The 274,212-nt window shown below is 36.2% G+C and overlaps 26 protein-coding genes across 43 annotated transcripts in view; 18 read left to right on the top strand and 8 right to left on the bottom strand.

Moving 5' to 3' along the window:
* Window positions 1-4,558: 4,558 nt before the first annotated feature.
* On the top strand, window positions 4,559-5,453 carry LOC135633719 (ethylene-responsive transcription factor ERF071-like). Its single transcript, XM_065143560.1, has 2 exons — window positions 4,559-4,728; window positions 4,812-5,453. The coding sequence occupies exons 1-2, from the start codon at window positions 4,641-4,643 to the stop codon at window positions 5,306-5,308; spliced, it is 585 nt and encodes a 194-aa protein (XP_064999632.1). The 5' UTR covers window positions 4,559-4,640; the 3' UTR covers window positions 5,309-5,453.
* A 4,467-nt stretch (window positions 5,454-9,920) lies between these two features.
* Window positions 9,921-10,984, top strand: LOC135633720 (ethylene-responsive transcription factor ERF071-like). The gene is made up of 2 exons (XM_065143561.1): window positions 9,921-10,158; window positions 10,239-10,984. The coding sequence occupies exons 1-2, from the start codon at window positions 10,044-10,046 to the stop codon at window positions 10,667-10,669; spliced, it is 546 nt and encodes a 181-aa protein (XP_064999633.1). The 5' UTR covers window positions 9,921-10,043; the 3' UTR covers window positions 10,670-10,984.
* Window positions 10,985-12,090: 1,106 nt separating this feature from the next.
* On the top strand, window positions 12,091-20,485 carry LOC135633718 (E3 ubiquitin-protein ligase JMJ24-like). Its single transcript, XM_065143559.1, has 14 exons — window positions 12,091-12,340; window positions 12,584-13,095; window positions 13,177-13,319; window positions 13,405-13,504; window positions 13,671-13,803; window positions 13,915-13,969; window positions 14,090-14,828; window positions 16,069-16,398; window positions 17,253-17,696; window positions 17,769-17,838; window positions 18,070-18,155; window positions 19,657-19,776; window positions 19,868-19,938; window positions 20,138-20,485. Exons 2-14 carry the CDS (start codon window positions 12,604-12,606, stop codon window positions 20,235-20,237), a joined length of 2,883 nt encoding a protein of 960 aa, XP_064999631.1. The 5' UTR covers window positions 12,091-12,340; window positions 12,584-12,603; the 3' UTR covers window positions 20,238-20,485.
* A 928-nt stretch (window positions 20,486-21,413) lies between these two features.
* Window positions 21,414-33,750, top strand: LOC135634233 (ATP-dependent Clp protease proteolytic subunit-related protein 3, chloroplastic-like). 2 transcript variants are annotated; one of them, XM_065144566.1, is made up of 10 exons: window positions 21,415-21,794; window positions 27,125-27,226; window positions 29,298-29,420; window positions 31,234-31,293; window positions 32,168-32,264; window positions 32,360-32,433; window positions 32,651-32,704; window positions 32,780-32,863; window positions 33,189-33,317; window positions 33,432-33,750. In XM_065144566.1, the coding sequence occupies exons 1-9, from the start codon at window positions 21,471-21,473 to the stop codon at window positions 33,282-33,284; spliced, it is 1,014 nt and encodes a 337-aa protein (XP_065000638.1). In that variant the 5' UTR covers window positions 21,415-21,470; the 3' UTR covers window positions 33,285-33,317; window positions 33,432-33,750. The 2 variants fall into 2 exon arrangements, with proteins under 2 accessions (XP_065000639.1, XP_065000638.1); XM_065144567.1 differs by lacking the exons at window positions 32,651-32,704; window positions 32,780-32,863 and having other exon boundaries at window positions 21,414-21,794.
* Window positions 33,751-35,820: 2,070 nt separating this feature from the next.
* On the bottom strand, window positions 35,821-50,875 carry LOC135634042 (mannosylglycoprotein endo-beta-mannosidase-like). Its single transcript, XM_065144173.1, has 11 exons — window positions 50,671-50,875; window positions 47,664-47,802; window positions 45,687-45,914; window positions 44,200-44,258; window positions 42,456-42,504; window positions 41,809-42,039; window positions 40,784-40,953; window positions 40,483-40,687; window positions 37,345-37,995; window positions 37,037-37,264; window positions 35,821-36,963 (listed from the first exon to the last, which is right to left on the bottom strand). Exons 1-11 carry the CDS (start codon window positions 50,850-50,852, stop codon window positions 36,175-36,177), a joined length of 2,931 nt encoding a protein of 976 aa, XP_065000245.1. The 5' UTR covers window positions 50,853-50,875; the 3' UTR covers window positions 35,821-36,174.
* An 11,346-nt stretch (window positions 50,876-62,221) lies between these two features.
* LOC135632970 (uncharacterized) lies at window positions 62,222-63,740 on the top strand. The gene is made up of 4 exons (XM_065141918.1): window positions 62,222-62,509; window positions 62,581-62,763; window positions 63,032-63,273; window positions 63,446-63,740. The coding sequence occupies exons 1-4, from the start codon at window positions 62,228-62,230 to the stop codon at window positions 63,690-63,692; spliced, it is 954 nt and encodes a 317-aa protein (XP_064997990.1). The 5' UTR covers window positions 62,222-62,227; the 3' UTR covers window positions 63,693-63,740.
* Window positions 63,741-67,909: 4,169 nt separating this feature from the next.
* LOC135634411 (bidirectional sugar transporter SWEET16-like) lies at window positions 67,910-69,585 on the top strand. Its single transcript, XM_065144871.1, has 6 exons — window positions 67,910-68,176; window positions 68,248-68,284; window positions 68,383-68,593; window positions 68,676-68,837; window positions 68,904-69,023; window positions 69,111-69,585. The coding sequence occupies exons 1-6, from the start codon at window positions 68,143-68,145 to the stop codon at window positions 69,432-69,434; spliced, it is 888 nt and encodes a 295-aa protein (XP_065000943.1). The 5' UTR covers window positions 67,910-68,142; the 3' UTR covers window positions 69,435-69,585.
* Window positions 69,586-69,923: 338 nt separating this feature from the next.
* On the top strand, window positions 69,924-70,833 carry LOC103977638 (uncharacterized protein At5g01610). Its single transcript, XM_009393210.3, has one exon. It carries the CDS (start codon window positions 70,114-70,116, stop codon window positions 70,645-70,647), a length of 534 nt encoding a protein of 177 aa, XP_009391485.2. The 5' UTR covers window positions 69,924-70,113; the 3' UTR covers window positions 70,648-70,833.
* Window positions 70,668-75,853, bottom strand: LOC135582501 (uncharacterized). 4 transcript variants are annotated; one of them, XR_010494977.1, is made up of 6 exons: window positions 74,952-75,853; window positions 71,438-71,614; window positions 71,130-71,193; window positions 71,006-71,081; window positions 70,833-70,887; window positions 70,668-70,724 (listed from the first exon to the last, which is right to left on the bottom strand). XR_010494977.1 is itself a non-coding variant. In XM_065142732.1 (2 exons), exons 1-2 carry the CDS (start codon window positions 75,667-75,669, stop codon window positions 71,505-71,507), a joined length of 828 nt encoding a protein of 275 aa, XP_064998804.1. In that variant the 5' UTR covers window positions 75,670-75,853; the 3' UTR covers window positions 71,195-71,504. The 4 variants fall into 4 exon arrangements, 1 of the variants encoding a protein (XP_064998804.1); XR_010494978.1 differs by having other exon boundaries at window positions 70,984-71,055; XR_010494976.1 differs by having other exon boundaries at window positions 71,006-71,055.
* Window positions 75,854-76,033: 180 nt separating this feature from the next.
* LOC135633357 (probable E3 ubiquitin-protein ligase BAH1-like 1) lies at window positions 76,034-80,472 on the top strand. 3 transcript variants are annotated; one of them, XR_010494975.1, is made up of 7 exons: window positions 76,037-76,575; window positions 76,659-76,838; window positions 78,887-79,131; window positions 79,299-79,553; window positions 79,814-79,892; window positions 80,065-80,123; window positions 80,200-80,278. XR_010494975.1 is itself a non-coding variant. In XM_065142729.1 (7 exons), the coding sequence occupies exons 2-7, from the start codon at window positions 76,664-76,666 to the stop codon at window positions 80,303-80,305; spliced, it is 978 nt and encodes a 325-aa protein (XP_064998801.1). In that variant the 5' UTR covers window positions 76,069-76,575; window positions 76,659-76,663; the 3' UTR covers window positions 80,306-80,472. The 3 variants fall into 3 exon arrangements, 2 of the variants coding, with proteins under 2 accessions (XP_064998803.1, XP_064998801.1); XM_065142729.1 differs by having other exon boundaries at window positions 76,069-76,575; window positions 79,755-79,892; window positions 80,200-80,472; XM_065142731.1 differs by having other exon boundaries at window positions 76,034-76,575; window positions 80,065-80,472.
* Window positions 80,473-80,903: 431 nt separating this feature from the next.
* LOC103977635 (uncharacterized) lies at window positions 80,904-83,710 on the bottom strand. The gene is made up of 3 exons (XM_009393207.3): window positions 83,301-83,710; window positions 81,337-81,458; window positions 80,904-81,260 (listed from the first exon to the last, which is right to left on the bottom strand). The coding sequence occupies exons 1-3, from the start codon at window positions 83,641-83,643 to the stop codon at window positions 81,153-81,155; spliced, it is 573 nt and encodes a 190-aa protein (XP_009391482.2). The 5' UTR covers window positions 83,644-83,710; the 3' UTR covers window positions 80,904-81,152.
* A 1,980-nt stretch (window positions 83,711-85,690) lies between these two features.
* LOC103977634 (uncharacterized) lies at window positions 85,691-93,727 on the bottom strand. The gene is made up of 13 exons (XM_009393206.3): window positions 93,423-93,727; window positions 93,200-93,337; window positions 93,028-93,109; window positions 90,165-90,241; window positions 89,943-90,058; window positions 88,969-89,086; window positions 88,291-88,407; window positions 88,061-88,152; window positions 87,166-87,232; window positions 86,984-87,065; window positions 86,769-86,860; window positions 86,246-86,389; window positions 85,691-86,080 (listed from the first exon to the last, which is right to left on the bottom strand). Exons 1-13 carry the CDS (start codon window positions 93,594-93,596, stop codon window positions 85,934-85,936), a joined length of 1,446 nt encoding a protein of 481 aa, XP_009391481.2. The 5' UTR covers window positions 93,597-93,727; the 3' UTR covers window positions 85,691-85,933.
* Window positions 93,728-95,733: 2,006 nt separating this feature from the next.
* LOC103977633 (putative transcription elongation factor SPT5 homolog 1) lies at window positions 95,734-107,208 on the bottom strand. The gene is made up of 22 exons (XM_009393204.3): window positions 106,808-107,208; window positions 102,168-102,403; window positions 101,928-102,071; window positions 101,688-101,849; window positions 101,533-101,616; window positions 101,313-101,383; window positions 100,856-101,213; window positions 100,604-100,759; window positions 100,428-100,525; window positions 100,285-100,333; window positions 100,064-100,216; window positions 99,826-99,969; window positions 99,648-99,747; window positions 99,362-99,520; window positions 99,246-99,294; window positions 99,070-99,161; window positions 98,724-98,793; window positions 97,762-97,816; window positions 97,515-97,623; window positions 97,293-97,436; window positions 96,664-96,764; window positions 95,734-96,332 (listed from the first exon to the last, which is right to left on the bottom strand). The coding sequence occupies exons 1-22, from the start codon at window positions 107,121-107,123 to the stop codon at window positions 96,087-96,089; spliced, it is 3,096 nt and encodes a 1,031-aa protein (XP_009391479.2). The 5' UTR covers window positions 107,124-107,208; the 3' UTR covers window positions 95,734-96,086.
* Window positions 107,209-109,583: 2,375 nt separating this feature from the next.
* On the top strand, window positions 109,584-117,101 carry LOC135634336 (chromatin remodeling protein EBS-like). Its single transcript, XM_065144748.1, has 5 exons — window positions 109,584-109,890; window positions 109,982-110,324; window positions 110,400-110,468; window positions 113,124-113,262; window positions 116,875-117,101. Exons 1-5 carry the CDS (start codon window positions 109,818-109,820, stop codon window positions 116,899-116,901), a joined length of 651 nt encoding a protein of 216 aa, XP_065000820.1. The 5' UTR covers window positions 109,584-109,817; the 3' UTR covers window positions 116,902-117,101.
* Window positions 117,102-118,076: 975 nt separating this feature from the next.
* LOC135633698 (uncharacterized) lies at window positions 118,077-146,798 on the top strand. 4 transcript variants are annotated; one of them, XM_065143504.1, is made up of 19 exons: window positions 118,085-118,369; window positions 120,893-121,010; window positions 125,201-125,388; window positions 125,504-125,611; window positions 125,694-125,743; window positions 126,677-126,782; window positions 129,584-129,667; window positions 133,144-133,290; window positions 134,342-134,470; window positions 138,313-138,380; window positions 142,394-142,427; window positions 142,510-142,594; window positions 142,890-142,957; window positions 143,030-143,143; window positions 143,285-143,320; window positions 143,423-143,509; window positions 145,904-145,995; window positions 146,115-146,208; window positions 146,335-146,798. In XM_065143504.1, exons 1-19 carry the CDS (start codon window positions 118,232-118,234, stop codon window positions 146,335-146,337), a joined length of 1,749 nt encoding a protein of 582 aa, XP_064999576.1. In that variant the 5' UTR covers window positions 118,085-118,231; the 3' UTR covers window positions 146,338-146,798. The 4 variants fall into 4 exon arrangements, 3 of the variants coding, with proteins under 3 accessions (XP_064999574.1, XP_064999576.1, XP_064999575.1); XM_065143503.1 differs by having other exon boundaries at window positions 118,086-118,369; window positions 125,719-125,783; XM_065143502.1 differs by lacking the exon at window positions 146,335-146,798 and having other exon boundaries at window positions 118,082-118,369; window positions 125,719-125,783; window positions 146,115-146,217.
* A 1,280-nt stretch (window positions 146,799-148,078) lies between these two features.
* LOC135633697 (coniferyl alcohol acyltransferase-like) lies at window positions 148,079-149,726 on the top strand. Its single transcript, XM_065143500.1, has one exon. The coding sequence runs from the start codon at window positions 148,221-148,223 to the stop codon at window positions 149,592-149,594; it is 1,374 nt and encodes a 457-aa protein (XP_064999572.1). The 5' UTR covers window positions 148,079-148,220; the 3' UTR covers window positions 149,595-149,726.
* Window positions 149,727-149,958: 232 nt separating this feature from the next.
* Window positions 149,959-163,648, bottom strand: LOC103977628 (pyrophosphate--fructose 6-phosphate 1-phosphotransferase subunit beta). Of its 3 annotated transcripts, XM_065143498.1 has the most exons (17): window positions 163,259-163,647; window positions 162,992-163,153; window positions 162,788-162,909; window positions 161,080-161,133; window positions 160,826-160,932; window positions 160,610-160,715; window positions 158,525-158,588; window positions 157,697-157,785; window positions 156,561-156,692; window positions 156,265-156,435; window positions 156,040-156,155; window positions 155,525-155,636; window positions 154,096-154,180; window positions 150,650-150,694; window positions 150,466-150,534; window positions 150,252-150,376; window positions 149,959-150,098 (listed from the first exon to the last, which is right to left on the bottom strand). In XM_065143498.1, the coding sequence occupies exons 1-16, from the start codon at window positions 163,440-163,442 to the stop codon at window positions 150,300-150,302; spliced, it is 1,695 nt and encodes a 564-aa protein (XP_064999570.1). In that variant the 5' UTR covers window positions 163,443-163,647; the 3' UTR covers window positions 149,959-150,098; window positions 150,252-150,299. The 3 variants fall into 3 exon arrangements, with proteins under 3 accessions (XP_064999570.1, XP_064999569.1, XP_064999571.1); XM_065143497.1 differs by having other exon boundaries at window positions 149,959-150,376; XM_065143499.1 differs by lacking the exon at window positions 156,561-156,692 and having other exon boundaries at window positions 149,959-150,376; window positions 163,259-163,648.
* A 1,986-nt stretch (window positions 163,649-165,634) lies between these two features.
* Window positions 165,635-166,988, top strand: LOC103977627 (glucan endo-1,3-beta-glucosidase-like). The gene is made up of 2 exons (XM_009393196.2): window positions 165,635-165,775; window positions 165,900-166,988. The coding sequence occupies exons 1-2, from the start codon at window positions 165,700-165,702 to the stop codon at window positions 166,844-166,846; spliced, it is 1,023 nt and encodes a 340-aa protein (XP_009391471.2). The 5' UTR covers window positions 165,635-165,699; the 3' UTR covers window positions 166,847-166,988.
* A 1,450-nt stretch (window positions 166,989-168,438) lies between these two features.
* Window positions 168,439-183,816, top strand: LOC135633506 (O-fucosyltransferase 2-like). Of its 4 annotated transcripts, none has more exons than XM_065143038.1 (10): window positions 168,439-169,433; window positions 171,993-172,082; window positions 172,183-172,279; window positions 172,492-172,553; window positions 175,037-175,125; window positions 176,042-176,162; window positions 176,275-176,418; window positions 178,131-178,459; window positions 178,666-178,906; window positions 181,763-182,503. In XM_065143038.1, the coding sequence occupies exons 1-10, from the start codon at window positions 168,948-168,950 to the stop codon at window positions 181,772-181,774; spliced, it is 1,671 nt and encodes a 556-aa protein (XP_064999110.1). In that variant the 5' UTR covers window positions 168,439-168,947; the 3' UTR covers window positions 181,775-182,503. The 4 variants fall into 4 exon arrangements, with proteins under 4 accessions (XP_064999110.1, XP_064999108.1, XP_064999109.1 ...); XM_065143036.1 differs by lacking the exon at window positions 181,763-182,503 and adding an exon at window positions 182,545-183,816 and having other exon boundaries at window positions 168,440-169,433; window positions 171,996-172,082; XM_065143037.1 differs by lacking the exon at window positions 181,763-182,503 and adding an exon at window positions 182,633-182,903 and having other exon boundaries at window positions 168,440-169,433.
* Window positions 183,817-184,433: 617 nt separating this feature from the next.
* On the bottom strand, window positions 184,434-188,024 carry LOC135633507 (pentatricopeptide repeat-containing protein At2g06000-like). The gene is made up of 2 exons (XM_065143039.1): window positions 185,712-188,024; window positions 184,434-184,893 (listed from the first exon to the last, which is right to left on the bottom strand). The coding sequence occupies exon 1, from the start codon at window positions 187,860-187,862 to the stop codon at window positions 186,207-186,209; it is 1,656 nt and encodes a 551-aa protein (XP_064999111.1). The 5' UTR covers window positions 187,863-188,024; the 3' UTR covers window positions 184,434-184,893; window positions 185,712-186,206.
* Window positions 188,025-189,044: 1,020 nt separating this feature from the next.
* LOC103977624 (uncharacterized) lies at window positions 189,045-196,927 on the top strand. Of its 2 annotated transcripts, none has more exons than XM_065144648.1 (7): window positions 189,045-189,841; window positions 190,325-190,441; window positions 191,981-192,195; window positions 192,572-192,734; window positions 193,862-193,960; window positions 195,706-196,460; window positions 196,563-196,927. In XM_065144648.1, the coding sequence occupies exons 1-7, from the start codon at window positions 189,107-189,109 to the stop codon at window positions 196,798-196,800; spliced, it is 2,322 nt and encodes a 773-aa protein (XP_065000720.1). In that variant the 5' UTR covers window positions 189,045-189,106; the 3' UTR covers window positions 196,801-196,927. The 2 variants fall into 2 exon arrangements, with proteins under 2 accessions (XP_065000720.1, XP_065000719.1); XM_065144647.1 differs by having other exon boundaries at window positions 189,047-189,841; window positions 193,862-193,990.
* Window positions 196,928-197,860: 933 nt separating this feature from the next.
* LOC135582484 (fatty-acid-binding protein 2-like) lies at window positions 197,861-205,209 on the top strand. Of its 2 annotated transcripts, none has more exons than XM_065141624.1 (12): window positions 197,861-198,034; window positions 198,369-198,519; window positions 198,610-198,961; window positions 199,088-199,298; window positions 200,124-200,199; window positions 200,378-200,480; window positions 202,393-202,461; window positions 203,842-203,878; window positions 203,975-204,049; window positions 204,122-204,173; window positions 204,253-204,297; window positions 204,759-205,209. In XM_065141624.1, the coding sequence occupies exons 2-12, from the start codon at window positions 198,441-198,443 to the stop codon at window positions 204,854-204,856; spliced, it is 1,197 nt and encodes a 398-aa protein (XP_064997696.1). In that variant the 5' UTR covers window positions 197,861-198,034; window positions 198,369-198,440; the 3' UTR covers window positions 204,857-205,209. The 2 variants fall into 2 exon arrangements, 1 of the variants encoding a protein (XP_064997696.1); XR_010494798.1 differs by lacking the exon at window positions 204,122-204,173 and having other exon boundaries at window positions 197,862-198,034; window positions 204,227-204,297; window positions 204,759-204,912; window positions 205,018-205,209.
* Window positions 205,210-206,349: 1,140 nt separating this feature from the next.
* LOC103977622 (protein OXIDATIVE STRESS 3 LIKE 2) lies at window positions 206,350-211,759 on the top strand. Its single transcript, XM_009393188.3, has 2 exons — window positions 206,350-206,766; window positions 211,112-211,759. Exons 1-2 carry the CDS (start codon window positions 206,492-206,494, stop codon window positions 211,554-211,556), a joined length of 720 nt encoding a protein of 239 aa, XP_009391463.2. The 5' UTR covers window positions 206,350-206,491; the 3' UTR covers window positions 211,557-211,759.
* A 6,709-nt stretch (window positions 211,760-218,468) lies between these two features.
* On the top strand, window positions 218,469-260,457 carry LOC135582480 (protein OPAQUE1-like). 2 transcript variants are annotated; one of them, XM_065143443.1, is made up of 38 exons: window positions 218,469-218,933; window positions 219,088-219,231; window positions 223,366-223,511; window positions 223,612-223,768; window positions 223,890-223,948; window positions 224,709-224,865; window positions 226,001-226,150; window positions 226,259-226,395; window positions 228,236-228,382; window positions 228,458-228,559; window positions 232,218-232,275; window positions 232,387-232,488; window positions 233,918-233,955; window positions 234,049-234,175; window positions 234,278-234,451; window positions 235,699-235,830; window positions 239,112-239,221; window positions 241,546-241,606; window positions 245,284-245,461; window positions 245,867-246,072; window positions 246,806-246,925; window positions 248,876-248,974; window positions 250,076-250,297; window positions 251,298-251,437; window positions 252,168-252,276; window positions 252,398-252,448; window positions 252,530-252,616; window positions 253,149-253,319; window positions 253,410-253,556; window positions 254,294-254,470; window positions 254,676-254,813; window positions 255,661-255,731; window positions 255,820-255,919; window positions 255,985-256,041; window positions 256,124-256,180; window positions 256,309-256,389; window positions 256,466-256,548; window positions 259,888-260,457. In XM_065143443.1, the coding sequence occupies exons 1-38, from the start codon at window positions 218,811-218,813 to the stop codon at window positions 260,021-260,023; spliced, it is 4,554 nt and encodes a 1,517-aa protein (XP_064999515.1). In that variant the 5' UTR covers window positions 218,469-218,810; the 3' UTR covers window positions 260,024-260,457. The 2 variants fall into 2 exon arrangements, with proteins under 2 accessions (XP_064999515.1, XP_009391462.2); XM_009393187.3 differs by having other exon boundaries at window positions 253,410-253,550; window positions 259,888-260,404.
* Window positions 260,458-266,643: 6,186 nt separating this feature from the next.
* On the bottom strand, window positions 266,644-267,941 carry LOC103977619 (transcription factor MYB1). Its single transcript, XM_009393185.3, has 3 exons — window positions 267,629-267,941; window positions 267,393-267,522; window positions 266,644-267,333 (listed from the first exon to the last, which is right to left on the bottom strand). The coding sequence occupies exons 1-3, from the start codon at window positions 267,762-267,764 to the stop codon at window positions 266,883-266,885; spliced, it is 717 nt and encodes a 238-aa protein (XP_009391460.2). The 5' UTR covers window positions 267,765-267,941; the 3' UTR covers window positions 266,644-266,882.
* A 6,215-nt stretch (window positions 267,942-274,156) lies between these two features.
* LOC135632640 (transcription factor MYB1-like) overlaps window positions 274,157-274,212 on the top strand; it is a 1,331-nt gene continuing 1,275 nt past the window's right edge. Inside the window, exon 1 of the mRNA XM_065141278.1 lies at window positions 274,157-274,212. This exon is cut by the window's right edge and continues 220 nt beyond it. The gene's annotated coding sequence lies outside the window, so the exon portion shown is untranslated.

Genomic DNA, 274,212 nt, shown 5'->3' with positions numbered 1-274,212 from the left:
ACATACAAAAAAATAACTTTTATATTAGTTACAGTAATTTTAACAGAATTAAAATTTTAGAAATATAATAAAAAAATTATGATTGATATATCTTTATATTGGTTCATCCTACGGAAGATTTTGGGAACATAGAAAAAGATTGATCATCGATGGAAAAAATAAAAAGAAAATCTAAAAATCTAAAACTAGAGATTCTATGGCATATAATAATAATAATAATAATAATAATAATAATAATAATAATAATAATAATAATAATAATAAATAGATAAGACGTCCTAAGTTTTGAGATAAAATCCTATACGAGAATGGATACATATAAGGGAAGGTAAGTGGTTTCATAGTAGAGGCAAACGGGGAAGAATATGAAAGTATTACGAAGAATGATTTGTTTGACTTTTTCTTAACAAGTTATAGAAGAATGCATCTAGATAAAAAAAAAATTATCTTTCAAATAATTATACCTATCAACTATATATATATATATATATATATATATATATATATATATATATATATATATATATATATATATATGTGTGTGTGTGTGTATACATGTATATATATGTATATATATATATATACATATGTATATATATATATATACATATGTATATATATATATACATACATATATACATATATATATGTATATATATATATATATATGTGTGTGTGTGTATGTACATGTATATGTGTATATGTATATCCTTTTAATTTACTATATTTAGGTTTTTAATTGACGTTGATATCATATAAAGAATTTACTATGATAATAACAATTCTAAGGATTTTTTAAAAATATATAATAAAAAATAATTTCTCGTCCAAAGTAATAATAGACAATAATGACTAAAAGAAAGAAAACTTTATTTTCATAAAAACCCTTGTGTTGTCAACTTATTAGACAAAATCTTTTTTACAATTTAATCAATCACAATAATTGGATTGGATTTTAGCTTCCCTAACTCAATTTGTATAATGAAAGAAAAATATTTCGGCTTCTTTAATCTAACATCGAAGGAATATTGTACTCATTCTCTTCTTAGGTCCTCAAGAGGATTTTGTTGCATCATAAGGATGCTCAAACTAAGCAACATACATACATGGAATAGCCATGATCAATCCAATGGTCACACCAATCAATAGCTTTTGGGCCATAGACGGAAAGAGAGAGAAAATTATTTGTGACTCTTAAGCAATGGAGAATGACATCCTTAGTCACTACAAAAGGCCAAGCTAGTGACAATGGTATATGATACTACAACTACTTGTTCTCCTACGGACCACCATGTCGCTAATGAGAAGGTGTTGACAAAATGCAAGGAGAGATCCGAGAATAAGTTTTTGTTCCTTGAAATATATGTTAGGAACCAATTCTCTTCGCCAACATCAAGATATGGATATTACTTGGCATCATTCGATGGTGGAGTCAGGATAGTTGTGCAAGTGGCGTGATGGATGTTAACGATGATTAGAATGTCTAATTCAAATAAATCTTATAAAAAAATAATCCACTAATTGATGGTAAATATGGAAAAAAAAAGTAAAAGTAAAAGAGGGGCAAATGTATTTAGTTAAGCATTAACTTTTTATATATAAATAATACGTGATGAAGATATTTATGATTCGAGGATCTTATAATAATATGATAAAATATTTTTTGACTAGTTAAACTAGTCAATATTTTTTAGATTCATATCAAAAATCCAACTAGTGCTCATTAAATATGTACATGTTATCCTAACTATCAAAAATGAAGAATTTACTCCACATGCTATAACAATAAATCATGAGAAAGAATATATTTTCTCATTGAATTAATATTTACAAGAATGACACTATGTTAAGTGGTATTCTTATGTATGTTTTGATTAAAAAGAAATTAAATAAATATTTATAAAAGATGCTCAGTATGTTAATCTGACTTTCAAAAAAATATTTTGGATAATTTTTTTATAAGAATTAAGATATGAGATATGAGCATCTTCCACCGTTGAACCGAAGTAAAAGAATGATCGTGAGACATGAATATTCTCTATATTAAAAAAAATATAATTCATAATTATTTTCTTTCAAATATGATGATACTCGAAACACTAAGTCAAGTCAAATCAATTTTGTGAAGCTAAATCGATGATCAAATTTAACCTTATGAATAAAATTCAAATTTTGGTTGTCACAACTCCATAGTTGAGTTATAAATACCCATTTTCATAGTATTTGCATACAACTCAATTTCATTTCTTTCAACTCTTTTTCAATTGATTTCTCTCACTCTTTGTTAAATTTTGTTGAGATTGAGGGAATACATTTAGAATAATGATCACCGACCTCTAGATTTTATGTTCTTACTTATATTTCATTTTTTAGTATTATATATATATATATATATATATATATATATATATATATATTAACGAATATTAAATACTATTATTCTTGTTTAACACAAACTTTTATGATGAGATTTTTGTTAATATGTTAGGTTATTAATAATCAATTATAACAAATTATTTTCATATACCATTGCCCCAATATCTACCATAATTATTAGTCAAAGAATCCACGAGGACTATTAACCCAATCATTCTCACAAGTACTATATATTCAACGAAGGAAATGAATACTATCATAATACATTACCACTACATTTTTAATCTTCTATGATAATAATTTCAATCTCAAAATTAACCTTTTTTTTCATCGATATGAAAATTAACCTACTATGATTTAATTTGTTGTTTGGTTAATAACATGTTCCTCAAATAATACTCAAATTTAAGAATATTTTTTTTAAAATATACCTAAAATATTAGCGTAACGATGGTGTACTTGATTTGTTTATCAAAGGTTGAAAGTATGAAATATTATTTGATATATTTTATATCTAAAATATTAATTTTCTAATTGAAGATACCATGTAAAATAGGCTATAAAAACTTTAGACAAACCACCTTTAAGTCTTTGGATCAAGACTTACCTTCACTAGTCATTCTTTGCACTCCAACAAATGCATGGTTAGATAAGATTAGATATCTAAGGTATTTAAATATCTAAAAAATAAAAATATTTATTTTAAATTTAAAATAAAATTTGATAGGGAATATTCCAGCATATCGTCGACTGATAACCACCATGGAGCTGATGTGGAAGACAATGTGTCATCTATCTAACATGGTATCTATTTTAAGTCCAGATTAAAAACCACTGATATGAAATCATCTCTCAACAAGTTATTGCAAGTTTGAAGAGATTTAAGCTTGCAGTAAGCTTATATTAAATTGTTCCTCTTCCACAACACTTCAACTACGACAGTTGCCTAAATCCATATAGGTTTCAAGAGTAATCGTTCCTCTTAAGAATCTTTACTTAAAAGGCTTCAAGAGTCCAATTAAGATCATTCTTTTCAAGTAAAAGAAAGTCTAATTACTTAAATAAACGAAAATAGCTGCTTAATTAGCTTCATTATATTTATATATTATTAATATTAACACAGGAGATCAAGCAACATGAGATCTAAAACAATACTATGAGTGGCCGATGCATGGCACAAACCTCTTCAAAGCGACTATGGCTTTATAGCGATTAAAAGAAGATGAAAAAGGTTTAAATTGCTTCGAAGGACTGTGAGCTTTGATCGGGTGAAAGCTCAACTTTGCTGACTCATATGAAGTCAACTTGGAAACTGTCTATTCCAACCTTGATGTTGAGTAGATTTATACGGCAATAGATTTGTCATCATTTGGAAGAGATTATTCGATAGTCAAAATCATTGATATAAACGGCAAGATAATGCCAAAAAAATGAAAATGACAAATCGAAACTAAAATATAATGAAGAATAAGGTGATGGATAGAGACAATATTTGTCGTTCTATTAACATGTAAACATGTCAATATCGATTTTTCTATTTTATCGTCATAAATCATAATAACAAAATATTATTATTCGATATTTTCTCTTTACGTTCGTGTTCTATGTTGTGGCTCATTATCTGAATTGGACATTGACTGCCCAAATGAACGGAAAGCGTTGTTTACCCCTTTTTCCGTGACGCCACTTGGCGGAGATGCACTGAACCTTCCCCCGCCTTCACAACCGTCCGATCAACTTCCCATCATCACGATCAGGCAGTCACCACTGCGCCACCGCGGATCGTCACGAGTGGCATTAGGCCGTGAATAAAGTCTCTTTTCCGGGCATTTTAGCCGGGCTACTTTAGCCGTTATGTTTTGGAACGGACCGGGTTGCATGCGTTACACCGGCGGGTGTCGACACCGCGTCACCGGCCGTACCTCCCGCCATGATGCCTCCACGTGGACGTCTCATCTCGGGCTGACGGTGATCGTACGGCTCGTGTCTCCTCCCCGGTGTGCATCACGTGCCCGCCCTCGTTCGCGCACTCCTTCCGAAAAATCGTTATTTATTTTATTGGGAATTAAGAAATAAAAGGAGTTAAACGCTCGCCTTTTGCCGCTTTCCCCGAAATTAACACCATCCAAAAATATTAATATAATAAGCAGAGAGTGAGTGATGGGGTTGTGTAGCTGAAGGCTATAAATGGGGAGAGGCAGAGGTGGGGTTGGGGGACGGTGCACCGGAGGAACAAGGTTCGCCGGCGAAGAGAAGAGGCCGAGATGTGTGGCGGAGCGATCATCTCTGACTTCGTGACCGCCGTGGAAGACCTTGATCTGACGCCTGGCGGCAATCCCCCTCCCCGTCATGGTAAGACCCTACGAGAACTTTCCTCCTGCTTCTCCTTTTTCCTGCTACTACCCGGTGAACTCTGCGCACGATTTTTGGCGCAGATGAGGAGGGCGAGGGCACGAAGACCGGGGCCGCAGGGGGAGGGCAGAGGCGGCGGAAGACGTTGTACAGGGGGATACGGCGGCGGCCCTGGGGGAAGTGGGCCGCGGAGATAAGAGACCCGAGGAAGGGGTCGAGGGTGTGGCTGGGTACGTACGGGACGGCGGAGGAGGCGGCGCGGGCGTACGACGTGGCGGCGCGAGAGATCCGGGGGAGCAAGGCCAAGCTCAACTTCCCGAACCCCAGCGACTACGCCGAAGCAGCAGCAGCCGCAGCCGCGGCGGAACCCCCCACGAAGCGGCGAGCCGCTGCTTGGGCGGAGGAGGAGAGCTCGGCGTCGTGCTCGGCGTCGCTGGAGGAGGGGCTGCGGGAGCGGATCTCGAGCTTGGAGGCGCTCCTCGGGTTGGAGCACGAGGAGTCATCGGTGGCTGCGGCGTCGGCGGGGGAGGGAAGTGAGACGAGCAGCGCCGATCTGTGCGGTGACCTCTGTTTCGTTTGAACGATCCACCGCGATGGACGGCCGAGATGATGGGTGGCCGTTTTGTCGTTCTCCTTTCTCTCTCATCAAAACGAACCCATCAAGAGACTAGTGGTTATGTTACAAGGTGCTGCGGTAAATATCAGTATCCCACATGTATCATCTATCTAATCACTGCTTTGATTATCGTGAGATCATAGTAAATTTGGTGCCGTGATGGACCCAAGAAACAGTAGAACACGTCGATGGCATAGGTGCAAATTTAGCTTCCATGAAGATAAACAATGGCCGCATCGACGGACATGCGCACGTACTAAGATTAGACGTATATGTGATATGCCGATCTCGATTTAGTAAGAGGGGTCAAGTGGTGCCAACACATTGCTTCAACGCATGTCCAATTCAAGTTATTATTATTCCTCCTACATGATCAACACATGGAAGGAAGAAAGAAGGTTGGCCGGAGTGGCCCAGCAGAAGACTAATAAAGGCGGTGTCCGTTTCATTCATTGACTCCTACTCCTTTGTCTCTTGTTTGAAACGATGGGAGATCTGAGAGAGCCTTCTTCTTCTTCTTCTACGGTGTAATGGTACGCCTCCAGAGCGAGAGAGGCACGTAAAGGTCGATGAGGACAGGGAGGCAGTCAAAAGCGAAGTAGCTGGGTCTTCTAATGTCACTTTGCTGCCTCTCAACGTGTGAGGAGTTCAAGTCAAAGTCTTTTTACCGACGTTTATATGTACTATCAATGGTGCAATCAATTTTTTTTTATAATTTTATAAAAAAATAATGATAAAATTAATATTTAATCATCTTCGATACGATCGTGTAGACTTAAAGAATTATCCGCTTTGAATATATAGCTCATGAGGATAAAGATGATCCGAGAGACTTATACGATCTTTTTTTTTTTAATTAATATTAGACTAAATACTTTTATTAATTAAGATTTTTGACTTAGATAAATATTATAGTATATTATAAGATGAGATATAAAAAATCTCAATATTTTGATAAATGAATAAACCGAGTATAATACTTATGTCTTATATCTAAAAAGCTTATTATAGGAGACTATAAATCTTTAATCTTTTAAGTCTAAAATTTAAATTTTATTATAGCTAACTAATTGGATACTCACATTTCAATCAATTTCATAACTAATGGATGGATACAAATCGGTTTTAAGTATATTAATTAAATAAAAAGTTTCAAAAAAATAAGATGTGCTAGATATCATGACACAGCCTAATAAAAAAATTGATTGATCAATTTAATAAGATTATACAAATTGATTAGATATGTGATGCGTAGATTTTATTTATATAGTTATTTTTTGCATAAGATACTCTCCACACTACACATAATTTTGAGGTGCCACTGATATCTGCACTCTTTTACTTACACTTCAAAATAAGAAAAAAAGAGAGAGGTTTTGGTATAATCTATTAAGTGATCTAAGATTAAATTATTAGTAAGTAAAATAAGAAAAACTCTTTATAAATAAAATAAAAGTGTCATTTCGAGAGTATTAAATAGAATAAAAAAGTGTATTACTTATTAAAAATATTAATTAGTATATCTACTTCTACTCAAACTAATACTCTTTTAGAGATTTATTAGTTTCTTTTAGTGGGAGCTGAATGCAATGTGGGATGTAAGATCCCAAGATGTCATCCTACTTAACCTATGCTCGGAGCATAATGAGTTGAAAGAGAAGTGCACTAGCTTCCTTCTTGCATTCTTGTGTTTCAAGCTGTCCATTCCTTTTGTAAGTATCTTTCTAAACATAATTTACACATTTTACACAAAATTAAATGGCTTGACAGAAACAAGATGAATTAGATTCTTCTAAGGTCTGTAATACCACAAATAAGATAATTTTTCTTTACAAGGAATTACATCATTTTAGTCCAAAAATAATGAATTATTTAGCTAAATTAGTAGCAAACATCTGCAATCTATGATCTCTGTAGTTAAACAGAAGAAAAAAAAAGATAATATGAGAAGTCATCATGGTCATTCTTGACTAAGCTTCAGCTTGTTTGAGTACACTAACATTACACTGTTGGTGGTGTGACAACTTGCAAATGCTGTCTTGCAAACTTGCAGCTTCTTTTCATGTTGCAAAAGCTCACCTGCCACAAAACTGTGGGCTAATCCTACTGATGAGAGAGAGAGAGAGAGAGAGAGAGATGCCATCACAGTCATCTAATAAAGGGGCTTTTTTAAGCGAGTCTTAAAGGTTCCACATGATCCGATTCTACCTTTAATATCTACACTTGCAAAAGAGGTCCCTATTAAAGGTAGATATTAAGTAAATGCCTAAGAGGTCCCTATCACAAAGATGTCAAATGAAATATCTTTAGAATAGTTATAGAAAGAAAATTCAATGAATGTTAGCCTCTTTCTTATCAATATAAACTCTTTGGATGATTAGTAATTTGATTAAAATTTTATTATGGTATCAGAGCTAACTAATTATGCATGATTTATATTAATATTCTTAAAACATGGAATTAATCAGATATTTGGTGCAGAAAATATTTGAACACAAAATGTTTACTCTAATACCATCTCTTTTTTTTTATGGATATATATCCAAATAATCTATCTATTCATACTTTAAACATTTTTAGTGTTGAAGTATATAAATATATATTATTCTTCTGCATCAACGATTTGCAATTGAATATGAAATGGATGGCTTCGAAGATCATCGAATTTCTAAGTTGAATATTTGGTGATCTCAAATCAGACATTGGAAGAATCTAATTCATCTTGTTTCTGTCAAGCCATTTAGTTTCGTGTAAAATGTGTAAATTATGTTTAGAAAGATACTCACAAAAAGAATGGACAGCTTGAAACACAAGAATGCAAGAAGGAAGCTAGTGCAATTCTCTTTCTACTCGTGATGCTCGAGCCATAGGTTGAGTAGGGTTTAAGCATGTGATTAAACCAAGCATTTTAGTCTTAAAAAATGGGAAAAGAATTAGGCAGGAACAAGAAAGTAAACATGGATTTCTTTCATTCAAATCATGTTTCTATGACTTTATATAGCTTCTTGTCTAACAAAGCTTCTTCCTTGAAAGTGGTACACTACATTCGACATGATCATTAACTTGGGATTCTTGAGAAGCACTTCACCAAATCTTTTACCATTAGTCTCCGGCCATCTTTTTAGCTTTTGAAATGGTCTTAGTGAAAGGAATTAATTAGCGTTTGGTACCAATTAGATCATGTGATGCAATGAATCATATTGATCAACATCAACTCATTGCAGTGTATACCTTTAGAGAGAGAGAGAGAAACATGATTCTAGTAATTATTATTATAACTTTCATAAAGCTGAGTGATAATGTTAAATCAACATAGCTTATTATATATTATTTCTTATGCTTATTGTCTCTAGTAAAAACATATATGTATTTTAGTAGTCATAATTAGATTCAAGTTAGTTCCAAGAATTAGTATAAGAATTAAAAATTTAATGAGAGATATAGAGAAAAATAAGTTAGATGGTCTTATGGCTTTCTCTAATAGATCTATGATAGAATATTTTTTTGTTTATAGAATTTATGTGAGAAAACGTTAAGGGATTCATGACTTAGATTGAAGTTTCTTGTATTTGTTTCTCTTCATGTAAAGAAGAATGTGATTTTTCTAGTACATTGAAGAATCATTTATATTCTTCATGGATTTTCTAATTTATTTTTATAACTTGTTGATCTAAGTCTCTCTTTTTTATTTTGAAGTCGTCTCTCTAGCAAATACATATAGAAATCAATCTTCTCATGTTAGTTTGTGTTGTAGAATTCTCTATATCATATGTTTTTTCTTTAAGTATATAACATTAGTTCCACGTCGGAAGTGGATAAGATTAAGATTGACTTATAAGGATTTGATGAGTAGTTTATTATAAAATTTAGTTTAAGTATTTTGATCAATGGTTATAGATCAGTTAGCTTCATGAGGCTCAGGTCATGACATTACCGTGCTAGTTAGCTCGTAAGCTAATTGATATTGATTACGAAAAAGTTTAGGGAGTGCTGAAGTGTTTTTGCCGGTGTTTTATGGAGAGAGAGAGAGTATATCTCGTCTTAATAGTACTTCACTCTCCATCAAAAGCAGCCTCCATCCACAGATCGAGACCATGCCTTCTATTTTGCTTCGATCCATTGCCAAGAGAACGAACAAAGATGGTGAAAGAACCCATGCTAACAACATGAGAACATTTACGTCAAGTTTCACGAAAACGTCCGCTTACTGAAGAGATTGGGCAAAGGAACAGATGTCTCATGGTATTCGTCAACACCTATAGCAACTTGGTAAGTGGTTGCTCGCTCCTTTTGGTCTTAGTTAAGATCGATCTGCTTTGAGCACTTCTCGATCATGTCAATACTGCGGCTCAAATACAATGTGCTCCTTATATATTACTTGTTTATGCACCACGGAGGTGCTTTCGTCCATGTGTTGCAATGCCATGGCTTTGAAATGCTACATGACTTGGGTCAAGAGAAAGCTGAGTCAAAGTGTCGATGGCAGCTTTTCAACTTTGGTCGATGGAGACTTGTGCAGGTGCCCACAGCATGCCTGAGATTTACCACGTCCATTACCATTGATGTCTTGCTTTGTTCATAAATACCACGTTCCCACCTTCCATTCTGCCAAAACCACGTCTCTCTCTCTCTCTCTCTCGATTCCTCTCCCTTCCGAGCTCCTATCATCTACCAGAAGAAAAAGGACTGTGGTGATCAGATGTGTGGAGGCGCCATCATCTCCGACTCGATCTCTCCTCGCGACAACACCCACCGACCCTCCACTTCCGTCTTCTGGCCCGACTGCCACTGTATCCCGCCACCACTCGAGAAAGGTACTGCTCGTCTTCTTTCTCTCCTGGAAGTTAGAAGGACGGTGACAAGAAACTTTGTGTATTGTACTTGATGGACACAGTCCAGAGGAAGCGGGAGCGGAAGAACCTGTACCGAGGAATACGGCATCGGCCGTGGGGGAAGTGGGCAGCGGAGATCCGCGACCCGGTGAAAGGCGTTCGGGTATGGCTGGGCACCTTCGCCACTGCTGAGGAGGCCGCCCGAGCATACGACCGCGAGGCCCGCCGGATCCGCGGCAAGAAGGCAAAGGTCAACTTCCCCAACGAGGACCCCCTCCCCAACCCGCCGCGCCGGCGCTCCGCAGCCACCGTTAGCTCGTACGAAGCAAGGTGGCTCTCCGATCAGCCGACAACAGCGGCGGCCGACGCATCGTACACGATGAACTTGTATGAGGTGCCGTACATGGAGAGCGTTGTGCCCTCGACGGGGCCTCCAGGCATGGAGATGCTCTGGTGTTTTGATGACGTCACTCCGTCTTCTGCTCCTCTTTAGACGATGTCGATGCATGTCTGGATGCATCTGTGACCATTAGGACTGGCTGCTACGTACTGTCCTTGTACTTCTTTGGACCTCTAATGGTTTGTGTCTCTCTCTCTATTAGGTTTTGATGTTCCTATCTTCGTTGATGTGTTGATGGTGGTGTTAACTATCAAGTTTTGCTGTGTAAAGTGGGTCTTTGTAGTGAGACTATCAACTCAAACAAAGGCCTTTGTTTGGGGTAATAACCATAGCTCTATTTGTCGTCCTTTTCTATTTCTATAGTTACTTTATGGTCTTCTATCAAGAAAAGTTTCCCTTTCTTTTGAATTATAATGATACAAGCTTGTAAACTATGCAAGTTAAATCTCCAAAAAGGAATACTCAAAAGATGCTCTCTAAAGTGGAAAGTGATACATACTATCTTTACACATTTTTACCTCAAATATGAGACTATTTTGGTATTCATGTAGCTAATGTTCTCATCAGGCCCATACCTATATCACATAGATGAAAAGAATTATCTCAAATTGTGTGGGTCTGTTACACTATGATTTCTGTCTTACTGGAGATTCACCAGTATGTACATTAGATTCCAGTATGACCCACAAATTACCTTACTCTAATATCATATATATCATGTTTTGATGTTTACAAATCATGTGGAATAAGTCCACAATTTTATACTAATGATAGAGTATTAAATTGATCATATTTTAATAACTTAAGTTTTTTGAATTGATTATCACCAAAATCAGAAATTCTTAACATATTTAAGGTTAATGCAACTTATATATAATCACAATCCATAATCTATGCTCTAAGGTGGGATTGTTTTGGTATATTATATGAATTCCTACATGCATATTCTTTTAAAATGCAATCAATTTGAATAGTTAATGGTGTACTTTTGTAATATTGTTATATTCTTGTCAATTCATGAAGTGATTTTTGAGTTGTGCAGCAATATATATATATATATATATATATATATATATAATGCATTAAGGAATCATGATTTGGACTATATTAATTCTGAAATAAAGTGGCTTCACTTTCTGTCCCATACTTTATAATCATATATTATACTTTCTAATTGTATAGCATTAAAATTGTATTGATGAAATGTTTGATGGTTTATATCACGGTCAGCAGAGGATCCAAGTCCACATCTCGCAACAGACCATCACGGCCGTTCGATCAATCGAGATGAAAGATGAACGGTCTGGATGGGTTGATCCCTGCCGCGCCGGACTGGTAGGAGAGCGTCGCCCTGTGCCCCCACCAACCTCAAGAAACCAGCAGACGCCCCTAAAATACCCGAACTACCCCCAGACACCACATCCTCTTCGTCCCACCGCAAGCGAAACTATCACGGGTAATTAGGGAAATAGACTTACATGTTACAGAGCCCGGCCTTGGCTTTCTTCTTCTTTTGGTACTGCGGAATAGAGAGCGATCCCCACTGCGACGTCCACATCCTTTTATGAGTTTTGACCCCTCAATCTTTCCTTAATTCTCCGAGACGTCCTCCAACTCGAGTCCAAAGTACACAGACTCTGCGTTCAGTCTTCCCTTTTATATATATCTCCCTCTCCATGTCGCCGTTCCTCTCGCAATTGTTCCTCTTTTCGCCGAGTAGAAGAGGATCGGGGACGCTCAAAACCCTAGAATCCGGATCCAAAGGTGCTCTCCCAATTCTTCCCCGTCTTTCTTTCTTTACTTTTCCGGATATGTGATCGATCTTGAACTCCAATTGCTTGTTTGGACTTGATCTCGGTTGATGAAAGTTTCGGCCTAGATTTAGGGTTATGTCGTTGCTGGAATCTTTGACGTAGATTTCGTTCTTGAAGCTTTTTGAATGGGGGAAGAAGAAAGCTGGAATCTTTGTCATGCAACCTACTATCTGGTTCTTTTCTTGAATTCTAGGTTAGGGCAGCGTCCGAGGCATGGACGACTATGTGGGGATACCTGAGGACCTGAGGTGCAAGAGATCGGACGGGAAACAGTGGAGGTGCAGCGCCCTGTCGATGCCAGATAAGACCGTATGCGAGAAGCACTACATCCAGGCGAAGAGGCGGGCGGCAAACTCTGCGCAGAGGGCGAGTGAGAGGAAGGCAAGGCGGAAGTCTCTTGACGACGCTGATATATACTTGGAGAGCAGGAGTAAGGAGCCTGAAACGTCGAGGTCCATGTCTCCGATGAATGTAGGTGGGGCGGAGTTGCCTTTTGTGAACAAGTACAAGGAGAAGATGCCCAGAGGGCAGGCCTTGTACTCTCGTGGGACAGCGAGGAGTTTTTCAGCGCATGGTGTTAAGGGAAGGTCTATTCAGGAGGTGCAGAGAGATGCGCTTCATGTTGAGGAGAATCAAGTTAGATCTGTATACAAGACTCCACCATTGTATAGGGAGGCAAAGAACTACAATGGGAGTAGCCGAGGGGTGAGCTAAAGTTGATGCTTCCTTCTTTGTAATTAGTGTTTGTTTTTTAAGCAATCTGGGATTTTGTATACGGTCTTATAGGAATCTTCTGGAAAAAGTTCTGGTTCTTCTGGTGAGGCTGATGGACAAATTTGTCATCACTGCCGGAAGAATGACCGAGCTAGCGTCGTTTGGTGTATTAGTTGCGAGAGGAGAGGGTACTGTAGTGGCTGCATATCAAGATGGTATTAATTTTTCTGCTGTATGTTAAGTTTTAAGCTTTTAGTTTAATGGAGAGTTGACTGCTCCATGACGAATTGCATCTATTAGGTATGCTGACATCCCTGTTGAAGACATCCGTCAGGTTTGCCCAGCATGTCGTGGTATATGTACTTGTAAAGCTTGCTTGCAGGGAGATAATTTAGTTAAGGTAGCTTTCCCCCTTTTCATCTGATTGTGCAAATTACATTGTATCTTCACTCATGTTGGGATATTTATTTTGTCTTTTCATTCTGTGTTTGTGTTTTTTTCCTTTCCTTTTCTTTTTATTCGAGGCATGCCTACTTCAATTACTTAATTCCTATCTTTATTTTCAGGCTAAGATACAGGAGATGGCTGCAATCGATAAGTTGAGATATCTTCATAGCCTTTTGAAGTTCATACTTCCTGTGCTTAAGCAGATTTATGCAGAGCAATGCTTTGAGATAGGCGTTGAAACAAGAATATATGGTACCTTTAGTTGCCGTTGCTTTCTTTGTTTACTTCTTTTGCAGATTTCCTAATTTTATTTGCTTCGTCCTTTAATCTTTCTTACAATTCTGATATTATCCTTTGTCTCAGGGCCTAAAGCTGATATTCCAAGGGTAAAGATAGATGCGGATGAGCAGCTGTGCTGGTACTTTCCCATTAATACATTACTTCATAATTTTCTCTTGTTACTATCAATTGAAGCGCTTGCACATTCTTCAATCATGGTTTCATAGGCATTAAGCAATAATACCATAATTGGGTGCAGTGACTTCTGCAAAGTACCAATTCTCGATTATCATCGACACTGTACAAACTGTTCATATGATTTATGCCTCACCTGTTGTCGGGATCTTCGACGGTCATCTTCGGTTGCCGTTAGAGGTGAATGCAATCAGGGTTGGTCTTCTGAGAGAAGCAAAGATGCCAATGCTGTGGCCACATGTCTAGAATCATCTGAAAGAAGTGCTAGTGATGACTGTACAATTAACTTTGTTCATCAGTTTCCCAGGTGGAAAGCCAACAGTGATGGCACCATCAACTGTGGACCTATGGAGGCAGGTGGCTGTGGGTCCTCGAAGTTAGTTTTGAGGCGTATTTTCAAAATAAACTGGGTCGCAAAACTGGTAAAAAGTGCTGAGGAAATGGTTAACGGATGCACAATTTGTGATGTAGATGGTTTGATGAGATGTCCTTGTACAGGGAATAACACTTCTGAGTCCAATTGGGTAAGTAAGTTCACTCGTCGTCAGTGCTCTATGAGAGATGAGAGCGATGATAATTTCTTGTACTTCCCATTGTCAGAGGATATAAAACATGAAGGCATCAGTCATTTTCATGAGCACTGGGTTAAGGGTGAACCAGTTATTGTAAGACATACATTTGAGTGTCCATTGGCTTCAAGTTGGGATCCATCCATTATATGGAAAGGCATTCAAGAGACTATAGATGAGAGAATGGATGAGAATATGAAGGTGAAAGCCTTCAATTGTTATGATCTGTCAGAGGTATGTTTCCAGCATGACTCATCCTTTATGGTGATTTTTGTTGTTGGTTTCATTTGCAGTAATGCTGATTTCAGTTTTATTGAGACAACTTTGGGTGCCACTTGAGCAATCTTCCATCACTAGCATGTTTTGTTTTGGAAATTTCAAGAACTTTTGCCGATAATGCTTTTCTTTATTATAGTGTCTTAATTTGGAGACATTTGAACAGAAAAATGCTGCATATGGTAAGAACATTGGAAACCATAACTGCAGTTGTATTATCCTAGATCCTTTACCATATTTGATATTACCCCACTTGATTGTCTCTGTCAATGATTGCTGTGGAATTTTTTTGTTTGATTCTAAATGTGATTTCACTTAAATTGATTCTGCATTTTGTCTAAAGAGCAATCAGTATTTGTTAAGACTTAAGACAACTTACTGTTTCACAGTACTTCCATACATTTAAAGATTTTTTGTTCATATAGTCAATTATTGGGTTAATAGGATAATAGGGATCAGTAAATGTAAATCATGCTCAGTAAACTCAATGTCAAAGCATCACATGTTAGTAGTAACATTGATGCCAAAGTGTCGTACATTTTATTGCAGACATTAGGATGTCAGCTTATATCCAGAGGGTATAATCAAACAGAAATTTGAAGTGTAGGAGGTTTCCCCCAGTTTTAAGTGTTTTAGACCTAACGAAGCAAAAGAATCGAGGCAACCCCTTCTACCTTGAAGCATGATGAAGGATATCTGCTGCACCATTAACTTGAATAAATAGGATTTAAACAATGTATCCAAAAGTGCTTATTCCAAATACCAGGTTTAAGCTCATTAAGCTTTATATACCAACACAACCAATTATCAACTTCTACTGTGGACCTAATCAAAGCATCACATATATAGTACCAAATTGGGTTTTGGTATTTCTTGTCCATATTATAGTATGATGGTATTATGGGTTTGTTCTATTTCATCTTGATTCAGTATCTTCTATTTGACATTATCTATGGATCTGTCATGATTTTGTTATGGCAGTAGGAACCCTTTTATAAGCTTTAAGGTGTGTTCTCTGGGATCTATGTGATTTGGCAACTGTATAGGAATGATGACTTCTAACACTTGAATTCCCAATATCATATTCTTATCTACTTGAATTTTATGCATCTTTGTTACAAATCTCTGTTTAGGAAAATGATTGCTGTTTCCATTTTATTTTCCTTGATTTATCTTTAAACCATACTATGTATGGCAGGTTGAAATTGAACTAGTTCAGTTCATTAAAGGATATTCAGAGGGTTGTATGCATGAAGATGGCCAGCCAGAAATGTTAAGAATAAAGGATTGGCCAACTCCTGGTGCTGTGGAAGAGTTTATATTATGTCAGAGACCAGAGTTTCTTGGTAATTTCCCATTGGTTGAATTTGTTCATTACAAGTGGGGTATTCTAAATCTTGCTGCAAAGCTACCGCATGATGCAATGCAAAATGAAGTAGGACCTAAACTTGTTATTTCTTATGGCACACACAAAGAGCTTGATAAAGGTGATCCTGTGGCCAATCTTCAAGTAAATATGGGTGATATGGTAGGTCCACTGAATTTTCTCCACCACATGCATTTCAAGTAAATATTGGTGATACAGTCAATCTTCAAGTATTTTTTGCTATCTGAGTACATGACAACCATAATTATACATTACCACTGCATGCATTTCTTTTCAATAAGAAATAATTATTATACCTTCTATTTTATGAAATATCCTGCTTTTTGCTGAATGAGGTGGCATTCAGTAACTCTAGGATCTGATCCTATGTTTGATCTTCTTAAAAAAATTCATTACATTAAATGACATATAAGCCGCTCACACATGTACTTAGGTCATCTATCACTTGTGCAACAATGCACTAATCACTGGGATATCTCGCAGAGATGATTTATAATTTAATTGGATCGGTTTTTTATTATTGCATTTTTGCTGGTTGACACCCGTGTTAATCGACATTAATTTTCCTGGTGTAAGAATAAACCATATATAAATAGGTGTAATTTGTAGTCATTTGAGGAATAAATGGGAGAAGGTTGTGTTGAATAACTGATAGCCAACATAAAAGATTGTATAAACTTGGATTCATGCACAACACTCAATGATGAGAAAGGATCCATGTATCCTATTGCAAATATTTGGGATATTATGGCTTTTTACTATTTAATTTTTGTTTGGTACTGGCATCTCTGTACAATCAATGAATCTGCATTGGTAAATATTTTGTGAATCTGCATCAGCAAGTACTTTGTGGTTCTTAACTGGAAGATAAATTATATGCTTTGATTACAAAGTTTGGATCATAGTTGAGACATGAACAGCTCTACTTTACCATATGGTTTGAAATCCTAACATAATTAAGCACTACAATCTGAAACCTTTTGTACTTTGTGCAGGTTTCCCTTTTAATGCACACAGCTGATGCAGCTTTAAAGAGGTCTGAGGTTGAAAAAAGCAATAGAACTTTCAAGGATTTCGAAGCTGCAAAGCCCCTTGAGAATGTCAATTTTATGGATTCTAATGTGTCTTTGGATGAGCATACAGGGATATCTGATATATCTTCCAGAGAATGCAGTAAGGAAGACGAGTTCTCCTTGGGTTTGAAAACCAAGGAGGACACCACTATGGATATTCAAGAATCCAATCACCATGAACTAAGTGCTCACGAAAGGAGGGATTCTGAATCTACTAATGCAGACAAGCACTTGCCTGACCCTTCAGAAAGAGCTTGTGCTGGAGCCATTTGGGATGTTTTTCGCAGACAAGATGTTCCTAAGCTGAATGAATACTTGAAGATTAATTGGACGAACCTTACAAGTTCTAGTGAATTTACCAATTTGGTAAAATTTGTTCTTTTGCCAGTACATTATCTTATATCTGTGCAGTATTTTACTGCCTTTTTTATTTGGTAGGTTATGCCTCTCTATAACCAAGCTGTGTACCTAAACAATGATCAGAAGAAAATGCTGAAGGAACAATTCAGTAAGTTGAATATGTGATTGGTAGCTCTTTTTTTTCTTGCGTGCTCGAGCTGTCTGACTAAAGTAGTACATCTTTTGATGTTTTCTCTAGACTTCTGTAAATAGAAATTGAAAAAAATGGCCAGTTTTTTTGTTTGTTATGATGCTAACAATGTTCTAAATTTCTCAATTGTGCTGTCTTTTGTTCATGTTTTGTGTTTCTAATACTCTGAATTTCCTGTTGATCTGATAGGAATTGAGCCATGGACATTTGAGCAGCATGTTGGTGAGGCTGTTTTTATCCCTGCTGGATGTCCTTTTCAGGTTCGAAATCTTCAGGTGAGATGCATTTACAGAGAGATTGAAGTACCTAAATTGTTAATAAAGCTTTTGTATGAGCTTTTATAGTTCTTTCATGATTTATTAGAACACTCGAGGGGATATAAATGCATGTAAATGATGAAAACCCTCTATGGAGCTAGGGCTGCTAAAGCATCCATCCTGATCTGATCCAATATGGATAAATATTGATATGGATCAAATTCTGACCTAAAAATCTGATCTTATGACAGTCCCAATTCTTATGAAATCAGATATGTAGCCAGAGCAATCCAATCTGACTTTATTATATGTCGTTAGTCCACATGCTACTCCGTAACATGCAGTCTTCTCCCTCTCTATTTTATGGGACCTATCAACTGAAAATATTTCATGTTGAAAACATTTCGGTCTTCAAAGTTGTACACCTCCTTGACTTATTTTTCTTTGAATATTTTTATTTTCTCCATCACTAACTTGTAAGATAGAGAGAACAAGCAGAAGTTAAGTTTACATCAATTACTGCAATATCTCATCATTTATGCAAAAACACTCTTCTTCACCCTCTTACCTTTTCTCTTACATTGTTTGGAATTAGGATAAAAAAAAATCCTAACTCTAAGATTTACCCTATTAGATAGGGTAAAGTCATTAAGCCAGGAACAACAGTGGTGCAACGCTTTTCTGAGAAGCTCACTGATATAATCTTTTTGTGCAAGCCAGGAATATCAGCCTTTTTGTGTCTCTTAAACTCTAATGGACACCAAGAGCATCTCTCACAAGTAATCTTCAAATGGTTTGTTTTTTTAAATTTAGTGTTGTAGGCCTCTTCTCTCTTCTTTCTCTCTCTCTCTCTCTCAATCTGTCTCAATATATTCCTCCTGATATCTATTTTCTGATGTGGACCATTTGGTCTGTATTGGAGATCTGGGTATATGTGTTTCAGATGTGGATTGGTTCAGAGCTGATTCATTTGATATTTTGGATAAGATGGGGGATGAAATTTTGGGTTAGGTATGGATCTACTTTGATCCAATTCTGATCCAATCTTTCCAGAGCCCTGCAAGGAACTATTTCAATTAAACCAAACTCCTTGTTATCCTATGGGATCAATTTTTGTTTTTTTGGGTCCTTAATCTGTATTATTCCTAAACATGGCTTATTCACTTCTCTTAAAGATGGAAAGGGAAAGATAAAATCTTCCGTTGCTTGTTTATTTTTGGGTCCATGGATGTGTTGTGCTTGTACTTACTGCATTATTTCATGTTCACCTGTTCTGGTGCGGCCATGGTTTGGATGCAGATGGCCAATTTAAATTTATTTCTGCTTGCTTTGGTGTTTTTCTCACTTTTTTGATTTATTATTAGATTTCTGTAACATTATGAGATAAATTGCTTCAAAAGATGTATAGCATGCAAGAAAATCTAGTATGCTACTGTCAGTTCCTTTTATTTCTCAAGCTTTATGACATTGTCAGTTATCTGTAAGCCAAACTGTTGTTGACTTTATTTTAATCTTGCAGTCATCGGTTCAGTTGGTTCTTGACTTTTTATCTCCGGAGAGCTTAAGAGAGGCTGCTCGTATGGCCGAAGAGATTCGTTGCCTTCCAAACAATCATGAAGCAAAACTTAAGATGTTGGAGGTTCACCCGATTTACACTAATAGTAGTTTGCTCCACAGTGCTTTTTCCTTAACTACCTAGTTTGTATATTATATGTATATTGTTTTTGCAGGTGGGAAAGATGTCTATGTATGCCGCCAGTTCAGCCATCAGAGAAATTCAGAAAATAACACTCGATCCCAGGTATTTAAAATTTCTTACATCTCATTTTGGTGTTACTTAGCTTAAAAATCAGATCCCTTTTTGTGAATTTAAGATGACAGTTCACAAATTCACAACAACTCCCGGTTCATATTAACTACTAATTGTTTCTCCTGACTCTTGATTGCTTCTTTGCTGACTTGTGGCATTGCCTATTAATCCACTTACTAAATTTTTGCAGGCTCAGTTCAGATGTTAAATTTGAGAACCGGAATCTCACTGCATTAGTTTCTGAGAATATAGAAAAGTTGACAAAGCGACGACAAGTAGTTTGCAGTTGAATCGGCTGATTTCACATTTGATTAATGTAAAGATTGTTTGTGCTAAAGGATTGTATATAGTTTATATACGGTGATGTAAACATCATCTCCAAGGAAGATGAATGTGTAATGTTAGTGAGCTGACTCTTCTCTTTAGCTTCTAGGCCAAGCATTTGCAGAGAAATACTAGATATAAATTTATTTGGAGATGGCTACAATAGCCAAACACATTATGGACTAATAATAAAAGCTTGTAAGTTATTTTTTTTTGTTTTGACTAATTAAATGACCTGACTTGTGGTATCGTCTATATCTGGGGTAATATGTTGAATTGTGAATTTAAAGGCGACATGTTGTGTAACGTTTCTGCAGCCATTGAGTTTGGTTGAATTCTTTTGGAATACAATCCATTCAGCATTTTATATCGAGAAATGTTAAAGCGTGGTTTTGTTTCTGGTCAACATGGCAATGTAGTGAGTGGAATTGTTGGTTCAGATCTGTTTTCAGTCTACTTTTTTGCCGTATGTTCTATAGATGCTAGCGTGTTGTGTTGCTCAGCTCACATACGTGCCAAGTACAAATATACAGTATGTTGCAGAATTTACGTCAAATTCTTCTATTCGAAATAATTTGTTCTCAATATTCGTTCTTGAATCCATCAATATTCTTAATCCTTTCTTTATCTTTTGGTTTTTATTTGGATAAGATGCATAATTATAATATCCAGCCAGACTGGTCTAATCCAAAAAAAAGGAAATTGGATCCTCGGTTTAATAATGAACATTAAAATGACTAAATCTATTTGATTAATTATTTATAAAATATACTCAATTACCTATGTATAATTTTATTGGATATATAAGTTCTTTTTATTATAATAGATGTTGTATTCATTACTAACTCATTCACAATCATCCTTTCTTACTAAGTCATAAAAATGGTTTTCATAATTTTATTCATATGTCTCATATTTTTAGCATAATTGTATTTTATTTTAAAATATATTTTAACAAAATATAATTATACTTTTAAAATTGTATAATCTTCCAATTCCAATTGTGCCGTTTACCCAAATTCTTACCCGGGCCGTCATAGGATAATCGTTGTTTCCCGTTCATTTTCTTTCCTCGGTATACGGATACGTCTACTGTAACATTTTGGATACGATACGATAAAAGTATACATATCGTTTCCTTGGGTTGGCCCCTTCTCGCGACATCGTCAGGCGAGTGGGTGTGAGAGAGTTAGACGGCGATGGCGTGCGGCGCTGTGACCTTCCCGCCCCTTTCTCCGCGGATGCCCATGGCGTTCGCTCCATCCGGTTTCTCTTCTTCTTCTTCCTCTTCTTCTTCCTCTCCGTTCTTCTCCGCCGCCGCTGCTCCTCTCAGGATTAGGGCCGCAAGCACCGCGGCGCTGCCGGTGCCTCCCCTGAACCCCCGCGATCCCTTCCTCTCCAAGCTCGCCTCTGCCGCCGCCGCCGCTCCCGATCCCTTTGCTTTGGCCTCGTCACCTGACCCCGACTCCCCGCCCTACCTCCACCTCTTTGACTCCCCGAAACTCATGGCCACTCCTGCCCAGGTATTTGCTGAATTCTAGAATCTTTCCTTCCTGTCGGCAACTATTCTTCAAACTTTAGTTTTCTTGTTAAGGGACTTCTTTAAAAAAGGGAACCTTTTTAGCCGTTTCATTTCAGTAATAAATCTTCATGAGAGGTTCGGAAGAGAAAGTAAATGGAGGACTAGGTGTCCAGTAGCTTAATTTGGGATAGATTTGGCTGCGGGTTTGAAGATTGGTGGAGCAAATTTGTTTAGAAAAGGACAAAATCTGGAAATATTATCTTCTTTGATTGTTTATAGGAAATAGAAAAAGATGGATAAAAGTGCTTGAATGAAAGATTCGAAGAGAAGGATATGTAAGTTTGTTTTATTTAGTGCATCTGTAAGATTTCATTGTGTTGGAGTCAGGAATTAAAGGGTCGACAGCTATTCTTGGTTCAGTGTAGTTGGTGAACTGATTCGACCCGGATCTCCAAATGGATATGATTTCTGAGTTAATACTTGGCTCCACAACTTTGATTTGCAGGAAGTTGTATCAAGTGGTTTATCTATGAATTAACTCCCACTACCGGAAGAGAAGAGTTTTTTCTTTTTTTATTCCTTTTTGTTTCTGTATGTGTGCATGGGCATCTTCGTAGAAATAGTGTTTATTACCATTGGTTATTCTTACCTTATAAATTATTCATGATGATATTTGTTATCATCTTCAAATATGAGGATACAACAAAATTTTCATATGTTTCGAAGATGAGCAAGGAGGAAATTGATCATTTGGTAGTTGTGGTAGTCTCTGATGAGTGTGCTAACATGACATGCCTATGAGAACCTTCTCTCCTAACAGGAGTATTTGTTGGTGTTATAAGTAGACCACCTTATGTTCTTGCATGGACTAGATCAAAAGCTCCTGAAAGTAATGTAGATGATTATTATTTTATGTTGTACAACAGAAACAGTTGTTATGTTACTTGATTTTAGATCCCAATTGTGATTCACTTTGGTTAATTGTTCTAGATTGTCATGTTGAAGATTTGGAATTATGAAACTTTATTTTTTTTTCCTTTTTTCCATTTTGGTTCCTTTTTCTCCTTCCTATCCTACTTCCTCTTCTTTTTCTTGTATTGAGGCTGTCAAATTGACTACAGTGGCTAGAAATGACCAATTTCAGTTGAGTTCTTTTTTAGTGTAGCTGATATTAACTAATTTTTATCTGTAAGGCTGGGAAGTCAGGCAAAACTAGATTGGCTTTGGACGATACAAGTTTGGATCTGATGTAACATATTGAAATTGGACAGCACTTTGAATTATGCTCTTTATGTCTTGACCATACGAACGGCTTTTGCTCATTCTCTTAACCATATACATAACAGATCAGACTTGGACACAATTATAAGCAGAACTGGGTTGTTTACTTAGAAGTCAAAAGCCTCTAGAAGGTAGGCCTAAGTTTGGATTTGATATGCCAGGCTGGGATCCTCTTTTGGCTCGATTGGACTGCACATGACAGCGGAAAAAGGTTGCAAGATTCAATATCCACTCAGCCAAATTCGATGGTTCTTTCATTTTAGCTACAAAATTTGATTTGACTATAAAATCATAGAGCATTGGTGAATCTGGAGTTTGACCAAGATAAGCAAGAGATAAAGGTAGCACTATCGGGGCTAACCTTATTGTCAAGAATCTCAACATGTAGCCGGTAGTCATTGACCCAACATGTATCTCAGAAACATTAGATGTCAGAAGTTGACAACTATCAAGGTAGCAGCATCATAAATTAGGTGAATAGTATACCTGGGCACTGTGAGAAGCACAATAGCAGTAATGGAAAAAATATAGGAAGATACCAGAAGAATAGGAAAGTTTTTATGGAATTGATGGAAGTTTAGTATGATTAGTTCTGTAAGCTTCTATTATCAAGGAGTTTGCTCTTTTTCTTTCTAGGAAATAATTTATTTTTTTCAATCTCCTTGAAGTCTATTTCTCTTCCTGAAACTAGAGAAACACCATTTAGGGTGTTTCCTCCTCCATAGCTTATCAAGCCCGTACAGATCTCAATAGAAGGTCAAGCCCCTAACTTTCTCCAGCTCCATTGGCTTCTATCATGGAGATAATTAAGTCAACCAATGTTCTTTGTTTGACGTATTATCAACACATATAATGGAAGATCATGGAACTTTCATTCGGTTCACTCTGCTCTGTATGTGCAGCGCAGTCCTGATAGTGAGCGCTTGAAGCTAGTACGGGAGTTGAAGTTCTGCATGCAAAGAAGTCAAGGAGAAATAGGAAGACTCTAGTACCACAGTAGATAGACCTCTTCTTCTTTCCAGCTCTATTCTAATTTCTTTCCAGCACATCTATTTGCAATTGGCACAACTTGCACATGGTTGCATTAATTACTTCTGTTGCATGTCATCACATCTTGCAATGACTTGCCTTGACGGTGAGGCTTTTTTGATCCAGTAGTTTGTGGCGGATGCCAAATTCTAATTGTTAATTGATAGACTTAAAATTTATTTTGCTGCAAGCATTGTAGCACAAATAGTTTATTGCATGCTCTTGGGCCAAATTGGAACTTCATATCTGCTTGGTCCAATGCATAGTAGTCCATTATAGTTTTGTGGCAAATGGTGGACATGTTTTCCAACATTGTTGATTACTGGAGCTTGAAACTTGATCAGCTGGACTTGTTCTTCATCTCTTGGATTTTTAATAAGTTATTGTCTCTTGGTTCCTCTATGGGCATGAATTCTTTTAGCACAGAGTCACAGACATGAATTCTTCTTTTAGCATCGCCTCTTTAGGCTCTACACTGTAATTGTGATTTTCTTGTCTTTTGGTTAAAAAATCATCTTCGACTTTCATGTCTGGATCACAATTCCTGTTGTATTACTTGGACAACCTTTTCTTCTGAAAGATAGGTAGGACTGGGACCTCAAAGGACGAAGGACCAGTTATCATGCAGGAACATGATGGCAAACCTGTTTTGCACAATTTGACAAAATCCTAAGAATCTAAGGTCACTCAGAAATAAAAAAGAAGCTTTTATATTTCGAGATATTAAAGAAAATACAACAATATGCTTGATGTCCAGAATCTTCAGCAAACAATATTTATGTATCAACAAAAACTAATAGAAATTGAAGGAAATCACATTGAATTAATAAATTCAAGGTAAGCCCAATACACTGTTTTTTGTGCTAAAAAAGTAGGAAAACAACAGAAACCACAAAGAAGAGGAAAATGGAAGTAGAGATGAAGAAAATGAGATTGTATAAGAAGTTAAGGAAAAGAAGGATGTGTCTCATCACATGATCGGTTTCCTCCCCCATATTATGGCTTTCTTTCTTCAAGGTAAGGAAGATTTTTATAAGAGAAATTAATGAGAGAGAGAGAGAGAGAGAGAGAGAGAGTTTGGATATCACGAATTTTCATCCCTCCACGGGCTTATAACTTTTAATTTATGAACTTTCTCTTCTCCCTCTCATATTCTAAATCAATTACTCCTAACTTAAGTACTTAACTAGGGTTAAGCATGAAGACTATCTGATTTACTTGGGTATAGTTTGGTCTGATCATCTTTCTGTTTGACTCGAGTGCCAAGATCCACCAATGGATACATCCAAGTGCTACAAGGTCCAGTCAAGATTAGGATTGGCCCACTTAAGATATTAAGTTTTGTCTTCTGTAGGATCTTCTAGAGGGTGCTCACTGGAATTTTGCATTATAACATTGCCATAGTGAAAAGTCCAGCTTCCCTTTTGTAAGGATGTGTCTCTTATTAATTTTCCCTTGCTCCAATTTATCATTCCTTTAGGGCCCCATGAGTTATTTTGATTGCATTGGCCTACATAAGGTTACAATTGAAATGGTAACATCTATCACAATTTGTTACCTCCTATTTAGCATAACATCTTACCTTAACGTTTTTAACACTCAAGACCACCAAATTATCTTATAAAAAAGCTGCAAAACGGAACTTTTCCCGAGATGAATTATTTCCCTTCATAGGATGTTAGGCTTTAGTCATTTGTCACTGATGGAATACATGTCAAAACAAAAGAAAACAAACGTAGGGATAGTAACCTGAATGCTGCAGTTAAGGCTAATTGTAACTAGCATTTTTTATCATGTTCCTATCTTGCAAGAACAGTGTGTTTACTTGCTTCTGTTTGATCACTATGTCTGAGAGAGATGATGTTATATGTTTTATCATCTCCCTTTGTACTTTTTAAGTTCAGAACTTAAATGAAGCTTTTCATGTAACAACTTCCTAGTTTCAACTAGTTAATACAATGAGAGGCAAGATATTTGGGCAATCTCATTATCCTTTTTTCATATTTAAGATTGAGATTGTACTTCAGTTTGAGGTGATCTTTAGATTACCACATATCTTGCCTCCTTGTATATTATTCATTTAAGAATTTACATGTGAGTGTTCAAGCGGGCCTTAGGTTGGATCCTATCCCAAATTAAATGGTACATGAAAATATATATATTTCACCTTTTATAATGTTGAATTAGTCTGGAAATACAAAAGAAAAAAGAACGAAGAGTTATCTGAAAATCTGGTAAGTGGAGAACAACAAAGCATTATCTTTAACAAAAATGATTGAGAAACAAGCTCTTTCCTGATAAACTAACCTATATGCATCTCTTTTAAACCCACTTTAAAATGTTGCAGAAAGAAACATCACAATTCATTTAGCCAAGGTTTTTGTTTGGTAAGTTGAATATCTTGTTTCACCAAAATTTTGGAAAATAGTACTTAAATTAGCTTCAAACAGAATGTTAACTTTAAAGTTTAAACAACTTAGTTTGGTCTTTTTGATGACCTATGGATTTGTCATCTCAAGTAACCATCATGAGAAAGATATTAAAATCATAAAACACAATCATTTATTTTAATGATAGTTAGATCTTATCATCTTAGTTTTTGTTTCATATGTCAATCCTAATTGTTGTTGTGCTATGGAATTGATCCTGACCCAAGAGCAGAATCATATCAGTAAAGTCCATTTCTTTTAGATTGCCATTACTCAATCATAAGAATCTGAGAACGCTAGGTGCATTTGTGTTTAATTTTTTGGTCTTCTAGGAAGAATGTGTTGCCTATTTTTTTGTTTAAATATTTATCTATCATTTTTCTAATTCTGCTTTAGTATAGGTAATAATAGAGATGTTTGGGTTTTATCTCAATTTCTTGCTTTCTGTATACTGCTTTTCTCATATTTTCCTTTCACGTGATAACAATAAGGTTTTCTTGCTTCTTTTACCCTTCATTGGCACTTGGTTGGTTACTTGTGGTTTATGTTGTCAACCTGCTGACTTAATTATCTGATTCTAAACCTAAACTAGGTGGAGCGTTCTGTTTCTTACAATGAACACCGACCAAGGAAGCCTCCCCCAGATTTGCCATCATTACTGCTCCATGGCCGAATTGTCTACATTGGCATGCCAGTAAGTGTGGAATCTTGAGTTTCTATTCAAGGTTCAGTTCTTCTGTGTAGTTTGAATATGGAATCATCAGATATATCTACTACTATGGTTCTAGATACCATGTATTGTGCTAGATGGACATAGGGTTTGCAATTTCTCATATGGAATTTTATTCCTAATAAAGTTGTTACTATTTGAAAAGAAAATTGTCATGTCATTGTTCAAAGTCATAAGCTGTCTATTTCTACATTTATATGTGTATCTATAATTCTATATGACTGTCTGGAAGCTGTGATTACATTCCACAATATTTGGCCTATTTTATTCAAGTTGTAGTTGGTCAAAGATGCTTCACTGTCACTGAAATGCATCAAAAAAGCCTTATGCATACACTTGATTGAGAAGAGAGGGATTCAACCAAGGTAGTCGTTGATGGTAATGATTTCCCTTTCTAGCCATGTTGCCTCATGCCTATCAGCATGAATTGCTCCAAAGGGGTATTGACACTGGTAAAAGTGCCCCTTGCTATGGCCATATTAATGGGCATGTGCATGGGATCAACAGGAGCATAGAAACAGCAAGGCATATGCTGTAACCGAATATATTTGAGGCTAGGTGTGAATTCTGTGTCAAGTTATATTGCAATTTCCATTTGTTACTTATTTTGGATGTTTTCTTCATGTTTAAATTGTTGTTTTATCAACTTGAAAGGGGTCCATTTTGATTGTAGATTTCTTAATGTGTTGGTTAATCTATTTTTTTGACTTAATGTTCTCAATATGGACTATTAGATGCCTAAATAGGCTGGCATCTATCCATGTATTAGAGCTTGGGTTGATAAAAAAGCCATATTATTTGATAGATTTAAGAAGATCTAGCACCTATAGTCGCAATTCATGATCCTAGAATGTTCTGATTGGTTTATGATTCAAAAAAGAAGTTTTAGAGGTGTTTTTGTTGGTCTATAAATTAAAAAATCCCATAAAACCATTAATAATTGTAACCTCTGAAAAAAACCTTTAAAATTTTCATTAGGTGCTTAAAAAGGGAATGACTATTACAAAACTAATTTTTATTAACCATGGAGAAATTTGCTTCCTAAATTATCAAACCAATCAGAATGTTTTGAGATCATGCATAGCTCTTGTAGATGCTAGATAGGTCTGTAGCTATCAAATAGATTTATTATCCAAAATATTTATAACAAGTGTTAAGTAGGAAAAAAGTGGAAAATGTTTCTCTATTTTTTGTTAGCCAATTAGTTTGGGTGTGGTCAACAACCAAAAGGAAGTGGTGACATTGAATATGCGCTTCTTTTGCTCACATTTATGCTTCTAGTTAGATCTACATTTTTATTCATATCTGGATCATCACTTTGCTAGAAGAGAAGTTCTGGGCAGTTGGAGCTGCAGAGTCATGGGAAGTTGATGGGTAGGCAGCTGGTTAGATCTGGATAGCGACATTTTATTTATCTATTAATCTATTCTTTTGGGAGAGGGAGGACAGAGAAAGGAACTTGGATACCATATTGGAGAGGAAGAAAGGTGCACCGGAAAACTTTGATAAGGAAATATATCTATATGTATATATATGTATGTATGTATGTGTGTGTGTGTGTGTGTGTTGGCAGCATATTTATATGATTTCGACAGCACATATAAAGAATAGTCAATATGATTGCTCTTCAATGAAAATGTGCTGGTTTGACCATTACCTGCATATACTGGCTAGTATATGGTATATGCATGGGTCTGAATACTAACAGTGCTTCAAACTACATACTGTTCAGAACTAGCAAGTACAATTTGGTGCTTGATTCTATTAAGTATTAACTGTTAATTTTTGATAATTTTCATGAGATTGTTGATTATTTTCTGATTTTAATTTCTCATTGTTTTCTTTTCTCTAAGTTTGACAATGCATGCTGTGTTATTCAACTTGTATCACACTGTTACTTGTACAATGTATATGCTAAGACATCTCTGGTTATAGTAGTTCTGTTTTGTTGGTATCTTCCATTTGCCTAGTATCTGTAATTCATAATCATGATCCTTATTACTTTCCATTGGACTAATTAAATTTTTATGAATAGTTGGTGCCAGTTGTCACCGAGCTTGTGATTGCTGAATTGCTTTACTTGCAATGGATGGATCCAAAGCAGCCTATTTATTTGTACATCAATTCAACTGGAACAACCCGTGATGATGGTGAAACTGTATGCATCAACGGTTCCATTTAGCTTCCTTCTTTTGAATAAGAAAGAATTAACATGCTATGAGTTGAAGCCATTTTGCAAGAATCTTTACTTCATTTAAGTTCGATTTTCATGTTAGTTTGCTTGCTTTGCATTTTGTATCTTGTATAGTTTAAAATAGGAAATTTATCTGCCCTGTAGAATAACAATGAAATATATTCCTTCATGCCATTATTTATACGTGAATAGCTAATGGAAGTTTTGACTGTTCTTTCATGCCATAATTTTATATCCATGTGTCTGTTCACTTGGTCCTTTTTTATGAATCATACTAGCAGGCTTACGTATTCTAGTTTCCCCTTTTTGTATATAGGCTGTTGTGTTGCAGAACAAATATGATGACAGTTGAACTTATTTGCTATAATTGATCTTACTGGTCCACTTGATTCTTTAAGGTTTAGAGACATGATTATGTTATAGAAACTGGTGTTAGAATGATGCTAAATTGCAATTTGATTTGGAAATGATCTGGGGTGATTGTAGTACCCTTATATGAAGAAAGTTCTCTTTTTTTATTATATTTTCCTGTTATTGTCAGTTCCATTCTCTATCTGTTCCTTTATTTAAAAAAAAAAAACTCCGTCTGTCTGTTGCGACCTTGTCGTGGTTATCTTTTTTCAAGCTTTTTGAGATTCAAACTTCTTTTTCATTTAAGAGACAAAGGAACATGTATAGAGGGTGAGCCTTGGCATTACAATAAGATTGCTCTTTTACAGTCTAGGTTATTAGGACACGAGTCATAGAAACAGTCTCTTTGGTTACATAGGTAAATTTGCATACATAAACTCTATGAAGGAACATAAAGTGGCAGCTTTGTGAACCGAGTTTGCCCTAAAGAACATGCATGCACTTGGTCCATGCTCATGCCACAATAAAAGAAATTCTTGCTGCTGTCTATATTACAGATTTTTTTTTTTTGCAGAACTTTATTTGACCGCCTACTGAATGACAGAGAAGCTGAAAATAATGACCATGTATAACACCACAGAGATATGTTTGTATAACTTGTTAGTCTTAAAGTTGGTCATCAATCCAAATTACAGAGAACCCTGACATGATCTCAATTCTGAATCTTGGCACAAAATAAGAACCCTCCAACAACATGAATCGAGAGGGGGAGAGAGAGAGAGAGAGAGAGAGAGAGAGGTTGAAAATTCAGGGCTGAGCCAGATCTCTGTGTCTCCACCTTGCGGGGTGTGCTTCTGGCAAGGTCCCTCTGACTCTCAATTCAGCTGACAGAGAGAGAGAGAGAGAGGTTGAAAATTCAGGGCTGAGCCAGATCTCTGTGTCTCCACCTTGCGGGGTGTGCTTCTGGCAAGGTCCCTCTGACTCTCAATTCAGCTGAATCGATTTCCTGAGATAAATCATACAGAGGTTTTTCAAGTTATCTGAATGAATCATAGAGAGGAGACAAAGAACCTGCGCCATGGCTGGAGGTTGGGGTCCGTAACTGCTAGCAGATAGATAAATACTCTTCTTAATCATTCAGAATATTTTCTGTTGTGATTTGGGATGATGTGACATCTCTGACCTGCCTGTTTTGTCATTACTGTTGTGGTGGCATCCTTTTGTCAAGTCTTGATTAAATAGCAGATATTGTCCCTGACATAACTGTTGCTGCTTGATACTAAGAAAAAAACTTGGCACTTGTAGGTCATCTACATGACATGTTTGCTAGATATTATGATTGTATGATTCATGTGCAACGATACAGTATATGCTTCTCCAGTGATATTCACAATTCTATTGTAATGTGGATCTTCAATTTTTGCAGGTAGCGATGGAAACAGAGGGTTTTGCTATTTATGATGCTATGATGCAGTTAAAAAATGAGGTACCAGTCTTTCTATTATCATGCTTTCCACTTTAGCTCTTGTGGCCCTTTATGAGAGCATAATAAATTGCCTTACCTTTTTTATGATCTTTTAACTTATACAACTTTATAGTCTCTTATATTGGTGTGCTAAACTAGAATGGGAAGTTTGATTTCAAACTAGTTATCTCCTCATCTGTTGTTAATTGAAGACTGGTGTGATCTGCTCTTATTTAGCTAATGTTAGTTTAATTCCTTTGGCCTTTCTCAGTTTCTCATTTATTAGATAACATCTCATATTCTTTTAGAAGTGACTGGTTGAATAGAAGTATATATGGATTGTAGGAATGATCCCTCAGGTTGTTTCTTCATGAAGGACAATAGAAGGATATCAAAATTTGGTCTTATATACTGGCATATGAGTGCTACAAAATCAGGTGATTGGATTTTGATGCTTCTCAAAAGAATGCAAGTTTGAGTTATTATGAGGCTGGGCCTAGTTTGATTGCTGCATGCCTGTGATTCCAAACCAAAGGTAATAATTGTGCAATGAAAAAGTGGGTTTGTGCCTTGACCCTTTTTGTATCACTTTTTCTTGTAGACATGATGAAAGTCGTCACTTAGGATACTTTTTCATGTCTTTGGATCTTCCAATAAGATTGTAGGCATGTTTTAGCCGCTTTTGTTGCATTTACTTAGTTTTATGATTAATGTATTAGCACTTCTATTTGTCCTTGTTTTCTAATTATTCTCTCTTTTCTTATCAAAGTTTAACAACATATGAAAAAGGGTTATATTTAAGACTTATCAGTTTCCTCAAGTATAAATGAGCTCAATGTATTTTTCTTACTAGTACTTCTTTCCAACTATTTTTTTTTTCTTAATGCTAATGCAGATTGAGACTGTAGCTGTTGGAGCTGCAATAGGTCAGGCCTGTCTACTTCTTGCTGCAGGAAAGAAAGGTAGACGATTTATGATGCCTCATTCTAAAGGTAAGTTACAATATAGAACTTTTATTTGGTGACTGTATTTCTCTCCTGTAATGTCATTGCCCTATTGAGATGGCGACGCTGCACTTTCATGTCAGCTATGATTCAACAACCTCGTGTTCCATCATCTGGCCAGATGCCAGCAAGTGATGTTATTATTCGTGCAAAAGAGGTTTGATTTCCAAACTTTTTGTGATTATTTCGGATGTTGACATTTTTCTCCATTTAAGTTCAAGAGCATGTTGCATGTTCAGCACGTGGGATCCCAGAATTCTTACAGTTTATTTGTTTTTTATTACATGCCCAAAGATCACCAAGAATGTGTATTAATGTTTCCTTATGTTTATTATAGTTCCTTTTATGAATTCATAGGACTATGCTCTTTACAGGTCGTAACCAATAAGGACACACTAGTCAAACTTCTAGCAAAGCACACGGGAAATGTGAGTAGATGGAAACTCATCTTACCGTTTAATAATAAAAGATACTTAAATTTGATTAACATTTTGCTATAACAGTCCGTGGACACAGTATCAAAGGTGATGCAAAGACCTTTTTACATGGATTCAATAAAGGCAAAAGAATTTGGGGTCATAGACAAGGTACTTTCTTTTTATTCAGCTGGTTTCTTATTCTTATTCAGATCATCAGAAGATCTAGTTGGGCAACAGTATATTAAATTTGTCAACGATGCATATTCATCAGCTTCGCATGATGAGCATTTAGTTAAAGCATGCTTCAGAAGTTGACAAGCAGAGACACAAAGAAAGTATCTGATGTTACTGCAAGCTTTGTAATTATAGTTGCTAATTCGAAAGTTTTTAGACGAAATGATTCTTGTTCTCCAAATGGCTTCATTTCTTGGAGTTCATGTGCTTCAATTAATCATAAAGAAATGATGAGTTAGGTTTGTTTATCGTGCTGCAGATTCTTTGGCGTGGTCAAGAGAAGATGATGGCAGATGCCCTCTCCCCCGAGGAATGGGACCGTCAAGCAGGAATTAAAGTTGCTGATGGGCTGTGATTTTCACTTTTTTTCCCCTCAAAGTTTACTGTGGTAAGGATTCCAACATTTAAAAGTCTTTGTATATATATAATATATGTTACATAAATTTGGATCTACTTAGATCAATTTAGAATACAAGTTGATGAAATATTTTGATTGTGGCAGGTACAAGTAGCATTGATGTGAAAAATGCTAGTAGGGAAGAAATCATCTACCATGGCAAATTAAAGAAAACTTGGAGTTCCCTGATTAAATATACTGCGCTAATGTCCTGAGGCTTTCTGCCTTGGCTCTCCACTTGTACCGTAAAGCGCATAATTTGCCATGCTGGAAACTCATTTAGAATGTCGAAGAAACTTAGCTGATGAACCGATGGAAATTATAAAAATGTTTTCTTCTGTGACGTATGTGTAATGAAAAGTCTGTATGATCGGGTAACAAAAGGTTCCAATCTATTGCTAAATGGACTTGCAGTATTCTTCAAGATGTTTGTGGCCTAATATATTAAACTTTAGTGAAATCGTTCAAAATGTATGAGCTCTATTTTATAATTCATTTGCTTAGATGAACTAAAATCAAGTTGCCACTTCTTAAGAGAGAGAGAGAGAGAGAGAGAGAGAGACAGAATTCATCTTACAAAGGAATCACATTAGGCTTCATATATAGGAGCAGTGGGAGAAGTTCCCATCTCATCATCCCATCGACTTCTCTTAAAGACTATTATAGAACCCTAAAAAATAACCACCCTAATCATGGAATCCTCGTATAAGGGATTTTGTATGCTCAATAGCTTTTACATTAACTTCGTAAGCCTTCCGAAGCTGCATGCAGATTAGGATTTGTTGTTATCTTGATGCTATTCACCAGCGGAGTCGATATGGTTTGATTATGTTCTGTCCTGAAGGCAAAAGCTCGTCCTGATAGCTCACATGATTGTCAAGAGGTGGTTAGAATGGGAGAAAGTCTCACTAAAGCAATCCCGAAGTGTTGCTTATTCGCTCGAGGTAGATTTCGCATCGAACTGATGTGGTTTAGGTTTCCTCAGGGTTCTGGAGATGAGCCGAGATGTGCCTTAGCTTTACCAGGAACCGTGTATAAGCGATCAATGTCAAGGGAGTTCTCGACTTGACGCCTCTGATGGTAAAGTTAGTAGTATAGTAGAAATAGTAGAAGTTCTTTGGTTTGGTCTCTTCTTCAAACTTTGGGGGTCAGCTTTTATATTTAAGTGATCGACATTCCAAGATTATACCAGAATTGAATGGTTGGATTTAGATAATACAAACAAATAATTTTGTTAGTAATTTTTTTAAATATTAAAAAAATTATGAAATAAATTATATTGAATATGAATTTAATTATATTGTGAATGTCTTGGTCTACATGAGCTTTGGTCCTACAATCAATGATTTATAAGTATTATTCGATCTTAAAATTATTTGTGAATGTTTTCTTGACCCTCTCTCTTATTGTAATCAGCATATGTCTAAGATAAGATATTTGAAGATGCTTATCCATACCGATCTTATGGAGGATAACATAAAGTATACCAAAATCAAGATGAAAGAATAGTCTTTTTTATATTTTTTCAATAACTTGATTTTAAAATTTAAATACCTGAAATTGGATCATTCGAATAAGATGACTACTGTTTTTAAGATCCTATCTCTTTTGCTGTATTGATTTTAAGACAACGAAAGTGATAGCAAATTGAACGACTGCAAGTCCAAATATCTCACAATTTATATATTTTTGCATCATATAAATTTTATTATCGATTGTGCCCAAGCTACATACTTGCTAACTATTGATAGCTCACCAATATCTTTTAGCACTAGATCTATTTAATGAGCTATGCATAAAGTCCAAAATAATATATATTTTTTTTATCTTAAAATTATAAACTAGACTTCTTAAAATTAGCTCTATTGTTAATAACTATTTGGATAAAATATTATAGTATGATCTCCTCTATGGTAGTGTTTATTAGGTTTGCAATATAGTTTACATTTTGAATTTTGTTGAAAACATCAACTAGCTTATGAAAAATTACTTGTATGTTGTAATACACAAGAACATTGATGATACTCCTTGTTGGCTCTATCCAACTATCATATATATGTCACCTTACATATATCCTTCAATTTTATCATCTCCCCATTGAAATATATGCTGTGAATCTCCTTTGATGTTAGAGGTTTGATACTTAAGCTAAACTTTTGAATAAAAGAGGTCATGCTATGATAATATGAACCTTAGGCTATGTTTACTAAAATCATACAAAAGTTAGTCTAGGTATATATATATATATATATATATATATATATATATATATATATATATATATATATATATATATATATATATATATATATATATATATAGCATTAACCCTAATTAGTCACTCAAGCTTGATCAATCCATAAATCATAGCTTTATGGAGTCTAAAAGAGTGCACATGAAAGATGAGAGATATGTGGTGATGAGATGGTGAAAGAAACGAGATTGAGAACAAATATGAAATATGAGAATAATATGATAGCGAAAGAAGAGAGAATGAGAAGAAATACTAACCCTTGATTGATATCATTTGAATCAAATTAATCTTAACCTATCAATTGAAATCTAATTATATAACACAGTTTATTTCGACCTTGTACAGGGTCATATAAGGCGATTCACAGTATCAGCGTTTTGTGAATGCTACAATTATTCTCTGCACTCCTTATTGTTCCCTTGAACCAAAAACCTTATTGATGCTTCCAGATGATGATGGTACAAGTAGAGAGATTAATAGTAACAATCAGATGTCCAAATTTAATTGTCAGAAGATGTTCACTTGGGAAGAACCTAAGATCTGTGCTACAAAGTTTTGGAGTGCATCGCCTGAAAAGAAGGCTCCAGCTGAAGATCAAACGATAACATGGTCTTCATGATTGTTCCAACCGCGAAGAGTGACTCGCGGAGTGATTCCAGGAGGAGCCTCAAAAGTGATAGAGACGTTCATTGTTTCACCAGGAACAAGTGAGAAATAGTTGTCGGTGTAATGGACTGGAAGGATTCGTGTAACTCCAGAAGTTCCGTCGTTTTTCTTTGCAGCATGAACAGAAAAATGAAGGAAAAAGGCAACTCCTGAATCATTTCCATTTATGTCAACCATGGTGGGGGTATCCACTGACCTCAAGAAGCCAAGGCCTCTAGAAATTCTCCTCAGAATGCTGCTTTCCTTTTCTTCTGAGCCAATGATTGATTTTCCTAAATTTATGCAGTTCACACCACCTTCCTTTTTATTATCCATTTCGTTGCAGATTAAACGCCTAGAGCTTTTTGAGAGGTTCTTCAATTGCATGTTTACTTCGTAGGTCTGACCTGATATAAGAACTTCAGATATAATCTTTAGTGGCACACTCTTCTTTCGATATAGTTCCAACGACTTAAAGTCTTTGCCAGGCAGATGCAACCAATAAAAGTTCCTAGATAATATGGAAAAATCTGACAGTCTGAAGAGTTTGAGAAGAAGAAAATACACTGGCTGTGCATTCTTTGAATTGGGATACTTCATTTTGACAACTTCTACCACCTTCTTGGGTGGTACCAAGATTTTCTCTGTGACATTGTAGAACGGGCAAGATCCATCCAGGCCCCAAACTGAAACTTCTACTGCCACATTTGAAAGTCCAGCTGAAGTTGTATTCACGACCTAGCACACAAATAATTGCTTTGTAGAATTCAAGATATTACATTTAATACTATAATATAGTAAATCAAATTACCTCTACAAAGTAGCTAGCTAGATTGAGCTGGACATGAATTGGTTCAGCAGCACAGCGACAGCCAAAGAATCCTGCAGTCTGATCATGAAGATGATCATAGAACTGACCTCGGAGGCCTGTCCAAGGATTTTGAGTCTTCCAAATCAGGACACCTGTGTACTTGGTCCACATTCGAGAAGTCCAACCCTCCAGTAAGGCTCTATATTGGACATAATTGACAAGTTGTGCCTGCAACAAAATGAACAAGAGATTTGCTGCAAAGAAGATTCAACAAGTTTCAATTTAAAAAGACTAGCGATTTGGTTTACCTTGTCACAGAAATCATCCAGGCCTTTTGGACGCCCATAAAGCTCAATCTGATCATGGACTTTCCCTGGCTTTGAATATGGAATGTATTTGTGATACTCCCATATAGGGTTCGGAATTTCTTCTATGTACCCATCCGATCCCTTGCTGAATAATGGTATTAGCCATCCTTCTGAAGGCATTGTCGCCCTGATTGTAGCTGCAACGGGCATGCCAACAGAGCCAACCTCTGGATTGAACCCATATGGGTAGAAATTATCCCTAAAGAAATCTTCAGGGTTCTGGATTTCATAAGGTCCATCAGTAAAATCACCCTTTCCATTTGCAAAACCATCCCATAGTGATCCTTGAATATATACACGTGTCCCATCAAGATACTGACTTGGGTCCTTTGTGTTGTCTGACAAACCTTCAACTGTAGTATGAAACAATGGATGGAGTTTCAAGTCATTTTTTAGAGATGTGTTAATATCTTTTGGGGGAATTTGTTCATTGCCACCAACCCAAAGAGCCAGGCTAGCATGGTTCCTGAGAAGCTTGACAGTGTCTCTTGCACATAAAATAAAAAGGTTATGGTCCAAAGGCCCATGAGGATTAGATATTGGTACACCTCGTCCATCAACATCTCCTGTTATCCAAAATTCTTGCCAAACCTGTAGCAAAGTAATTGTCATCACAAATTAAGATGCTGAAAACATAGAGAATTGATGCAAAAACAAATATCCTATATCTAATCAAAAGTTCATATGAATTTCATGTAAAGTTCAACTAAAAAGGAAGTAACAAAAATATAATTGTTATTTTCTATAAAGTAGGGAAGAAAAGTACGAGAGATAAAAAGCAACATTTGTGCTCCAAGAGAACACTAGAATACAAGTGTAGGTGCCAAAATATAGACACAATTCTATCATTCATCAGTCAACCAGAGTTTGGATAATTTTCCATGATAACAATATCCTGAGCCATCTCCTATCCAGCAAAGTAGACTCCAACAGAAGATCAGAGTAGAGGAGGAAGGATCATAAAACAAATAGTAGGAAAAGCTTAGCTTCTTATCTTTCTAATAATGATTCAATGATATGAACAAAATTCCACAAACATGAATTTATAGACTCAACCTTAACTAGATTCAAAACCAAACTTTGAGACAAAGGGAAAATACGGAAGCATGTGTTAAATAGTCTAGATCTGCACCATCTGCGGGAGGGACAATAAGCATTTAAAACCCACCCCTTAAAGAATTTCCTTAAGATGAACCTTATGTTTAATGGAACCCCCACAAATATTTAACCTTTTGGGGTGTAATAGCTTTTGGGAAGAATTTTAGATAATGGAATTACTTTGCCTCTGAAGTCAAAGACAATCAAAAGAATGAACTGAATATGCTCCTAAGCTTGTTCACTACAGAACTAGAATCTTCTCCACCAAAAGAGGAGAGACTAATAAAAGAAAGATGTATTATACAGTTATGCTAGTTGATATAATGTTTCGGCAATTGACAACTACAATAATGGTATGCTTGTTACTTTCACAAATCATTTACATGTTTAGTGCAGCTGATTGAGGATGCTCACCACTAAGCATCCTATTTCTTAAATATATTAGTCCTTTCCCGTGAAGATTTGCTTCTTGAACATATCAACAAAGAGAACAGACCTATGATACAGAGATCATGATGATCCAAGATACATTGGAGCCACAATGGAGATCTGGATAGATGTTAAACCATGCAGGGAGCTGTGAGATGTTGATTAGCATCATATTCATCCGATGTTATATGTTAATTAGCTTTGGCACTTGTAATTCTGCATTTGGAATATGCTATGTAACTCCAATATCTAGTGAAATTAATACAAAATGATCTTATGAGATTGTGTTGATTTTGCTTATAGGGTAATGACTTATGTACAGTGAACCGAGCACTTAGGCACTCGCCTAGGTGCCCGGGGGAGGCACGAGCACTCGCCTATTAAGCTGTGCGAGCGTCTTCACTTAGGCGAGGCCCAAGTGCTCGCCTAGGCCCAGGCACTAGGCAGTGCCGAGCGCTCGCTTGGTTCAACTCAAACCAGGTCGAGCCTAAGTCGAACCAAACAATCACATCTAGTTCGATTTAACTGATTATCCATCAAGCTTGAGTCGAACAAAACACCAGACAATCGGTTATATTGAACCAATTATCTATTGCAGAAAGCTAGAAACCACATGGAAACCCTATTTCCCACTTCGTTTTTGCACAGCAGCGGAGTTCCTCCTATTGGCAAACGACAGCAGCAGCCTACTTCCCCAATAGCAGCAACAGAAACGTCTTCCACCAGCAGTAGTAGCGGAGTCCTCTCCTTCCCGGTATCTCTCTCGTTCACCACAACCCCCCAAGCATCGACTACAAACACCCCCGCACCTCACCACCACTGCCCCCCCCCTTCCCTGCGCCCCCTCTTCCCTCTTCCCCATGCACCGCTGCCTTCATTGTTGTTTATCAATTTTTTATGGTTATGTTTCAATTTTTAGATAAATCAAAGTTGATTCTTTTTGTCTAAGTTTGTGAGAACAGCAGCTGCCTTCTAGGATAAGTTGACCTGGAAGCACTCTAGTGGGGCTTGAGCAGCCCTGTTTATACTAATTAACAGCAGCTGTTTATTTTTATTAATCATGATATATAATTTTTAAATTATAATATTCAGGAACCCGTGCTTCACTCGAGGGAGAGTCTAGCGCCTCGAGCATTTTGGGATTGTGGCACCTTTTAGCGCCTAACGCTTATGACTATACTGCTTGTGAGAGTGAAGGACAGAGTGCCCTCCATCCAGCAATCCTATTATGCATGCAGACCAAGCCATGCCATTCCAGTATTCATTACTTTGAACCAAGCAATAGATATACAGGCAAACCTGGGCTATTAGATTAAATCAACTTAACATACAGAAAGTCAATCCAATCAAATATGAACCTATTTTTTGAGCCGTAACTGAAAGGGCATATCTAGCCATTTGTCCTTAAAATATTTCCCAAAACTAAACCTAAATGATGCTAAGCAGATAGAATTTTCATTCTCTCATGCACTTGATTGGACATAGTAGCTGACATTTTAGATTAGCCAAGACAATAAAATATAAAGAACAACTAATATTTACACATCTTACCAGCAAGCCATACATATCACAGCATTGGTAAAATTCTGGCCTCTCAGCTATTCCACCACCCCAACAGCGTAGCATGTTAAAGTTCATATCAGCGTGGAATTTTATGTCAGTCATGTATCTCTTCTTAGAAAGTCGTAATAGCCCATCAGACAATATCCAGTTTCCTCCACGGATAAAAACTGGTTCTCCATTCACTTTGAACAATCTGCAAAAGAATATCAAAGTTCACTGTGGCTCATATGATATTGAAATTTGTAAACTTTAATCATAAGAAGAGAGATATACAATCTGATTTATGTACCTGCCACCGGTAACATCATCAATAAAGCTCTCGATTTTACGGAATCCAAAACGATGGTTCCATGAATCAGATTCACCAGATCCCTTTACATCAACTGTTATCTCAACATCGTACAAGGACTGCTTACCCATGCCATTTGGCCACCACAGGCTGGGTTTATAGAAGAAGAGCTTGCATGCCACATATTGTCAGTTGCATGATATTGAAAAATGACTATGCAAATTGTAGATGCCATAAAATAGGAGTCTTCTTGAATATGTGTGCATAACTATGAACACAATCTTAAAAAATGCATGTCATATGTTTATCATATATTTATCAAATATATGTCAGATGCTTAGAGGAGACTTCTGAAATAGTCAAATGTATCCATATTTTTTCGAAGTATACATCTTTCCTTCATTTTTACACCATTAGTAAGTATCCAGATCTTCATCCTTTATACATCTAAAGTTATATAAATCTCTATTGTTTTTTTCTCTAGATTTAACAATATGAAAATAACCCTTTTTCTCATACTTATTATAAGTTTTGTATTTTGTCATACAACATTTTTTGTCTCTTTTTTTGTTGTAATATATCTTCCAAAAATTTTGATTGTTTTTACAACTTTGTCAGTCTTCAAGGCATGAACTCTTGGTACTGATTGTCCTTTGACCATTGGTCTTTTGTTATGCACATGATTCTTATATGATTATATCTATAAAGTACAAAGGTTGCTTATGGCTTCTTGTTCACCTCCTCTATTCTCTTTGTCACCTAATTGATCTTTATTTCTCCTGCACTGTACATCTAGGTTTATCCAGAAGCCAACCCCATGCTAAAATCAGTTCTTTAATCCAACTGGAACCTCTTTATTAATGTTGCTCAAGAGGCATGCCTCCTGGACAAAAGTGGTGAATCAATCACTGAGCATTAGCAAAAAAGGAAAAGTTTGGTAATATCCTCAACAGATTAAGTGAAGAAATATGATGCTACTTAATAAAACTGATTAACAAGAGCCTTAGATACAGGTTTATACACACCGGAGGTAGCGTAAATTCTATGTGTGTTCCAGGAGGAATTTGTAACTCATGAGATTGAAGATGCTCGACCAGGCAGATGTTTCCCTCTAATTCAGTGGTAACCTGCAGAGACAATAAACACTCTGCAAGCCATGGACTTTTGTTTTCTAGTCCAACAGTAGTATGGAGATACGCCCTCTTAAAGCCATCAAAGAATGATGAGACCAGGTGTGGATCAGTTATCTTCACAGGCTGCATCAAAGGAATGAAGAAATGCATCACAAAATTATAGGACCCAGATATCACTGTGCATCAGTTCCTATATGAGGAAAAGTCATATACAAACTGTAAACTAGTTAATCAAAGAACAAGCTAAAAATTCACAAAAGTAAATAAGAGTATAATGGTAGGATCAATGCACATATTCATGCAACTATATTTAGAGTATAAAAAAGCTATCATTGAACACTAATAAACTAAACTATGTTATGAGGCAACCTATACAAAAACAAAAACAAATTTAATGGATACAAGAAAATCCAAAATAAAACTAAACCCAGAATAACTTTTGAATTGCAACTATTAGTACACAACAAAAATTATGTTATGTGGTTATCTATTGAGATGAGAATCTTACAAAGAAATGCTAAAGAAAGAATAAACCTCACCCCTGTAACTTGAACTGATACTTCATCCCAAATCCCAGTGTTCCTGTCTCTGCAGTACAGAGGAAAAGATCTATCAAGAAAAGCAGGGACCACAATTTTTCATATATAGACAAACGATATATTATGAAATATGAAAAAGAAATAAACAATTGCCAGTGGTGATTGAACACTGGCACAGTTGTTACTGTAATTTGCATAACAGCAATATTCTATGCCTCAGGCATATACCTGCTAAGATGCATTGCCCGATCTCATAAACTAGCATGGAAACTGACATCCAAGGCATGCAAGTTTCATGCCATCTGACCTTAAGATTAATCAATGACCTAATTAGTGAGAAGCTTCCTCTTCTTCCTAGTCCGATACACTAGAGAAATTGGTACTTGGATCAAGACTTATAACCTTTATTTAAGCATTTATAAGCATACCAATAGCCACATGTAACTTTAAGAGATGGGGATCAAATATATACAACATATATGTTTATCAGTGAGTACACATAATATGCCTGTATATATTCCTCATTCCTCGACTTGGGATTATTAGACCATCATAGTCTTCACTCAAGGGTCAAGATTTTCCTGACCAGGACATGATAACCTACTAGAACCCACCTTTCAGGATCCTGACATGATACTTACATGAGGAAACTTTCATCTTCAAGCACGTATTGCAATCACATATTGGAGAGTGTCAATCACAAGAAAGGCCCACAGAATTGCTTAGATATCATTTGTGATGACTCTAAACTAATTCTTTATTCTAAATATGTAAATCTAAGTCTTCCTTACCCCAATGTGGAGAATTAGATTATCACACAAGTTATTGAGCATGTAAGCTGTTTGAGTGATAGCAAATGGTATTTGTGATAACACATTATGACTAGGGTTACCTTACGTACACCAATTTGTGAATTTACTACTAATCAAGGATTTTAATTTCGAATAATACCATCCGTACTGGGCGGTACGTACCGGTCCATCAGCAAACAGGTACGTAGACCGCCCGCTACCAGGCGATAGTGTCAATTGGGGCTGTTTCCACTCCGTTATCACCCTAAATCAACCATCACTGCCCGCTACTGAATGGTATCAGTAGAGGGAGAAGAAAAGATAAAACTTGAAGATCCGATGCCGCTCTCCCTTGACAATCCCGATCCGTCACCGCCCTCCATCGCCGGACGCTGCAAATGATGTCACCTCCTCGTCTAAGGCGACGAGGTCTCGACGTTATTGGCGACTTCTACTCATCGGCGCAGGGAGAGAAGAAGTCTCGACGACGCCTTGGCAACGTCGCAAGGAGAAGCAGTTTCTTCTCCCCATGCAGGTAGAAGGAACAAGGCATTTTTTTTACTTTTTTGCAGGGGGAGAAGGAAGTCAGGAACCCTTGGTTTCTTCTCCCCACGCGAGCAGAAAGATGGTGTATCAAGGACTCTTAGTTGAAGTGCCAATGACGTTTTGTACTTATCATATAATGTATAAATTGTTGAGAAAACCAGAATGATTTTTACATATGGAAATGGACAACTAATACAAATATTTCGAAGATGGTGTATCAAGGACTCTTAGTTGAAGTGCCAATGACGTTTTGTACTTATCATATAATGTATAAATTGTTGAGAAAACCAGAATGATTTTTACATATGGAAATGGACAACATACAAATAACTAAGGAATTTAAAATAATGGCTCCCAACAAAAGTGCAAATATTTGAAATTCACTACAATAACACTTAATAGCATACCTTATTGGGGTCATCCAATCCCAACCTTCAACATAGTGAGCAGCAACATCTTTCCCGATCTGATTGGGACAGTTTGTAGTTGTCAGAATAGACAATTGTGTATTCTTTCAAATACATACCTCACCAAAAACTCAATTTTTTGCAGGAAAAATTGGAAAAAAACAGACCATTTTTAATGTAAAATATAAATGCAACTATTGAATCCAAAACAGAGATTATGTAAAGTTCAGAAAAACCATCTGCAAATATGAGAACAATATATAAAATTAGAAGCGTTCCATTGAACTATTGACAAGAAGAAAAACATAATGCAGAAAACTTAGCTAAAGGATGTAACCCATACCGAGTCAATCTGACTTGATAAGGACTACACCAGACTTGTTCTGCCTAATTATTCAAATGAACTACAAAATCATGGTTTGACTTTGATGATCATAATAAATAATAGGCACTAACATAAATTAACTGTTGGTTTTGCAGGTTGTTAGTTCGAATATAGTATTCGCCTCTCTTTATTTTTCACTATGTTTAACTAATATAATATCCTTCTCTCAGTTTAGCTTGCAGCATGCACTTGAGTTCAATTCATGTAGAATAATCATGCTTGCACATGGAAGAGGATGTTAAAATTTATAAATATATTTTCTTTATTAACAGCTTAACCCTTTGGAACTTGTGGTAACTTAATTAGCATATTTATCAATTTTTAATTAGGATTATATATATAGAGTCCTATTTTAAGTTATTTGATGTCTGAAAGTCATAATGAAGTTATAGAACTTTTAGGCAAGTTTTTTAATTGTTAGGAGTCACATTTCGAGAGATTCCTCTTTTAGTATGATATCTTGGGGGAACAATATCACGTTTTCTCCCTCATCTTCCATGCATAAGAGCTTGTAAGGCCTATTCGTCATTCTCAAAGGAATGCTGTTCCATTTATGTATTAAATTAACATTAGCTTTAGATTGATAACTATCTTCTTTTCTCTTGTTCTATATCCTAGGAGGCACTTTCTCCTACTCATATTCAAAAAATTCCTGATAGAAGGGTTTAACCTGTCACATTAGAAAATTTTTACATTACTTGTTTATACTAGCTTCTTAAGAATATATTTCTTAATCAAATTGAGAAAATTTAATGACAATCAAATTAATATTGGGAATTTCATACAAATGATGCAACAAGAAATGAGACAAAAAAATTTACTGTTCTAATCAACTAATGAATTCCACCCAAATAGCTTCGTGACTTACCAAAAACCAAAAGAACAGCAACAGCTAAATTTCTTAAACATAATCTTAATTTCATCATAGTATAAAAAAACAAAAATCTTGAAATTAAGAAGACAAGTAAATAATTAACAAGTTCACTCAGCTTTAACAAATATGGATGAACAAAACAACAGTCAAAGATATATTGAACATAATGAAACCTTTAAAGAAAACGACATAAGTGAATGGAGTAAGTCTAAAGAAAATGATACAAACCTCATGATCCCCACCTTGTCCTCCCTGAGGAGGTATGCTACCAGGATGATCAGGAGGATGAACAAGGACAGCAAGCATATTTATCCCACTAGGAGTAAGAATATCAGTAATATTCAGTGAATGTCTTCGGAACATCCCTTTAGGAAGAATCTCTTTGTGACCATTCAAATAAACTTCAGCTGAGTAATTAATTGCACGGAAGTTGAGGTGTACATGTTGATTTGCTGTCTGAAAAATAAAGGGCAAACAATAATAAAATTTGGAATTCCAAGAGTTTATATAATTAGGATCAAAAAATTCAGCCATAAACAGCACTTTCATCTAATAATTATTCCTAGTTTTTTCCAAGTTACTGCCTGCTAGATTCTATATGTTGAGCATGTTACCAATTGTAACACTAATTTGATATTTTTTAATTTGGGACACATTGATGTAACAACATTTTGTTCAAAAGTCAAACTTCATTAAATTTCAATGCATGAACCCCTAATTTTCACCATACCCAGATAACATCAGCAAGTCATCCTACTTCCACATTTATTTAGGACCTGTTCCATATAAAATCCACTTTCTCACTACCTGTACCACATCTCTTCCTTGAAACTAATTAGTATGTTGTACAGGGGCATATGGCCAGCAAAATACCATTCCCATACTCAAACATTGTTCATCTCATATAGGATTATCAAACCAGAATCCAAGTTATTGTGGTATAAGAATGATGAGATTATGGAACTCAACATTCTCACATTTATTGCTACTTCAATGTTCATTCTAGTTCATAGTGGCTTTTTACTGAACATGTACTTTAGAACAGTCAGTCAAAACAATTAATGTGACTGAAATTCGATTATTAGTTCCAAGACATAAAAAACCTATCAAAATGGTCTATATACAAACCAGTATTTACTGGTCCAATGACCGATTGGTACATAGACTAGACAAAATACCCAGTCCAGTCAAATATAAGCTTATCATCTAGTACGCTACTATAGTAGCACAATGGGCTGTGAAAGTACGAGTACCAAGTACCAACCATACCTTTTTAATCTTTTGGATTTTTTCTTTTAAATCTAATATTATCCCATTCGTGTCTTGAGTGTTTTTTTACCTCCATTGCTCATTTGTGTCACCATCATGGCCAACAAGGCCCTCCCAGTATTGGTACCAGGCCCAGATATATTCCTTGACGAGTTCTTTAGCAACACTGAATCTGATTCTGTTGAATTTATTCCAAAATGGCTTCAAATGAACTAGGTTTATCCTTTTATATGACTGGTCCAATCCTGCTTGAGACCCCATTCCCATACAAGAACACAAAGGTCAGAGGAGCTGCAGCAGCCTCCATATGTCCAACATTCCCAAGGGTATCTTGCTGTTGATGAGAAAAAAATCACAGATATTGAATGCTGTTGCTAAGGAATGAATTGATTTTTTTGTCTCCTCTTTGGTTTTATATCCTTTTTTATTTTCTATGACTTATTTGACCAAAATCATTATGATTTTTTTAAAGCTGACTTTCTATAGGCATGTTTTGTCTCTTTTAGATTTCCTCTGATTAACTTTAATAAAGTTAAGGCAAATAAGAAGTGCACTATGAAACCCACTTATCTTGTTGACTGCCTAACAAAAGCAATTTCCCACAGTGCCCACATTGCTATAAATTATTTAGAATAGCGACATGTTCCTAGGTTGGTTTCATCACCCATAATTCTGAAGAAAAACTAGTTAAATATATATCCTACCAAGGAAGGACATTCCTAACATCTTTAATAGTCCAGAATATCAGGTTTAATACATTATTTTCATCCTTCCATATATCATGATCATTTGGAAAAGAAGAATCAAGGCAGAAAGTATACAATGACAAAGATTTAATCTGAAGAACTTATTAAATAAAGCAACCATGCTAGGTACGTAATATGAATAATAGATGTAAAAAACAGAGTGAAACAAGCAAATAACAGAGCTTTATACCTTCTTACACTCAAAGGTTGTGAAAAACCAAAATGTGTAATATTCCCTCCCGGAATTAGCAATATCAATTATTGCTTCATTGTTTAGCCCATAGAAAGGATCTGGCACCAAGTTGTTCTTTAGCAGCGTTCCCAAAACACTGTGAAAGAAACCAAAAAATTATATACATCAACCAGAAGCATGACTTAGTAACAGTAATCAGAAACCATAAACCATGTGCTTTATAACTTTCACAAATTATTCACATGGTACATCACTTATTTATATGTGCTCATGAATTACCTCAGAAACCAATAGTTCATCATGACAAAGGATATGTCATCAATTCACTTATTCATACGGTTTGAACTTCTCAACATCCACCATATCCATGTCACTTATTTTACAACTAACAAGATGCGATTGTTCCGTATAAAGAGGACCAAGGTCAAATGTTAGGATGTATCCAGGCTATAAGTAGCCAATCATTTCATTCGTGGGTCGTGGAACAAATTAGTCTCATATATCTCTATAGTGTGGCATAGGGAAAGCCTACTTGCCTTACAATAATGACATAGTGGCTATTACAGAAATAAACTTAATGATTATGATGCCACAACTATCACTACTTTGATTCGTCAGACAATTAGATATCAATGTCAAATGTTGTAAGAGCAGTGTCATTCATGGATACTTCAAAATTATAATATTGATCTCCAACCACACGAAAATGTGGACCTAGACCCACCTCCCCATGTAGCATTCATTTTGATGTTGGTAGTTTCCACTTTCCACACTTATAATCACTTTTAACAACTCATTCCAAACCTGCTATTTCCTGTCATATATAAGACTATTATGCATTGCAAGTAATATTCAGAGTAACTCCACAGAATGCATTGAAGAAATTGCCACAAATTTTATAATTCAACAATCTGATCTCCACAAAGCAATCATCCTCTTTATGGGCTTAGATGAAATACTTCTATCAGACAACTTTAAACAATCCTCATCTAAGTTGGAATAGCCCCTTCAGTCTTTTTGAACCTAACACCCTCCAAAAGTTCCTTAAAAGAACGTCTTTTAAGGCCCTCTACAATTCTAAAATGATTCCCACAGCATAAAATAAAAAGAGGTCAAATTCCCAGAGCCACAATGCTCTTCTATGGAATCCAACATCCTGCCAACATATTCCCCTTTATTGCATTTCCTTTTCATGAGGGTGAGCTTTAGTGTCATGATAAGATTACTCCTTTGTAATCTAAGTGGCTGAGTTTCAAGTTGCAGAAACAACCTCTGTCACTTCTTACGAGGGTAAGACTAATTAAATTCATCCTTCCTAGACCCTGCTTTAGCAGGAGCCTTTTGTACTCGGCTGCTGTTGGTAATATTTTCCTTTTCATCAATGTTTTATTATCACTCTTGAATCATCTCTACACCAATTCATCTCAATACTATCCTCATCCAAAAAAATCACTTTCACAAATTTTATAAGAAGGGTGATGACAATCATTAGCTGACAAGTCTTTTTGAACGTCTGAATTACAGCATCATCCAGTGGCAGCACTTTGACTTATGTTTCTTTCTCTGTCATATTTCAGCTTTATCACCTACAACCTCTTCTATCTTTGACACCTTCAATATTTTCTCTCTGCCTCTGGCTTATCAGTACAGACAGATACAAACCACAATTATCAGACTCCACATCATTTATCACTTGCTCAGAAAAAAGAGTCGGATCTGATCCTACAGATCTGGATTTATCCAGTCATCCTTTAATTGGAACCATGATGCTACAGATCACTTGGATCAGTATACATCAAGCAGGCCTTTCATGTCAGCACCATAAACCACAATATGTGCCGTTCAACACTCTGTATACTTAAATCTTAAAAGAAAAAAATCTGCGGCATGTTCCAGCATATGATATGTGAGTATATTGGCATGTACCAGACCCACATCGATTCGATCAGGGATCAACACAGATCTGGTACCCAAAACATTGAACCATGATTGGAACACTAATTCTATCACGGACTTGATATTTACCCATTGCATAGATTTTTCCTCGTCACACATCAGTAAATCAAACGTTTAACCACCCGATTCTTCACTTCAGAATATGGACCATGGACTCCCAGACCACAACTTAACTTGATGGTAAGACAAATTTAAACACCAGGTACCAAAACTCCGAAGATCTAAATACCCCCATCCAACTGTCATTTGTTACTCAGTTCCCTGTTCATGGAATAATTTCAACCAACTAAACATTACTCGCAAGTCTTCTACCGTCACTAAATACTTCAATAGAAAATCATTATCGCTTAAAAATATATCATTAATTGGCAAAAATTCCTCCAGTGCAAACAATTAATGTATCCGCCAATTTAGTCCATCACTACAACCTTTGAAGACCAAGATTCCGAACAGGAGGTGCATCTGCTAGAATTGCCTTCTTTGAAGACCCCAAGGCAGATGTCCTAATTTCTAAATGTGAAAAGTGAAAAATTTCACCAAGCAAACAACAGAAAATCCCGATTGCATAGATCTAGATCCAATTATAGATACAGAAACACATGATTACATGAGAAGATGACTTGGACAAGAACAGAGAGACGGTTTCAGTATTCCTACTAAAGCGCTCATTTCTAATCCCCTAAGAATCTTCCAGTCTGCAGTTCTTGCTGCACCTTCAACTTGAATCAAACTCAGGTATAAAGCAGATTCCTGCAGGTGTACACAATTTTTAAGGTCCAATTCGTGGTCCCCTTATCTAGACTAAGTAAATGAGACTATCAGATAAAATCAGGATTCCAGAAGCCGGTTGACTACATGGGCAATGGGGATTAGAGATAATCCGTACCAAGAAGCAATCTCCCTAGTGCAATGGCTTAATAGACATGGAATAGAGCCAAATAAACAGCCCTCTGTAGCAATATTTGGATCACGCAATTGATTCTACAACATCTGACATCGAAAGAGGAAGAGGAATAATAGAACGGTGAAGCGAAAGGCGCAGGCTTACGTGCCGGGCACCACAGCCTCCATCCATGGCGCGGAGGGGCCAGTCGGAGGTTGGGTTGTCGTCAACTGCACGCCCGTGGCCGCTACTTCCGAGGATCTCGCTGCCAACCAACCCGAGTCCAGCTTCGTCTTCCCCATACCAACCCTCCTCCTCCGCTCTCCCAGTCCCCTTTCACAGTCCATCGGTGCGATGAGTAGTACATCCATCCCATCGCGGCACCGAAGCACTCTCTATGTACCCTCGTCGTTTCTCACACGCCTTGGCCTCAGACGCGGGTCCCATCATATTATTAACTCTTCCCATACCTCCAACGGTGATTCAAAAAAGTACCCCCTTTACCCTCTCACCCTTATTTTGACGATTTACATATGAAAAATATTATTTTTATTTCCTACCTTAGAAAACCCCTTTGTCAATTAATTTACTGAAGAAAATCCGCCTATTATTTTCGGCTTTTTTATTCCTAAAAATAACCTGCTTTCTTTTGTCTATTTCTTTCATTCAAATTCAAGTTCAAAAAATAATAAAAAAAAGAGAAATAAAATTCGTAATTCAAAATAAAATATAAAAAAGTAATAAAAATAATTTGGAAGACATAACAACCAAAATTTCATATACGTGTAACTGTAGAAAATACCTAGTTATAGTATTTCTCTAAAACAACATAGGTGACAATATCTCTATCAATTTTCTAACTGTATTATAGTTGATATATAACATTATTGAGTCACAGCTCATAATCTAAGCTTTGTTTATTTTTTAGGGTTTTAAATAAAATTCTGATATACTTATTGCCATAATTTAATTTAAAAATATTCAAATGGTAATAAAACAAGCCAAAAATTTAATATATTAAAATTTAAGCCTGTGACAGTATCTATGATATCAACTATACTGTTCTATTATAAAAAAAATGTATTAAAATTTCTTATCAGCTCATATTGTGAGGACCTTAGGATGGCATAAAAGCTCTTAAAACAAGAAAAAGTTTCAATTTGGAAAGTAAATATTTGCATTTAACATATTTCAATCCAATAGTACAAGGTATGGTAAAAAATTATTAACAAATAAATAGAAAGCATGATCAAGTATTTTAGAACTCCTTTAATAAAGTTTTTTAAAGAAAATAAAAAATTGTTATGTATCATGCTCATCATTCCATAATAGAAAATTCTATTATAGAAAATATATCATGCTCATGATTTTTGCCAAGATTGAAAATATCATTATGTACCATGCTCATCATTCTATAATAAAAAATTCTATTATAGAAAATATATTGATCCTCGCCAAGATTGAAAAGATCATTATGTATCATACTCATCATTCCATAATAGAAAATTGTATACCTATGGTGTTGTTGTTACCATGTTAGATACATATTAAGCTCCCATTTCAAGCGTGAGGATCCCCTTGATTTTTTTAATCTTTGTAATAATAATTTTTCTCCCTTAAATATTTTACTATTCTCTATTATAATTAATAGAAATTGTACCATGTTCTCTACTATAATTAACACTATAATGATCATATAAGTTAGGGGTCAAGTTTTTAATATCTCTAATTTTATCACAAATAACATCACCTTCTCCTAAACTTTCATAATAAATAGATAATTAATCACCTAAGTCATATAATCTTAGTACAACGATCAAAAACACATGCAATTAAATAAATCAGTAAAATTTTAAGAAAATAATTTATCTATTTTGATTTTATAATTATTAACGTCATATTTATATTCTTCTAATGCACCAACAATATTAATACAAACAACTAAAAAATATATGCAGTAGGATAATAAACACCAGACAATATATATATATATATATATATATATATATATATATATAGTATTATTAAAAATTTTAATTTTTTAAAAAATTTTCACACACATTCCAATAACAATGTTATGGATATAAACTAACTTGCCTAACATTATTTACAATAAAAGTGCATAAAATATTCTTTAAGCAATTTATATATAGAATTTTGTTGAGTAAAAACATACTTAAGAAATCTTTTGGATTTTTTGTTAATTTATAAAATCTGGTTCACTCTTTCATTACCTATGGATGATTGTATACGAATGAAATAACTTATTTAATAGAAGAGGAATAGTTTCAAGAGATCTAAGTCTTTTTTGTATGCATAAATTCAAAGCATGATAAGCACATCTAATATAAAAGTGGTATTTGTCAATGCACTAACAAAACCAATATAATTTTTTTTTAAAACCAAATAATATTCTTCTAAATTTATTTTTATCATTCTATAAATATTATCGGCTCTGTCATTCATTAAAAATCCTAAAAGCAATAATTCATTTTTGCATGGTTCAATCATTATCTATCTAATGACAAATGATTCTGATATAGGAGTGCATTTGCTAGTGATCACTCCAAATATCATCCCAAATAGAAACATGATCATCCGAAGGATGAAAAACTTTTTGTAAATCTTTTTTATTTATAAATATTATGTAAAGTGTCTAAGTAAGAGTGGTACGAGGAACTTGTGCAACACTATTTAAAGCCTCTTGATAATAATTAATAAATTAGATTTTTTCATCGAAATTAAAATATAATGTTCAACGAAAATTAACCTAGCTAATGCTTTATAATTTTTTAATGAAAAATAAAAGGTGGGATAAGTCGGGTACCCGAAAATTTATATTTAACTTCTCTTTGTACCAGCTTGTGTTGGATGTTTCTTCTTAATATACTCTTAGAATGTTCCATATTCTCCTTTGAATTTGAAATTTTGATCACAGTAATTACTTACAATATGGAAGGAGTCATTCGTGTTTTAAACCTTGAAGTGCAGTTTGAAGATGTTCGACTTGAGTTTTATTGTCGAATTGATTTCCTCCGACTCGACATCAGTGTTGATGTATTGGCTTTCTTGAGCTGCCATGATTGAATTTTTAAAAGCATATTTTTGCCAAAGAAACAAGAAAAAGAGCTCACGAGAGAGTCTATGAGCGTTCAAACTTCACTTCACCGAGTGCATAACCAAAACGAAAGAAACGAATAAGGATATTTATAGGGTTTTCAAATATTTACCCTTTCTAAAATATCCCCAAAATTAGTTATTATTTGACTATTGGAATGGCAGCTAGCTGATTCCGATTTGAATCGAACCATCGTCATGGCTAAGAGTATATAGCACAGTATAGTATAGTATAATATTGTATAATATAATGAGAATAGTATAATAGTGTAGTAAAGTACTGTATTATAGAGTATAGATAAGATACCTATAAATTAAATGAAAAGTTTGGTCTAAAAATTTTGAAACTCATGGAATACTATTTATAGGTATCTTAATAGAACTCAATCTACCCTTAAATAGTTCTTAGGCGACTTAGTGAATTTGATCCACTTGAATAATTGAAATGTTAGTACTTGAAGAAATACAATTGATAGGGAAAAGCTCGGCACCAACCAAATGTGGGAGCCTCCACTAACTCCCCCCAACCGCTAGCAGAGATTTATCTTACCTATCTTTGTTTTTCAAAATGGACCCACTCCTTATTAACATTGTAGTTGAAGAAATCATGTCCTACATTAATGGCTGACAGCATGCCCCAGTTTCCTTAGTCGCCTCCTGATGACATCCCTAGTCGCCTCCTTATTAATGATTGATAGTATGGTTCCGTTTCACCAGCTTTCCCTTCTGGACAATCGATAGTGGAAACTCCCTGCCTAACCCAAAGCGATAAGAGAGTTAGCCCCGAGACATCCCAATAATTTGCCCAAGGTACTAGAGGACAACGCCAACAAGTCACCCTCATTAATACCTCCACCATACAAGGTTAATGCATATCCAGATTGTCCGACGCCTAGGTATAAAAGCCAAGCCTTAGACTAAGACAAGAAGGGGGCAAAAACCCTATATTCTCTTATTTACATTGTTCATGCTATTGTCTTCCTTCATCTCCATCTTTCGTTATCTTAAGCATTAGAGGGATCGAGCCGAAATGCCCCCAACGTAGACCAGTTATGCAAGACTCCTGACGCTATCCAGAGACATGGCCAGGAGGCGACTTAGTAGCTAGGAGAATTTAGCTCTCCTACTTGGCTTCACCATATCAAGGCTAGGTCGCTCCCAACAAACCACCTCCCCTAGCGGGCTCTCTACACCAGTTGATCACGTCAGCTCTCCCCGTCAACAAAGAGGAGTCATTAAGAAGGACCTACACCTTTGGCAGTGAATCAACTAGGCCCACTCACCCGTCAAAGGTCTTTGTGTACCAACATTTTGGCACTAGAATGAGTGTTGAATATCATAGGAACATCCTTCCGTAGCTCCTCTCGATAAACACTCTACTTAAGAGATTCTCATATCCTTGAAAGTAGACAGGCAACACCAACCCCCACACACTATTAGCATATATTTAACGACCCAGGTCTACCCCCTCCTAGACACCTGTTGTCTCCTCTAAAGGCCTCTTGGACCTCACTCGCCAGCTCACCAAAGAGTTCAAACTCCACTTCTTCACCAATGTGCGGCTAAAGCCCTCGATTGTTGTCCTATGGGGGCCAAGGCAAAGAAAAGACGAGCCCCATGTTGTATGCTATGACATTCTCTTACTTAAGCGAATGATCCAAGGCCCGCTATGGCGGAAGCTGCTATAGCGGACAGTTATTCATTCTCCTGTTTACACGATCAAGCCAAAGCCCACCATAGTGGGTTCAACCTTTTGCTTACGTGGTGGAGCCATAGCCCACCACAATGGGTCCAACCTCCCACTTATATGGTGGAGCCCTAAAGCCAACCACAATGGATCCAACCTCCCGCTTATATGGTCGAGCCAAAATCCATAGTGGATCCAGCCTCCCTCTTACGCAATCGAGCCAAGGCTCACCACAGTAGGTTATACTAGTTTAGGTGCCTTGCAAGCCAATCATATGAGTGATGGCACGTGTGACACACTACATAATTTTTATTGTTATTATTATTATGATATTTTATCACTTTATATATATATATATAGTGACGTCCCTAGATCAATGCAGTGGGAATTGGATCATGATGAGATCATGATAATGAGACCAATTCGCTTATAAACATAAACCTTAAATATTCTCGATCATATGTTACTTAAAAAGGACATCGGGATAACCAGACAAACTAGTGTGCTATACACCCGTTCATATGATAAAGACAGTTGATCTCATAGTTGTTTATGTATGGACACTAGAGATATAGTGCATGTGCTCATTAGATAATGACATCACTGAATGATTCACTTACGGAATGTTGGTTGGTTAATGATACATCATCGTTAGATAGTAATTCCGTAGTCTTAGTTATGCGTTTGGTTCTTAGACATGAGACACTAAGGATGCATTGTATGAGTATTCCACTTTTTAATACTGAACTTATATGTATTGAGGTTTCAAATCTAGCACAACTAGTCATTGAGAGTGATATTCAACCTTCCTAGGGTAATTAAGTGTCATAGAGGATCATTCACTCTTGATATCATGAGAGAAATATCTCATGTGTTCTCACTTAGGCAAATCCCTAACCAAGGTTGATCGGATCACTATGGCGTAGTGGCCTAATACGTCCATAGTCGATGAGTTATAATGAATTATTAATAATTCACTGAATCAAAAGGAGTTCTAATATGTGCAACTCACAACTAGCTCGATATTGAGTCTAGAGAGTCACATACATATAGTTGATAATGCGACGAATAGAGGATTAGATATGTGATATCTAATAAGCCATTGTTTTATTGTATCCATTGGGTGAAACCCAATAAGAGCTCAAAGTGGATATTTAGATAGAGATCAAATTTTTATTAGGCTAGGGATAATTAGATGGAAATCTAATGTCTAATATTCTAAGATAATTGGATGAAGATCTAATGCCCAATAGGGTAAGATCTATTAGGGTTAAGTTGAGAAAAGCTCTTTATAAATATGAGAGGCCAAAGGGTCATGGGCTACTAAACTTCTTTGGTTGCCCACCTCCTATTCTCCTCCCTCATTTCTTCCCTTGCCATTAGCCCCATCAGAGGCATGAGAATAGCAAGAAGGGTCAGCCCCTTCTTGTGTTTACTATTGCGTAATGGTGTGCGAAGGCGAGGAAAGAATGCGTCGTGAGAGGAGGTGTGTTGTTGCTTCATCCATCGTGTGAATCACCACTAGAGAAGAGTTTGTGAGAGCTCCTTCATTCATGGATTGGGATATATAGATTAGGGATATACAATTTTTCCTATGTGAGAAAGTCTTACACGTGTTACGTAGTTTTCAGTTTTACGAGTTTTTCACTCTCAATTGTCGCATGAAGATCAGATATGATTCTTTTGGGAAATTGGTTTTTGCTTTATTTTCCTGCTACACATGTGATGCTCCTATGGTTTCCCAAAAGGTCCAACCTCTCGCTTACTCAGTTAAGCCAAAGCCCACCATAGTTGGTCCAACCTCTTGCTTATGTAGTCAAGCCAAAACCCATAATGGGTCCAGCCTCTTGCTTATGTAGTTGAGCCAAAACCCACCACAGTGGATCCAACCTCCCACTTACGCTATTGAGCCAAAGCCCACTATAGTGGGTCCAACCTCTCGCTTACGTGGTCGAGCCAAAACCTAGGTCCAGCCTCTCTCTTACGCGGTCGAGCCAAAATCCACAATTGGTCTAGCCTCCCGTTTACGCAGTCAAGCTAAAACCCATAGTAGGTCCATCCTCCCGCTTATATGGTTGGGCCAAAACTCATAGTGGGTCCATCCGCTCTCTTATGCAATCGAGTCAAAGCCCACCACAGTGGGTCCAGCCTCCCACTTATGTGGTTGAGCCAAAATCTACAATGGGTCCATCCTCCCACTTACACTATCAATCCAAAGCCCACCACAAAGGATATAGCCTCTCACTTATGCATCGAGCCAAAGCCCATCACAATAGGTTCAACCTCTTACTTACGCAGTCGAGCCAAAACCCATAGCAGGTCTAACATCCTCCTTACGAGGTCAAGCCAAAACCCATAGTGGGTCTAGCCTCCCACTTACACGGACTAGCTAAAACCCACAATGGGTCCATCCTCTTGCTTACGCGTTCGACCCAAAGCCTACCATAGTGGATCTAGCTTTCCGTTTACACGATCGAGCCAAAACCCATAGTGGGTCCAGCCTCTCACTTACATGATTGAGCCAAAACTCATAGTAGATCCATCCCCTCGCTTACATAGTCAAGACAAAGCCCATCACAGTGGGTCTAACCTCCCACTTATGCGGTCGAGACAAAGCCCACTACAGTGGGTCCAACCTCCCACTTACTTAGTTGAGCCAAAACCCACAGTGGGTCTAGCTTCTTGCTTACTAGTCATAGGTGCCCTATAAGTAAATCACGTGAGTGATGACACGTATGACATGCAATATGATCTTTTTGTTTATTATTATTATTTGGTATTTTCTTACTTTATGTTACATATTGAATATATTGTGATGTCCTTGCATTTATGCAATGAGAATTAAATCATGATGAGATCTTGATAATGAGATCAATTCCCTATAAACACATACCCTAAATATTCTCGATCATAGGTTACTCGAGAGGGACATCGAGATAGCCGGACAGACCGATGTGCTATATACTCATCCATATGATGGAAGCGGCTAGTCTCATAGCTACTAGTGTGGGGACACTGGGGATATAGTGTAAGTGCTCATCGGAGAATGAGTTCACTAAATGATCCGCTCACAGAATGTTAGATGATTAATGATACCTCATTGTTAGACAGTAATTCCGTGATCCCAATTATATGTCTAGTCCTTAGACTTGAGATACCAAGGATGTCATGTATAAATACTTCACTCTTTGATATTGGACTTATAGGTCTAGAAGTTCTAGGTCTAACACGACCAGTTATTGGGAGTGATAGCCAACTATACGAGGGCAATTGAGTATCGATAGAGGATCATCCACTCTTGGTGTCATGAGAGAAATATCATGTGTGTTATCGCTTAGGCAAATCCCTAGCCATGGTCATTCGAATTGAGAGAGAAAGTAGTTCTTCGGGAGAATCCAATTATAGCGAGACTAGAGTAGATTTCGTATAAGCCTAAAAACACCATGCCTGGTATATAATCTCCAATATATTAGATATATGGGGGACTATAAATATACGGTAACTAAGAGTAGACATATTCAATGGATTGGATCCCCTTGTATCATTTGGGGAGTATGGTCTAATACGTCCATAGCCAATGAGTCGAGTGAATTGTTATAGAGATAATAATTTACTGAATCAGGAGTTCTGATAGGTACGATTCAAAGTCAGTTCAATATTGAGCCTAGAGAGTCACACACATATGGTAGATGTTGCGACTAGTAGATGTTTGGATATGAGATATCTATCGACTCATTGTCTTATTGGATATCCAATAAGCCCCTGCATTATTAGATAGAGATTATTTGATAGAGATCCATTAATCCAAGAGGCTTGGATAATTGGATAGGGATCTAGTACCCAATATGATATGATTCATTATGGGTAAATGGTAGGAACCTTTATAAATAAGAGAGACAAAAAAGTTGCATAGGTAAGTCTCCTCTTGGTTGCCCCTCCTATTCTCCTCAACCGACAACCATTGTTTAGGACTTGTGGACAACAAGAAGGGTCAACCCCTTCTTAATCACTATGCAGCATTATGGTGCATATAGAGAGGAAGATCATACTAGAATTGAGGAGCATTGTCACCCGATCTACCATATGGATCACCGCTAAAGAGGATGTTAGTAGACTTTCTTTATCCTCTCCTACGGGTAGGATTTTTCAGGGATATACGATCTTTCAGGGATAGGATTTTTCAGGGATATACGATCTTCCTATATAACACATCTCACATGTATAGTTTTCAATTTTATAATTTCTTGCGCACCAATTTTCGCATGATGACTAAATATTTTTCTTTGAAAAATCTAGATTTTTGTTTTTATTATTTCGTTGTGCATGTGATGCTCTCTCAAGATTTCCCAATACCGCTTATGCGGTCGGGCCAAAACTCATAGTGGGTCCAATCTCCCGATTACATAGTTAAGCCAAAGCCCACCATTGTGAGTCTATCCTCTTGCTTACGTGGTGGAACCAAAGCCCACCATTGTGGGTCTAACCTCCCACTTATGCAATCAAGCCAAAACCCACAGTGGGCCTAGCCGGATTATGTAATCGAGCCAAAGCCTATCATAGTGGGTCCAGCCTCCTACTTATGTAATCGAGCCAAAGCCCATCACAGTGGGTTGATAGTCCCACTACGACGATCGAATCAAAACATGCTACAATAGAAGCCACTACGACAATCGAATCAAGACCTTCTATGGTGGACTGATACTAATACTCCCGCCATAGTGGTCAAATTAAGACCCTCTATGGCAGAAGCCACTATGGTGAATTTATACTAATCACTTATCCTCCCGCTCATGCAATCGAGCTAACACACTCCCATCTAGGTGGTCGAGTATCTATCCCCAAAAGCAAAAGAAGGGGCAGGCCCAAAAGAAGACCCAATCTGGACAGAAGGGGGAGGTAAAAACAGAGAAGGAAACCTCCCAAAGAAAGAGGGGGAGGTCGAAAAATGACAAAGAGTACAATGCGAAAGAGGGAGAAGGAAGATGAAGAGGGAAGGAAAAAAGAAAGGGGTCCCTTAGGTCAACATCCATCACTCCTACGATCACCCTTGCAAAAGAGTGTCATCCGCCTCGATATAACTCACACCAACCATCATAACCTTAGCAAGGAATTCATAACAAAAATAATGCTTATGCAAGCATGTAATAATATAGACAAAAGGAAAAACGATATACTTTAAGACCCCTTTGCAAAGCCTCGAAGCACGACTTCTGGGGAGATGAATGATAGGGAAAAGCTTGGCATTGCCAGCTCCCCTTACCACCTTAGCCAGCAACACCACCTAAACCAAATGTGGGAGCCCCCACTAACTCCCCCTAGTTGCAAGTAGGGATCTATCTTGCCTATCTTAGTTTTCCAAAGTGGGCACGCAAGAACCACTCCTTACTAATACCGCAATTGAAGAAATTATGCCCTCCACTAATGGTTGGCAATATGCCACAGCTTCTCTATCCACCTTCTAGTTGATATTTTAGCATAAGCTATGCCTCTACATTAATGGTCGATAGCATAGCTTGGTTTTATCAGTCTTTCCTTCCGGACAGCCAATGAAGAGCCCACTCCCTGCCTAACCCAAAGTAGTAAGGGAATCAACCCCTAAGCATCCCAACTATCCGCACAAGGTGCTAGAGGACACACGTAAGCAAGTCATCATCATTAATGCCTCCACCATACAGGGTAAAGGGGGCCTGAGCTAACGCATGTTCATACTACTCGACGCCTAAGTATAAAAGTCAAGCCCCAAACCAAGATAAGAGGCGTGGGCAAATACCTTCTAATCTCTCATTTACATTGCTCATACTATTATCTTCCTCTCTCTTCGTCTTTCGTTGACTTAAGCATTATAGGGATCGAGCAGGGACGCCCCTATCGTAGACCAATTATGTAAGACCCCTGACGCTATCCGGAGACATGGCCAAGAGGCGGCTAAATTGGTAGGAGAATCCAGCTCTCCTACCCAGCTTCACTATACCAAGCCAAGCTGCTCCTAGCGAACCACAACCCCTAGTGGGTTCTCTACATTGATTGGTCATATTAGCTCCTCACGTCAACAAAGAGGAGTTATTGAGAAAAACCTGCACTTTTGGTAGTGAACCAACCGGGTCGACTCACCCGTCGATGGTCTCTGTATACCAACAATAATAAATGTGATTTTTCATGATTGTAATAGATGATACCATCTTGAAAATAAGAATCACAACAACATAAAAAAAAACATAATTGAGCTTCATGGTACAGCCGATTGCACTTCAAATTGAAGATCTAATCCCTTGTGTTTAAATCCTAATTTATTTATTTTTTCATCGATCAAAATAGATTTTTCGAGTCGGAACTGGTAATTCGAATCAAAATTGGAATCGATATAGTTCTAAAATGAGAATCGAAACTCTGATTTTAATTTCAAATCGGATAGAATCAGAACCGAGATCGATAATTCTAAAATCGTGATGAACATTAAGTTCGTCAAAAGAAACATATGCTATATGCCACAAGAAAATTGTAACCAGTAATCCCTGAAGAGGAGCTCAGATATGTATCAATCTTCCAAACTTATAAACATCGAAATCATAAAACCATAATGATGATTTAAGTTCCAAATCAAAGCATTCTATAGGTAAATATTGGAAAAAACATATTCATTTTTAAATATTTACAGGCTGTCGATCCTAGAAATAGAAAGCCCTCAAGATACTGGTCAGTTTCTGTTCACAAAAGGAAAGTAAAAGTACAACAGAATAAACCGAGGATCCTGAGATGGATAGAGACATAAAGCAGGTAAGCTGCCCACCGACCCCAATAACTCTTAGCATTAACCACTCTTAAATCCCATCTCCCAACGCCACCCGTCACGACAGGCATGCATGCATGCACGCTTATACAAAGATAGGGGACTGTGAGCACCCAAACGCGGAAGTAGAGATGGAAGAGATCACTCACAGGACGGTAGCTGTGAACGGCATCAACATGCACGTCGCCGAGAAAGGAGAAGGCCCCGTGGTTCTCCTCATCCACGGCTTCCCGGAGCTCTGGTACTCATGGCGGCACCAAATCGTGGCCCTCGCCGCCCACGGCTACCACGCCGTCGCCCCTGACCTCCGCGGCTTCGGCGACACCGACGCACCTCCTGCCGTCACCTCCTACACCATGTTCCACGTCGTCGGTGACCTCGTCGGTCTCATCGAAGCCCTCGGTCGAGATCAGGTCAGTGATCAGTCTCCACGTACTCCGTCCTCAGCTGCGGTTTATAAGGGTTGTGTTCCTGATGCAACAAGGTGTTCGTGGTGGGACATGACTGGGGCGCATTGGTCGCGTGGTGCCTGTGCATGTTCCGGCCGGATAAGGTGAAAGCGTTGGTGAACCTGAGCGTTGTTTTCCGGCCGAGAAACCCTACCGGGAAACCAGTGGAGACTCTTCGGGCCGCATATGGCGATGACTACTACGTTTGCAGATTCCAGGTCTGAGATCTTCTTCTCGAGCTTGTCACCGTCACACCCTCATTTGAAACACGAGAATCTTGAAAGAGAATAAAGTGCTATCTACTGTACTCTGAGAGAAGAGCCAGAGTTGGTAGTAATGAATGTCCATTACTGGTCGGTGCAAAAACGTTGGCTTGAACATTTCATATCTGTATATCGAATCTAATAGTAGGACATAAATTTTGTTGTGCTATATTATCTTCTAAGTAGATTTATAGCCTTCAGGAAACCGGTCTTTACGCTGCAGGAACCTGGAAGAACTGAAGCAGAGTTTGGTCGAGTTGGCACTTCCTTGATAATTAAGAAGTTCTTAACATATCATGATCCAGGTCCTGTTATCGTACCAAAGGAGAAAGGATTTGGAGATGCCCCTGACAAGGAGAACGCCATACCTTCTTGGCTGTCGGAGGACGACCTTAATTATTTTGCAGGCAAATTTGAGAAGTCTGGTTTCACTGGAGGATTGAACTACTACAGAGCTTTAGACCTGTATGCATATGCTTCGTAAACTTTTAGATAGTTGCAATCTGTTTGTTTGACTAATGCGTCTTTTCATTATCGCATGAACCGAAGAGATCATCTTAGATTGTCTTTACCAGCTGAACCAGTGATCGAACCTCACGTACAATTCATCCTAAATTGTTTACGATGGAGTTTGCAGGAACTGGGAGCTGACGGCACCATGGACTGGAGTGCAGATCAAAGTACCTGTGAAATTTATTGTGGGAGATCAAGACCTAGCTTACCATTTTCCTGGTGTTCAAGACTACATAAGCAAAGGTGGATTCAAGAGAGATGTTCCCTTGTTAGAGGATATGGTTGTCATGGAAGGAGTAGGCCACTTCATTAACCAGGAGAGACCACAGGAGATCAGTAACATCATCCTTGAGTTCATCAAAAAATTCTGATTCACCAGCATCACACCATTCTGGTTTTCTACATTCCAATCTTGTTGCATCTTGCAGTGAGGTCTCGAGCTGTAATAAAGTTATCCAAAACTAGAAGCAGAATGTGAAAGGAGATCTTGCTGTTGTATTTTCTTGGACAAGTTCATCTGAAAGGTAAAATAATAGTTTTGCCAACAACATCAATTTTTTTACTATTTAAGATCGACTATATAGTATCTTACCATTATTAAGATATATAAAAATTATATTTATTTTTATAATATTTAAATCTTTGTTTATAATTTTTATTAAGACCTTTTTAAATCTTCCTCCATCTCTCATTGCATTATGAATGATAATAATTTCATCTTTTCTAATTATAGCATTCATAGATCTGTCAGATATATATTTGTATTATTTTAAATGATTATTTCTTATTTTATCAATTTCTATGATACATAAATATTCACTAATTAAAATATTTTTTTATATCTTTGACATTAAGTTCACATATATACCTTAATATTTTGATCTCAGCAATATAAATTTATCGAATACTTACATTCATAAAGTATTATTAGTTTAACAATTACTTTATAAATTTTTTCTCTTAATTTCAAAGATATTTTGTGACACGGTATGATGTCGTAATTCTATAGGTTTTTCTATAAGAATATAATGTAAAAACTTAAACAAATAACTTTCAGTTATATGTATTACATAATCTAATCAATAATCTATCTATCTACAAGACATTCATGAAATTCAATAACTCATTCAAAGTTCTTAACATTTCATTCCAAATAACATACATACAAAATAATCTTAATATATAATAAAATTTAGATTTTTATTTTTATTTTATCCATAATCACAAATGAGCTACTTCTCATATTTGAAAAACTTAGAAATAATCATATGAAAAAACCATAGCTCAGTAAGCATCATGACTCATATACTAACTAACAAATTGTATCATAAATAAATATTTTTTTAAAAAAATAATAAATATTTTATGCATTCGATATATATTTTTAAAATAGGCATAAATACCAAAATTTTCTTCATTTTTATATAGTTTACAAAAAAATATTTTTTAGAACATGTATTTTCAAAATATAAAATGTGATCCTTTTCGTAACGACATATTGCATAATGAAAGCATAAACATAGCTAACGTCATAGCATAAATTAGTGTAACTATTCACAAATAACATAAATATATCTAATCGTTCATAAATATAAATTTAACTAAGTTGTATAATGTCAAAATAAAAGCTACAGTCGTATTAATGACTATGACCATATTATATCATAAATTCAGATAATATAAATCAATAAATACTTATAACATAACAAATAACTATTCAAACTACATGAATTTCTAAATTCTTTTGCTTATAACATAACATAACATTTAAATCAATGTTATACTTATAAAAAATATAAATTATTTTGTAATATTTTAAATAACAAAAGCTTGTAAATCATGTAAATCACATGTATTTATCAATTCCAAACACAAGCATTAATAATTTTCAAAATAAGCTACATAGAATTATCGATACTTATCTTGATTGTATATTCTTGATATAAATATATAATTCTGATGCTTTTTTTCCCTCTTCTTATTGTTCCAACATGATTGTTTTTCCTCCTCCTATTTCTTTTTTATAACATAAATATCAAATAATCTAAGGACGTCATAATTAATGATATTGTCATGCACACTAATCTAATCAGTAGGAGTGTAATAGAATTCAAAAACGTATCTGATACAACTTTCCTAAACTTAATTCGAATTTATTTAATATCAAAACGGATCCTCAATCATTTTTCTTTTCTTTTTATTTTCTCTTTCTTTTGGGCTCCTCTATATGAGGCGCAAAAGCTTCTTTTCTTTTTCTCCTCTCATTTCTTTCTCCTTTCTCTTTTCTTTCTCTCATCCTTTTCCAACTGTCCTCTTTTCCTTTCTCCCTCCTTTTTTGTTTCTTTTTTTTTCCCTTCTATTTTCACATACTTTCTCCAATTGCACGAGATCAGTTAAAAAAATATTAATGTATAAGAAGATATTAAAAAAAGAAGACTAAGAGAATAATTTATATTGATAAATAACAAAAAAATTAGATTATATATATATATATATATATATATATATATATATATATGTATATATATGAGTCTAGCCCACAATATATCAACTTAAGTTTTTGGATTAAATTAGTATCTGACTCAATATATATATATTAATCTTGACTAGTTTGACTCACTCATCATCATAAAATTTTTAATATGGTATCAAAGCTAAAGTTCATAAACAAAAAGAGTGAATAAAAAATAATTTTTAAAAAGAAAAAAGACCTAAATGATTAAAAAAAAAGAAAGAGAAAGAAAAAGAGAAAGAGGGAGACTTGAGCTAACATGAGCTTAGTAACTAGAGTTAAGCTTTCAGTGAGGAGAAAGTTAACTACACCAACTAAACTATGGTTGTGAATAATTAAATCACGAATATGTATATGAGTCGCACCCACAATCTATCATATTAAACTTTTAATTGAATTAATATCTGACTCAATATATATTAATTCTGACTCATCAAGATTTTTAACAACATCCCTTCTCTATTTCACCTTTCCTTTTCCTCCTCTCTCTCTTTTTTATTTTTATTTTCTCTATTTCTCTCTTCCTTTCTGTCTCTTTTCCTTCTGTTGGTCTCCTCATAATCCCCTCCAAGGAAGAAGCGATGGGTGTAAAAACCTTTTTATTATTTTTTATAATTTAGTTCGTATCAATTTTTATATTTACATTCAGATTCTTATCATACAAAACTCCACATATCCCTCATCTTATATTTAATCATCTTATTTTTATTATATAATAATATCTTCATCAATATATTTATTTTATTGAATAATTAATTTATTTAAAGAATTTTCTTACCCTCCAACTTGATTATAAAGTTCTATCTATTCCTAGTATTACTAGAATTACACCTTATATATTAAATTTTAATATAACTTTATCAAATGTATAATTATCAAATGCTTTAAATATTTAGAAAATAATAGATAAAAAAGTATATTTTATGATAAATTTACCATTTTAATATAATCAGATAAAAAATTTTAAATGGCCCAAATATATACTAAATAAAAATATAATTATGTAAATAAATATGAAATATAAAAAATAAATAAATAAATAAAAATTTTACCCTATAAAAAATATAAATCATCTTAGTTTCTCATTAAATCATTTTGATAATATTATAATTATAGATAAAATCACAAGACATTTTCAAATTTTAAAAAAATTACAATAGAATCATGTAAATGTTGAAATGCTGATCCTATCCAGACCAGATGTGATTTGAAAAATATTTATCAAATGTTAATTTATATTTAAAATATTTATTGGGTCCTAAATGCACATTTAAAATGTGTTTCCGAGTGCATCCATAAGTCTCTTGCTACCCAACCAAGAACAAGATTTCCACGCTAATTGTTTGCTTAAGGTAATAATTCGCAAACCTTTCTGTGTTTGGTTAGTTGCAGTTAGGTGATAAAGATGTAATGGAGATTGTGTTCTTTCCTTCCAACCCATCATACCTTGATATACCTCAACAATGGATAATGGAGATGGGGTGGGTTTCCTCACTACAGGTGCAATCTAATCAACTCAGACCCATCCACGTTAAGAGGAGCTTACTGCTGTTACTCTAAGCAGGTGTTTCCTTGCAAACCACAATTGTCTGTCTGCCTCATGGTCACAACTTTTCCCCATAGGTAGGTGCCAAAAGCTTTGTCATTCTTTACCAACCAAACCAAGCCAGTTGACACTGAAGAAGATGCGTGCTGCTTTTGAGATTTCCCAATTCTGATAGATAGAACCTCCATCCTCTTTCTCAGCGTCAGGTTGCTGAGTATCAATTGGCAAGATCGTAGAGTTTGGTAAACCAATCTTCTCAGACGTTAGGTTGCAGAGTATGGATTAGCTGAAGGACGAGTTGGTGTCGTGGTTTCCTTTGGACTGGCCTCCTCAGCTTCTAATGGCTGGTATTCGTCCAAAGGTCAATTCCATCAAGAAGCTTCCCATATGTCCATGGATGCCCCGCCATACTCCTCCGACAACGACCCCATGCTCGCCCGACGAACACCACTTCTTTCCCACCCATCATGCTTGAGGTTGTACACACAAATCAAGCCAATAATTCTGGAGTATTTTTCTTCCCGCCGTCATTATCTCGCCGGAATAAAACCATGGATCGGGCTGTGCCGCCTCAATGCTGCTACGTGTACGAACCAGAGAGCGAGTGCAACGCAAATCCATTTTGCCCTTCTCTGCGTTCTTGGATACACACACAAAGACAACTACGTCCAAGAATAAAAGATGGATCTCACCTCCTCAGAGCACCACATCTCGTTCCATATCTCCGCCGCTCCTCGCTCGTAGGTACGCTTAGTCTCGTGCCATGGCAGACGTGAGCTTCTTCGTTGGAATTCTCGGTGAGTCTCGGAAACCCCATGCAAGTTTTACCTTGAATAGACTTGACACAAAAGACTTAATTCTGTCTCAGGTAATGTGATCTCCATACTGGTCTTTGCCTCTCCGATGTGAGTATATGATGATCGTACCCATCAGTGCTTGGATTTCGTGATGCAAGTCATGATGATGATTCTTACCGTTGCTGGATATGATTGTGATGGTTCAGAGGCACTTTCTGGAGGATTGTGAAGACGAAGTCCACTGAGAGCTTCAAAGGGCTTCCTTACATCACCACCTTGCTCAGTACCTCTCTATGGACTTTCTATGGCCTCCTCAAGCCGGGAGGCCTCCTCGTCGTGACCGTCAATGGCGTCGGCACCGTGTTGCAGGCCATCTATATCATTCTCTTCCTCATCTACGCTCCCAACGACACGAGGGTGACTCTCTTTCTCTCTCTCGCTCTACACGTATGTATGTTCTCTTTGTAGCTCTATCCTCATACGAGTTGGCTGGTTTCAGGCGAAGATGGCGAAGTTGGTGGGGATGCTTAACGTGTGTTTCTTTGGGGCCGTGGTGGTGGTCACCCTCCTTTCGGTCCATGCCAGCATGAGGCTTCTTGTGGTGGGTTTTCTGTGTGCAGCACTGACGGTTGGGATGTATGCTTCACCCATGGTAGCGATGGTGAGCAAGCGGAACCTCTGAGCTTATGTTGAATTCAATTTGCTGACATCGTTGTTCGTGATCTAGAGCACAGTGGTGAAGACAAAGAGCGTGGAGTACATGCCCTTCTTCCTCTCCTTTTTCCTGTTCCTCAATGGCGGGGTTTGGAGTATCTACTCGGTGCTTGTAAGGGACTTCTTCATCGGTGTAAGCTGGCTTCGCCACCATTCTTCTTCTGCTATCTTAGATTTCCCAATCATAAGCACCGTTCTGAGGTCTAGAGTAACGCTGCAGGTTCCCAATGCTATTGGTTTCGCCCTGGGCTCAGCGCAGCTGGTCCTCTACGCGGTGTACAGGAGGAAGAAACCGGCGGCAAAGGCGAGCGAGCTGGAGGCGGAGGAGGAGGGATCGGCTCACCTCGTCGGCCATTTCGAGATGCAAGGATTCGAGGAGAGCGACAAGGCGTCTCAGCACAAGCACCTGAACAAAGGGAGCAGCCTACCGAAGCCGTCGGCGGTGTCCCGCCAACTGAGCTTCCAAAAGATCGTGAAGTCCGTCTCGTTGACTCCCTATGAGCTCCACTTTATCTGGGACCAGAATGATCACACGGCCAACTGAGGTGCCGGAATCCGTCAAGATGGAGCTCAACATAGAAGATGTAGGATATGTATCTTTGTTAGGGATGGAGCTCCATATAGTTTACTTGATAGGGTAACTTATGTTGGCTTCTTTGATCAATGAATCAAAATGTACCATGCCATAAGAATTATATCTTTTCTTGAGATAAATTATTGATTAAAAGTTTGAGATAAATTATCTTAATAAATTATTTGTTATATTTTACATTTATCAAAGATTGAGAATTTAAAATTTTATTTGATATAAGTAAAGACTTTCTTGTCTTTCTCATTTATCTTTTATTAAAAAATATTAATTAAAAATAATCAAATCCGTCAAGATGATGGTGTCAAATATTTTTGATTAAAGGTTCAAAAGTCATCCGCATGATTCTTCATTGATTGTAAGTGTTCTTTCATCCTTGGAAGAGGCTGTTAGAGACTTGTACAGCTTACGGGAAAACAACAACAGCATCGCGCTTTGTTGCGTGTCCTAAGCACCAGTCTCTTATGGGGACTTCGATGCTACAGCGTACTCGTTGCATTAATTACCGCGTCGCTTGGATTCGGTAGTTCTCCAAGACACGCAACACTCGGTGCTTCCAATCAAGCCTTTCTGTCTTGCCGGACACCCAATATTAATCGCACACAGAGACACAAAAGGTCGAAGGAAAGCCACGATGTCTCGCTTCCTTCGTCCGCGCTCTTCTCTTCCTCTCCTCCTCCTCTTTCTGAATTGCTTCTGCTTCCGATCGGCCGTCGGTGGTGAGAGTCCGACGGCGTACGAGGTGCTGGAGTCGTACGACTTACCGATAGGGTTGCTTCCCAAGGGCGCCATCGGCTACGACCTCGACGCATCCACCGGCGCCTTCTCCGCCTACCTCAACGGCAGCTGCAGCTTCTCCCTCGAGGGATCCTACCAGCTCCGCTACAGCCCCACCATCTCCGGCCGCATCGCCTCCGACCACCTCTCCGATCTCCGCGGCGTCAGCGTCAAGGTCCTCTTTTTCTGGGTCAACATCATCGAGGTTCGCCGCCTCGGCGATTCCCTCCGCTTCTCCGTCGGCATCGCCTCTGCCGACTTCGCCATCAACAACTTCTACATGTGCCCCCGCTGCGGCTGTGGCTTGAACTGCCCCGATGACGACGACGTTGCGGCCGGATTCAACCTCCGACTCCCTCAACTCCATCCGGATGCGGTAAATCGCTCTTGAGCACTATTAGCATATGGTAATTTTAGGGCTTTGTATGTTCCCTCGTAGATCTGCCTCGGATCAGGACGGAGCTATCTCTAATCACATGGTGAGATGGAGATACATTAATAAACTCGACATCGTTAAATATGAAGTGGATTTGGTAGAATAGTAGTAAATCGATTGACCTCTTGGTTAATTCTTACATATGGAGTGTGAATTTTGTTGAATTCCCGATTGTTCGAATGTAGGACTCTTGTTCTACATGGTGAAAGGGAAATTTGCTTAGGTGATCAAAGGACGAACTACAAAATTAGGGCAGCTGATGTAAAGGGAAGAACTACAATGAATCATAACTGTTGAGAGTGCAAGGCCTTACTATACTTGGCACAGTTGTGTTCTTCGTTCTTTTATGGGTGGCATCGGGACCTGATCGAGCCAAATAGCCAAAACAGCTAAGGAATGAATCATGTAGAATATAGTAGGAACACTAAGCTGCATACCGAAAATGGATTTGAACGCCTGCGATTTTCTCTGAAACACTTGGCTTTCTTCGCTGCTCATGATCTACAAAAGGTCAAAAAGGTATATTTAATATGAAGTTTGATAGCCAAAAAGTTCAAAAGATACAAGGAGCTTTATCATCTGCAAAGACGACAACGATCTTGTCATCTTGCCATAGCAACCATTCATAGATTAGGCACAGTTCTGCAATACAAGAACAGTTACTGATCGTTCTGATGGGCGGAAGTACAAAACTAGCTGCAATAGACGATGTGGATGGATGCCTTAGGCATTGGGTACTTCATACCTTTACTATTACCATGAAATTAATTTCATAATATTATCTAGCAAATGAGAATAGGACGCATGGATTGTTATCTCAAGGAAGCCATTATTCTCCAATCATGCTTTTTACGCCTGCCTCGATGGTGGACCTTCTGCTCTGCAAATTTAGTCTCGTTGCCAATTTCCATCTGATCAGTGTCTGACAGTATATAAAATCATCAGAAGAGTTATAGCGTGTATGAATCAACAAAGGAATGACAAGCAGATATATGTCAAACCATCAAGAGAATAACTCTTTTTTTCTTTTTTTAAGGATAATATCAAGGACAAGAGCTCAAAATAACAGGCTTGCAAAATACATGTATTTACGAGAGCCTATATGGCAATTACATGGAAGGTTCACAAAGTATATAGTTTATGCAGCATAAGTAGCATCCTCTCCGAGTCTTTTAGCAGTGTTTGAGGGAACATCCCTGTTGAAAAGTGCAGCATAAATATTATATTTGATTTTTGTCGAGCAATATTTTAATTCAATTTTTTCACCTCAAACATATGATATCTCCCACCCCGTCTCTCGAGGGCACCCATATTATTGTCTCACCAATCCTAAGTAACACTCATCTGCACTCCCTTCACTCTCAGCTTCCATCCCAACGCATGTGATAATAGTGGGTAGAAGAGTATGGAAAGGGACTGAATATGGGAGTAGAGAATCTTGGTATTTCTTCTAATAATACTTCGATTAGTTTCACATCGAAAATAAAATATATTTTAATTTTTTTTTTTAATTTCTTATTATAACATCTCGATTAGTCTCATATTGGAAATGAACAAGAATATGATTGACTTATAAGAATCTAATGTATAGGTGTAACATTTTGATTAGTCTCACGTTGGAAATGAGCAAGTGAGCAAGACTAAGATTGACTTATAAGACTTTAATGAGTGTATTTATATAAACTTTAGTTTTAAGTATTTGGGCTAGTGGTTTTGGCTCAACAAAGTTAACAAGCCAATTATCCCATCAGGCTAAACCTTGATATGACTCTTTGGATTTAGTGGCGTACATATATTCGACACGTGTTGGACACATATTCGTCATTGACATGACGGGACACATGTCCAACCATGTCTTTTTTGTAATTTATGTTGGATACAACATGGCGTCCTCCTCATCGTAAGCAAACTGTGAAACCGAGATTCCTCACCACGAGTAGTCTAAGGAGACAACATGAAAGTTTTGAAATCCTTCTTCCTTGTAGATTCAGAGATTTACAAGCTGATAGTCGATGTTAAATACCTTGGGACCCAACCAACTGACCAAACCCTTCTTTGTCATCGGCGAAGCCTATGCCCTCCGCCCCGAGCCCCCCTTTTTATTGTCACGTGTTGTCGTGCTCTTAAGCCCTCCACCTCGAGTCCCCCTCTCTACTGTTATGCTCTACTATGCTGGTCGAGCCCTCCACCTCAAAACCTCCTCTACCATATTGCGCTATCGTGCTCTTGAACCCTTAGCCTCAAGAACCTCTCTAGGATGGTCGTCATGTGCTCTCGGGCCCTCGGTAACTTCAGTAGCGTCTGACAAAGCATCTTCCACACTAGCATTCGATGAAGCTTCTTCCTCAGCAACGTCCAGCAAAGGTAAATTAATTTTATTATTTTAGTTTTTGAATTTGGGTTTTTAATCTGGTTTTTTTTATCTAGGTTTTTTTACTGTTAATTTGGGGGTTATAACGACGTCTATAAAATTTAAATATATAAATACTGTAAATAATATATACATATATATTAAAAAATACGTGTCCTCGTCATGCCCATATCCTGAATTTTTTAAAAATAATGTGTCGTCGTATCTGTGTCTTGTCATGTCCGTGCTTCATTGCATAAAAAACTAGTTCAAGTGGATTAAAGGAATTTCTTTTCCTGTTATTATATTTCATGTAATTTTCTGCACAATAAGCACAACTTTTACTTTTGTACTACTTTCTGCTAAACCTGATGAAAAATTTTAATTAGGATGAGTTTTAACTTTTAGCCACTCTTGCTTCAATTTGGTTTAGTTTGAGAAAATTGAGGGGTTTGGTTTTGGAAAAACCAAGGAGTCCAGTTTGTTTCAAAAATTAGGTCCTAACCAAGATGTATTGCGACAAAGATATATCTACAAGGGGTTGAATACCTAACCACTTCATTTGGGAAGAGGGATACCTCCCAGCTGAGCTACATATGATCAGTACAACCATGGTTAGCATTTATCAGCTTCCTTGATCAATATGGTAAACGAAACTTTATAGCACAGTTCTACCAGCCACATCTAGACTTGGACATAACTTAAAATCTATATTCCATATGGGTGGAAAACAGTAAATCTAGTTATCAGCATTCGTAAATAAATTGACGATCATATTATTGTTATATTTTTTAACATTATATCTGACTTGTGCCTTTGGGCATGTAAATATATGAGTTTGTCCGGTTCTTCTTATCATCTACCGTGATAACTACTACAACAACAGTAGGAAATAACCGATATCTATGCTACAACTAGGCGGTTAAGGATAATCAGGTATCAAGAATGCAATCATCCGGACAAAACCTATTAATATAAAAATTTATGAATGATACTAGAATTACTGATGCACAAAAAGACTAAAGAATCTTAAATCATATTATCATTCTAGTAACTAATAATCTTGATAACTTTCCATCTCTGTTTATATTTCCAGCTATAGAACTCCTATTTATTTTTGTGTTCCTCGTACCATTCAATCTTTTCGAGTGAGATCCAATCGATGAAGATTACTTTGAGAAGAAGAAGCAACAATGGATTAAGCTAGTGCAACTACCTTGATAATGTGATGTGATCCCAAGTGTCATGAATTTTACCTTCCCACAAAGAGCAGTTTCATGCACAACATATACTAACATGATGGTCGTCCTTAGAAAATTTAAATTGACAAGACGATGCACTAACGAGACGATATGATAAGCAGGAGCAGCACTACTGTGATTGTAAGGAAAACTGTCTTGAAGAGAAGCGATTGAAAAGTACTATGGTGAATTAAGCCAGGAAGAACAATACTGAAAAGAAAAACAATTGATTGCAACAACAGTTCAACTTTTTACAGTACTACGCCAACAACAGTTATATATATGTAAGAACAGAACATTATGTTATGTCTCAACTAGTTCATTACTTTCTTTTCTATATGCCCTTTACTTGTTGTAGCCCACACAAGATGAGCACTAATTTTTTTCCAGACTTGGTAGCAAGTGTTTATCCAATCAACTAATGCAACAAGGCAATAAATAATGCTATGACAAATCTTTAGAAATGGACAAAAAATATGTTATAAGGTTGATGGTAGGAAAGAAAATTAGCCTCCAAAAATTTTCCTCTTTGCTGGTGGCAGCCACTAAGATCTAAACAGACAAAAGCTAGGAATGCAGTATTACTAAGACTAAAGCATCGAATTAGGTTATCCAAGAAATCATTTAGGCAAGTAAAGAGTAAAAGCCAATTACAACATGGATCATACCTCCAATCTCTTCACCCCAGAACAACTGCTTCCCATCATCGTCATCGTCCTCGAACTCATCATCATAGCCGAGCTCCCCATCACCCCTATAGCCGGGCTCGCTCCCATAGCCGGACTCGTTCCCCTGCGATTCCAGAACCACTACGCTCCCAATGCCTTGAAGCGCCCCCAGTGCAGAGCCCTCCCTTTCCAATCCCCCTCCTCCGCCGACCTCCCTACCCTCCCTCCTCGTCATCCGGGCTGCCTCGCTAACATCCGATCCCCAGCTACCGTCCCCAATCACGAACAGCTCCCCGCTCGAATCCGTCCCACCAGCCGCAAACGGGAAGTCAGAGCAGGTGGCGTACGCGGCTGAGACTCCGCCGCGGCGGCGGGTCCCGCTGCGATCGGAGCTCCGCCCCGACACCGACCGCGAACCACGCCGCCGCCGCTTCCGAGCGAACCACTGGAGCCCCTCCTCCCGCCTCGGAGGCGGTGGCGGCGGCGGGGGCTCGTCGAGCAGGCTGAGCCGCGAGAGATCGAGGCCGGCGGCGGCGGCGGCGACGACGGCTGCGGGGGCGGTGGAGCGATCGGAGAGGCAGGGCTTCTTGGAACGAAAGGGGTATGATTTCGACGGATCGGAGCCAGCGAGGGTTTGCAGTTGGAAGGGCTTCCATGCGTGGAGCTGCAGCGTGCACGAATCGATCGCGTGGCGCGTGTTCGCGGATCTCGGAGTCATCACCTTCGCGAGGGATCACGTATATCTAGGGATCTCGAGAATTAGGTCATCGCCGATCGATCAATTTGCAGGACACAACGGGATCAATCTCGGGGAGTGCGGTTTCCGGCCAACCCGGGAGGAAGGGCACACCGCATCTGAACAAGAGCACGATCGCTGATTACTACCGCCCCCCTACATAAACAACGTTTGACCCGTTGCACTGTGTGGTCTCATCATCCTATTTGAAACTTGCTTACCCCGCTGTCTTACCAGACCATGGGACCCACGACAAGGTGAGGTTAGGAGGCCCAACGGGAGAGGCCTTCTCCTTCGAGGTCTGTCGTTCTGTGGAGGGTTCGAATGTTGGGGCCCAATCCACAAATCAGATAAAAATAAGATTGAAAAAAGACTTCGAATTATTTTAGAAAATTTCTATTCGCAATCCTTTTTATTATTTACAGTTTCAAATTTTAATATCCTCAAAGATAACTCTTTACAAATATATGTAAATATTCTCAATTTATTATTTAATTTTAATTCTATTCTAACTCGTTTCATGTATTTTTTTTTTCTTTTTCTTCATCCAACTATGATTTCGGCATCAAACGCTTGTGGGGATAGTTAGTGGAATGAAATATGCATTTAGTCGAACCGGTCCGTTATTGAACCGGACTAATTATAATATTTTTAGATAAAGTAACAATAATTTTAATTCAGTAACCATATATCAAGATTACCAACAGAACGAACGGGGGTTGATTGCCTCCGGCGAGGACTGCTTCCCTCGTTTGAAAAGGTCCGAGCGCCGATTCGGGTCGCTCCCCGATAAACCTGGCACGCCTCCTTTCCTTTATCAGCCCTGGCAGCTGCCGTCTTTATTCTGAGAGCACCACGAAATCGATCTCCTCCCGTGATCAGGATCAGGTTGGTGCTGAACGTTTATGGGGATTCCTGTCTGTAGCTCAAAGTTGGAAGGTAACTATTTGGGATATTTGTGTGTTGTTTAGTGAAGATGAAGTTCTGCAAGAAGTACGAGGAGTACATGCAGGGGAAGAGGGAGAAAGATTTCCCTGGAGTTGGGTTGAAGAAACTTAAGAAGGTTCTCAAGAGATGTAGGAGAGACCTAGAGGCCCAACGTCAACGCCGGGAAGGAGAAGAGGAAAGCAAATGCCCTTGCAGTTGTGCAGGTAATTGGGTCGGACATAGTTTCCCTTTTCTCTTCGTTTTCCTTTTTGATCGGGCATGGTTGCGATCTTCTTTTTATTTATTTATTTATTTGTTTGATCGATTGGTTCTTGGAATTTGATTGTAGTCATTTGGGGGTAAAATGAGAAAGGAAGCAGTGTTCGATGGCGATGGATGTTCTCCTGCCAATGTTTTTGTTTGTTGATCTGTTTCGGATATCAGTTTTATTCGCGTATCCTTTTGAAGTTTTCATTTTGGATAGATTTGTTTGATTCGTGAAATGAGGTCTTTTTGGTTTGTTTGGTTTGGCGCAGTTTACATTCACGTTAGGACTTGGAAGAAGCTTTATCTATTCCTCATCCTCCATTTCATTGCTGAGTCATACTTTTGTTGCTGAACACTCAACCTCTATGATTTTTTATCTTATTTGATTCATTATAGGGGAATGAACCTGTTGAGTACTATATATATTTTTTAGAAAAGGATCAGCTGATGTCAGAAATTGGCAATAGATAACTTTGTTGCTGAAAACTCAAAGGGGAACCTCTGACTTTTTATCTCATTTGATTCATTATAGGGGACTGAACCTGTTGATGAGTACTATATACTTCTTAAGAAATGGATCAGCTGATGTCAGTATATTTTTTTATCTCTGTTGAGACATTATGTTTGAGTTATAAGATATGTTATTTAATAAACTAATTTTTAAAAATGGATCAGCTGATGTAAGAAATTGGCAATAGATAACTTTTGTTGCTGAAAACTCAAAGGGGAACCTCTATGACTTTTTATCTCATTTGATTCATTATAGGGGAATGAACCTGTTGATGAGTACTATATACTTCTTAAGAAATGGATCAGCTGATGTCAGTATATTTTTTTATCTCTGTTGAGACATTACGTTTGAGTTATAAGATATGTTATTTAATAAACTAATTTTTTAAAAAATAAGACAACAGATCACAATCTTTGCTACATGCTAATATATGCATTGATTGAATGGAGGGAAAACAAGCTGTTTCATGACATACTGTATCTTGATTTGATCGACAATATAGAAATATCTGAAAATATTATCACTTTCTTATATATACTGATCTAATGAAATTTCAGATTTAGTTGAATAATTTTGATCACTAATTAAAATAGTCTAGATCATAATTTCATGTATGAATGCTTTGACTGTCATTCTTTTTAGTAGTTTAGACACAAAATTTATCCAAATTATATGATTTTTATAAATATTTTGTTTTTTTTATATGATAGGATTGATGTCTCATTACCCAATTAAGATTTGGGCTAATTACAAATTATTCCTTATACTTAGACGTTATTAGTATTGCGATTCCTGTATTTAAAAAAAATAAATTGGGATCCTTATAGTTTTGAAAATAAAATAAATAAATGTTGTCGGCTGCATTAACAGAAAATACAACACGTGACACAATGTGCTGGATCGACATGAAAGTGATAGGAAAAATGATAATTTGAACATTCCTTCTGTTTCTAGTTATTTTATCGACAAAAATATTATTTCAATATCTCACGTGCTAGAAACAGAAGAGATGTTGAAATTATTTTTTTTTTCTCTATCACTTTTGTATCGATCCAACACATGGTATCACGTGTTGTGCTTTCCGTCAATGCAGTTGACAACGTTACAAATGAGGTTATTTGGTATACTTTCATAACTATAAGGATCTCAATTTAAATTTTTTAAATATAGAAATCATGATATAATAGGATCTAAGTATCAGAGGTAATATGTAATTAGCTGTTAAGATTGTAGCTAATTTAGCTGCATTTCTGCTCCATATTCTTCTTTGCTAATAGATCTATGTAAAACGTTGTGAATTTTTGGAAAAGCCATGTGTGTTTTCTATCTGTATCATTTCTTTGGCAATTAAACGTGACATAGAGAACTGACTGACCACTGATCTGATACAGCCACTTGAAATTTAGAATTATCTTATTCATTAACTAGTGATGTTAGATCAAGACATTGTTTTCCTGCTAGATTATTTGGCTCACCTTCTTGTTTCACATGTAGTGTGTGATGGGACATTCTTCCCATCCCTACTCAAAGAGATGTCAATAGTTGTTGGTTGCTTTAATCAGAGAGCACAGAAGTTACTCGAAATGCATCTGGCGTCAGGCTTTCTAAAGTACTTTGCATGGTTCTCGGGCAATTCTCAGCAAAACCATGAAACTTTAATGCAAGAAGGCAAGGACTTAGTAACATATGCCATCATAAACTCCGTTGCCATGAGGAAAATATTGAAAAAGTATGACAAGGTATGCCATTTGAAAATTACATATTCCTTTTTTCTTTTATATTGGTCTTATACTTTCAAGGTTCGACTTTGTATCTGTAAGCTTCAACTATGCAACTGTGGATATAATTGCTTGTCTGTTGATATAATTAGTTCAAAACTCTGCTTACTTTAGAGTTTCATATACAGATTCATTTCTCAAAGCAAGGGCAGGCTTTCAAATCACAAGCATTCAAGATGCACATTGAGATCCTTCAATCTCCATGGCTGAGTGAGCTAATGGCCTTTTATATTAATTTGAGGCAAGCCAAGGTCAAGGATGAAGCTATTATGAGACCATTTGGTGACTGCTCACTCACATTCAATGATGACAAACCAAGACTTTCATGTGAACTCTTTGAATCTATGAAGATAGAAGTAGATTTGACTTGCTCTATCTGTTTGGTGAGTCACTGTATATGCTTTCCGTTTCCTCAAGTTGCCTCTCTCTCTCTCTCTCTCTCTCTCTCTCTCTCTCTCTCTCTATATATATATATATATATATATATATATATAAGGACTTCCCTGTACTAGTTTAGTGTTGCAATGTAACTTGCTTGATAATTGTGAGAACTACTTGATCAGCTTCTTCTTGTCCTTCTCCAGGACACGGTTTTTGATCCTGTTTCTCTCACATGCGGCCATATATTCTGCTATATATGCAGTTGTTCTGCAGCATCAGTGACAATTGTCGATGGGCTAAAGGCTGCAGACCCCAAAGCAAAATGTCCTCTTTGTAGACAGGTTACTTTCATCTCTTTCAGAATGTTCATCTGTTGGTGCTGAAGATACTTGTGTGCATGCATTTTACTCGATGAAGAAGAATGGTTCTTCAGAAAGTAATATTTTCTTATCTAATTTAGGAAGATATGTAGTTTAGAAATGTGATACAATTCTATGTTTTCTATACTTCTAGGAAGGAGTTTTTGAAGGTGCTCTCCACCTGGATGAACTGAACATCTTGTTAAGTCGAAGGTCCGTCGTTCTTACTGTGATGCTCTAACTCGGATTGCTGTAATAACAAATTCTTCCCTCGTTATACTCAAAACAGTTGTCATGATTACTGGGAGATGCGACTTCACAACGAAAGAGCTGAACGCCTTCGTCAAGCCAAAAAACATTGGCAACTGCAGTGCCAAGCATTCATGGGTTTCTAACTGCAACTTCAGCTACTTGTATATAAACAGTAAATGAACGAAGATAGTAGGTAATATTCTGTGTCTTGATGGCCTTCTGGGATATTAAACTTGGGACTGATATCTTTGACTTGTGCCATTTCTCTGATGAAAGGTTGTTGCAATAAATTGGTTTTTCAGATTGTTTAGTCCTTCACATTGATTCCTTGAAGTGCTATATAACTGCAAGACATGTAGATTATATTTCATGGGTTAAACAATCTCGAGATGGAGCAAAACCAGACTTAGATTAGCAAATACTACATTGTCACCATCTGAAAATCTTATTTGGCTCCTTGCAGTTTCTGTCAACTACTAAATGTGATAGGTTTACCATCTTCTCTGGGTGAGTCTTACCAGTTAGCTATCTTGTTCATGTGTAATCCAGCTTGGTAATGGGTGTTTGGCACGATGCAACACAGGACAGCAATGCTTACATTTGGTCTTTCTAAATCCAAGCCAATACATTATGCAGAAGTTGCAACTCCTTTTTGATCTCAGGGCTAAACATGACCACGCACCATTTTGACCTCTAAGGAAAAGTTATCAGAAGTCAAGATCATGATCCTAACAACATATCTGGGAGGAGGACAAAAATAAATTCAAACTGGTGATTCTGACAAAATTTTCAACATCCAATTGGGGGATTCAAAAGCCAATATTGTTATGGATGGCTGGGCCCCAACCGTTGGTAAAGTTGGTTCTGATCCATGATTTAAATTACTTTTGAGATCTTAGGATTAGAGAAGCCGCATGAAAAAGGAAATAATCTTTCCCACAACACCTAAACTACGACAACCTTACTCTTCCATTACCACACTGGATTCAGCTATGATGTGATGTAGTGCTTCCCACCGACGTAGTACCTCTCGCATAACTTCTTCAGTGCAGCCACAGAATGCTGCATTGCATTCAGTGCTGTATCCATGAACATTGCCTGCAAGATTACCTTATAAGCAAAAACTAAGAACGAAATGGAAGAGGAAAATTGACAGCACATAGAGTTAGAGTACCTGATAATCATCACCATACTTTTCAATTAACTTTCCAACGTGAACACGTTGCATGGCGGTCAGTGGTCGTAAAGATGCTGCTTTACCGTCCCTACGCTTCTTCCCAAGTGCAGATTTCACATCTGAATCAGTTTGACTTTATGTTAACAAAGCAATGAAAGATAAGTGAGCATGTAAAGACAATAACAATATTTTTGTGCCAGGCATAGTGAGAGCAAATCAAGGACCAAGTCTCCACAAAACCTTATTTATTTATGTTCCCTAAGATCATTATTGACGACCAATTGGACATTACATGAACCTTCTGAAAAAGTCTTACCCACTTACTGTTTTTATAAAGAATTGAGATGAACATGAGGAAGAGGAACATAAAGACTAGGTGGACCAAGAAGATATTCCGCCATGATTCCAGTAGAAGACAGTAGATTAAGATGTTAGTGTGCCACAGGTTTTGGGTTTAAAAATTGAGTTAATTAATATAGGTTGGAACTTGATATGGGGATTATGACTCATGCTCGAACATTTCATTCTTATCTGACAGACACCACATCAACACGTCATTTCTCCAATGCATCAAACTCACTTGACTAACACCCTGACCCTGTTCGGCGAAGTGGCACACAGGCACAAAGCCATGTGGCAGCCAGCATTGTAAAGGGAAGCTGACTAAATTGGCTTTTACCTTGAGTTTGGCGTTGAACGATTTATGGTTGGACGGCACAGGCAACCCTCCCTAGCACTAACCACAACCTCAAACTTAAAGTTAATACTTTGGTGTCACTTATCCAGGCTTGTCATAATGACTAATGAGAGAACAGTCTAATTGACTTTGTTTTATAGAACCGAGGCAACTTCTCCACTTTGCCAAGCCACTCCTCAACTACTATATCACCATCAACTCCTTGAATTCTGATGGTAAAATGGCAAAATCCATTACTATGGATTCAAAAGGACCACTCATCTTCAAACCAAATCTAATATGCTTGAGTCGATCATGAGATATGATTCTGGTTCAATCAAACTGACGGTGGTGGTGTCTTTCTCTTGAATGGAGAATGGCAACAATAGCTACCCTCCCAACAGGTGCTCCCCACCTCTCTCCCTCTCTATGCTTCTTCCCCTCTCCTTCCCTCTATTTCTTTCTCTCGTAATGTTAGTCATTGTTAATAATAGTTTTTTTTTTTTGTTATAGCTTTATGAATTGTGTTTTAGCACGTTGGCACCTTTTCATAAGCTGATTAGCATTGTTATCAGGGTTGATGGTCAAGTTTTGATCATCTTATCACACACTACAAAGGGACATGTAAACTACAGGATCAGTGGAGACATGTACATTTAATAGCTTGTTTTGTTCAGACCATAATGGTTTCCAGTGTGGCTCAGATATGTGTTTTTGCCAACCATGTCATGTAGAGTTCTAAAGTTACCACTAGTAATCCCCAACTCTTGTAAGTCTATTCTCTCTCTCTTGAAGAATGCCTTCTCCTCCCCCCCCCCCCCCCCCCCCCCCCCCAACAAAAAAAGGCTTGATAGGAGGCAGCAATAATGTTGCTACAGTTAAGAATGCAGCTCCATAGGGCCTCAACTCTCAACAATTCAGGACCTAAAAAATTAAATGATTGAATTCTATGGTTCAAAGGCCACTGAGTCAAAATCTAAAGTTCTTTCAAGTGTTCGTTTAAAGCACTTGTTTCAACCAGACCAACTACGAGATGTAAGAATATTACCAATATATGCGAAATTAAAAGTAAATACGATGTTTCGCTGAAGAGAACATGTATACAAAAATCGATCATAACCATACATGAAGAACTAACCTTTAAAGGAAAACAACTAAGAAATATGCATTTTTAAAAGAAAAACTTGAATGCAACCGACCAATCAAAAACAGGAAAGAAACTTTAACGAATCGAAGCAACATTGGAACCAAGAGCTAGTAAGATTGTGCCTTTATATTAACTGACCATCGGATTCAAGATCGCTGCCACTGTCGATGGGATCGAACTCCGAAACAGGGGTGAATTCGGGGTCGGGGACTTGGAGAGAGGAGAGCTGAACGATCTGAGGGGTACGGGCGCGGACGCTGAGGATGTTGGGGTTGGAGACAACACCGAAGGCCTGGTAGTTGCGGATAACGCTGCCCTTCACGTCCCACTCCTTAATCCCCTCTTTTCCCCCGTCAGCGGTGGCAGCAGCGAGGGCCTCCGGAATGGCGACGGCTGGCTTGAAGACGCCGGGCTTCTTCCGAGGCAATCCAACCCGAACTTTGGCGTGGGACTTCTTGTACTTCCGACGCGATCGACCCATCGTTTCTCTGCCTCTCGCTCTCGTTCACCGCGCTCGTCTTTCGAAGGGTCCCCGAGTGATGTTAGGGTTTCCGCGCTCGCTTTTATTTGGGCACTTGGTATAAATTTATATTTATAATAAAACCCTTGACTAATTACATATTATCCCGATCTCTTTAACATCTCGATTTCGATTTAAAAAAATTATATTTAAATATATATGATTATAAAAGTGAAATGTTTAATTTCATTTACCCTAACATCATCTATTTTATCGACGAAAATATGAATAAATAAATAAATAAATAAAAATATAATTTTAACATCTCAATTTGATTTCGTGACACACGATAGTAACATGGATATCTATTGTGGATGAGGAGGGAGATTGACGATAAGAGATGAGGTAAAGGGAGAGTAACGTTATGGTTTACATATGTGTCGATGCCAACACAGATGTCAAGTGACATCAATTCAGATATAGAGTTACGAAAGGATTGTTTGACATCTACATCAACGTCCATAATGATGCAAGGAAGGACAGTGTTATTTTACATCTGTGTTAGCACCGATGTAAATGTCGAGTGACTATTTTATTACTCTACATCTACGTTGATATTAACATAATTGTTATAAAGTGTTGTTGTAGATGTCAAGTAACCCTTCGTCACTCTACATCTACATCAGCGTTGCTTGACAACTACATCGATATCAACGTAAATACAAAGCGTCAGCACCACTCTCCCTTTACCTCACCTCTCATCGTCACTCTCCCTCCTTATCCACAACATCACTCGCAGCTCCTATCGACGTCACGTTTGCTACTACTACCAAAACATAATTAGGATATTGAAATTATCTTTTTATCAATTATTTTCATACTTTCATCGGTAAAACTAGTGACTTTAGGATAAATAAAATTAGATGTTTTACTTTTATGACCATAAAAATTTTAATATAATTTATTTAAATCGAAAGATCGAGATATTATAAAGCCTTACATAAGGTAATATTTAATTAGCCCCATGAGAAATTTCTTAACAAATTTATATTATCAATAAAACCCTCCAACTCTTCAATATTACATGGGGAGGTGCTTCAGAAATTGATATTTTCATCCAACCCCTCCAATTATTTGCTATTACATTGTACTCCTGCATACCATCACAAATTTATATTTTCATAAAAACCCTTTAGCTCTTATATATTACAGAAAGAACGTGATATTTTGCACCTTCTTTCTACATGCTAAACCTAACCGGAGCACGAGAAAGCAAATAGAAAATTCAAAAAATTCAAAGATAAATTTAAATAATCTTATTAATCAGTAAATCAACCATTTAATGACTTAGGTTTCTAAAATCTAGAACCAATAATTGTCATTTAATTTTATATAAGAAATAAGTTTTTTTCCTAGAAAAGTAAAATCATTTATTCTTCTCAAAGTATGTCAAAAAAAAGAAGAAAGGTTAGTAAAAACAATCATTAGGATAATCATATGTCCTCGAATGAAAGGTCTTTCTATAATGCATGAAATTATGAGCTTCCTCATTAAAATGTAAGATCAAGAGACTATATTGGATGCTATGACTAATAACGATATATCAACATCGCATGAGGAAGAAATTAGGTTGCCAAAAGTCTATTTTGATCCAAATATCCTTGAATTCTTCATGGGCAAGTCTTGAGATGCAAAAGAAAAATTGCTAGACATACAGAAATGAATAGTTTTGGGTACCTGCTGAAACCTAATTAACTATAGAACTAATCGGTCCTCTATAACCAATACAGTATGATTAATATTCTAAAGTTAATCTTATATTAGCACGCTACTCATGCTGTCCCTATCTTACTAACTAATACTCTTTCTCCTAATCAGTAATTAAGAATCATGTTTATGCAATTATTAGATCAATTCCTATGAAATTACTTGGCATATTTATTTCAATTAGTTAAATTATCTAGGCATGCTAAGAAAAGATTGATGTGTTTCGAGATGATGCATTTACAATTGACAAGAGTCTTACACTGCTGTGCCAGGCTTGTATCAAAAGAATTCTTCAACCATGTAAAGAGTCAATATATTTTGCCTATTGAAGTGCATTGCATTGATTAAAACTGTGAACCATTCAAATACAAACTTACATCATTTACTTCACAACAACATCAACAAGGCCTTCTCCAAGTCCTAAGAACTTGGAGATGGCTACATGATTCTCTTCCCTCATCTATAACCTGCAGACTTCTTTACAGACTTGTACACAAATCAAGGACAGGGAAGGATTTCAATCTTTATAGCCACATTTCAATCTTTATAGTTTCCAATAGATGCCCAACCGATGCAAAATACCCGCTACTAGCCCCCAAAACAAGATCTGAGCAAATACAACATAAAGAAGAATACCCACTCTTCTTGAGTGCCACACTTGGATGAAAATGTGCTTTTGAATCCAATAAACCTGCAAGTTTATGGTCTCAAATTACTAGCTGAGAAGGAAAAATAGATGCAATGGATATAGGAACTGAACAAACAAGGGAAGGATTTCATCAGTCCTAACCCCATGCCTCTGGCTGGACAATAATTCAAGACAAAATTGAAGCTAAAAAAGTGCCTAGACATGTACCAATGTGTTATTAGTGCTCTCATAGTACCACCCATTGAGAAATCCTTCAAATATGCCCTCTGCAGCCATTACAAAGACAAGCATTGCATTCATCCCAATCCATTCCAATGGTCGAAATAAATTACGCAGACCCAAAATATCAACCTGACATACAAGGGAAGCCCCTTAGAAAGAGCGCTGCAAAAGGAATAGTGAAAACAGTAGGCAAAAGACAAAAATCTGTCATCAGAATATTATGACTTAGTCCAGCCATCCTAGATCAATCCTAATACAATTTTCATTTTGGAATCTGAGAGTCAGATACATGGACAAGATGAACCTGAGTAATAAAACGTAAATGAAAGAGAAACCTATGTTCTGACCAAATAAGTGGTGGGAACTAAGTTTGGAATATTGTTACAGTGCAGTGAATTGCAAAGCTATTGGCAAGACAAAAAGATAGGCACTAATAAGAGAGGCATGTCTTTCATTGACTGTTTCAGATTGAGATGAATATAATTTTCATGAATTATTAATGTAATACCAGAAAATAGAAGATGGAGAAAACAATTGCTGCTGCCCCAGCTGTGACACAAACATAGCTGAAACTATAGAGCTGCTTGTTCAGTGGAATTGCTGCATGAACATCCCAGCAGTCAATAAAGATCAGGAAAATTTACAGAAATGATAATAATAGCAAGTATAACATATTGGAAAGAGATGCTGTACAAGGTTCCACAGAAATGAAAGTTCCCTTACCATGTGTAAAATGCAAAATAATTCCAAACACAAGGAGAGATATTCCAATTGAAATCCACTGTTTTAGTCTATTAAGATGACTCTGGGAGAAAAAGTAAAGTATTAAAACAAGTCAAATAAGAAAACTGTAGTCTAGTACAGTAATTCCATTTATCTATCTGTTCATGAAAATTAAAGTAAACCTTCATATGCACAAGCACATGGCCGAAGTTGACTCCAATGATAGTGGACAGAATAGCAGAGATTGAGCTACAGAAATATCAAAGATTTGGAAAATGTCAGAAATGACTATGTGCAGAAATCAGAACATGACCAACATTAGATCTTGAATTTCATTGAATATGAGTTAGAAACTCCCTATATTTGCCTATCTTGTTCAAGCATAGATCATGTTGATGGCCATACAACAGGGAAGGAACTTGTTTGTTTCTAAGCATGATAATATGTAGGAAAACATAATACATCAGTATTAACATGCTTTAGTGACAACACATCCCAACCAAACACAAAAAAGATATAACTAAGACTGAAGCTAGAGTACCAAAAGGACAAAGCACTGACATTCACCCTTACAAATGAGAAAATTTATGGTTGAGGAAGAAGTTTGTATTTTCAACAGAAAAGGAAAGCTAATTTTGGATGAATAAACGAGTACAAGATTCCCCTGCAGCATCTGAATTGATTAAGCAACAAAGATCATTAGGGAAAATAAAATCCCACATGCATGTGGATTGAGGAGGGACTGGTGTGATTGGTTATACAGTTGGCAGCCATAGCACTCTGGGTTGGAGACTGGGTGGCTTGCCATGTTAAAGGGACTTCAACCCCACCTTGGCCAACCAAGCCCACTGAGTGGACAACTGGACATATTAGTTCCACATGGCATACATGTAGTTTAGCCAGACTGGATGAAAGCATAAGTTTTAAAAGTTTACATAATCATTTCTTGTATAAATTAAGACAGGCCCTTATCAAATGAGCATCTAGTAGCAGAACCCATAAAATAAGTTGGTATCAAGATGGAAGATGATAGTAAAATACTTCAGATTAGGATAATGAACCTCTAGCAGACCTAACCTCACAATCCCTTCGGGTTCAAATGGTGATTGGCACCATGCTGGAGCATCATTTCGTAAAGGTCCCGCATGGGGTGAACCATAAGTGCAAGCCTGCATTACTTTGGAAGACGAAAAACTTGAGAACCACAACATACAAACAGGTCATAATTGCTTAGATAATAAGAAAAATATTCATAGGAAAACTGAAGGATAGGAAAAATGAATGGTCCTTTTTTATAACAAAACCACCTTGGATCTTTTCCAAGCCGGTCCGCGATACATATGGTTGATCCCCAGTACTTGTCGATCAACATAACCTACAGCATTGCAAGGAGGGTCCAAGCTTCCTCTGGTACCACAAATTACCTAAAAAAGAGTTGGTATATCAACAATAAACAATCATCAAAGGAGTAATGGTTCATATTGCAAGAAGCACGTGATTCAAAACCAACAACTCTATTCAAGGACAAATACTCATACTGCAATTCTAATGAGAGATAAAAAAGAATACATGTTGGATGTAAAAATTAATGAAACTGAAAATGAAAGACACACAAAAAAGAGTCTCTCACATGCGGATGTCTGCTGCATTTTTAAATGTGCCAAAAATCCAAGGTTGGATATAAGTCATGCATATATTGTAGGTGCAACAAGGTTGGATCATTATTTTCTTATATTTATCTTTGCTATGGCTAGCTGTGATCCAAATGCAGGTTGAAGAATTAATTAGTTGAACAACAAATTCAAGATCTGATACCAGAGAACATAGTCAAGACAGTGTGTATGCTGCATGATGCCAAGTACAATATGGAAGTTTTTAAATAGAATCACATGCAAAAGGGAAAGAAAATAGAGTAGCAGCTTGATGAAATGTCAAAGTGGCAAAGTAATATATCAATTTCTGATGTTGGTGATTTAACTGCATACCTTGAAGCCCTTTCCATAATCTTGGCTATCACTATCATGCACTGTAAATTCCCAGTCAGGAACATATGTCCCATAAATTACTGCAAAGTAGATCGCAAGAACACATGCGCCAAATAACCTGATCTTATAAACAAAAATGGAACATAAGTACTACAAGCATAATGTTGAGACATACAAATCTGAATTAGCCTACTTGATTTGCATATCAGTCTATTGCAATGATCTCCTGATCAATATGCAATGTTAAGACTGTGATCAATATGCAATGTTAAGACTTTAGATGAAGCGATTATGCATTGTTAAGACCGTGATCAATATGCAATGTTAAGACTTTAGATGAAGTGACTATGCAATGTTAAGATGAAGTGACTACTAAAATTTGGTGGCTGTATATAATCTTATCCTGATTGATTTTAGTTTGCTTTTGTCCTTTAACTAATTGAAATTTGATGTAAAATGCGACAAGATGTGTTGTTCATTCATCATCATTATTGTTCCCACTAGGTTAAAGCAATTATAGGTACCAATTTTTAGAAGAAACGATGTCAAGAAATCTTGAACTCTCAACATAAAAACAGCACGAAATGCAGGAATATCAAATTATGGAAATTCATAAGAGAAAGTTCCATATAGAGATCAGAGAAATATGTAGAAACATGAAAAGTGCAATGATGAAAACATAATAATTAGCCAATATCTGATTCACATACTTCCATTCCATGTACAAAAATAGAAACTTTAGATAGGTACATGTCAATGGTAACTGAAATAACATTTCCAAACTGATGGAAAACAATTCTTCTGGGTTACAAAGCACAAATAGTTGCACATTCTTGTTAAGATTAAACTTAGAGATCAGAAAGTATTATCTGTGCCTGCATCTATAGGAAAAAGATATGGATTGACACATGAATAGCTGATACTCACAAAAATGTTTACTGGGAGGTGAAGGAAAAAGAGAAAGAGAACATTACCATTGCCAGCAGTATAACTTAAATAGAGAACAACTTGTAGTTGACTGATCCTCAAATTTGGTATCCTTAGTCAAAATTTCGAGGACTGCTACTACCATATATGCAAGAGCTATTCGCTAGGAAGGCAAAAAATAAGGGGATCAAATCTTGCATAGGTCCATTTTAGAATAAAACTTGTTTTCAGAGGCTTTTGCATATCTGTTTTGACTTTTTCACTCTTACCTGGAGGATACCACACCATCTAATTTGTTTCATGTCAACTCCATAAGTGAGCTTGTCAGGAGCATGAGAATATCCACCTGTAAACTTATCGTTTAGGAAAAACTGGAAAGAAGGAAAGAATAAAAAAAGCATCTAGATTAATACACATGAAATAGAAAAACAAGCTTTGAAGAATTAGATTTAAAGGTCAGAAATGATTTTCAACCATGCATGGGATTGATTGTACCAAAAATAAGAAGGCCCCAAGGAAGTTTTCACAGAATCTTCAGAATTTCAACCAAATTTGGGCAAGAGAGGAAAAATTCTTCAAACAAGAAAATAATTAATAGACAAAAATATCTAAGTAGTGGTAGTTCATGTAACTGTTCTCATTAAGTTTTCTCATTTATTATCCACAATTTCTTCATTCATTATGGTCCAAATGTTTCAATTTCTTCATTCATTATGAATGTAACCGTTATCATTAAATTTCTTCATTCATTATGATCCAAACGTTTACTTGAATTAATTTTTGAAAAGTTGGTGGTAATGAAGAAAAATGTTCTTGATAGTAGAACATCTATATAAATAAGTTATGGTCCCTAGGCTCACTCTCAATCTACACCATCTAAAGTGAGAGTTCTGAGCCAAGAAGTGCCAAAATAGTAAGAGGAACCATTATCGAAATTCTCAACAACAATGGCAGAAGGTATGCAATTTCCGTATTAATTCTTTGTGTTTCTATTTAGTGTTCTAGAAACACTCATTTTGGTCTTAAATTTTTTTCTTATAGTTCAATCTCATGCAACCAGGAAGGCCTTCGAAAATTCTGCGGGAAAATTTCTCACAAAAAGGCATGGATATCAGTTTTTGTAAGAAAACACCCATTTTTGTAGAACTACCCCTTTTTTTTCCGCATATTTCCTAGGTTTTCATACTTTTTGATTTAGATTAGTTTCATTTAAATGGTTCTAAATTTAGAATGGTTTAATTAAGAAAGAGAAATAAACCATAGGGCCCATTCTTAATTCGAGCACCGTCCCACATAAAACGAAGAAAATACCCTAATCCAATGATTAAATATAAGAAAGCCTGCTGAGTCGTCTTCTCCCATCCAATAAGACCCACAGCATCCAGAGAACCCTATTTCCATTTCTAACACAAGTAGGATTTAAGGGAAAAAATGATATGATGGTGAAGCTTTTTGTTTAATTGAAGATGATGCCTCATTCTTGGTACTGTTGCATTCTTTTTAAGAAGAAAGATCATATGTTACTTCAACAAGGAACAGATATGACCTCTGCCCCCAAACTCAGAAGGCAGAAAAAAAGGAAGCTTGGATTCTAGGTATTGATTCTTTTTTTATTTCTTCCCCATTACACTGAAATTTTTTGCTCCCATTTGCATGATCTTGTAGATTTATTCATTTAAGTTTAATATAATGATATTATGATATTATTTAGCATATCAATGTCATCACAATAGGTTTTATTAATATTTATTTTACATAAATATTATAGTTTCATATTTTTATTTTGTTATTTATTTATATTTAACCATTTTTTAAAAATAAAATATCTTCAGTATGCTATGTTATATTTTAAATCAATTTTGTTTTTTATTCATTAAATTTTACAAATTTAGTTATATATTATAATAATTTTAATTGTTATATAACTTAATAAAAGATAAATTGGTTTCAATTGATTCAATTGGAGAGGAAAAACCAAATCGAAAAGAGAAAATTTTGGATCACATAATTTTTTTGGGAATACTTTGGTCTCAAAGAAAAACTGAATATTAGGTCCATTTATAAAGAAATCATCCCATAATAAAAATATGCATATTTTGGTATCATATATTATATTTTAATGTTAATAGATTATATATACTTCTATTTCATATACTATGACTTGAAATGTAAATAGTAGATTCTAAAACATAATATTCATGGGGAATTAGGAAGAAGAGGATGTAGTGGTAGTGTTGGTAGCAGATATTTTCAAACAAGAAGTTTTGTTTTTACAAAAAAACCGTCCCATTTTTCTTAATTGTTCTAAAACCCAGCCCGAAAGCAACGGTTTTGGAAACTGGTGGCCATTTCCCCAAAGAAGAGCCCGTTTGTAGCATTTTTCCAAAAAAAAAAAAAAGAAGTTCACTAGTGCAAATATAGGGTGACAAACATATTTGCCAACGTTAGAGTCAGGGTAGCAGCATGCAAAATACAATATTTATCCAAAATTGACAAAATCAAAAGAACATCATTTGTCATTACCAAATATTTGACATCATAAAAAAGAAAATTGCAAAATAGTCATTCAAATAATATACAAGAGAGAAGAAGGGTGTGACGACAAGAGAGAGAGAGAGAGAGAGAGAGAGAGAGAGAGACCTGGTTGGAATTTTTCTTTTTCTTTTTTCCAGTTAAAAACCATGGCAATCAGTCCTCGGAGCCCTTAAAAACATGGCTTCGGCTCTCCTGAGGGATCGAACCGGTTTGACATTGTTTGGGCTACCACTGGATTAGATCGACTAAAACACTGATCTAAAGCAGAGACAACTTTCATTTTGCAAACGACGAGACTCTCTTCAAGAAAATTTTAAAAAAACCTGAGATTTTTTTCTAAAAATCATTCATTTGACATAATGAAAAATAAAATGCAAAAATTTCATTCAAATAATTTACATATGGATAATAAAAGCCGCATACTGTGACAAAAATTTATGTATACATCAACGACCATATGCGGAAAAGGGAAAACCGAGGAACAAAAAAGGCGTAAAGCACGGAACTCATTCAGGCATTAAACATTCAACTGAGACAAATATTAAGCTTATTGTGTTTTTGCCTAACATGGGTTTTCGATATCATGTAATCCCTAACCTTGCAAGATGATGCCCCAAAACAGCAGTTTGAGCGTCCGAACCATCACTCTCCTCAAAGCCCGCGCCCGGCTCGGGATCCTCTGCAAGCACCATCGACAACAGATATGGCTTTGCAGCAATCCTAACAAAAAGAGGGGAACATAGAAACAACGAAACCGAATGGGAACAACCTTGAGGGAAAGAGGGATGGCCATCCCAACGATGAAGAGGAAGAAGGGCATCACGAAGTCGGCGAGGTTGCACCCATTCCACGGCGCGTGTCCGATCACCGGCCATTCGCCACCGGCTCCGTCCACCAGGATCATCAACTGCCCCACAACCACCCACATCAGGCAACCACAGTAAAAATCCAAAGCAGCAGAGCGGAGAATGATGTATCGGGCGGGACGGTACCGCTACAGTGAGGCCGCGGAAGATGTCGAGCGACGCGACGCGCTTCGACCAGGCCGGGCGGGTCTTCTCTCCGCTGGTCGGCGGAGCGGCGTCGTCGGGGATTGCGCGGTGGCGGATGGCCGGGTCCTCCTCGTCGGCGCAGGGTCGGCGGAGGAGGTCTTGGCCGCTCGCCATCTGGCCGTCGGCTTCGGATACGGGGGCCGAAGGATGGCAGCGATCTCGCACTGTACGAGCCAAGCGGCAGTGTGTGGAGCATGGAGATGAGGGAAAAGATACCTTCTTGCATGATTGGCTACGAATTCAGTCGTCATGACTCGTGGAGTATAGTTTTTGGTAATATATGCGTCCAAAGACCGCCGTGCCACTTTTTGTTGTGTTTCGTTTGCTTTTGTTTGGTTTCCCATTGACTATTATTCAGCTAAGAAATCCAAACATGTTATTCCACTAAAATAAAATGCATGTGAAAGTCACGGACTAATTATATATTACCCATCGCATGTACTTAGTTATTTTTAATACCTTAAATTTTATATTTTAAAAATTATATTAATATTTTATTAGTTAAAATAAAATATCCAGGTCTATTTATCAAAAATATAAAAGTAAAAAGTAAAAAAATAATTTTATTACCAAAAATATAAAAATAAAATGTAAAAAAATAATTTGAACATTTCAATTAATGATGACGATGGATAACAATATCGTTGGGGGTTGCAAGTAACTGTTGTAGGTGAGGAGAGCGATAATAAGAAATAAAGCTGACATTGTATTTGTGTTGACGTTGATGTAAATATCAAGATACCCTTTTATCGTTCTACATCTGTGTTGGCATAGACTCAATTGCTAAATAGCACAGCTATATTGACATCAAAAGAATAACTTGTCAATAATGTTAGTATTAATGTAAATGCAAAGTGGGTCTCATCTCTCATCACATTTCTTCTCATTCACAATAATTGGCACCCAACGATGTTATAGAATAACTTTGTTTATCACCATCAACTATAACGTTAATTTATGGGTCTCACCTCTCATCATCTTTCTTCTCATTCACAATAATCAACCATGGCACCCAACGATGTTATAGAATAACTTTGTCTATCACCATCAACTATAATGTTAATTTATCTCTTTATCTTTTTTTTAATATTTTTATTAGTAAAATTGATAATATTATAATAAATAAATCGACAGTGTTATAGTAAACAAGCCTAAATGCTTCACTTTGTTACATGAATACTAATATAATTTTTTAAAATATAAAAATCCAAATGCTAAATATAGCTAACTACAGAGTAATACATAATTAGCCTGAAGGCTAATTATATTATATTTTAAAATTTCTCATTCTATATTATATTACATTATATTTTTCCTATAGAACCCTACCTTTTACATTGAATAGTCTGAGCCAATCGATTGAACTGCACCGATTATGATATTTTTAGATAAAGTTCCACAATGTCTTAGTTCACCGAACTAATTACTATTTTTTGAATGATGTTACCATGTTTTTGTTGGGTAGTCAAAGACTCAAAAACATTATAATTTATCCTATTTGGTTATCATTCTTCTACGATAAACAAAAACATATATTAAAACCTTTGTTTTCGGTATATATAATCATAAGTTTAATGCTAAATGAAAAAAAAATTAAAAAATGTTGTTATAACATTCGTAATTTTTTATCAAAACCAAAGACTCTCATGTAAATTACTTAAAAAAATCTAAAAACTTAGAATAAAGTTAATATTAAGATTTATGAGGATTTAAACTAATTAAAACTAACTTATAATGTTCTTAAATAAAATCAATATGCTTTTATTTATTAATAAAAAATATTATAATTGGGTAGTACTTCACCCTTAATTATTATCGTTCTTTCATGATAAATGAAAACAAATATACAAACCAAAATTTAAAGCCATCAGGAAAACCAAAAGAATTTTTATTTTTATTTATTTTAAAATATATCAAAACCTTCTTTATCTTCATATAAAACCACAAACTCTTATACAAGTCATCTTACAAAATATCAGATTCCATAATAAGATGACTTATTATCGATCATATGGAAAAATACAGATGACTTATTATCTTTATTATAAAATACATATAAATAATCCTAAGTCTCGTACAAAATCATTCAAAACCTTTTAAACAAGTCATTTTATACCAATCAAATTGTCATAAGATTGATAATTAACATTGATGGGGATTTAAAATAATGGCAAAAAGATTGACCGACCCTTGTTTTACTTTTAAACTGCATGAACAGATGTTTGCAGCAAAGAATTAGACTGCAGACTGCTGGCGACAAGGGAGAACATATCAATTGGTAAGAATTAATGACACGTATCATATCAATTACCACATTTCACCACCATTTACATTTACAACTACTGGAGAACAATAATATCTACTACATTGTATAAGGTGACGTTGTGGAAGGTGAAAAGGCATCTGAAAGGTTCCTGGCCACCATATTGTGTGGATGATGAAAACGTTCCTGGTATAAAATGAAAAGCAATATCGGCAAACAACTACCATATCATCCCAACATCCAGCTTTCTTCTGCTCTGGAAAAAACAATAGAACCAGAAATCTACAATGACCATCCAACCTACAGTTCCAACTGAATTTTCTCACGATGACACCATCGTATCATGTTGTTGCTAATTTAGCAAGAATGACCATATCTAAAATCTTGACTTCATAGGTATCATCCAATTTAACAATTCCGTCGGAACCATCTATGCCAATGAGTTTTCCTGTTACTCCACGCAGCGTGCCATTCATGATCTTAATTTTATCAGATTTCTTAGGTCTGACCACCTCTAAGTCTGATGAACCAATCGTTAGTGTCTCCCCGTTGCCAACTGATCCGAGTGCAACTTTGCAGGACCCATCCTGTAAATGAACAAGTTATTAATAAGAAACTAAGAGTTTGTTGCAAACATAATAAGATTTTATCATCCACTTTCATTCCATCTGTATAACGAAAACAATTGATTTTTTTTTTTTTTGCAAAGGATAAGTGGCACAAGTGGGATTCAAGCCCAAGACCCTATGATAAACTATCAAGGTCTTTACCAGCTAAAACTAACTGGCACCTTCTAAATATGTCGGATGAGGTTTTGAACCCTCAACCCTTGATAAGTGAGTCTGGTACACCACCACCAGAGTTTAAGGTGTAAAAATGGAACTCAGACAAGCACTGTGATTAGTTGTGTGTACATACCATCAGCACCTCCCTAACAATTCCGACATGAGAATCGCCTCCAGGTTTTACAATGTTAACAAAAATATCAGGCATGTACCAATTTCCTTCGTTCTCTCCACCTGCCAATAAAGCAACTAATATCAGGGATCTTTTTATTTTCATTCCACTTTATAGTTTGAAGGAAAGACATTATCTGCAACTTTATTGTTCCAAAGCAAATGGATATAGATAATGCTACACTTCAATCAACATAACAGCACCAGAAACAGGAGTGCCCATAATAGTTAAAAATTTGGTAACTCTCATGTCAAAAAATATTGCAATGAGATAGGAACGTTAACTATAAAAAAAACCAACCCTCAAAGAACCACCAAATGGAACATTGGTTCTCCAACTCCAAAAGAAATATATGAACTGTCAGGATATTATTATCATGTCCCAGAAAAGGTAAAAGCAAATAGAATCAGTTAATAGTTAAAAACTCTGAATTAGTCAATATACCAGTTTTGCAATGTTATAGTTTCCATATGCATGCACTTTCAAGTGCATTTATTGGGCCATATCCAGGTCAAACCATCAGCTAGAAGTTGACATGAATGGAACAAAAAAGACTCCGAAAGAGTATGTAAAAAAGTAGAGATAGCTACCTATTGTTGGAGATATTATATCCAACCCAACGTTTCCAGGCGTCATGGGCTGTCCACCAGGGGTACCAGGAAGGTAAGATGCAGAGCTAGGAGTCATAGGCTGCCCACTAGGTGTTGAAGGTAAGTATGGACTTGGTGCACTTCCTGGGAAGAGAATAAGTTACATCTCCAATGTTGAGAAAGCAAAGTAGAAGCTTGTAAAAGTTGCATTCATTCAATTACCATAGCTGCTTTCCCTTGGTGTTGCCGAATCACTATAGTTACCTCCGGGGGTGCTAGCCCAACCTGAACCGGGAGTAGGCGCTTCATATGTCCGGACAGGAGTTCCTAACTGTAACAATTTTATAGCTGTTGGTTCAAATAATTACTCGAAAGAACTAGAATATGAATGCAAGATCTAGGCCGTTATTTTTATGTATGCTTGAAGTAGCGAGAATATAAATTCTGTAGCAAACAAAATGAAGTATACCTGATACTGTGGGCTGGTTCCCCAGGTAGCAGGATTACCTTCTTCCCAGCTATCCCTGTATAGTGTATTAGCATCATAAATATCAGCAGTCAGTTAACTATTGTTACCTTCTTATTTGTTCGCAAAAATTTATGACCTAGGAGAAGTACCGATTCCTGAGGCTGTGTTCCGTATTATTTCTGTTTCATTTGATGAATTTAATAATTTGTTTCTTTGTTCTTTACCCCGAGAAGGTTTCAGTGGTTAATATTCAATTTATCATTTTCAACACCAAATAAGAGAGGATTTATCTATCCATTTAAGGGAATTTATTTGCCAAAGAGGACCCAGAATCTTAAAGACAATGGGTCCAGCAAACAGCATATAGTTATGAAAGAACACTTTAACTACCAAAAAATTCAAAGACTATGAAAACATCCCCATAGAACAAATACCCAATGTATTCCATACATTGATTTTCCTGTTTGACTGTAAAACACAAAACAAGTGCAATTTATAACATACCAGCATTATTCATCCAACTTTTCTTGAAAAGGACTTTATGGAACTAGCTTTAGTTTGCTATTGCAAGTGCAATATGTAAAGGTAATAAAAGAGGTATAACCGTGTTAATGTTTAACAAATCCTATCCGAAAGTTACCAAAGATGTGCACTTTTCTCATATTATTTTTCATATTATTGCTCGATCAATAATATCATTGTATTCTTTATCTCGAGAGTATAATTGCTCCCACAAGCTATAAAGTGCCAGTTATTTGGGTTTAACTACATGAATCTTCCTGACAATAATGCCTTAACGTATATCTACACAACTGCTTATGTGGTCAGCATATGCACAAAAAATGTGGCCTCACATGAAAATGTGGCCATATATACATCAGCATATTCAATTGTGACCACATAGGCAGTTCACAGTAAGCAAAAGTCTACCAGTCACATATATAAACAAATTTTCAACAAACCTTGCAGGACTCATCGGAGCCCAAGCCCGATCACGCATTGGTGTCCGCATTCCATCATGTATAGGAGTTGCTGCAGAAATTAAAATTTGTAAGGAACAAATCTAGAGACCTGTCATGAAAGCGGACAGTTCCAAAATGCTCTAAAGTTCTCATTTTGAACATGCATCTCGACACTAAGCATCAATTAAAAAGTCATGGTACATTAGAATATAAGACAATCATATATTTATTATCCAAATGTTGGAAAACAAGAGGCTACTAGTTACAGTTACACGCAGCAACTAACTGTACAAATTTCAGAAAGAAAAATATTTCTCATAGCATTGAAAGAAATTCAAAGACTGACCTCCAGGGTCTCTCATTGGAGTCTGATAAGGATGTAATGGTGTTCTTGATGGATGCATGGGTGTTTCACTACCCAATACATATCTCGAATCACTGATGAATAAAATTTTTAGAAAAATGAATATCTGATAAAATACCAAACTCCTATGGAAAGTCAAGCATGAGATGAATAACTACCGGAAAGGGGTTGCTACACCAGTTGCGTCAGCAATGTCTTTTCTGTTGACTGCAAATACAACAGAGATTAGACTATGGATACAAAACAACAAAAATCAATAAACATGTATGCTTACCTGTAACAATCTTCATCTGAGAATCCAGCTCAACCCGGACTAAAGGACCTGTTACCTCCTTAACACGGCCTCGATATCCTTTTAAGGGACCAGATTTAATCTTAATGCATTTACCTATTAACGAATCATGTCCTCTTCCACCTCTAAATCCTCCACCGACTGCATTAAATTTGATTCACATCCATTATACATAAAGGTAGTGTCAAATATAGAAATTTGTCCAGTGAATTAAGAGTTAACAGAGACTTAGAAACAATCAAGTCAAAAGAGAGATGATGAGTCATACAATCAACAGGTGGCCCTCTAAGAGGCAGCCTTCTTGGCGACTGAAGAATATGAGGTGAAGATCGAAAAGCACCAAATCTAGAGTCCAAGGAATCAACACTCTGCAATATAATAACATGTAGTTATTATGATATAATAACATTTTTATATCTTAGTATAATTTAAGCACAATAACACACTTTTCTATCACTGCCCCCGTGTGATCCACCCACAACCACACAAGACTGAGCTTTGGAACAAATAAAACCAGCATGCTCAAGGTGATGTCGATCATGGATGAACAAAAATCCTCTGTGTATGTGCTCAACAGGACCTTGCTTCCCCTAGTTCAAAAAAATAAATAAATTCAAGTATGCTGTCAAAAGGATGAGTAAATAAGTAAATTAAGAATGCAATGCAACAAAACATAGTTCTTACCCTCCATGGGCCCTCAACAACCCGAACAACATCCTTAATTGAAACAATGTTATTAGATCGATCCTTGGCATTTGACCGCCTCTCAATCTTGCATTTTATTTCCCTTAATTTAACAAGCACAATTTCAGGTCTGTCTGCTACTCCTTTGAGAACCTAAAGAAAAGCATTTTGCTTAGATACATGTTAAAAGCTACTGATTACCATCTACCAATATTATTTACCTGGAATGCTTCAGTTTCCACACGTATAATTACACCAAAAGACATATTGCTGGAGAGTTCAACTTGTGAGTAAGACTAAGTCAAAAGGATAAATCCAAATAAATCACATGACATCTATTTTAATAAACAAGGTAGGAGCTTACTCTAGCAACACAAGATCATGTAACTCATAATCCCCAACTCTCGTAACTCCAGTGGTAATTTCAGAACTCTCCACGACATGATCAGCAAAAACACGTATCTGATCCACACTAAAAATAATTATGGTCTGAACAAAACAAACTGTCATATGTACAACTCCACTGATCCTATGGCTTACATGTTCCTTTGTGGTGTCTGATAAGATGATCAAAACGTGCCCCTCAACCTTTACAACCATACCAGTTGCACCTTCCTGAACACCAGAGACCACTTTGACATGATCTCCTGGTTTGAAGTATTTGCATAACTCCTTTTCGTTAAAAGCCAATGTTTTCTGCATAAGACAGTTGGCCAGATAAGATTCTTCTCCTCAAAAAATCTATGTTAAGGAAACTAAACATAGAAAAAAAATGTAGAAGAAAGTAATTACAGGAAGCCCTGTCATCTTTGGTCTGACATGGACAGTTTCTTCCTCGACTTTTTCAACCCATCCCATAAGATTTTTGAGATCTCCCCGAACAACAATAACTGCATCACCCTTCATAAAATGACCCTTTTTTCTGTTAGCAAACAAGGTAGATAAACTAGCCACATCCCCATCAACATCATCACCGGGTTTCCTGAACTTCTCAAGTTCATCAAATGTAGGCTGTATGTTCTGCGAGCTAATTGATCTTAAAGATACGATTTTGTAAAGAAATCCATCTTTAAACATCATTCCATCAACCATCTCAAAATATTCCCCGGAGTCTTTGTCCCTTCTACGCTCCACACGGATATGCATCTCCCTAGCCAAATTTAAAATAATAAATCAACACTAGCCAAAATTTCCATAGCAACTAAATCAAGTTCACAGGAAAACTTTCAGGAGAAATCACAAGTAAAACCTTGCTTCATCAATATTAAAAAAACGAGGTGGAGGAACAAAAGTCTTCTTCTTTCCGATATCCCTACCTTCCTGAGGAAAAAAAATTTGCATGTTTAAATTCAAAATAGCAAAAGAATCCAGAATAACAAAAACCATTGTCAAAGTCTTTGATGTAATACAATTACGATAAAGCCCTAACAGGATATACTAATCTTATCAAAAACGAAAAAGATTCATACCAACTTATTAGCTAGTGTTTGCAAATCAACCCTGGGGATTAGCTTAACTGTCACTTTCTGACGTACGTTATCAACATCAACAACCTGCAAAAAGATTCAAACATCAAATAAAGAATGACACAACAGCATCAATCTAATACCAAACACATTCATACCTTAGCAAGATCTCCCTTATAGATACCAATCTTCATCCGAACCCACGTATCCCTAGAGAGTTCAACAGCTTTGCTTTCCACTGAGAGAACATCAGTCATCTCTTTTATTGGCACAAGCATCACTTTTGCTGAGGAAAATATATTTCGTAGACCTTTGCAAGCCTGAAACAACAGAATTAAAAAATTTTGAACCTCAATATTAAGTTCCATAAGACAGTATCCCAATCAAATTTTACAGACCTCTTTGACATGGGCTTCTTTCTCAGCTTCAACATAAATATAATTTTTTAGATGATCCAATGCAATAACTGATCTGATTTGAAGATCTGCCCTATCTATAAATTTTTGCATGAGGCATATGGCAGTCTCACGCTCATGACCAATCTGAGAAAATGCAACGCAAATTTAATATAGGCAAACGTGAGCACAATACCAAACAATCTTGGCCTAGCTAAAAGGACAATAATGAAAATAGCATACCGCACATTTCACCATCCACAACTTGGGATCTTTTACCGATGGCAATAGAGCTTGTTGTTCAACATCAGTAGCATCCTCAGCATAGTCTATCTGATTTGATTTTGAGTATCTCTCTTTAACTCGTCTCTCCATCTCTTCCACATCTTCTTGATCCTCTTGCATAAGAATTGGACGATGTGGTAACCTTCTATTATCATCTTCATCCGGTAGATCAGCTCCAGCATCATTTATAAAATCTGTATTTTTATCACACATCACATATTAAATAAAACATAGAGAACATACACAAACTGAATGATAATTAAATAGATAACATCACATCTCTTAAAACAGTTTGCTTACACCTCGAACGAAGATATGTATAAATTAGAGTCGATGATGCACATTGTGTAGGTAGAACTTAGAAGTGTACAGTAAACAGAACCACATCAAGGACACCTGTACCCAGGTATTCCCAAAGACATATACTCTACATGCACAGATCAGGTTTCTCTGCCTCTGTGCACATATGTAAATCTATACATCATATCCACACAACAGAATTTTCTGAGCATGATACAAGAAAACATGCAAATAACAATAATAACACAAGTCTGGCACCACATTCACATAGTTAAAGACAGAGCAGTTCGGCAAACATGGCAAGAAATAAAGAATAAATATTGGGAAAAAAGTGGAGCAAGTTCCCCAGTACAACTTTGGCCAACAAACCACTAAAAAAGCTAATGAACTAAAGAATCTAAAATGGATTTATATGCTTTTTTGCATAAAAGAGGCACAAAAGTAACCACAACAGCCACCAAATATGTCATCAGAAACTACTCATATAAGTCCAAAAACGTTTATAAGGGCATTGCAGATATTGTCATAATCATAAATAGTCCTATGTGAAAAAAGGGGCCTATTAGAAAAGTCATTTTTTTGTGTTCTACATTCGCTTTTAGAAAATTTTTATATGATCAATCCAGATAAAGAAGGTTCATTCAGGACAAACCTATCTCTGCAATATATTAATTAGATCTGCCATGATTCTATCAATAAGAGCCTATTTACAATTTAACAAAAGTTTCAAATTGACACCCAACTCCAAGACCAAATTGAGCATATGCCCTGATTTTAGTGATTGTCAACAGCTAGCCCAAGCTGAACTTATTAGCATTGGAGCACTTGTAATTCTATATAGGTATGGTTGCAAGGCTGCAAGGTTATGCTTGGAGTCCAAGCTTTGGAATATTGTTTCTCCTCAATTATGCTAAGTTAGATTACTTTAATAGCAATGTTAATAACTTCTGAAAGGCTTCTTCTTCACCTCAAATTAGGGAAGTGAAAGTTACAGGCACTCTAGCACTAGCTACTAGCTAATTGTTTCCTCCTACTACAAACCAATTGGTGCTTGCAGAGCCACACTCATACCATGGCCCCAAATGTTCCACATTAAAACAGGACCATATTAATGAATTTATAATTTAAAATCTTATTAGTTTAAGGCGTACTTTATAAATGTCATAAGTTGCCAAATGGCAAAGCCTTCCATAATCCTACATTGGTCATCGATATAGACCATGGAGAAAGAAAAAGAAAGCCAACTAAAAGAAAGGAGACAAACCTTAGATTTGATATATGATTCGTAAGAAAAATTAAGGGCATAAATCTCGGATTTAATTGAATATTCATCTTTATAAAGAAGTTTCTTCTTTACTGAAAAATCTACAAAGGAGAAAGCAAACCAACCAAATATTTTATCAACAAGGAAGAATGTTTGCCAAAAAAATATAGCAATACATCTTCCACAAAAGAAGTAAATATGAATGATTAATATGTAATGATTTATGCGATGTAACTTTAGTTATTATATTCTTCCTTAACTTTGTATTTTTCTTTCCTTCTCATAGTTGGACTGTTGGAGATATACAAAAAGGTGAAAAAGGATTGTATCTAGGACATTAATCAATGGATGGATGAATGAGTTCTTTTTCCCACATTATGTGAGTGATATAGGGCCATGTTTCTTTTTCAATGATGGAATGATTATATGGTCCACATGTAAAACGTGGATAAGTCTGAAACATTGATTTCCAGGAGTTACCTATCAATCCAGATCAAATAAAATAGTTATCATTTTTGTCTATTATCTTTTATGATTATTACTTTACCCTTTACTTTCTCTGTTCATCACAAACTTGTCCTACATCACATATTCCAAGTACGACAGTCTAACTTCAAATTTTCACAATCCTTGTATGACATACAGTAAAAATACAAAATTTCACGTTTTAATCCTAATAAATATAGTGAGACAATATCCTCAACCAATCCAAGTTAGATTATATTGGGCTTTGACAGTTTGACCTACTGCCATCTCAAAGCACTATGGTGATATTGAAGGCCTAGGTTGGCCTCTTTAGCTATTAAGTGATTTGGACAATGCTACAATGACTCAACCTTCATATTTGATATTGGACCAAACTTAATGTGCAGCTTGATCAACTTAAACACAAACATACCTATGTGGAAAAGCCTCATTGTAACTTAATAACTAAAATTGGCCTCTAATCAACTATCTCAAGACTCACAACTACCATAATAAAACCATTTCCATTATAAAACGAACCATTCATAGAAAAATTTTTGATGTTAGATTTGATGTCGAGCACTTCCAACTATAGATTCAACTTCAAGTGAAAAGTCAATCTGCTAACAAACGTCTCCATCCACCTTGCGCATCTGCATGGATGCAAGATATAGCCAGGTAGAATTTGACAAAGTTTCATGGAATTCAATCAGACATAGTCCTACTTGGCTGAGAACTCAAACAAGGTGAGATTAAGTCGCTCAAAGTTTCATTTATCAGAGTAGCCTTAAACTAGATGGAGAAGAGCAAAGATACCCTTAAAAACCATAGGAAACAGAGAAGACCGTGATACGAGAGGATAGCCATCTATACATCAAAATAGGGCACTCATCTAGCAATATTTATATACTCCATTAATGCTTTCAGTGGCAATTTTAGATGGCATCCCAAGTCCAATTTAGGGTCTAATTAGTTGAATAAGTCCTATATTATAGGTTAGATAGTTATTTTTTTGAACAATAATTGCATTTTGAGACTTACAGTCATCTTCCTAAGGAATTTTGTGAAGCGACAAGATTAGTTCCTCTTCCCATAATGTTCATTAATATATGAGCATGTCCTATAGAGCAGAATGTGATATTAATAATGTCTCTTCTCAACCAAATCACTCCTCTTTACCTGTCTTCGTCTTCTCCCTCATAAATTTTCTCTTCAAGCTACTATCCCTAAAATAAAGGTAGTATTCTATAGGAGGGAACGTATCTCATCAGACAGGAAAATGAAGCAAAAACTAAACCTTAAATAAGATGACTAAAAGCTAATATAAAGAAACCTATGAGGAACAAGTGAAAATTGCATAAACCAAGATATAATTCAAACAATATAAGGGATTTAGCTGGTCATCAAAATTGTGCCATGTCATGTACTAGTATGACTAGTGTGACACCACACTAGAAAGAAACAAAAGGAGAAAACAAACGACAGGACAATTAAGAAAAAAAGAAAAAGAAAAAAACATCCCTGTGAGTTGATGGGTCACCCCATTTCAATATAAAAGACCCATTTAGGGTAAGTCTTGTCTCTATAGCGACATTACTTCTCTGTGACTAGAGTGACTAGTATGTGTCCTGGAAACAACCACTTTGTTTGCATGAATAATTGAACTTACATTGACGCTCTGCTAGTTTATTTTTAAAGGGAAGGTAGCTTCAATCATTTTAGCTCCTTCATAGTAAGGCCAGCTCGATGAGAAAAAAAAGTGTAATTAAGATTTCCCACAGCAGTGATGAACACCCTAATAGTCCTCAACTTCATAGCATGGGATGATTCACCTAATTCAAATGAATAACCTAATACCTAAATCCAAAAAAGGCTAAATCAAATTGTCACCATAAAATACATGACTATAATTCCTAAGAAAGATCTTTTATGTAAAAATAAAAAGTTGCACAAATTAAACATAATTCAAGAAGGTTCATAGCGCATGATGTTCCTTGATATGAACAAAGCTTGAAAGGCCACTACTTACAGGTCTCTTTTAAAACTAGCCCAGTCGAAAGAAACCATTTAAGGGTCAAATCAGCAATCAAGCAAGTAATAAGTGATAATAACTATAATACACAAATTGATAACCTGTTCTTTTGCAAATAATGATCTCTGCCTCACCTAAAACAATCTAGCAGTCAAACAATATATATGCTTAATTGCAAGTTCTGTTGCTTCCCACTTACCAGGAAAATTGAAAGATCTCTTGTATCCAAGACATTTGAATCACTGCAAAAATACCTAATTTGCATAGAGAAGCCTTACGTCCAAGTATTTTTTGGAAATAGCAGCAACAAGCTTAGCAAGCATGACAGGAAAAAATGGACCAATTAATTAACACACCGTAAAGACGGTTCACCAATAAACGATTCTGTCATATGATGTGATCCAGCACAATTACACAAAAACCATGTTCATCCAAGAATGCATCGACCCGTTGGTCATTCCAGAAGTGCAAAATGAGAACTCAACAAAGCACAAAAAGACCAATCTTAACCCCAAAAAAAATAATAGAGTGACGTACCATCCTCCCCCTCCTCTTCTTCCTCTTCATCGTCGCTGTCCACGACCGCCTCGAGCTCAAAAAACTCCGAGCCCGACCGCCGCCTCTGCTTCCGGCCTCGGTGACCGCCATCGTCCTCGTCGTCCTCGTCTTCTTCCTCTTCTTCCTCATCGTCCTCCACCGCCACGTCGTCGATAAACTCAGATCTGCGCCGCTTCTGCCTACCCTTTCCCCCGACAACCTCCTCCTCCTCTTCCTCTTCCTCTTCCTCCATCTCCTCCTCGTCGTCGTCGTCTATAAAGTCGTCGTCTTCGTCCCGATGACGCCCGCGAGCCATCGCCGGTGCACTTCTCTTTCCAAACTAGGGTTTCAGTTTTGAAGGGCGTAGACGCGAAATCCCTATTTATCGTTTATAATACGCATAGGAGATAATTACACACACATATATATAGGGCAGAAAAGTGGGTGTCGTTGAGATGGGCTGGTAAGCGCAAAGCGGTGGATCGGGCGATTCATGAATGCCGGACCAAAGCCCTTCCCAACATATAATACAACGCTTACAGTAACAACATAAAACACGGCATCAAGTCTATTCCTAATGAATCAAACCTTCACATCGTTTTTCCCCAAAAAACATTTAAATTTAAATTTATTATTTTCAAATACGAGGACAATCATAACCTCTGATGACTTCAAATAGATAATCAGATCAAATAATTCATGCGAAAATATTTCCTTAAAAGATCTATCCACCTCTCTTAATCTAGCAAAATTCGTTAACCAATTCTTTGTATGATTCCTTTATCGAAGATATGTATAAAACTAACTTTCTAAAAACGGATCGATAAATCAATAATTTTATAAAATAAGACTCATGGAAGCTCGATTTGTTTTATCATTAATAATTTGTATAAGAGATGATAGAATCTAATTCCACTGTAAGTCGTTGCACTCAAACCCTCTTTCATAGTTAAGACGCACATACAAACCCTTCAAATCGTTAATTATTGTAAATATAATACTTTTTTTAAAATAAGTGTTAAAATAATCGTTCCTCAATTTTCTTCAGATAATTTCAAAAGAAATACGAACTCAAAAACTTAATGTTGCAATTTCCTTTGTGTAATCTCCAAAGAAATATAATTTGTTAGAACATGGCAAAGTGGATATATTGATTATTTACGATTTTTGTAGTTATTTTATTGATTATTATCTTCCCATATAAGAGGAGATATGGTAGGATCATATGATTTACAAGTATGTAATTTTGATATGGATAGCCAAAGGTTGAATTAGTTCACAGAGTAAAATTAGTCTAATTTGTGTTCATTAGACAGAGTCAATATTTTTATATACTTTGTTATATGACCATATCATGTATCAAAAGGAGTCAACCTTATTATTTATTCTTACATTTATTTTTTACTTTTTACTTTTATAATTTATTTACTCGTCCCCCTATCATTTTCAATTACATAACTTGTTTTCTTATATTAATTTGGATATTTACTCTTTTAGTGGATTGGTTATTTTAAATGGTTAAATATCAACAGCGAGAATTCATTTCTTCTTTTGTACATGAAAACCCTTTCAATTTTGAATTATTTATGCTAATGAACTTATCAAAATTCATATTTTTTATATTATTGTCATGGCAATCTAAGACTTGTTATTTTCTCTCAAATTTATAAAATACTCTGTTAATTAATTTTTATGGTAACTAGGACGATAAGAAAATGAAAAAGAAGAGGAGGAGACGATCGGGTTACACGAATCGATACACTGATTTGAACTAGTTCAAATAATTAAAAAAAATAATTAGAATATAGTGAAAAACCATTCAAAGAATTTATTTCATTTTATTTTTTGTAATATTAATTTTATAAAAAAAGCATATTATTTTATATTATTATCATAACCATCTAAGACTTTTTTTTTCTTTCTCCATCGAATTCTGAAAAGAATCTGACATAAAGCTAACTCGGTATATTAAAAATATAGGATAAATTATCTAGATAAATATTTATTAATTACAAAGTTTCAATGAAATCTCTATAATTTATCCAAGACTGTCGTTCTTCATAATTGAATAAATATATTCTTGAATTTTCAAGTTTATTATGTGATTTTATATTAACCCTAATATTTCACTTATTTATTAAGCTATCCTTTTGGATTGGATAAGGAGGAGGAAGAAGAAGATGGGAAGGAGTCGGAGAAATGGAAAAGAGGTAGAGGAGGAGGATTTATCTGAATTTTTAATCAAATATTTTTAGTTAAAAATATGTAATATTTTTTATTTGGAAATAGATCAACAATTTAGTAATTATTCAATTTAAAAATAATTCGAAATTATAAAACGCAACAAAATATTATCCAGACAATTATAATTCTGATTTCCGAGAATAAAAAAATAATTTCATAATTTCGTTAAAAATGTTTTTCAGATTTCAAGAGATATAGTTGTTTTCAGATTTTTATCTATTTGTGCATCTATTTGAATTTTCTTAAATTTGTATTATCAATTTCTTGAAAAAAAAATCACATTCTGAATATTTTATATTCAATTTAAAACGAAAACACTCTTTCTGTTTTTAAAAAACCTAAAATTTCAATAAATCAGCTTAAAAAGAATATATTTTTATTTTTGATATATTTTGTTGGATGCCGTTACGACTGGACCCAGTGTGGCTCGGCGTTTGGTACGGCCACCGATCGACTCGTTCTCGTGGTTGTACCTTTTCAGAGGCACTCGGCCCCGAAGCCCAAGACGCGGCGCAGATCCGTTATCTCACCCAAAAATATTGAAGGGTGAAACATTTGTCGAGCCATCTCCTGTCCACCTCCGCTCTTGTGGGAACCAGCCACACGCACCATCACCTCTCTCTCCTCCTCCTCCTCCTCACTTTAGGGTTACCATCGTTTCCCACGCCAGCAGTCCATCTCTTCCCGCACCCACCCGAGACGAGGAGATTCAAAGATACACGAGACTAGGAGTGGTTCAATTGGTATCATCTCTCAGTTTTAGCTGATGGCCAAGACGAAGCCTGGCAGGAAGGACCTCGATTCCTACACCATCAAGGGCACCAACAAGGTGGTCAGAGGTATTATGTAGATTTGTGCGTGAATGGCGTCCGTCGTGGATCTATTTCTCTCCGTTGGCTTCTAACTATTCTTGTGTGCGTGGGGGTGTAGTGGGTGACTGCGTGCTGATGCGGCCGGCGGAGTCGGAAAAGCCGCCGTATGTGGCGCGGGTGGAGAAGATTGAGGCAGACCACCGCAATAACGTGCGGGTGCGGGTGCGGTGGTACTACCGCCCCGAGGAGTCCATTGGCGGCCGTCGGCTGTTTCACGGTGCCAAGGAGCTTTTCCTGTCCGACCACTACGACGTGCAGAGCGCACACACTATCGAGGGCAAGTGCGTGGTGCACTCCTTCAAGAATTACACAAAGCTGGAGAATGTTGGTGCTGAGGACTACTTCTGCCGCTTCGAGTACAAGGCAGCCACAGGGGCTTTCACACCGGACCGTGTCGCGGTGTAGGCTTTTTCTGCTCTAGCTCTTTTTTATCTAGCTTTCTCGTAAATGTATATCTATGTTGTTTTGTATTTCAGGTACTGTAAGTGCGAGATGCCTTACAACCCCGACGATCTCATGGTCCAGTGCGAGGGATGCAAGGACTGGTAACTACCTATCCATGCTCTGCTGTTCTCTATTGCTTCCCTGATTGTGGTGAGCTTAGATGGATATTTTTATTAAGTACTGTTGTTTATCTAGTCACGAGACACTTGTGAAAAAATGTTATGCATGTTCGTTCTTTGTTGCTTAAAGCTAAGAGCAGCTATGAAATTAATGTTTTTGTTTCACAATTTCCTTTTCTCTCTCTATGCAAACTAAATTACTATTTTGCTGGTTCTGTCTGCGGAAGACAATTTGTTTTGGAAGGGCAGTGCTTTCTTATTGATGTTTCATTGAGTATAAATAAACTAGTGTCAGTTATTTACAACAAGTATAGGACGAACGCAGTGCATGGAGCACCCACCAATGTGAAGTCTGAGAATGGTCAATGTACCCAGCGTAATTTTTATATTCACGAGACCATAATATCTAAATAGAATGTTGCCTAACATGTAAACAACATGTTCACTCTTAAATAATTTTGGATACAAAATTTTCAATTAGGTAATAGTTGGTAGCTATTATCTCAATCTATCAATAATTTTTCATTTGATTTGTGCAGAAAATATTTGTTAACTATTATGCACCCACAAAATGGTGCTTCTGTTGAAGTTACCAATCTTGATATGAAGAAAGGTGAATGACTAGTGGGCTAATGACTTACTCAAAATAGCTACGACCTGATCTTTAGTACAAACGCATGAGATCTTTAGTAGTGACATGATCACAAACAAAATGATAATATGTATCAGTAGACTACATTTTGTTGTGGAAGACAAATTCGACAAATAGATATGTGGCTTCAACATTGTCACAATGTATTATTAGGCTATGAGAAAGAGGTACGTGCAACCCTTAGCGGTTATTGATCCAAGTGCACAATATCAACTTTAGTAGAGGAACATGCAGCTAATTTTTTTCTCATACGAACATCAAGAAATTGCATTTGCCTCTGAGATAGATAATATAAGAAATAGTTGATGATCAATTGAACGGTTCCACTTTTTCATCTCCAGAAAATATCTTCACTCCACTCGTATTTCTCTTGCATTTCTTTCTGGTTTAGACCGGAGATAATGAGAGCACATGGAGAATCACTATCATGCATATTTTAATAGAAAAATTAGATATATTTATTGGTATACATTGTCATTTCCGTTATGCAGTATATCATTAAATTTGGCATGCCTTAGTGAAGGCATGATTCTTTGGTGAAAATGATCAAGCTTCAAGCCTTTCATAACTTTTTTTTTTTAATTTTTTAAAATGTACATCGACATAGCAAGATGTTGAGATTGTTTTTATTTGTGTGGTTAAACTACCACTTTTGATGTGATTCTTGGTGTTTGAGGCCTTTGGAGTTTCATGTTATGCACTATCTAAATGGAAATACCTTTTTCACTTTTTTCTATATAATTTTGGATCTTTGTTTTGTCCAAAACATTATTTTAGTCCTTGTATCATGTTGTTTCCTGGTGTCTTTAGCTAAAAGCTATGTGGTGACCTATTGCATGTAAAGGTACTTCGTATGGCCTGGTTGACAATGCAAAGAAGACAAAGAAATGCATAAATTTATGTTCTTTTGTCATCGTGATTCATGATCTATTATTTGTTGGTGGTTGCTCCATATGACAACCCAACATTCTTAGAATATGAAGCAATAAGTGTCTTGCTCTTTTCCTTTTCGGAGTGTATAGTTGATTCACATGAAGTCATTTTGTGCTAGAGCCTTTCTCCAAGCTTTCTTTCTATACATCAACCTTTATGCTTGACTGTCTAGGTATTTGAGTGCTGTTATCTTTTCATGATATGTTCATGGAGTTGTTGCTATCACTAGAACATTCCTAATGGTCAGTTATGATAGGTGAATTTTACATAACCTGTTTTAGGATTTTATCATGTGACATATGAAGTACTAAAAGTCCTAATTTGAAGGATAACATGATTGCATGTATTTATTGTCTTTATAAAAGTCATTGTGTTGCCAATAATTAAATTTCTTTGGCACGGTTAATGGGGAATATAGCTTAAGTTTTCAACTACCTTTAATTTTTTTTTGTTAATAGTTATTCACGTTTTAATTCTTTTGCTTTTTTTACTTTGCACTTCTTCAGATCCAAAGGTTTAGTGGCCATATATCTGGACATGCATCGCACCTGACTCATGTCGAGAAAGCTTGGAAGTACATTCTTAATTTTCCATTTTCATAATAGATCCTTTTTTTTTTCCTGATTGTGGTCATTATGGATATAATTAATGAACAAAAAATATTGTGCTTTGGAGTGGATGATTAGTTTAAATATTTTCTTGGTTCGAATAAAGGTTTGTATGTTTTGATTCCACCAAGCTTGTTTACTGATTCAAGTAGAGATGCATTTCATTGCAGTGTATTATAATTTCTATCGATAATGCCAGCATTCATTTGTGCTCTTTTAGGTGCTGATATTGATATTCTGTCAAGCTTCGTGATTATCATTTTGGTTTTGTAATTTATTCTTGTGTTGCACCTGGAGAATTTTGGCATTGAAGACTATTGTCTTTTATTCTTATTTTGCTTCTCTGTTGTACAAAAACTTTAGTTCATGTCACACTTTTTTTAATAAAAGCAAATTTGGTTCATTTGCTTTGGTTTGAGATTGTAAAAATGATCATTTTAACAGGTTCCATCCATCTTGCATGGGCATGACAATTGAACAAGCAAAAAAATTAGATCACTTTCTATGCTCAGATTGTGACTCCGAAAATGATGCTAGTAGATCTATAAATGGGTTCCCAGCTTCATCAGTTTCTGAGCCCAAGGTGATGAATTTTATATACTTTCCCCTATTTCTTTATTGATGTAAGCCATACTAAATTGTTTTTCATGCAAACTTCCACTTTCTGATTTTGGAGAGATATTAGATGTCTTGTATCCACTTAACATGTGCTTATGGTATTGTATGCATCAATCCTAGATTTGTCTTAAGTTCTAATGCTATTAAATGATATATCTATGCTATTTTTGTTACGTTATGTGGTAGATTTTATTTTTTAAAGCACCATGGTATAAGCTTTCACCTGGATCTAATACCATTGTGAACTAGGACATTGATAGTTGCTTTTTGAGCAGTTCGGTCTGTTTTATTTATTTATTTTTTTAAAGCATGGACTTAGTAAAAAGAAAAAGAAAAAAACCAGACCTGTACTGGTTCAGCCAGCTACTGATATGGGTCAAATATAAGTACACGTCTAAGTGATTAACTTAGTAAACTAAAGAATATAGGGTAGAGGTATCCTTTTATTGAAAGTCATAAAAACACATTCATGTATAAAAATTAAATATTAAATAATATTAAATCTCTAAGTAATTTCTAGTAATCTAAAATTCATGTTTAGATGTTTCTGCATAAAAATTGTGTGAAAGGGACAAGAAAGAAGGGAATAAAGTATTTAATTGTTGTTTGAACTATTAAATGAAATGGATAACATTCTTAGTTTTTCTTGTACAAAAATGTCACATAAGGTTTTAAAAAATCAAGAGTCTGGCACTAGCATCAAGAAGTAGTCATATGGATTAGTCATCAAACCTTGTGCCTTACTCTTCGAACATCTCTCATGCTACATCTTTCTTCAAGACTGGCAGTGTTTACAATAGTGGATGAGGCATAGTGGTGTATTGCTCGCAATGAAGATGTGATAGCTTTTTGGTGGTAAGTGGGAAGGATATAGGATAAGTTGTTATGGTTCCAATATGATGTAAACATTGCTTTGATGTCAATCTAATGTAGTACAAGTGACTATGATACCAAATCTGATGTAGGGCAGATGAATTGGAGTACTCTTGGAACAAAGAATACTTCATTTTTTTGAGAATACGGTAGTTGTTGAATGGAGATGAGAAGATATTGGAGAAGACAAAAGTGAGAAATTGTAAATAACTCACTCTGGCTCAAAGATTAACTCTCATGTATGAAGTTTTCATAGCTCCACCTATTACCTATGTGGATGATCATTATACACCATCAGGAATAAGTACCAGATTTGTGCACTTTAATAAGTATTCTTAGGGATGTGACCTTTTACCTCTCAGACTGTGGGAAATAAAACTTGGAATCTCCTCCCAGATTTGTGCACTTTAATAAGTATTCTTAGGGATTTGTGCACTTTGTAGATTTTTTGGTAAAATATTTAGTTTTCAATCATGATGAGACTTATTACAGGATTAAATCCTCAATGGACTTGGAATCTCCGATCGATCGCATGATTGATGTCCATCCTTTTTCGTTAGAATCTCCAATCTAGTCTAGAGATGCTCCTTTTTTGTTTAGCACCCTATTTGCTCCTTGCTGAGTAAACTTTATAACTAGTGTAGAATCATATAATATGTTGCCATATGACAATTTTGAAAAAGGTCATGTAAACTAATAATTTTTTCATAGAAAATTAAATTAAAATGGCCCTGCACTAAAAAGTCATCGAGCAAGCTATGACTAGATTGGTGTGATCCACTCTTCTTCCTATTCTCCTGCCCTTCTCTTCCGGCTACTGCAGTTGGCCCTTAATAGTGACAAGCCTACCGATCCTCTCCTTTGGGAACGAGCCTTCACCTGTTGTAATTGGTTGGTCCTCACAAAGATCAGCAAATCTCAATGAGTTTGGCTGAAGCCCAATCTTTCATTATTTCCAGCATATTACAACTGATTCTGGTCATTTTCATGAGCAATCTGTGAACTCATGAAATCAAGATTTCTTGGCTACGGAAGGGGCTGATGCATTTTGGGTTTGGTATTTTAAAAAACTTTATCTCTCCTATCTTGCCTGTTATTCTATCCTATCCAGTGCACTAGTGGAAGGCGAATATTACAACAATGGCTGCAACTGATAAATATAATAGTTGTAGCAAATGACAAACATAACATTAGCAGCACTTACAGACTCTCTTTAGACCCCATATTGGTAGGAGAACTGTGCACCAACCTGTCCTTTTTAGTTGTTGGAACCTTCCTTTGCTTCACAAACATGGTCACTGATTTCTTTTGTGGGTTCTTTCTATCTCTACTTTTCTGTTCTCCTTCCCATCTTGTCACTATTCTAAATTTTAAGTTATCAAATTGGCTAGATTTGACCAATTTCAAGTCCAGTTAAGTTTAATCTATTCTAGCATATTTCGACCAATTTCTAGCTATAATGCTGAGAATTGAACAAAATTGGATTAGAAGATAATGTAACTGATCAGATATGAAGAGTTAGAAGGACAATGCCTTGGCAAAACTTTTTGTTTGCCACGAGTATGTTTACCTAGAGACGACAAATTGAACTTTCCCCGAGACAATTTCTAAGACAATTTTATGCTTTTCGTGTGCATAGAACTTGAAGGCAGCTTAGCAATTCTTAGGTTTTTTTGGATGCAATCCTGGGAACTGTGTTGTATGGATGAAGTTCCAAGTCACATGTTATTTCGATGTTCTTGTTATGTAACAGTCGCTAGATAATGATCACATGTATGAACCCTGCCATTTATATTTGTTCTTGTTTCGGCTAATATTAAGAAGTTCAGAGGAAAAATATGTTCCATAGACATCAGTATAAGAAAATATTATTTTGTGTAGCATACTCGTGCTTAGGTTTCTCTTCCTTTTTCCTTAATATGTATATTAAACATCCCTTTACAATCTTATCCGGCATAAAACTAGAAGCATTATTTGCTGAACATGTTTATGTTATGTTTAGCATTCCACTATAAGTAGACTTCATAGTAAATGCTGCATGATATAAACTAAAATATTATTGTTTTCTTGTGGTTAGCAACCATGGCATAATCTGCAAATAAATGAAAAACTTACATTTTGAATGGCATTCATGCACATATTCGATGCACAACATATTTAATAACGTGCATTACACAGACCAAAATTCTGTGTTGGTTGATGAACTACATGAAGGTCAGCATGGTGAAATTGTTTTCTAATTATATCCTGTTTAGAAGTAAAAGTAATGCAAAATGAAATTGTTTTTTTTTTCCTGGACTTTGTTGAATATTCATTTGCATAACAGTCAGGGGAGGTAGAAAAAAAGTCAGAGGAGGCTGCTCTTGAACATATCTAATCATCATTCTTAACTATTACATTTGGTTTAAATAATCCCCTCTTTTGGTCATTTGTAACATGTAACAGGTTTCAATACATGTAAAAAGGGAGGTTTTTCTTAACATTTGAGGTAAAAAAAATTGTAGTGCAATTGAAGAAGGAACTTAATACCAAAATTGTCGTTTAATTTTATACTTCTAATATCCATATGAGAAAAACAAAAACTATATCAAGCTTCTGGGCGTCCCATTCCAAGTAATATATAAGAATGAGATTTATTTCTAAGATTGTTTAACACTAGATATCTTGGGGGAATTAGCAGTGATCACTTTAATGCTTGTTGCAGGCTGAACCCAAGAGGAGGAAGAGGTAACCGCTAATGCTGTAGATTTGGCTTATGAGGATGTATGCATTTTATGAAAATATAACTCGTCTTGTTGGTATCATGAAAATTGTACAGTGCAGAGAATAGACTGCTCGAAGAAAACCGGTGTCATGTTTTTGAGGTTGCAATACGTTTGTAATGGTAATATTTGACTGCTTAAGGTGGTAATGTTTGAGTTCCTAGATCAAGCTTTGGTGTTCTCACCATTTTTACTATGATCTACTATTTTTTATCTAGCTTATTAGAAAATCCAAAAGAACAAGTGCCAAGGTACTGCACATTTAACTATTACCATAAACATCTAAAGATTATTCATCATTACTTCACCTCGAAGTAATCTTATGTGCTGCAATTGATGCCTATAACTAATGATAAAGTTCGAGTCTTCATATCTCCAATCTTCGGTGAGAACATTAAAGTTTCTCTAGGCAAAATTTTGTGTTCGTTGTATTATAACAAATGTATAATTGTGATTTTGGAGCGTGCTCGGCAGTCTTAATTTTTCTAATGGTGTGTGGTGAAAGAAAGAAGGTTGATCTATTTAGATTCTATTTAGATGATGGCAACAGGTCAGTTTTAGCAATGTGTAAAGCATGCAACATGGTGAATTTTGATGTGTATATGTATGTATACATATATATATTTATACATATATATATATGTATATATATATATGTTTATGTATATATATATGTATATATATTTATATATTATATGTATGTATATATGTATATATATGTATGTATAATATTAATATATATATATATACACATATATATATATATACACACATATATATATATATATACACACATATATATATATATATATATATATATATATATATATATACACACATATATATATATATACACACACATATATATATATATATATATATATATATATATATATATATATATATATATTCATTTGCAGCATATAATGGATGAATTGATTCATTATTTTTTATAAATATATATAATTATAATAAAAGATCTTTTATGATATGCCATTATTTTTGTTGAATTTATTGTTTAGTATGGCAGCAAATACATAACCTGAAGTGTCAACCAACAATTACATATAAATTTAAACTTAACAGTTTGATTCGGGGTTCTCCTTTAACAGAGACAAAGCGGCGCGTGCACAACCCCTGGGGCCATTCAGCGTCGTCCGTCTCACCGTTACCAACTTCCGTGGATCAGCAACAATGCGCATGAGCGGTCCGGTACAGGACACGTCGCGGCTCGCCGATCGTTTCTTAAATGATCATATCGCTTCGCAAGATGCCCACGGTCGCCGGTAGTTGGTTGCGATGCTGCACCAAATCCATTTGTTCCGTCCTTTCCCCACTCTCGATGGGACGACGAGAAGATGTAACGCAAGCAGGAGGCCATCTGCTGCCACGGCCTTTTCGCATTCCCCACGAGCAGAGCTTCCTTCCAGAACTCGAGTAACTCTTCTTCTCTGCTCCTGATGCACACGAAACCTCTTTCAAATATTCTGTGATTTCTTCCCTCCAAATGGAGTATAGCTAGGTAGCAGGATGAAGCCATTGCTATAGTATGCCACTTCAAAAGAGAAGGCGTACGTCAGGATCCCGAAACAGGTTGATGGAGGAAAAGGGCGGCAAGACCGCACTGGAACAGGTAGACTTAATCCCAAAATGATTGAACGGGATAGCGGTCACAGAGGATGTGATCAGTGGGCTCTGTTGCTGCTGAACAAAGGGGAAGGACGCATGGAGGGTAACTCTCTGGAGTGAAATCTATTCTTAGAGGCTGGCCTCAAGAATACTAGTGGCTTACCAAAGGATCTTAGATATAGAACAAAGGGCATTCCGAAAACTGAGAAATCTGTAAAAGGGTGCTACAAAAAACTACGATATATCTGTTTCTAGGTAATCGTGTTTGCAGAATATAAAAGAAAGACGTGCTCAAGCCTCATCGTAGAGAGTAGAGACATTAAAGATCGAAGGGAGAGAAACTAAATAGGGTTGAGAGTAGATAACAAGTTCAAAGTCGCCTGTTGAAATTCTAGGCTATTTTCAATTTGATAGGAAGGAGGGAGAAGTGGCGGGGAAGGGATCGACCAATTATCTTTCCATAGCCTAATAGACCTTCAATCGTCGTGAAGAAAGAGGAGACTGCAGATGCCAATCAAACAAGTGGAATTATTTCCAAATTTGTAGAATGAGTTTCTTGCTAGATGATTGTCCCATGGGGGCCCATTTCAGTAGCAGGGGGAATTGCTATTGATCTCCTACCATCACTTTTCTTGGAGGGCTAATTTGAAATTACTTAAATTGATGATTCCTACACCCTGCTGTTTACTTTTGTAAATGATTGACCAGCTTACCAACTCCTTGATCATTCTTTGACCATTATAATGAGGAAAAAATCAGTGTAACCAGCATAAACTTGCAGGGAAATGAAAGCTGGAGAGGTCGTCAAGCAGGAGAGATGAGAGCACAAAACCCACTAGGACCAATCGCCTAACAAAGGATGGGAGTTCAGACTTTCAACTATGTAATGTAGGAAATATTAGGCAACCCTGTTGGAGCTCAACCAACTAATGAATCTACAATGTTTGCTTAGATCAGAGATCTGGTGAGAAGATCTATGGAAAAAAAACAAGGAGGGACGGTAGAGCTTTGCCTTATCCAGGGTCATGTTTTGGCCTATCACACCATTTTGTATCTAGTTACACCATTTTGCATCAATCTCCTAGGTATGAAAATATCGATAATGAAGTCCCACTTGATTTTGTTGAGGAGGCTCTCTAGGCAAAGTTTTATGCAGTAATGGATGGCCTTATTAGCTATCATGAAACTATAGATAAGATTTCTTGCATAAAAAAGAGAAAACCATACCAAGCTAATAGGGGGAGTAAGAACAACTATAAATTTAGATTCAAGGCTAGATACTAATATGTTGAAATAATTTATGTGATTACTTGAGTAAAAGGAAAAATGGATCATTGAAACCCAGGTGTATGGGGCAAGTCCAAGGGAAGAACGAGCACTACAGAAATATTTTTAATTAAATATTGGGTAAAATAAATATGACAAATGCAGGATTCAAACTCATGATCTAGTTTGAGACCATGATAAAAATTTTAATTAGGCGATCAATAATCCCAAAAACTTAAGTTGTTAAGTTGTGGGTCAGACTCAATATAGGTGAACTCTTTCAATGCTTTAGCAAGTTGGAATAGTTCTCTTTTCAATCTTTATCTCAGACATGAATATTTTTTAACATCCTTCCATTTTTGTGTGTAACTGGATCATCTCACCTTGAAGGTCAAACTATAATTTAGTATATCTTTTTTATTTTTTTAACCTACTCACTCTTTTGCGAATCTTTGTTTGACACCATGTTGTGTTTTACTTTTTTCTTTTTATAAATTGGATGATGACTTTGAGCCACATTGGTCAAGGTTAACATACATGAGATTAGAATACCAATTTAATAAAAAAAAACTTAACCATAACTAGTTTGACTCAAACTCATTGTTGATTTAGAATCTCAACATTGTGTCGTGCCATGTTGTATCTCATCCTATAAGTTTTGGAACTTAGGGAGTGCTCTATGGAGAATATTCTAAATAAATATATCTTAATGGAAGACGACTTCTAGTGTTAATAAAATCATTTTTATGTGGTGCCTGCATAAATTGCATTTACTTGTATAATAGACCAGCTTGATAAAATGTCCATAGTCATGAAGGATTTTTCACTTACTAGTTTTAGCTTATATTTTGTTTTTTCTGCAACCTTCACTATGCATGTAATTTTTCCATGGGAACTTATTTTAGGTTTCTACCTACATTGTCATTGCATGTATGATTGTGCTTCTTCTGGGTTATCTTTGTCATTGATTTTTTTAAAACCTTATTTCTTTTGCTTCTCACGTCCTGTTAACTTGTTAGTTTTGATGCCCATACACATTTGAGTAAATCTGGGACAAATTTGTAGAGGATCATGGAAAGGATTTCTTCAAGTAATGAAGTTGGTGGTGCTGGAGGGGCTTACTCCTATGATGCTTTGAAGAGATTAGATCTAGTATGGTCTAATATCTGTTCAGAATCACTAGGTTGGTTTCATCACATTTTTTAATTCACTAGTTTTGCTTTAAGCAATGCTTTTTCCACCTATGTTGCCCATGTCAAGGTGGGCATACCATGTTAGTGGCATGATGACACTTGGCATAGTAGTGCATGATGCATGACCTTGCAAGGACAAGCAGCATGTTGTATGAAACTCAGTTTTCTGATTCAGTACTATCATGATTATATCAGGTTACATTATGCTTTTATATAGCATTAACTTTAAGGAAAGAAGGAAGAAATTGACTCCTCTATTATGATATCCATCAGACAAGTTTGATGAGCACATGCATTTACCAGGCAGTATATGTAGGCCTACATGCCTGATTGGTGTTGGTCCAGTAATTAACTTATGTTACAAATGTCATCAGGTTCTATTTCTATCGACAATTAGCTTTACATTTGAATTACATGGACTGAATTAATGCTCCTAACTTAATTCATTTATATATTTTATTTCATTTGAATATTTTATTTAGCACCACCCTAACTATATTCCCCTTCATGCATTGCTATGATCTTGAGGATCGACTCAAGAACAGCTCACATTGGTCATTTCTTCCAAAAAAATAGATATCTCCTTTTTCATATGTGCATATTTTTTGCTAAAATTGTCTTTGATTAGATAATGACATGGCTCGCACACATGATGTTAATGTCAAGTCGACCAAATTCCTATATCTTAGTTATGTGTTGTTAATTGCTCATTTTAGTATTTTTCATATTAAAAAAATTAAACCACCATGCTTATCTTGTTGCATTATTTCTTTGTTGCCTATGCTTGAAATACAAATAATGTTTTCGCATTTAAAGCTTGTTATTTTCTCTTCATATATCATTCTATAATTATGGCTCTCTAGCTAGTTTCTACTTGGTTATGTGTTCGAAATGCAGCCAAAAGGGCTAGATTCTATAGTTGAACATTTTATACATTGAGGCTTTTTTTTAATGGAATGCTAGGTGCTAGAAATCATTGAACATTGCTTGGAAGCATTCATATAGTTGTATCAAGGATTAAGATGCCATTTATGCTCATTGTTGAAATCATGAAATGCAATTTTGCATAATGGGTTGGGCATGAACTGGTACATGGAATGCCCAACACATGTACCACAATTTCAGATGGTCCATATAGGATACAGGGTTTAGTGCTGATAAGCCCTATGAATCAGGGTTATTGGGGCCTAGACTGGGTGATACGCTTGGCCTGATTCTTTTCTTTTAATCCTGAAAATAAAAACCTTACCCCGAACCTTCTTCCATTGCATGCGCCTCTATCTCGTGCTACTGCTCGGTTATCCTCTGGTACCAATTGTCACGCCACTCGTGATCATCACCATCGACTTCCATGGAATGTGAAATTGAGTTCCTTGGTTCAAATGTATAATTACACCTCATCTTTTATTCAGCCCATGAGCCTATCACTTAACAATTCATATACAGGTTCTGAGCATCAAGCTGACAAATTCAAAACAATAAAAAAAAATCATTAGATTCAACATTTAATGTGTTTTTTAATATATCTTTTCAGAGTGCATTTACTTATCTTTCCTCTTGATAATAATTTGAAATACTTATCTTATGAAATGATATGAAAAACAGTCATAACTGTAAGTTCTTGCTTTACAGGTTGTATTTTATTCTCTTTGGTGTCTGTAAAATGACCATTAGCACATACCTTGTTTTACTTTTTAACGTTATTTTTCAAATTCTTTAAAATGGTTATGCATATTTTTTGTTTAGTCTGATTGATGATTTCACAACTTGTGTTCAATACACATTGTGTAACCTTATGCACATTGTGTCATACATTTTTACTTGTAAAATATCTCATGAAACAATCATAGTAAGATGTAGAACTTTATAACATGAATATGAACGGAGCCTTTCCAATTTCTACACTTTCTACCATGAACAAAGCCTATCTAATTTCCACTCAATTTTTATGTAACAATAATCACAACTAAAGTCTTTACTACTAATTTTATGTTCTTAAAAAGAAAAAGAAATTTGTTGACTTCAATGTTCTAAGATTTATAATTATGCTGTTGGTTAAGGTTGACAAGTTTTGTAAGAAAGTAATACTAAGCATGCCTGTCGCTTGGATGACTGCTAATGCTTCTCCTGTGACCATGTATGTCTGGTTGGATGAATAACCCATCCCAAGCAACATTTGACTGGGGATTTCTCGATATGACCAAATGCTCAAAGGTTCTACAAGAAATTGAATGGGCTTGTAGGATAGAGCTGAATGATTGATCACTAGTTGTACTCATAACCTGTGGTTTCATTTCCAAAAAAAATACTAACAATTATTATTTTTTAAAGGGGAGTGGGACTCAGTCTGATATTTCCCTAATAAAATATTTTTAGTTAAATCTGATCTCCTTCAGTAGTTGTACGTCAACTTTTCCTTGGATGTTTGCTTTTTTGGTTATATTTATCGATGTTTGCAATATGGCCCCGTATTGTTCGGTATGAGCTGTATTTGCCGGTTTGAAAGTTTACCGCTATGCGAACAATACGTTTGGTTCAGGGCTTTTACCATCCAATACAGGCCTTGTATCGCTCAGTGCTGGTCCTGTACTATACAGTGCCTTTCTTTTGTATTTACAGCCTTTTTTCATGTTTTTACTATAACTTGGTAAGTACCGGCGTGCTAACACTCAGTTCACCATTATGATACCAATCTGAGCCTTGACCAGTACAGATACACAAAATTGGTAATCCTGATATTTTTACATGCTTCTATTAGATATTAAAATTTCCAGTGGAAGTTATGCAGTTTGTTCTATTTGGCATGTAGTTTTGATAGATCATGTTTAATGGATATAGTTTCCTTCAAGATTCTTAGGATATATTATGAAGTCTAGGTTTTTCTTTGTGAAACTCCTATGAATCTAATTTCCATAATTTGAGTCATAAGAGGTAGCTCTTTCACATGGTATAAGATAGCCTTTTGCTCATTAATCCTTCACATATTAAGTATTTAATAGGATCCAATCAGTGGCTATGGAGTGCTCTTTTATGTTGTTCTTTGAACAAAAAAATAATAAGATAATATTCTCTGGCACTTAAAAGGAAGTTCAAGCATCAAAGACGTAATTATCACTCGGTGCTAGAATCTCTTAGATCATGCTTTAAATTGCACGATCACATATCTTACGTTTCTTGGCCATATATAGGTTAGATATCATTAGCAAATATTGCTATACAAACATAACAAAGCATACCAATGAATATGATATGATGTTTGTATGGACTATGGAGTTCCATGCCATGGGAAACTACAGAACCTTAGCAAAATAATATGTTGTCTTATACGTGCCATATGAGTGAATCAGAAATCCCCAAGAATTTTAATTTCGAATGATACTGCTCGTATCAGGCGGTACATACCAGTTCACTAGTAGACTGGTACGCGGACCGCCCGCTACCGGACGGTACCATCAATTGAGGTTGTTTTCTCCTCGTTGCTGCCCGAAATCGATCAGTAATAGTCGATTTCGATCGTCGTTGCCCACTACCAGGCGGTATTAGCCGAGGGAGATGGAAGAAGAGGGAGAAGAAAAGGGAGAACCTGGAGATCCGGCGCCACTCTTCCTCGACGATCCTGATCCGTCGCCGCCCTCTCTCGTCGGACACCGCAGATGAGATGTCACCTCCTCCTCGTCTGAGGCGACGAGGCCTCGGCGTCATCAGCGACTTCTCCTCATTTGCGTAGGGAGAAGAAACGAGGCGACGTCGTCTTTTTTTAATTTTGTAACTTTATTGTTATTATTATTATTATTATTATTATATATATATATATATATATATATATATATATATATATATATATATATATATATATACCAATTGGTACACTCATACCGTATTGTACCGAACTGAGCTCGAAACGTCGGTATGGTACAAAATTACGTACCTTTGAAATCTCTACTCTAAAATTCCTGTTATATAAGTCGTTTGAAGAAAAAATAAAAAACAAGTATGTTTTTCTTATTTTGTGCCAATAAAAAGCATGTACTCATAAGTATCACAAGGGTTAACAGTTATGGTTTTTTATTTACTATATGGATTCTTATCTTTGCACTTTTGCTTCAGAATTCATGGAAAAAGATATAATTAAGAAAAACACAATCTTTTTCATTTTTAACCATTTGTACTTTATTTTCAGAAGCAGAAAAGGTTCCTGAAGTTGTTTCCCGAGTTCCTGGTTCATCTAAGATATCAGAACTGGAGGAAAAAGCTGGATGTTCCTTTGATGTTTTAGTCTGTGGTGGTACACTAGGGATATTTATTGCTACAGCACTTGTTACCAGAGGTCTCCATGTTGCAATAATTGAGAGAAACCTGATCAAAGGGGTACTACCATAACCTACATAAAGGGAGACCTTGATGATAGTTACAACAGTTTATATGTCAATCTAGTGCTATCTCTTGATGTTAAGCAAACAAGATTATTTTTATTATTTTTCAGAGAGAACAGGAGTGGAATATTTCAAGAAAAGAGCTCCTAGAACTTGTAGAAGTTGGCATTCTCACAAAAGAAGAAATTGAACATATTATTGCTGTCAAATTTAATCCAGTGAGTTCTTGATATTTGTTTCTGGCTGCCTGTTAATAAGGAATATTTCAATTATATACACACATACAATTAATGGTTTAAGTCATCTTTTTTTGCTCAACCTGCAGAACAGATGTGGTTTCGAGAAGAAAGGTGACATTTGGGTTGAGGATGTTCTTAATCTTGGAGTTTCGTGAGTTAGTGTACTGAAATTTATTGTTTCACCATACTAGATCGTATATATACATACCAAGTAGGGATTTTGTGATGGTTACTCGATGCATATGTGAATGTGATATTTAAGAATGTCATAACATTTTTTCCACTTCACTGTAACTAAGAAATGTCTTGATCTAACCTACTATTTATTTTAACTCAATTAATCACATTGAAATAAGAATAATTTCAACTTCCATTATGCTTAAGCTAATGGACCTTCCATTATGATATAATGGACCTTCCATTATATCATCATTTTCATGCTTCTTATGCTTAAGCTAAAATTCGTGGCAATTTTTCTTGATTTACGGAATCGAAAGTGGAAACTGCAATGTCAGTTGGAGATTTGAGAAATTCTATATAGATCAGACAACTATCTTATAAAGAGATGGACCCTCATTTGAGCCTTGAATGTTTCAAAACTTTATACTGGTACACATCAAATACGTATAATCATCATGTAACTTTACAGAAGTTGTATGATGTCCATTTTGATAGAAGCAGCACATTAGATCCCATTTTTTACAAACAAGTAAAATTCATACCTTGATGCATGTAAAACTAAGATATCTATTAGTTCAATGGAAAATGGTGTACAAGAGGGAAAGGGTTGTATTCGAGAATACAGTTCAATAAATAAAATTTTTCCCACAATATGTGCATGTGGCATGAGGTCACATTCCTATGATTGACTTTTAAAACCAAAATAAGTCTAATATTTTATCCTCAATACTTCAATAGTATGATGCCTTTCATGATTGGATTTTCCCTCCTATCAAAGGTCCTGAAAGAACATCATATCTAGTCTAATATTTTGTCAGTCAAGAACATCAGACTATAATACTCATTCTCATTTTATGGTTGCAGGCCAGCTAATCTTGTGGAGACTGTGAAGAGACGCTTTATTTCCTTAGGTGGAAAAGTTTTTGAAGCCAAAGTTGTCTCTAGCATACACATCTATGATGATGCTGCCGTAAGTCAATCACCTCGCTTATTTTCTGCTTATGTTCATTTGAGATTAAATTCCAAGTATACTTCTCAATTTACTAAGCTAGGTCACTGTTGCCGTGTGTGTATTTTCACTTCTGTTTATAGATAAATATTCTGTCACTTATTATTGGGTCATGAAATGTTCTTGAAAGAAGACTGGATATGGCCTATAATTACCATGAAGATAGGACAAATTGACACAGGACTAGATATTTGAATGAGCTTCTAGGAATAGGAGTTTTTTGAAGTTGAAAGTAACAGGAAATCTGAGCAAAAAAATTGTTCAGATCTGACTTAGGATTCTATTGTATTTGGAGCTAATAGGAACAGCACATGGATTTCTGTTGTTTTATTTTCTATCTTTTTAGAAAATAAAGGCTTAAAAAATCTGAATTTGGAACAATGAAAAGCACTGGAACTTTCTACCTGCTACAAAGTTGATTTGAAGATAAAGGATCAAACAATTGAAAGACAGCAACACAGCTTTTTGCTTGAATAGTTTGGCTTTGACATTAATCATCAGAGTAGGCTTTTTCTGTCCTTACCGTGGGTTATGCATAAAATAACAAGGAAAAATACTGAAATACAAGCAATTATTTATTGTTTTAATAAATATGGTAAAATAACGAAATTAAATATTGCAAAGAAGATACAAAATGCAGCATAGCTAATGAAACCACTTGGTGCTAGCTTTACTATTGAAAATGGCCTTGTTCACATTTCCCTTTTGTGCATTACATGCAAGAGAAGAAATATCATTCCATTTATATATAAAAATCTCAACATATAGTTGCATAAGATCAATGATTTCAATAGGTGCTCGGGCAAGGCGAGGCGAGGCCCAACCGCCTCGCTTCATTTCTAGGCAGCGCGCTTCAAAGAGGCGTCGCCTGGGCGCTCGCCCGAGCCCAGGCGCTGGGCGCTTCGGGTGAGCGCCCTGGTTAAACCAGTCGACTGAACTAGCGTTTTAGGTCTGGTTCGGTCTCCGGTGCTTTAGTTGGTTCAATGGAACCAACTCAAGTACTGATATCAGCCTTCCTCTCGCGACTTCCCAACCCTAACCCTGCTCGTTGCTGTCGCCCTCGCTGTCGTTGCCACTATCGTCGCTCGCCGCTGCTGTTGTCGCTGCTCCCGCTCCCGCTGCTCACTGTTACCGCTGTCGCTGCTCGCTGCTACCGCTGCCACTATTGTCGCTCGTCGCTCCCGCTCCCGTTGTTGCTGCCGTTGCTCATCGCTACCGCTACCGTTGCCACTATCACTGCTCATCGCTGCCGCTGCTATTGTTGTCGCTCGTCGCTATCATCGCTCTCCGCTCCCGCTGCCATTGCCACTTCTCGTTGCTACCACTACCGTTGCCACTGTCGCCGCTCGCCTCTCCCGCTCCCGTTACCGTTGCTCGCTGCTACCTCTTCTCACATCGACTCAATAGTATATTGTTAATAGTATATTAATAGTATACCGTTAACTGTATACTAGTAACAATATTTTTTTATTTATTAGATTAATAATATATTATTTTGATTTTAATACCGCTAATTTTTATTTATTTAAAATTATTGTTATTGTTTTGAATTTTGAGATTTTTTGTTAATGTGATATTGTGATTTTGTAAGATTTTTTAATTTAATATCATATTTTTATTTAAATAATTATATTTATTAATTATAATATATATTTTTATATTTTAGCGCCTCGCTTCGCTCGGGCAAGCACCTGGGCGAGCGCCTAGCGCCTCGGGCGTTTTTGGACTTTGGCGCCTTTTGGCGCCTAGCACTTTTTAAATTACTACATAAGATAATAGAAATCAATTACTGTCGGCAGCTTTTGTTTGTAAGTCTATAGGGCTTTTTGCATCAAAGATAAAGAAAAAGGATATACTCAGGCCTACAATGCTTCAGCTGGCGAAGACTGATTTCATAATGATGTGTCATTTCTGTGTTTTGAATATTTTTGGATGCCTCTGTTGTTGCCTTTTCTTTTATGGTCTCTTTATCAAGTTGACCAATAGTAGTCAATTAACAAATTAGCATGGTGAAAATGAATTTTTATCCTGTTTTAATTGGCTTGGTATTTTGTCCATATGTTTTTGGCATCTAAAATTCTATATATACCTGAAAGTATGGGTTCCCCAAAAAAATCATCTCCATGTTGTTTCTTCAAATAAGTTTTTAAAGTTACATAGTCATAGTCTTCTTGAACCAGCAATTCAATCAATGGTGTACTTATCCCAGGTGTACAAAAGAGAACACTATAAATCAATCCTGGAAATAAATAAGATACCAAGTTTGATTTGAACTTTCTATTCTTCCCCAACCCTAATGGACTTTATCTATGAATAAAAAATTTTGAGATGCACATCTTTGCTGCAAGATAACCAAGAGGAACTAGGGCTGTGTTAAACTGCTGCAGTATGATATGAGTAATGGCTTCGTAAAGTTCCCATCGTCCTTTCCTTGACAAATTTGTTTTGTTCCTTGGCTCTTATGTTATATACAAAATTTTATTTCTGCTAGTAGTTTGACCACATCAAATTATGGTAGAGCTTTACGTGTTTCTTGTCTTCAAAATTTTTCAGAAGCCTAAATCATGTGTTTGGAAAAAGTATTGAGATTCTTAACTTTTTCAATTTCAACATTCTTTTTTTTGCCTTACGTCATGCATTTGTTATAAAATTCTAGCGATCTATTTATTTGTTTCTCTACTTTTGTTGTTCTTCGCTACATTTTTAAGGTGCAGTATCATGCTGTATTAGATGCTAATAATTAATATGTTTATATTTCTTAGATTGTGCAACTGACAAATGGTGAAATTTTGTCATCTCATCTTATTATTGATTCAATGGGCAATTTTTCTCCAATAGTGAAACAGGTAAGTCAATATTTTGGTGCAGTATCATGCTGTAGTACACTAGTACTTACTATTTCTGCGTAACCCAATCCCTATTTGCCAATGTTTGACTCTAAGGCCAAGAAATCTGCTTAGTTCAGTTCAGTCTTACATACTACATAGTACATAGATCAGGTATTATATCAGACTCGCTCTGGGATTATAAACTGTGGATGTAAAGGCCATTCAAAGTCTTTCTATTATACAGTTTTGCACTTTAGGGTAATAAACAACATCTCTGGTTTAAATTTTCTCTACCAGAACTTACTACATAAAGACCTTTAGCTATATCAAAATCATCTTTTCAACTGAAGATATCACATATCCATCTTTTGTTATTGATCGACCAACTATCGTAGTTATTTTTACCAGAATTCCAATAATTCAAGTCTTACATAATTCATTTTGTTGTTAGTTTGCATCCTATATTAGACAAATTGAAAATTCAAAAGCAACTTGTTGCACTGTGCAGTAGTACCTTTACTGTAGATGAGAATACTAGCAGTAGCAAAGAAAATTACAATTAGCAATACTGCCCGAGTTTTGATAACCAGGGCATTAGTGGTAGCCTGGTAGGGTGAAATGCATTGTGAAACTTTTGATGCAATAAATTGGCTGTTTACATATATTGGAATTATTCTTCTGCTAATGTTGCTTTTTAAGAACACAACTAATACTGGAATAAATATGCAAGAATCACACTAAAGGTGCCATGAAGGAAATATGTTATGATGAAAATAAGAAAACTTTGGAATATAATTTCATGGTAATAAGGTTCGCTATACTGTACCGTACCGATGTTTCGACCCGGGCTCGGTATGGTACGGTACCGGTGTACCGGGTGGTACATCAGAGCGTACCGAGCGGTACACTCTGGTGTACCGAATAATTTTTTATTTTTTTCATATTGTAGTAGTGCTACAATATAGTACTGTAGCACTGTAGCGGTATCAGGCGGTCCGCGTACCAATAACATGTCGAACCGGTACGTACCACCTGGTACGGGCGGTACGCTTCGGTATGGCAGACCTTGCATGGTATACCATCTATTGGGCTGTATACGAAGGGAACACCTTTAAATTGGAGCAAACTATGGTGCACCAAAATCAGTGAACTATGGCTTGGACTAGGTCAACATCAGAACTCACTTAACTGCCTTGTTCAATAGGGTAACATCCCAAAGCTGAACTCCAAGTGCAAGAAAATCTATTTACCCACCAACACCTAAATAGTGTGATGTGATAGGCACCCTATCAAGACTTCTGTCGTGTAATATACCTAGTGTCTAAATCAGAATTAGTAACTGAGAGTGTGAACCTAGATCCATCTGCTGATCCAGCATGATTTTCCTTTTTGTGGTAGTAGTCACTGCATTGAATACAGCATGTTGCGGCTTTTCTAGTGATTGTATTCATAAATTTACAAAGCTTTTTATAGACTTTTTAATGTATTCTTGACATATGACTCATAATATGTTTTGGAAAGTAAAGACATATTCTGATTCACAATTGAGGCAAAAGAAATGTGAAGGCAGAGCTTAATAAAGGTTATTGGGCTCTAAATTGACAGGTATTAGACAATAACATAGTATAATACATTACTTTATGGGACAACCGAAGAGTTGTTCCATTAGTAGACCGAGATTTTTACTCCTTTATATTTTATTCAACAATTTTGATAAGTCCAAAGATGTATCCAGATTATCTGGTCATGGAAAGAGTTTTGATTGCTCTAAGACATACCTTTTTAGAGGCATAACATACACAAGATCCTATTTACTCATTTGATTAACGAAAGCTTCAAGATAGAAAAGAAAAGGAATGGAAGGAACATATTTGAAACTAAATTATATTTGGATATTTGAACACTAGCTGGAATTTTCTACCCATTAAGTCAACTCAATTATGTCCAATTGTCCACTACTATGGACATTATTTAAACACTAGCTGAATTAAGTCAACAAGAAACTAATCTTGTGTTGTTAATGGCTGATCTTGCTGATGTGACTTAATACAAGTCCTAACATTGGTTAAAAATCTGATCAAATTGACTGTTTCTATCATTCTGAAGCCGCACTGGTACAGTGTAGTATAAATATATACTGGTACTTTGAGCAATATCTCAATATTTTTCTCAACAGAATATTGAAGTGTACCATACCTACACACATATTTTGTAGTTCACCAGTCAGCCAGTGTCCAGTATATACTCATAAGCCCTTGTATGTTAGGATTCAATACCATGATTCATGTTCTTGGTCTTGTAGTCTCAGACCTCACATGTGAAAAGGTTCCATAAATGATTCAAACACCTTGTCATTTAGCTTCTGTTTTGTGCATTAAGTAAAAATTCATATGTTTTGTATGATAAGTTCCCTATTCCTCTCCTTCATAGATGTGTTATATTTTAAGGACCTAACCACCAACATCATTATTAATTTTCTCAATTAACTAAGACATATTACAAAAGATCATTAAGTTATGGTGCCTTGAACTTAGTAGCTCTGCATCTGATAACTTTAAACCTGATGTCTTGAGACTTTGTGGCACGAAATTTGAGACAATCCATTTTCAGTATGCAAATCTTCAAATCTATCCTTGCCCTACATTGGAGATCCTCTACTAATTAACATGGCAAGATCACTGGTGGCTCAGAATTTGATAATTTTGAACTTGTTGTCCTGAAACTTTGTGACTTGAAATTTGAGACAATTAATTTTCAGTATACCTCTAAATCTTAAAATCTATCCTTAAACTACATTGGAGATCCTCTAGTAAGTAACTTGGCAAGATCATTGGTATCAATTTTCAAAATAAAAATTTTAATAGATTGAACATTTTCAAAGATTGGTTAATGCACCAATGCAATTAGGTGAATTAATTTAGACTTTTTAGGCAACTGGTGACTTAATTCAGATTAGGTTTTAGTAGAGTCAGAGAAAGGCCATATGAAGAATTTTTAAGAAACAATAAGAATTTTCTTCAAATATAAAAAGAAGAAACACTCGAAAAGGAATTGATAGCTCTCAGATTTGCCACTATGGTTCCTTTACATAGTTTGGTTGTGGGAAACGATCCATATAGCTGATGAGTAAAATGGCATGTTGAATTTATTGGAACTAGTGATGTTGTCTTTGTTCTGCAATATACACAATAGCTTTCAGTCGTGTAAGAAGGACCTAGAAAAGCTGTGGTCAGGGAAAGTGTTGATCTATGTCCAACTACTTAAAAGCAGGAACACTGGTACGTTGAGTTGAATGGATGTTGGACTTGGAAAAGTTTCTAGGTGTGATGACACTAGAAATGGAAAAGAAAGGAAGATTCAACATAAAACAAAACTCATAATACTCAAACTTATGGTGTGCATACAACTTGATATATTATATTTAGAGTCTAAATTCTTCCTGTATCAAACCTTTTATAGGTTTTTTGAATATCTAATTGTCTCGCTTTTTTCAGATAAGATCTTGCAGAAAGCCAGATGGTGTATGTCTTGTAGTTGGTTCTTGCTCACGTGGTTTCAGTGAGAACACATCAAGTGATATCATTTTTAGCAGCTCATCTGTGAAGAAGGTTCAAGAGACCCCGCTGCAATACTTTTGGGAGGTAATTCAGTTTAGGCTAACTAAAAGTAAAAAGGGTAAAGTTGTGATTATAATTTTGAAATTAAACTGTTTTGCTTAGTTCAATTACAGAGTAATGCTGCCTGCAGCCAAAGTTCTTAAACTAATTTCTATAGGAGCTTACTACTTAGAGGCCCCTTCTTACTATTTACAATCCCCTTCCTATTCAGAACCCCTTAAAAAATTAATAAAATAATATTATACTATTTATGGCCTCTTTAATTCTGCTTTTTTCCTTCACTTTTTCCTTTTTTCCTTCCCCACAGTCCTTACTTGCACACCCTACTATCACCAGCTCTCTCCACCACTCGTGCACCCTACCGGACAATTTGCAAAGGTCTGAAATATGATATTTTCTGGGTTAATGCAACTGACTTAGAATATAGTGTCTTCTAGGCTATTGCAGAATGTATATAACCCAAAAAATATTAAAATATTATAACAAATGTCAGAAACTATTTCTCACCTCTTCCTCTTTGATATTTAATTTGTACCATTTCATCATCTATCTTTTTTTTCCGTCATTTTACATCATCTCCAGCGATTAATAAGAGGAGGAGAAGAAAAAGAAGGAAAAAAGGGAAATAAATGAGGGTTGTAGGTAAGGATTGAAAAGATTTTATTGAAATTAAGTTATAAATTGAGGATATATACGCCTATTTACAAAGAGATAACTTAGGAATATTCAAAGTTCTTAACATGGGATTGAATAACAAAAAAAGGGTTGCAAATAGTAATCTTCTTTTTATATTCATAGGAATTACAATATACAATTCTGGTCATCTTTGAAGTGCTTTAACAACTTATCTGTGTCATATGCTGATGTTACCTGCTTCTCCTGTAGCTCACTAAAATTTTGTTCTATGGAAGTTGAAATATAAATTATAGTTACATAACAGCCATATAACAATACTGAAGTTGGATATAGAGATAATACAAAAAAAATATGTAAAGGTCTTGCTTAGATTTCTTGTTGATTCTATTGAAGTATGCTTTACCTGAACACTTATTTATCTTAACTTAAATGTTTGTAGGCTTTTCCTGCCGGCACTGGTCCTACAGACCGGACTACTTATATGTTCACTTATGTTGAAGCAAAACCTGGGTCCCCGAAATTGGAACACCTTTTAGAGGACTATTGGGATCTTTTGCCTTCTTATCAGGTTAGTACAAAGTAACAATGAACCACACACAATGAGCAGGGTTTATGAAATATAGTGCATTGTGTACCATACTTCAACTCTATGACTATATCCATATAAGATGAAGAATCAGTCTCTAAATTGACTGTAAAATAGAGTTGGTTTATTCCAAAAATCAATAAAAAAATGCTATAGATAGAGGAGGCAGATCCATACTGGTACAAGGAATGAAAGCAACTTTGAAGCGCTTTTTACAGGACAAGGAATGAAATTTCTGGTACCAGATCCATACTGGTTGATTACCAGACTAGTACAGGTCCACTCCATGTCTGCATGCCAACACACTGTATGACGACAAATTCCATTATATCGTGGTACAGTTCTGTTGGAAATGGGGGAGAAAGAAGCAAGAAGGCAGAACAAGAAAGGAGTAGGAGCAAGAGGAGGCAGTGGAGGAAGAGGAGCAGGAGAAGATTAAGTTCTAAAGATGAGGTGGACAATCGGTGATATGTAAAGGAAAACTGGCTTGCAAGGAGTCATGAGCCCTAAAAGATTCTGGTTTACGGGCCTTTTAAAATGAAAAATCTGCCATTAATTAATTGGACCACCCAAAATGAGACGATCAGCATCTTGGTTTATGCCCATTCCAGTAAATACCAAATGGTATGGACTGATCTGGGTGAAATTGAGTTCTCTGCTAGAAGGTACAAAATAGTCACTACCTTTAATGAATTGAGAGAACAAAAAGATCTAGCCTAGGCTTTGTCGTTAGTTTTGTTTGCTGGGATCGAGAAGTCACTCATTTTGTTACACTCGTTATATTTGAATTCACATGTAGCTAAATACTTGCTAGAATTTTGGTCATGTAAATACTGTAAAGTGTAAAGTGCTTAATGTTGGATCAGAATGTCACTAAGGAGGGGTAAAGGGTTCAATTAGTGCATTAAAAAAAATCTTTTTTGCTTAGTAATTAATGAGACAATAAATAATGGGTGCAGTGTAAAATGTAAAGGGAAGTAGAAACTGGATTTGCAACTTTTGTAGTGATTTGGAACACTGGCCTTGGTCCACCCTCTAGTCTCCTTGACTCCTTGAAGCTGCCTGTTCCACAAGGAGGACCTCCTTCGGGTGAAGATCAGACTTATGGACTTCTCCTTTTTCTAGGGATCAAGGAGAAACAGCTGTTACAGTCGCACTTATAAATTAATGCTACTCTTGATTTCAATTTTCACTCTTAAAATGAACACCTAAAGCCAATGGGTAAGTGCCTGTTTCAAGTTTTAATGATCAAGCACAAAATCAAAGGAATGTCTAAGCTTGCACACAGAAGTTTTATCACTAAAAAGTTTTCTTATTCCAAGCCCTCTTTAAACTAGGTTTTTGAGTGCTACATAAAGGCAAATCCTTATCAACAGTTAGAAAAATTGAAAAACAAGATCCAACGGCTAGCAGGCAGTGCCATCACGAGGCTTGGCAGTACTACTGCTAGTGCGACATTGAAAAAGGCTACCTGAGAATACTGCTGCCATGCAAGTGGTTTTTAAACCTAGCCCAAACTGGACTGAGAGACCTGTTTCAAGCCTGCTAACTGCTAACTGCTAACTGCTAAGTATGAATTTAAATGCAACATTATTCTAGTATTTTGGTGCTACATATGCAGCCCTGAAAAGGATAAATATGTGCGGTTTAACTGGATACAATTAGACACAATCATTTTTGCACAAGTTATTGTAAGCAAAACTGATGGTTTGATATCTTTTAATATCTTCCATGTTGTAGAGTGTGGAGTTGCTTGGTCCTTAACAGGTTTGAACTTTGAAGTCCTTTCACTTACTAAGCTTTTCTCTTTCATTGCTATATTTCACTAGATGTGATAATTATCAACACAATTTGTCAATAGAGTTAATCATCATCACATAATACCTCTTCAAGGTTTTTCGCCAAGCTCAACTAGTGATGCTCTTCATTTTTTTCACTTCTGTTGCCATTCTCTTGCCACCTCTCCTTGATCAACCCCACTAACTAAAACTTCCTAAAGATAGAAAAACAATCCAACAATATATTCTGAACACTCTCCCATCCTACCTTTTCTCTTTCTTCAATCTCTAGCTGATGAGAGCTACCACAGGCCTGCACTGTCCTCAAATAGTTACTGGTCAGATGCAAGATGATGTGCAAGCTTCCAGCAGCATTTTTTTTCCCTCTATTAGCTGTCCTCTCTACGCCACAAATCTTGTTCAGCTTTTACCTAAACTTACCATCAAATGCAACTGAAGCAAGTTTTGTTCATATCAAACAAGCCCCAGAATAAACAAGACAAATCCCTCCTGCATCTAATTTGTTTCTTTTGAAACTCTTGAATCACTGAATATTTTCCTTCCAAAATACCCTTGAACAGCTTAAAGCATCACACAACAGTCATTTGTCAACAAGCCCATAAGTTACTCAAAAGGAAACAATGAGGATCTATATCCTAGCACCTGTAGGATTTCAGGGACATATTATAAACAAATCAGATTAGTTCCTTCATGTTTATTATAATGTTATATTGGTTTCTTTTTCTTCGTGGCCTCAGTTATTTTCTTGGCTTGTGAGGCTATTGTTGCTAAAAAATTGCTCAAAAATAGGCTATTGGTGCTTTATCTTTTCAGTTATTCGTTGTGTTGCATCTAATTAGTTAGTTTAGCTTAGCTGCTTTGCATGTCATATTTAGGCATCTTTAGTAGCATCTGCATGGTTTTTCCAATATCTTAACAATGTAATTTGACTTTCTGCATTCTTTCTATAACTCAAGACTAGTAAAGGCTTGTGTTGGTAAGTGTATCTCCCTATAATGGATGATTTAAGTGATTTAATCTAGGATCGATATTGACTGAAAGATGATGTGATTTACTCTTCAGTTCTAAAAGAAGGTACTCGACCACATTGATTTGATGATCAACTCTTGAAATTTTGACAAGAAAAGAATTAAATTTTCTAGAAATCCTTGCTTGTTCAAAAAGATAATCCCAAATAAAAGGTCATGATTTTAGTGTTAGATGTTTTGTCGTTCAAAATTACTCAAAATATCTGGAACTTTATTTATACTTTTAATCATGGTTTGCAATACCTGTCCGTACCGCTCGGTACGGGCGGTACGTACCGGTCCGACAGACTTTCGGTACGCGGACCATATGTTACCGTCCGACACTGTAGCAGTACTGTAGCGGTACTGTAGAACTGTAGAACTGCTACAGTGCTCGACACGCCTGAATATACTGCTCGGTACACCTGGGTGTACCGAGCGGTATACCGTACCGTACCGGTACCGAGCCCAGATCGAAACTCCGGTATGGTACGGTATTGCGAACCTTGCTTTTAATATTATTAGATCAAGACAAATATATTCAATCTTATATTTACATAATTATGATGGATTTTGCAAGTGGTAAGTGGTGAAGGTGGGATTTGATCCCAGAACAATAATCTTTACCAGCTAAGTTAGCAACTTCATTAAGGTGCATTTTGGGTTACTCCAGTGTACAATGACATTCTTGGAATAAATTTGTGTATGGGTAAGGAGCTTCCCACTTTGTAGTTGGCCTATAAGCACTTGAGAGGCTTATTGGTCACTTGAATTGTTTGTACCATTGTAGTATGTATGAAAACAGTCCCAAGAACTGGACTTCTGAATCCTATGTATGAATGATAGCTCGACTGGTAAGTTTTTCATCTCAATAAAAAAGAAGTTAAAAAATCGTATTCACTTTAAATTCCATTCTTTTATCAGCCCTAAAAGCATACTGCTTATAGTAACAAATTTCAGCTTAACTCTCTTCAAAAGGAATAAATAATTGACATGCATAATGATATTTTTGCTGAAGGGTGTACCTCTTGAGGAATTGGAAATACTAAGAGTAATATTTGGGATCTTCCCTACTTATCGTGACAGGTAGATGATCAAAATGACTTTTATATGTTTGTTGGCACTTATTAGTAAGGATTTCTCTATATTCTTGGGCCTCGTCTTTTTTCTTTGAAGTGCACTCATGATAACTTTAATCATCTGTCTTAGAAGCAAAATTTCTTCTAATGTTCAAAAGACATTCCTTGTGAATGCTTGGACTAAGCAATTTTCTTATGTTGTCAAGGAGATGATGCCCCAAAAGTAAGCAAGTACACTAGGAATACTTCATCTGATACCATATTTTATTATTATAGATACTGTCATTATGATTGTTGATTTGTTGTTATGATTATTACTTTATTAGTATTGCTGACTTGCTACTATGTTATCATGTACTATGGCTATCTGTAAATTTTATATATCTAGCTAAATTAAGTGCATTTTACCAAGGAATATCATTTTCTTTTTATGGTTTCTTGTTACCTTTTTTGTCTCATTATTCTTAATTGATGCTACCTTGAAACCACTCACAGAAGCAATTACTATTTTTCTGATCAATCAGAGTATTGAAGGATGCTGAATAATAAAACTTGCCTTCTCATTCATCACTTTTCTCCACAATAACAATGTACATTATGTCTGTTACCAGAGCATTGTGTGGATAGCAGAGGAAGGAGGTCAATGTATTTGTTCTATGAATGATTTTCCCTTTTTTCTCTCTTTAATCTTTTGAAATGCTTAGATTAATGCTAATTAACTTAGCAATGACAAAGTGGAATTGCGAAGATGTTGTGTGCAATCTAAAGTTGAGTAGAAAGTCACTTCTAATTCCTAGAAGGTTTATTGAAGAATGATCCCTTGTGCACGCACATGCGGATGCGTGCGTGCAGTTACATAAGAAAGGCTGATTAAGCCCATCCATTTTATTTCGTCACTGAAATGAAATTAACCAAGGTACATGGGGCCTCTCAAAAGTGGAAGCACAGAGGGAAATGTAGTTAAAAAGGGGATAGGAAATTACAAGGAACAGAGCAGGTAACTTTACAAAAGCCGTCAGTCTTTTCAGAATCTTTCCCTTGAGATAGCCAAAGTTTCCAAGATGTTTGAAGGAGACCTAGCTCTCAAGGAATTTTCTTTCATCAGCCCTCCTTCCATATTTTCCAATAGATGGCACAAAAGTGACAGTCCCATCCAATTTGAGAAACCCTTTTTTTTATCTTGGTAAATTTTTAATCTCACAAGCTTGATTGTTGTGTTAAGAATGGTGCCTTGTGCTGGAATGCAAAAGGATTGGAGTGTATATCTTGGCCATTACTCTTGGATGAAATGTTCAATTAATCAAACACTAATGCCTGTTCCTTTAGCATGAGTACCTTTAGAGAAGTATCTGTACCATTTATATTTGGTATGAATCTCATGCAGGCAATCAGTACCTTCTATAATACAAAAGCCCTTTAGAAAGTTGTCCTCTCTCCAACCCCACACATTGAGATTCATCACTGATAAGCTAGTTGTCCAACTGCAAATGTAATGATTCTACTTCCTAATTACAGTTACTACAAGTTACAACACAAGTAGGAATTTAAGCTTTAGCAGAAAAATTATGGTTTTATTCATCAAGGCTAAAAGGTGACTGATTAACTTGCGATTTGGACATTCCTCTGGGGTTTCTTTGTTTTTTATATTAACCCGATGGATTACATATTATCTTAAGCTCCAATTTCTCTGGAGCTTTTTGTGTTCTTAGATTAATCTAATTTTTTAAGGGGGAGACATAAATTATTCAGGTCCAACAAGGTGCCTGTATTCCAGTACTAAGGGTCTCGTGAGACCTTTTCTAGGTTTGATACCCAAAGAGTAGAAAGAATGTGAATAATATCTACGTGATAAAATGCAACCATCACTGTCAGATTAGCTGTCATCCATTAATCTTGTTCAGGATAGCCATATCACGCTAATTTTTTTTATGCTGATGGTAATAAAGCCTTGGACTCTATATTTGATTACAGTTGCTTCATATTGAGATGGGGCCTAAAAGGGTGCTTTGACTGGTTTTGCAGAAGATGAATAGTTTGCCTTTTTGCTCAGTATTAATGTACTTTATTTGTATCTTGTCAGTTCCTATCCCTAGACAACCCTCAAGTGTTGAACATAAACTTGACTTGTTACAGAATATTAATGATCTAAAACCTCGAATCTCTGTCAACTAATCAAGGAACTCAATTTCAGGTACTGGATTCATACCAGTTCAGGCCAGGACTGGTATGGGTCCAATACGTGCCAACTTAACAATGGACCGATATGGATCAAATACGTGCCAACTTATCGACACACAATGTGCTGGCATGTAATGGCAGTATGAAATTTGGCTGAAAACTTAAAAATCTATTTTAGTGTTACTTCTTAACTTTTCATGACAAATATGAACAATATTGATAACACTAAAATGATTTTAGTCTAGATTATATAAATACCAAATCAAAACATATATTGGACATGGATAAAAAGTAGTATCAAAGAAAATTGAACCTTTGCAGCCAGAAACGATCCTCATGTTGTGTGATCCGTATCTTGAGTAGCATGAGTGAGATACTGCTCCTTGAGCTATGCTCAAGTCCATGAGACTGACTGCCTTGGCCACCATTGTCGATGGACATACTGTAGTTGATATCAGGGTCTACTGTATTGAACCGTACTGCCCGGTACGGGCGGTACGTATCGGTCCGACAGATTGTCGGTACGCGGACCGCCTGTTACCTGTCCGAGTGCACTGTAGCAGTGCTACAGTCTCGGCACACCTGGATGTACCGCTTAGTATACCGTACCATACCGATACCGAGCCCAGGTCGAAATACCGGTTCGGTACGGTATTGCGAATTATGATGGAGTCCTGGCTGAAACTATTTCTTACCAATTGCATCCAACAGATCAATTGACCGTGAAGCTCAACCCTTTCCCTTGTTGTGATAGTTGAATGAATGTATCACTATGTCCTGTCTTGGCCTTTGGAAGACTGACTGTCCCAAATCTGGCCACATCCTAATATTGGATGCATCTCTTTCTCATATTGATCCGTACCTTGTGACCCTATTGTTCCTCTTCCTTTCGTATCGCCACGGTACTTAAACGAGAGGGGTGTGGGAGGTCTCTTGCCTCATCAGTAGAGAGTCATTTAAGTTCTCTGCTATGTGAACCCAATCGAGCATTGGATCCAAATCATCACTAGAGTATCGGAAGTCAAAATGAATCAATCTGGCTTGGGTCTTTATTTTCTTTTCTATCTCAATACAATGCATCCATGGATGCATGTTGTATTGGAGATACACTAACTTCTCCAATCCTCTGTACTCCAAGCATCTGTATGAAAGCCAGTTATGGATCTAGCTAGATTGCAAAGATCTAGCCTCTATCCATGTAACTAGCCTAGATTATCCTAGATCTATGCAACTAATAATCTTGGTCTTCAGTTCTTATAAATGCTCCATCATCCATATTGCATAGTACCCAATGCTTGAGGATTATTCAAGAAGTAATTTTGATGTTATTGAAGTTTGAACTTTCTAGTGGCTTTACTGATATAGGATGTTAACTATTGCATCTTATTATATGAAAAAGATAAAGCCAAATCTTGTTAGCTATGAAACTGGATTTGAGCCCGGCATAGCAAAATTAGCACTCCATATTCCAGAATCTGAATGTATGTATGTATAAATTTGGTTTTATGAGGTAAACATAGGCAGAGCCTTTTTGAAAATACAATTACATTGTTGCATGTTCTTTTCCGGAGACAATCAATGCATGTTCTTTGATCAAGTTCCTACATATGATAATTTTTAGGACAATATCTAAAACTAGATCTACCATCGTATATGCCTATATGGTATGATAGATGATGTATATTAGTTTCCTTTTAACAAATTGGTAACTAAGCCTTTGAACATTTTATCTATTGAGATGCAAAATGGTCTATCATATAGTCTGTGACTATGAATTTCTTAACCTTTTTCAAATTGAAGTATGCCAATTTTCTCTAACATCTATCTCCTTCGTGATTACAGCCCTCTGCCTGCAGCTTTTGATCGCATCTTACAGGTTTTTTATTTTGCTTATGGTTCTATCTAGTAAGGAAATTTCTTAATTAGATTAATCCATGTTCACCAGTAGTTCTGTGCAGGTTGGTGATGCCAGTGGTATTCAATCACCAGTATCTTTTGGTGGTTTTGGGAGTATGACTAGACACCTAAACCGGTTGTCAACTGGTATGAATGGCTAGAAACACACAAGCTGTGCATCTTAGAAACTTTCAATTTGGATTTTTTTTCTGTATCAGCTATATACAATTAGGGAATAGAGTTTGTGCTCAAGAACTATATCCTGTTATGTCAGTTCTTATTGGAGCTTAAATTAATAGTCATAATAAAAGAATTACTATCAGATTTTATTTTTCTGTTTTTAGCTTCGTAATATTATATGCTGTACTGCTCTTGTATGCTGTTTCGTATAATAGAAAAGACCACAATCTGAAATTCTTCCCCTTTTTTTTTTGGAGATTAGGTATATATGAAGCAGTAAAGGGAAACTTTATTGATGCATATAGTTTGAGCTTGATAAACCCTTACATGGTTAGTATTATCCTTCATTTTATATGTCAATTTCATATTCTTGGACCTGGCCTTCACTAAAAAGCATTGCAGCCCAACTTAAGTGCATCATGGTTATTTCAACGAGCAATGTCAGCAAGGGTGCATACTGAGGTTTCATCAACTTTTATTAATGAACTTTTATATTTCAATTTCCAAGCTATGCAGGTAAACTAATATTTCTTGACTATATATATATATATATATATATATATATATATATATATATATATCCAAAAAGAGAAATGAATTCTGCATATTATTCTATATTTCAATATTTTTAATGATGTCTCAATCGTATTTCATCAGAAGCTTGGGAATACTGTGATTAGGCCTTTCCTACAGGTTAGTGCAGTATGTTTTAATTGTTATATTCTTTATTTTGCTATCTTAAACCAAGATAAATGAACAGAAGACTGATATAATTGGTATATTTTACTTCTGTAGGATGTGATACAATTTGAACCCCTTGTAAGGACCTTGGTTTCTGTGATGATAAACCAACCTCAGATCTTGCCATCAATATTTAAGCAGGTGAATTTCATTCCGCTTATGTCAAGATTGTGTCGTCTCATTTACTCATTTTGCTGCCTTGTTGTGAAGTGGAATATTGTCTATCAGGGTGAATTTCTTTCTGATAGAATATCATATCTCCATGTGAATGACAGGTCCATGGATATTACATGACAAAGTATTCTACCTACTGATAACAAATAATTAGGGGAGGCAGATCTCAATATTAGTGTTGGTGATTTTCAAGGATCATCATGTTTGTCTACACTATGACATAGGCAATGTTTTGAATTGCAAAATCATGACAGAGGAAGCCAGTATTTAACCTAGATTACACAGTTGAAGATTGTGCTACTAATGATTCCATTAAGCATTAACTGTTAATAAAGAGAAATTGTAAGCTTTCTGTGCACTCTAAAACGGATACCAACTAGAACCCAAGCTAAGGATGCAAGCCACAATGAGTTGACTCTTTTGTATTGGATAATTCAATGAATCATGGCTGCACTGTAAATGACAAACATACTACTGCAGGTGGTGTTAGTGTTTTGTTTCTTCAGTAACATTCTTCTTAGTTTCTAACAACCAATAAAAATTGAATTAAATGATGAAAGTATGACCTATATCTACAATAGATCTTTTTGGATCTATGCTGGGTATATGCAGATCTAGGATAGATCTACATGAATCTATATTAAATATATGAAAATCTAGTGTAGATCTACATGGTTCTAAGTCTAGTTGCATGAATCTAAGCTAATGTACATATTTGTAGGTTGGATCCATGTGTATCTAGATCAAACCCATGCAAAATCTTACCACAGTTTATGCTATTAGAGGTTGGATTTTCGTAGATCTCCATACTTTCTATATCACCTTGTATCATTACTCAACTGATTGAATTTAATATTTTTCGTTTCAAGACATGTCAATCTTATCACTTGTACCATCTTTTATAAATTTTATTGCTCCATGTAATTTTTATTTTAGGAGTTGAAGAATTTGGTTTGCATACCACTCTCCCTTACTACGTCTCGCAAACATCATACTTTGTTACATGGTTCGTCTTACCAATCCGTACCGGTGTACTGACCAGCTATGGTATGGTATGTACCGAGTTATATCGAATCATACCAAGCATACCGACATATAGCACATGAGGGTGTACCAATGTACCACCCGTATTGGTCCTCTATCGGACCGGTACATATCACCCATACCAAGTGGTACGTCGTAGTATGACGAACCTTGCTTGGTTATCAAATAGGGGAGAGTACTTCATCATTTAGGAGATTAACTACTTCCAAAACATTTAAGGCATTAAAAAGACAACAATCAAACTTGATAACATGGAAATTCTTTCATAGCTTTTCCCTTATGTTTTATCTAGTGGAATTGAATTTCAATTCCTTAAAGTTGTTATTCTTGATCTGACCTTTTGATCTGGACACTCAGATATTATCCGTTGGTTGATATTTCTTATAGGAGGCCTTGATATAATCTGTATGCATTGAGTACTGAGCTAGAGGGCAGTAATTTGGATTTTAATACTGTAAATGTTAATGCCATAATTTCTACAATATCATTCCACTTAGGCTAGATATTCATCATGTGGTAAATCACTTCTGATTTTTTTTTTTTTGCTTTTTAGTTATTTTATATTTCATTTCCAATTGAAGTTTCATCAAGAATCATACTAATTGTATTTTGTTCCATAGAAGTTATTCTCCAGAAGTTTTTTATAGAATAATATTATTTTACAGGTGGCAGTTGTGTGAAGTTGATCGTTTGTGAGTAGAGATGAGTTTCAGCTGCTAGTTTTACAAATCGCTTGAAATATGCTATTGTTTTTGTAGCTTCTCTAGTGTTAATGGTGTCAAATAGAGTCGAGCTTTTACAACTACTTCGATTTGGACAAGCCAGCTGTTGGACATGAATTTCAATAACTAACTACCTGAACATTGTAGGGGTAAATACATTAGTTTCAAAAAGAGGTGATTCAACAGAGCTATTCAGGGATTAGGTTTATGGGAGAATCCAATTGTCCAACTGCTATCATAGCTGGAACTTGGGAATTGATTGGGAAATTTCGATCATAAAACATTGGTAGATCTAAAAGAAGTGCTGTTATAGAGCTACACAAAGGAGCTAGCTAGTGACCTTGTGACCTGAGAGTTGATTAACTAATCTTCTTGTGGATCAGCATCAGCATCATGACTTTTGTGTATGTTCTCAATTTCAGTGATCAAAATGATGGGAATGCTGGAAATTGTATGTGCAAGTTTCACAATATGCTATCTCGCTGGCTAGCTATTACTGTTGTCTTGGTTGGGTTCTTTATAATTGTCTATACTGTATTAGGAAATAGCTAATCTAGTTCTGGTAATGCTTTTTTGACTCATGTTTTTTCTGTAGGTCGGATTACATGTGATACTTGACTGGTCCGTCCATTTTGTTATGCTCGGCTACTACACATTTCTTTCAAGCTACATCGATCCTGCTGTAAGGTAGAGTCCGTTATGGTCTAAATTCATGACAGTTTAGTGCCAGCTACCAGTTTTGTTCTTTACCACATTAACACCTTCCTAAATTCAACTTCCTGATATCTTGATACATTTTCTACAAGGCCATGGATTAATTACCTTCCTGAAAGGAAGAAATACGAATGGACTCGACATCTAGAAGCGTGGAAATATGGATCTGGTTTAGACTACAAACAGGTGGAGTAAATGGCTTCCTAAGTTTTCTTTCTTGTGATTATAGTAGTCAATTTCTTGCCCATTGTTTAAGATGTGTCTCAACTGATATATTGCGCGGTGTCACAACCCATCTGTTTCATGTATCAGTGAGTCTTGGCATCTCACATTGATAAGAATCAAGAGGATTGGGCTCATCTGTTGAGGTCAACAACAAATCTCGTGTTAAGGCTTTATCTCAACCATTTGGATGATTTGGTGGACTTGCACACAATTTCGTTCTCTGCCTGCTTTCCTCAGCACCCAACAACATTACGAAGCTATTGAGTCTTGAGTAGTCAGCACCAGAAACAAGCTTTGAAGCTTAAGCAGAAGCTATCTGGCCCTTTGGTTTCAGTAAAATTATTGACCCGTAGCAAGTAGCTATTTTTTTGGAGAAAAAAAAAGAATGGACAAGTCAAAGTGTGCAAGAGAAAACAATTTGATTGATATACCTATACCTAATGAGCAGCAATTAGATTGCTTTGACCATTTTGATCGCTTTAACCATATAGTAAAAAGACTATGTAGCAATTTATGATTGCAAATGATATGGTTAATTAGGTTGGCTTCTATGTTTGAAAGATTTGCAATTTTAGGTACTCCTAATTAGGTTGATTTGTATGGTTGTAAGCAAAATTTATAATTTCATGTACCAATGTTTACTGGTTAGGCTTCGGGTAAGTATAGTACTGATCCGATATATTGAGTGCCGATACATGCTGAATTTAAAAGTAAAATTAAAAATATTGAGAAAATTTTACTAGATATATGGTTTTTATCGTAATATCTAGTTGTGTCAAATTGTATCAATCTTGTGTCAGACATTTACTAGAGGGCTAACTACATATCATCCTCTTGTAGTTGGATTACTTTAACATATTGATCCTTATTAAAATTTTATATTAGAATTCCTATAATTATGAAAGTTAAACATCTAGTTCCATTTACCCTTGCATCGTCGGTTTTATCAACGGAAGCATGAAAACAATGGACAAAAAGATAATTTCAACGATTTAGTTATTTTTTTTTTGGTGGCTGACGATAGCACTTTTGGGGTCACGGGTGATTATTGTAGATAAGGAGGGAGAAGCGATGAGAGTTGAAGTGATAATGCAAATACTGACAGTTTGCATCTATGTTAAACTCGCTTTGCATCTACACGTCGGTCGACGCAGTGCGTCGACACCTGCATCGTCGTCTCACCTCTCACCGTCGCTCTCTCTTTGCATCCACAACAATCACCCACGACCTCTAGTAGCACTGTCATCCATCACTATCAAAACGTAACAGAAATATTAAAATTATCTTTTTGTTTATCGTTTTCATGCTTTAAATTTTTTAAATCTAAATATCAGAATGCTAAGGAGGTATAACTATAAGAGAACTAATATGTAATTAGCTTTTTATCGGATAATATTAGGTCTCGTATCACCCGTATCATTAGTTTAGTCTAATCAGTTGGCAGGTAACATGTCTGATCAATAAATATCATTCCTACTGAATCGTGCTGAACGGAATTACAAAGTGTCTATGTATAGATTTGTTTATAACAAACTGACCATTTCGTGCATGTACAGCATGCTCGATTAGCACGAACTGTTGACTTCCAGCTGAAGACTGCTAAGTCTTGACGGCATGTAAATAAAAAACATGGCCAAATCTCTCGGTAGCGTCTGGTTAGCTTCTATACCCAAATAACTATGACCAACTAATCCTAGTCCACTTAGTTAATGACCTCGTTAGATTAAGATAATAAGTAGATCTCAAGTTGAGATGGTTAGGAGCATCTTCCGAAGTCAACGAGCCCTTTGATCATAGAAAAATGGTAGAACAGAAGTACGACGAACAAGTTTTTCGTAAATGTGTCCACTCTACAGCACTCCAATAAGTGTATAAACCTCTCAGGGAGGTCTCCCTTCCCCACAGAATAACAACCCATTGGACGTATTCGTCTTCATCTTTCTTGGTTCTATTTGCAGTAGCTCCCACTAAAAATGTTCTCCAATCTCCGAATGAGAGTCGCCAGCAGAAGCCTCGTCAAAGCTTCCCATCCTTCCGTCGCAACTAATCATGTCCTCCCAGTTTCCAATCTCGATCTTTTTCCCAACGACTTCCAAGTCGCATTATGTTCCATCTATCCAAGACATACGACGGGGGACTTCGCTTCCGTTGCTGACGCTCTCCGCACATGCCTCCCTGCGTTCCTCGATCACTACCACCCGTTCACTGGCCGGATCGTGACGAATCCGGAGACGGGCTTGCCTGAGGTCCACTGCAATAACGAAGGAGCGGAGCTTGTCGTGGCATCTTCCGACGTCCCATTGGCTCACGTCGACTTCCACGACACCGACGGCTCGCTGAACCAAATAGTGCTCCCCTTTGCTCACGATGTCCCTCTGTCCGTGCAGGCTGTGGAATTTGCCTGCGGTGGCTTCTCCATCTCGTGGGGCACCAACCACCTCCTCGTCGATGGCTACAGCATTTGCATGCTCGCCACGCATTTGTGTGAGCTCGTCCGGACCGGCAAGCTCTCTGTTTCCCCCAACCATGACCGCTCCTTGTTCCTTCCCCGTGTGCCACGTACCTACAGCCCTGCGTTGGCCCGCTCGTTCGTGCCATGCACCTCGGACAACCTGTTCAACGTGCTCAACTGCGAGGTCAACGTCAGGCGCGTGTACTACATCGAAGCGGGCGACATCGATCGCCTGCGCGAGTCATCAAGCAAGGCGGGCCGCAGGGCGACCCGCATGGAAGCGGTGTCCGCGTACATATGGAAACTATTCGCCGGAATTGTGGAAGACGCGGGCGACACCTGCTGCCGCATGGCGTGGCTCGTCGAGGGGCGAAGCAGGCTCAAGGAGATAAGGGACATGCAAAACTACATCGGGAACACAGCGACTTTCGCCACGAAGGAGGCGAGCACCGAGGAGTTGGGGAGCGGCAGTCTTTCGCAAATCGCTCGGGTGGTGTCGGCGTCGATACGTGAGGTGGCGAAGAAGGAGCATTTCCAAGAAATGGTGGATTGGATGGAAGAGCACAAGAGGGAAGGGAGATGGGTGGAAAGGGTAAGTGTCGGGCTTGGGAGCCCTGCGGTGGTGTTGACTTCGTTCCACAACTTTGGGGTGGACTTGGACTTCGGGTTGGGGCGACCGGTGCTGGTGATGCCCGTCGTACCGAAGGGAAGGCTCTGGAGCGCTTTTCTTCAAGTTGTAGGGAGTCCCAAGGGCGACGGCTCATGGAACGTGAGCGCGCTCATGTGGCCGAAGCTGGCTAAAGCGCTCGAGTTGGATGGTCTTTTCAAGCCCATCACTTCTCGGTATCTTGGTTTGGTCACACCCGCGGCTCCTCGTCCTGTCAGCAAACTCTAAGATTAGACCATCTCATGTCCAATAAACTTGAGAATAAAGATGGCTTTTTTCTTTCGTTTCCTTATGTTGCCAAAATTTTGATTCCATACAGATTAGATCAATGTTGAAATTGTCTCTCGTACCTGTGACGGAGGTAATGTTTTGATGAGTAGAGATTGGGAACAGAGAGAAAGAAGAGTACCTGATGGCTGGAAGAGATGGAGGCAGGAGAGTGCTAAGCCTGAGGACAGAACGTAAAAAAATTATACTAATGTGTTGCGGTTAAAAGGACTATCGGAAGTAAGAGATTCAATAGATACTGCAAACGAGTTTGACTAATCCTTATCTTTTCGATACTTGTAGAATTCGCAATTATAGGCACATGTAACGAGTACTCGGGGACTGGATATTATTACATCTTTCAGCGTACGATTACACAAACAGATGCAACACTCTTAAAAGTTTGTCGAGTCACTCTGAAGTTAGAAACATACCAGCCACCTATGTTTTGAAGGGCTAATCTTTCTACAAATGTTTAACAAGATGGTGGTCAGAATCTGACTTAGTAGGATACAGTTTAAATCCAAGCAACAATGCTAGAGGCATCAAGAACACTGATATTGTTGATTATAATGATTAAAATTTAAATGCAAAATATGGGCATATGCATAAACAAACCTTCAGTTTGTCTTTCCATTCTCGAGGTTAATATTGGGCAACATCTATCTAAGCCTGTGCTCCAAGTTCCAGAAGCAAGGTGTGATTGACGTCATTAGATCCTGGACCAATAAACTGAATGGGGCCTGCAAAGAAGTTTAATACAAAAAAGGACGCTTGTTCAATAAGTTACACTCTATGACAGCAGACTTGGCAAAAAATGAAGACATGATACCAGGGCTGATGTATCTGTTCTTGAGAGCCCATACATCTCTCATGGATGCAAACTTTTGAAATGGTGCACCTAAGTAATAATTGTAATGGCATTAGAAATCAAATCCATCCAAAAAGAGATTTGACTGCAGATACATAGGACAATGATAGAAGTAATCTAATCTCATGATCTGTGAGAGAGCTACCTTCAAGCTCCACCATTGCCTTCTTGATCACTGGCTTGAACTTACCTGGAGGCAATTTGTGTCTTATCAGAAAAAAATCATACAGCTGCAAGTTAATGCTAGGATAATGTTCAGGAAGAAGTGTTTCAGTATCACCTGTTCTAGGTCATATAGCTCAACAACTAGAGAGTTAATTAATTGTCCAGGAATTGTTAAAGTTTTGTAATTTTATTACTTGATCATTTGTTGTATACTGCAAGGGTAAGCTATTTAACCTCTCTTACTTTTGCCGTTAACTAAGTTTTCAGCATATACATGATTGGCAGTGACCATAAACAGTTCAAGCAAATGAACAATTATAATTTGCACTCTGCAAATGATGATCGATGATATTTATTACTTATCAGCAGCATTAGGTAGACTGTCAGCCAAAGATTGTCAATCGTCAATAGGCCACAAGTTGTCAACAGATGAGCATCCATTGTAATCGATAGATCATGACCATTACAGATGATCCTTCAACCATCAGGGAGACCATTGGCTGATAGTTGCAATTGCAAAGGCAACCAATGATAGACTATTGTAACTCAACCATAACACTTGGTAAACTGCCAGCAAGCAGCAAATAATCTTTGGACCCTTTAGCTGTTGGTCTTTATCAGTCCTGATCACTGTGGTTGATTTTGATTGGGGAATGTTGGGTCACCAGCAAGAACAGGAAGGCTAGTGGTGTGACTGATAGGTCATTGACCACCATGTAATTTGCAGATCAAGTGCAATCAGACTATTAGCCAATGGTAACTGATTAATACTGATAAACAGTTAACTGGCAACTGCAACTTGACAACAGGTATAGCCGACAACAGCATGCATAACACAAGATACTTTCAGCCTTCCATTATAAATGGAAATCTTGAAACCGTTAGGTCCATTTGTCTTGATCACAACCCAATTCATTTAAGGTGACCTTTCAGGTTTCACATGTTGTGACATTCAGAAAAAGTTTGAAACCATAGGTCAAGTTGGGTCTTGATAAAGCACATGTTTCCTTAATACTAAGGTTTAACGTGACTTGACCCTGATTTTTCTCTGAAAAGTAAAGCATGGCATCACTTAACCATCAGTCCCCACCTTACTCGACCAACTAGCTATATAACCACACTCTAAGTCGAAAGAATTTTCACCAACCAGCAGGTTGGACGGTGTGTGCGCCATCCTACCCCACAGAATTCCACCCAACAAAAATCATCAAACTGAAAAATGAGCAAAAGAAAATTAATTTGTTCACTGTGGGAGAAAGTGGTTTTCAAGATGATTTTGGAAGAATAAAAAAACATGAAGCAACCCATTTTCAAAAATTTCAGCTTCTTGCTGTCCACCTTGACTACTAGAAATAAAAAACAAGAGTAAAGATAAAGTACAATGGAAATAAAAGACAGAAAAAAGGCAGCAAAAGTAGGGACTGTAGAAGCAAAGCAATCTTACATAATTAAAAAGCAATGATACTTTTGGCAGATCATTTGAGCAATCGACATCATCTCATCAGAGAATAAAAGAAATAGTATCATCAACTTTCATTTTTAGCTGTTTTGTGGAACTCTTTCCTTAAGCCTTGGAAAATGGAAAAAAGAAGTGGAACAATTCGAATTAGAAACAATAGCCAAAAATCATTTAATTCTCTCAATCTATCTCTCTCTCTCCCCACCCTTTTTATCTTTCTTTTATTTTCCCTTGTTTCCTTTTTTTTTCATTTTCTCCCTTTAACTTTCTGCAAAGCACTTAAAACATTGACAACTGATATAGTTTGAATGTGATAAGACAAAGTATGAAGGCTCGCTCATGTGAGCATATTATTCACATCAATAAGGAGAAAAAGACTTCCTTAAAGATCTAAAGTAAGATAAAGATAATAAATTATCAACAAATTTGTATTTAAAAAAATGCATCTTTTCACTAATGAGATAAAATTGACAGGAAGGCATGCAAACATTTAAGTTAGAACCATGAACACAAATTTTCGAGGCCATAGATTTCAGAATCAGCACGACTGTATTTGAGTTATGAATTACAATCTAATCAATAAAATTATCCAGTAGAGAAGTATGGCCAAAGAGAACACAAGTTTAAAGTAAATCACTTTTAGAGCTATTATCTAACAGAACATTATGCATAACATAAACAAATAACTTAAGTGAAATGGTGCTTTCTCGTTTTTGGAGATCATTGCAATAACTCCAATTAAAGAAGAAATGTTGCAACTTGCAAGATCAATGTTTTTTGAATAAGGGCAATCAGATTATCAGATTCTAGCATAACAGAGATGATAACATTGAGACAGATGGTTGTTAATTTTAAACTTAGATTATGGAAACAAACTAAAAATATGAAAGCTTTAGTTTTAAGTAAAACTAAAAAGGAACATACAACACAGTTTTTGAAATTCTAAGAAAAGAAATGACAACATTGGTCAGATGGATACAGAAAAAGTTATCACGAGTCATGAGTAAGTTCAGATATCTTTAATCTATCATTCAATGAGGAGGGTGATGAAAATATTATTTCATATAGTAAAATCTTGGTGATTAATGTGGAGAGAGGCATTGTGGATTTTCTGTGATCATCAAGGGTTTTGTGCAACATTGCACACCTCGAAATAGGATAAATTGAATATAATTGTATAAGATGGTATGACATCTTCAAATGAAACTTATATATGCTAGGACCAAATGGTATGAGTCAATTAAATTTAGCGATACGAGGAAAGGTGGAACGAGATCTAATAAGTCTACCAAAAACAACAAAAAGAGTTTCAAATGATCTTAGTTTAATTAGAGCTGCTTTTTTTTTTGTTTTTGCAAGTGGTAAGTGATGAAGGCAGGATTTAATCCCAAGACTTTGCTATTCTTACCAACTAAGCTGGTTAACTCCTTCAAAAAAAATAATTTAGGATGAGGATTGAACTAGAGATTTGCATTATATAAAACTCAATGGTAGGAAAAGAACATTGTAGCAGACCCCAAAAATGGTTAGGACAATACCACTAGTTGTTATTCTTGTTGTAGACATGCCCAAATGACAACCATAGAAAACAGAAAAGGTGTGTAAGGAAAGGCTTTCCTATTGTCTTAGATTGAGAAAAAAGACAACATTGCGACTGAATAAAGATTATAGAGTCAAGCTGGGTTGAGGCGAAGTTTCTTGTTTTGAATTTTGGAATATGCACAAAAGAATCATGCAAACAAATCAACCAAAGCTCCAACCGCTACCATATCTCACTAGAGACTCAGAGATAGATATTTCTTAAACTAAGTACCTCATTAAGGTATAAAATGTAAGACGAAAGTGCTTAATAAACAAAAGGCTTATACTCAAACTTTAAATTTCTGAACTTGGAAAATGGAAACCTAGATGGGCAGAATAGAGACCATGAATTCACAATGAGAAAGAATCAAAGAGAGATAGCATACCATGTCTCCTCTCAACATCCATCAATGAAGTCAATGCAGTCCCTCCAACAGTCCATTCATTAACAGGAGCACTCAAGTTACCAACCTAGAAGAAGCAGCCAGAAAAGCAATTAGCTATCAAGAAACCTAGAAAATGGACACTTGTATTATTTCTTGATTAACAAAAGAACATGTAGATTTTGTTCAGTAGAATAGAATGAGCTAATGGATAGTTGATAACTCATTGTATCTCATACTAGGACATGCACCAAGCAAACTCCATGGCAATCCAATCAGTAACCAACTTCATGCAACTATTATTGGGCAAAAGTAGTTGAGCTTGTTGGGCAGTTGAGGTAAAAGGAAGGCCAAAGGCCAAAGGTGAGTGGTCATTCAATTAACACGAACATGGCATGTAAATTAGCAAAGTGACATTAGTACAGAAACACTAAGAAATAAGTGTGATACAGAATACTGTAAAGGTTAGTGTCAAGATAATTAATCAATCAACAAATTTTTTTGGCATTGGCTGGCTCTTGATGTAGAGTGAAACCAGATACAACTCAGTTAGGTAGGAGTCCAGTAAGTTAGATTGAGCATGGGTTTAGTCATCATGAGTTTTATCAGCCTCAAAATACGACCTTTCTAAAGCAGGCTATAAATTACAATCCACAGAGCTGATAATCAATTTGAGTTATCAGGTTCTTTATTTAAGTTGGTAGGATTAAGGGCTCAATCCTACTAATAGGATACTAGTTCAATTCTATACTAAAATGCAGGGTTTGCCAAACTGGGTACTGGACCCAACTCTGAGATTCATCAGGCCAGTACATACCAGTCAGTACCAATGTACCAACACATGGAACACTGGTGGTAAGTACCGGTGTTTCGAAGAGGAAGAAAAAGGGAGAAGAGGAAGGGACGGTGGAGGAAGGAGGAAGAAAGAGGAAAGAAGAGGCACCAACGGAGGAGGAAGAGGAGAAAGACTTACCTGAGATGTGCAATGTGCAGTGAGGCCACAAGTGCACCCCGGTCTGGTAGCCGCCTACGTGAGAAGCATCAATCGCAACATTGGCGATGCTCATGAGCCCTGCAGAGGCGAAGGTGACACTCACGAGCCATGATGCTCGTGTGAAAAGTGGGAATTAGGGTTTCCCACTTGTCTTATGTGGCAGATCAGACCGGGGTGGGTCCGTGTACCGGTTGGCACTCGGACTGGTACATGCCACCCGTTTCGTACCAGTCCGGGCAAAACAGCAATCCTTGCTAAAATGTGTGTTCTTGTACACAATATATAGAGATTGTGGCAATATATTATATACTGTACGTATACGACATGTAAAGACATTATTCAGTTTCCTGAGTGAATATTTATCTAGCATTTCATGATGGAACTATTATAAGAAAAGAAAAACTCTTTGAAATAAAAGAGTGAAGTGATGAAGGTAACTGAGGATATGAGGCCAGTCTTTCCAGAACACAAGAGAGCTCCTGCAGCATAACCCAATGCATAGCAATAGGTGGCATCAAAATTAGTAGGCAAGCCACATCTACCCTCATATCTGTAAATGTAAATGCAAATGCAAATCCTTAAGATAAACCAGACAGCAGTACAAAGAACTAAATATCTGGCACTAAAATTAATTTAAAACATGACTAACAGAGCCTTGAAATGTGTGCATAAAAATTTGCAAACTAGTGGTGTGAGGGTAATCAATTTATCAATCAACAAAAAGGGCAGCCCAACACAATGCTTTCAACAATGCAAGGTCTGAAAAGGATCAAATGAATTCTCTTACATGCAAAGAGGCTATTTTCCCAACCATCAATAACCAGGTTGCAACAAGAGCAATCATATCATAACCCGAGGCACAAGTTATCAATCAACAAGAGCCGACATTTGGTGTCATCCCTAGAACAATCACTTAAGTCAGACCAATTAAATAATTGATAAGGTATCCTTACCCAAAAAAGTGGGATTGTCCTTTAAAGTGTCCAGCATATTTACCCTCTAACTTCCTCTTCTCCAACTCAGTTTCAACCATGGAGATGAGCATTTTCTCAGTTTCAATTTTTGAAACCTGACCAGGTAACAGAAAAAGGCTATGAACAAATGGACAAGCTAGCACTCTTTTCCGCAGCAAAGATCAACAAAGAACTTCCAAATGAACAATAAGTACTTCCTATTACCTGTACATTTCCATGTGGATCTCTTTCTAGCAACAATTGCTCTTTGATTGCCTGAGGAAGGAATTCAAAAAGATGCTGAGACTGATGTTGGAGTTTCTTTTTCCACAACCCGTCTTCATCAACTACATCATGAGCTAGAATTTCATTTAGTTCTGCAATAAGTTGTTGAACCTAAAAAAGAGGCCATGTCAATAATAATACAAGATGATCTGCAAACAAAAAAATGAAGAACAAGGATTTCTTAAGAAATTCAATTAAATGATTTTTGAAAACATAACAAAATTAAATATAGATACCTCAGGAATAAAGTCAATTAATCCTTCTGGAATAAGTATGACACCATAATTGTAGCCAAGTTCTGCACGCTTGCAGATTACATCAGTGATGTAGTCTGTGACATTTTTTAGCGTTTGCTTCTTGGCAGCAACCTAAATAATGGAGCAATAGAAACTAGAAGAAATATTTGATATGGTGTTGAATAATTTATGGCCAGGGATTTACAAAATGTATGGTGCAAAATACAATTCAATTGATCTATATGCACCTAAGCTCATCAAGCATGAGCACAAGATTTCTACAGAAAGTCTTGCTAGAAAACATTAGAAGTTCCTACTGCAGACCATATGAAAAGTGTATAATATGAGATCAATGATTTAAGATACTCAACAGCAAAGTAGATTTAGTTTAAGGCTTAGATCATTATTACAGAGGAATAGTAAGGCAGATATAGAACACTAGATGAAACAATTTCTGTCCCCTAATGTATCATCAACCTTCTAGTTCTATAAAAGTCGAAGGTGTGCTTATATTTCTTCTTGTATTTGCTACAGTGTGTTATGGACTGTTGACTTCACTCCTCGCAAGAGTAAACTACTATTATGTGTATCCACAAGGGCAGACATCAGATTTCACTCACTGTTAAACAACCTATATTTTGCTTAGGATTTCTGCAAAGTTTCCTTTTCAGAGTCACTGATTACACACATAAGCAACAAAATCTACATAAAAAATTCCCTGCTTCATAAAGACATGCCTATTAGTTTGCTTCAATTTTGTTTAACAGTTTGCTATTTTCTTCAAGTCTAAAACAACCCTCAAAAACGTCATGATGGACTAATTTCAATCTAAGTCCTGAAAGTGCATTATAATAATCCATAAATAGTGAACTATTTAAGGTTAACAATGTGTTTTCCAACCCACACAGGATGCCGATGAACCCTATTTGATCTTACATCAGAAAAAATATCATACAACAAGTTAAGAATTGCTTAATTCAGATAATGATAAACCATGTAGCAAGAAGATCTACAAATGAGTTACCTTATAATTAATAAATATTGCCTAAAGCTGTCTAAGGAAAATCAATAATATAAGTTATTGATTGTCAAGTAGGTCCTGAACATGAAAATCTAAAATTTAACAAGGAAAGCACCTCTTCACCAATGAAAGCAATATTTGGGTGTGTTTGTAGAGCACATTCCAGCGTAATGTGAGAAGCAGCACGCCCCATTAACCTTACAACTGCATAAGCAAGTTGTTTTGAAAAGAAATGAGGAGCCAACAGAAATTTAAGATTAGCAACACAGTATAAATAATTTCTGCAAAATGTTATACTCTGTAATCTTTATAGTAACTAAGAGGCTAAGAGCTAGGTCCATGCAGTGTTACATACCAGGATGCCTACTGACTTAGTGGGTAAACCATACAAAGCAGAATGTTAAGAAATGAAAACAAACAAATCATCTAAATAATACCAACCTAAAAGGTCTGAAAGCTAATTTTGAGAGCAAACAATTTGAAATTAGTTTGGCATCATAAGTAATGGAAAGGATTGAATAACTTCTATATGGCCATTTCAAACTAGACCAAGACATGCATTATCATGCCAGGTTTGTGTAAGAACAATTATGAAAAAATGCTTCCTGTGCTCCACAAACATATAGGGAAAATGGGCAAAATTTTCATAACTTTTCCAGGGATACAATTGGTGGGTTTGCTGGAAGTAAATTTGACCTTATCAAAACACATTACAAGCACAAGTATTTGACCTGTTTATGACAGATGGTGCAAAAATTATTCTCAAGAAATAACCAATTTAGCCTGTTGTGCTAGCAATTAGCGGCATACAAGCAATAACCACCAGATGTCTCCACAAAATTTACATTCCACCATCGGTATATTACAGAGAATGCATCAAATACTTTAGATAAAATACTAATGCAACAACAAAAGTGCACATCTCAGAATATAATCGGCTTACAGTGATAATATTTTCCAGTTGACCTTGCATCTGTCATGACATTTCCTATCATTTCAGAATATATCTGCAATATAAGAAAGAATCTCTTAGAAAATTTGCAATGTTACCATGTCTGAAATGAAAAAGAGGACTTATAGTGGTAGGGTTGGTAAGGATGGCTGCACTTTCATATTTGCTCCCAGAAATATGATTATTTGATACTTGCATGGCATCACAAGAGTGCTTTTAAGAGCATGTCAAGCAAGTAAAACATGTTCATATCTTTGTTGTGCATATTCTCATTAACATATTTCACAATAAACAGTAAAGTTTGCATAATGATGATAAATAGAAACGGTCAGATGATAAAAGTACAATGTCATCAGCAGCAAAACTTAAAGTTTGGATGTGTAAATTAATAGTCAATTGACAAAATGATATAAAATGCTCCAAGTATCTTCTAGACCCAGGAGTACGCCTTTGAATTACATGGAATTAAAGCGCTTAATGGCACTAATAACATAATTGCATACCATGAGATAAGTATTTTTACTAGGTCTGGAAGATTAACATAGAAGATATTTATTTATTATGACAATTAATCAAAAATATATAGAAGAAAGGCTTGCATGTGGCTTTTCTTGATCAAGAAAAATTCTATAAGAGTTTCAATAAATTAATCATGGTGGACTTCAGGAAAGAAATGTATAAGTTATATTAATGTGATAAAAAGATATGTACTCGTAGAGTTGTCACTAGTTTTATTACTCAGTGGAGAATGAACAAGGTACTCTATAATTGCAACTGCAGATCAAGAATCTATTTTGGGTCTTTGTTTTTTCATTTAGGTCACTTAATAATTTACTAGCTACATTCAAGGCAAATTTCCATAGTGTATATTATTTGTTAATAATATTGTTTGCTTGATAAGAACTTGGTTGGAACTAATTGTGAAACTGGGAGATAGAGAATAAACAACCAACGGTCTTAGGATAAGATTAAAACTGAATATATCAAATATAACTTTAAACAATGACATAAAATAATTTAAAGAATAATTAAGATAAATGGATAAGGAGTTCTTAGGTGTAACATAGTATTGGATATACCAAACCTATTATTCAATAGCAATGAAAAATCAACCAAGACATTGTTGACAACACTAAAGCAGGATAACTAAAATGAAGTGGGACATATGACATTTATTTGATCATCATATGCTCAAATTAAAAGAAAATTTTCATAAGATGATATGGACCAAGCCAAAGGAGGTCATCATTGATAATGATCAGTGGCATGCTGTGAGGCAGAGGAAATACTATGGAAACTTTACCAGAAACAATAAAAAAAAGATTGACTTATGTATAAATTATTGATATTGCCCTAAACTGAGGTGAATGGCGGGAAAAGGTCCATGTAGCTGATCTCAAATAGTTGGAACATTATGGCTTCCTGCCGTATAGTTTATGACACAAGCCAATGATGGAAAACAGATCAAATAATTAAAATTTTCAGATGCAATGTTAGTGAAAACATAGTGAAGGATAAACACTAAGGAGCAGATGGATGTTGGGGATCATTCAAAAAAATATAGTGAAGGATTATATGTCACCAATACATCAAAGTTTCCATACAAAATGAATCAAGATTGGTTGAAAAAAAATGCAATAATGATAATATAGTGAAGGATAAACACAAAGGAGCAAATGGATGTTGCAGATTATTCACAAAAATATAGTGAAGGATATGTCACCAATATGTCAAAGTTTTCCTTACAAAATGAATAAAGATTGGCTGAAAAAAAAAATGCAATAATGAGCATCAAGAACCTCTACATCATGAAGCCTAGAAAACTTTGCAACAGTATTTATCCTAAAAATCCTGTCAATATGAACAGGAAGCAATAAGCCTACAACAAATTGCTAAGAGTTATTTCTTCATAACATAAACATTAAAAATGCACTTATTCACAATAAACACTAACAAGTGCATTTCCAAAGTAATACTGACATGTTTAATGCAAAATTTCAATATTGCTTCCCTTAAAAACTTGAATTAACACAGCACAAGAAAGAAACGGAAGGTACAAAAAAGGCATCATTTGACCTTGCAGGCTGTATCAAATCCAAAACTTGCTGGAACCTCCTTGCATTTCAAATCTCCATCAATTGTTTTCGGGCATCCAATAACCCGAGTTTTCATATTCTTTTGCCTAAACATCCAATATTGTAAGAAGTGAATAAATTAAAGAGTGACACTAATCATCGACATCGTCAAAATGATTGAAGTATTATGGTTCCTGAATTTGTTCCAAAGTTCTACCTAAAATATTCAGCAAGGAGGCATGCATTCGTGTTGGAGTCATCACCGCCAATAACAACAAGTCCATCCAAATCAAGTTTCATGGCTGTCTCCTCAGCTTGCTTAAACTGATTCATAAGACCATGAAATGTAATGTCAGGCATAGTGACAACATTGGGAAGCTGTCATCATAATAGGCACACATAATAAAGTAGTAAAAGAACTTGACAAACTATTTTTTACACAAACAATTTGCAAAAAGATAAGAGAACCACCTGTTCTGGGGTTTCAATTTTGTCCCTTCCACTGCAGATCATATCAAATCCACCCTATTCAAATAAAACACAAGACTATTAAGTATTAACTCTTGGATCATATTCGTATAAATTGAAGAACAGAGTTTTTATTTATAAGTTACATCTATCATCCATGAAGATTACTGTGCCATGCATAAGGGCAATTAGGGTTCTAGTCCTAACTATGTGCTTGGCCACCAAGAATGCAAGGATATCATATTCTCCATGCCAAAATATGGCATATGGTCTACATGTTCATTAAGCCAATTACGACAAACACCATGGTGCAAAGAAAATACTCTACATGTATGGTAAATGATACTAGATTATATCGATAAAATAATATAATACTTTTGTATATTTAGGATATTCATTCACTTCCCAAAGGGGAGAGGAATTACCAGAATTAAACCCATCAAATTGGCTCTCTGATTTGGTCCACCAAATACTACTCAAACTTTGAACCGAGGATTAGAATCTTAATCAGATGTGATCAGATGCCACTAGACTATGTGATATACTGATGTTTTGCGCAGAATCAATGAAATAAGCAATTAAAAAAAAAAACATCAACACCAATCTTTGGTTGCATCAACAGATTCCGGTCAGTACATGTTGCTTGACCAATATTTGAAACCTTGCTTGAAACTATTTACAAAGTAATATAAGAGAATAATAACATTTGAACATAAAACAGACATTTAGTAATTTAATAATGTTCCAAAAACCATATTCTTCAAATCTTTCCAAACTAAACCATTTTTAAGCAACCAACCCAAATCAAATCGCTAATATTATTTGATTTGGTGGCTTTAGCCAGAGAGTTTTAACTGGTACCTTTATTGGCTGGATCAAGTTACATGATACAATGAAATAAATCAACCTTAAATATTCACAAGTAACAGTTTAGTTCAATGTTCCAAAAATCTCTTAGGGTAAGTATATGAAAAAAAATCTAAGAAAGCACATTTTAGAAGTATTCTTTTGTGAAACTACTTTTAAGTTTCACCCATATGACTTGTTTAGTACTCCTTAGCAAAAGTAGTCTAAAGAAATAAGAAGCAAATGTCCCCATGCCAATAAGTTGAATTCAGGTCCATAAACCAGATGCAAGAAATCCTAGATTTAAAAAAAGGCAATTTATGGACTTGTACTTTTCCAAGAGGTTTGTCTAAAAGTAAGTTATCAAACAACATTTTTTGCTAAAATAACTTGATTAACTATTAAATCTGCAGAAGTCCTCAACAAAATTCCCCTGTCAGTTGCTTCAAAGTTCTAAAGTCAGACCAGTAATGATGCTTCACCAAAACCATATCCTTAATACTCTTTTCTCTTGCTTTGTGAAAGTGCATTATAATTGTATAGCTGCTCATTACCTCTTGCATGGAATAATTGTTTTGCTACATATGACAGTAACCCTATTATTAGAGAAAAAAATCTTCCAAAATGTTTGATACATAACGAGAATAAATATATTGGTCACAAACTTCAATTGTTAATTATTCCTTTCCTGCTCCGCTTGTAGAGCTATCAATTTAATTATTTACTACTAATATCCCTTCCTGCTACTCAAAATCTCAACCACCAGGTGGCTCAATAACCTAATATTCAATGTTAAAATCCAAAATCCCTATTCAATGAATATAATTTGACAGTACAAAACAACATTGGATTAAAAAAAAGATACCTGGTTTCTGTAGGGATAGATGAAATCTGGAGTCAGCTCAACATACTTGTACTTCATAATCCCAGCGGGACCTCCCTTGAAACCATACAGGATGCTTCCGTTTGTCCGCTCCTGCAAATAATCTACCACATTGCAAAACAAATAAACAAGCGCTAAATCGAGGGTTTAAACATAACTAAAAGTGAGAATGAGATAATGGCTCACCAAATATCCCAGAGATGACATTGTGTCCACCTGGAGCCTGACCACCAGACAACACGACCCCAATCCTCAGACCTCCGGCCAAATCTGATGGATCTGAGCCAGTCGGCACCAGGTTTGCCGATGGCTGGCCGAACAGATTAGGAAACAGCTTCGCGATCTCATCTACAAATGTAAGCCACAAATACCGTCACGAGCATAAACAAGAAACTTCTATCCCAAATCCTAAATCTCTTTTTATCTGTCAACGACATCTGTCGGGAGCGCGACCTGGGTTTCCGGCGGCGGAGCTCGGGGGGCCATCCACCAGCTTGAAGGGGCCCTTGAGGACGGAGGGGAGAGGGAGGGGGTGGTTGAGACGGCTGGTCTGCACCTCACTGTAGACGGAGGCGAGGCGTGGGGGGGCCGGGCCCTTGGCGCCATCGTTGACGAGGACGGAGTTCGCAGTGGCCATGGATGGCGGAGATCGGACCGAACACAGGAGGGAGATGAGGGATAAGAGCGAGTGAGCACCGCACCGAGTATACTGAGATCCCTCGCTTTTATGATAAGAATTTGGTTAGCAAGAAGAAACCGTCGTTGGAGGCTCCGCCGGTCCGGTCAGGGAGCAGTAAAATGAACGAGGAACCCGTGGCGGTTCGGATGATTGGATCTCTGAGCAAGTGGTGACTGCATCAATCGGCGTGCGTTTTAACGGATAAATTCTTTTATTTTGAAAAAAAAATCAGTGGACACATTTTTAGTAGTGTGCCAATTTTAATGGATAAATTCTTAAAAAAAAAAGAAAAATCAATGGACACATTTTTAGTGTGCCAATCAATTTAACTGATAAATATTTTAATAATAAATCATAAAATTATGAATTCAGATCTCATCTCCCTCCCTTATTTTTATAAAAAAAAATAAAATATATTAAATTTAAAAAAAATATGATCGATATAAAATAATATTAATAATGAAATGACCAAGTTAAACTTCACCATCAATTCGAGTCCATTATTTCTAAATTAAATGATGAGAATTTTTGTCGGAGGTGTAAAATGTCAATATTTATTGTCATTTGTGTCAATTCAGTTGGAGGATAATGTTTTGCATTTTATTTTTCGTAAAATAAGAACCAAGTTAGAGTCGGTATGCATCACGTCTAAAGTTTGTAAGTATTTGCTAAGGTTGTTTTTAAAAATATTTAAATAGATTATTTTTATATAATATTATTTTTTATCTATTGGTTTCCAACTAGTAAATATATTCTTTGGATATTATATTAATGTGCCAAAGCATCTTTTCCCCATCTCTGAAATCGACGTGTATAACCTGTTTAATGCATTTCATGTTTTGAGTCTCGATTATTATTTTTATGAACTAATAAGTAATAAATGAAATTATCTTATTTATGAACACAACTCAACTTAAAGTTTATGTAACAATAATTAAAAAATATTCTCTAACATATCATCATGTTTGTTGAAACAAACTTTTAAATACTTAATAAAAATATTAAAAAATAAAAAAAAAGGGGATAAAAGCACATATGTCTTTCTCGGCCCAATCAATATCATAAAATGCATACCTTACTTTTATATTCAAGATTAGAATCCAATATTGGGAAGTTTATATCTAAATTTTCTTAAGATGTGTTATCAAAAGTTTTGACAGCCCGTGATCTATTTTATGGCGAACATCACCTTATTGATTGATCCATATAAAAAATAAGGGAAAGGAGAAAAAAAAAATGATAGATGGCTAAGGATATTTTAGATACTTAACAAAAAAAATTAAGATAAAAGCACATAACTCTTTCTCCAAAATTGGCCCAATCAATATCATAAAAAGCATATCATGCTTTTATATCCAAGATTAGAACCCAATAAGAAGTGTAGATCCAAATTTCCTTAAGATGAGTTGAGTTGTCTTTGATGGATTCGAAAGCTAGTTTTGACCTTCTAATCTAAGATTCAATCGCATGGGATAACATATCAAGTAATGATTTTTAAGCTAATGCAAGATAGTCCATAATCTATTTTATGGTGAACATAGCAAAATCAATGATATATATGCAATTATGTTTCTAATGAGCGATTGAATCCTGAACCAATTTTTATCAACAAAGCTAGTTGACACATAAATTAGTATTTTGTTGATACTTAATTTCATATTTTTATAATAAAAATATCAATAATATAGATTAATAAAATATTTTTTTATACTAAATGCAAAATTTTTATTTTCTAACGATTAGTTATCATCAGATGTCAGCATAAGATTTTATTAGTTCCGTGATTCTTCAATCATCAAAGCTTAGGTGTTGCAAACAATTGGTGCAGCCCATCTTAAGAACCAATCGACTGTTTACGTATCTGTCGGGCTACCCGCGGAGGATACGATCAAAGAACATGAGATGCCGCTATCATACAGCCTAATGCATTCTAAGAAAAGACATTACCTTACTGCCGATGATAAAGACAACTCTGAAACGAAACAGAGACAGTGTCATATTGTTGACGGGTTTTACACGAAATGAGAGAAGTGTGGAAGATGATGAGCAGACCGCCGTGTAAGGTGGATCGATGGGTTGTGGCGCCTGAAACAATGACCATGGACATGTTTCCGCGAGCCAGTGGAGAATGTCGATGGTCCTGCCAACCCTCTATATAAGCGAGGTGTGATACCATCATCCCACACTGGACGACAGACTCCAGAGAGCTATTGCCATGGCTATTCCAAGAATTATTTGGTCTGTATATTCCACTGCATTACTGGTTTCAGTCCTCACGGCAGTGCCTGCAAGTATGTTGCCTCTCACTTCCCATATTTACTTCAGGATGGAATTCTCTTTAGGGATAATTCGCCCTTTATATAGCCTTGCATAAATAATTATATGTCGATGGACTAATTGATTTGTCTGCATCAGGTGTAAGTGCCATCGGTGTCTGCTACGGGAGGCTCGGAAACAACCTACCTCAGCCCGGCGAGGTAGTGAACCTTTACAAAGCCAACAAGATCGGAAGCATGAGGATTTATGATCCCAACCAAGAAGTCCTTCAAGCCCTACGAGGATCCAACATCCAACTGGTGGTAGGTGTTCCCAATGAGAACCTTCAATCGTTGGCGTCCGACCCTTCAGCAGCAAGCAACTGGGTGCAGAAGAATGTTGTGGCGTTCAGGCCCAGCGTCTCCTTCCGTTACATAGCAGTCGGCAACGAGGTCATCCCCGGCGGCTTGGCACAGTACGTCCTCCCGGCCATGCAGAACGTCCAAAAAGCTCTGTCTTCCGCTGGCCTGCAGAACCAGATCAAAGTGTCGACCTCGGTTGCCACGATTGTTCTCGGGACTTCTTACCCTCCCTCTGCTGGTGCTTTCTCTTCTGCAGCGCAAACGCACATGAACCCCATAGTGCAGTTCCTAGCGAGAAACGGAGCCCCGTTGCTGGTCAACGTGTATCCTTACTTCTCCTACAAAGACAACCGGAACCAGATCTCTGCGTCTTATGCCTTGTTCACGTCCACGGAAGTCGTAGTGAAAGACGGGCAGTTTGGTTACCGGAACCTGTTCGATGCAATGGTGGATGCAGTCTACGCGGCGATGGAGAAGATGGGCGGATCGAATGTGGCGATTGTGGTGTCCGAGAGCGGCTGGCCGTCGGCCGGCGACTTTGCAGCAACGATCGAGAATGCCAAAACATACAACCAAAACCTGATAAGGCATGTCGGTCGAGGAACTCCAAGAAGGTCGGGAGCGCCGATAGAGACTTACATCTTTGCTATGTTCAACGAGAACCAAAAGAATCCAGAGCTGGAAAAGCACTTCGGTCTCTTTAATCCAAACAAGCAACCAGTTTACCCTATTAGCTTTGCTTAAGCCAAAAACCTGGAGAGGGTTACTAAACCTGTTCCCATATATCCATAGAATAAAGCACCAGAAAAGCCTGAGATTTCTGGTCGTTGGGTTATGTCATGTATTAGAAACTTCTATCTATACATAAGGAATATATAGACCATCAGATTAATGATAACTGATAAAGAATATATAATACATGACATAACCAGTCAACTATCACTAGAAATACAAAGATCCAGATAATCCAATACTCTCTTGTCCATATAGATAAAAATATAAAAATAGTTTAATGAGTTGTCGTCCATATGAAATATTCATATAAATATTTTTTAAAATCCAAAGAACAGGTAGAGTCAATTACGAACTATCTTCCCAGTAAAATATTTATAGAAATATTTTAAAAGTTCAAGGGGCAGCTCGAATCGAATACGAAATATCTTTCTTATCGAATATTCATGTATTTTTGAAAGTCGAAAGGTAGCTCAGATCGGTTACGAACTATATCTCCTGAGAAATATTCACGAGAATATTCCAAAAAAAAACGTAATGATAACTTAGGTCAATTATGAACTATTTTCAATCTTTATGAGACGTTTCTTATATTTAATATTAAAATAAAATATACCCTTAACTCCATTAGAGAGAGTTGATAATAACTTAACAATCGGTGGGACTAGCTTAAGAAGTTTCATTCCTCGTAATATTGGTGTTTGTACAAATAATGAATCTAGAGAAATCATGTTTCGTCTTGGATAACTCCTCACATATGGATCAAAATCATATCATGTCGACAGAAACACTAATGATATTTCCTCCGACACTATGATTAACATAGTGGTTGTATGATTAGTTCAATGAATCTAATGGGAGCCAATATTTAATATTTAGACTGTCTTTTAGGCCCGATAACAACAGTTGCTGAATATTATTGATTTTACTTTATCCTTTGTTTAATTATTTTTTTATTATGACATAAGAAAAAATGTAAAAAAATATTAGAAAGTCGATAAAAGATTATTATGATTTGATAACTTTTTATTCATGTTAAAAAATTAAAATTTTTAACATATAAGATTAATTATAAGACCCTTTATTATGCTCACTCAAACACAAATCCACTTATATACTCTCGATTCTAAAAAAAATATATCTTTTCTCTTACATTCTTCAAAATCCTTAGAAAGTGTCATCTTTAAAAGAAAAACCCAAGAGCGATCAGATTATTTATTCTCATTTGCTCTTCCTTACTAAAATATAAGGATACATATGATATATATATATATATATATATATATAAATAATATTTTTTATTTTATGATGATTCATTTTAGTATTAAGAAGTCTATAAATTCAAAGCACACATGATATGTGCCAAATAGAAGAAATTATATTGATCGAACACTGTATCAAATAGAGGGGAAAATGTCAATATCGAATCTCTGAATACCAAGGCAGAGCCTTTAATTCAGCTACTAATAATTCCAAACGATTAGGTTGTTGAGAAAAGACCCAAATAGCTTCTCGGTTCTATCAGACCGAGCCGCCTAACTATGGGGCCGGGCGACATGACTTATTATGTCGGCCACATTAAGCACACGAAGCAATGTAGCCTTTCGGCCCGCTCACAGGAAGCTGCCAAATCATGGAAGGATATGGTGCCCGCCTCTCCCCTCCGCCCGTCCGTCCCTCCGTCCTTGCTTCTCCCCCATCAAGACCTGAAACGTGAATCTCCAACTGCACGATCCTTCAATGGTGGATGGGCGCAGAACAGCTGCGGATCCAACCATCGTCCCGTCGCATTTACTTCCGACCTAAAAGCTGCCCCCCACAACGCGTTACAGAAACCTTAAAATAAAACGGTGGCCAGAGGTGGCCGGCTGCGACAAACCAGTCAGGGCACCACATGGCGTCTTGAAAATTGACCAGATTTGGTGCGAGGACCACCTCGTGCCCGCTATTTCTTCCTACCCTTTTCTTTTCAGCGTCTCGTCCCGAGCCCACCGGAACAAAAGGATCCCGTCGCCTCACTCTGCAATCATTGACGACCTCCTGCGTCTTCCACTTGTATAAGGCCAATTGATTACGGAGCCAGCCACGCCCATCGATCACTTTCCGTATCCCAATGGCGTCGACCGACGCTGCCCAACCCTCCCCCTCCCCCTCCCTCTCCCTGGATTCCCTCCCAACCACCCCGCGAGGCCGCGCGGCCTCCTCCGGCCCCGCCTTCGGCTTTGGGTCCTCCCACTCACCCTCGCCCCTCTCCCTCAGCCGCTTCTCCGCCTCCCGCGGCGCCCCGGACTCCTGCGGTGGCTGGTGGCGGACATCCCTGCCTCGGCTGCGTTCCCTTTTGGGTTCCCGCGGTGGCGACCGGCGGATGAGGAGGAAGAGGGTTGTCGGCGGCGGTGGCGTGGGTGCTGCTGCTGGTTCCAAGGGATGGCATCGGCGGAGGACGAGGGGGATAGTGATCTGGGGCGGGGTGGTTGTTTTCTTTTTTCTTATGAACTGGTGGATGTTCTCCCGGCTTCAGGACACTCCCATCCGCCTACTTCGAAGAAATCCGGGATCCTCCAACGTGTCGGTCGTGTCCTTGTCCCGGCCATCTATTCTGGTACCTTTCTTTTTCCTGCATTCTTATGTTTATTTGGCTGAAAGTTTTGCCAATGTGATCAATGGCCATTATTCAAAAGTTTCATAGTTGTGTTCATTCCGTCACTGTGATTTATCTTATGGATGCAACAATGTTTTGATTTGTCCGATTAGCTTTGTGTTTCTATTTGCCTTAATGAAGTTGACTTGACAAACGAGAAGATAATTTGTCAAAATTTTGAATATGTAATGCTGCTGAATGGATGATTTGTTGGAGATGTGATGATGATTGTAAATTAAAATGAGAATGCTGAGTTAACAATTTTGATCTCCTCATATGGAGTACAAGAGTCTTGCGTAATCAGAAATAAGGATCAATGGTGTAGGATGTTCGTGTAAGCTCAATACTGCAACCTGTTAAGATGGCTCCCTGTTGCTGCTATTATCACTCGGAGATCAAAGACACTGTCGCACATAGGTAAATGTGCAAATGCATAAATCGTATTGAGAAACATGGATGCTTATATATTCAAAAGGTGCAGGATTTGCAATGAAATGTAATGTAATTCTTTCAAACTGGTTCTTGGCATCTCATCATACAAAATAGTCTCACCTCATCAAGCTAAACGACTGCTTCAAGCACCCATAAAACAGTGAAAATTTTTAGGTGAACATATGTGCAACAAGACCCTTTTGTTCTCTGGGGTTCGGGACAAGGTTTCAAAACTCAACTCTAGGTTATGGTGTCGTTTGGGTCAAGTTTAGGTTTGTCTTTTTAAGTCTGGGTTATACTAGGTCCCAGTCACATTATTCCTCCTTTAGAATCCTTTTGCTTTTTACTGCATTTCGGATATCCTAAAACTTCCATTGTGGAAGCCTTGTCCAGTAGATAGATAGAGTCAATCGTAAATGATGGCTCAAATTGGAACTCCAACAGAAGGTTGGTATAGTGCTACATTCTTTTACAATCTATGCAAGGTTTTGTCAAAGACTGAGTAGAATAACTTGATTAACTTCTCAGTGTATTTAAATGGTAGGTGTCAGCTGCATCAGTGAATTCGTATGTGTTGGTGAAATCACATGTGTTATGTAATGATGAAATAAAAAACATTTTGTGCTGCAGTGCAGGCCACTAATTTTTCTCAGTATACTCTATCTTCTCTCTTGTTACCCTTATTGTTTTACTTAACTCATATTTTATCTTCTTTGGCTTCTGCTTAAAATCAATTAAAACAACAGGTTTATCAATTATTATCCATTGACCAATTTTACACCTTGTTGGTGTCCTCCATTGTAACATCCTAAGTAGCCATGTTGACTTATTAACTTATATGGAGTGGGATTTATCATTGTTGTTAGAAATGCTCAAGTTTAAAATGTTGGCAGTAGATAATAATCTAGATTCAATTATCTTCTCAGGATTGTCTGACATGAAACTATATGAAACTATTACTCCATTATCTTTGCTTTTCAAATTATTGTTGGCAAACATATATAGCCTGTAAAACTTCATGACATTTTGTGTGGGATCGAACTGGATAATTTCTTCCATGTATCTAATAGTCTTGCTCTGCTTAATGTGCTGCATGTAGACGTCAACTTCACTTGTGTAGAAGCCTATAGAGTTGCTTTGGTACGATTATAATATATGCAGCAAGTCTGGTAGCAAGCTAGTCCAATAACACGTTACTACAAATCCAGAGAATGGTTCATGATGCATAATCCAAATTATTAGACTTGAATCATAATATGTAAGTCTGTAATATCTAACTATTTCTTGATTTGAGACTATTGGAATATCACATCCATGTTTTAACATTGTGTAATACTGAACCTTACTCGTCTCTCTTTGATACTCTATTCATCTGGACGGTGAGGTACAACTGCATTGTGTTGGGACAGAGAAGAACCTAGTTATCGGGTGGCAATTTTTAACATATTATGTGCTTTATTTAGTCAAAATCTTGATAACTTTTATATTTGTGCTTTTGTTGTTATGCATGAATATTTTATTTGACCATGATATCATGAGCACGTCCAAATGAATTAGTACCATTAGCTGTGCAAGCTATCAAAATTTGAAAATAGCAAGTTGTAAGCCAAGGAGAACAAATAGGCAACACATCATATCAAGGTTTGAAATATCATACCGTACCGACGTTTCGATCACTGCTCGGTACGGTACGATACTATATACCGAGCAGTATACCGTTCGGTATATATATATATATATATATATATATATATACCGTTCGGTAATGAGCGGTCTGTATACTGGTTAGCTGATGGACTGGTATGTACCTCCCGGTATGGACGGTATTATTCGAAAATGTATACCTTACATCATACTATGGACATCAAATCATAAAATTATGGTCATTGACTTTAAGAGACCAAGTTCATTTTGTTCCAAAAGCAAAAATGGATCAATTAGCAAAAAGTTATACTGCAGTCACTCCCATAAGTATACTTCAAAACCTGCGTAATGTGTTTAGGACATTGTTTCGCTGTCTTTATTCAATTTTTGAATAACCATTTCAAATTATTATGGATTGTTTCACTATATATTTATTCCATTCAGGAGAAATGGAATATTTATGGCAATGGTCAAAGGTCTACTGGAGTCATGTTTTCCAGACTGCTGGGATTGGCTGCCCATGCCTTGGCTGAGGTAAAGAATCCACCTACCTCATCCCATAAAATGCAGACAAAGAAATCCAGTTAGTGACTTAAATTGAACTAGTATTGTTATCAAACTATTTCTGGATTAGGCTGATAGCAGACCAGAGCCTCAAGATTTATGGCAGGAACCCATTGGTCCTACTACATGGAAGCGTTGTGCTGATGAACGTAACTGGGAACGTTGTGGTAAGTCACTTTCTTTTTCTTTTTTTATGTACTTTATTTGAACTAGTTTTTCCATGATAAACATTATGTTCAATACTAAAGTTTTGCTTGGTTCCTATTTCAATATGTTTTGTTGTTCAACTTGATATTGTTGATCTCTGTATAATTGATCGGAAAGCACATATAGTTTCTTATAATGATATTCGATTGTCATTCTTTTCTTGATAATGTAGATGGACATAATGGATACATTATAGTCAGTGCAAATGGAGGCATAAACCAGCAACGGGTCGCTGTAAGCAATTATTTAATTTACTTAGTAGTACACTAGTATTACACTATTACTGACATTTGCAATCCAAATTTTTGTCGTTTGTTTACAGTTGCTTTTGGATGTAAGGTATTGAGATATTAGCATCAAAGGACATGGTTTTGTTTGATATTCAAGGCCATCAAAATTTACCTCTTGAGATAACGTTCCCATTTTGTTTCTCAAATGTTTGTTGTAACTATTCATGTTAGGTAACCAAATGGTGAAATAGCCTTTTTTAGTTGAGTTTTGGATCACATATCACTAATTTTAGCATAAGAATCTATTACTAGCATTAGTATTAAAGATTATTTATGCCAATTATATATTCAAGAGATCTTGTATATTTTTAGCTTCTGTGTATAACTTTAATTTGAAGATAGTGTCAAGCAAGGATTTAAATCCTGGTCTTGTACCAGGATTTATCAAGCTAACTTATCAAGCTAGTATGGTAACAATCTCTTGGATGATATCTCAACCTATACCACCTAGTATCATGCATTTAAATAATGAAAAATAATATATGCACTGTTATTGAGCAATTTGATTTCCTTAACCACTAGAGCATAAATTATGTTCTCAGGTCTTTTAAATTTGATAGAAGTTATATTTTTACATGCACTGATTTCTCGATTTGTGGTTTTTCTTTGCCCTTATTGACCTCAACTGGTTCTGACGGAGTTCAGCATAATTTTCTTTACCTTGTATTGAACTTTGATCTAAGGATTAAATCTCATTCCAGTATCAGTATTGGTTGGTGGCCAAATTGGTAAAATATTGATGTTGATTGGTGTGCTAAATGTCAATACAAATTGGTACTGTTTGGCACCACCCAGCCTATGGAGAAAAAGAGAGGAGAGGGGAGGAGGCGGAGGAGGAAGATGCAGAGGCGACTTGAAGAGGTGGCGACGAGGCATCGGTGACATGAGGAGCTGATAACAATGCAAGGAAAAGGCAACATGACTGGTTCACACCTAGACGAAGGAAAGAAAGAGAGGAGAATAACTGATAAAAATATCAAGAATTGGGATTTAAAAAGTAAATAAACGAGATCTCGGTACTAGCTCAATTCCATTTAGCTTACTACTTAAATAAGTATGATATGAAGAGCTGACCAGGCAGTATGCAACATCTCAAATTGGATCGAGCAAAATTGCCTGCTCCACATTATTTAGGCTTGAATCTAATAACATACCGATTTGTACCATACAGTAGCATCTCAAATTGAACCAGGTGAAACGAATATTAATTTGCACTGATTGGTGTGATCGAAATTAAAACACATGATTTCAACATATAGATGTTGGACCCATGAAAGTGGGTCATATCTACATTATAAATTTATGGTGATCCTAAAAAGACGTGGGTTTGTCTCTATAAGCAGGCTTCATACCAAACATACTCATAAGTAGTAAATTTGATGGCATTAGGCAGCGTTGGTTAACAGAAATAGTGATTTTATGTACTTGTGCACCTTGCTTGGTTGAGAGTCTAGTTCAGCGTTACTATCCCCATCAATGATCACTTCATATCTCTTGTTTGTGTACCTTAATTTAGATGAAAAAAATGTTGGTGCATTTTCAATCATCCATTACTTAAAGTGTGGTTAGTATACATATTATGATGGCAAGAAGTTCAGCATCATTTTCGTAACAATAAAAGGAAAAACTGCAAGACTAATGAAAATGATAATTACAAAAAATTATAGCCGAGAATTACATTCCTTGAAGCAAGGCCTATTAACCAAGTTTCTTTTTCTTTATGCATTATACGCTTCCAAATGTATCTTTGCAAGCCAATCTTTGCTTTTTATATGATATTTGATGGACTTAGACTTCCTTTTTTGTGGAAATATATTAATCAAGCATGAACTTTCTTAGGGATGAAATCCTTGATTAAACCGTTGAATCCTCAACCAAACTCAAATTTCAAATTCTTCCCTTGTATCATTTGGCTTCCTTTTCCTTCTTAAGCAATCTAGACAGGGTAGAAACGTAGAAGATGTTCCCATGTGTTGACTTGTGATGTCTTCAAAAACCCCTTTTAAATTACTAAAATTATTCTAAAGAAAAGAGAATATTATTAAAATGTAAAACATGTCCAATTTAACCCAAATTTAAGTTCATCACTAATTCAGGAGGGATTTGGGATGGTTTTTCTGTACCTCTTGAAGACCCCAAAGGTCTCTGTTTTGATCACACAGACCTCTTGAGAAAGAATTATCCACAGAATATGTATATTTGATGCACTTTTGATTTATGAAAGTATCATATAAACTTTTGTTTTGTTATCTTTGTTTGCTACCTTTCATTAATGTGGCAACTTTTGGTATAGTGCTTAACTTGCCTTACATTTTTTAACTGGTGTGCCACACTGCCATTTATATCAACTCTATAGTTCTTTCAAAACTGCTTTGGATTTATCCAATTTATACCCATTGTGAACTTAAAATTGTCTATGTTTAACAGATCTGCAATGCAGTTGCTATTGCTCGATTACTAAATTCAACTCTCGTGCTTCCACGGTTTTTGTACAGTAGTGTATGGAGAGATAAAAGGTACTCTTTCTTAAAATCAAATTATTGAGCTTATATCCTTTCACTATATCTCTTGTCAATCTTCTCTTTACGCATATTTGGTTTTTCAAAAATAAATGATGAATGTATTGTAGAACTTAGAAGATATTGTAGCGCCCAGCTGTAACATAACCAAAATTTGTTACATAGAGAAAGAATTTGGAAATTTAAACTCCTTTATTTATAATTATATTCTTATATGAATAGGTTAATATCCATGTAAATTGTATTTTTGTTTTATTGTGGAACTGGTTTTGTGTTGCTTATCATTGAGATTTAGAAAGCACTAATTTCCTTTAGAACTATTATGAGTTACATATTCTGTTAACATTGTCAGAAACATTAACCTCTATTGAAGACTTGTGTTTGTCTAATCAAGCACTTAAGTAAAATGAATAGCCATAATTATTTTAATAAAGTCAATATTAAATAAATCACAAGAAAGCACATTAGCTACATGCAGCATAAGATGACTAAATTAACAATAGTGGACTTTGCTGCTGGGTTCTTTTAATTACGGGGTCTAATTTGAATAACACAATTGTTGCATGGATAGCAAGATGCTTTTAGCAGTACTAATTTTAGCTATAGTGTCAATAAGGAAAGTTATCATTTTGTTAATATACAAAACCTAATCTTGAAAAAAACAGCAGTTGAAATTTTGTTTGTTAACCATTGAAATGATCAGCATGAAATGAGTTGTGAATGAATTTGTAATACAAAAATTTTAGTCGTAGTTGTTCAAACCTAAAAACCAAGTTATTTTTTATTTTATGGAAAATTTAATGCATTCCTGTCTAAAGTAGTCTCAAAGGTTAGTATATCTCTTGCGTATGAGTTTTCCATTAATGTTTTATTCTAGGTATAGAAAATGACGTTATTGAGTTCTATATCTTAGCCAATTCGGCGATATATACCAGGAGGAGCATTTTATCAATTACTTGAAAGATGATATTCCTATACTGAAGGCATTGCCTTCTGAACTGCAGTCACTAGACTTGGAAGCTATTGGTAGCATTGTAAGTGCCATTTTCTCAACAGCCAATTAATGATACTATTGAGAATTATTTTAAGCTTAATCTATTTTTTTTTCATTTTTGTTGTCTGATATAAAAACTGGATTTTTGGTAGGTGACTGATGCTGAAATAATGAAAGAGGCAAAACCAAGTTTTTACCTGAAACAGATTCTTCCGATCCTACTAAAAAATAGGGTGGTCCATTTTGTTGGTTATGGAAATCGCTTGGCATTTGACCCTGTACCATTTGAGTTACAGGTAAATATCTGCAAAATTTACACATTCATTATAGTATAGAATGTTTTTAAGTTAAAATGCCATATAGAAATATTCTACTGTGGAAATGCAACTATTCTGTTTCCATTTTCCCGAGGAATGACTCTTTACCTTCATTTTACTTGGGCTTCAGTCTTGAAACACTGTAATCATTTAACAAATGTTACTTGTAAGTTTCTAAAGGTAGATGTTCGCCATGTTCTTTGTTCCAAGGTATAATATTTAAATTTAAAAGGTCAATTTAGATTGTTCTAGTCCATACTGGATGTACTGCTTGATATATACAATGCTGTGATCAAAATGGGCCAGTGGACTGTGCTGATACAATAGTGTTAGCATAGTCTTTTGTTTTCTAATGTCATACTGCTTCGGTAATTGAATTTTATGAAAAAGGTCAACTCATGGACTTAAGGGCTCCTCTTGATAGCATCTTTTTAATGTTTTGTGATTGTCATTGTTCGATCGCTGTTAAATTACAATCTACTGGTGGGTAAACAATGACCATTTTTATATATGGAAACAAATTAATATATAACATGTATAATAAAGTTTGTAGGATTGGGTCAATCATAATCATATCCAATCAAATTTTCAACTGGATCACTGGACCAGGATTATGAGTATGGTCCATATCTAGTAAGATATCCATTGGTTAATCTATTTTCTGAAAGAGCAATCAACAATTTAAATATTGGTCTAATACCAGTTTTAATAACTGATTGGACTAGTAAGATACCAGTATACCAAGTGGTACACTGACTTATATGGCCCTGTATTAATGGGAAACAATAATTAAAAAAATTATAAGTTGGTATTGGACCATGGTACAGTAATATTCCAGGAAGAGTGGTATACGATTCCCCGAAAACAATCTTTGTTGATGGCAAACCAGTGCGAGAATGGAGGAAACCCAAATTTTGTTCTCAGAAATGCTGGGAAAACTGAAGCAACATTTATTATCCTGTTGCTCGACTCATATATTAAATTATTAATACAGGTTTATCTAGACGGTTACTGTTTCTTAATTGCTTAATCATATCAGTTCTCCATTAAAGATTTGTTCTTCATGCACAGAACTCCAGAGGTACATATCATGAATTCTGGTGAGATGATTTATTTGGCCAATGGATATATCATTAGAAATATTGTCTTGAGCTTGCAAGATGCATCAGTCAATAATTTTAGAGATGATGAACTTGCTGACAAAAATGTAATAGTCACCAACAATTTGAGAAATATCTCTCTTTTCTTCCTCCCTTCAATTTTAAAATTTAAACTGCCCTAAAAGTTGATGACCCTAAAATTTTGACTAGTTGATTTATTTAGACAAAGATAGACAGGCTAGTCAAAATTTATTTAGATAAAGATAGTTTATTGTCTTTGGATGTTAAGAATGAGTGTCATGACATAGACAGGCTAATTAAAATTTCAACTTCACTCTGTTGTGTAGCTGTTCTAGACAAGGGGAAGTTTCTATTTTCATTTTTTTTATTATTGGAGGCACCAAAGCATAAAAGTAACCTTTTAATCTTGCTAATAAAATTGAAGTTGGAATGACGACTAGTGAACTGGATGCACTGACATATATACTGCCTGCTGCATGATTCAGTGGAGGAAATCTGTTGATCTTTACAATTAGCTTGTCTTTTAGACCTTAATTTAATTCTTCTTTTCCTAACAAAAGGAATATTTAGAGGCTTCGGTGCAGATGCAACTTTCATGCACTTCGGTTTGTTGAAAAGATACAAGAGACTGGTGCTTTGCTTATACAGAGAATGCGTCATCATGTATCACATTCAGGACCCTTGGAACATAATCTATTAGGTTCTTTTGCAGAAAAGCTTACTATGAAAGGGAATAAAATTGTCCCATCAAGGTATTTAGCAGTGCATCTCAGGTTTGAAATTGACATGGCAGCATACTCCATGTGTCACTTTGGTGGTGGCAAGGATGAAGAAGATGAGCTAGAAGCATATCGAGCTGTCCATTTTCCTGCATTGACACTTCTCAAGAACACTACAAAGTATGTAACAGATATATAAATTGCAGAAGAAAGATATTTCTTTTAGTATCATCTCATTTGATATATCACTATTTTCATAAATATTTTTCTTTCAAAATATTTGACATGTCACTATGTAATGCTACTATTTTTCATTATTTATGTAAGGGCTTTTAGATCTTTTATGTTCACATGCAAAACCTTAAATAAATTCACATATATTTCAGGGTACCTTCTGCTGCATTTCTGCGATCTGAAGGCAAATGTCCTCTTACCCCTGAAGAAGCAGTCCTTATGCTTGCTTCTCTGGGTTTTAAGCGAAAAACTAGCATATATGTTGCAGGTGCCCAAATTTATGGAGGAAAATTACGAATGGCTACTATAAATAGCTTGTATCCTAATTTGGCAACTAAGGAAAGCCTTCTATCTTCATCTGAAATTGAACCATTTCGCAACTTCTCTTCACAGGTAATATTATCTAAAATTCTGTTTGTTGTTTTTAATATCTTATATTAATCGAATGCAGAATTCAAATTCTGTTTGGCATTTTTAATATTTTTTGCTAATCAACTGCAGAATTCAAATTCTGTTAGTGTTTTTAATTTTTTATTAATCAAACACAAAATTCAATAAGTTAATTGACTAAAATATTAATTTCAATCAGGATAACAAAATTCATGAGTGATCTAGAAAAATAGATTTGGAAGTTATGGCTATAATTTAACAATTGATGTCATATGAGGAGAACTTTATTTATGATTGACTTGACCTATGATTGATGCAAAGGATGAAAGATAGAAGGTCGAATTCTCATTTTCTTATTAAGATACCTAGTCATTATGGACAAAATCAACAAAAGAGGATGAGAAAATTAAATGTACCAGCATTCGTATTACTGTGTTGTGCACAAGCATGCTTGTGCAAAGGCCTATTTTTAACTTTTTGCCCTATAGTGGGAACTTCTAGTAGTGTTTCAAATATCATGCAGTACAAGGGACAGCATATTGACTGGGGAAGAGAAACTTCTAGCATTCTTTGGAATGCTGGAAGTATTGCTCGGTGTACCCTGGTATATCCCAGTCTGAAAAGGGACCAGCATGCAAATCTGGCAATTTCACTCAATCCAGTGTTGAATGGGATGCACCAACCTTGACACTCATCATTTTATGTTATACTCTGATCTAAGTATGATCAAAGTATGACAGGTACACACCAAATAGAGGATGAGCATACCGCTTGGTTTCCAAACCACCACTCATATTTAAAATGGTTTCAACTTTCAACCTTTCTCACTCATTCTCTTCCATTTGCTCTCAATCTCTTTAAAATTCACCTCCCAAAGTCCCAAACTCTCTCAAATCCTAGTAAATTAAGGACCAAATTCAAGAAAAGAGGGATATTTATCTCCAAGTGAAGGTAAATTCGAAACTTAAATTAGCTCATTTTGGTTAATTTTTCTTGATTAAAGTTTTGTGCTTAGGATAGTACAAATATAGTGTAGATCAAATATAGTGTAATTTTGTGCTTAGGTTAATTTTTCTTGATCATAGTTTTTCACCTCACCTATGTACACCAGTATAGTGTAGATCAAAATCATTCAGCGCCAAGAGGCTCATATTGGATCAAACTCCCTTCTGATCTAGCCAAGATCCTTGCGGATCTAGGTCAATCTATGTGAATCTGGGTTTGATCTGTGCAGATTTGCCCTTCATTTGCTTAGGTCTAACCTACAACACCATAATAGCCTAGATCCATTCGGATTCAATCTTCGTTTGCCTATATTGAGCCTAGGTTTTGAAGGATCTGACTTTATTTGCTTGGACTCGATTGTTTGCAGATTTAGCCTAGATCAGCATAGATTCAATCTAGATCTTTGCGAAACTTACCTAGATTTATATATAATCTATGCTCAGTCCATCTGGATCCAACTTCAATTTACAGTACCAGATGTAAATTTCACTATTATGCCTTAGAGGCTTTGACAAAGATTGGCAACTTCTCTAGAAAAATGGCACCAAGGCATCAAGGGTACGGATCCAATATAGCAACATGCCCGTTGTTTGGATAACTACTATCTTTGGCAATGAATCCACTATGATTATATTGGTCAGGGTGGAAAAAACCTATCTGAAGCAACATTTGGTTGATGGATTTTCTAACATGGTCAAATGCACAAAGGTACTGCAAGATGTCAAATAGGATTTCAGGACAAAGTTGGATGTTGGAAAGCCCTAAGACTGCAGCAAAATGTATAGTAAGCAGACATGGATAGGCAGACATCTATGTCAGTCACATATGATTAGTATATGGATAATGGGGATAATGTCGATGATAGCCCCAAACTTCTGGCCCTTGTGACATCGGCCTAGAAACTCCCAGTATGATCGGAACAGTAGTGGCGGTGGTGCCAGGCCTCAGTTGAGTCGATCATTCACTCTGACACAACCTAGGCAGCAGCAGATAGGGATTAGATAGGAGTGCTAGCATGGGCTAGATAACTAGTACGAGACAATTGTGTACAGATTGCAAACAAGATTTCTTTAGTTCATAAGGCAGAAGGCTAGCTCCTAACATCGTCGACCTAGATCCTGTGGCTTTCTCATTTCAGACTATAAAATAGACAGAATAGATAATGCATATACTAAAGATGAGAAAAGGGATATAGAAAAGGCAATTACAAAATAGTTAATCCCAGACAGAATGGGCTAGATAACTAGTACGAGACAATTGTGTACAGATTGCAAACAAGATTTCTTTAGTTCATAAGGCAGAAGGCTAGCTCCTAACATCGTCGACCTAGATCCTGTGGCTTTCTCATTTCAGACTATAAAATAGACAGAATAGATAATGCATATACTAAAGATGAGAAAAGGGATATAGAAAAGGCAATTACAAAATAGTTAATCCCAGACTGCAAAATGTAGTTTGAGGTTCTTACTATTGATTTATGGCATTCATTTAGAATCATTATCCTGGTTTCCCTTCTAGTCCATATAAGATCATGTCATAATATTTCTATCAAAAATTATTTTCTTTATTGATTTGGATCATGTCAGTTCGATCCAATCCAATCCATATTTGATTCTATCATCATGGGCCAATCTTGTTATGGTTTCAACTTTGTAAACTATTCTTATCTGTTCAAACTTTTAATTTAAGTTTGACTGTAGTTTATAAAAGAAAAACATTCCTTGCAAAAGCTACTGAAAATTTTGTGAGATTATGCATGTTATATCCCCTTTGGTAATTGGCCCGATATTTTTATTCTCCAATTTTCTGTATTCTCACTTCTTTTTATTTCTCTTTTTCCATCTCTCTCGCTAGAATTTACTGTAGTGATAAACTTTCTGTTTGAAGACGAACAATCCCATTCCTGCTTGGATTTGCTGCATCATTTTTGCACCCGCCACAATCCCCTCTTCAAGCATCAAAATGTTTGTAACTGATACATACACCACCAGACCATGGACATTCTCTGTTTATTATCCTTTTGGTCATGTGAAGTTATGATTGGCAGTGAACAAGAGTCTAGTGAGCTCTTCTCGCTTCCTCTTGATCCCTGTGGAAGTTGTGTACTTGAGGTGAATGCTAGATTGACAATTTCTGTAATAAAAAGGAGGCAAAGAGAAGATTTTTCTTCTTTCCTTTGTCAGGAGGCCACATGTGGCTGCAGATGGGAAGCGATCTTCATTTTTTCTATGCATTTCCCATTAGAGAATTGAACTCTCTTTCAGATAAGAGTGGATTTTCATCTTCTTTGCTGACAACTTCTGTTCTTATCTTTGTTTCTGTTTGCATTCACATATAGGCTAGGTTTTAGGAGGTAGGCTAGCAATTTAGTTTTATGAGGCAGGTTGGATTGAAGTGGGCACTAATTGGGAAAGTTGGACTAGATAAGTTAATCAAAACCACTTGCCTTTTCTCTTTTTTTTTTCTTTTTTCTTTTTTAATAAATTTGCCTTGAGTACCATCAATATTTGCACCATTAATCAGAGCAAAGTGAGAAAGAAGATCCTTAGTTTGATTTTTCACATATTTATGAAAACTTGACCTACTCATTGAAGCAAAAGAACTTGAACTTGGAACTGTGTAATTTCTTTTCGCAGCTAGCGGCCCTGGATTTTATTGTATGTGCTGCTGCAGACGCGTTTGCCATGACAGACTCGGGGAGCCAGTTGTCTGCTCTTGTTTCAGGTTACCGTATGTATTACGGAGGAGGTAATCTTCCGACAATACGACCCAATAAACGAAGGCTAGCCAGTATTTTTTTGAAGAACTCCACAATAGAATGGAAGGAATTCGAGGATAGAGTTAGGAAAACTATCAAACAGACCAAGCAAATTCATGAAAGACCAATTGCTCGGAGCATCTATAGACATCCACGATCTCCAGAGTGCATGTGTATGGTTGAGTAGGATATCAGGTTTCTTTCTTGAAATGGAGATTTGTTTTTTATGGTTGTTCAGAGTGGTGCCAGCATGGTCTTATGTCAAATGTAGCTTTCAGATCACTGAATTGGAATGTCTGTCTAGAGCAAGGCAGATAAAGTGTGAACCTCCAGGGAAGTATAGAGAAGAATGGGTTACAGGTTATTTCTAAGTACCTTTTGAAAGGTAAGCATATTAGTAATACCTTGGAAACGATAACACCAACTACAATGTTGGTGAATGGAGAAAATGATGAGCGCAATGAAATCTTCGTCTGTTATATGGTAAAGGAATCCTCGGAGAACATGGTAAAGAACGTCGCTTGCAACAACTTTTTTCCCACTTGGGTTTTTTTGTTTTAGTAACTGTTACCTATAGAATAAGGCATTGATTTGGTATTAAGTGCTGGTGCACATGACACGGCTTGCAGCAATCAAACGAGTGCTCTATATCGGTTTTAAGATGTCACATAGAACTTGTCAGCTTAGAACTTGAAATTTTTGAAGCTCGACCAAAGCAGAAGGTCAGTAACAAACATCAAAATGTCAAACTTCCCATGTGGATTGCTGCACTTTCTATCTGTGTAAGCTTATTTCAAGGTTGTCCCAAAGAATGATGCTATGTATGGATGATCCTATTTCACCATGAAATATTCTCTTCTTTGAAGATCTTTTCACTGCATTGGGAACATTTTTCTTGGGAGTTGTTTCATTTGGAAGGAGCCTCAGGGTACCACTGATCCAACTTGTTCATTGAAAGGCGTTTACAGTAACACATGATCTGGGCGAGGCATCAGGTGTTGGTGCTTGAATTGTTGCAAATGTAGTTGAGTAACATCTCTCTCTCTCTCGCTCTCTCTCTTGTAGTAGCTATTGTCAGTCTTTGATTATTAGAAACCAAAGAACCTTCTGGCTTCGTTGATCTTAAATTATTAGAGAGTAGTTATTGCCAGTCTTTTGAGTTTTCTTATGGATGAGAAGTGAAAGAAATAAATCTTCCAAGAAGGCTCTCAGATTTGCCAAAAAAAATTTCTTCAGTGAGAGGTTTCTCAGAAATTAACTTTAAGAGAATTACATGCTACATTCCAGTATTCAACTGAAAAAAACAGACCGAGACTATACTTACCTTTACTCAAACCTCTTTAATATGCATTGTTCATTGTCGACTGCAACCAAAACACTGCATTTCTCATTTAGTGCTAAACACCAAAATTATTGCAACTTCATGTATGCAGTCTTCAGGTAAACATCCAGCATTTCAAAAATTTGTAAAACCTGCAGAGATATGAGAAAAACATTAGTGTTAGGAATGTTATCAGCTGTTCATATGAGACCAAGCTCAACACCTCCAAAAGTGTGGTATGAAGTCATGATTTGGTAATTCTGCATGGATTTTACTCACCAACTTTTCGAGCAATAGCAATACAGTGGCAGCACAAGAACATTTGTAAGTTATCAACTGGAGAACTTTTCAAGAAACATTGCATCAAACATCACTATGCAAAGCAGACATTGACCTTAATTCTCCCTAAAAGCATACTAAAGCATTTCACATACAACAAAAGAGCATCAGGAACAGGCAAGATTCCTTTGATTGATTCAGACTCTTAAAGGAAAAAAAATTTCTGATGTACACATACGGATCAAAACAAAACTTCGGGCAACAAATTTAGCATCAGAGTCTGGGAGCAAAGATTATTGTTGTTACAAAAGGTTTACAGACCCAAGTCCACAAGCCATGATGCTAGACAGGGAGTTAATGACTAAGAATCTTTTCAAAAGTTCCTCAACCTAGTACCAGATATTGTCTTGGAAGTTTCTCAATATAGAGTCAGAATTGGCTTCCTCAGAAAACCATAAAATAAGGAGAAAAAAGAGATATTAGTAGCTCCATTGAGGTAAAACAAATCCCAAAAACTTTCTGTAATTCCAATGTGAATTCCTCAGTTCCTTAACAAAAGCTCCCTGTAAATCTTACTCCAAATTCGAAGCTTTGTTTGTGGTCACAGGCTTTTTGTACAGAAAAGTTCTGCAAACAATACAGAGAACAATCAAAGAGGTCAACAAATAAGATGCTAGTAGATAAGTGTATCAATTTATAGCTATTTCCTTCTTTGGCTAGTTTGACTGTTGGGTATTCTCTCTCATGGCCAATATTTACATATAATGAGATAAAATATATTAAATCAGCGGAACGATATTGAATGAATTTATTTTCTCATGTCAAGGTAACAAAAGAGGAGATATTTCTCGAAAGGAGCACAAAAACTTATAAGGAACCTGCAGAATTTGTTTAGCGCTTACTACTCATCGAATTTCACTGGAAAAAATATTGCAACTACCATCATGTGCATTAAATGTTTATTTTCAGGCTAGTCATTATCAGTATACTTTTCCTATTGATCCAAGTCATCCACAGGTACTTACCTGTTTCTTTTTTGAGTTCTAGTCAATGTTATATGAGTTTGGACATTACAGCTTTTTGTTGTCGTCGTATTTTATATTTTATATCATCTGATACATACTGCACATTGTATGAAAAATTTTACTGCATATTTATGCCCCTACTGATCACTAGTCGATTTAAGTTGTTTGAAGATATCACTAGGAATTTATGTTAACGATATGCATGATCAATCTATTTTCTGTACCATGAAATAAGTAGTAGAATTTAACTGAACATAAAAAGACAGTCACAGGATAAGTTAACAACAGACTCACATAAGGCCTTGACTAGCAATTGCTAAATACTTTTGCCATGACTGACATCATAAATTTGCTAATAGTTAGCAAGAGAAGTACATTTGTTGAATGAAAAATTCAGCACCAAAATTTCCAAAAACCAACCTTAGTGAAACATTTTTCATCCAATGTATCATCATCTTATTCAAGACATAATGGCAGTTAACTCTATAAGATCTTAAACATGCTGGGTTGACAATGATTCACATTTCTCTGCTCTAGACAGATCTTTTGTCTCCACATTAACTGTCAATTTTTTCGCATGGAAACTCAATTATGTGAACGGGTGACAGACAACATGATGCCGTGTGCTGACAGAATGCTTTTAAAGAGAGAAAGAAAACAAAGCAGAATGCCTCAATCCACTTAAAAACAAAGCAGAATGTCTCAATCCACTTATTTTTCCTTTACCAAAATGTTCAGTTCTTGATATTGCATAGAGACAGGCCCAAAATGAAGTCTTGTGACGATAGCAATGTTTCCATGACTACCATGCATTTTCAGCCTAGTTGGATGGCTTGGTTAAATGTGGGATACGAAAACCTCCCAAACTCCTGTAATTATTATCTTTCAGCAGTTCAGCTTGGAAACACACTTTGCTTACATAGCCACTGAAATACCCATGCTTTTTCCAAGCGATGAAGGAATCTCTTGACATGGTTTGTCCAATCCTATGTACCTTTCAGATGCAGTAAGCATTATCTTGTTGATCTCATTGGGCATCCCAGCCTTCAGAAGAAATGATACTAAAGAATTAACTGTTATGCTATCTGGAGTACAGCCAGAAGAGACCATCTTCTGGAAAAGGGCTATGGCTTCCGCCATCCTCCCCTTCATGCAGTGCCCAATTATAAGTATAGTGTAAGTAAACTTGTCAGGTTTACACCTCCTTTCCTCCATTTCTAAGACAACCACATTAGCCTCATCCACACGACCACACTTACACAGCCCATCAATAACAGGATTGTAAATGAAGGCATGTGGCATAACATCTCTCCTCCCTTTCAGTTCCTTCAGAAGTTTCCTTGCCTCATTTAACCTATTCATCCTGCAAAATGAATTTATAGCAACAGCATAGGTGTATGCATTGGGCTTTAATTCTCTCTGACTCATCTCGTTCCAGAGCTTCATTGCATCATCCAGCCATCCACTTCGGCAATACCCATCAATCAATGAAGTAAAAGTAACGACATCAGGAGGACAGCCAGAAGCCAACATTCTCTCATACACTGAAACAGCTGACAGCATGTCACCTACCTTACCATATCCATCGATAAGAACATTGTATGTTACCCTGCTGGGTCTTATCCCAGCACCAGTCATCTCACTGAAGACCCCCAATGCCTCTTCCATCTTGCCCATTTTGCAATAACCAGAGATGACAGATGTGTATGTCACCACATTTGGCAAGCTCGAACCATCTAACTGAATTCTCTGTAAAAGCTCCTGTGCTCTATCAAGCTGCTTGGCTCGACAAAGCCCATCAATAAGAGTGTTGTGTGTCACCATATCAGGCGAGCACCCAAAGCTCCTCATTTGATCAGAAAAATTGAATGCTGCATCTATGTCACCCAATCTACAAAGTCCCTTTATGACTATGTTGAAGCTACAAGTATCAGGAGTCAAAAACTCTGAATGTAAATGCTGCCTTAGAAAAAGGACAGCATCGTTCACTAGGTTTCTTCCAACTAAAAGACTCAGTAGCTTATTTAAAGTGTAAGATTGATACCGGCAGCTGAATTCAGAAGCTCTACCAAGCAATCCCACCGCTAGGTCCAATTTACCGGACTCAATACAAGAAACGGCCAAGAACTCGAGGAAAGACTCCTCTATACCATGCCCCTCGTTAGCCATTTGATCAAACACCTTCAGTGCGTCATCATGGAAACCCGATTGGCACAGAGAGCGGATCACGAATCTAAAAGCGGCAGCAGAGTGGGTGATCCCAAAAGCGGAGCAGCTAAGCTCGAAGAATGCAAGGGCGGACAGGGGGTCAGCGTGGCGGCGGAGGGCAGCAAGGGCGACTGAAGGGGAGAGGAGGTGGCGGATGGGGGCGATCCGGTCGGCGGCAATGGCAGGGGAAGGGGAGAGGTGGAAAACGGTGGAGACGAGTTTGGCGATCCACAGGTCGGTAGGGTCGGGGCCGGAGCCGGAGGCGCCCGAGAAGGGGCAGCGGCGGGGGGAGAGGAGGGGGAATAGAAGGTGGCGCTGGTGACGGCTCACAACGATATGGTACGGCGGGGCGCGGGGGAACATTTAACGAGGCCGGCGATGCGGTCGCTCCTCATGGCCGTGGGCGAGAGCGCGACAAATGGGCGTGAAGAGAGAGTGGTGTTCTCATCCCTCCTTGGTGAGTAATAACATAGCACGATTAGGGCAGACAGATGTGCCAACAAAAGGGAATAGCAAATGGAGGGGCGGTCCGATGCTGTGCCGTAAGAATTAGTGAACGAAATTATTCTTTCAACGATTACAACTGACATCATAATTCTTTGTACAATAAACTAATAAACATTATTATTTTATCAACGTAACGAAGTTTATTGAGGCTGCCACTCAAATGTGGTTATATCTTGTCAAATTGCTGCCGACTTTGAACACATTTTATAAGTCCAATTATATATGTCACCATATGTAGTTAGACCTTTAATTAATTTTTAGATTAAAAAATATATTTTTATAATTATTATAATTATAAAAATAAATTATTTAATCTTATTTATCGTAATCGATTTTATAAACGAAAGAGACAATACATATACATGAATGACAAAAAAATATTGATAAAAAGATAATTTCAGTCATACTAACAAATAATGACATCGTATGTGGTTGTTGTAGTGGTAATTAATAACAACAATGCGATGGTCAATCTCGTCAATATCAATCCAAATATTGATAATAAATAAAAATAAAATGATAAGACATCTATCTCGATACCGAAAGAGAAAGAGGCGGTAAAGCGGTGTGGTACCGACGTAGATGTCTCACCCCTTCTTCTTCATCCTTCGACGATGATACAAATGTCTCATTGTTTTGTTGACTATTTCTTTTTATCATCGATGTTCTGATCGATATCAGTATAGTCAATCTATCGTATTATTGTTGTTAACGACTACTATAGTAGCTATTTATGATATCATCGTTTGTCACTATAATTAAAACTATCTTTTTATTTATTCTTTTTGTCATTCATAAACTATAATATGCTATATATTCTCAGTAAAATCGATTATTTTACTTTCATAATTATAAAAAATTTAACATAGATAGGAGTGGATTTCTATTTCGTGGGAGAGGAGAAATCGACTTCAAAGCCCCTTCTTCGTGAGGTAAATCGCATCGTGTGAGCAGCGATTCATCTTTCACGCCCATCTAAATTACGGGTTCGCTGCCTAACGGTTCAGGGACAACGGCTCACGATTTCCTGACCGTCCGGGCCGGCTTTCAAAACCCTACATATCAATAGCCCGATCGGTCGAGGCCGCCGTTCCACCGCGATGGCGAGGGACGAGAAGAAACGAAAGAAGAAGAGCCCTCAACTTCGTCCGGATGGCGACGCAATCGACGAAGACGTCAAGATCAAGAAGAAGAATAATAAGCACAAGAAGCCTAGGCTTCCGACGCCGCCGCCGGTGACGGTGGCTGTGGAGGAAGAAGACCTAGGCGATAACAAGAAGGGTAAGAAGAAGAAGAATAAGAGGAAGGCCCGGCAGGAGAACTGCAACGCCCGAGAGATCGATGATGTGGAGCATATGGGGGAGAAAGAGAGTAAGGAGAGCAAAAGTGAGAAGAATAGCCTCATCACTGACGCTCGATTCGCGGCGGCGCACTTCGATCCACGGTTCCAGCGGATGCCGAAGCGTGAGTCGAAGGTCGTCATCGACTCCCGCTTCACGCGGATGTTCTCGGACAAGAATTTTGATACCTCTGCCGCACCTGTGGACAAGAGGGGGAAGCGGAAGAAGGGGAAGGCTGTGAACCCCCTCCTCCATTATTATCTGCAACAGGAGGACGAGGAGGAGAACCACCAGGTGAACGAAGGTAGCGCCAAGGTGCAGAGGGAAGAGAGTTCACCGCGGCCCCTGATGGAAGGGAGCGGGAGCGAGTCCGAGGTGGAGTTTTCAGCTGAGGAGGAGGAGAAGGGTAGTGACGATGATGAGGAGGAGCAAAGTTCTGCTTCTAGCAGTGATGAGAGTGGTTCTACGGATGATGATGACATTGAGGATGATGATGTCAGTTCTGTTTTCTTTGAAGTTGAAATTTTTTGGCTGCATTATGGTGCATGTTGGAGTTCAGTTCTTCATTATTTTAAGTGGATGCCAGTATACTCCTTTGACATGCTTCTTTTCTTGCTGCATGATAGTTTCTTCTTCTTATATTTTCAGTTTACCGCAAGAGTTTTTGAACTCGCATTTACCTCTAACAGTTTTTGCTTGAGGAGCACTTTACCCATTTGCTTGTTTATTTGTGAGTGTTTTGCTCTTATAACTACCTGAGTTCCTATACTTTCTATTTTGAAAGATTGGAGAAAAAGAAAAAAAAAGTGATATCATTTTGGTTTGAAATGTGTTTCTTCTTGTGGATAGTCTTACTATTTGAGTTCTCTTGTGCTATACGATTAGCTGCTATGCTAGCCTGCTAGTTTATTAGGAAATACACTAAAGATCTTTGTGCTTGGAATTAGCTAACTTTGATTCATCTATCTTTGGTTGCAGCACTCAGTGAATAGTGACATTTGCCGATATCTGTTGGCTAGTCATGAGGATACACCTGTAATAGACAGTGAAACTCACAGACTTGCAGTTGTTAATATGGACTGGGACCATATTAAGGTAAGTAGAATATCCTATGATCAGGAAATTGCAATTTAAGATATCTTGTAAATTTTGACATATGTCTTAAACTCAAATTTTAAGATTTCTTATATTGCTTTGGATATATAAGAGTTTGTGTCTTGAGCTAAGATCCACTCTGAAACGTAGTCTTTTTTTTTTTGGACCAACTGATTATACTATGATGAATTAAGAAACAAATATCATTACATTTTATTTTTAGCTTCTCCTTGTTCATTTCACAGAAATGTCACATTTAATTGTAGAAAAAAATATAAAAGGATACTAATGGGTGCCAAAGAGTTGCTTAAAACCTTACGTTTATGTATAAATGTTATGATTTATGTAAAATCCATCTTCCAGAGGCCAAGAAAGATGCAGTTTATGTTTGTAACCAGATAAACAGTTGTCTCCTGCACTAATGGAGTAGATGTTTCAATTTTGTGGTGTCACTTTTAGGTTCCCTGCTTTCTCTTCTAAATGGTTCTCCACTTTTTGGTAAGATGTTTTATGAGCTTTCTTCTCAGAAGAAAAGATAATTTTCTTGAGTCAGATAGGTTCTAACATAATCTTGTTTTCTTTTATCTAATTTTGAAGTTAGTCTGAGATGGTTATGACATATGCTTTTTGAGCTTACCCAATTAAAGAATATAATCGTGATATGTGGTTTCTCAGACCTTGTTTTGAACCATGGAAGGGAGGTCAAGTACCTACATGGGCTTTACGAAAGTCAAGAATATAAACCTTCTTATGGAACCTCACACTTTGTTGTGAACCATGGAAGTGAGGGCAAGTACCACATACATGCCACTGTGGGATGTTTGCAGTGCCTTCCTACACCGCATCCGTTGTTCTTTTTCCTCGTTGGAGCTGTCCATTAAATTTCTAACTGCAACTTGTCCGAGATCATGTATATAATGGTTTATGCTGTCTTGAGCTGGTTGTTTACTAGTGCAAAGAAATAGTTGATATTGTTAAGGTTACACCAATGTATAGGTTGGATGTGCCAACTGGTAAAGATGTGGATCGATACACGGGAATTCTGTGCGAAGCAACAAGTATCACTTTTTATGGATGCCGTTTGAGCAAGGACTGCACAACCTATTGCAGCTGGGATAGAACCTGGAGGGCTGGTTTGTCCTTAATGAGTGGGGTGTCTATACCATCTCAGCTAGTGATTGGAGACAACTAGATAACCGTGACCATGGTGACTCTTGATGTTATTGCAAGAATGAGTTTGTATCTCTGATGTCTTGGTGTCTCTATTTGCTTACTTGTTTCCTTAGTTTATGTTTATTTTGTAATTCTATGCAAGTATTAATAATTATTCTCTATAAACTTCAGGTTGTCACTTAAGTTAGAAAATTCATTATTGGAAATACTGAACATGTCTTAGTTGCACACTATTAGCTGATCATCTTTTATCTCAACTGATTCATGAAGTAGATGTTGTTGCATGTTCAGTTTCGGATGCTTTCTTTGTTTGACTTGAATTTTTCATTATTCATCTGAATCTGAAATTCAGTTCGTGCTGTGTAGGCTGTTGATCTATATGTTGTGATGAGTTCATGTCTCCCAAAGGGTGGAAATATTTTGTCAGTTTCTATCTATCCGTCTGAGTTTGGGCTCAAATGCATGGAAATTGAAGCAGTTAATGGACCATCTGGTCTCTTTGATGACAGCGACGACCATAGTGAGGATGATTCTGATATTGACAATGAAAAGTTGCGTAATTATGAGTTGAACAAGCTAAGGTGATTTTATAGAAGCACATTTCTCCTCAAGTTTCTTGTGTCCTAGAAAATTGTTTGAGATTTTATATATTCTTTAGTTGAACTGTGAATGCCATTTGGGCTAATGTTTTTATACCTGTCTGTACATGCACACAGTTTACAATTGACTGCAGTGAATTATCTGTTGTCATATCCTCTTATGTGTTTTCACATGAATGTTTCCTATAGCGATTATCATGGATATATTTAGGATTTATGGTAAAAACATATAATTGTTCTGTTGAAAGTTTAGATGATAGTTATACTTCCATTTTCACATGACAGTCCAAATCATAAGGATTGTGCTTTCTAAGTCTTTAACTAATTTGATCTTTTTCTCTTTCCAATGATGATGTAGGTATTGTTATGCTGTTGTAATTTGTGATTCAAGTGCTACCGCCAGTCATATTTATAAAACTCTTGATGGCACTGAGCTTCTGAAAACGTCAAATGTTTTTGATCTACGATTCATTCCTGATTCTATGGAATTCAAGCATCCTCCTCGTGATGTCACCACAGAGGTACTTGTTTTTAGCCTTTGGATGTATATGCAAATTGTCACTGTATTAATTACAATAATTTAATTCATTGGACGGATAGGCTAAAGATTTACTTGTGACGGCTGAAGCTTCCTTTTTTTCCGACTCTGCAAAACAAAAAGCACCTGCTTCACAATGGAAATGGCAGTTTCTTTCTGTAAAATTATAGGTGATTTTTAATGCTGTAGATACCAATGAAGTTTGTTCACAAGATAGATATGAGATAGGCTTGCAATATGTTTGATCCATACGAAAGCATTTTGGAAGATATTTCCAAGGTGACTTCTCTAGAATGTTGTTTTTATCTGTTTCTTTAGTCATAGAGTTCCTTTTGATTTTATTTTGAAAATGCTCAAATTTTTGGCAAAATTTTCAGTCTGAATAAACTATGAACTTTTGACTTTGAGGTTTAGCAAACAGTATACTCTTAGTTCTTTTATGTTACAAATGCTTTTCTGCTGGCTATTTCAACAATATGTTTTGGCAAAGTTGGAGTTAGAAAATCAAGTCAGTTAGTAGTGAACCATATTTTATTTGAAGTCAGTGCAGTTAATGTTTGTATAATCTTGATATATGAGTTAATAAGGGTGAAAACAGTGCAAAGCTTTGAAAGTTGTCTGGTTTATGAAGATTTGGAAATGTAAAATTTATTGCAGTTAGAGCTCACCACTCTTGATCATTAGTTCATTCATTCATTCATCTATTTGCCCTTGACTTCAATTATAATTATTTGATATGATTCTACTTCATATTGAGTATGCATGTTCCCATATACTTATTTAAGTGTCTAGCATGTGCATGCAGGAACCCCTCTGCATCAGCTGGTTACCAACACCAATAAAAAATTGATTGAGTTGTTATTGATGTCCACTTAGAGATTTGTCACATGGACCTTCCTGCATTGTGTATTAGGTTGTGTGTAGTGGGGAATAAATTGATTCACTTCAACAAATGTATCTAGTATCTACTATAAAAATTAATGGATTTCTAAAAGTTTTCATGTGCCTGAAACTTCTGATGTTAACAATTTACTTTTTAGAAGTAGCTTTGATTCTTTTTTTTTTAATATTTGGACAAAGTTTAATACCAGATTATTATTGTGATATTAGGCACCAACAAGCTACAAGGAGCCAGCCTTCCAAACTCGTGCTTTGCAACATAGCAAAGTGAAACTAACCTGGGAAGAGGATGAGCCAGAGCGTAAAAAGGTATTAAGACAGAAGTTCAATCCAAATCAGGTTGGTCATTTTAACTAAGATTACTTTAGTTAGCTTTGCCGTCTAAATGTTCTCTTTAGCAACTATGATCTTATAAATGTGTAGCTTGGAGTTAATTTCCTATCACATCCCACTAATTATAGTCATTTTTTATTATTAAGTTCCTCTCTCAATGATTCTCTTTGTCATAATTCAAAGTTTCAAACCAATGTACCATATAGATGATTTTTGGTTTTCCATGTATATTGAACTATTCATTTAAAAGTTAGTACATATTCTTGATGTTTATGAATTTCCTTGGGAATGGTTCAATGGAGGATTCCCCTTTAATCATTCATAGTTTCACTTCTTGACCTTTAGGATGGTTACTTTGTTCTTGGGGCCCGTCTTCTTTCATAGAGGAGGGCTTCACTTCATCAAGGCATACAAGTGCCTCCAATTATGAATCGAAAGAACTAGAGCTAGAGTAGTTAGCTATTATTAAGCAGAAGGAAGATAACATGCAAGAAATTATGAGCTTTAAAAGCTTACAATGTTCACGTATATAGATTACCGTGTCTTCAATTCACAGTACGCATCTAATACTCCTAAAAATTTAGATCTTTTTACTACTTGTATAGCTGTAAATTTCTCATTAGAGGCTTCCAAAGCCATGACATGCTTTTTGCCATTCCGCAGCCTACTTGACACCTTCCTAGCTGGCTGGATCCACTTCCTACATTTGCTAGATCAAAGGTTTTAGCTAGAGGGGCTTTCTGTCCCTCTGTGCTACTTAATTGGGAAGGGGTTTGCTAGGAATGGTTGATCCTTTCATCTCCAGAATCCATGTTTTCATGGGCGATTGCTTGGGCACGTAAACTAGCACCTAGGTTGTAAACAAACCTTTAATTGCTTAGGCTATGTCTCGCTTGGATGCATCTACAAAATTGTCCATGTTCACATTGACAAACCTTTAGTATTTAGCAATGACCATGATGAAGGACACACACAAAAGAAATCTACAGCGATCTTATCCTCATTGGTTTACTTTTATGTGTTGTAATTAATGAGAGTTTATTTGGAATTGGTTTTGAATTTGAATTGTGAAGACAAAACTTGAAAACTAAAGGTTTTATATTAAGTATATATATGAGATATAATTTCAATATACTAAGAGAAGAATTAATGATGTAATTAGGATGAGTGGACGAAAAGTTACAAATAAAAGTTTGAAGTATCTTGAGTCTATTGTTTGATAGGATGGAGAGATTATTTGAAGATTTTACTTATAGAATAAAAAATGAATGGTTAAAGTAAATAGTGACTTGAAGATTTTTTGTGATCCCTAGGTGCCTTTTAGACTAAAAGAAAAAATATTATTCAATAATTGTTTAGGCTAGCCACACTCTATGGAGCCTTAGGTAGTTAAGAAACATGTACAAAGAGTTAGTATAACTGAGATGAGAACATTGAGATGAATGTGGAGTTTTCAGGCTAGCGCCTCCCTGAATGTTCCGGTGATTTTTTCTCCCCAAAATTGCTATTGTAGTTACTTTGATATTATTTTGGCATGTGTGCAATGTGGATTTGTTAAATTGATTTCTTTGAATATCACACACACTACAGAACTGGATTTGTTTGCTTGAACTGTATGGTGATTCTTGTAACTTCTTGAGTTAATCAGTTTTATATAATTTAAGCCACTTTGCATTTGATTTGTCTGATAAGCTAATACAGATTTTTTTTCCCTCGTATAGCTGGATGAGTTGAATGAGTATCTAGCTTCTAGTGGAGACAGTGATGAAGATGATGAGAATGATCAAGTAGATGATGATGAGAATAATGACCCATCAGCATTGCCCAATGGTGAAGTTAAAAAGCGCAAGGGAATTGAAGAGTTAAGAGCTCTTCTATTATCACAAAATGATTCTGATGGAGACAAGAGCGATGATAAAGATATGGAGATCACATTCAATACGGAGTTGGAGGACCTAAGCAAGCGGATCTTCGAGAAGAAGGACAAAAAATCAGAAACAGTTTGGGAAGCAGTGCTTAGAAAGAGAAGTGAAAAGAAGAAAGCTCGGAAGAGTAGGTCCAAGTACTCCGAGGATGATAGTAGTGATTATGATGCTGAAGAGGCACCTGACCAAACTGATGATTTCTTCATTGACGAACCCGGGGATACTGAACCCAAGGTTGGCAAGAAAAGGAGCAAGGCCCCGTCAAATAAAAGAGGCAAAGATGATAGAGGGAGAGATGATCTGCGAGATTTGGATAGGGAACGTGAAGCAAGTAGAGCTGAGCTTGAGTTGTTGTTGACTGACGACCAAGGTCCAAACCCAGGTCCTAAAGGCTATAACCTGAAGCCCAAGAAGGTTAAAGGCAAGAAAGGAAAACAAGTTCACGAGGAGGACAAGTTACCGGATGTAGATGTTAGCAATGATCCAAGATTCTCTGCCCTTTTGGCATCTCATCTGTATTCCTTGGACCCAACCGATCCACAGTACAAAAGGTAATAACTGTTATCTTGGGCAATGTCATTATTCTTGTGTTATTATTATTTGAGATTTTTCTTTAGATCTGTCCTAAGGAAACCCAACTTTTGGTGTTACAGGAGCGCTGCGTTTGTCAGGCAACGTGTTGAAAAGCAGAAAAAGGGTGCAGGGAAAGTTGGCACCCGTCATGAAGATTTTTCTGTATCTGGACAAGATATTGATGTCGTTCCAGGAAAAGAAGAGGATGTGTCTTCCGAGTCATTACCTCAAGAAAAGAATGACTTCTTGTCCACTGTTAGATCGCTAAAAAGAAACGCCAGTAGCTTAAAAAACCAATCCAAAGTGCGGATGAGATGAAATTTTGTAACATAGGTCGAACATTTTTTATCTGCCAGAAATTACGAGGTGTTTGGGTTTTGTAGAAGTATAGAGCTTTGGATTATAAAATATTTTTCTGGCTGAGCTGAAGGCCATGTTTAAATTATTCCAGGTGGAATCAGAAATTTCATTTGTTGGGCTAACTTCATTTTACAGAAAATGCAGGTATGCTCGACAAGTTTCAGGATCGCAGATCAATATCTGGCAAGTGCCGTTTTGCATGCTCTTATCATGAACACACACAATTATTTGACCGTCATCATCAGTATTAAGCAAGTTTTAAAGCAAGAATTTTTGTGTTTATTTTCAACTAATAAGCCAAAAGTGAGTCAAACCCTTCAAAATTAGTATTCAATTTTGTTACGGCATTTCATAAATCTATTTTTTACTAAAATAGAAAAAAAAAATAGTGCTGATATATACGTGACGAAGGAGTATAAAACTAGAAACTTGTTTTCAGTAAATCATCCATATAATTTAATAAAAATATATATCGTAATCTCGACGGCAAAGTTGATCACGCATGGAACACGCGAGAGACCTTCTTTGCACAGTGGCATGCGTTCTCCGTGTGGCTGTCGCTGCTCATCCCACGCCGTCCCAAACGCTGATTCTTACTTTCATACCACCGACCAGCCGCCACTGCCGACTCGATCCTCGCCGTGGCTTCCGTCACGCGTCCTTTCGTGGCAAGCTCCTCTCTCAAACCGCCACTACAATCCTTACTGCAGAGATCAATCTTAAAACTGCGTGTCCGACGACCTGGGAGTGGTCTCGTTGAAACGATGGCGTCAGCGTCTTGTTCCCATCCAACCATTAATTGCCACGTTTTCGGTTCTACAGTTCTTTGCAGCTTCGGAAGTAGACGATCATTGTTCTTTTTCTTGACCATTGTTAAAGGCGGTGTGCGATCATCAATCAACAAGGTTATGCATGAAGGGGCAAATATGGAATTTCGGTTTCACTGTTGCTAAAAAGGGACTATTCCTAATTTTTTGTCGTTATATAAAAGGGAGCTCTTTTTTAGCCGGAGGAGAGAGAGAATATTCGTTTCTTTAGCCCTTTCCCCGTCAAGTCTTCTCGCCGCTCATCGATAGATTTCCTTCCTTCCTTCTCTCTCTTTTGCGTTAATTCTTTTGATTCAGCTAATTTGATGCGCGGGCGTTGTTGATCCCGCGAGACGAAGCTTTCTTTGAACGCAATTTTGCGCCAGGTGCGTCGAACACATCCATTCCTTGTTCGGTTCTTTCCTTGCGGTTTCTTGTGATTATCTTGGTGGGAGATGGATTCCTTTTGTTTTCCCTTCAACTTTCGTAGTATTTGGCATCATTTAAAGGTGAACGAAAATTAATGCGGTCTGTCTTTTTGCTGGTCGGATAGTTTCCAGTTTGTGCATCTTTTTCCTAATTGCTACCATTTGAACGAAGCGACGGAGAAATAGGTGTTCGACTGTCTCGGTTAATCCCTGTCCATAGTGAACATCTTCCTCGTTTCTTTTCTCGTTTTCTGCTTCTATGTTCTATATAAACAATTTAAACATTCTACAGGGCTTCCTCCAGTATTTGGGTGAGCAGATTCTTTGGATTCATCCTTCTTGATACGTATCACGAAGAATTAATATGAAGAACAACTCATTGTTCGCAAATGTGGATTTCGCTGACACACCTAATCTCCCAACAGATTTCCAATTATTTCAAGGTATTGGTTGAGGATATTGTCAGAGTTTAGTTCTTTGGTAAAACAATTCTATCTACTGCACCAGCCACATTTATGCCTCTGGTATTCTAGTCCTACAGGAAGCGTTCCGTTTCATTTCCAAGTTTGCTGGATCGCTATCAATCGGGCTCTCCACTCAGTCAGACTTCAATTTACTTCACAAAGTTCCTGCCGATGTATTTGGCTCCATCCCCAGCCACTCTGAATCTTGTGCCCAGATCAAACGAGTTGCATCTTCAAGACAGAACCTTGCTGCATTGCATTTTGTTTTTGGTTCAGATAACAAATATGCCATAAAAGCTTATCTCACAAAGCTTGCAAGTTCCACGTTAAGTTTCTTCTGTGAGGAAGTTCGCGTCCACCATGGTTTTGGTCTTCCCATTCTATCACTAGCTGCTGCTTTCATACCTCCTTTTGACAACAAGTAAGCTATCTTTTCTTTGTGTCTGCTTAAATTTTTAGAATATCCTAAAACTTGCTTTTATCACTTAGCATTTGGTTCCAATTCAAGGTGATCCCTTTTTGATGGTTTTCCTGTATTTTATATTAGATCCTCAAAGGCACTAGCCAATTCAATTACGTTGGAAAGCACTAGTGATCAGATCAGTGGCCATGTAAATCAGTCACACAGAAAGGATTACTATCATGGCTGTGCTACCCTTGCTGCATCAAACATTAACTGGAAAGGAGATGCAATTGAACCAAAAACAGGCATCAAATTTCCGACATTCTTGGAGGATAACTTCAGTTTAACTACTAAGGTCCATATATACACAATCTTGTGATCTTTGTTTGCATTAACATGTGATGACATTCTTGATGCAAAGTATAGCTTCAATCATGGATGTTTTACTAATTCATTTGAAAATCTTAGAATTCTCATTTATTGATTTTGTGATGTCTTGAAGCTGAATTAATACATAGGATCAAATGAGAGGAACTACTGATTGATGAAGTATGTACCTTTTTATTTTCATTTTTATTGAATTTTAAAATAGAAAATAAGGTCTTTCGAAGTTCTTTTCCATTTTTTTGTGTATTTAATTAGACATGAATTTTGTGCTTCTCGGGAAGAAAGACCCCTGCATAGTTTTCATGGACCCGATGCTTTAAATTTATTACTGAGATGCTAGATCAAACTCCTTTACAATTAATACTATCGTTAGTGGATTGCTATCAAATTGGAGCTTTGTGTTATATGATTTCTTTATGTGAAACTTCAGATTGATTTGTGCATTTTGAGTCTTTACAATTTGTATGCCATCTGCAAGTATTGATTCTTGAAACATGATCTCCATAGTTATATGGTTCTAGATAATTCTTGAAACATGATTTTCATAGTTTGTATACTCATTTAGTTGTTTTAGGCTTTTAGCCAATACCCTTCAACATATATTGACTTTATATACTATAAAATTTCATCATGGTATCAATATTTTGTTGTTATCTGTATCAGATTTGGATAAAAAGTGTTGACTATTAGGGCACAAGAGAACTTCAGACACAAAAATGTTACCAAATATGAGCTAAAGTATTTTGTGGAGTTTTGTGATTATCATACTTTCTCATCTTTTTGGTATTTTCAGGTGCTTGTCGGAATTGGTTCTAGAAGCATGAGAATAATAAAGCTCAAGTCTTTGAAGCTCTATGCATTTGGCTTATGTAAGTAACTGTGCGTAGTACTAACTATCATTTGTTGTTCATTGTTCAATATCTCAGGTTTAATATATATTAAGATTCATCCTCAGTGATGAGTTTTGTGGCTAGAGTAGGTTTGTAATGGACACAATTTCATACTTCACCATTTGTAAAAACTCATGTGATCTGTTTGTTCTATTAGATGTCCACCCTGATTCTATTTGTGAAAAACTGGGTTCCAAGTATGCTTCGGTGCCTGTAGCAGAGTTAAAGAACCATTCAGATTTTTTTGAAGATCTTCTCAGGTATATGACAAAAAGATTATCAGATGTGTAAATTTTCAAGAGATATAATGTTACTGTTTCAGAATTATGTAGTTCCTCAATTGCTTTTAAAATGTGCTTTGGTTGCAACCTTGTAACACAACTATTTTTTACCCTCATGCTTCTTGGGATGGACTGCAATAACTTTAATATGTCTGAGAAGTTTTCTTTGCAGACAGATTGTCCTAGAAAGTTTGCCATAAATCTAAGAAATAAGAATATCATTAATGTATTGAAACCTAGATGTAATCTCAATTGGATGTGCTTCATGCTATCTGGTCAAGCTATTGATTCACAGATTGAAAGATAGAATAGACAAATTTGCAAATAATATCTGCAAATAGTATGATATGGACTGCAATTCTGAAGGACAACAGAATTCAAGAACTATGTTGTGTATCAGATGGGACGGCTTGAGAGAGAACACATCATAGCATAAGCTAGTTTTGTTCATACTGCATTATCCTTTGGCATGGTCTGATAGATGTTTCTTGAACCGACTGGAAGTTCTAAGTTTCCTCATACTAGATCACATGTTTCAATAGTAATTCAAATTCCAAAAACTGGTATGTATTCATAATGAAGTTGCTTTTCTTTTTGTAATAATTTTATTTGGAATCATGGAGTTATGACCAAGCAACATAATATATTTGTATAACTTGGACTTGATGAGTAATCCTGGACTCATTCAGGAACACCATAACTGGATGATTGTATGATGATTATCCTGCACTAATATTGTTCTTTGAACACCAGTGCAGTTTTCATGCACTGGCACCCTTGCTGACCAACATCTCTCCTTATTTTTGCTTGCTTTTTTCTAGAAGCCATGATTGTAATGTAGTATGAGTGTTACCTTTACTAGTGACTTCATTTGATTAAAAAAATCACATTTGGGCTTAGCTTTTTTTCTTCGTCAAGGGAGTTATCCACATGCTCTCTTTACACCATCGTTTATTAGCATGCAACCTTGGTCACACTTCCAATTTCATGTATTTTGTTTTTTTTTTTTTCAGTTGTACACATGACAAATCCAAATTTTTTGGTATTTATTCAGATCCCCATCTGACGGTGAACCTTGGTACAATAGTAAAGTTGCTCCATTCTGACCTAGATGACCATTTTTTGGTTCATGGAAATAACTTTTTTTTTTATAGGGATAATGTTACATACAACGGTAAAGTTGGTCCTTTGTGACAAGATGATCAATGTTTGATTTATGAAAATAGCGTCTCCTTTTATAATGTTATGGCTGCATATAGTGACAAGAGCCTTGCACATTTATTTCCTATGTTGTGATCTCAGCCTGTGAGCTCCAACAAATTGTTTAATTGTTGTTGGAGAAAGTGATAGGCTGACAGTCATCTTGTCTGGTTTCTGTGCTTTGTTTGATTTATATGGTTTTCAGTATAAACTCTCATTTCAGCAACACCATAAAAATCAAGATCATGTACTTATATACTACTTTTTAATATCGAGGAATATCTGGGTGGTCTGAGGAATATCTCAGGAGCTTCTACTATTACATGCTTTGTTTGTGTAGGTGGCATTAATTATTACTTCCAATTTAAAACAAGTACAAATGAGCTTAAAGATGTATGAGAATGACATGTAAAATTGAAAATTTGCAATTGAAGCACCTTAAGCATTTCAGGAAGAAGGTATCATGAAATAGTTCCATCTGGATATATAATCTGTTGCAGAAAAATTGCAACCTGCCTAAACTTAGTTTCCTATTTCTTTGCAATCAATATAATATGTTTTACACTTTTGCTTTCTGAAACAAGAAACAAAAAGTCACTGAAAAATGTTCCAGTTGAAATAATTCATGGTTTTTTTTTTCATAGTTGATTTTAGTTGTTCATTCTGTTACAATCTTTCGAGATTGATGCAGGGAGGATATCAACATGACTGTTAGGCTGGTGGTTAATTGTAATGGCCTCAAAGTTAACACCGTCAGAGAGTATGTATCATCGCAGACATGTTAAACTCTTTCTCTATTCACAAATATAGATATATCATTTTTTATTTTGATACTACATCTGGTAGCTCCATGTTCTTTAAATTGAAAAAGAGGTTAGCAATCCTGCATTTGGTTTCTCTATATTTTCCAAAGCGTACAAAGTCATTATACATGCTTAATAACATGAATTCAAACTCCAGTAATTATGGGTTTGAGAACCCAATTCCTTAATTGTAAAATATATAGAAATTTGATCTTTGGTTAGATTTGTCATAAGTGTAATGCCACTAGAATTACCTTACCCACTTTGACATGCTCTTTTTTACAAGCATCTTAGTTTCTGATATATGTTAAGACACAAATGGCATATGCACGTGAATTTGCTTATTTCTACATGCTTTTTCTTGGTCATTTTTAAGAGTTACATGTCATGCTATTAAGGTTTTAATAAGTTATTAAGTTCAAAATAGAACCATTTGGGTCTAATTTCTAGAATGCATTTTAAGAATGTTGACATAGATTGATAATGGAGGTTGTACCATATTGGTAGGGTCCAAGATGTTGATGGATCTAAAAAATATTTGCAAATGCTAAATTTATGACAGAATTTTCTTCACTCAAATCCTTTTCCCCTCATGATGGGCCAGCAATATGCCTCTGCTTAAAGTTGAGAAGGTTTCAAAGGAAATTTTAAAAGAATGTTGAGATCAACCATTGCCTAGGAAAATTTAGAAAAGAGAGCCTGCTGTAAATTATATGAGGTTGATATGTTATCTACCTTTTTTCTTATTGCTAAAGAATATGTATTTAACCGAGAGGATAACCATTTTACGGCAAACTAACCATTGATATTGGCACCTGAAATAAGCCAGCACTAGAAGTCATTAAAGTCAATTGGGATGGTTATACATTGCTTTATACATTGTCAACTTAGGAGCACTATCAGCATTGCTTTATATAATTGCTCCATCGACAATCAAAATGTGGGAAAATAGTTGTAAGCAAAGTAAGGGATATTGTGGGGTGTAAATACAAAGCATTATGGAAAAGAAATCAGAAGGTATTTACAAGGCTAGATATAGAATTTGTGATCATTGATGTATCTACTCCTTATGAAAGTAATATATGGTTTTCATGCTAATGAATTTGGCCTGATTAATGACTTCATCTAGTGGTGAAGTTCCCCTTCTATTATCTTCATTGCAGATTTTTATTGTTTTGAGATTTAAAGATTACAATTTAGTAAAAAGAAATAAAGATAAAACTTGTGCTTGAAATTTGACTAGAATTTGTTCCTTTGATGGCTTGCCACAATTTCTTAGATTATTTGAATGGTTCATCGACATGACACATTGCTTTTCTTAAAATTTTCTGGTGCAGTGCTTTCGAGAAATCCCTTCGCACACGCTTGCAAAAGGTAGTGTTTACGTTTACAGAGCTATCCGCAAGTTCTTTTTAGGTTATTCCTTCAAGTTGTGCTATACTGACTTTGATTGTTTTGTCTCTTCCTAAGATGAACCCTGATACAGATTACCATTGCCTGAGGGTATTTGGTTCTTATTTCACTCAAGATATTGCACTGCCTGCAGTAAGATTGCATTTCCTTTGTTTATATTTAGTGCTTCTTTTATTTAAATTGATGAAACAAATGTTATTTCAGGGTACTACAATAGATTTTAGGCAAACTGCAAATGGGCAGCTGATAACAGAAAGTGAGTAGTGGCTGTCTTGTACTAATAGAATTTTTTGTGGTCGTATTCACCAGATGGTGTGAACATTGTTTGTGTGCAGTTGGTGGTAGGCAAGTTGGTGCTGTGCACAGTAAGGATCTATGCAGTAAGTTGATTTTCCTTGGTTTAATAATGTGAATTCTTTGATAATCTCTATGGCTCAGAAGCATGGTTCTAAATCTCGGATAGTGGACCTGTATTAGACTCCGGCTTGTGTCAGACCGTCACAGTTCCAGTATGCATCTGCATACCGAAACATGGTACAATTTTGTGTACTGTGGTACTGGCATCTGGAAATGTGAAATCAGTAACCTTGCTTGGAGGTTTACCTTCCAATACATTTCCATTCAATCTAATTGATATCACTTTTTATGTTTGTTCTTATTATTGAGTTCACATGGCCTATCAACAAGGTTGCCACCCTTTGGAGCTGCAATTATGCTTGATAATTTTGTTAAACATGCAGCTTCACTTTTTCTAATATGATATGCTGATAAATAAAGGACAAGTTGGGATAAACTGCTTTAGTCTGAAGAAAAGCGCTTATGAATATAAGTGTACATGCAGGAGCCTTCTTTGACATGTACATCGGCGATCTCCCTGTATCATTACAGGCCAAAGAAGAGGTTGCTGAAAATGTTGCGGGACTCATAAGGAGATGCTAAGATGAGAAATAGCTTCTGCTATGGTTTCCAAGTTTGTGCCGATGATTGAAATTCAGGTACTAATACAGGTCAGATAATACATTCTTGTTAAGTAGAAAGTCATGTATATGAAAACTACATGGCATCCAATTTTTTTTAAGCTGAGGGGCCATGTTTTTCAGGTTCTAAATTAAACATTAGAACTTCCTGATTCTATTCATTTTGGTAAGATTGACTCGGGCAAGCTGCCTGCCTCAGCCAAAACCAGATCATATCTTTCTGAGGTATACATTTCTTTTGTTGAGTGACGCAAGAACTCTCGTGATACCATTTATTGGAATATATGGATTCACAACCGTACATATGTTTCTGTATCATGAAAGTAATAACCATGCGTTCTCCTTTCTGAAATTTAAATATGTGTCTGAATAAAAAGGCCCCGTAATGTGCCACTCTGATAACGTTTTGACTTCTTATCTTTATTTCACCGTTGGATGGTCGTAATGTTGATCAGCAATGCCTCTCAAGGCCATCTCGCCTTTAAATTTACACATTCCATTTAAGAATATTACAGTGCTGAAACCTGCAGTAGATTGTGCTGTAAAGGTGGATGATTTTGGCTTATAATCTCATAACCAAAACAAAAAGAGTAGTCGGGCAAAATAATACAACTTTCAATATGTACCTTTCACAGAAAGTTTAAGGTCTATATATATGATGACATCCAAAGCTTGGTATACCTTTCACAGAAAGTTAAAGATTGATATGTTAGGATGCTTATCAATGAAATAGAGATTAAAGAGACGTGGAGAGATGTTTTTAATATATATTATATAATATTTTACATTTTTTCTAGGTTTAAAAAGCACTCAAAATTGATGGTAGTTGGCACCACTTACCCATTTTGGGTGACATCTCCCACAAGCGTGTCGCGGTTGGAGCATTCGATGGGGCCCACACTGGGGGGGGGCCCATGTCACCTCCACTGGCAACGCAGGTCGGAGGCGACGGATAAAGCGTAGATATGCTGGCCCACGAGGATCTTTCTTCACTAAACAGTCGAAGGAGGAATCTTCCATCGCCTGATCCGTCTGCGGCCACGGGAGGACAAATCATACACCGTTGACTCCCGCGGCCCCATCCTCATATCCGTCCGATTAAAATCTCTCTGCAAGCACAAGAAATGACGAACTGCCTACTCGACCCGTACAATTCGGATAAGGCCCCGAGGCGGCCTTATCCCTTGCCCCGTGGCAAACTCGGAACCGCTTCTTTGGTGGAAGGTACGTACGTGTCAAGATCAGGTGCGAACCGGTCAGTTCATCAGCAGTTACGGGCTCGTCTCGCTGCAACGAAGCCCATTCAATTAACCAGACAACATAATTACCGACAAAAATAGGATCGGGTTATCTTTAAATCATGTATTATCATGTTAATGGAACGTAGATTACCCGATTCAATGATAATTAGATATTCGCTCCTATAAATAAATAGCTCTGGGCTTCTTTGTCCATTGCGTTCTGGGAGAGGGGAAGGGGTTGCTGCGATCGGAGAGTGCGTTGGGCCGGAGGATCGTGGTCGTTCCTCCGGCGGGGTTTCGTGGTGGAAACGGTTGATCTGATCCTGAAGTTGGTGCGGGTTGATTTGTTGAGGCCGATGCCGATCGCGCTGGAGAATGGCAACGGCATCGGAGAGTCGGGGTTCGCCCGGGGGATCGCGGCTTGTTGCTCGAACCATGCGGAGGTTGCGTTGAAGGGGAAGGTTCGGGAGGACTCTTGCAGCTCGTCGTCGATCGGGAGGAACAGCAGCGACGTCTCCAGCGGTGGTGAGGGGTCGGACGGCGATGAGGAGTCGGGGGAGACGGAGGTGCAGAGCAGGTTGAAGGACCCCCTGGAGACCATGGACGCCCTCGAGGATACGCTGCCGATTAGGTATTCTAGATTGGGATTTTGCTTCTCTTTTATTTAATTCGTTTTTATCATCGGTTATTTGAATACGATGGTTTTTTTCTTCAATTGGACTTTTATTGAATTTTAGTCAGTATATTCTTTCTTCCAGCCTATGTTTTTTTCTTTGAGATGCTCTGTATATATGTCAGATTAAAGTACCAAAACCCTGTGAAAGATTCTGTGGATGTTTCAGAAACAAATCAGTAGTACGAGAGGTATATTTGTTCTTATCCAAAAGATCTTGTGAATCGGATCAATTAAGGAACATTTCTCCTTAGGATTAATATTATAATTTGATACGAGGACAAATACTAGAAAACAGCCAATCAACCGATTTATCGGTTCCTCTAACCATGCTCGTTTTCTGCGATATGAAAGCACATAAGATGTAATATATGAAGATATATTTTGATCTACTTCCTGATGTCGTACATTTATTGACTTAAAAGGATCCTGCACCATTTGCACCTGTTGGAGGGCTCTAAGTCTTCAATCACTGTCTCACATCCCTCCATTTTCACTATGCCATTCATTTATTCTAGGCTCATAAGAAGTGACCGGTTGTTGGAGAGTGGGTGGAACCTAAATAGCTAAGATGGTAAATTGTGAGGGTTGGTCAACTTCCAAGTATCAGTTTGAACTGGAGAAGGTTCCAAATATAAGTTATTATCTTGGTTTGCCTTCTTTCCTACATTCTGTCATGGATGAAGTAAGCCTATACTTTACCATTTAATAATTTACCTATAGTGCATAAGCAGTACGTATCAGAAATGTAAAATCAAGACATTGGTGTAAATTCTTTTTTAATGAATATGCCTAATATGTTTAAAATAATTCATTGAAATTCATATAAATAGTCAAGAGAAACAGAAAAACTAACTCAGTGTAATGTCTAATTTAACAATGGTATCATTCGGGGCATAACTAGTGATTAAGTTTATTGTTGATTTAGTTCAAAATCATTCATTTCAACCTTTTTAAGTAATCAGACGTTCAAAACAAAGACAAATACCATTGGTCATTCTCTTTTGTCTCTTTCCATTTTTTATTAAATTTGCATGAGAGCCTATTAACTTTTACTAACTTTTTTTACTGTGTTCTTGTGCTAATATGATATTCTTGATCCTTTTCGCTTCATGACCTTTTATAGCTATTGAAGCATAAAAAGTTCTTATGTTTATGATATTTCTACTCTTTTTTATTGTACATATACAAAAATTCTTTGTTAAGCATCATTTTGTTAACTTCTTTGTCATGTCATGGTAAGTGACAACTTTAAACATCTTAGATAAGATGGCTCAGGTCAACTACTTCTGCACTGCAATATAATGTAAAACTGTAACTGATCTCAAGTTGTCAACCAAATTGTTGCTTGAAAAGAGAAAAATTTCCAACAAAATGGGAACTTATGTGCTAGTGCTCCGAAAATATGGTCAATTATCTATTGGAGGAGTTGGAGGAGAAGAAAGCAACAGAAGGAATGGAGCAGTATTCCACATTTTGTTGGATATGCTATTCTACCACACCCATGTGGAGCAAAGAGCTCATCGTATGGAATCCTGTAATGCACTTATGTGACCATGCACAGCAACATATACCCCTGTTCATCCAGACATCAAAATGTCTGACATACTTGCAGGACACAAAACCTCCACTCTACAAATGATCTCCCCTATTCAAGTCTACAGCCCTACTTCATGCATGATCTTCACTACTGGTCCCACTTAAAATGCAAGTGAGAGGAGAGATCACCTAGCAGAGATGGGAATGTGGGACAAAGAAAAGAGCAATTAGATATAATTTCGTAATATTATTTCAGAAAAAAATTAAAAGAAGTCAGTTGTTACAGTAGTTTTTTAGTCTTTGGTTTATCCTAGTTGGAGATGGTAGTATCATCATATTACTCATGATGCTAATTAAGGAATCACAAAAGTTTCACTCCAGAACAAGTAGAATGACTCATGAGGATATTTTAGGCAAGTTATGCAATTTCGAATAATATCGTTTGGTACGGGCGGTACATACCGATCCGTCAGCTGATCGGTACACGGATCGCTCGTTACCGGTATATATATATATATATATATATATATATATATATATAAGGCGACGTCGCCTCGCGTGGGAGAAGGAAAAGGCGACGTTGCGTCTCCTCAGTAACGTCGCGTCACCTTGGCATTTTTTTATATATTTTATAAAAAATATATAATCTTTTATATATATATATATATATATATATATATATGAGGCGACATCGTCCTGCCTGGGAGAAGAGAGAGGCGACATCGCCGAATTATATATATATATATATATATATATATACCGCTCGGTATACAGTATCGTACCATACCGAACGAACGTTGAAACTCCGGTACGGAACGAAATTACGAACCTTGATTTTAGGAATATAAAATTTTCACTGACGGCAAAATTTATGCCATTTCTGTATTAGCATAATTTTTTGCCATAACTTGTGTGTATATTGTAAAGTTAATGCTTGTTTAGCTTAGGTTTTCTGTCCTGTTCTTGCATGTGCCCCTTCTTCAGTTCTTGACAGGTCTTTATTCACTTTGGAGACTGTAGAGGATTTTTATGAAACAAACACTTGGTTGCTCAAGAAATATTGGATTGGATGGTTTGTCTCTTGTATCTAGTAGGTTGCCATGCATGCATAGCTACATGTTCCACAGTGAGCCATTGTAAGATCTAACCAGACACCTACGATATGTGAAATTTCCATTAGTTAACTGGATATTCGTGTTGGGTTTGTTCAACCTGAAACATATATGGTTGGTTTCACGTTTATCATTGAAATCTAATGAGTCAGATGGCTGATATTGGCAATTCAAAAAATAGTTGGCAAGATTGAACTTAGTGTTATACGAGATGACCTATAAGTATGGGAGAAATCTGATATGTATTTTAGAATCTATATTTTAGGTTTACAAGTTCTTTGGTTTCTCAAGAATAAACACTTTTTCTCGAATAGTCAATATACGTAGCTTTACCCTTTAATAGGTAGAAAAAACCTTAACATGGTGCCAAAAGATTGCCCTCTAGGAACTTGTTTCAACTAGCAAGAAAAGGTCTCTTTCATGTTTCCTTCTTGTTTTTTAATTGGTTAATTATCGTCTAATCCTAAGACCTTGCCTCTGGACGTCAACACCAGCACCACCTTATCATCATTGAGACTGGATTCTAGCCATCAGTTATGACTTAAGTCTTTATGCTGTTATTGAATCTACAGAAATTTATTATGTTGAAAGTTACTTAAGTTGACTCTAAACTAAAACAATTTGTTGTTTGTTGAGTGTTTTTCATCGAAGTTGGATTATAAATTGGCATCAGTGGCAGAAATTTGTTTTATATATTCAATAGAAATCAACTTGTACTTAACACTAAATGCAGCAAGTATTTTAAAGTATGTGTCTCACAGCTATGAATTAGATTGCTCGAGAATAGAATACATGTTTTGTCAATTATATCAAGCAAGTATAAGCCATTTATTGAGGTTTAAATTTGAAAGGATTGTAGGACAGTTCGATTTCTTGTCTTCCACATATCTGACCAACTGAGCATGTATTTAATTTGCATATGACGGTGTATTAAGTATGGACACTTTAAAATGCTAGCTATGTCTGTACTCTTTTTGGTGTCAAACACCAATACCTGATGGATAATTCCATCAAGGACTTATGTTAATGGACTCTATACATGCAAGGCATTTAAATCATCAACTAATGCTTCAAGGCATATCAAAGATAATTATATTAGTTAGATGAATAACTTAATGTGTTGTGTGTCCTCGAAATATTTATGTGAATTTTTTGGAACTTACTGGTCATTATGCTTCTTGACTTCTTTGTTATTATCATAGGTAATAATCATAAATGGTCTATATTGCATGAAGTATAAAAGTAAAGTATTTGTAGAAATATATATTTATGTTGTTTGTGCCTTCTGATGTCCTTCTTTTATATAATTTGTTGTGTCAACGTGCCCATAGATTGTTGTTACCAATCTTGTGTGTTCGGACTTGGTACATGATGATGGAAATTCCATCACCTTCTGTACTTAATCACATCAGATAAACAGCAACTGAAGAAATTATTGTTGACTTGATGCCAAATAGTTAGCTGAAGTAGGATGAATCAGTAATGTACGGTACATTTAGATGAAACTGAAGCACTTAATAAAGGTTGAAGTACGTATGCGCTGTATATGCAAGATGTCTCCTGAATACATTTGGAAGAAATTAACTTTGTACCAAAGAATTAACCATGCTAGGAGCTTTTTCTAATCCATTGTAACTTTTCCGTCTTTCCAGGCGTGGCATCTCTAAGTTCTACTCTGGGAAATCCAAATCTTTCTCGATCCTTTCAGATGCTGTAGCTTTGTCATCTGCTCAGGACCTTGCTAAACAAGAAAATGCCTACACCCGTAAGCGGAAGAATCTTCTTGCCCACAGCATCATGTCAGACAAATTTAGGAATAAGAAGCAGACAACCCTTGAAGGTGTGATTTCAGAGAAACCTGCCAATTCAAGCCAAAGTAAGTTTATTTCTTCTGTAATCAATAGTAGCTCTGGAAGCAACAGCACAGGCAGCAATAACCAGCATGGACGAGCTCAACATCTCCCTCCCCGGCACCCACAGGGAAATTCTGTTCTCACCATCCCTGCTGCTTCTCCAGTCGGTTCCGCCTCACATGAAAAGTTCTCTCTTTCAAAGAGATCTTTCTCGTTAACATGTTTTCAATGTCTGGCTAATTGAACGTCTTTAAGTTAATTAAGATAGTAGTAGTAAGGATAAGAAGCACTGACCTCTTGTTTTGTACTGGTTTAAATGGACTGGTTATGGAAACCGAGTTGATAAAATTAGGATGTCTGGTGGTTATATAGGCTATGTTATACTCATTTTGTCTTTTTTGAGATTAGTAGATTTAGTAATAGTAGTCCTACCAGGCATTTATGTTACCTGTCATCCCGTGTTTCTGGTGCTTATATGTCATCAATGTCTTTTTAGGTTAATCTACTTTCCAACACAATGGATCTTTTAAGAAGAGATTACTATTTATATTTTTTTATTATTTAGAATCTTATGTTAAACTTTTTAATATTTTTAAAATTGTTTTCTTAATTGAACATAAATTCTCTCTCTTCTCTCCTTTTTTTTTCTTTTTTTTTTTCTCATCAAAAACAATATGAGAGAACAACGAGCAAGGTTGGAGTGCAAGTTGAGAGAACGTGGCCTAGAAGGCGACGATCAACGGTCACAAGTATGTGTTGGAGGGCAATGATTAGTAGGGAGCATCATAGGGTGGTTTATGGTCGATGGCAATAAGGCACGTTGGAGTATCATAAGCTCTGTGGAGAAGGAAAAAAAAAGACAAAATTAAAATTATAGGGGTTATAAATAGTATAATATTATTTTATTAATTATTTAAGAGATTATGAATAGTAAAAAAGGGATTCTAAATATTATGCTTGTTTGAGAACTTTGTGCATATATATATACAATGGTTGTTGAAAGAAAGGCTTTTCCTCACATTTCAAGAGTTAGATAACTTTGTATGAAGTTGTGTAAGATTTTTACGGTTAAAAGTTCTGAATTAGGAGGTGATAAAGAAAGTCCAACTGATTCTTCTTCAGTTTAGTCTATAAATTATTTTTTACTATTTTCTTGAAGTGGTCATTCGAAGTGATTATACAACCAAATTATACTAATATATCGTACAACGTAATATCGTTACTAACAAAATAATTACATAGATTTACTATGGAATACCTCTAGTTCGTACACTTCTAATTTCAATTAGTGCCTAACACAATTAGGCTGCTTAGATCAATCTGAGTGTAAATTTTTCATTAAGTTTGATATAAGTTATATACTGATGTGCATTATATTCAATTCTATGTGATTGTGGCTTACATTTAATATTTATCCAAGTGGATCTATAGGTTCAAATAACCTAAATCTATTTATTATCTCTCTCTTATGGTATATTCATATTTTTATTTCAAATATTAATTTATCATTAATTGGTGTTAAAATTCTAACATGTGTATTTCTAATATGATAATCATTTATTACCTAAACACTAATTTTGAGTTTTATCATGTAAGGAATTTATTGACACATCTCATATGTTTGATCGATACATTAATTGAACCCTTGATCCACAACTTGACGGATGGTAACTCGATGTTGATGACATAAGAGGCTATTCGATTAAAATGATAATTAGTGATACCCAATGTCAATGTGAGTAGTTACTCTAATTGTAATGCTTGATGATTCCATATAAAATTTTATAATTTAGTGATAGTCAGATAACCCATATAATCATTCTCGACTTTAACCTCTATTTTGTCTCAACTATAGCTTATTATAAAAAGTTTACGTGTGCGGTCCTTGAGAATGATCGATAATTGTAGCTCTCAGAACTTCCTAAATCATTTGAATCTCCTACTGACTTAAGTATCGAATAGACTCCCATTAGGCATGCACCTGCGTCCATGAAAATGATTGATAATTGTAGCTCTCATAACTTCCTAAATCATTTGAATTTCCTACTAAAGCATCAGGTAGACTTCTATCGGGCATGCCCCCGACGTAGTTTTTGTAGGATCATTTATCAAAAGTTAGTTAATCTGAACACCCTCTACATATGATACAATCAAAATATATTTTATCATATTTATGTTATAAAGGTTTTTTTTCAAATGTCGCAAGATAATCATATCATGACTTCACGATAAAATCAAAACGACTCCACTCCTTTAAATTTGAATCCATTCTCTACAAAGGTCACAACAAATAATCATTTCCTAATTCTTGAATCCTTTGTCTTTATATATTCATTTCAATGGCCTTAATCTAATCCACCTACTAGCATTATTTATGTTGAACATAACTCAATAAGTCAATGTCAAATTGTTCAAATTATTATTCCTTTTTTTGTCTCAATTCACTTGATTAGCATAACAAAGGGCAACAACCCCTTTCTCATTCCTCAGATATTTTCTCTATATCTAATACCTAATATCATGACTAAGTCCACACCAATACTTAAAATACTCTCCTAGATACACATTTATCATGTAAGTCTCATATCAAGAGCTTGAGCCACCATATGCAAGGGAGCAACTCCTCGAGATGGATTAATATCTTAAAGATTCCATATAATAAATCAAAAAGGAAAAGGACCTAACATGTTTTAATCTAACATAAAGTCTCATTTTACTCAAGGTATTAGAGATGAACTAATTCCTCTACGGTTTTGCCCTTTTGTTTTTGAGATATTCTCTACCCTTTTGTTTTTGAGATATTTGTAGAGAATTTCAATTCATATAAGCATATTACTATAATCGTAGCGACATCATATGCAATGCAACCACCAGCACATTTATATCTGTCCTTTCTAACTACCCACGTGGCATGGCTTAAAAATAGTATAAATAATACTTTTGAACTTAGCCTTCTTATCTAGTTAGCCAAGAAGTTTAAGCTTAACTATATTAATTAAAAGTTACTAAAGAAATCCACAACTTTCCTCTTAGAAATCTAAAAAAAAGGGTGAGTCCTCGGTGAACTACACCAAGAGGTTTACCGAAGAAATGAATATGATGTTGGATCTATGCTCGTATATTCTCATCAATGCCTTCATCAAATAGCCTCCACCCTTCACACTTCTACTGGTTATTTATTAAGAAACCACCAACCATATATCCTAAGCTATTATGGAAGACTAATCGGTATCTCATAACCAAGTGCTAGGTAGCAAAAAAAAGAAAAAAAAAAAGATGAAAGGGAAGAAGCATGTGAAGGATGAGCTTTCTTCCCAATCAACCATAAATGATTAACCTTAGAGTGAAAGACCTTATGGATATCACACATCGTCTTGAAGAGAATTTATTTATTTGAGCACTTCTCAAATGAAAAGTCTTTATCTAAACTAAAAAGAATTATCTTATGCAAACACCCTCCTCGCCAATGAGGTCTTCACCTATAAGGAATGACAATACTATGTATTATCGATTCCATCAAGACTATGAGCATAATACTAAGGATCGTTATAATTTATAGTAGATTGAGAAGTTGGTTAAGAGGGAATATCTTAGTAGTTATCTCTCTCGGGTGGGTTTGAGTGATATCCCCCTACCCTTAAGGCCCACATAAGCAGGAGGCTAACATAATAGTTAATGTACTAGTCTTGAGAGGAGATAGTAATGTAGCCCGAAGATCCTATGAGTCGAAAATAAATGAGATTATAAATAATTTTTCACAGTGACAAAAACTCTAGCTCCTTTGAAGGAGGAAAAGGTTAAGTTAACCAAGATCGAGGGTGGAGATGGGATCAACGATTAATTCGAATCCGATGAAGAAGGATGAATATATTTTCAAATCTTATGTGAGAAAGGATTAAAAGTTTGACAGAAATTATAAAGCTTGAAGGATCCAAAACTAAAAAATACAACGAGAATACCAAATCTGATCATAAAGTGTCCAATTACAATAGGAGCTAACTCTTATTATTAAATGTCTCATTATAATGACACTATTAAACTAGTCACGAAGTCTCCTTTTAAAATAACATGATCAAATTTGGCTATAAAATATCTTATTAATATGATACAATTGAATCCGACTATGAAGAGTTATTATAGTGATGTGATCGAGTCTAATAAAGTGTTTAGTTATATCGATGTGGTCAAATTCGACCACGAAGTATCCTATTACAACAATGCGATTGAATTTGACCATAAAACATCCTTGTTACAATTACGTAATCGAATCCTACTATAAAATATTCCATTACAATGATAGAATCAAGTCAACTATAAGACATTGCACTTAACATTTGTCAAATTCAAGTAGACAAATCTAGTCTTAAAAATATCATTCAAAAATAATATTATTATAGACAATCTTAGAGTAATTACCAAATAACGTGAAGTCAATGCACCTAGTCACACAAAAGGTAAAAAGGCTGGATAGCTTGCCAAGTAAGTTATCTTGTCCTAACCACCTTGAAATATGATATGACAAGATTACGTAAAGGTTTTGGTAAATAGGCAATATGATGTTATGTCAAACTCATTTGACATCCTATAAGGATAACAACTTAGTGTCAATAAGGATTATCATGATGTTGATAGAATAAGTTATCTAATCAAAATAACAATTGGCAGATGATTTGATGCACGATCCCACTATAATGATAATTAGATAATTCATGTAACCATTCTCGATATTGATATCTACCTCGACATAATAATAGCCCTGATACATTATAAAATGCCTATACGTACAACATTTTAGCTCTCAAAACATTCTAAATCATTCGAAGCTCCCACTAACATTAACATTAAAGATGTCACGACAGGGGACTAATGAGCTAATTAGCCCATCAACTTCGTTTGACCCAAACCACTGGCCAAAATGTTTAAGCTAAATTTTATAGTTCTACACTCATCAAATTCTTATAAATCAATCTTAATCTTGTCTACTTTCGATGAAAGACTAATCAGAGTATTACAATCTCTCCCACTTAAGAGTTTGACATTCTCATCAAGGCTCATAGCCCAGATGAAACCATAGCATGGTGTATATAAGACATAACCCAATGGTAGCTCTACGCTATGACAAATCCCCTAACTTCATCTATGGGTAACCTTTTCCTTATTTGAACTCCAATACTAAGTTGACTCTAATACCATTAATCACAAATCTGAGCTTAATAGGCTAACTAGTCTATCAATTTTGTTTGACCCAAATTATTGATCAAAATACTTAAGTTGAAGTTGATAATAGTATACTCATTGGGCCCTTATAAGTCAATCATCATCGTCAAAGCCTAGTATAGCCCACGTAGCACAGTAGTGGCTCCACGTCGTGAAGAGTCATTTTGCTCAATTCACGAGTAGCCCTTTCCTACTCGAGCCCCCTCACAATGCCAAAATATTTTGTTGACTCTAATACCAAATGTTATGACTAAGACTTGATATTATTAACCAATCAACTTCGATTTGCCCAAACCATTAATAAAATATTTAAACTAAAATTTATAATAGTAAACTCGTCAAACTCTTATAAATCAATCTTAACACGTGAGACTAATCGAAGTGGTATAAAAGAAGTTTTTATTCGGAGAGTTTTTGGATGATTATCTATCAAATCCATCATTTGAGTATAAAAATAAATCTTATTTAAACTCAAAATCTTGACATATATAACATAATTAAAATATAATTTATTATTTCTAATTATTTATTTAAAACCCTTGATATCTTTATGATGATTTTTACTCTCTTTTTATCTTTTTCTCATCTTTATGTTTGAAATCCTTAAACCCCTTTTTATCTTCTCTCATCTTTATGTTTGAAACTATCTCATTATGACATAGGTGCAATATGGTAAGATTTTTTTTAATATTTTTGACGATTTGAGAGTCTTATATTTGATATGATTGATAATTCTGATGAGGATATAAAAAATTTATAAGGTATACATTTGTTCGTAGGAATATAGGGCAATACAAGATTAATAGAAAGAAACAAAAAGGGTAGGAGATACAAAAAGATGAGATCAAAGGAAGCGAAACATCAAACATACACTAAAGTTGTTTATTTATCTTAATCTCAATTTCATGCCGAGATAATATAACATGAAATTTGAACCAAGAAAAAGATTTTGGGTTAGCCCACCTTTTCCGGCCCGCCTCGCTCAGGCCCAATACGTTGCGTATCGCCATACCAACTCTTGCGATATATTGGTTTATTTTCGAATTATACCAAATTAAACTTGGAAAATGAAATCGTACTTGACTTGTCATGTAACTCAACTTCCCATACAGCATTCGATGATCCCATTTAGCTACTATTACTTGAATCTCGTCGAGGAATACCACGCGATCAAGCGACGAGGAAACCAAAGCATTGCTCGTTTACGGCGTCCAGTTTTAAGAGGTCTATTCAATGCCAATCCAAAGCAAACAAATCAAACAACAATCGATGCCTCAACCGGCTTTCTTCACACGCTTGCCCGACACGAACGGCCTCGCCATCAAACAACCCATCGTCGTCGTGGATGAAACCGATCGCAACAGCATCGTCAACTCCAGCGAACCGTCCTCACGAAGAACACGTGCAGCACACGCAATTCCGCTACCGTGCAAGTAATGGAAACCCAACATTATTTCCTCCTTTGCGTGCGTACTCCTCTTCATCACCTGCCTCAGTTTACAGGTGCCACGGAGCTCCCCGCGAGCCGTATTCTCCGAATTACCCTCCTTCCGTTCCTGTTTTGTACGTCACGCCCCTCGTTGCATCCTCGCGGACATTCAAAGTTTCGAGTTCTTTTGAACTGCTGGTCAATCAAAGACCTGTGTATGTCGACTGCGATTGTGTGCGTCTGCGTGAAACAAGATCTGATCAGGTGCAGTCCCCACGACAGGTTCTGCCGTCAGATGATGTCGTGGGCCCAAATCACGTGGCCACGTTAATTGCGTCGGCCGCGCCCGGACCGACTCCAAGAGCTTTGAATTAAGCGACTCCAAGAGCTTTTGGCGATCGATTTCGCAGTGGCGTTTCCGGAAATCGTGGCAGTTGTGAGCCTTTTTATTCACCTATCGTAAGTGGCACCCTTGCGTCGGTTATCGCGTGCTCTCATTACTTGCGAGTACGGGCTTCGAACGGGAAACGGGATGCGGCTGGGAAACCGTCCCCGTGGCCTGGGGGGAAGGATTCACTAGTTCTCCTCTTAAAGGAAACCACCACGCGAAGCGATCGCAATTTCGTGATCCCGTCTTGTTTCTTTTACTCTTTTCTAATTCTTGTTTCGCGTGGCTTTGGCGGGAAAGAACTAAAGGGGTGCGGCCTGGTCTCCTCCCCCTCTTTTTTCGATTCGTGGCTAGGGTTTTCGAAGGTGTTTGTCGTGTTGCTTCCCCCTTCCTACCGGTCGTCGCCTGCGAATCAGGGCTCTTAGGGTTGCCGGGCGTTCCTCTTAGGGTTCTGGGAGGCAAAGATGAGCTATCGGAAGGGCTCCAAGGTCTGGCTCGAAGACAAGGACTCCGCGTGGCTAGAGGCCGAAGTGATCGATGTGAAGGACAAGCTCGTCACAGTAGTAGAACCAACTCGGAGGAAGAAGGTAGCTCGATCTTTCTTTTTTCCCCGTCAATCTCTTTTCTTGGTTCTAAAGTTAGTTACATTTTATTTTATTTTTTAGTTTTTAGAATTTTGGTTGTTACAATTTCTGCAGCTTCTTTAAAATTTGGAATATTTTTTTCTTGGTCCCTTCATAGGTTACGGTTGCTTCGGCGAAATTATTGCCTAGGGATGCGGATGGTGATCTCGGAGGGGTCGATGATATGACGAAGCTGACGTATCTCAATGAACCGGGTGTTCTTTACAATCTTTCAAGAAGATACGCACTTAATGAGATATACGTGAGTACTTCTTTTCGAATTTATGCAGTCACTAGTAATTTGTTTGAATGCTCTCTAGATATCTACCTTATATATATTTTTCCGGACAGTAGCAAGTGACATTTTCTTTTACTAATGCAACAGATATCATCGTACTATGATTGACATGTGAACACGAAATTTGTGTTGTGGCCGAGAACTAATGGGTGTTTTTTCTTACTGCATGCCTTTACTTGGTTGCTTGGTCCTACTGCCTTTCTCTAAAACTAACTAGGATTTCTAGTTAAACTTACAGCTGTATTTTACGTTCTGCATTTCTCCATTTATAGGTTATAAAAGTATTGCTATCCATTTAGCATAATTAATTAGTTTTCTCAATATTCCTTCTCAGTGTAATTCGCTAGTCCCAACGTCTACAATTATATTCTAATATGCAAGAACGTTTACATTGCAAAAATGAGCATTGAAGGAAATGCTAAATTATCTGTCTATGATTACTGGCCATGTTTTACCTGTGAATAGGATTGAAGGATACAGGACAGATAGAAATATACTAATGTCCTTGAATAGGAAAGAGTCATGACATAGTGTAAACTAGATTGATCAATAGTGCATTTTCCAATCATATTAAAGTTGCTGCAGATCACATTGAGTAGATTTTGGGAAAAAAAAAGTTCAAATGTTGAGACTATTGGTCTGTGGTTAGATATGGTGATGCTGAAGTCATGACACTGGAAAATATGGGCTAGGAGGGGTGGGCATATAGCATGTAAAGAGAGTTCCTTTATGGGATCATGGTGAAATTCATGCAACTTGGATTGCTTTTCTAGGAATAGTAAGAGGCACTGAGGCAGTAGAAGAGATAAGAAAAAAAATATATTTTGATTTATGAATCAAGTTCGATGTAGTATATGGCACCACAAGACATAATATCTGGTGGTTTGGAGAACTAGAATACGAGGAAAATGAATGAAAATATTCTTTAAAACTGAGTGATAATTGTGTGGTTTACAGAAAGATCCTGCAAAATGTAGATGGATTTGGTTGGAGCCTTCTGCACTTGATCGGTTAAATAAGGATGTACGATATGTTGGCAATATACAACAGCAATGAAATAACTTTAGAAGTGATAGTAAAATAATATAATAGAGATCAACGATAAGAGCTAGCGACTATTAGCTAAGTTGGAGTATCAGTAGCATCATGAATGAGAATTCGGTTTGTAGTCAAATCTTTGCTATTTGGTCTTTGCTGATTAAGGCTTGACTTTGTCCTTGGAGTTTGTTGCATTATTGTCTTCCTATTCAGGTGTTGTGGCAGTCAATGAAATTATTGCTGTGATTTAGGAGCATGATGAATAGTTGAAGACTCATAGGAGATAGCTGACAATGGCCTATATTATTAAGATTAAATATCTTTGACAAAGCAGAAGATGAAATTTTAAGTTGGTGATTTGTTATTATGGTTGTTGCGTCATCTATAGGTCATTGTGAGGCTTACAAGCTGCAAAATCCTCCTCAATCTAAAACAAGGGCTGCATAGTTCACAATAATTGCACCACTTAAAGTCTAGAAGGGTCAATACATGAAGTTCACTTTGCAAACAAAAAAATAATCTTGCCACTTAAAATTCTGATTGTCTAGACCCATGTAGACCCATGAAGGACAACCTTCTTATGACATCGAAAACTACACCTTTGCATATCATTTGGAGCTTCTGCTTGTTTCTCACCCATGTTGTCTTCCATGTTCAAAAATTTAGCTGTACCATTGTTAGTTTGAGACCATCAATTTTCCCTTTAGAGTTTTACCTTTAGAAGTTGTTGAGGATCAGATTTGTGTTCCTGTGGAAATTTGCATAGTTAGAGAAAGATCACAAATTTAGCTACTTATTTGATCGAGTAATGGTTCGCAGAAGGGGCTATACACACACACACACACACATATATATATGTGTGTGTGTGTGTGTGTCTCATGCTCTTTTTGCCATTGTCTCATGGCCTAAACTCACATTGGTGTCTCATGCTCTTTTTGTGCATGTGGTGATGCTCCAATGATGCATGAACATTTGCAAGCTTGGGATCCTCCTTAACATCATCCTCTCAGCCCTCATACTTATTACAGATGGTTGGCTTGGATGTTTGTGTATTTGAGTCCTTAGTCTTAGGGCTTTTTGGACCTTTTGTCTAACCTGAACCCCATCTTATTTCTTGGGGAGCTTTTGTGCATTTGACAACATTGAAAAATTCACCGACCAAATGTTGTTTTAAACATAATTAGTCTCTCAACCTGAACCCCATCATTCTCTCGGCCAGATGCTGTTTGTGCATGTGGTAATGCTCCAATGATTATTCCTCCACAACGACAAACATAATGATAATATATGCATTATCAACAAAGGTGGTTCTCCATGTGATGGCAGTACTACCACATAGGTTCGGTATTCAACTACTTCAGGGTCAATGTCTTTCAGACATTAATAAACTAATTTAAATACACAAGTACAAATTTACACTTTTAAGCAATGAAATACATCCTTGACCAATGATATATCCTTGTAGATCTAGCCAGATCCAACATGTGTATAGGCTGAATCCAAGTGGACCCCAGATATAGACCTAGGTTAAATATGCATGGATCTTGGCTGGATCAATGCAGATAATTGGATTCAGTCATTACATTAATCCAGATGTACGTCAAATCCGCATGGATATTGGTCATGCATGAATGATACTTTGTCGGTTTTGCATTAACCTTCATTAAATCTGAATGGATCTAGTCCAAGTCTATGTGGATCATTTCGGATTCACATGATCTAGATCTTGACCAAATTTGTCGCAGTATATTTTGGATTCTCGTAGATTTTTCCTGGTTTTGAGCCACTTGACTTGCTTTCAAGTGGATCTTCCTACATTTGACCTCATCTTGATATGAAATTAATTAATATATATGTATACATCTACAGAAAAAGCCAAAACTTATGGTAAGTGTAATGAAAAAGTTTCGTTTAGCAGAAAAAAATAATAAATTCATTTAAATTTTAGCTTCAGATTTACCTTATTTTCAAGAGAAACCAGGATGATGTCTTGAGATTTTAGTTAAACTTGATTAAAATCAAAGTTAGATTTATAAAGATGATTATTTGAGAGAAATATTGAGAATTGAAAGTGAAAGAATGAGGGAAAGAGGTTGCTGATGGTGAAAAGTAGATTAGAGAAGAGGAATTGGGTGAGGAAGTGGCGACAAGGCTAGGAAGGGTAGCTTTCCACCTAAGACAGTTTGATACTGGTAAGGTCTGCTTCGTACGATAAACCTGATATCGAACTGTCCAGTTCTCATACCAGTTTTCCGTAGACATAAATACTATTTCAAACTTACCCTGTGGTTTAAATTTAAATCATCTTTTGTCATATCAGTCTGACTAAGTCCTGCCCATATACAACTTCTGAATAGCCATATTGTTGGTCCAAGCCAACTGATTAGCTTGATTGGTAGTTAGTCCAGCTGAATGGAACAACATGTGCTGTGGAGCTTAGCTGGCACTTTAATGTTTAAAGTTCTAGCAGTTCTAATCAAGTTAAGATAGTAGCTGTAGAAGACTTATTTGAACTCCCAAGGTGTAGGGAACAAAAAAGGAAGGGAAGTGAAGAACCAAGATTCTTGTCCTACTATGCCTCCAGGCTACCAGTGCTTGTGGATCATACAAGGGTTGCTGGTCCTTGTCTGAATACCTGAGAGGATGCTAGTTGTCTTTGATATTCTGGGAAGGTCTTTCTTATTACTGGCTGACTTATTTTAGCATATGACTTTTGATGTGAATGGCTTGTTAGAAAGCATGTGGTAGCAAAAGATATTATAATAAAGTGTGATCCAGTATATCTGTAATATGTGTCTGGAATTTGGAATGATCCATTTAAATGGTCGTATATAGTTTAGTGAATTATTGGGGTGATATGGATGAAAAGATGCATGCATGTAGTGTTTGTTATACTGATATGCCCTTAATTCTGCATATGCCTAATCTTCTGCAGTAATTGATAAATTCCACTTACTACAATGAAAGAAAATAAAGTTAGTATTATAGTTGTTTTCCCTTCTATAATACTTTATATATTATGAACAATGGTTTTTTTGACTTTTGTTTGGATCCTGATAGACATACACAGGAAGCATCTTGATTGCAGTGAATCCATTCACCAAACTACCTCATCTTTATAACGAGCACATGATGGAGCAGTATAAGGGTGCCCGACTTGGAGAGTTGAGTCCTCATGTTTTTGCGGTGGCTGATGCATCTTACAGGTAGGATTTCTTAAAACTCTATGGCTAGTCATTAGTCGTTTGAGAGATGTTGACTTCCATGTACTGCATGATACTAGTTAACTTAGGTTTCTTGTTATAGAGCTATGATGCACGAAGTACGCAGTCAGTCCATCTTGGTTAGTGGGGAAAGTGGAGCAGGGAAGACCGAGACAACGAAGTTGATTATGCAGTATCTGACGCATGTTGGTGGTAGGGCTGCAAATGATGACCGAACAGTTGAACAACAAGTTCTGGAAGTATGTGTTTTCCACTTGGATCTTGCTTTTCTTCTTTCTTGTAAATTTTTCATCTGCTTCAATCTTATATAGTCTGATGTTTTTGTTAATAAGTAATTTGGAAATCATCATTTCTTTGTAGTCAAATCCACTTTTGGAAGCATTTGGTAATGCAAAAACAGTCAGAAATGATAACTCAAGGTGAGTTTTATATTTTTGTCAATCAACATGACCCATTTAATTAATCTATCACGTGGGGACCATTTGTAATTTACATGTTAGAGATATCCATGTGTACTTTCATTGGTTGACTTTTATATACCTATGTCATGTCTTGTTGATCCAAACATGGATGCTGTGTGAACATTTTGGAACTGGTCATGGGGAGGACCAGTTCCAACATGTTGCTTCAGGTTGGTGTTGAACGCATGATTCCATTTGATTTTTGGATTTGGTCGAAAAATTTCTAATGAAGTTTGTTAGAACTGGTGTACTTCATGTGGACTTGATGATTCTTGCTAAATCTTTAAATAATACATTGCAGTTTCAACACTGTACTCAATAGAGAAACATTATGGATCATGTAGTTTATTACTCTTAAATAGTGTTGATGGTAAATCCTGGTGCTTGGTCTTACTAGTAAATACCAGCCCGTGTGTACCTGTAAATACTGGTCTGATGTACCTGTCCAACTTGTGTAAACCATGATTGTAACTTTTAATATATTAAGCCAAACATTTAAAATTTTAACCAGCTAAACTCATGCGAGAGTTCTGCAATATATATTTTGGTTTGACTTGTCGACATGTATTAGATGTACAACTAGTCTAATATATTTTGATATTCTATTGTGTATTTTGTTGCATTAATCCCTTAATTTTTTGTGGGAAAGTCACCTTGAACTCGCATTGAACATGTTTCATATAAATTTTTAAAATCTGACATGCAAATTTTTCTGTAGTCGCTTTGGAAAATTTGTTGAGATTCAGTTCGATGCAAGTGGTAGAATATCTGGTGCTGCAATTAGAACTTACCTTTTGGAGAGGTCTCGTGTAGTCAAGATCACAGATCCAGAGAGGAATTATCACTGTTTTTATCAATTATGTGCCTCTCGAAAGGTATACATTTAGTGCTGTGGAATCTGCCATTTGGTCTTCTTACTATTTGGTGCCACTTGGCAAATTTTTCCCTTCTGTTCTTATAAAGATTCTTTTTTTAATTTATTTGCTTAATGCTTGAGCTGTTAAATTGCAACCTGATTATTTCTGGAGTTGCTAATTAATTTCTATCTGACATGGGCTTACTAATGAGAAACATTAAGTATTATTGATAAACTAAAGATATTCCATATGGTTAAAAAACATTTAGTTGAAGCGTGATGTGAAATAAATACAAAATGGTTTTAGAGGAACCATTTTGAGTGAAAGGAGCATCAAATAAATGATAGACCTTGATGAAAAGCTGACAAATGGAAAGGTTGAACAATGACATGGTGTCACAAACTGTCTGGTCATCTCCTATTTTATCTTTAGTTATTCTTTATTATCTTTCTCTATTGTTTAATTTTCTTTTTTCCTTATTATGATGAATTTTTATTTTTTTCTTAATTGATTTCGATCCTCTAATCCTGTCTGATCAATATTGATTGCGTATCTGTTTGCCAATGTCTAACCGGATTTCGATTATGCCTCCTATAATTTATCCACACCACTTGCAAGATGTATATCCTTTATCACAATCAGTTTTACTGTAGATTACTGATTACTAATCTAAATTGTGACAGCTTTTGGGAGCCGTCATAAGACTGACTTCTTTTGACTTGTTTCACTCTACTTATGTCAAATATATAGATGTATTTATATTTCCTTAATTTTGATATATGTACCTTGATAGTCCACGTTTCATTTTGTCAGAAACCTTAAATATGTTGAACAAACGATTTTATATTATACAAATGCTTGCTTCATTTCCTGTTTCTGCATCAGCAATCTGCTGAACTTCGAGATATTTATCAGTAAATCATGTAGGAGACCTGCATCACCATCAATTTGTGTTCTGTCAACTTGTAACCTGTCTGCTCATTTGTTTATCATGTTTTTGTTCTTTAGAAATCATGACTGCAGTACTGTGGTATGCTTTGCAGTTCTTGCCTGCTTAATGTTAATTTCATGTCTAAATATTTATGCTATATTTAATTTCACTGGTCTTCTCTAGCTAATGGATTTGTCTTTTTTATTCTTCTCATTTTTCAAGGATGCTGACAAATACAAGCTTGGCCATCCAAGCAGCTTTCATTACTTGAACCAAAGCAACTCATATGAATTAGATGGAATAAGTAATGCAGAAGAATATTTGAAGACGAGGAGGGCAATGGATATAGTTGGGATAAGTGTAGATGATCAGGTTAGATCATAAATATTATTATTTTTATGTTATGCATTTACTAGAGCCTATCTTTTCATGTGCCTATATGTAACTAATCTTGATCGTGCTTTGTTCTCTAATACGTAGGAAGCCATATTTCGTACATTAGCTGCTATTCTTCATCTCGGCAATGTTGAGTTTTCACCTGGCAAAGAACATGATTCTTCGACCATTAAGGACTCAATGTCCTACTTTCACCTTCAAACAGCAGCTGATTTATTCATGTAAGTAACTTGATAATCAGAGTTTACTTTTTGTTAAGTTCCATATGTGTGTGTGTGTGTGTGCAAAACAAGGACTGTTGTTCCATACGAAATGGTACAAAATGGATGGTATGTATCAGTTCGGGCATGGGCCGGTATGTAGGCTATCCCATTTCGAGTGGCCTGGTCCAGTTGAATAAAAATAATAAAAAATAAAATCATAATGGCGCCCATCCAACTTAACAATAGAAAATCTAAAATAGCACAAGCCCTCTTCTCGCATTCAACATTGCTACTGCCACAATTGTTCTGCCGCTGCCGCTACTTCGCTGCTGTTGCTTCTTCTCTTTCTCCATTTCTTCCTCCACCGCTTCCTCTTTTACCTTCTTCCTCCTCTATTCCTATACTGCCCGTTTCTCTTCTCCCTCTTTTTTTTCCTCTCTGAAACACTGCTACATATTGGTGTACCATATGTTGGTACACTAGTACTGATCGATATGTACTGATACGATAGATTACCGAAATGGATTTGGTGCTCGAAATGGTGATCATTGATATATAATGCAAGTTTCATAAGTTGCTATACAAAGCTTGTCCAAGAAGGACAAAAAGAAAACCAAGCAAAAGGAAGGAAGCAATTATAGGTTTGAGTGAAGATTCTAAAGAAAAAAGCAAGGAAACAAGCATTGAGTGTCATTGAGGATTTAATCTCCAAAAGGAAGTTTTTTTCTTAAAGTTTATACTGAAGTGAAAATATATCAAAGAGATATCATCAAAAGGAAAATTAATTTCTTCAAAGAAGGAAAGTTACAATGAGTGACATACCATAATTCTTTGTAAGTTTTTCTTTTTATTCTTGTACTTGGGATCTATAAAAAGGGGAAATGAAATGTAACGGCACATCAGATCAGGGGTCAATAATTTGAGTTTGTTTTTCACATTATATGTGAGGGTGTGAGATTACTTTTATATTTTTGATAGTATAAATTCATTGTTCACATACGAAGGTGTGAGACCTTGATACTGGGAGTTCTATCCTTTAACCAGTAGTTATTTTTAAATATTTTCCATTATTTCCATTATTTTCTCTTTGTTTTCTTTCCTCAGTTCTCACTGAAAAAGCCACCCTCCTTTGTGCATGATGAGCTTGTCCTACATTACCATTAAAAACAGTTGATTACTACATTTTGGTTATTAGAACTGGCTGCACATGAAATTTGCTTGAGCAATGATTTTGTAATGGAACAAACTCAGAGTCTTTTAACTTCATGAAAGGAATTAAATTATCATACTATGATTTAAATGGTAGCAATGCTTGTTCATAAATTGTTGTTAGTAAAATCATCTAAGTTTAAGAAGTAAAAAATTTTAAAGCCGAAGAAAAAACGAATTCTTAACTGGGTATGTTCCCCCAAATGATCAAACAAGATAAACTAAAGTCAGCTATTTCTGATTAGACTAGATGAGGTTTATTTTTAATTGTCAGTTTTTATTGATTAAATCTTTATTAGTAAAAATGCTTGTTTGCATAAGATGCATAACAAAAACTTTGGTGTAATATGTGACATATCTACCGTAAATCAGTTGTAATGTAGAACCTTTGGATGGATAGTAAATCTTGGGGCAGTTAAGTAAAAAAACACATAACGTCACGATAAGATTTTGCTTCATGACATAATGATGATCTGTTTATTTTAAGAAACTCCTTTCCAACTTAAGCTCTTCTGTTGCTGCTGCTATCATTCTTTTGCATCAAACTAATTAATTCTGGATTGTCCATTTAGTTGAACTTGTGCTTTTAGGTCATTAATTCTTGTTGTGCTTAGCAAGAGAATCATATTGTTTTAACATTCTTTGGCAGGTGCAATCCTGACCTTATGATTTCAACATTGTGTACACGTGCAATACAGACCCGTGAAGGAATTATAATTAAAGCACTTGACTGTGCTGCTGCTGCTGCTAATCGTGATGCTTTAGCAAAGACTGTATATTCTCGATTGTTTGACTGGTATGACCTTCTTTCATTCTTCAACTTATTATCTTATTATAATGCATATCACTTGTTATGACCTTAATTTTGCAGGCTTGTTGAAATTATTAACAAGTCTGTTGGACAAGACCTAGATTCTAAGATACAGATTGGAGTCTTGGACATTTATGGCTTTGAGTGCTTCCAAAATAACAGGTGAAGAACTATTCATGTACAACCATAACTGCATTTTATATTTAAATCTTTTATTTGTTCATACTACAATATAATTAAATTGGTAGCCTTGTTCTTTACAGATAATATGTTTTGGTTATGTTGTTAAAGACCATATTGTCTCTTAATAAATTTAAGATCACTGAGTTTCTCTAACTTATGTGTTTTTATATTTCCAAGTTTGTTGAAATATTTTGTAACTAGAAATACTTTGTTGGTGCATTTTACCCCGCTAATTATGCTTATCATTGATGTTAGTTTGAACTTTGAATTATTTAGTCATTGACAGCATGGTTTACTTTGCTAATGGATTATAGTTATAGCAGTGATTTAAATGGCGCTAGGCGCTAAAAGGTGTTAAGATCCAAAAACGCCCGAGACTCTAGGCGCTTGCTCAAGCGAAACGAGGTACTAAAATATAAAAAATAAAATACTGTTACTAGTATACAGTTAACAGTATACTGTTAATACATTATTAACAGTATACTATCGAGTCGATGTGAGAAGAGTGAGTAAGATAGTAGCGACGACAGTGGCAAGCAGTGACAACAGCGATGAGCAACGATAGTGGCAGTGGTAGCAGTGAGCAACGGCAGCGGTAGCGCGAGCGCAGTGTAAGAGTAAGACCGATGCTGCTGACTGAGAGCAGCGACAACGACAGCAGGAGCGGCGAGCAGCGATAGCAGCAGCGAGCAGTGACAGCAGTAGCGAGCAGTGATAGTGGCAGCGGCGAGCAGTGACAGCGGAGAGAGGCAACAACAGTGGAGAGAGGTTACGACAATGGAGAGGAAATGTTAGTGGCAGAATCGTGAGCAGGGTTAGGGTTGGGGAAGTCGTGAGAGGGATGCTGAGAGGCTGATATCGGTGCTTTAGTTGGTTCGATTGAACCAACTAAAGCACTAGGGTCGCTTGGTTTAACTCGGGTGCTCGTCCGAGCCCAGGCGCCGATATCAGCACTGGGTGCTCGCCTCTTTGAAGCGCGCTGCCTAGACATGAAGCGAGGCGCTCGGGCCTCGCCTTGCCTCGCCTGAGCGCGTAGGCGAGCACCCAAGCACCTATTGAAATCGTTGAACTATAGTATGTTATTGGTTGGAATTTAAATAGCCAAATTTTGTCGTTTGATTTATTTTAGTGATTGAGTTTGATTTGGCAACAGTTTGTGTCAATGAAACTGAAACTAAAACTAAATCAGAATAATTTTTCTGTTGGGCTTGTTGGTTACTAATAGCAAAAGAATTTTTTTCAAAGAGGCTGTGATTCTCCTTGTGATAGTTGCGAGCTCCCACAATCTCGTTGGGGTTTTGGCAAATCTGCAAGTGGAAATGTTGTATCCCTTGAGGTTGCTGATGTGTTGAGGAGGCCTTATTGTAGTCTCTTGGATGCATTACTGAGAGTAGGAGGGAGAGAACAAGCAGGAGGAAATGAAGAATGTAATGTTTTGTTGGTTGGAGTGGTCATGAGGGTGCTGGAGGTGTGGAAGGAATAACCTCAGAGGTGTTGGTGATTGCATTCTTGCAGGTATTGGCAAATGTGATGTTGCTGTTGGTGTCCTTGATTTGCAGTCAAGGAAAAAAAAGGATTGTGTTTCAGCAAGGAGAGAGATATTTGGAGAGTGTTGAAGTTGTAGCGGCAGTGAAGTGTTGGCTTCACATTCATGGTGGATAATCAACTAGATCAAATTTGGTCCAACTTAGACTCAGAGAATTTAGGGAATCCTAACATTGTATAAAGCTAGTCTTGGTTGAGTTCTACTTGGTTTTGATCAAGGATTGAAATATCGTACCGTACTGAAGTTTCGAGATTCTCTCGGTATGGTATGGTACTGTATACCGACGGTATACCACTCGGGGTGTGTGTGTGTGGCCCGGTAGTGGGCGGTCCGTGTATTGGTCTGCTGACGGACAGGTACGTACCGCCCGGTACGGATGGTATTATTTGAAATCGAAGATCTTGCTTTTGATAATTCAAATTGGTCTCACTTGTGCCATGTTTTGATGGATTGTTTTCAGTCTATGTTAACTATTAATAACAAAATCATGTTTGCAGGTTATATACATCAAGCATTAACATCGTGGTCTGATATCGCTACTGCTTAGCAGGGTCGAAACAAGTTAATTATTAGTGTCTTTTAGAGTTCCCTAAAGTAACAAGTGAATTCTTAGTGTTCCTCAAAAGTTTAATCTGTCGGAACAATGAAGTAATTGTTATACCTCATTAATTGCATCAGTTGCTCTTGAAATTTTTAAGAATTAAGAATTGTAGCTTGGGAAATTATGCAAAATAGTTTATCATCAATCTTGAAATTAAGATCTGTAGCTTGTCAATTTCATCCACCACATTCTTTATTAGATGCTATAAGTAATATGTGTTATGAACATAATGTGTTGTACAAACGTAGGATCCAAATATAAACCATATTGCTTGCTATGGCCCAGGGCATACTGTCGGTTGCTTATTGTACTAAGATACTACAGGTTGATTTATTGTTAGACCCAGTTTATTGGGCAAATAAATATGTTGTCCGGTTTGATCCATTACGTCAAGGTGGTTTTTGAATGGGCTGTGCTTGCATTAAGATTCTTTGTTGAGTATAGTAGATGCATCTTAGCCATTTAAAAGATCAAGTAGACATGTAATATGCTCTTTTGATTGCACTCTAAAAGTTCTTTAAGCAAAAAGGTGGTTTTTGAATGGGCTGTGCTTGCATTAAGATTCTTTGTTGAGTATAGTAGATGCATCTTAGCCATTTAAAAGATCAAGTAGACATGTAATATGCTCTTTTGATTGCACTCTAAAAGTTCTTTAAGCAAAAAGTTTGTTGTGACGCAGTGGAAGGCCCTGTTTCATAGAGGTAATCAGAACCGTCCACTTTCAAACATATCTGGTAATCATAATATCGGGAATCTTGGCATTGTCTCCTTCTAGAGTAGTAATCATCCATGATTATTTTCAGATTTAAATAATATGACTGCTGGATGACATGGATTTTTAGGCAGGGTGTGGAATTTGTGGAGGCATACAGAAACCGCGGATGAGAGGGGTGCTAAGAAGTTGAAGAAACAGTCCAGTGGAAAAAGATAACTAGAGTCAATAACCTAAAATAACTATTTTATTTTCATTAAGAAAATTACAACTGTATTTACATTCTTTCTCTGAAGACAAACCATCATTTAAATGCGACTTAAAAGGACTTTCACTTGCAGTAGGAACTTTTGAAATAGGAAGTGTTTAGTTTTTGGCTTGATCTTGCTTTCGAGATTGAATCATTTTTTTGCTGTTTAATATGTTTTGGATGTTCTTAGATATTTTCTATGGACTTTATTTAGGTTTATGTTTCTTTTTTCAATAGCTCTGTTTAAGTTAAACTCTAGAAATAGTGGTTAGGTGCATTTTTCCATGAATTGACAGTTCACCATGTGAGGTTTGTGATGTTGATGCTCAAACATATAAATTCCCTTGCAACTTTTGGATGTAAAAAGTGGATGTGATCTTCGAAAAATAAACCATGATCAACTTCCATGGAAGGCGAGGTGGTTATCTGTAAAATAAAGCAATTACTTTTTGAATTTTTTTTATTATCTTATTTATATCTGTATGTGCAGCTATTTTCTTCGGTCACTGATTATATGTTTCTATCCAGCTTCGAGCAATTCTGCATCAACTTTGCAAATGAAAAGCTTCAACAACATTTTAATGAGGTAAACTATGAGATTTTTGTGTTTTGGATGCATATGGTTCTAGCGTGCTATAAATATAACTTTTTAGTTGTCTCAAATGACATTTCACCTTGTGTGACACTGGTGCTGCAGCATGTTTTTAAAATGGAGCAGGAAGAATACAGAAATGAGGAAATTAATTGGAGCTATATTGAATTCATAGACAATCAAGATGTTTTGGATTTGATTGAGAAGGTTCTTATTAACTCCTTTCTTTTGTAGATATTGAGGCATTATGCACGCTTTTATTAGTTAATTGTATGATATTTGTGGTATTGGCGATGTGCATTTAAAATTTATGTTTCCCATGACCTGGAAGAAGCCATTATTTGTATCAAGATTTGCAATACTATCAGTTTGGCATAGGCTACTAAATTGTTCCGACAACCTACCGGCATGTGGACCAGGGTAAACCATGTGGACCTATACCAGTCGGGGCTAGGACCGGTCTGGATTTGGTATCTGAGATTAAAAGCCTTGTTTTGCATGTTGTTATTAGAGTGTTATTATTTCTACTATTTAGAATTTCTGGTCTGTGTCCTTTTAAGTAGAAATATGCTATCAATGTTTGTAGACTTTTTGTATAATTATAGCCACAGAATATCATTTCATATTACATGTAAACGATCCCTCATAACCAATGGGATACATCATGGTGATGGGTTAACATAATTATAGCCACAGAATATCATGTCATATGCCAAGCAAATGATCCCTTATAACCAATGGGATACAGCATGGTGATGGGTTAATTCCGAATGCCATGACATCAATCTTTGTGATGTTTCTCCTGTTCGCTGATGAGTTGAATGACTACTATCTATCCTTAACTTTTTTCTCTCTTTATCATTTCAGTTTTATTTTTCATGATGGTAGGTGGTGGATATTGCAACAGCTAATCCGATGATTGCAATAAGAAGGAAGCAATAACAGAATCTTATCCTTGATTGACATCATAGATCTTTGACTTTTATGTTATTTTTTTCTCTTTTCCATATTCCCTTCCCTCTTCTCTGTCTTTTTTCTAGTCTGTACTATTGTCGTAAGTTGTCAAAATTAGCCAGCTTCGGTTGTGTCCAGTGGTTCAAGTTGTTTTATATCGATTGGCAATCGCACAACCAAGAATCAGCAGGAATAGTCTTGGACTTTGGTGATGCTGATATGAAATTAGGAGTATTTTGTTGGAATCGGATTCAACCACGAACTATATGATTTGGTTGAACAATGCATCTTGTTGGGAAGTGAGCTGATTGTTCAGAGGAGATCGCCTTGCTCCATTAACTCCTCGAAACATGAATTTACAGTTATTAAGATAAAATTCATGTTGTGACATTTATTGATTATATCATATTAGAAATCAGGTATGACTTGCAATCATTTCTTAAGACATTAAGAAAAATTAGTGAAGGCATAGTTGAAACAGATGGTCCAAAATTTTCTAACAAAAATTTGGATCTCCTGTTATTATTATTCGATAGTTTACTATGTAACTTGAGTGTTAATAGTTTGCCTCCATAGCTTGCCTAATCTTGTTATAGTGATCATTGATGTTGTTCTTTTACTTGTTATGTTCTTGTTGTGCAAATACAAATATTTAATGTTGCTCTGTATTGTTCTTTTGCAGAAACCCATTGGAATAATTTCTCTCTTGGATGAAGCTTGGTAACAAATAACCTTCTTTATTTTGTTTGTCGTATTGCTTATTTTACCTTATTTTGGTGTTTAAAGGACTAAAACCTCATCTTCTTTTGTCAGCATGTTCCCAAGGTCAACACATGAAACATTTTCTACTAAACTATTTCAGAGTTTCAGATCACATTCCAGATTAGAAAAGGAAAAGTTTTCTGAAACAGATTTCACCATTTTACATTATGCTGGAAAGGTAGGTGCAATATGTAGACTTTGTGACTTTTGAGCAATAATGTACCTCATTTCTTGAGCAACATTTTAACTTATACTTTTGTGGTTTTTTTCCTTCCTATAGGTGACTTATCAGACAAAATCTTTTCTAGATAAAAATCGGGATTACATTGTTATTGAACACTGTAATCTTTTGTCATCTTCAAGATGTCCTTTTGTTTCTGGACTGTTTGATTCACTACCTGAGGAGTCCTCGAGATCATCATACAAATTCTCATCTGTCGCCTCCAGATTTAAGGTGTGCTTTTGTCAATCTTTAGTTTTTTGACAGTGAAAGAAAGATGTAGTTGTACCTACTTGTGCTTGTTTTTGTTGATAGAGAGCTAGTTAAGTTGTATGCGATCTAAAGGAACTCAGTTGTGGGATATCTGTCTAGGAAGGATGGTACCTTGTTGGTAAATGTTATATACCTGGTCAACGATGTGTTATGGGTCTTCTTTGAGTTCATTTACTTTTGACGTCTAATGTGAAAGGTCTATGCTGTGCCTGATAAGCAACTTGTCAAAATTTCCAAGGACCTGATCCAGTAATGATTCATTCTGTTATTATTTGTAAGTAATTATTTTGATTGACATCACTGACTGGTAGGCAAAGTGACATTTTCTTGAAGGAGATTGTGCCTTTATCTTTGGTTTGGATTCTTGTTGTGATTTTCTAAAAAAACTTATATGAGATTAAATATGCAGCTTGAGGCATAATCGGTTTCCAATTGCTCAGGCTCCTAATGTTCGAATTTCACATGTAAAAAATAGTTCTAAAAGTTTATATTACCACTTTGGATGGAAGTGACATAGTGAAGATATTAGATAGGCCAAAAAGTTTGGATTTATGACCTTTAACACGCCAGTGCCCATTCCCCACTTTCTGTTTAAGGATAACCGAACATGCTCTAGGCCTAGGTGATATTGTCAGTCTCTATTTTGATGAGCTTATATCAAGCTTGTTCTTTTTACATATGGACTTGTTAAATCTAATGTGAACTTTCTCTACTATGAAGGTTCTCATCTGGCAATCAGTACTAATTCCTGTAGCGTCATGTTGTATTTTTTTTCTCTGAAGATATGCATAATCCTTTTTTACACACTCAACTTAGAGTGCCATGCATGGCCACCCAAATTTAACATGAAAAATCTTGGATGATAGTGGTCCACAACATATTTACTATCTCCGACTCAAAGAACTCATAATATACAGATCTGGTTTATCTGTCTGATAAAAGTTTTGCATATCATGCCATTCTATTTATATGACTCATAAAAGATCAAAATAATACTCCCTGCCAAATCGTGTTCTGCACTGAACTATATGTTCATGATAAATTTTTTTTTGATGACCTATCTACATTGTTGTAATTAATTTCTAGCTTGATATGCACTTTAAACTCCTTGATTTGGTACTTGTAGTTTCAGCTATAATCGTATTCCAGCAATTCAAGCATTGTGTTTGTGTTGCTATTTACATGTTTTGTTAACCAATCTTTTGTAGCAACAACTTCAATCACTCATGGAAACACTGAACTCAACAGAACCTCATTACATACGTTGTGTAAAGCCAAATTCTTTAAACCGCCCACAGAAGTTTGAGAATCAGAGTGTCCTACATCAATTGCGATGTGGAGTAAGTACCATTTTAGTTCATTTTATATGCCAAATTTGTACTAGCTTTGAATTATTATAGTACAACCTTTATTGTTATACATATTCAAGATCTTCTAGTTTGTTTAGGTTTTTCTTTTGCTTTATTTGATTCTTATGTTGGTATAGCATCCTTTTCTTTATGTAGAAGTTGTCTTGTGCTCTTGTTATGGATAAATTATTTTTGTTGTGATTGGTTACAAAATTTTGATCTCTTCATCAATTTGTACGTGTAGGGAGATTAGAGTTTTTTTAAAAGTTTCCTAACATTTATTTTGTGATTGTTTAGGTTGTCTACTGTTTTTAACTAATTCTAAACTAAAGATAAACACTGTTTTAGTTGCCCTAGATTTGATTGTATATAAATCTGAAATTTGTACCATTATATTCTTTTCTCAGCAAATACTTACAACAGGATCTTTTTTGTGATTCTTAAATGCTATACTTAACTGCTTACTTTTTCACTTCATCTGCAGTGTATAGTGCCTTCTGACATTTCAATAATGTAGCATTTGTTGAATCTATTATTTTTTAATATCAAAAGACAGAAACAACCATGTGGTCCGTTGGACAAGTGTCATTAATCTGTCAGCAGGCTGTGTGGTATGCATTCTGTGCTGAGCCAGTTGACATGGCTGCTATGTGGCTGAAACATGGTGGCTAAATAGAAATGAAACAAATTGAAACAATCTGAAGATTATAGTGAAAAAAAACTCACAAACCTCTCTATTGGCATCTTGGATTTCCTATTCTGCCTCCCCTTTGATGGACTGGTGGTGATCGATAGACTGAGGTGGATCATGGTGCTGTGTTGTCCCGAAAAGCAATGGGGAATTGTTAAATGTTCCTAATGGTCTATTTTCTTTCGACTTCTTCCTTGATTGAATTATGGACAATCTCACTGTTAAGAAGAGTTTGAACCACCTAGGAAAAGCATGATAAAAATGACTTTGGACAAGAATGGATAATATCAATGATTTCTTGTGCCCATGTACTTGTGGACACCATTGATTGAAAAATTGCTTTGACTGATTCGGTATGGGTTAGTGATTTCTATAGGCGCTTGGGGGCTCGCCTAGGTGCTCGGGCAAGGCAAGGCGAGGCTTGAATGCCTCGTTTCATTTCCAGGCAGCGCGCTTCAAAGAGGCGCCGCCTGGGCGCTCACTCGAGCCCAGGCGTTGGGCGCTTCGGGCAAGCGCCCGGGTTAAATCAGGCGATCGAACCAACGTTTTCAGTTTGGTTTGGTCTTCGTTGCTTTATTTGGTTCAATTGAACCAACTAAAGCACTGATATCAGCCTTCTTCTCGCGACTTTTCAACCCTAACCTTTCTCGCCGTTCCTTGCTGCTACTGCTGCCACTGTCGCCGCTCTCCGTCTCGCTATCACTATCGTCGCTCCTGTTGCCGCTGCTCGTTGCTCGCTGCTACCAGTGTTGCCGCTCCTGCTCCCACTGTCACTGCTCGCTGCTACCGTTGCTGTTGTAGTCGCTCGCTGCTCCCGCTGCCGCTGCTACCGCTGTCGCTATTTGTTGCTACCGCTATCGCTGTCGCTGCTCTCAGTCAGCAGCCTCGATCTTCCTCTTACTCACACTCTTCTTACTTCGATAGTATACTGTTAACAATATATTAACAGTATACTGCTAACTGTATACTAATAATAATATTTTTATTTATTATATTAATAATATATTATTTTGATTTTAATATTGTTAATTTTTATTTATTTGAAATTATTGTTATTGTTTTGAATTTTAAGACTTTTTGTTAATGTGATATTGTGATTTTGCAAGATTTTCTTAATTTAATATCATATTTTTATTCAAATAATTATATTTATTAATTATATTATATATTTTTATATTTTAACACCTTGCTTTGCTCGGGCGAGCGCCTAGCGCTTTTTAAATCACTGGTATGAGTGGTATTTACTTGTCCAACAAATACATTCTAGCATATCGTGTCAATGTGCTGGAATGGTCCAAACCCTTATTGGTCCAGCCATGGACCAGTATCAGTCCAATATCGAAAATCGAGAATCTTGTTGGACACTGTTTTGAAGTTTCCGTTTTGAATTCCTGTTGATGTTGGGTTGAAATGCTTTCCCAGTGTCCATGAAAAAATGATTATCAATTTTAATACTATACTTACATTTATTCTTTTTCCTCTTCTTTCTTTCTGTTATTCCTTTGCTTTCTGATTTAGTATATGGTGTGACTCCAGCATATTACAAACAAAAATTTCGTGCTGAAATCAGCTCTAATCTGTTCGAATCAGCCACAATCGATTGATCTTAGAGAAAATTGTCCAATCCCAACCAAAATTAATAGCTTGTAGTAAAAGAATAAAAAAGATGTAGCCACATGACCTCATTGAAGATGAACCTCATTTTTGGAGCACCTTTTGGTGAATTTGTTATTCCTGTTGTGCGTAAGGGATTGCGTATTGGTATCTTCATATAACTAGGTTTATCTTCAATGAGGGATTGCTTATTTCTTTTCCTTAAACCTTTGTACTCTGTTGTGCATATTTCCATTGCACTTGTTTTGTATTGTTGCATGACAATTAGTACACCTCATTTAATAATGCAAAACTAAGATTTCTATAATTTTAATTTCGTAGACAGTACTTACATCTTGATAAAATAGTTGTTTTGTGTCTTAATGTTTTTTATAGGGGATTTGCTCCTCTCTTGAGGCATAGGAGATTTAGGTGCCTTGGTGATAACTGAGTTTTTTTATTTGGATACTGTCCACAGTGCTCTTACAGTTGTTACGGCTCACCATAGCTATCTCTTTGCTTGTCATAGCTAAGCATCCATATTGCCTCATTAGCATAATATCCACAATATCCTGAGGAGCTTGAATGGATTTATCTTGAGTTGATAGTATTAGCTTCCTTGCAAATCTATATATTTTTGACAAAGAAAATTTGTCTTGGTAGATAGACCACTAGTTCAATCTAATTTCTTTCCAGTGTGGAAGATTTTTGAGTCATGTCGGAAAATTAGATTTGGAGTATCTTAAAATGTGAGTGCAACCACAATGTATGGAAACAACTGCTTGTATATCAAAGTACCATGCCTGTTTGTACATCTCACATTTGCCTACTACAGCTTTATCTTAATTGTCTTCTTAGTTTTGTTACTTGACATTTTAGATATCATTCACTGGTTCAGAATGTTGTTTATCATATCTACTCTCTTATATCTGTGTTCTTTTAATTAGTTGCAGCAAGCTATTTGGTCATCGTGTATGTTTGTATGCAGGGTGTTCTTGAGGCTGTTCGAATAAGTCTTGCTGGTTATCCGACTAGAAGATTTTATTCGGAATTTATAGACCGATTTGGGCTTTTAGCTCCTGAACTTTTGGATGGAAGGTAGTTGATTTACTGAGCTTATTCTGCTTTGACTGGCAGTGGCTGTCGCATTAATTTGAACTGCTTGCACTTTTTTTATTTGATGTGCTATTTGTCTTGCATCTTTAGTTAAATTTTTTTCCCAGTTAAATGTAGTTTTTACCTGCTTTTGGATTTGAAGGGTGGACATTCTATGTATCAAAGCCTTATTAGTTCTACAAGTTGATTATAGCTGCATATAGTTGTACTTCGCTTTCAGTTCACAGGACTTTTATTCTCTAAGTGGATACACTATGAGATGTGATGGCAAGAAGATGATTTAATTCATGAGGGTTCAACACATTCAGGTGTACTGACATATGTTATGCTGGAATATACTGCAGTACGAGGGGAGGGAGGGAATAGAAGAGTAGGAGGCAGTGGCTGCATAGAAGGAGAGGGGTACCACTGGCATGTGGCGTGAGAGGGAGGTTTTCTTCTTTTTTTTTGGTTTTTTTGTTTTGGGGAGGCGCCAGAGTATTGTGTGCAACAAGTTTTAGGGTCAAAACTTTGGATGGTAAGCACTGTTCACAGTGCTTCCCTAGCGGTAAGCCCTGATGCCACTTGTGGACATATTCCTTGGTATGTATACTTGTTTGACATGAATAGGCTGAGTGAAACACTGAAGGTGGGGCTTTGGCATGCTTAATTTGTGTTAATTTACTGTGATTCTCGAGGTTATTTGTTTTATCCTAATTGCTTTTGAGGTTTGTTGGAATTCAAAATTTTGATTGGGTTGGACTGATCAAATCATTTGGATCAATAAGACATGTTGCTTAGACCCATGCTTGATCGAGGTTGTTTAGAACTGATAGAATTGGTTGGATCTGACATTTTATCCAATTCTGACCCATCTTAGTCCGACAATTTTGGCTAATGATTCAGTCCAACAATTAGGTAGTGATTACCAACTAGTAATGAGCGTGTGTGTGTCAGCATTTTCCAGATGTCTGCTATAGTAATAGAGTATGTCTTTCATTGATGTTGGTACATACTGGTTGGCATTTTCCAGTTCAAGGACAGTTGGGACAGGGGATGTTGAGCCTCGACCGTGAACTCCACAGAGGATGACTGGCTGGATACTTTGATTGGGTTAAAAATCTCGAATAGCTCCTTGCCTAAGGATGAGATGTAGACTTAAAATCAACTGGGGGATGCCATTCTCCAAGGAGTTCCTCATGGGGATTGCTTTTCCTGACACTTTTGATCTATTTGCTTATGGGGGAGATTGCACTTGCTGACTACCTGTTTGGTGCTTGCATGAGGACTATTTGGACAAGTGTTATATGGATTGCTTTTCATGTTGGATTGCTGTGGTTCACTGTCATGATCATTGATAATATTTAGCTAATCTCAAGTTATCTGGATTCATAGACATAGAACCAACAAAAGAAGGATAAAATTCATTTAGACATTCATACTCTTGAAACCATCTAATGAAGTTTTGAAGCAAAGAAGCATATAATTATAATAACATTTAAAGAATTCAAAGCTTTGAGGCCTTAATGCATGTGGCAATGTGGCATACCTTAGTCCATCACAATGAACCATCGGATCCTACCCTTCTATGCTATGAAAGCTTTGTTATTGAACTTGGTAGTCTACTTTGTAACTGCATGAATTAGAACGTTCAACCAATCTTTTTTTTTTTAGCCTTACTTATCGGTGTAGCTTTAACTATAGTTGCTTTAACATTTTTCTTTCAAGAGTTCATGGTATCACTAAGTTCACATTTACCAAGTGAAAAGAGAATTTCCTTTTCTATTTATATTATCTTTTTCTCTTTCTCCTTTATTTTTTCTGTTCCATGGATTTGGCACTTCTATGTGGTCTTGTCTTTGGCATGCCATCCACAGAGTAGTGCCTGGGTGTGCATTGGTATCTCAATCATTCCTCTGTTTCCAGTAGAGAGGAAAAATCATATGAATGGGTGGCTTTATATGTGGTGTTCTTTTCTGCATTACTCATTCCATATACAATATCTTTCGTCCATGTGTTGTTCCTTGAAGCTACTTCGAATATATGCCAAATGCATATTCCTGGCATACGATGCATTTTGTGATGCAAACACTTGCATACTCTTTGAATTTTAGTTTCAAGGTACATGGCAGTCATAATTTCATCATAATCTATTGCAAAGATTATTGTATGGTGGCATGAGAGTTACCTAATACCCTTCCCGCATTGTATGATTCTGAGCTAGGCTAGTATGCATGCCTTGTGGATGTTAGCACAAGTTATTTGATTTTATTATTACCTTTTTAATAATTTTGATCTATGTTTCTTTGCTCCATATTATCTGGCAGCTATGATGAAAAGGCATTGACAAGAGGAATTCTTCAAAAGTTGAAGCTTGAAAATTTCCAAGTATTATTATTGCTTATGAATTCCTTTTTATGCTTCTTAAATTCAATTTGCTACTTGCGAAGCATTTCTTTGAGTATAATGGACATGCTTTATTGCTGATTACTATGTTATGTATGCTATCTATATATTTTTCTTGTTGCTCGTATCTTGTAAGACTTAACCTTTTTGTTGATGGTTATGAGTTGAAGTGCTGGGATTCTGGATGAATGGATAGAGAACAATTGACATAGAGGCAAAGTTTGTCATACCGTAGTGCACCGCTCAATACGGCGGTATGTACCAGTCTGATAGGGGGTCAGTATGGGCAGTATGTATCAGTACATCGGTATGCCCCACTGCACCGTATGTCAGTATGTTGGTATGGCTTGATATGTATCGTACCGATGGCCGGTCTGTCACGAACGGTCGTCGCGCACCCGCAACAACTCCGTTCAACGAACCGTTCGTCGCTCACACCCGCATGTACAGCTGCTTGACAGCATGTTTTCTCATGGTTTTGGGTCATTTTGCTGTAAATATGTAAGTTCGAACAAGCTGCAGCGTTGCAAAAGCGATCGCTCACCGAACCGAGCAAAACAGCCCCAAAACAGCCCAAAACGGCTCCGTTTTCGCGTGCCGCGGGAGGTGAGCGGAGTGCTGCCTCTGCTCACCAAAATGTCAGCCATCTCAGCACCCAGGAACCCCCCGGGTGGCACATGGCTGGATGGGGCTTCGGTTATATACCGGGCGTTGAACACTCTTTCGCAAGTTCGCACGTGACCTTTACGGGAACTTGGTTTTGCGCCCGGGACCAGGTGAGCGGCTGTTTGTGGGCTTGCAGCTGTTCGTTCATCCTTGAAAGCCTTGTTTTCCTCCCTCTCCCTCTTTTCTCTTGTGCACACAAGGTGTTCGACGATTTGCTTGTAAAGCTTCCCTTTTCGCGAGACTTCGGGACTTGTCCGTTGCTCGTTCTTTCGATCTAACTTTCTTTCTCTTTTACAGGTCCTTCGGGACCTGCGAGAGGTTACGAAGTGGCTGATCCTTGCGGAGCAAGATCGCAAGGGCGAAGCGCGACTTAGGCAACGCAAGCTAAGTTCGCGTCTTTGCCGCACGGGTGACCCGCGACTTTGGCAACGCACGCTAGCTTCGAGTCTTTGGCCGCAAGGGTGCCTCACGCCTTAGGCAATTCCAGCTAAGGTCGTGACAGGTCGGTATATTGGTATAGATTGATAAAGCGAACCAAGCATAGAGGAATATAATTTTGTTTCAAAAAACTGATAACTCATTGTTTAGTCATTGTAGGATCATATAATAATACCAAAAATGTTTAAAAGTATATTATATATAATGAAGAAATGTTATAGTTATAAGAAATCAGGTGAGTCTATTCCATGTTGATACTTCATCTGTTAGGTGTCAGCATGCATGGTTATCTAAATTAGTCTTATATATTAGATGTCACATGCATGACAACTTTAATGGGCTGCTGTCACTTTGTATGACATTCAATAAGAAAGGAAGCTCATCTTACCTACCTATATGTCATACATGATATTGCTTCTCCATCTACAACCCGAATCATTAAAATATAAGACACTCTTTTGGGTATCTAACTACTTAAAGGTAAAGGTGGAAACGGAGTGATTGGAATAATAAGGAAATAATAGAGTAGAAGGAGAAAGTAAAAAAGGATTAAGATATGATGAATAGAAGACCTCCAAATGTCTTAACCAAATAAGTTGTGAATGATATTGCATCATACTTTTGGATTTCACTTATTTTGTATTTTTAAGTGTTTCCTTTTTGAAATACATCTTTGTATTTTTTATTTTTCTCTGTATACGTTTATGCAAGCCTCTTTTACACACTTAATTATGACAATTTAGAATGTTCCATATTTTTCAGAGTTGAATTTGTTTGTATTTCTTTTAGTAACATTAGTTCTTAATATTCTCTTATCATGATAAGTATGTTTGCTATATAATATTATAATTCTGAAATGACATTCTCATATTAAAAGTGATTTATTAATAAGGATGGTTTGTAACAAATTTTCCTATTGATAGTATTGAGAGTATGTTTGTTATGTACTTCTAGACTCCCATTTGGTTGTTTAAGTTTAAGAATCATATTGGATTATTTTTTATTTATGGAATGAGTTTGTTATTTGCATCAAGCTGTATCGTCATGAAAAGTGGTTTAGTTAATTTCTAGATGAGTAAAATGCCATTGTTATTATTTTTGGGTGGTACCAAGAAAGCACAAATCTGAGTTCCTTAGCATGGGTAACTAATGATTTTAGTTGTTGTCAACAATCATAATATGTAAAATGAGACATATCTAATGTTTGTTATGTATTATTATAGAATGTATCTCTTTTTCTTATGTTATGTATCCATTGTGAATCTGAAATAATCATGTATAAGTATGTTAAATGTGGCAGTTCAGCTCCAGTTCCTGGGAGTTGGGATGTGACAACTAAAGCAGCTGAAGCTTGGCCGTAGTGGAATTTCTTGTGATTGCAGAGTCTTAATTCATATTTTATTAGCTTGTAAACTCCTAATAATGAGCCTAGCAGTCTCCTACTTACTAATATGTGTCCAATTTTTTGACTTAGAGAGCATATCACTTTCCACAATAATTATAGCTGTTTAATATAATTATTAATATTCTTATATACCTATCTGAATTTTACATATAAAAAATGTCTAAAAATAAATGCTAGAATCATGCTGCTAACATGGTTCTCCAAAATTGGTTCTGGAGGTGGGGACACAGATCTTTATATTTTCCCAAATTCACTTATCTGCCTGTGTTAACATTGAATTACCAAAACTTGACATGGAGTCTGATTTATAGGGATGCTGGCTCTTTTTAGCATAGTTCTTACTGTCTACCTTTTGATAACTTTATTACAAGCTAAGATATCTGAAACCTTGATATGTTTTTTATAGACTTTGAGGTGCTGAAGCTTTTCTTACATTTTGATAATATATTGTTTTTTAGTTTCTCTCATAGATTTTCTTGCACTGTAATGGAAATGCAATTTTATAATTCTTAGGCTCTTCCATTTAGTTGTGCATGGCACAGACTAAGCAAAATGCTTTTTTGGCTTAGGGCAAGTTGGTACATTCTTAAGTATAACACTTTATGGTATTTCCAAATTTTCTGTGTGGATGTTGCTGATCATGTGGTTGTTGAAATATGTGTCTCATACACAGGGCCATATATTTGACCTTTATATTCAGAATGTAAGCTTACATTGTGTAACGCTTTGCTACTGTCTAGTTTTCTTTTTTAAAATATCATAACCTTTTTTATTGGTACTATTCAGTATTCAGTATATCCATATCTTTGTGAAAATGGGCTCTCGTTTTTTCAGTCTGCTGAACAAATATGTTTGTCAACCATTTAGAATTTTTAGGTTGATCTGTTCCTATAGCAGTTGTTTAAAAGTCATATTATTACTATAAAGCTTATTAATGAAGTTCCTATAATTTAGTTTAGTTATCATCACTGTCCCGTCTCATGTCATTCAAATCCTTCTTTCATAGCCTTCTTGACTCCTACGTGCAAAAAAACAAAAAAAGATTCATGCTTTCAGCTTTCTAAGTTTACTCTGTGTGACCACATATATTTTTATCTGAGTCATCGAACATGACTTGGTATTAGCTTACAAAAGCAGTACTTCTTACCAGCTTGGCAGGAATAAAGTTTTCCTTAGAGCTGGTCAAATTGCAATCTTAGATTTACGGCGTAATGAGGTTTTGGAAACTGCTGCGAAGTTCATTCAGGATCGTTTTAGAACATTTGTGGCTCATAGAGAGTTTGTTGTGACTCGAGTTGCTGCAATTACTCTCCAAGCATATTGCCGAGGTAATTTACATCATTGCTTTATTTTATATTAGGAGCACACAGAAGTACGAACTCACTGAAATAATTGTGCATCAATGATCATCATGTTTACTAAATTCTGACTTTTAAATACTGTGCATTGAACATTTGATTCTCCACAACATCGTGATTATTTATTTTTATGGTATTTGATTATAAACACTGGATATATGGGTTGTACTAGGTTTAAGCCAGGAATCAGTCAATTATAACCCAGAGAACGAAACTAAGAGTTGGACCAATTTAAGTTGTGGGCAAAATTTTACACCTATGATGGTTCATTTTTTCATGATGTCAGTTTAGTTAGCTTAGTTGAATGCTGATTGTCCCAGATGACATGCTCCTATTGAAGTAAGATGTCTGGAATTTCTTTTCTATTGTTTTTAGGCTGTTTATCCAGAAGAATGTTTGCAACTAAAAGACGAATAGCAGCTGCGGTTTCAATTCAAAAACATGTTCGAAGATGGCTGTTACGGCGGACTTTCTTGCAAGTTTATTCAGCAGTTGTAGTAATTCAATCTAGTATTCGGAGTTCCATTGGTCGGCAGAGATACATGTGTATTAAGGAGCATAGGGCTGCGGTGTTTATCCAGGTTCTTTCTCATCATGTTGATATTATACTTCATAAAGGGTTTTGATGTCTCATTTTAGTGTTGGCTGATTATGCTAAATGGTTGTTTATTTCCATTCGCTTGCTGTCACATGTATCTTGGTTTGGTCAAATTTATATATCTGAAGCCAGTGAATCTTACAACCACAATCTTCTTGGTCAGCCCCTTTTGTATAATTGAGTGACTCTGTTTTTTGTAGTTTTTAATACAAGCAGTGGTCTGACGTATAACTTGAATATTTCTTGACTTGGTGCATAATTAAAAAGAACGTAGGTGATCCATTTCATAATTGTTTTCATTGTGATATTATTTATTTTTTAAATTTATAACTTTCAATTTTAAATTTTTATCTATTTATTTCTGCTGCTGAATAAATACTTCAGCTTCATGCTCTGCCCGACTAGTAAAATATGATTGGAACTCCTAGATTTTCTGATGACTCTTGTCGAATATTGGCATTCTTGATATTTTCTTCCAGAATAATATCATGACTTTCTGGAGTTCCACTTCGTCCTGAAACTGATCAGACTTTTGCAACTTCATGGTTGTTCTTGTAAATTATTGTTTAATTATGTTGTGTCTACTACTTTTAAATTACATTTTACACATTATCGTAGATCAATGTCGGGCTTCTTTTTCTTAGTCTGTTTATATGTGTTGCATCTGCAACTAAGTTTCATCTGCAAGAGCTGATGTTTCCTAACACTCTGAACAGGCTTGGTGGAGAATGTTAAAGACATGCATGGCTTTTCAGGAATACCGAAATGCTGTGGTGTGCATTCAATGTGCTTGGAGATGTAAACTTGCAAAAAGGGAGCTTCGGAGGCTTAAGTTGGTACGATCTCTTCCTTTCATTCAGTGATGTAGATGTGACTTAAATTGTCAAATTTTGGGTACAAGCTGATGTTGCCACTGGAACTGGTTATATATGTAAGTTTGTGCAGTCACCTCAATATGTCAGCATGTCAGCAATCTCATGATAATATAGGTTCAAATTAACATGTCACTAATAGAGCAACAACCAAAGTGGTTCTTTCCCCAACCATCACAAAGTAAAATATACTAAGTAGAAGTACTGTATTTAGAATGACAAACTTGTTTTCCTGTCTTGCAGAGGATTCTTAATGATCCTTGGTACTAGTTCCCAGTGAAATTTTGGGAGATGTACTGAAATGCTAATGCTGAAAATTTTATGATACTGAAATTAGTGCAAGGAATTGCAAATGCATGATCCCGAATGACTACATGTTCAAGCTGTTAACTCAATTTTGTGTGATAGAATGTATAGAGAGAGAGATGGTTTCAATGTAGTACCTATGACATTATTTTGGTCATTAGTATCTGTCGTTTGTATGAGCATTAGAAACTCTAATAAACCTTAATCTTCTGTCATCTTAGCACCACATGTAATTCTGACCTTTATAGGCAAAATAGTTTAGAGAATAGATTCTTGAATTTTATTGGTTGTACTATACATATATCTGAAATCCATCAGAAGCTGCATCTTGGAATGAGTTAATCTTTTTGTACCATTCACAACTCAGTTTATTTCAAAGATGTCTAGAAAGTTCGACATTACTTGACATGTTTGCATGACTTGAATTAGTAGATGTACTACCAATATGATTCTTACTAATATACACAATTAAGATGTTGATCTACATTAACAAAGACCTTGTTGGTTGAGTGGGAGTTGGAACAGGTAGTGAGGATTGGAGAAAAGAAGAGCCTCTTGTAAGAAATACTATTTATTATTAAAAGAATAGAGTGGCTTAAAATAAATCAAATTGAAATGTATTTATGGTTGTACAATGATAGATGCATCATGTATCGTTGTCATGCTGTCAGTTCTGTTATACATGCCTATCGTACATTGTCAATTGAAGGATGGTTGAAAATGGCATTCAGCCAGGAAATAATTCTAGACCAAAAATTGAAAACAAGAAAGAAAATAATAAAATTTTAATTTTTTATAAACCTTAAGACATGTACAAATAAGAAGCAGATGGTATTTACCTGTAATTTATAAAAGCCATTGGATTTTAACTACATGCTACAGCATATGATTATCCGTGTTCTAGTTCTCTTTTGGCCTCTTTTCACTTTCACATCTCTCTCTCACTTTCTCAAATGTTTGTCAATATACACATTGTGAAAATCTAGTATTGTTTGATAAAAGAACATAAGTATTTATTATAGAAAATTGTTAGTATTAGCCTGTGACTTACTAAAGTCATAGGATTTTAAATATATACTGCAGCATATACTCAACCCTGTTGTATTTCTTTTGCTTTCTTCTTACTTTGCATCTGTTTCTCTCACCATCTCAACTTTTCTCATTGTATGCATGAATGTTGCAGCAACATTCTTCATTTTGTTGTTCTTCACCAGAACTGCTTAGGTCTTGTATATTTTTCCTTTTTTTCCTTCTCTCCTACCTCTCTTCTTTTTATTGTTATTGTCCAATCGGAATCTGTAAAAGTGGTTCTTTTTATGGTAAAGCTAATAATAACCTTTTTCAGATTCTTGTCTTTTTATTGCTGTGTTATTCTTTATAGTGGGTGCAACATGTTGCTTATTGCTTTCTTTAACTTCTAGTCATACATCAGAAAATTTTCTAATAGTCTTCAACTCTATGTATTCTCATATAGATAATTACTAGTTGGCTTCTTAATTTATCCTGACGCTACTATTTTGTTTACTCTGTATGGACACATAGCTTTGTATATTAGATTTTGCTGTTTCAAGTAGAGAGATTTACTTACTTTCATCTTAAAACTTGAAGGCTGCAAATGAAGCTGGAGCTTTACGTGAAGCTAAGAGTAAGCTTGAGAAGAGATTGGAAGATCTTTCATGGCGTTTGGCTTTAGAGAAAAAGCTGCGGGTAAAACCAACATTACAGCTATATTTTTGAGCTATCTTCATTTTCTTTTTCATTTATGCGTGTTTCATTTCAATGCAGAAAATTTATTGCTACTTAATTAGTCTTGTATGATTATATCACAAGTGAATTCTATTGCTTTGGTAGCTTGTAGTAGGTTAATTGGTGGTCCATTGTGTTTGACATTATTAGAACATGAAATACTTCCAGTAATATGAAAAAAAAAAGGCTAGATGCATAATGATGTTATGTATCATGTTCTTGTGACATTGACATTTTTGACAGATTTACAAACTCAACATATGAACCTGCATTCTTCCTATTAGTTTATCACATTTGAAAATGTGTTGCCAAATCTATGTGATCTTTCTATGAGAAACGTAAGATATGTTTCCATTATCTAGTTGCAAGAATGTAATTATCAGTCCAATTCTGGTTTCAATAACCAGTTGGACCTCTAAGGTACCAGGATATTGGGTGGTATATAAACCTGTATTGCTCGGTTCAAAAGAGTAATAAAAAAATTAAATCTTGGTTCGTATCAACTTAAATGGTCTGGTACCGGTCCTTCGTCATATTTGTAAAACCGTCTATTACGTACTGGCTTAATTGGTATTTGATTTCTTGGATCTGAAAATATGGATGAAGAGAATAAGATGCAGAAATTTCACAATCTAAAATAACAATTGAAAGAGAATTGTTGTTGTGATTGTGATGTGTATGCCAAGTTGTACATTGATGACTTGAATTTGTGGACTTAAGTGCACAATATGAGGATTGTTAGGAATGAAGAAATTGTTGATCTTATAATTGCTGCTGCTGATGTGCTTAAAAGGGCATACACATTTTGGATTTTGTTATGTGAAGGGAAATCTGCAGCTGCTTTTCCCTAACTGCAGATGGATATTTCAATTTTAGACAATCGTGCAAATATTATTGTATAGTTGCTGCATTGTTTGTACCTTCGTAAGAAAGAATTTGCAACTATTTGCAAGGTTGTCTATTGACCGTTTGGTTACCGCCTCTTCTGTTTTTTTTCTTATTTAAGTGGTGTATTGCTTCTATATTCTTTGCTAAGTTCCTGCATGAACTTCTCTATTGTAGTTTGCAAGTGAAGAGTCAAAAATGCTGGAAATTTCAAAACTTCAAAAAGCTCTGGATTTAAAGAATGCTGATCTGGATATGGCAAAGTCGGCTACTGCCATAGAGTGCAACAAGAATGCCATGCTTCAGAATCAGTTGAACAGTACTTTGAAGGAAAAGGAAGCTATCATGATTAGCCTCAATGCAATGTCAGAACTTAAAAAGGAGAACTTGAACCTGCAGGTTTGGCTATCTTATTTCATGCAAATGACTTTCAAGGAAATATCTGATTTGATTGTATTTTTATTGTTCTTAGTTACTTGTATGATCTTTTACTTGTACTGTCCAACCTATGGTATATGTTGAAGCTAACAAGGTTGATAAAATTATGTAAGATAAGACACTAATCAGGAGTTTATACCATTAAAAGTTATAACAACTTTACAATCCAGATCACACGAAAACAACATTTGATATCAGTTTTTATGAAGATCCATTAACCTTGTTCTAAATTTTTGATATTACCTAAACTCTAGGCATGCATAATTTCGCACCTACAAGTACTTGTGGCGTCAAGTGTTTTCTAAGATAAAAAGAAAAGATAAAACAAGGTTTTTAATTTCGGGTACCAGACCTGTTTTGGTCGATTGGAGCAGTATGGTCTATTCTGGCGTACCGACATACAAGTATGCTGATATGTACCCCAGCGCAAAAGAAGTGGGGAGGGGGAGGGGGAGCATGGGGAAGAGGAGGTGGAAAAAAGGAGTGGAGGGAAGCAGTGATAAAGATGAGGATGTGATGAGAAAGCTTGTCTCATGTTAAAGTTGGCATATAAATTAAGAGTACATGTTGATATTAGTTTATCAAATATGAACATTGGTAACTTTTGTTCCTATAGTTTCACTCTTTTTTGTTTTTACGGTTGTGTTCTTGTTCCATTTAGTTTGGGTTTTTCTTAGTCCAATTATCAAGTTGATTGAAACGTGCTAATTTTAGAGAGATGTATACAGTCACTATGCATGTCGTATCTTAGAAATGCTTCATCCAAGAAAAGTACAACATTTGTTTACCGATGAATAATCATTCTAATGGCTTCCTGTTAAATTTACTGTGACTATGACATCCTTATAAATAATCTTTCATAGGTTAGTTGTTCCATTCTGTCATCTCTTCGGTATACATCCTCCTTTTTGTCACTGTTTATATTACTGTTTCTTTGTGTTTGTTTTGTTTTGTTTTGCAGAATTCTGTCCAGTCTCTTGCAAAAAAAAAATTGGATTTGGAGAGTGAGCTTCTTAAAGCAAAAAAGTGTAATGATGAAACCCTGGAAAAATTACATGATATGGAAGAAAAATGTCTAGAGCTTCAAGGGAACTTGAACAGGTTTGTTTTAGTTCTTGAGTTTGAACTTCAACATCAACCAAAGAAAGGAAATTGGAAAATTAACTTGTTGAGAATATTTTATTATTTATTTTCTTTTTAATTAAACTATATTATACAAATAGCACTCTGATCATGTCAATAGCTTAAGTCGAGTTTCTTTAAGTTAAATGTTTTTAACTTATGGGATAAGATTCGACATATTCTAGTCACATGCATATCGATGTTCCTAGTTCTCAGTATGGGCACTGTATACAGACCATGTGCTTTGTAGTACCATACATGCACGAAGAATTATGGCCAGCATATGAATCTAGGAAGCACTGATGAATGCTTCTTGCACCTAACTAAAATTAAATGCAATCAAAAGAATCTTTGAAAGTTAATCTGGTGAATGCCATATGCTTCAGAAAAATTCTGACATAGTGCCCTTTGCTTCAGAAAAAGAATCTGATGAATGCCCTTTGCTTCAGACAAAAAAATGATAAGTGCCCTTTTGCTAAGATCCATTTTGAGCATATATTTAATGGCTTTTTTAGATGATCCAGCTTTTCATTATTAGCCACCCATTCTATATGCTAACTCCTTATGGCAAGGACAGTATGCCCCAACTGTTCATCTATTAAAGTACTGCAAAAAAAAAAAATCATCTTATGAAAGAATATTCTGCTAGTTATATTTTCCATCACACTTTTTTTTTTAATCTTATCACAATATTCATTTGATTTCTCAGCTTGGAGGAGAAGCTTTCAAGTTTGCAAGATGAAAATCATATCCTCAGCCAAAAGACAATAAGCATGTCACCTATGAACAACCTTTCTGGGGTCAAACCTTTATCTGAGGTTCTTATGTTGTTATCGTATTGTTCAGTTTGTTGATTTTCTTTCCATTTTGTAAATAAGTTGCTTTGGAAAAGACTATTGACTGAGATGATTTATCCTTTTGTCTTTTCTGCAAATATAGAAATACTCGAATGCACTTGCGCTATGCAACATTGACCAGATGCCTACATTTGTAAGATTAATCGTCTTGTTGGTTTTTGGCTTTTTCCATTTAACTTCTGGGTTTGCAATTAATGTTCATTGTTCAATGTAGGAGACGCCACCTACAAAATATCTTATTCCTCTTCCTCAAAGCTTGTCGGTATCACGAAGGACAAGGAGGGGTGTTGAGAGACACGAGGTAATTTCTATGTTGCTTTTTATCAGATGTAATCTTGAGTTTGTTCAAGAAAGTCCAATTATGTTACTCTGGGCCTTCTAAAGATAATGCATGCTGGGAATTTCATTGTATGTGTCTAATTTGTTTTTCCAAAATTGTGTCTAAATTACATTTCGTCTTATAGTATCTCTTTTTATTTGGAACATCATTTTGTTTTTCTATTCTTTTTGCTGTTTATTGTTTAAAGCATGGTATGCAATTTCAAATGGTATCGCCCAGTACGGGTGGTATGTACCGGTTCGATGGCATACCGTTACGCGGACCGCCCACTATCGGACGGACCGTGCTACAGTACTACAATAATACACTAAGGTAAGCCCTGGTGTACCGCTCGGTATGCTGGTACCGTACCGTACCGAGCCAACCTCGAAACATCGGTATGGTATAGTATTGCATACCTTGGTTTAAAGTGCTGTGATTTTTCCATAAAAATCTTACTTTATGTCAAATAATACTTTCTTCTTGGTCTCAATCTAAGCAAGATATTTTGCAGGAAAATCATGAACTGCTTTTAAGGTGCATTAAAGAAAATTTGGGGTTTAAGGAAGCTAAACCAGTTGCGGCTTGTGTCATTTATAAGTGTCTTCTCCATTGGCATGCCTTTGAGGCTGAAAGAACAGCTATTTTTGATTTCATAATTGAGGGAATCAACGATGTTCTAAGGGTTAGAAGTTGATTTTTTTATTTGTATTTCTTGTGATCTTTACTTCAATTAAAATATAAGAGTTGTTGATTTTTGATTCATATGTTTCAGGTGGACAACGAACATGATAACTTACCTTATTGGTTGTCCAACACTTCTGCACTTCTATGCCTCTTGCAGAGGAATCTTCGATCAAATGGTTTCCTTGCAACACCTCGACGTTCTGGATCCTTGGGTCTAAATCGAAGAAATGTACAAGTTAGTTATCAACAGCAACCTAATTTTTTTCTGGCTACTGGTTGACTTTTTTTTTTCTGATTTGAAAGCCCATGTGGCTGCTGAATCACTGCTTGCCCAAAATGGTTTTATCAAATTGGATTTTTCTAATCACTACCTACCCAAGAATAGTTGTTTGATATATTTAGACTGTACAGGCTGCTGCCTAGATAGAGTGGGAGGGTGGGTTTTGCTTGAATGAAAGATTTATTTTTTTCTGTGCTTCAGGGAGGTGGTACGGGATAACCTAGGATGTTGATGAATGAAGTTTCATGTCTGGAATCTTACATGGCTAGAAGATGTAGGCTTTATAACATGCTTAGAGATAAATTAGGATATTGATGAATGAAGTTTCATGTCTGGAATCTTACATGGCCAAACGATGTAGGCTCTATAACATGCTTAGCTAGGAGTCCTTAAGAGTTGGTGCAGAAGTTGTTGTAGAACAAGATACTGATCCAATTCAGAAAGAATGCTTGTCCATTGTAAGCTAATTTCAGTTTGATTTATTTGAAGGTCCAATACTTTTTTATGGTCTCTTTTCTTTCTTTGACTACTTGGATAAGTTGTCATATTGGCTAATATATATGTTTGAGATTTGGCTTTAGCACTCGCCATTAGCCTCCAATGCATGTATACTTGATTTTAACACTTGCATTGTGGATTTTTAAATAACTGAACCTGTGTTCTTTAGGTCTTAAATTTATATACCCTTGCAGAGTCTGAAATCACCTTCAAAGCTTATTGGAGGAGATGATAACCTGCCATATGTGGATGCACGGTATCCAGCTATCCTTTTTAAGCAGCAATTGGCTGCCTGCTTGGAAAAGATTTTTGGATTGATGAGGGATAACCTGAAGAAGGAGATTTTACCACTTCTCAATCTTTGCATTCAGGTGGGGTGTTGGTTACATAGTTGTTATATGTTAAGTTTTCCATACATTGTGATATTATTCTCACTGATGTTCATGATACTCCTTGATGATATTAGCACTATCCTGTCTTTATAAAAGAAGTAAAATAATAATCAAGTTGACTTAACCTGTAAATATTATCTTTTATGAGGAATATTATTCGTTTCTTTTAAATAATTTGTTGAAGGCCCCAAAGTCTACTCGAGGACCTAGCGTAAGGACATCAAAGTCGCCTGGTGGTGTTGCTCAACCACCGTTGAATACTCACTGGGACCGCATAGTCAGATTCTTGGATGCACTTATGGATCGGTTACGTGAAAACTTCGTGAGTTTTTGCTAGTTAATTCTTTTATGATTGTTTATTCATTTTACAGTTAATATTCTAGAATGTTGATTTAACTCTTTTATTTTGATTTGGATTATGCTGCTGCAGAAAGCCTTCTCTCTTTGTTGGCATGTTATGTTGAAAATATGCTTGATTTTGTTAGAGGAAAATTGGTTCAGTTTAATGTAAAAAGGTGTGCACATGAGGATTGTGAAAGAAAGCATGTCAGGATAAGAGAACAATAAATCTTTTGATATTTTTTATGTGCAATAGGTGGGCTGAAACAATCCCAACTTAAGGGCTGGTATTTGTTGCTACCTACCAAATGTTGGTTAACAACATAATTCAAGTGTAGGGTGGTACTTTTCACTGAAATGGACAGAAATACATTTTGTATGATGTTGTCTTGGCATTGTGTCTTGATCTTCATTTTGCTTAGTCAATTGGATTAAAACTATTGTCAATTTGGCGCAGATTATAATATTTGGAATAAACTCTTCTGTTATTCCTTCGAGTTGCTAGATAGCATCTGGCGATCTGAGGGTGTCAATGTGACTAGTGTGTTGTTCTGTTTCATTTTAAGTTCCCTGAAAATAATTATATTTTGTTTCAGCAAAACCTGAAACTTATTTGAAAGAAATTATGCACAATAGAGATAGATGAGGCTTCTGCTGCAGCAATCTATATTCATATTCTTTCAATTGGCTTCATTTTATGTTTGGGTTCACTAACCTTCATCTTTTGTATTTTTTCTCGTTTCTTTCTAAATGCAATTTCCTTATTCATTGTCTAATTTATTTTTTATAACTTTGGTTTGAATTATATTTTTTTTCCAATTCTCACATAGGTACCTTCATTTTTTATACGTAAGCTGATTACACAGCTCTTCTCGTTCATTAATATCCAGCTTTTTAACAGGTAAATGTTTCTTTCCTTTGGAGTCACAATTTTTAACTAATATCATGACTTAAGATGAACAATATTATTCTCTATTTGTGAATGCTAGTCTCTTACTACGCCGTGAATGTTGCACATTCTCAAATGGTGAATATGTCAAGTCTGGACTTGCTTTGCTGGAAAAGTGGATTGCAGATGTTACAGAGGAGGTGAATTTATATTTTTGAGTGCTTAGATTTTGAACTAGCACCACTTAATATGCTGTATTCTGCAGTATGCAGGAACTTCTTGGCATGAGCTAAACTACATCAGGCAAGCTGTTGGATTCCTGGTAAACTTATGTCAACATGTTTCGAGGTCTTGATTGGAGCTTTCATTTTAAATTCTTTGCTAATCTCAATTAAAAATGATAGATTATACATCAGAAGCGGAAAAAAACTCTTGAAGAGATAAGGCAAGATCTTTGCCCGGTATGATCAAATGTTCATATTAAATTTCTGGAATTATTACTACCTTGATCAATATCTACCAGGAAAAGTATATTTTGTGATCATATTGGCAGTCATTTAGATTATGTTCTTTTTCTGACCTTGATCAGGCATTGAGTTTACGGCAAATTTATCGCATATGCACAATGTACTGGGATGACAAATATAGTACACACAGTGTATCAAATGAGGTCTGTTATATTGACTCAGTATCTCTTTCACTTGATTTATTTTTGTTTATTGGACTAAAATTTTGTGGTCTTATAGGTTGTTGCAACAATGAGAGAAATGGTCAACAGAGACTCTCAGAATCTTGTATCAAATTCATTTTTGTTGGATGATGATCTATGGTATGCTTCTTACAAAGAACAAAAAAAAGAAAAAGCCCTTATGAGATATTACTCCAGAAATAAAGGGTTCTTGTCATAAATTTTATGATTTAAGTTAAGCATGATGGTTGTATTGTCTCTTCAACTATAGTTCCCTACCACATGTTTTCATATAATAATATCAATACCGGTATTAGAATTTTGTTCAATTGATACATGCCAGGATAGAAAGCATAGTACACCAACAGAAAATGCTAAAAAGTATATTAGACCAGTATGTGGTTGGACTGTTATAATATATTCCATATACTTCAAATTTGAGAACTCTCCGCCATTTGAATACCTGTGGTATAGCCCACATATGAACTTGATGGTCTTCATATATTCATCTCCTTCTCAAACTCCTTCCCATCATCAAACCTCATGTATTGCCTCTATCCTCCCAGCATTTCTTCATGAACACCTTTGTCCTCTGGTCACTATCAAAACCCTTGATTATGATGTGTCATCTGTTTATTCTTGTGCATTACTGATGAATAATAACTGCCTGACCTGGTAGTGTATTCAGAGAAAAAACTTCAGGTTCTGACCACTGACATTGTGGCTTTATTGTAGCATGTGTTTTCACTATTTTCATTTTGTTGAGTTCTGTTATTACTTTTTAGTGATATTCCAAATATTAACAAAATGGAATAGCAGTATCCATAACATGATATCTTGAGAAGAATGCTGATTGAGTGTGCATCTAATTACCACATTACCTCATCCATGAAATATCTGTCATAGTTAAAAAAAAATTGCTTTTTCCTAGTTTATGTCTTTATGGCAGAACCATGTTTTGGAACTGCATATATATCAGTTCTCAAAGTTTTTGTAGGATAACTTTATGCATTAAATGCACTGGATGAATCTGCCTATTCTTTTTGTATGATGGTATTGTAAAATTTTCAATTGTGTTATTGCCATAGTTCGCAATACCATCTGGTACACTTTTGGTATGGATGGTATTTACTGGACCGACAACCTATCAGCAGACCAGGGTAAGCCTGGCACTTCAAGCCCGGTATAAGGTGTACCTTATGGGTTTGTTCTATCTGGTAGTGACTTTGTACCACCTGGTAACAGGATTCAACCCGAAAACAGGATTTTATTTTCCAACTTTTTCTCTGTTATTTCTGAAACTCAGTGCAGTACTGGAGTGTGGGTACATGGTACGCTGGTGTAGCCCAAATCCATATAGGTTTGAGCCTAGACTAGCACAGGTTCAGTAGCCGAAATTACAAACACTGGTTGTAGTAATACCTCAAATGATTTGAACAAAGTATGTAAATCTCAGGCTACAAAACTGACAAAGCATCATGCAAAATTCATCATGCTAAGGGGAAAATATATGGATTGTGAATAATGCCCTTTACAACTTTGGAAACAAGGTAAGATTTTTTATATTGCATTGTTGATAGGAAATAATGATTTCAAAAAAACGCCCCAAAATCTTCATCATTTGCAAAGCCAATGTCATGTACTCCCCCTCAACCAGCTTCTCCTCATCCTCTAATTCCCTGTACCTCTCTCCAATTTTGCCTTCTGACATCATTGAGATGCCAATTCTTGTATGTAAAAACCACATCTAACCTAATTAAGACTATTTGAAACCCATTGCTTGCTAGAAATTTCTGGCTAGCACCTGTTCTCATCCTGTTGGATGGCTGTAGTCCACCACTCACCTGCCTCTACCATGTCCTCTTAGGCCATGTCACCTGTCATTGGTCCACCAGCACTTGTCACCAATGAACTCTAGTTCCGCTCCTACTGGCGAATGACCTCTAAGCCTTTCTCTCAATAAAATGTAATGGGAAGCAGAGTATAGTTTTGCTGCTCACAATAAAATTCCAACTGCTAGGTAAAATTAATGACTAGCGAAAGGACATATTATATTCTTTACACCTACATGTAATGATCTAGATGATGAAAATTGCATAATGTTATTTGTATTATCTAAAGATTAACTGATTCATGTGGCAAACATTAAAATTCTGTTTGGGTCTAGCTCAATGCATGATTAAAATCTTGTTCCAATAGCGATTTTTTGTAATCAGTCTGATTGGTAGAAACCTGATATACTGGATCGTATACCAACCCTTATGGCCCAATATCAAAAAGCAAAATGAGAAAAAGTGACTACTCACTGATATTTGATTCCTTGGCTTAATGTAATTTCAAACAAGTGGAGTTCAAGTTCGCAATGAGCTAAAGTTTGAGTTGTTAATGCTGTTTTGGCATCCCTTAAACCATTGTAGAGTAAAATGTCTTAGACTGGATGATGACAAATTAAATTATTATGAATCAAATGGTATGACCTCTTTTTTATGTGAATTAATATTTTAGTCAACTTTATGGTGTCCAATCTCTTTATATAGTCTAAATTTGAATTTACATATTGTTAGTGGATAATATCCTTTTATTTGTTCAACTGTTTTCTTCTGGCATAGCAAGGGTTTTGGCCTCGTCTCATTTAAAATGGTCATATGTTTTGTGCATGTTTTTCTTCGTATGCTACAGAAGTGGTAGCATTTTTGTTGGATATAATATGCTCCAAAGATGAAAACTACTCTGATGTTCTCTTTCCAATGATGTTCCTTTTATCTGGACCCGTCCGTCACACTTGACACAACTTGATTAATGCTCCATGCAGGTTTTTGCCATTTTATCTCCTCTGTCTCTCTCTACCTTCTCTCTTTCTGTTTCCAAATGATATATTCTCGTGGTTCTACTTCTACCTATGTCCTACAATGTAATCTCGATCCAATGCTCTTTCTCCTAATTTGTTTGCAATTTTTTGGTTTTTGTTTTTGATAAGTAGTTCTAAAGTTTAGTGAAATGATTAATAGCTACTGTGCGGGATCTCCATATTTTACTTGGGTGAGATCATATAAACCAGGTTAAGAGAAACTTGGGAAACTAAAATTTTATTTTGATGATTATCTGAAGTACAGTTCATGTCCTGCATGGCTAGCTTACATTCAGACAACTTGAGACTGACACCACCTGTACCTATATCAATCTTGGAGATGCGTTCTTTACTTGTACAATTACTGTCAGCTTTATTTACAATGTGTTATCCTTGATCAATGTTGAAGATGCTTTCTTTACTTCTACAATTACCGTCTGCTTTATGTACAATGTGTTGGTGCAGACGCTTTGAAAAACAAAAGGTTTACATTTTGTACTAGCCCACTAGACTGAAATCTCAAGTTACTTTTCTCTTATATAAGTTTTTCGAGTGCTCGTATATATAGGCTCTATTGAATAGATATACCCATCAGTTTAACATTGTCACGATCTCTGTTTTCCTTGATGCAGCATTCCATTCTCAACGGAAGATATATCAAAGGCCATTCCTGCTATGGACCCTACAGATGTTGAACTTCCACAATCCCTTCAGCAGCTTCCATCTGTGCAGGCCCTATTTCAGCCCTCCAAGGTGCCACTACCTTAGTTGAAGAACAACTGAAGCTTAGTTGTTGACGATAAAAATATTTTGTACATAGAGACATGCCATCCACTTTAAGTTGCTTCAGGCAAGTGCATTGTTGTGCACCAGAAAGAAGCACCATCAGACAGCTTTGATAACCACAGCGATGGGAAGAGAGCCCAGCAGCAGCAATGTGAATATTTTGTCACTATAACAAGCACTTGGGCTGAGGTTTTAGCTGAATTCAAATGAAGATGTGAAATGCTATTCAGTTGTGTATGCCTTGTAAAATATTCTCATGGCTGTGGCAGAGTTATAAGACGAAGTGATGGTCCTTTTTTCATTTTTGTTGGGATGGCCTGTCCATGCCATTTCTGTTTATCAGAAATCAAGTGTTACCACTCAGCATTGTGATAGAACTAGGTTTATTTATACTATAAAAGTCTTGATTTTTTTAATAGTTTGAATACTATTTGTCCTTCAGATATTACTCGATCATTTTTTTAGGTATTGTTACAAGATTAATTTTATATGATTCAGTTAATTCTCTCTAAACAATACATCAGTGCCATGTGTATATCCATATCAGTGTAGTGGCCACCGTATGGTTATTCATTTCATGAGTATGCCCCCAGGTGACTGAAGTGTGATGACACCAACAAATGATTGTTTTCGATCCTACTGTAGTACGATTTAAGTCTCGTAGGACTTGCTGGTACGTATTTGGGAGATACACCTTTTTGGTATTCTGCTTTGTCTGTACAAAGTTTTCATCTGATGCAGATTAGGTAAACATAGAAGTCCCACTTTATGGTACCACGGAGTCTATTACCCTTCTTCCATTTTCTTGATCATCAAAACAGAGCTCCCAATGGCTCAGCTCAACTCGACTTAGCATGTGTTGTTGCCTAGTGTGATGTTAGAAACTTAAATTTTAGTCTTGTTTTGTGTGGTTTTCATCACTATTGATTGGGTTCGCTCATGCGGCAATCAACCAACATCCATCCTATCAATCCCCATAACATCGAGCCACTCAGGGATGAAGGGCATCTCTAGGTCGGTCCATCGTTGAACGGCATCACTAGCTCGGAGTTTCGTTGAGAATTGGTGTGCCAACGTGTAAAATTATGTTGTTCCTTATTTTCCTTAGTTTGGTGGGTGAAGACTCGATGTGTAAAAGACTCGACTTAACTTGCAACAATGAAGTTGAAGTTATTGGTCTATCGTCCAATAGATCATGTCTCATGTTGTAAGTTAAAGTCTTTCACCATAGTCCCTTTATCAATTATTGCAGTGGAATGAGTCTTGCCCCATCTGAATAAGGAAACTTAGGAATAACGTAGTTTCTCTCTTGCCTCTCCAAACGTTTTTTGTTTTTGACTTCCATCCAAGTGCCATGAAGGATGCTTCTGCTCCATGTTTCATTTGTACGAAGATTTTATTTCCTTCGTACAGCTCAAGTTGTTTATTTAGTCTAACCCAAGTTGCTTGAGTCTGATTCGATCTGCATTGAGATGGTGGTGGCTAACACATGAATTAACTTATCAAAAATTTAAGATTTATCCTTAGGAAACTTGTTTGATTGGATCAACTCTTCTCTTCGTATATTATACTTAAGAGAAAGTTTTCATAATCTATGACGTTGAGTCTTGATTACTTTGGTGTAGCCTTAGATAGTTTGTCATTAGTATACAAAATCTTAACATGATAAATAATTCTATTAATTGTCAATTCTCTCGCCTCTAGGAGCCTTTTTATAAACTCTTTTAGTTATGGATGAATCATTCATCTACTTGCATAGTCTCCTTATTTACTAAGCGCTATCACTTGTATTGAGAATTATTAATATAGATTGATGATATTAAGTAAAAGCTCAAACTCAACCATCCAATCTTTATGTGTATATGTATTATTCCTAATTTACTTGTTTTCATGGTACCTCTCACGTAAGCGATTGATTATTTCTCCAAATGTCAATTTTAAATACTCTCCTCTAAGTAATTTCATTCCCCCTATCTATATGTCTATTTTCCCCAATCGATTATGCATATGGATTGCCTTCGTGAAATCTTGTTAGGTCTCCTATATTAGTACACTTGTCCACTTTGCTACAAACTATCACAGATTTAATTGATTTTGTAAAAATCATGTGATGCCCTTGTGATATTTATCTACGAAGAGTAAATCTCCTTGTAACCTTTTGTTATTTATCAAGGAAAAGAAATGACTTAGTGGAAACGAATCAAACTACTATTCAAGCATAAATTCAAGGATCACATAAATAAACATGTAAGCAAATACTCTATAGGCATTACAAAATATAAATATAGATTTTATAAGTTCTAAATGATCATTTAATAAAAGAAAAGGTTTAAGATAACCTACCATGTATAAAATCACTATGCATAAGTGTTCGTACGATACCATTAGGTACTCGACGTTTCATACCAAATCCCCACTTTCATAAATCTCAATTAGTTGTTAACTAAAAGCTTCATTTTACATAATTTTATCTCTATACAACATGCGAGCTGGATAAAAGTTACAAACAATCAAAAAATTCAACTAAAATGAAGTCCCTTACATTATTAAAGTATGAACAAATCAATAAATCATGAATATTATATCGAATACCTTAGATAATCATTGACTGCACAGTGATTATGCTTGTCTTACTAAAAAATCTTTTCTCTTACCTTTCACTGTCAAAGAACATAGATTGGGTGGATAGCTTGAACGAGGGCAACTTGAACGCAGACAAAAGACAATCAACCTTTTACTACCATGGAAATCCCCACGTCAAGCATCAAAACCTTTTCGATCATTTTAAATTTACAAGAAAACAAGAGAACATATATGTGATGGGAGCACTGATCGAAGGGACACAGAAGAAACTTGAGAAGAAACACACGGAACATAACAACAAACAACAACAACACATGACCCACGGAAGTTTTTGTCACATCTCCATCTCATAGCCAGGCCAGTGAATTATACCCCATTTGTATTCTTTAATGCCAATTAATTTGTCTCTTCCTATACACACTTTCCGAGGAAAAGATTCTTCCTTGTAGGATTACGTAAGAAGACAAAGCTACATGTACATAAATAATATGAATAAACTCCGAAAGACTCCACATGTTGTTAGGATTAAAACGCCGTGAGGCACGAACAAGAACAGAAGCAGCAATCACACTAGAGAGATGACATGTTTTGGACCATAGTGAGTAATTTTACACTGTCCTGAGAGCATGTAGAAGAATCACCCATTTGTTTTCGAGCATTACCTTAATCTCACCGGTTACTCTTCTTTTCAAAACACCATGCAGGGAGATATATGAGACCATCGTCGTTACTACATGCCGGTGTTGGCGGATTCTTTGGTAGGAACCAAATTATTTGGAGAACTAATTAAAATTTTAAGGATAAAATTGGGATCTAATTATTCTATAAATATTTTACTTATATAAAGGTTTAGAAAAAAAGAATTCTCCTAGATTGTCCAAAGAGAGTCATATTATTTGTATCTTACTATTTTGAAGGATTCGAGTTTTTCTACAAGAACATGAAGAACATTAAATCTCGATCTTATTATTTGTTATTATTGACTCTCTCGAACATTATCTTCGTACTCATGTCAATATATTTGCTCCATATTCTACATGATTTTCTTTTCCTTGCCAACTTGAAGAAATTATAATTATGTTAATTACCTCCTTGTACTCGATGTGGTCCATAATTCGTGCAAATCATTACCAGTAGGTACTAATTTAGTAAAGAAAAGGTGAAATTTACAAAAGTTACCTTTTGGAAAAAAAAAGAAAAAGAAAAAATAAATTAGTAAAGAAAGTGACAACTTTGACGTCTTTTCTATGCGCATGTGACCGTGGTCTCTATTCCGTTCGCTTGTTCATCGAGTGGAGAAGCAACATGGAGGCCACAATCTTTCTATTATTTGGAGTTGGATATATGAATTAGGAGTATTTAAATATTTATTTATAGTTTCTAATAATAAAAAAAATTTATGTCTCTTCTTATCTTTACCCATACTATTAATACTAATTGTTTTAAATCTTCTAATTATAGTATCTATGTGTCAAATTAGATTTTTAATGTGCAATTGAGATATTGATTGAAAGTCAACTAAAGGCTTATATTGTATTTATCTACAAGTGAAGTAGTATCATGCAAAGATATCTCCGAATTGAATCTATAAAGCTTTTTTATCAAGACATTTTTGTTAAAACTTCTTTCACACTTAAGTTAGTTTTTGATTCAAATGATCAGACTAAATATCAAGTCTGTCCGAGAGCAAATACACCGAGAGAACTTCGAAATAAAAAAATATTTTTATTATATAATCTAAGATCGTCGAAAATGATTATGTTTCCTTCGGTACCGAATGCGATCACGAAAAATCGAACACAATGAACATAGTATAACGAAGTCAAATCCTATGTATCAATCTTTGTAAAGTTAAATCGATCGTTATATTATCCGAAAAATAACAACATCGCGATCACATGATGATCAGATTTCATTAATATAACGATGAGTCGTATTCTTGTATCAGAGAATTAGGTCAGGAAGATTCGAGACAATAAAATTTAAAAGAATTAAAAAATATATATCTCGAATTTGATTCAAACACATTTAAGCCTTGGGATTAAATAGACACCCAATATGAAGTGAGATTCATGGTCCATCTAAAATTCTCGATAAAACGAACGGGTGAAGTGCCATTGAGGACGGAGCTCGGAAAGGAAGAAGACCACCTCCATGCATCAGCCGTCGTCCCATTCAGATCTATCTATCTATCTGTCTGGCCGCGTGAGCGACATCATCGGGTGTCAGTGTTGTAGCAACTTTTATTTTCTTTATCGTGGTCCTGTACGCAGCCAATCATTCTCTTCCACATTCCTCGACAGCATTCACCAAACGCAGGGATCGTGTTTCTTTTCGCAATCATGTCTCAAGTACTATTACTGTGGTCATCTCAATGTCATTTTGAGCTCAATAAACATTTGTGAAAAAATCCTTCTTCTTTATTTTTATTTTTTGAAAATTATTTTTATTTTCAGAACTATCTCCTCTTTCTTACCTAATATCTTACACATCTTGAGACTAAAAATATTACAATTTTCTTAGACATCTCAAGTACTATTTTCCTGGTACTACCATATTATAAAAACACTATGTTATACGTTGTAGTGTTTTCTTAGTATTATTGAAAGCGCTATAACATAATATAAAAATACTATAAATATTACAATTTTTTTATAAAAACATTGTGTTATAGTGTCTTTGTCTTATATTATAGTAATTTTTTTGTATTGTTGAAAATACTGTAACATAGTATAAAAACATTATAACTAGTTCCATTCACCCTATGTATGGATCCTATCAAATCAGGAATATTTTAGGTATTAGATAAAAAAAAAATGCCGTTAGAAAATTCTGAAAATGAAAAGCACTTTTTTTTAAAAAAAATCCTAATAAAAAATATTTTTTCAAAAATTCACCCTAATAAGTTCGTTTCATCGATGCCTTTAATTATATCTTAAGACATCTAAAAGTTTATAAAATTTCCCTTACTAGCTAAACTAATAAATATCTTAAAATAAAAATATGCCGGATGAGATTTTCTCTATAAAAATAGATCTTATATGTCATCCTGAATATTTAATATATATATAATATACAATCGAACAACAAATGAGTGTGATACATCACTACAACCATTGTTCGACTAAAATTATAGACCTTTCTAAGTACCAATATACTGAAGCCATACATTTTAGCCGCTAACTTCGAGAAACCTTTAGACGTGGATGATTACTCTCGTTTAGAAGTACAGGACAAGCTTGCCCATATAGGTTTGGTGTTTGGATTTTTGTAAATCCCAAAAAGTAGGAGTACCAATTGGAGATAACTTTTGTGGCTGGCTGTCTGATTGATGACATGTTAGTCATGTGTTTCTAATTGCTTATGTAAATAATTTTCTTGAATTTTTATGGGATTCGAACTAAGAATATCGGATGAGATCTCAAACCCTCAACCTTTGATAAAAGGATATGGTACATCAACACCAGATTAATGTTTTAGTTGTACAAGTTAAAGAGTAATCTTTTTAAACCTTTGTGTCAGATGATATTGGAATTGATATGGGAGATCAGCATCTCCTCAAAGGACGGAAAGGAAATGGAGAGACAATAGCTATAGCCCAATACTGATAACTCCTATAGACAAGTAGAGTCTCAAATGAGGATCTTCTTCTATGTGAAACACTAATTAAGATGTGAAGCTTTATGGCCTAAGAACTCAGTGCATGGTTTGGGACTGTTCATAGTCTGGACTCTTTCTCCTATATTTTAGATCCTATATTTCAGAATGTGATGTCTCTTGTCGAACAAAATTCCTATTCATTAAATATATATATGTATGTACGATATTTCTTTCACGGATCGAACTTGACAACCTTATCTCAGTTGACAGGTCCACTCTGATGGGTACCATGAGCATGCTTATTTTTGTCTCTGGATCATGTGAATCTTAATGTGCATGAATGAGTCTTGTACCCAACTTGGAAGCTACGATGATTATTTAGGGGTCCTTTTTGGTGATCCGAACTTGTAGAACTACAATCCTCTAGCATTCATTGTTGATGATGCAGCGCAGCTGTTGACATCATATTGACAAGCAGAGAAAGGGATACCAACAAAACAATGCCCACTTAACAGCAACTCATGTCTGCTTCGTTTATTGTTCGTGAGCTGATAGATACAGTGAAGTTGCAGCGACATTCTAATGATGCAAAGATTGTTCATGTACGAGAGGAAGGAGATGATAAGCAAGCTGACGCCATCTACTGCCTATGTATGGATCAGTCGTCGCAGTGGAGGAATCTGGCCAGTGATTCGAGTTCCCGATCCAAACTGGTTTGAGCTGGATCACACATCCAGTCCTCGAGCATCCCCTCGTTTGCGGCGTAGAGATCGCAACGCGAGTCGTCTCCACACAGCGAAACCAAATTGAGGTGTGGAACCTGCACGGCGGAGGCGGCTTCGCCCGCGTCGGAGCTCATCAACAAGTCCCACCAGTTCCCTTCCGTAAGATTCGAGAAGGACTCACCGGGCACCGACTCCGGTGCCTTCTCGGCCTCGGAGACAGCAACCAAGTCTCCCTCTCTACTTACCTGCACGAAGTGGTGCAGACTGGAGAGCACCACGGCGGGCTCGTGCTGGTTCTGCACTTTCTTCCTCAAGTAAGTATTCCAGTAATTCTTGATCTCGTTGTCTGTTCGACCGGGCAACCGCCCGGCAATCAGCGACCACCTGCGGAGAAGATTCAGAACTCTCGTCGATGAGAGTAAGTACTCACAGCAGGAGAGTACCTGTTCCCTATGAGCTTGTGGAGTCGGATGATGAGGTCCTCTTCCTCCAGAGAAATGTTCCCTCGCTTGATATCAGGCCTCAGGTAGTTCAGCCAACGAAGACGGCAGCTCTTCCCGCACCTCTTGAGTCCTTCAACCAAAAGACAGAATTAGACAGCTGCCGTGCTCGGCTGTACGTACAACAGCAAGCCTGCATCTGAGCAGCTCCACAGAGAGAGTCAGGTTTTCGTCTGCACCTGCTTTCTTGGGGAGGCTTCTCCATCTTCCTTCCCCGTGGGTCTTGATGTAAGCTTCCAAAATCCCGTCCTCCTCTGCAGTCCAAGCACCTCTCTTGAGATCCGTCTCTTTAGCGCAGCAAGGCTTCCTTCCCATTCCGAATCCTAAGAAGTAGAATCTTTTGGCAGACTATTTCTTCGGATTAAGACTGCAGAACATATTCCCCTCCGTGCGCAGCCACGGTTTATAAGCCGAGTTGGTGATGCTGTTCACATGTGAGGAATCTGAATCCTGCGAGCCTTGGCGGTACTGCATGTGTCAACCCATAATACGCAGCTATCTTTTCATTAGGTACAAGGAATAATAAGAACCCCTATAACTACAGGATTAGTAGCTAACCACGTTGATCGGTGGCCTATTAGCCTAAATGCTAAGGCTACCTATACAATTTCATTACGTTTAAGGTTTATGATTTTATTGCAGACTCACAAGTCTTTCTTGCTCTCTCGATCGGACTACCAGTGCACGTCACCTAATCACTTCACCTGCCCTTCTAACTGGAACGTGGCAAACCTACCCTTCGCACCATTTCAAGGTTGCTTCACCACAACTGTTCACAATGCATACTATTAGATATTTAATAGATTCTAAAAGTTATTGGCGAATAAAAAGAGAATCCTAATCCTAACCTTGATGAATTATGATGGTAATATAGATAGTCAAAAAAAAAAAAAAAATGGTTTGTATGTCATAGTTTCAATTTATGATCATTTAGATTTCAATCTTGATTATTCTAACACAAACTTGTCAATGGTGGCGACCACCGGTGCAAGCTTGTGCTGACTGATGCACGGTGTTGGTAAATAGATGCATCGTGGCTAGTGAATCAGCACGGTTAGGTTCACGGGTCGATGTAGGAGTCTACGATCGGTCGAACAGGTTGTCAATGTTGATTACACCCGCGGGTTGGGATGCCACGTCCGTCTGAGGAAGGCGTCTCTCGGTATGGATGTTGGCGTCATCTTCAGGAGAGCGCCTCTCGATCGGGGTGGTCGCGCTTCCAGGGATGTTCACGCTCCTGCACACAAGGCTCTCGTCGGGTGGTTCCCGACTTTGGCCCCTCAACGATTAAGTTAGTGCTTGGTTTTTCTTTTTTTTTCCTCCCCTGACCAGATGCTAGTCAAGGGCTTTTTATACTACTGTGAGAGGATCAGCCATATGCGGGTTTGGCACGATAGTCGATCATCGAGGGGCAAGATGATACCTTCGTACGATCGTCGTTCCGAGCTTGTCGAGACAAAATGTCCCGAGGGGTGTCTTATTCATATCCTGACTCGACGCATGAGAATATTTTTTTTTATTGATCTGACGGTGTCGTGGCGCGAAAATATGCCTTATCACACGGCATCTACTATAGACCGTCGAGCAAGAGTAAAGGAACGGAAGATGGATGTGTATTCTCTTGCAACATTAAATTCATCTGTCCTTGCGACACACTTCGTCATCACCTGTTCCTCGTCCCTGCCTTTGGATCGTCAATCAAATGAGGAGACACAGAAAATTCTCAATGACCGATGTTGATGTTACAGCAAGCCTACGTTGGACAGTCAAATTTTGTCGCATGCTTTCTATTTGGATATCCGAAATCGGAATTGATTAGTATAATATTTCATAAGTAATAATTTCTCATATTCGAATTTATCATTTGATCTTATGAAAAAATTTATAACAAAATTATTTGATGTAATAATTTTTTTTCTAAAAAAATTGTGCTATGTAACCTTAATGAGATTATGCAGCAAATTGTACTGAAAATCACGAGGAAATAATTGTTGGAGAATTTAGTGTCTTTTATTATTATTATTATTAAAAATTTTACTGATAATTTTTTGTTATTTATAATCTTATTTTGATAATTTTTAATATTCTAATATATCCTTCTATAAATGGACATAAATATCTTCAACTTATCGCTTAATTCAAACAAAATATTCCAACTCCTTTCAAATTATTTTTCTTTCCCTTCTTTCAAGATGGTCGAAGCAACATGGGTACGATTAGGGTTCTAGAGATGATTAGATGGGATGTAGGTAGGGATTTGACATAAGGATTATGGGTATAATTGATCAATATATAAAATGAGTTACGCAAAGTAACGATAATTGAGAGGTCATGCGAAATAAGGATAAAATGGATAATTGAGGGGTTCTATTTAGTATAATTATATTTTATTATTTTCTTAAATGATTTATGAAGCAACGGAGTTTTCAGTAGCAAAATTTTTTTTTGAGTCCAATATTAATGACAATTCGAACCTTAACTACTAGGATTTCATAGGAGGTAAACAAGATTATATTGATGATATGGATATAAAAAACATGACCATAGATTAACCTTCTCTTAATCTATCTGAACGAGGGAGCAAAAAAAAATTAAATAACAAAAGTTATACATTATATATAGAATAAGTCATAGTGTTAGGATCTAATTTGGTTAACTGGTAAAGGTCTTATCATATCACCATTGTACCTCAAAAGGCTTAGATCGTCATGATATGACAAGTTGGAATCCAAATGTCGAACATAACTTTCTTCGAGAATAAGCAAAGAAAAAAGAAAAAGGAAAAAAAACAACGAGATTTGATCCTAAAATTTTAATATTTATAGTCATCCATGCATATTGATATTTTCTCTCTCATGCTTTAATTTATAAGATTCTCATATTACATGAACATTTTTTAACTAGAGTTCATACTATTGCAAATAATCAATCAATTACCAGTGTTCTTATCTCTTTTTTAGTTATATAATTCATAAGTATTTATCAATCTTTTTTTTTAATATCATGAACATTTATCGAACATCATCAAACATCATGGTTGGCCAAAAGCATACATATTTTCAACATGAATCTTGTCATATATTTGGCCTATGCAATAAGCATATAATGCTCAACAATGTTATAGGTGAGAGAAGCAAGCGATTCACAAGCATAAATGGTTGGGTTTATGGTGATCAAAGTGTCTAAGTTTGTGCCCATAGTCCCTCGTCATCAAAGAGACATCTGAGTGGTAATGGTAGATCAAAGAAGTGAAAGTTCAATAATAGAAGAAAGAGAAAATTGTTCTTCATCAAAGAAAGAGTGGTAATAGTAGAAGAAAGAAGAGTAAGAATCAAAGCAAACATGTGACACGGTAGACGCCACCACACAAAGCAATAATAATATAGGCTCAAAGCAAGGACGAAAGATTCCAAGTATATATCAACACCTCATGCACGTGATGAGGAGTTCGATCGTTCCCTTTAATCTTTTTTCTATTAGCTACAAAGTCTACAATGCCAAATGCTATCTCACCATCAACAACGGTTGAGAACAAGTTATTAGTAACATTTCGGAATTATGTTGGCATATTCTTCTATTCTTCCATAAGAAAACAAGAACAGTATCATCTTCTACGTTAGAGGTCGAGAATAAAGATGAAAGTGTCATCTTGTGCTCTAAAAAACATTATCGAGATCAAGGATGATGGTAGTGTTTTATATGTCAATAGGCATTCGAAGATGATCTACCACGTTATGGGCACTTTCCAACTTGTTGAATCATCGAACACACCAAAAGGACACAAAATTGTATTATAGTATGCCAACAACCATCATGCCATATCTCAAGTGAATATTGTATGTAATAAACATGGTATAAAGTGATACATGCATGTCCAGTGCAATCATAATTATAAGGGTACGGATTTGATACAAATAATGATTTTGGACTCCGAACTATCTTAGTTAAATGATTTTGAAAGATCATGTACAAGTAATATTGCAAATTAATATAGTATAGTCGGATTTAATCTAATATGCTAAATAAATTAGCTTCCGAACATGACAAGGAACCTACTGACTGTATTATAACATAAAGAGAATATTCGCTCATTAAGTAAGTGGTTATAAAATTAACGTATAGAAGTAATATTAAACTCTTTATAATTTTTTACACCTACCGTATATGAATACTGACTTTATTGTTAGAGGAGTTTTATTGTACGTACTCGAACAAAGTAAGATGAGATACGAGATATAAACACTTTTTACCATCGATTGAAAGTTATCCTCGTATACTCATGATTCTCACATTACATCCTCTCAAGAAGAACTTATTTTCTATTCTAGATATAGCATTGTTTGAAAAAAGAGACCAATTACATCAGGGTCAACAATCAAAATATCATATCAAAAATATTAGATTTGATATTCGACTCAAATCTATACAGATAGTATAATGTCCACCTAAATCACTATGGGCATATAGACATAAGATCGGTTGCCCAATCACTTTGTAAGATTTCAAAGGATTTAGGCATTGGATGCTTAATCTCATGCGTTAAACATTCATAGTTACTATGTGATTTATTGTTCATTCTATAAATTCCAAAATATTAATCCATAGTATGAAACTTATGCTTAGTAATTCAGTGTGCTATTAGATAGTCTAAAATGTCAACTATTTAGACTAATTTTGACTGGATTCTTTTGGTAGACAAAATAACCTTTCTAAATTAACTTGATATTATTAATAGACTCTTAAACAATATGCAGGTAATTTGTGCTTCTTTCCTTACAAAGCATCAACTTGGTCATCTAATTTGCTCACACGATATCTAATATCTTATGCAAACTAAAGACAAACACTTAGCCATCGGATGATGAGTTGTGTGAAATCCAAATGGGTCCCTAAAGTATTACCAAAATCTTATAGAGTTTAGATCCAAATCTTGCATCAACGTTAGGTTCGCTCTACTTGTCTTCTGGCCTCCTCTTATAGAAGCTAACTTGTATTGGCATGACATGTGTCAACATGATTAATCTATCAATAACAATAGGAAATAAAACATCTTAAAAAATCCTACCTAATAATAGAGTTAATTTTTTTTTTTAAATACCGGTTAGATTAACTGGTAAAAATCTTGATGGTCGATAGTAAGCTCTTAAGATTGAATTTTATTTTCACCATTTATCTTTGTAGTAAAAAAAAGAAACAAAAGAAAGAAACTCCTCACCTTAGAATCATGAATTATTGGGATTCATGTGCACCAAAACGTATTGCTTGGCGATCAAAGTACTCCAAACTCTATAAACTCACATGTAGTTCCATACAAATAAGACCTCTACATGTTCATAGCAAAAACTATAGTTGTCTTGTTAAGAGTTTAAATCTTACTAGTGTACAACGAGTGCTAGACTTAAATCAAACTTAGTTCTCAATCCTTAGAAAAGTAGATAATGGGAAATTCCTCCATAATATGACCATAGTTAGAACCACGAATTCCAATTTCATGGTCATAAGATGACCCCAAGATCCAAACCGAAAAACACACTGCTTCATTTACCACAAAGTTTTTATTCTCTCTTAAAATCTAAACTCACTCAAATTCATAGTTAAATCTTCATCTACATCCATACCCTTTTGGTGGAACGCAATGCGACATATTATTGTAATTTAGAACTAGTGTTTTTTTTTCTTAAAATAATCAGTAGATAAATGCCCAAAATGTTCATTCCCAATCATCCTTGTAAGCTTGTACTTAGCGATTGCTAAGTTAATGGAATTGACCTAACAACACCACGCCATGTGATCCCAAATCTAGTTGGAATGTTCGCTAAGAACGCACGAGTCCTTTGAAGGGCTGATGCGAGATGCTGAAAGCGACTTCGTATGATGCTTAATTCGCCTTCCTCGGTAGCTATAAGGCATGCACAGAGGCTTTTATGACATGGAAGAAGACCCACCCAAGTAAACCTATCACCACAAGAATTAATGCAACTCTCGATCAATCTCCTAAGCTAAAAATTGGTTCTCACAATCTAAACTTTTTTCCTCATGAACATAAAAGGATAGAAAGGCCAAAAAACCCATGTGGTCTTTGCAGGACTTGTGCTAGTTGGTTTGGTGTGTGTCCTCACTCGTTGATGCAAGATAGAATTCACTCGTTTCCTCTCTGCGGAAATTATTGTGGGACTCATGAGGTTGAAGACCACATCGTTGTGCTTGTCCTTATGTGCTCTCTATAGGTCCCATGTCGTACAATGATCTCAATATTTTGTAGCAATGTCTTGCAGAAAGGCTTGTTTTTGGACCCAGCATCCTAATGTTATTATTTGGCACCTTTGGCCAGCCGTTCCATGCATCCATCATACATTTACATACATGGCCTTTTATTTACGGGATGTGCCCCTATCTTCCTTTCAACCAGCATTAGTATTTTGAGCCTCACTCAGAAATGGCCGATCTCGTAAAGCGAACACTTGTACATATAAGAACGTAGTCTTATATAAGAACTCATCCTTATTCTTATTATTATTATTACCGTCATCATCATCGGCATCATCATCATGTCAATATCTACTGTTTCATGTTGGCCTTTAGGTCGCGTAGCTGAAGTAATCGAACCGTGTGGAATACTGTACATGCATTCACATGCGTCGGCTTTACATATGCATGCATAGCATGGCATGAATATGAAACCATCATGCGCGAGGTTATATGTGACTCGGTGTCACCAAGTAATACTCACCATGTAAGACCCAGTAGAGCAGTGCTTGGAGGT

The sequence above is a fragment of the Musa acuminata genome, chromosome BXJ3-3, assembly GCF_036884655.1.
Source record: "Musa acuminata AAA Group cultivar baxijiao chromosome BXJ3-3, Cavendish_Baxijiao_AAA, whole genome shotgun sequence".
In the NCBI taxonomy this organism is placed as follows: domain Eukaryota; kingdom Viridiplantae; phylum Streptophyta; class Magnoliopsida; order Zingiberales; family Musaceae; genus Musa; species Musa acuminata.
This window is presented reverse-complemented; position numbering and strand designations above follow the sequence as displayed.

Coding starts and splice junctions, on each gene's coding strand:
- LOC135633719 (XM_065143560.1), top strand. CDS start 4,641: ATGTGTGGCGGAGCGATCATCTCTGACTTCGTGACCGCCGTGGAAGAC. Junction 4,729..4,811: donor CAATCCCCCTCCCCGTCATG/GTAAGACCCTAC, acceptor TTTTTGGCGCAG/ATGAGGAGGGCGAGGGCACG.
- LOC135633720 (XM_065143561.1), top strand. CDS start 10,044: ATGTGTGGAGGCGCCATCATCTCCGACTCGATCTCTCCTCGCGACAAC. Junction 10,159..10,238: donor CCCGCCACCACTCGAGAAAG/GTACTGCTCGTC, acceptor TGATGGACACAG/TCCAGAGGAAGCGGGAGCGG.
- LOC135633718 (XM_065143559.1), top strand. CDS start 12,604: ATGGACGACTATGTGGGGATACCTGAGGACCTGAGGTGCAAGAGATCG. Junction 16,399..17,252: donor AAGTAAATATGGGTGATATG/GTAGGTCCACTG, acceptor TACTTTGTGCAG/GTTTCCCTTTTAATGCACAC. Junction 18,156..19,656: donor TTCAGGTTCGAAATCTTCAG/GTGAGATGCATT, acceptor TTAATCTTGCAG/TCATCGGTTCAGTTGGTTCT.
- LOC135634233 (XM_065144566.1), top strand. CDS start 21,471: ATGGCGTGCGGCGCTGTGACCTTCCCGCCCCTTTCTCCGCGGATGCCC. Junction 29,421..31,233: donor CCCGTGATGATGGTGAAACT/GTATGCATCAAC, acceptor CAATTTTTGCAG/GTAGCGATGGAAACAGAGGG. Junction 32,864..33,188: donor AATTTGGGGTCATAGACAAG/GTACTTTCTTTT, acceptor ATCGTGCTGCAG/ATTCTTTGGCGTGGTCAAGA.
- LOC135634042 (XM_065144173.1), bottom strand. CDS start 50,852: ATGGACTGTGAAAGGGGACTGGGAGAGCGGAGGAGGAGGGTTGGTATG. Junction 44,259..45,686: donor GACAAGGTGGGGATCATGAG/GTTTGTATCATT, acceptor TGTCCCAATCAG/ATCGGGAAAGATGTTGCTGC. Junction 36,964..37,036: donor TAGCTAGCTACTTTGTAGAG/GTAATTTGATTT, acceptor TTTGTGTGCTAG/GTCGTGAATACAACTTCAGC.
- LOC135632970 (XM_065141918.1), top strand. CDS start 62,228: ATGGAAGAGATCACTCACAGGACGGTAGCTGTGAACGGCATCAACATG. Junction 62,510..62,580: donor AAGCCCTCGGTCGAGATCAG/GTCAGTGATCAG, acceptor TGATGCAACAAG/GTGTTCGTGGTGGGACATGA. Junction 62,764..63,031: donor ACTACGTTTGCAGATTCCAG/GTCTGAGATCTT, acceptor TTTACGCTGCAG/GAACCTGGAAGAACTGAAGC.
- LOC135634411 (XM_065144871.1), top strand. CDS start 68,143: ATGGCAGACGTGAGCTTCTTCGTTGGAATTCTCG. Junction 68,285..68,382: donor CTGGTCTTTGCCTCTCCGAT/GTGAGTATATGA, acceptor GTGATGGTTCAG/AGGCACTTTCTGGAGGATTG. Junction 69,024..69,110: donor TAAGGGACTTCTTCATCGGT/GTAAGCTGGCTT, acceptor GTAACGCTGCAG/GTTCCCAATGCTATTGGTTT.
- LOC103977638 (XM_009393210.3), top strand. CDS start 70,114: ATGTCTCGCTTCCTTCGTCCGCGCTCTTCTCTTCCTCTCCTCCTCCTC.
- LOC135582501 (XM_065142732.1), bottom strand. CDS start 75,669: ATGACTCCGAGATCCGCGAACACGCGCCACGCGATCGATTCGTGCACG. Junction 71,615..74,951: donor CTGGGGTGAAGAGATTGGAG/GTATGATCCATG, acceptor ATATACTGTCAG/ACACTGATCAGATGGAAATT.
- LOC135633357 (XM_065142729.1), top strand. CDS start 76,664: ATGAAGTTCTGCAAGAAGTACGAGGAGTACATGCAGGGGAAGAGGGAG. Junction 76,839..78,886: donor ATGCCCTTGCAGTTGTGCAG/GTAATTGGGTCG, acceptor TTTCACATGTAG/TGTGTGATGGGACATTCTTC. Junction 79,554..79,754: donor TGACTTGCTCTATCTGTTTG/GTGAGTCACTGT, acceptor GTCCTTCTCCAG/GACACGGTTTTTGATCCTGT.
- LOC103977635 (XM_009393207.3), bottom strand. CDS start 83,643: ATGGGTCGATCGCGTCGGAAGTACAAGAAGTCCCACGCCAAAGTTCGG. Junction 81,459..83,300: donor CAGCGATCTTGAATCCGATG/GTCAGTTAATAT, acceptor AAACTGATTCAG/ATGTGAAATCTGCACTTGGG. Junction 81,261..81,336: donor AGTATGGTGATGATTATCAG/GTACTCTAACTC, acceptor GTAATCTTGCAG/GCAATGTTCATGGATACAGC.
- LOC103977634 (XM_009393206.3), bottom strand. CDS start 93,596: ATGGCGAGCGGCCAAGACCTCCTCCGCCGACCCTGCGCCGACGAGGAG. Junction 93,110..93,199: donor CCATCCCTCTTTCCCTCAAG/GTTGTTCCCATT, acceptor TGGTGCTTGCAG/AGGATCCCGAGCCGGGCGCG. Junction 90,059..90,164: donor GATGGTGTGGTATCCTCCAG/GTAAGAGTGAAA, acceptor TTGCCTTCCTAG/CGAATAGCTCTTGCATATAT.
- LOC103977633 (XM_009393204.3), bottom strand. CDS start 107,123: ATGGCTCGCGGGCGTCATCGGGACGAAGACGACGACTTTATAGACGAC. Junction 100,334..100,427: donor CATGATCTTGTGTTGCTAGA/GTAAGCTCCTAC, acceptor TGAACTCTCCAG/CAATATGTCTTTTGGTGTAA. Junction 99,295..99,361: donor TCAGATGAAGATTGTTACAG/GTAAGCATACAT, acceptor TTGTATTTGCAG/TCAACAGAAAAGACATTGCT.
- LOC135634336 (XM_065144748.1), top strand. CDS start 109,818: ATGGCCAAGACGAAGCCTGGCAGGAAGGACCTCGATTCCTACACCATC. Junction 110,325..110,399: donor ACACCGGACCGTGTCGCGGT/GTAGGCTTTTTC, acceptor TTTGTATTTCAG/GTACTGTAAGTGCGAGATGC. Junction 113,263..116,874: donor CATCAGTTTCTGAGCCCAAG/GTGATGAATTTT, acceptor TGCTTGTTGCAG/GCTGAACCCAAGAGGAGGAA.
- LOC135633698 (XM_065143502.1), top strand. CDS start 118,232: ATGCTGCACCAAATCCATTTGTTCCGTCCTTTCCCCACTCTCGATGGG. Junction 129,668..133,143: donor TTTCTCCAATAGTGAAACAG/GTAAGTCAATAT, acceptor CGCTTTTTTCAG/ATAAGATCTTGCAGAAAGCC. Junction 143,321..143,422: donor TGATTAGGCCTTTCCTACAG/GTTAGTGCAGTA, acceptor TTACTTCTGTAG/GATGTGATACAATTTGAACC.
- LOC135633697 (XM_065143500.1), top strand. CDS start 148,221: ATGTTCTCCAATCTCCGAATGAGAGTCGCCAGCAGAAGCCTCGTCAAA.
- LOC103977628 (XM_065143497.1), bottom strand. CDS start 163,442: ATGGCCACTGCGAACTCCGTCCTCGTCAACGATGGCGCCAAGGGCCCG. Junction 163,154..163,258: donor CTCCGCCGCCGGAAACCCAG/GTCGCGCTCCCG, acceptor TTACATTTGTAG/ATGAGATCGCGAAGCTGTTT. Junction 150,377..150,465: donor GAACAGATACATCAGCCCTG/GTATCATGTCTT, acceptor ACTTCTTTGCAG/GCCCCATTCAGTTTATTGGT.
- LOC103977627 (XM_009393196.2), top strand. CDS start 165,700: ATGGCTATTCCAAGAATTATTTGGTCTGTATATTCCACTGCATTACTG. Junction 165,776..165,899: donor CCTCACGGCAGTGCCTGCAA/GTATGTTGCCTC, acceptor TGTCTGCATCAG/GTGTAAGTGCCATCGGTGTC.
- LOC135633506 (XM_065143034.1), top strand. CDS start 168,948: ATGGCGTCGACCGACGCTGCCCAACCCTCCCCCTCCCCCTCCCTCTCC. Junction 169,434..171,992: donor TGTCCCGGCCATCTATTCTG/GTACCTTTCTTT, acceptor TATTCCATTCAG/GAGAAATGGAATATTTATGG. Junction 172,280..172,491: donor ACGTAACTGGGAACGTTGTG/GTAAGTCACTTT, acceptor TTGATAATGTAG/ATGGACATAATGGATACATT.
- LOC135633507 (XM_065143039.1), bottom strand. CDS start 187,862: ATGTTCCCCCGCGCCCCGCCGTACCATATCGTTGTGAGCCGTCACCAG.
- LOC103977624 (XM_065144647.1), top strand. CDS start 189,107: ATGGCGAGGGACGAGAAGAAACGAAAGAAGAAGAGCCCTCAACTTCGT. Junction 190,442..191,980: donor TGGACTGGGACCATATTAAG/GTAAGTAGAATA, acceptor CGTGCTGTGTAG/GCTGTTGATCTATATGTTGT. Junction 193,991..195,705: donor AGAAGTTCAATCCAAATCAG/GTTGGTCATTTT, acceptor TCCCTCGTATAG/CTGGATGAGTTGAATGAGTA.
- LOC135582484 (XM_065141624.1), top strand. CDS start 198,441: ATGAAGAACAACTCATTGTTCGCAAATGTGGATTTCGCTGACACACCT. Junction 203,879..203,974: donor TTCGCACACGCTTGCAAAAG/GTAGTGTTTACG, acceptor TCTCTTCCTAAG/ATGAACCCTGATACAGATTA. Junction 204,298..204,758: donor GCACAGTAAGGATCTATGCA/GTAAGTTGATTT, acceptor GTGTACATGCAG/GAGCCTTCTTTGACATGTAC.
- LOC103977622 (XM_009393188.3), top strand. CDS start 206,492: ATGCCGATCGCGCTGGAGAATGGCAACGGCATCGGAGAGTCGGGGTTC. Junction 206,767..211,111: donor GAGGATACGCTGCCGATTAG/GTATTCTAGATT, acceptor CCGTCTTTCCAG/GCGTGGCATCTCTAAGTTCT.
- LOC135582480 (XM_065143443.1), top strand. CDS start 218,811: ATGAGCTATCGGAAGGGCTCCAAGGTCTGGCTCGAAGACAAGGACTCC. Junction 223,949..224,708: donor GTCAGAAATGATAACTCAAG/GTGAGTTTTATA, acceptor ATTTTTCTGTAG/TCGCTTTGGAAAATTTGTTG. Junction 255,732..255,819: donor AATATCCAGCTTTTTAACAG/GTAAATGTTTCT, acceptor TGTGAATGCTAG/TCTCTTACTACGCCGTGAAT.
- LOC103977619 (XM_009393185.3), bottom strand. CDS start 267,764: ATGGGAAGGAAGCCTTGCTGCGCTAAAGAGACGGATCTCAAGAGAGGT. Junction 267,523..267,628: donor AAGCCTCCCCAAGAAAGCAG/GTGCAGACGAAA, acceptor TTTTGGTTGAAG/GACTCAAGAGGTGCGGGAAG. Junction 267,334..267,392: donor CACAAGCTCATAGGGAACAG/GTACTCTCCTGC, acceptor TCTTCTCCGCAG/GTGGTCGCTGATTGCCGGGC.